General features: G+C 32.4%; 2 protein-coding genes across 5 annotated transcripts; one reads left to right on the top strand and one right to left on the bottom strand.

Annotated features, from left to right (window-relative positions):
* Positions 1 to 5,487: 5,487 nt before the first annotated feature.
* On the bottom strand, positions 5,488 to 229,456 carry LOC114328038 (calcium-binding mitochondrial carrier protein SCaMC-2). Of its 4 annotated transcripts, none has more exons than XM_028276780.2 (9): positions 228,987 to 229,456; positions 204,971 to 205,094; positions 174,414 to 174,501; positions 124,843 to 124,954; positions 15,660 to 15,818; positions 15,227 to 15,423; positions 12,223 to 12,407; positions 10,879 to 11,067; positions 5,488 to 8,566 (listed from the first exon to the last, which is right to left on the bottom strand). In XM_028276780.2, exons 1-9 carry the CDS (start codon positions 229,176 to 229,178, stop codon positions 8,376 to 8,378), a joined length of 1,437 nt encoding a protein of 478 aa, XP_028132581.1. In that variant the 5' UTR covers positions 229,179 to 229,456; the 3' UTR covers positions 5,488 to 8,375. The 4 variants fall into 4 exon arrangements, with proteins under 4 accessions (XP_028132581.1, XP_028132582.1, XP_028132583.1 ...); XM_028276781.2 differs by lacking the exon at positions 228,987 to 229,456 and adding an exon at positions 212,544 to 212,683; XM_028276782.2 differs by lacking the exons at positions 124,843 to 124,954; positions 174,414 to 174,501; positions 204,971 to 205,094; positions 228,987 to 229,456 and adding an exon at positions 45,474 to 45,853.
* Positions 226,133 to 228,416, top strand: LOC126892096 (putative uncharacterized protein DDB_G0281733). The gene is made up of 2 exons (XM_050661530.1): positions 226,133 to 226,939; positions 227,249 to 228,416. Exons 1-2 carry the CDS (start codon positions 226,750 to 226,752, stop codon positions 227,590 to 227,592), a joined length of 534 nt encoding a protein of 177 aa, XP_050517487.1. The 5' UTR covers positions 226,133 to 226,749; the 3' UTR covers positions 227,593 to 228,416.
* Positions 229,457 to 232,486: the final 3,030 nt, after the last annotated feature.

Below are 232,486 nucleotides of genomic sequence, written 5' to 3'. Positions count from 1 at the left end.
CAACTAAACAAAAAAGTGCAGTCTTTGCAACAACATAATTATTTTTGGATACAATATTGAAGAAAATTGAAGATACTTTAAGCGTCAGTTACTAACGCTTGCTCGGTATTCGAGTGCGGGACGCGGGAGTCGATAGTTCGACTAAGCGGTCGTTCGGATAATCGACGCTCTACTGTACATTTATTTTCTCAAGAATGGGGATTTTAGAGAGAAATCCCAAATTAGGTCCGATTTTTATTTTTAAATTATGATTTTTTGGCGTACATTTATTTATCTAGTAGGTATGTAATGCTTTGATTTACATACTTAATTTGATTACCAACAAAAGTTCTACCAATCTTCATCTAATATATTGTTTTCTTACTGTTTTGTTATATTTTAATATTTTCTTCCACAAAATTTAAACTACATAATTTAATTATATTCAAAACAACTGTCAAACAGTAAAACGTTCAGTTACCCTATTTTTCCACATGACAAATAATGTGGAATTGGACGAGTGAGTCTAGGCTTCGATTACGAATCTAAGCGCCCCGAAATTCACGGGTTCGATTCCCGATGCAAGTTTTTATTTTTTTTATTTTTTATGCATTTTATGATTGTAAGTATATTTGTTATATAATATTTTTTTTCAGAAAATGCGTATTTAAAATTTTTGCCAACAATTATTATCGTTCAGAAATCATTTTTCTTTGTGGCATTTTTCAATGTGCTTGTGTGCGTTTTATTCTTTTATTTTTTTAAATTTTTGGTATTGTCTTAAGAATCACATAATATGTAGTAGAAGTATAACTTCTTACGTGCCTACAAAGTACACACACATTCTTTTTTTTTATTCAGTGTATTACTGATCAACTTATATCCAATTTAAAATTCAGATTTACCAAAAACAAAAGTATTTTATCGGCATTTCAAATTCTTTTACCTGGATTTTCCTCTACAGAAAAAGCAAAATTGCTAAACAATTTGTCTGCCTATTCCTCCCACGACACTTCCCTTACAGCAATAAAAGCTGAATATATTTATGTTATGTTGTAACTTGAATGCAATATTGTAATAAATATTTTTTTCCAAACATTTACAAATTCCTTACAATTTTGGCAACTATCTCTGTCACAACGGTCAGTGTAGAAAGTTCGTTCTTAATAATGAAGCGAGTAAAAACTTTACCCAGAAACAAGGTGAGAAACGAAAAACTCAGTTTATTGGTTTTTTGGTACATTCATTGACACGTTTAATTAAAGCCAGATATACAGTATGGTGCAAATGAAAGGAATAAATTCGTTATTTCGTAAGCCAGAGACTTTAAGGAAAAATCACGAAACAGGTCGACTTTTAATTTATGATTTTTTAGCATATATAGCATACTAGTGACGTCATCCATCTGGGCGTGATGACGTAATATATTATTTTTTTAAATTAGAAGAGGGGTGGTGTGTTATAGGATGGAGTGGAAATAAGCCATAATTTAACTAAAAAAATGATTTTATAATTAATATTTTGTATTTTGACAACGTCAAATGTGGACGTTGAAACGTTAATAAAATCATTTTTTAGTTAATTGTGGATTATTTCCCATTTAGGGCTGGTTTTTCAGTGCTGGGTTAACCTATTTATTTTTTGGTCACCGAAATATTCATGTTTAATCAGTTTTTCAGTACTAGGTTAGAGCTTAAACTCGTACTTATTTATACAAAACAATTGTTATTGTTTAAACAATTAATAAACAATTAGCGGCCAAATCTGCGAGTAGAACTTTTTACTTTAACAAGTATAAACTAAAAAAATTAGAAAAATATAAGCTTGTTTGAATTTTTCCGAAACAATGCATGTTTTCGTTTTAATTGACCTCCCCTACTACTGAGAAATACGATTCTCGATATGATTACCGGTACTCAAATACAAAAGTGATCATAGTAATCAAAGTAACAAATACTGTAAATGGTTACTTTATACAAAAGTAACGATTTGTAAGGAATACTCGAAAGTAACTATAATCAACATCACTATTATCTGTGTCGTGTGTCGACCTATATAGTTCAGCATTGTAGTGATTTCACTGATTTCAGTTTGACCACTTTTAGGGCAGTCAATGAGGGTATGTGGCTCCGAATTCCATCCTACTATATCGATTTACGTGATATTTTCACAGTAAGTAGGGAATAGCCCAAGAAACAAAGTCTACCCTATGCCGATGTGTGCTTTTGTCTTGGGGGCGGTTCCCACTCCTTCTCAGCGGTGGAAAATTTTTTGCTTAAATAACTACGGAAGTTGCTAGAGAACCTAATACTAAGCAAAAACTGTTCTATAATTTTTTTTTTCGAAAACTCAATACTTTTTGAGTTATTCCTGGTTGAAAATTTTTCCATTTTCATTGAAACAACATCTTTTCAAACGGTTTTTTGCGAATACCTTAAAAACTATGTATCCAAGTAAAAAAACTATAAAAAACATTTTTGTAGCTTATAAAATAACAAAGAGATTCTTTCCTTTATGAATCTTCTAGTTATAACACAAAAAGAGATATGGTAAGTGAAAAAACTTGTTTTCTTGGTGCATGCTTAAATCAGTGTATTTAACTTGAAATAACAGAAACGGTCAATTTTAGGTGTATAATGCTACCAATAACTTTTGTTGTGCTTGAAAAGACCTTTAAAATAAGCAATATTAAATGTCCATTACACTCAAACTATGCGAGATAAACTGTAAACAATTTGATGACTAACGTATTTTAAGAAAAAAATGAGAAATATATTTAACCCCTCATCCACAAGAATTTAAATGCATTGTTTTCCTTCTACAATAAATTTTACTATAGTGTTCTTTTTATGTTCAAAAAGTTGGGCGGATTTAAAATGAGTGGTTTTTGAAAAAAATAAGATCAAATTATTGAGCGCATTTTTAAATTTTTTTAAAAATCTTCATATTTCTCCATGTAACTCGAAAATGATAAGAGATGCCAAAAAAAAGAGATGCCATACAAAAATGTAGGTTTCTTCTAGATAAACATTTTGATTTTATTTTTTATAACAGTATCTCTTATCATTTTCAAGTTACATGGAGAAAAAGGAAGATTTTTAAGAAAATTTAAATATGCGCTCTATAATTTGATCTTATTTTTTCAAAACCCATTCATTTTAAACCAGCTCAACTTTTTGAACATTAAAATAACACTGTAGTAAAATGTATTGCAGAAGGAAAACGATGCAATTTAAATTCTTGTGGATGGGGGGTTAAATATACTTCTCAATTTTTTTCTTAAAATTCGTTAGTTATCAATTTTTTGCAGCATATCTCGCTTAGTTTGAATGTAATCGACATTTAATATTGCTTATTTGAAAGGACTTTTCAAGCACAATAAAAGGTATTGGTAGCATTATACACCTAAAATCGACCGTTTCTGTTATTTCAAGTTGAATACACTGATTTGAGCATGCACCAAAAAAACAAACTCTTTTTACCTACCATATCTCTTTTTGTGTTATAACTAGAAGATTGAAGAAGGAACGAATCTCTTTGTTTTTTATGAGCTACAAAAATGTTTTATATTGTTATATTTCTATTTGATCTGAAAATTAAATTTTGATAATTATAAACAAAATTCAATTTAATATAAAATATTTTCAATTTTCTCAACCACGGGCATATAAATTTAGAACAACCTGTATACAACAAATTGTTATATTTAATTTTAAGAAGTGATTAGAATAAGCATACGAAACTCGGGACAATGCGCTTAGAATAAACAAAGTGAATGCCGCGTACCATTATCGTTGTTCGCGGAAGGTTCGATCATTAGCCGATGCTAAATAAGACTCAGTTGAAAAAGATAATAGGTCATTATCGTTGTTCGCGGAAGGTTCGATCATTAGCCTATGCTAAATAAGACTCAGTTGAAATAGAGAATAGGTCATTAAAATTTGTAAATAGTAGAAAGTAATTTTAGAATGGGAATTAACTATTTCTTTTTTGGAAATCCATTAAGCATATTTAGAAAGATTAAAAATTGGTTTTGAGGAATACTGCGAATGAGAGTTGGTGGTGGAAATTTGATTTGTGAATCTGGAAGGGATATTTAGAAAGTAGGTGAATGACTGAAAATAGAGATGAGAATGTTTTGAGCTGTCGAGAAGTGAAGTCCAGTAGTAGACGGTAGTGTACGGGGAGTGAGAAAGCCGGTGTAGTTCCGTGAGTGTGGAGTATCTATCGTGGAACGAGAGGTAGGCCAGGTTGAGAGTAAAAGAACCTCCTTGAGCCAAGAGTGTCCCGGTAGCTGATTGCAGTTTCGAAAAAGGTAGAAACACGGCATCACGACAGAAGCAGGAACGGGAGCTATACGAGCTAATCTTCAAAGGAGAACATTACTGAAAGCCAGGACGAGGTTTTGATCGCAGCCAAGGATAGCAGGAAATGGGTCTTGTGTGAAGACATTCTCATTTCACCAGAAAAATGTCAGTCTCATTTGTTTGGACATGAATGTATGGGTTTTTCGTATTAAATACCACATTTAAAATTGAAGAACATAATCAATAATATCAGAAAAGCTTCATCAAACTTAAATAGAATTGTTGCGAATAAATCATAATAGTTAAATGTTAATAGAAACTTTCAATTGGAAACCAAAAGGAAATAAGATTCCCATGTGTAAATGTTATGTTTAAGAATAATAAGATATAGCAAATATTAAGCAGTGATTGCCATTTAAATAAAATAAACAATATTTTGATTATAATTGTAACCCATATGTGTGTATTATTTTACTTTTTTCTTTCCTATCCCGATTAGGAACCATTGAGAAATACTTAGAAGCCACGTAAGTAAGTAATTAATTTTATAAAAAGCCCTGAGATTGAAAACATATTGATATGTGATCTGGTAAATTAATTAGATTATTATTAATACATTGATTAAATTAAATGACATATAAGAATATTATCTCATATCAATAATCAAGATCACATCAATATATATATATATATATATATATATATATATATATATATATATATATATATATTTTTAGTTAGATGCATAGTTTTTAAGGCATTCGCAAAAAACCGTTTGAAAAGGTATTATATTTCAATGAAAATGGCCAATTTTCAACCACAAATAACTCAAAAAGTATCGAGTTTTCGAAAAAAAATTATAGAACAGTTTTTGCTTAGAATTAGGGTCTCTAGCAATTTCCGTAGTTGTTTAAAAAATTTCCACTCCCGAGAAGGGGTGGGACCCGCCCCCCAGACAAAAGCACACATCGGCATAGGGTAGACTTTGAATAAAGAGATATTTTCAGGCTATTCCTAAAATTTCATTAAAATCCATGCAGTAGGATAGAATTCGGAGGTAATATCCTGTTCTTGCTCTCATTGACTGGCGTATTTATCTGCAATTGGCAGCTCATTATAAATGTAAATCTTTACTAATCTACAATCAAATAAAGTATAGTCTCGTCGCCTTTTTTCCAAAAAAAAAAATAAAACAAATCTGTAATGAATAACATTTTATTTTTCAATTTTTTTGTACAAATACATTCTACAGTATAATACCATAATTTCACTTTATTAAAATATTAAGTACATCACATTTCCCTTGTTTTCTCTCTGGAATTTTATATAATATATTCATAAATATAACTTTCTCGTGTAATACATTCAAAGATTAAAACTGGAGCAAAAATCCACAAAAAGGTAGATTGAAAACAGCGACATCAAAAACGGTTGAGAATTATTTCAAAAACTACAAGAATCCTTAACGAAGCGGCATTTTCAAGGTGTTGGGATCGAACATTTGAGAATGAATTTATTAAACATTTTTCTTTTACTAAAAACAAGCTGATGTATTCGACACAAAAACGTCACGTCCATGGAAATAGTAGGCACGAAGAGGTAAAGTCAACCGCGCATGGAACACTGATACACCGATCATGCGCAATGAGCCACCGTATCGGTGGATCGTCACATGGGAAGGTGTCAAAACCATCCATGCGCGTCTAGCTCAAAACATTTTTGTGTCAAATACACGAGTATGTAGGGTTTTCTGAAGTGTACATTTTTTTTCATAAAAACTAGAGAGACTCAATTAACGAGACAAAAAAAATTAAGAAACCTTTTTAAATTAATATTCCTGTTATTTGACGTTTCATTCTGGGAGTCCAAATGACCAACGGGAAAACTTGAAATGTAGCTGCTATTTTAAACGATTTCTTCTATTTTAATTATTTTCAAATTTTTAAGTTGCCTAAGCAGTTAAAGCACAGTTGATACCATGGTTGATACAATTAGGTTTTAAAGCAATCAGAATATTTTAAAATAAATATGAATATCAAATAGTGTGCAGAAGTCGAATTATTCATCAAATATTAAACCGTTTTAACATACTTAATTATTGAACCAAGGAAACAACTTACTATCTGCAATTTATTTTTTGGCAGAATTTGAAGCTGTCGAGTTACAATTTACCAAATATACTTTCTTCTTAGAATTTGGCAACACTGTGCGAGTGAACATGAAAACTATTTCGCTGCAAATATGTCAAATGGTTAACATATTACGCATTCGGCGCCCAACGTGGGGCAGTAAACTCAATTATTTGGGGTTTTCTGTACAAAAAGTATGTTATGAGACATAAATGGTACATATTTTTACTGGAAATAAATTGGTTGCCTTAGGTAATACCTAAATAAGCTTGTTGTAAGAGAGATAGTAAATTGTTTCACAATTGATTTTAAAATCAAAATTTTCTCTCTCTCTCTCTCTTAACAGCATTGTAAACCACGCCCTCTCCGCATGTTCAGTAGCGACTATAATATGGATCTTGGACTAAAATAGGTAAGCATTATAATCATAGTAAGATTATAATCTTGGTCACAAAATGGTGGACGATTTTATGTTTCATCGTATGAGTATGATGACACATGACATGTGTATGTGTGTAGCAGAGGTTCATTTATGCTTGGGAAATGATATATCTCGAAAGCATATGTCTCACAGCCTTATACAAATAATATTTGCCCATAATTTTTTAAATACATAAATTTTGGCACGATAATCCATATTAGCAACAACTATGATCTCATGTAGTCGAATGATTTCATAAAAAGGTGTACTTATCCTTGTTGTCTCCGTTTTAGTTCTTAAACTAAGATTTAACAAAAACATACTCTTCAGACTACACCCTTACAATATAACAACAATTATAAAAAAAATAACGGCTATACAGCCATCGTAGTTAAAGCCTATATCTATTTAATATATTAAAAAAATAAATAAATTAAACTAGATGACGGAAACCGTCAAAAAAATAAATAAGTTCAACAAAAATATTCCAAACACATTTTTTGAAAAAAAGATAGGGCATTTTTGCCGTGAAAAAGGAATTGCCAAGAAATCAAGGAACCACACTGTAACTATTTCGATGGTACCTATTATTAGCCACTCCCCCTTTCAAGATGGCGAGGCTGACATCATTTGTCAATTGTCTGATGTCATATCATGTCTGTTTTTACGTCATCGTTCTGTGGTTTTCTGTTCTGTCGTGTGATGTCTATACTGTGTACCTGTACTGTATCATTTGTCATGTTATTCATTCTGTAGCCGTTCTACGCTCGTGTCACCTACGCCATCTATGTTATTATTTGGTACTTGTACTGAGCCTCTGCTCTTTCAAGTCTTTTTTTCAAATATTCTTCCTTAATGTACCTTTTCATTCGTTTTTACGTTTTTAGGATTCTTCCATTGGTTCTTTAATTTCTTGGGCCAATGTTTGTTGGATTGGTATCTAAAGTTCTTTCAGTTTTCCTATATTATTCCCTCTTCTATGTCGATAACGCTTAAATATACTAAACTACGTTTCTTAAACACTTAGATAATTTCACGTAGTTACTAACGTACAAAGGTACACATCAATTGTAGATATATTTTAGAAAATAACTTCGATGTGACTGTGCATGCAAATGAAAATTATGTATTCTTACGATACTGGCACGTAGAATCGAAGAAGATGAGTGGAATGTGTCACTGGTAAGTATAGACAAATGTCTAAGGTGGTAAAGTAATCAGATCAGTTTGGACCGTTATAGCAGTCGAAATTTTGATGTTTGTAATTCCATGAAATAAAAGTACTAGTTGATGTAACGTATGTATTAATAAATATCGTGAAAATACATTAAATGCGTTAAAAAATCTTTTGGAAAATGTCGATTCTATAAAAGGTAAGTCTAAAAAGGTGTTTGGAATGATTTTCGTCTAACAACTTAAGTGTCCACCGACAGAGAATCGCATTTCTATTCGGCAGGTCTTCTGGACTCCGCCCCACCAGCTTGTGAGGCGTAGCCGCGTGAAAATAAAAAAATTCCTTGCTACGTCGCCTAAGCGCCATCACGTCATGTTGACGCCCAATAGTCGACTGGAGTATTCGTACACCACGTAGCTGATACTGACGGCCGGCATGACTTTGATGAAGTTCGGTGTGATTCCCCGGTACAGTCCGCATACGCCTTCGCGCTCCAGTATCGTCCGGAAGACGCCGGTCATCGTCGCTCCCGCTGGATCTGAAGACGGATGGTTAACTGCAACAAAAATATCATTTGTTAGAAAGGTGCAAAATTAAAAGTTGCAAAAGTTGATGCATTTAAATAGAGGTTAAGTTGGCACATAGCGATTAAAATATACAGAGAAAAATATGTACGTAGGTAGATACACAATATAGGCTCCTTACGCGGTCTGGAGAAATTAATCAATTTGACGTCAATTACATGTAAAGAGTAGAAGCTGTAGTAGTAGCTGTAGTATAAGAGTAGAAGTCACAATTGCAGTAGATCTGAGGAAATATTTATTGACGTATTATTTAACTGTAAGCTGATTTATTTCTCTTTTAACAATTGAAGAGTGGTAACTAGAGAGGGCCAAAGTGCCATTTTTTTTCAAAATTGAGTTCTTCTTACGGTGCCTATCTGTTCCGTATATTGAAAGTTGCATAAACAATTGAAGTATAATGCAGCGTAAATAATTGAAGAGTGGCAATTACAGAGGGCCAAAGATCGTGACGAACGCTGATCTTGCTTTTCCTAAAGTGCCAGCATTAAAATTCAGAGTTTTAGGAGCTTCTTATAGATGTCAGTGATTATATGTACGGCACCATTTTATTTAAAAAGGCCGTAAGTCCAACGGTTCGGATCTGCTTCTGCACAACTCAACTACAGCTTAATTACCATAAGGACGAGAGGCCTAGAGCGTTGTTAAAACAAGATACCATCGACTCTCAAGATGCTTAAAAGCACTAAGTGTTTTTGTTATATATGAATCTAAAGCAGGTCATGTTTGTTCCATCATTAACCCATAGCAATATGATCTCTCACATTTATCTTGCTATACTTAGGCGTTCATGTAGGTGATATAAATGAGGCATATAATGTGGCAAGAGAGAGTAGCTTTACATGGATGAAACGAAAATGCCTCATGTCTTTTCCAGCTTGTTAATCGGGATCTAGCTCTTGAGAAGCATTTGGTAATATGGTGTGATAAGTCCATTGGGCAGACTAAAAATAGGATTTTACTACTCACATTGATGTTTTCGGTAGGTAACGGCATTTTTCATACTATTGAGCAAAAGTTTCTTGTATGATCACAGCAGTATGTCCTGTGACTGAGACTTTGCATTGATCGAAAAACGAAAGGTGGTAACTAAAACTTATATGCCTTCAGACCTCCATGCAGTAGTTAAGTCCGCAATATATTTTTCACCTTTTAATACTGGTAACATAACAAGGTATCGATTTTGAGACATAAAATGAGCAGCAGATGACCACATTAACATTACAAGTTAAATATCCGCAAAGCTACATCCATAAAAATCGAAGCAGCGAATCCTTCACTTGTTAGAATAAAAACTTCGTTTTCTGAACTTCAAGAACCGGTACTTACAGGTCTTAAAGAAAGAGAAGACTTTAACTCAACTTAAACAAACTGATATAGTCAAATTGATACCATAGAGGGTTAGAAAATAAAAAGACGTCATTTCGAAGCATGATTCGTAAAAATGATGTAAAAATAACATTTTAGAACTCTTTAGCGTTCCTAAAAATTTAATATGACAAACATTGAATGTATGTATTTTCTATCATCCTGAGGTTACATAGGAATTTATACATTGTCTGCAGCTTTTATACATTGGTCCTTCTAGCCGGATTCCAAGGTATCTATTTTTCTGCCAAAGGACGTCAAATTATAATAAAGTTAGTTGTTCTCCATGTTAACTGGGATTTTTAGTTGATAATTATCTACCTAAATTAACAATCATCTTATCTTATAGCAATGAATGTCCTTGTTGTCTATAAATTCTCAATGTAGATCTATAGCAAATATTATTTTTTACAGTGAGGTGCGCTAAATGGCGCATTTTGAAGCTGAACATTCGTTCTGTGGAGTTTCTGCCGGTGATAGTTACTGCCAAGGATTAATTAGTACCATCTGCTACTAAGGGCCGGTTGTTCGAACGCTAATGAAAAATGATCATTATCAAATATTTAATTACTGTCACAACTGTCAATGTGAACTTTGATTGGGTTGCTGAAAACATAATTATTGATTACAATTATGAAATAGTTAATCAATTATGTTAATAATTATTATGTTAATTGATTAACTAATCTCATAATTATAATCAATTATGTTTTCAGCAACCCAACCAAAGTTGACATTGACAGTTGTGACAGTAATTAAATATTTGATAGTGATCATTGTTGATTAGCGTTCGAACAACCGGCCCTTAGATAGTCTTGCGACCGCGACAATTGTTACAAAAATGTATAAGCAATGTTGCTAAGATGTAGTGTTTTCGTGTTTTAGTGAACAAATGTAATGAAAAATGGTAAATATTTACCTTGTGCTTGCAATCTCGTTCTAACCAACGCCAAAGGATAGGAACACATTTGACCCAAGGTGCTGCTAGCGCTACCGCACGCAAGAAGCATCCAAAAACTGGGCTGTTCGTTACTCGAATGCGTCATGAAATACTTCTTTTTTAATGTCTCATATACGGCGAGGTCGATACCAGCATATGGAATAATACCTAAAACAAATTTTGATTAGTTGAATTGAATTTGGGATTTTGAAAAAATACCGAGTTAAATTGGGAAGAAGACAAAGTACCTCCTTCTCCTTCTTTTTTAGTGAGTCTTTCTTCTCCATATATAGACGAGAATTTCTTATTTAAATCTTTGTAGTGCTTGATAATATCACTTGTTTTGATCGTTTCCGCGATCTTACAAAATGTAGCTTACATACGTTTGCGCTCGCTTCTAAATTCTTCTTCTTTTCTAGTTTCATATTTTGTCTTCTACATGCTTCTATAGGAAAGTTTTTTTGTAGCCTGGGGTAGACTTAGTGCTACACTTTGCTGTGTTTGCCTTTGAATACTGGTGATATACTCAATTCATTGTTATTTTAAAAATTACTGATAGTTAAATATAATTATTAACAACTTTACTGTAGTCAATAACCTTACATGTATATATTTGTATTTTGTATTCTCCCTACTAATAATTCTAGCATAAGTTTTTGTTTGCTATAACAGGAATAGTTTGTTAGGAAAACATATCTTTTCCTTGTGGTGCTGTCTACATTAGTGGAGGTTGGAGATTACACTGACAAATATGTCTCTGTCCAATGCGGCTCGAAACAAAGATGTTGAATCAAGGCCGGTCCAGTCTCCGATATAATTAAGCCATGAAATCTGGCGCCTACCGGGACCCCGTCTTCCTTCAATCTTTCCCTGGATGATCAGTTGCACGAGGCGGTACTTTTCGTTTCTCATTATGTGCCTACTTAGCTAACTTTTCTATCTTTCGATGATCTTTAGAAACTTCCTGTCTCCTCAGGACATTTTCGTTGGTGGTGTGGGTTGCCTAAGGTATTTTCGAGATCTTCCTATAAAACCATTGTTAAAAGGCTTCTAACTTGTTCAACGTTATGTTTAGCATACATAGCAATGCAGAAAACAACATCTAAGCCTGATACTGTTATAAAATAAGCTTTTCACTTTAAAGCATTGTCGGGCTACCTCTATTCTCGCTCTTACTTCTTGTTTATAATCAAATTGATTGTTGAACCAGCAGCCAAGATATTTGTATTTGTCAACGTTTTCAAGCAGTCGGTGGTTCACATATATTGGAAGTGGTAAATTTTTGTTCTTTAATATTTTCATAACTTACACATATACACTCACCTAATATATTTGGAATGTAGCCCCTATAAAAGCTCCTAGATCCTTCGGTTATGTAAATCTTGTAAGCTGCGTCCGCTATGCTCTTATACTGGCCAGTTTTTCTTAATGCTAGTCTAGTTTTGAGTACTTCTAGTGGATAAATGGCCGTCTGACTAATACCACCGGCTAGAGCGCCAGCACAAAATCTGAAACAACAAATATTGTTAATTAACGATAAATCAAATGTAGGATAGAGAAAGCAAGATCTGCATTTCAAAAAATGGCTAAGCTATTCACATGTCATGATTTATTAATACCCATAAAAATCAGGTTACTACGATGTTATATCTTTCTTATACTGTTGTACGCAGTTGAATCGTGGACTCTCACCGACGCCACCTGCAAGAAAATTGAGGCTTTCGAAATGTGGCATTATCGTCGATTCCTGGAGATACCTTATACCGATCACGTTACTAATCAGGGTGTTTTATTAGGAATACCAAAAGGAAAAGAGCTTCTGGCATGCTTGAGTTATGTTTATATGGGATTAGCCAGACTTGGGTTGTAATGACAATTAAAATCTCAAACACACAACGAAAAAACAAACAAATAGTACATTCTTTCACGGTTTTTGCTCTAAATTTTAAAGAACCACTTGGATTGACACGAAATTTGGCATACGCATAGCTTACATGTCAAAAAAAAAGTGATATTGTGCCGATGTGTGCTTTTGCCCTGGGGGTGACTTTGGGACCTGGGTGAAAAAATATATGTCCAAAATAAGTCCGAAAATGGATAAACTGACTAATTTTAAGTAACTTTTGTTCTATAGAGCTTTTTCTCCAAGTCAACACTTTTCGAGTTATTTGCGAGTGAATATGTTCATTTTTCAACGAAATAATCACATTTTTAGACGGCTTTTAGACAATAACTCAAAAAATAAGTATTTTGTCGAAAAAAACGTTCTTAGCAAAAATATAACCTGTAAAAAAGTAAAAAAATGGACACGCGTTATGTCTCTGGACCTCGTAGAACCAGAGTTAGAGCCAATGAAAAATAGATTCATATTCACCAAATTTCAAATAGAATCCAAAAAATTAAGCATTTTTTGGGGACAACCCAATAACTTTTTTAAAGTGTTTAAAAAAGCTTTATTTCTATTTTTATAACAAGTTTCTAGCATTCAATTTAAGCAAGTTACGCTCAAAATAAAGTTGGTCCCTTTTTTTTGGAAAAAAAAAATCGGGAAGACCACCCTCTAATTAGCAACTTAAATGAAATTAATCGTTACCGCTCCACAAATTATTTTACTTATGTTGTGTTTATGTGATCTGTAAGTTTTATCGATTCAAAGTGCTTATTTTTGAAAAAAATTGGTTTTAAAGTAAAATTTTTAAAAATTTTAATTTTGAAAATATGGTTTTTTTCAAAATAACTTAAAAATTGTTAGAGATACCAAAAATCTAGAAAAACAAAAAAAGTCAGCATTGTTTTTTTGAATATCATGTATTTTTTTATTTTTCTGTTAGACAAAAATTGATTAAGATTTGGAGTTTCTAAATTTGCATACATTCGTGATCAGTGACTCGTTCAACCCCTTTTAACTACAGTCCTTTCAAAAATAAGGACTTTAAGCCGATGAAACTTACAGATCATATAAACAATACATACACGAGTCAAGAAACTTGAAGTCGTAACGATTAAGTTCATTTGAGATACTAATTAGGGGGTGATTTTCCCGATTTTTTTACCAAAAAAAAGGACTAACTTTATTTTGAGCGTAACTTGTTTACTTTTGATGCTAAAAATTTTTTTTATAAAACAAAAATAAAGCTTTTTTTAAACACTTTAAATAAGTTGTAATGAGTTTTCCCCGAAATGTGCTTCATATTTGGTTATTTCACGTTAAAGTATTCCATTTTCAATTTGACAAATATAAACCTATTTTTCATTAGCTATAACTCTGCTTCTACTAGGTATAGAGACGTGATATATACACCATTTTTTAAAAAATTTTACAGGCTATATTTCTGCTAAGAATGTTTTTCGACAAAAGACTTACTATTTGAGTTATTTGCGAAAAACCGTCTAAAAGCGTGGTTATTTTGTTGAAAAAATGAGCTTATTCACTGGCAAATAACTCAAAAAGTATTGACTTAGTGAAAAAACTCTATAGAACAACAGTTACTCAAAATTATTTAGTTTATCCATTTCCGGACTTACTTTGGACGAATATTTTTTCACCCCCAAGAGGGGGTGAAAACCACACCCAAGGCAAAAGCACATGTCAAATTTCATGTCAATCCAAGCGGTTCTTTAAAATTTAGAGGTTTTGCAATATTTTACCGTTAAAGAACGTACTAAAACTGATGAGGAATGAGTCAAGGAAGGTATGTACATATAATATAGGGATAGCACTGTCTTAAGGGGGGGTATGCTTTGAAATCAACATTTCAAGCACATTTTTGTGAATTTTTGAAAGTATGGTAAAATTATAAAAAAACATATTAGGTACAATTCAATCAATTTAAAAAAAAATTCAAGGCAGAATTTTGGAAAATAGGTCAACGGTGGCAAATTTTTACACACACCTAAAAAGGATTTTGCGGTCAGAAAATCAGAACTCGTCACTGGATCATGTGAAACAAAAAATTCGAAAATATTTTATTAGCTTATTTAACGCTGTAGAGTTTTTAGTTTTAACGATCTTTGAGCTTTTCGTATCACTCAGAAGTCAAAATAACGATTTTTTTTTTTGTAAAAAAATGGTAAAAATCAACATGTTTATTATTGTTAAACAAAAAATAAGCTTAACACAAAAAATATCTCGACAGCGTTACCTCACGAAATGTCTACAGAAAATGTATGCAACAATGCGTTTAAAGTTTTGACATAAACTTTTAATTTCAATTTCTTTTTTGTCTGTCAAATCATAAAGTGTTGCACACCGGAATGTTTCTGAATGGTGGAGTAATTTACACAGGAGAAGAGGACAGCTTTAAACCCACTTTAAACAAAAACTTACCTTTCATAAATGCTCAACGCATGCTGAGAATCGCCTTTGATCAGTCTTTTCACCTGCTCGTACGCCGCAAACTTGATAGCAGATTCCGGGGCAATCTTCAACACGTTGATTCCGTTTCCTCTCCATAAACCTTTAATGCCGCCTTCTTTCAGCATGTTGTTAAAACAAACAGCTATTTTTTCTCTGCTGGGATTTACCTAAAAAGATAATAATGTAAAGAGAATTTGCAGAAAAAAAAAGGACATCAGGACAATGCACCGTGTCCATATTAACATATTGATAATTGTCGGAGCATCCACCGTATTCACCCGATTTGGCCCCTAGCGACTTTCCATCTGTATTAATCTATATCAACATGATAGTCGCAAAGAGAAAGGAGAAAATATAAACAATATAATATATTGTCACAAAATAAGATTCTAATGGATCTTACCTGCAGAAATACTTTTAGTCTATCTAAGGGCGCCGTACAAGTTCTAGATACCGCTCCAGCGACTCCACCAGCAGCTAAATGCCTCCACCACATACCGGTTTGCATTTCCTTCTGAGTGAAGTCATCAGGAACGTTCATATCCTCCCCGATGTCCAGGTACTGTAAAGAAAAAGATAAAATCAAATTTCATGACGTACATAGCTAATTTTTGTGTTTTAAGTTTTAATTTTGAATCTAATTCTAGCATTTGTTGCAATTTTGACTGCGCCAATTCAGGCTCATTCAACAAGTCTTTTAAAATCTCCATAGATAGAGGAATGAGACAAGGATGTATTCTGTCCCCGGTGTTATATAGCATATTCTAAACAAGCTTAGATACGCCGACGACGCAGTAGTTTTTGCAGATAGCTCAGATGGTTTACAAAGAATAATGTCGCGCATATCAGATATAAGTTGAGAGCATGGACTCGATCTCAATACAAAAAAAAATTAAAGTACATGATAGTCAGTAAGCGCGCACCATTAAATACATGGCTTTTGGTTAGTCAATAACCGTGATGTGGAACGTGGCAACTCACTAAGAGAACAGAGTAAAAACTTCTTGTTCTGTAAATGAATTTTTGGCGCAGATCAGCAGGTATATCCAGAATGATGCACGTAGCAAGTGAAAGAATAAGATAAAGCATGGACAGAACAACCACCATTATAGAATATAGCACAAACAGCTCATTTGGTACGGGCATGACAGAGAATGACAGACCATCCCTACTGAAGTTAGTATTGGATTGGCAGCCACCTGAGCGAAAAAAATGAAGACAGAAAAGAATATGGCTTGATGCAGTCCAAAGCCAATGCCAGAGAAAGATGTATGACCATGGGACTAGACCAATAGACGTGAATGGAGACTGGCAACCGGAAGATGCAGGACGCTTTAAACCGGAGATATATGGAAATAATTAGTTCACCACCTTCAAAACTCTTTAGATCATACCAACAGTTAGACTAAAGCAAATAGAATCAAGTCAATGAATCCTGAAGTTTTTTGGGGTCAGAAACACTATCTCTAAAGGTGCTCAGAACCACAGAGGTAGACTCTTTTGCCACGTGAATGTTGAGTTTGAGGCACTCCAGTTACTTGATAACAAAAACCGGATCAGACGACTGAAGAGAATAAACCATAGAGTTAGCGCTATGAAATGATATTAACGCATGTCAATCTTAGTATCAATAGCCTGAGTGGATAGAGAATGGATAAAGAGACATAAAGAGGATTTGTATTTTTATACCAACTGTATTGCAGAAGCGCAAGCTTAATGGAAGTTTTTCGAGGAGGTCTATGTTCGGTAGTGGACGACTATGGGCTGATGATGAAATAATAATAAGCAAAAAAGAATAAACCTACCGGGATTACCCTTTGTATGATATTATAGCAGAACATCACGATTCGCAGGTCTGGTTAAACAGTACTACACGTAAATAAATAAAAATGTTCATGTAGATCGAGTGCATTTTTTTAATTGCCAGTGAGTCAGGTCGTACTGTGAGGATTAATCATAACATAAATATTTTAGCTTCCTCTGACAACTATTATATTTTATTAGTTCTCAAGTAGTTATATTAACAGGCCAATAAAACAATTCGTATAAAATATCGGAGATTTTATTATAATGTGCGTTAATCTATTGTTTTAATTCTTTCGGTTTGGGCGTTAATCTTGATTGCTATCAATAACATTGTTGTACATAAAATATAGCCCAATATAACCATAAATTTTAATAAAAAAAACACTGTTTTAGTTGCGTAAGTCTACTGTTTTCTGTAATATTGTTTCGTAAAATCGTCCTGGACGTCATAGACCACAAAAATATGCGTTGACGTAGATATTGTTGTATGGGATCAAACAGTTATGTATTTATTGCAATTTGCGCAATAAATCATAAAAATAAAAATGTTGCCAGAAATTATTTACTACATAAATATTATCTAAAACATAAATTCTAACAAATGGGTAATTGTTTTAATAAAAATTGGCACAATCAGACCACCCAAAATATCAGCAGGATGAATTTGAAATTAGGATTAGAGGAAACGAAAAAGGTGATAGGCCAGTAAAGAAAAAAAAAACAAAATTTCTGAAAGAATCTTAAACACGTTTTTGCTGGGTTGTAAAAGGTATATGAAGGATAGTTGATGACAAATCTATGAAAACTTACAGCTAATTTTTTTTTTTAAATCATCATCAGCAATCATAAAGTAAAAAAATCATTTTTGACTATAAAACGTTTCTTATTAGTTCAATTGTCGGAGATTTGACCTCTAAAAAGATGCAAAAAAATATCACACTCAAGCTTTTCCCTAAAACCCCCGTTGTAGAGGGAACAGGAACAGAAAACATCCATTTACCAAGAATCTGTACGCAGTAGAAAAAATGTTTCAAACAAAATATGTAGCTGATATAATTTTAAACAAAAATGTTTATTAGCACTTTTTCCGTAGAACGAACCGTTCTCTCAGAAACAACGCTTGAAGCGGCCGGCGATTTTGTATATTAGTTCGACATTTTTTTGAACGCAATTTTTGCATTTGAAGTCAGTTTCTATAAAGCTGTTAAATAAGTAAACGATTTTTGCCAATTTTTAAGATTCTCATGAGATCGAAAACAGCTTTTTGATATTTTCCTGTTGAACTTAATATATTTGTTTATCATTTACTTTTCGTACAGAATATATTTTGAATTTTGGATATATTAAACCACAACTAATAATTCTGATAAAATAGTTTCGCGTTGCCTTATCTTGGCAAACGATACCCCACACATTTTTGGCTCTGTATTTTTTTGGCAAGGATTTACGCTACAAAATTTCAAAAAATATAGGTAGGTATATATTTTTGCGAAATATAAATATTTACTTTTTATATAATAATAAATAGACGGGCGATGTTTAGATCTATTTTGGGATCTCTAAAAATTATGAATTATCTCTGACCTATGTTTTTATTTCCAAGGATAGTGAGCACGTCCTTCAATCGTACTCTGTCGAATGCCTGTTTCAGATCTACAAAGCATGTGAAGATGGGCTTGTCGAATTCTATTGATATCTCAACTAATTGTCGCATGATGAAAATAGTGTCTATTGTAGATCTGTTTGGGCGGAAACCCTATTGTTCTTCCGATACATCGACTTTCTTGTATGTTTTTTGGGATGGCATTTTTGTCAATAGTTTTGACGTAGAATTGAGTAGTGTAATTCCTAGGTAGTTCGTAGGATCCGTCTTTACGCCTTTCTTGTAGATGGGTATTGTTATACTTTCTCTCCATTCCTCTGGTACTGTCATGTTGTTTACAATTTCTTGAAATAATTTTTTATAACTTAGTGATGTCATTAATCAAGACAAGAAAAAGTAGAGGACCCAATACTGCAGTGGAAAATTTGTTTCAAACTTAGGTATTACATAAATTTAATTTTGGTGCTTTATTTTTGGAGAGTAGTGTATGTAAAATATGTACGATTTTTTGCTAACACTCTCAAACGCATTCTATTTGCTATTTGGCAATCAATTAAGTCTTGTAAAGAAGGTCGAATGGCACAACGTTTATTGTGTAATAGGAGCATTAAATTCACAATCCGTTCACCAGTAATTATTCCTACAACAGAGTTGATAGGAAAATCTACAAGGTCATCGTATAATGATATATACTCGAGAGATCAATTGCAATGCATGCAACTGCATGGGAATGTATCGTTCGTTTAAAGCCAATTGAGATAGATAAAGAAGAAATCTGTACAAAAGATCGATACTTTTTATTATTACGAGGGGTGTCTTTTTAGTTTTGTATATTATAGCCATACATATAAAAATATATATAGACTTAATAGTTATTTATGATTTAAGTGTTAAAAGTACACGTTTAAGGCACGCATGTGAAAGTTTGCAGAATGAGCAAAGCGAGTTCTGCAATTCACATGAGTGCCTTAAAAATGTGACGCATATCATACAATATTTTTTCTACAAACGTAATTGCAGGACAATATCTACAAAAACTTTTACTTGAACTTGATCCATTTTTATATTTTTTGACATTACATCAAAATTGCCTATACGGTCAATACGAACTGCAGTGCCATAAAAGTTTTAAAGCACCAGTGCCTTAAAGTAGCATTTTTAACGCTCGTATGGAGTGCTAAAAATTGCATTTTTAACACGGTTGTAGAAAAAGTACTTTTTAGTTAACCGTGTTAAAAATGCAATTTTTAGCACTCCATAGGAACGTTAAAAATGCTACTTTAAAGCACTAGTGCTTTAAAAATTTTAAGGCACTGCAGTTAAAAGTGAATTGTCAAATTGTGAAACGTCAAAATATTTATATTTCATTTATTAACATTAATATTAATAGTACAACTTGCGCAATTTGAAAAAAGGTGGTTTAAAAGGTTAAAATTTAATTTAAACTGTATTATTGCATTTTTGACACGTTTGTAGAAAAAACTATTAAAATTTGTTAGAATATACAACAGTAAAAGTAAGATGTTATTCTATAGTTGTTATGAGTTAGGTATTGACAGTATAGGCAGTTTTGATGTAATGTCAAGAAAAATATAAAAATGGAATGTCAGTCAAGTTCAAGTAAAAGTTTTTGTAGATATTGACGATATTGTCCTGTAATTGAGAATGAATAAATTATAATTGTTGATATATAAGACGTTTGTAGAAAAAATATGGTATGATATACGTGTTAAAAAATACATTTTTAAGGTACTCATGTGAATAGGGCTTTTCATCGATTGTCATTTGTTTCGAGCTTCTGTCATATGTTGTATAATCTGTGTATAATATTAATATACACGGATTATACGACATTTGACAGATGCTCGAAACAAATGACTGTGAATGAAAAGCCCTATTGCAGAATTCGCTTCGCTCATTCTGAAAACTTTCACATGCGTGCCTTAAACGTGTACTTTTAACACTTATATCATAAATAACTATTATTGCTTTCCAAAATATGCCCCATCAAGATCGATAAACTTTTGCATACGCTAAAACCAATTAAAACAGTTATTCTGCATTAATCAGAAGTAACCGATCTTCTAAAGCAATTGCTGCCAAGATTAGAAATTGGTCAAGTTGTCTGTTAGTCTGTCATACATTAATTCACTTCATAGTAATATTGAGTTTACAATAGAAACAGAACAGAATAATTCCATAAACTTTCTAGATGTAACGATTACCAGACTACACAACAAACATGAGTTCTCCGTATACCATAAACCTACCCATACTGACACAACCATACACAATTCATCATCCCACAATACACAACACAAATTAGCAGCCTACCATAGAATGATACATAGACTGACAGAAATTCCCATGACAAAAAATAACTTCGAGATAGAACTAAACATCATTAAACAAATAGCAGTAAACAATGGCTATAACGAACAAACAGTTAACAAAATTTTAAACCAAAAACTCCATAAGAAAGCCCTGACATTAGTGTATCCACCACCACAGAAAGAACCCAGTACCTTCTGCTCTCTAACATATACTGGCAAGATAACAACAAAAATAGCCAGATACATAAAAAAGAAAGGAATAACACCAGCTTTCAGAACTAACAACAACTTAACTAATATATTAAGAACAATAAAAGCCGAAAGAGAAAGCAACTACAGAGTGGTGTGTACAAACTAACTTGTGGTGACTGTCCGAAAACTTACATCGGTCAAACTGGCAGAAGCTTTGACAAACGGATAGCAGAACACAAAAGGGCTTTCAACAATAAAAAAACAGACACTTCTACATACGCACTTCACCTTCTAGATCATAATCATTCTTTTAATGAACAGTTTCAAATTCTGCATATTCAAAATAAAGGCCTTAAGCTATCTTTATTAGAATCTATGGAAATTAATAAATTGAAAAATACAGATATAATTCTGAATGACCAACTCGAGACAAACAGCTCCCCACTCCTCAACCTCTTCAGTTAAAGACTTTAAATAGGCAAACCATTGTAAACTAAATCACTTGAGAAAGGCACTCTGCCGAAACAACTGTAGTCACTTAGTTGTAATAAATTTTGTGGAAGTATAGAAAACAAACGTTTTCAGTGTTTTATTGTTAGATAAAAATGAACTTCCATCAAGTAACGTCGAATTCATCAATTATGGAAAAAAGTAAAGTGCTCATTATTTCGTCTTTATACAATATAAATCTACCCTTGGCACGAATAGTCGATATTGAAATCAAACAAATGTCGCGTTTGGTACTTTTATAGTGACATATTTGGAACGACACGAATAGACACGTGTTGGCATTTTTGGCACGACAAATTGTGGAACATTTTATACAAATTTAGACTTAGTTTGACGATAAAATATCTGTGCGTGAATTATTATACTTTCTTATATTTTGTAGATTTTGAAAAGGCATTTGACAAGGTTTAACATAAAAATAACAGAACAATCGAGATATCAAAATACAGAGAGGAGTCTGCCTGGGTTGCGTGTTGTCCACACTACCCTTCAATATCTACAGTGAAGCAGCATTTAAATAAAGCGGAAATAATATTAACTATCAAAAGACGAAAATTTGAGTAGGTACAGAGGACATGTGATGCGAAGGCAAAAATACTTATTACAACTTATTTTGTAGATAAAATTCGATGAAAGCGAAATGTGGGAAGACGAAGAATATTCTGATTTAATAACTTGAGAAAATGGTTGGAATGCAGTAGGGCACAACTATTTCGAGCGGCAGTCAACAAGGTCCGCATAACCATGATGATTTCCAACCTTCGATAGAAGATGGAAAACTTTAAGATGAAGCGTCCGTTAAAAATGATTTCATAGCGCTGTAACTTCAGGAGATAGTCACAAATGTATGAAGAATAAAGGGCAATGGTAGGAAGAAAAACATCTGAATACGATTACGACAACTAAAACCAACTTATCAAATATACCAACGAGAAAAATCTCAAAATAGTCTTTTAATGTCTCTTATGCATTTCATATAAAATTACCTGTATCAGCCAAAAACCTCCCCCAAACACATATTTGTCTTTGGGAGAGTATTTAAGTATGAAAATCACAGCCATTTTGAGGAAACTATTAAAACTACCACACCGGCACTCACTATATTTATTTTTCACGGAAGATCATCACTCATCACATTTTCTCTACACTGATACTGATGCAATTCAAATTAATTAGAAATCTCTCTTTCCAAAGTCTGTTAGATAATCTTTCGAAAAATAAAAGAACCTTGGAATCTGTTATCTTTGTTACGTTTATCATGACGTCTCGCCTATTTTTTTTTTTTGTTAAAAAGTCAAATAAAATTATAATTCGATTGTAACATTACAATAAAATTTCTGTCCAGATTAAATTCTGTTATATAAATTTTCTTGGTTTTACTTTCCATCAATTTTATTAGAAAAGGAGCAGGCAGGACTAACGAACTATTACAGTACAAAATAACACATAAAAACAGAGTCAAACAAATAATAAAAACACGAGTTGATCTCACAAGTCTCCCTGACCAGAGGTAAACCTCGAAACACAGGAAAATGGTGGAACTTGAAATACAATCGTCCACTTTTATTTTAACATATTTAATCCACGTAAAGAGTGCAAAGATGGTGTTTTGCAAGGGTAAACATAACAATTCAGTAATTTTTTTATGGTTTTCATGAAATACTTTTTAAATAATTTGCATTTCATCTGTTCTGGCATTCTGAACACCATTGATGACAATTTTGGGTGATTTGATGAAGAAACATCTAAAAATTCAGACCATACTTCTACGCAAAAGGAAAATTTTCGTGTTTAGACAAAGACTTAACTAATATTTGGCGGTTATCACCAGCTGGAGATTATTTGCCACTCACTTGCTAGTTACATGATCTACTGACGTAATTCACTTTGTTGACAATGTCAACGGTCTAATTTAACCGAGAATAATTAGATCAATTTAAAAAAATTGGTCTGCAAAAGCTATTGTAAAATTCCATAGACCCAATTTGAGGGTCCGTCGTGAATCATCATTTAAGCATCTCACAATCGGAGATTAAGTGCATCTGGAAATCTCTGGTTGTAGTAGGATTGAATTAGTAGGTATAAATCATCGGTACATAAAATATGCATCCTGTAAACGTTTTTGATTATAAAAACATTAAAGGTAAAAAAGAAACAACAAAAAATGTAGACACAAGTCTTATAGCAATCGTATAGTGTTGATACTTAATAAAGTAGCTTTACTAAGGTTCTATCTTTAGTATTTGTCTTTTTCACGTGCATACTTTGTGAAGTATTATTTCAAAATTGAAATAATAAAAATAAGCTTAATTTAATAGATGTGCTTCTGAACAAATTGAATACATAAAGTACTTTTCTTATAAGATCTTTCTTCTCCAAGAAATATAAGAAGTATGAGAGGAGCTGGTTAGAGCTGTATGTGGAATGGTGCAAGAAGATAAAGAAATGAGAAAAACAAATTTAAAGAGGAAAAATCGATATGACATAGAAAAGCTAAGCGAAGTGGGAGTAAAAAGAAAGTACATACATCAATGAAATAAAGGACCATTATCCTAGAAAGACGAAGAAAAACTAGGATAGAGAAAGTGTGGTAAACTGAGAGCCGGCTACTATAGCAAATTATGCAATTATTAATCAAAAGAGACAAATGAAAGCAGGGAAGAATTGTTTTATACAGATTGCTTTAAAATAAGTAGTAGAGGAAAAGAAAAGATTAATAAAAAAAAGATGGGGCGCGTGATGAAAATGGGAAAAAAAATGTTGCCAAAGACGATCCTAAAACAGGACATAATCACGAAAAGAAGGAAACGGCAACCCAGAAAGTCAATTAAGAACAGTAAGACAAGAAGCCACCTCAATTATTAATTGTATTTTAGCCCTAGGCCTTCAATACCTGTTGAGCCTTGTAAATATACTTTTCTATTAAAGAAAAATGGTTTGATAACATTTTGTTAAATTTATCCCACACCCCCCAAATCTCAATAACCCAAACAACAATATTATGCTGATATTTCTGTACTCTTTCACGTGTCCCCTACATGTGGGGGCACGTGAAATGTAAACTTCTATCGCAAATGTTTGAAATGAAGAAAAAATGATTGGTCATGTACGATATACAAGCTAAGAAAATTCTATGGCAGTTATCTCAAGCTCATTGACCCAGCTGGTCTGATCTCTTGACCCTGTTTTTGTTAATTTGAAAATGATTCCCAAAATGCAAAATGCAGAAAAATGTGCCTTTATATTGAAAACGTGTCAGAAATTGCACAATTGCACAATTTTTTTTATCTAAGATGGCAATAACTTTGTTTTCGAAGTATGTAATAGAAAATTTCCAGACACAAACTTTTCCAGATAAGACGTGAATTGATTCCGATATTCCTTTACTGCTTATCTTTATTTACATGCGCTTCGTGGGTGATTTGATTACAAACAGATCTGGCAAAACGAAAAACATAATGCAGCGATGAAGTTCTAGCAAACCGTTTCTTCTTCTTCACGTGCCATATCAGAACCATCCAACATTGGCGTTTACCATTGCGAAGGCTTTTTGATCTCCTGCAGCATGGAATAATTGCACTGTATGTGATATCTGAGGCCATTTACGAATGTTTAATGGCATGAATATCTTTCGACGCCATTAAAAATTTGTATTGGAATCAAACTGCTATCGGAAAAATTAGAGATAATTCCGACGAAATCTCCATACAACGAGGAGTCAGACAAGGTTGCATTTTGTCCCCATCATTGTTCAATGTTTACCCGGACTAGTTATTTAAAAAGGCAATAATTGAGACAATGTGGTTGCCATATTGTCTCTAAGAATGTCGATGTGATATTTAATATTTGTAAGGGTTTTCAAGGAAAAATCTCGGAAAAAAGAAATGTAGGACGTAGTGCGAAATTTAAGGAAGTGGTACGGGTACAGTTCAATACAATTGTTCAGAGCTGCAGCCAACAAAGTTAACATTGCTGTGATGGTAGCCAACCTCCGATAGGAGACGGTACTGCAAGAAGAAGAAGGGTCTTCACCCTACCTCAGAGGCCTATCCCTGTATCAATTTAATTTTAATATGTTGTTTGTCAGCAATTACTCTTCTATGAGGTATTTATACCTATAAAACGAAGATCTGATGATGGCATTTGCTATGCCGAAAGTACTTAGCTGATTTTAATAAATACTTTTTACACACTATCAGTTTTTTAGAACATACACCTGTTGGCGTTTGACTTATATAGAAGTGTGTACGAGTCAGTGGCGGATCCAGCAGGATCAAGCGTTGTCAAGAGTGGGGGGGGGGGGGGCGATTGGCTAAATTTCTACGAAAAATAAATGAATAAATGGATGTTTTTATAATTTTTCATATATAACTTGGTTTGAGAGGGGGGGGGGCGATCGCCCCCATCGCCCTCAATATCTTTGTCATCTAGTCCTATATTTTTAGCATCTGCATTAATTTTGCATGCTGTACGTTATCCAATGCCTTCTAGAAGTCCACGAATCATGCAAACAATCTTTCCTTTGATAAAGACATTTTTGTAATGGGATATTTAGCGAAAAAAAATGATCGAGAATAACTCAAAAAGCTTGAACAAGTACGAGTAGATCATGGTGAATGCCAAGTCATATAACAAACTTTGACAATATGCAAGAAGAATATGGAGTGATTTACCACAATAAGTGAACCAAATAAGTTCTAAGTAAGAGCAGCAAACATTACACCACGAATGAAAGGCCTGCATGATAGATAACGAATCTACTCTTATTTTATATTTTATCAATATAATGCATATTTATAATATCTAAAGATATTAAAAAAAAAAATAGTTTGCTACTGAATATCAAATGTCATCTAAAATTAGCAATACTACCGATAACACCTAAGTAAATTAAAAAAAACACTCATTAATATAATTAATTAAACCAGCCAGGAGGTAATCGTGATTTTCGGGGAATTAATTAAAGTTTGGCAATACCGCTTTGTGACGTCAGCCAGCCTCGACCCGACTACCTACCTCGAGAGAAACCGAATCGAACCAAGGTTCTGTGACGTAGCTGTCTCCACGCGGAATTCCGTGAGTCAGATGTGCTCTGACGTAACAATCAGTAAAATTTCATTATTTCATACTTAATAAATTACTTAACTTGATGATGACCTCGATGGTGATTTCCAGTCCGATGGCGTCCATTTTCTTCTCGGGATGTCTATTTTGCGGATGAGGGATTTGAAACTATGGTATTTTTGCTTTAAAATGTATAAATACTTTTTTTCTTATAACCTAATGGACTGTGGTAAACCTACATAGAATTTTTATTAATTGATTGCTATCAACTATATTATGAGTAATGATTTTCATCAAATCTGATGAGACATGTAATCTAAGGTAGATGTATATAACTTTGACCTGGTCTTTGGAAACTGGTTTCAGGCAGAAGAGGTAAAATTTGCATTTACTAATCTGGTTTTTTGTTTAATTTGTGGACAGAAGAATGTCTCTAAGGCAAGCCGCACACCAAAGAAACATGAAACGAAAAACATGAAACATGAAACGAAAAACATGTTTCATGAAAAGAAAACACTGCTAAACAAATCTCAAAGTCCGCCTATCAATGAAACGAGTGTGATTCATGCTAATGACACATTTTTATTTTCGGAGAGTCTCATAAATGACCGGACGTATATTTGTTTAGCAGTGGTTTATTTCCATGAAACGTAATTTACGTTTCATGTTTCTTTGATGTGCGGCCTGGCTTAAAGAGCAGAAAATTCAAATAGAACCAAACAATCAAAATTATGCATCCCTTGCAGATGACGTAGCTGTATTATGAACTAGTGAGAATCCAGTAGATGCCTATTCTCATCTCTAAACCCACTCGCAGAATGGTACAATCAATGGAGAATTAAAATCAATGAAAGAAAGTCAATACAAGTAGTACAAAATTTACCACCCGCCGGGAAATCTGTCCCCCACTCACACTTAACAATACACACTTCCTCGTCTGCACAGAAATGAAATAAAAATAAAAATGTATACCATTTTTATTCAGTTGCAATGCGAAGGCAAAACAATCTTATTTCTCACTTAAAATACGGAGCGCAGTGCAGCATTCTGAATCGACGATTTTCGACTCTTATTGGAGTCTCATCGGAGAGACGTAGGCCTGCTGCTCCATACTCTGAGTGACCAACAACGAGAGTTTATCCCCCACACCGCAACTGACGTGAATGGATCAGATGACTAGCGTCATCTGGCAATTCAAAGGTAAGGTAAAGTTTTCAATTCTAATAGCGACATTAATAATATTGAAAAATATTACTAAAAGATTTTTAAATTGAAAACTTATTGGTCCATTTCCCTGGTGACACCTAAAAGGCTTCTACAATATGCAAGCCAAATGGATGCTGCAGTGAAGACAAAAGGGAAGGAATTCTACACTATGCAATTCACAACCCCCGTCTGCAGCTTGGTAAAGTTCCGACGGAACTCAGGGTCGCATTTACCAGTTTTCAATTTAAAAATCTTTTAGTAATATTGTTTTTAAATATTTTTCAATAATATTAATGTCGCTATTAGGATTGAAAACTTTACCATACCTTAGAAATGAAATACCTTGGATTGCATATCGACCAAAAGCTAACATGGAATAAACACATCCAAATAAAACTCAGGCAGTTGGATCTCAAGTCCAGACAAATGTACTGGCTCCTTGGTAGAACATCCAAATTGTCATTAAATAAAAAGTTACTCCTATACAAAAGCATGTTGAAACCAATTTGGATGTACGGTATCCATCTCTGGAATGAGCTAAATTAACGCACATGACAATACAGCGATTTCAATCGACAGTTCTTAGATCAATTGAAGGGCTCGGGGCAATAAGGAACCTAAGCCACATTTTTTGAAATTTGAAGATTTTAGTAAAACGGGCCCTGTAACAATAGTCTCAAGCCACCAGCGAAGTTTTACGGCTATTGGGCAATAAATGTGGCTACCAGGCTATAATGACCTTGTTGCCGACTTGCAAAATCATGGAAAATTTTTAAGCAAGAACGTCATAAGCCACAGTAAAATCAACATGGCGACACATGATCGGAGAGTGTTGAAAGAAAAACAATTATTTTATAAGGAAAAATACATTGGTTCTGGTTCGGATTTTGACTCTGACGATTCTGTAAAGGATCGAGAATATTCTCCGCATACGAGTTCCAGTGAAAGTTATGAATCTTCTCCGAAAAAGCTAAGTAAATATTTTAGTGGCTTGAGACCTTCTTGCTGTAGGATATGTGGCTTGTGTCTTAATAAGTTATAATAACATTAAATTTACTTTTTTAGTAAAACGTAGCCCCAAATAACCTGTTTTCAATTTTTTTATTGATAAAGAGCCATTAACACTAATATTCTATTTAAATGCGTTTGTCAATAACACGTTTTAAGACCAAAAAAGTATTTTATTTAGTAGGTGGCTTGGTCCCTTCTTGGTTCGATAGCGAACACCCAAATTCCATATTCATTAAACATGCCCTATATGGAGCGTTTGTTGAAGTAAATGTTGGTAAGAGGGTTGTAAAGTTTGGTGACAACAAAAAGCTTTAAAAATATACATATGGAGGACCAATAATACTGAATATCAAAAAAATTCGGGATATAAAGAAACTTTTACAATATATTCTTCTCACAAACCAGCAGTTTTATCTCAGTATTATTGGAATCAGTACAAGTAACATTGAACAAGACTATAACCAAGTTGATGAAACAGAGGAAGTAGACAGGGATGCTGAACCGATTTTTTTTAATAAAAATAATATTTTAGGTATATTCTTGATTTTAGAATGGTTCATTTTGTTATGTTCAAAAAGGTCATAAGCCACATTTATTTGTTTAATAAATTTTTTCTTAAAAGATGCAGTGTCATTTTGTATCTGTCTTTGAAAAAATATATTTAAGAATTTATTATGCATGTAAGGAATTAAGGTAAACATTATAAAATATAAAAATGTGATTTCAGGATTTTGTCAAAAACTTTAAACGTGATTTACTCAAAACTTTTCAAATGAGGCTTAGGTCCCTTATTGCCCCGACCCCTTCAATTACTCGCGCACCCTGGTATGTGCACACTTTGCAAGAGATGAAGTCGTTGGCAGCGACCAACCATGAAAGTCGAAATAGAGACCACGACAACGAACTGATTGAATATCTCTACCAAAATGGACTAACAATCAGGAGGCTATAGCGAACGTGGCCACAAGATTTATCACAACAATGGAATAAACCTATTATTCGAAGCATCATTGGATGCTCCTCCTTCCTTGCTTACAAATTCATTCACATTTACTTAAAACTCTTATGTAGAAGTTGATTGTAAATAACAGTTCAAAAGGAACAAAAGATTTGCTCCCTGCCTATTCAATATGAAAATGAGAAAGACACCACTCATCCCTATAATGCAAATTAGTAAATGCGACCCTGAGACCGTGTATGGATTTACCTTACCCGCCACGATTCTGAACTAGGTCATACAAGTTCAAAGTTCATGTGGCAGACTGTAGGGCACCGGAAACAGACAGTGGAAAAGTCGCGGGATATTAAAAATAACCGCTAAAAAAAGATTAAAATAGAAATGTCTGTTCAGGAGGGGGGTATATAATAGGTATCTATACATTTTAAAGGACATTAGATCGTATAAAACTTTATCCTTTGAAACATCCAATAAATATTCCAAGAATGGACGAGCACTGCACTGCATTATATCACTAGTATTATATCGATCACACCTTTAGAGCATGTTAAATAACCCGTCATATTAAATAAAAGCACTAAAATCTACTTAGAGAACGGACCAAATATAGAGCAGTTTGCGCTGCATTTAGACGCGCAGTCAGTGGTGTACTACTCCGTGAGCGAGTTGTTTCGTGCCTTGAGCCAAGAGAGAAATACCTTCCTAGTTCTAGGTCATTTTATTATTTCGATTGACTTTTATTGGATGCAATGTTCAATATCTGTGGATCAGTTGTTTATTGTGATGGCAGAATAAATAACACGATAGGAATCAGTCACACAATGCACGTCCTTAATTAACTAAATCCAATCTAACCGTCTTTGATTCGATCTGATTTGAAGTATACGGGGGCTGGGAATGTCTGTCTCTAACTAGAATATTTGTTACAGTTACAACAAAATGATAAACTTGGTTTCTTCGTCGCTTTAAACATATACAGTAGACTCTCTCTATAACGAGAACTGAAAGAGCGGACTAATTACCTCGTTATAATCGGATCTCGTTATATCAGACAACAATAATATTAAAATGTTTTGATGCTTCTTACGTAGTTTATTAGGTGTCGATGGTCAACCTGAACAGTGAACAATGAGACTTCGCCATCATAAATTGTAAATTTCCTACAATATTCAATATCGGTCGATAAACAGGCAGAAGTTTATTACAGCACTGGCCTCCATAATAACACATATGTTGTGCATTTCTATGTACACGCAGTTGGGGTATTTATTTATGGCCATTACTGCGCTAAAAACAGGTAACGAAACATATTCTTCGATTTCATTTTTCCTTGTTAGAACCAAATATGCCTCGTTATAGAAGGTTTATAGTTCAACAGGAATTTCATGGGACACCTAATGTACCTCGTTATAAGCGAAACCTCGTAATATCCGTGTTCGTTATAGAGAGAGTCCACTGTATACAGGTTATACGCATATTCTAATCCATAGGGGTAACGTTTGAGCAAATTGTGGACACACTACTCACTGGATTTAATGAGTTGAGTATTTTAGTCTATTTATAATAGTAGATTATGCAACGAGCATTTAACGATGGTCATTATGAAGTGAGTATAGCGGCGAGTTTCGTATAGAGTACGAGCTTCATAATCATAATTAAATGCAAGTTGTATACACGATTTTTTCTATGATCATTCACAACAAAAAATATATTCAAATTTATTTATTTTGTAACGCAAACAAATTAAATAGTTTGTCAGTTTGACAGTTTGTTTACATATTGAGAACTGTCAAAGCGTATATATTTGACTCGCCATTGGCCACAACGCGTATGTCACCTTTATCGCGAATGCCATATCGCGATTCTATTGGTTAAAAATCTGTATCATAATAAAAATATGTACAGTCGGAAAAATGAAAGAATACCCATGTGATCGTTTATGGGTATTCTTTCATTTTTCTGATTGTATGGTCCTTTTCATGAGCATTTTTCAGTGCGTCACAAATAATAGAAAAAAGGTAAGTCCGTGATAATACACATTTATAACATTTATTCTAACATGACATTTTAGTTAAATCTGACAGTTGTCACATTTTATTTGCAATTTGGCATAAAAACAAATCAATTGTGTTTATTGCATTTATAAAATGGTATTTTCTTTGATTTGTACAGATTATATTCGTAGATATATTATATACTTCGTAAATATTTTTTTTTCGATTATAGCGCCATCTATCGACAACTAGAATAAATGTTATAAATGCCTCTAATCACTGACGTGCCTTTTTTCTGTCACATACAATTTAATGCGTTAGAAAGAAATCGAAAAAGAATATCATAATGAAGTTCATTATGCTGTAGTGACATCATAATTGATATATTATATAGTATGAGAATAGAAAAATAATAATATGATTAAATAAGATTCCAAAAAAATTATACAAATCTACATTAGTCCAGTCGTCAGAGGCGAAAGTGCCACTCAACCTTTGATGGAAAATGAGGTCAACGTTGGGACCCCAAAAAAGATGCAAAAGAATTTGCTACTCCTACCCCCAGGCTTCCCCCTAAAACCCCCATTGCAAGTGACCTTGAGAGTTCCAGTTAAATATGTCCAGTTATACTTGTGGAATTGAAAAGAGGCAGTTTCAAGTCCAAAATCTTAACTTTTGCTGACGTGTGAGCAAACTCTTAAACTCTCACTCTGAGTATATTTGCATCAATTTCCAGTCAAAAGTTCATGCATAGTCATTTTAAATACGCTAAGGGGAACTTATTAATCAAACATGGCGCAGTACTAGCAGTATATGGACGTTCCACCATGACTAATAGTTAAATCCAGCTATTCTTGTACTTTGACCGTTATTAGTCCCACTGTTCTTACTCCATGTTCGTAAAATAAATATATTGGACTCAAAACACATTAAGAAACAATTTTATGCAATTTGTAGATATCGGATTGTAAATAGACAATCTTAAAAGTACCGATGTAGGGTCCCCAATGGCCAATGGGTGGTTATGTATATGCAGATGACTTGGGATATTAGATTGATAGTCATCAATAACGACCAAACTGATGTGAAAGTCATAATATGGTCTGAAATTATGGACATTTTCTTATATTCAAAGTAAGAATATCTAACATGAAACATGGATCATAATAAATTAATCGCAAAATTATTATGATCATGAAAAAAAAAATACAAAACAAAAACTGATTCGGTAAACGACACATTAACAGTTTAGAAACAGTAGAAAGTGAACTGAAATGAATATTCAAAAACTTCTCGATTGGAGAAACTAAAACTATTTTGGTGGATTTATCGCTTATCTGCATTGAATCGGATGCACTAAAATACAAATAACAACTCAAAGTGTAAAAGTTATCTAATAGTTATAGATTTCATGAAAATTAAAAAGTCGTTAAATTTAATGAGATTTTGTAAGATTTCATTATAACCATAACCATAATATTGAAATAAACCTTTAATTTAATTTAAACACCTTTCTAATGTAGTTTTAATAAACGTAAAGGTATTTTGCAATTAGCAAAAAATATTAGTTTTTGCTTCAAGGCTTCATTACTTGGCTATTAAATGTAACAATTACGATTTACGAATAGAGAAAAGCCATATTTTCTTTTTAATTGTTAGATTTCGCAAAAGTTATTGTAAAAGAATTGCGCAAATGTAACGGAGATGGGTATGACACGTGGCACGACAGGACAACGAAAGAGACGAAAAACATTGTACAATGGATACAGACAAAACAGTAAAAAAAATACCAAAACTTCTTATTTTCTTTTCATATTTTCTTATCATTTAGTTGAATTTTGTAGTCACTTTATAAAAATTTGTAATTACATATAATAAGCCGGAATAAGTGTTCCCCCTGTTATTAACTTATTTGTTTTTAGCACATAAGCAAACGCTCGGACAGGTCAATTTTTAAAATAATCATTGTATATTATAGCATCAATGTTTCGAACTTTACGCGACCCCTCTTCAGGTGACAGGCATAACTTTTTTAAATGGGAAAGTACATCGTGTGACACCTCATTATTTAAAAACCTTTGAAATGCTGATTACAAAAATGTATAATACTTTACTCCTATTTAAGAGCATAGTCGCAAAATTTCCGAGGAATTCATTTTAAACGCATTAATTTTTTTCGAATTCTGAGAACGATTTGAAAGATTGCATTATTACGGAGGGCTAAAAGTCCCTTAGACTAAACAAAGAGTTTCTTTTGAATGATATATTTGAAATTAAAAATCAGACTAAATTTTTTCTTTTTTTTTTCATCCTTGTCACTTATTAAAAAAACATTATAAAAGTTCTTAGGGACTCTCTACCCTCAGTAATACTGTAGTATTTCATTCTGCGTTTAAAATTTTCAAAAATACTTATTAGTTTTCTCAGGATTCCAAAAAAGTGAATGCATTTAAAAATAATTCGACCGAAATTTTGCGCCTACGCTCTGAAATAGGATTAAAGTATGTGTATTATTATACATTTATGTAATCAGTATACCAAAATCTTCTAAATGAGGTGTCACAGACATGATGTACTTTCCCATTAAAAAAAATCAAAGTTATGCCTGTCATATTTTATTTCCCATATAAATAGTTAATTATGCCTGTCACCTGAAGAGGGATCGCGTGAAGTTCGAAACATTGATGCTATAATATTATACCATGATTTTTTGCTTATATGCTAAAATTAAATCAGTTAATAATTCCAGCACGGTGTATAACAAATTTTCTGGCAATACTTTATAGTCCAGGGCGGATCTGTTTTGAGATGGACGTTGAGAGGTGACTCAAATTTTTTTGCAGAAATTGCTTGAAAATAAATCAAATAATAATATTTGAGTTATCCTCCCTCTCAAAAAGGTCCGGAACATTGTTTAAATAATCAAAATGTCAAAAAATGAAGGAAAAATTCGATTTTTTTCTTCGTTTTTTGATTATAACTTTAACAGTATTCATTTCCGAGAAAAGTTGTACTGACATAAAAGTTGCGTAATTCAATTTACTTTAATATAAAATTGGTTAAAAATTTATAAAATAGTCACCCTAGTTACAAAATAGCAATAATTGCGAAAAAACCATACAAAAACAAGTATTCGCATTTTACGTTTTTCAACCATTTATGCTACACTTAGAACCTTCATATTTCACTCAGAAAATCTTTATTATACAGTAAAACAATACTGTAAATTTCATTAAGATCGGTTCAATAGATTTTGCAAAATAAATTTTGCAATACAGCTTTCGCAAAAAAAATTCATTTATTCAAAATGTAACAGGACTGAAAATAAAGCAGATAGCAAGTTGAATTTTTTTTTGCTTATAGAAGTGTACTGTACCTTTCATTTGCAATTATCAAAATTAAAATCGATTAATTACCACGGCGTCAGAAAATTTTTGAAATAAACAATAATTCTTGGTGCTACGCGCAGGACAGCGGTGTTCGATTCACACAGGTTGATTTCCACCAAAATTTGTTCCAATCTTTATCTAATATATTATTTTCTTACTCTATATTTTGTTGTATTTTAATTTTTTAATTCCACAAAAATCAAACTAATTTTATTATTGTTTGTGAAATATTGTTTAAACAATTGCATATGTTTAAAAATAATAAACTTTTATTATTTAAATTAAAATATATGAACAAAGAAAGTTTTTGCTAATAAAAGTGCTATTTCAAAGGATAGAGTATGTGTTTTTATTTTGCAATAAACAAATTTATTTATTTATATCGAAATGTCATAAAAATTAAAATTTATCAATCATTATCAAAGGTCATTGGAATGCCCAATCAGAGCAACCTATCCGCTGTCCTGCGCGTAGCACCAATAATTAATGTTTATTTAAAAAATTTCCTGACGCCGTGGTGTTAAGCGATTTTAATTTTGCGAAATTGAAAATGACAGGTACAGTACACTTCTATATGCAAAAAAATTTTCAACTTGCTATCTGTTTTATTTTCAGTCCTGTAACATTTTGAAAAAATGAATTTTTTTACGACAGCTGGATTGCAAAATTTATTTTGCAAATTCTATCGAACCGATCTTAATGAAATTTACAATATTGTTTTACTGTATGATAAAATTTTTCAGGGTGAAATATGAAGGTCCTAAGTGTAGCGTAAATGGTTGAAAAACGCAAAATGCGAATACTTGTTTTTGTATGTTTTTTTTTCACTGCTATTTTTCAACAAGGGTGACTATTTCTTAAATTTTTAACCAATTCTATATTGTAGGAAATTTAATTACGCAACTTTTATCTCATTACAACTTTTCTCGGAAATGAATACTTTTAAAGTTATAATCAAAAAACCAAGAAAAAAATCGAATTTTTCCTTAAATTTTTGACATTTTGATTATTTAAACAATGTTCCGGACCTTTTTGAGAGGGAGGATAACTCAAATATTATTATTTGATTTATTTTCAAGCAATTTCTCCAAAAAAATTTGAGTCACCTCTCAACGTCCAAATGTACTAATATTTTTACAGATGCGCCCTGGTCTATTATTGGATATTCAAGGCAAACTACTAATAATGGGTGTTTTCATTTTGCCATTGATAGACAAGCAACGAATCCAAATAATGGTGATTGGAATTACATTGCTTTCTTACTGATTATGTTACGAAGATCTCTAAATCGATTAGATTCCTCTGGAAGTGGAAACTAATTGTGTATGATACAGTGCATCGTTCAAACTAGTGGCTATGAGTGTCGTACGATTTTGAAGAAAAGAAATAGGTTAATTTCCGACATAAATTCCAGAATTTTCCAAAGCTACGGATCGGAAATATTTACAACTTTCATTCTCTAGTAAATGGACTTTAATCAAGGAGATAGTGAGGATTCTATCGTTCTATTGAGATACATTTCAATTCATTGATAAAATGTGTGTTATCTGTACAGTGTGTAAATATCAGATTTTGTGCCCAAGAATGACCTCGTCATTTACTTAATATTAAATAAAGTCATTGACCTGATTCCCTTTACTTTGACTGATTACAACAGAAGAAAATGACCCAGAACGATCGAGGTTTTCATAACGAACGGAATGCATTTATCAACTGGAGCTTTGAACTCATTAATTAACAATAAAAAAATTGAAATTGACATTTGCCTATTATTTTTAATCTTATCGGCGCGTTTGAGGTACTTTGTTCTCCAATTCTACAATCCACGGGGGAGATTTGTGATATTTAGAAATAACTGAGATTAGGCGGTTATAACTGATACGTTCATTCACACAAAGAAGAAATTGTCTGTGATTGATAAAAAATTAGAACTTAGTATTTTTTTAATGTTAGAACGAACCTGCTGAGAAACCAAATCGTCACTTTTTGTTTATATATATATTTATATATATATATAATTTATATATTTATATATATATTTATATATATATAATTTATATATCTCTCGTTAATTTTGCATTCCAAGAAAATATGGTTTAAATCTCTAATGTTTCGATTAGAGATTTAAACCATATTTTCTTGGAATGCAAAATTAACGAGAGATATATAAATCAATTATATTACAATTTACGACAAACACAAGTTCATTTTCCAATTAGTATAGAATATCTACTAAGTTGTCATAAAATGGAAATATTTAAATTACTCATAAACTACTTGAAAGAAACAAATATAATCATTTAAGTGAAATACGTATAAATATAACAAAACTAATAAATTGAGGTAAAAATAAAATAAAAATCTGTGGCTAACGGACTCGCAATCAAGCCATTTTTTTCACACACACACACACACACACACTTTTTGTGACACAATGATGTCTTTTTGGATTCTTAATTACATCTTTGAATGCTTATAAAATGTAACGATTCTTAGCACCAATGCTAGTTTACTATTTTCTTTTGTGCAGTTTATTTGGTATTGAGAGAAAATTGTAAAGTTAAAGTACCTACTCATTAATATTCATCAGCAGGGTGCTATTGTTGGAGGTGTGGAATTCCATAAACAAGGGATCTACCTGTTTTATGAACCTGTTTATGTACCTTTATTTATACCTCCAACAATAGCACCCTGTTGATCTGAATATTAATGGGTCTCTTACTCTCTTAAATACCGGCTATAGGTATACCCATGGTTGTTTGTGTGGTGTTGTCAGTTTTCACATCTGTTGCAAATATCATTTTTTGCAATTGTTTATTTTTAGGCATTTTTCAAAGTATATTCGACCTTGTTCTTGAAGATTTCCTAATCATTGTTAAGCAGTTTTGTTATACAGGGTGGGGCATTAGTGTGACAAAGTCCAATTACTCGTTTATCGTAAGAGATACGAAAAAAAGTTATTTAAGAAAAAGTTGGGGCACACATAGTACCATAATTTAAAAATATTTTCAAATATACAGGGTCCTCCGTATTGACAGGGTGACACAAATTTATGTTTTTTTTAATGGAACACCCTGTATATTTTTACATTTTTGGATTCTCCTCGATGTTTTCTTTCTTAAAATATATGGTTTTGTAATATTATACGAGGTAGTTTAAAAGTTAATTACGTTTTTTTGTTAATTTCGTAGCAAAATCTACACCCTGTAGAATTTTAGTGATTTGACATCAAATTTTTATTTTATGTTCAAACGATTTTTAATATAGTCTACTATTGTTAAACATTAACAGTATAGCGAAATGTTTAATTTTAGTATACAGGGTGGGTCGAAACTCGGAATGAGTATTTTCTGAGTTTTCTTAAATGGAACACCCTGTATTTAAGTATTGTAATGAAATGATATTTTATGGTACTTTTTTATTTCTTAAGCATTCCCTATACCTAAGTGCTTTAATTTGTAAGTTATTCGTGATTCTTTAAGCCAAACATTAATTGTAAGAAAAATTACGTGAAATTTTATTAGGTGGCTGTGAAAATATTTAATCAGAAATAATTTTTGGAAAAGAAAATACATCATAATCTAGTCTGATCCTTAATTTATTACTATTGGATGAAATATCCAAATAAATTCGTGGTTAAGTTTGTTGGTGCGCAAAATATTAATAAAAACATACAATATTCTACCTCGTCGGCTATGACACTAAATTTTCTTAAAAATTTGACATTATACTATTTTTATAGATCCAGTTGCTTTGTTACCATTACTAATATGTATTTTTCTTATGAGAAACTGACTAATAAGATTTTGGTGCTAGTGGAATATAACAAAAATGTGCTACTAGCAATAAGAATTTTTCATTAGAAATTCCCTGATAGACGACAACTAAGAAGAGAAACGTTTAAAAATATACAAGAATGGTTTCAACGGACTGATCGCTTAGATTATGATAAATCTGCTCTAATAAAAACTATTGTAAGTGAAGAAAACAGCAATTATATGTAATCCTTAGTGTCACTGAGGATCTGCATATTAGTACAATCGTTCCTACAATCTAAGTATCTAGTCTGTTGAAACCGTTTTAGTATACTTTCAAAAGTTTCTCTTTTTGGTTGTCGTCTATCAGGGAAAGTTGATGATAAATTTTTATTGCTAGTAACTCATTTTTGTTATACTCTCCTAGCACAAAGCCATTTTAATCCATTCCGCATTAGAAAAATTAATATTAGTAATGGTATCAAATCAACTGAAACTATATAAATAGTATAATGTCGAATGTTTAAGCAAATTTTGTGTCATAGCCAACTAGGCAGAATTTTGTATGTTTGATTCATATTTTAAGCACCAACAACCTTAACTACGAATGTATTTGGATATCTCATCCAATATTAATAAATTAAGGATCAGGCTAGATTATTATGTATTTTTTTTTCTAAAAATTACTTTTGATTGGATATTTTCACGGCTACCTAATGAAATTTTACGTAATTCTTGTTGCAATTAATGTTTGCTTAAAGAATGACGAATAACTTACAAATTAAAGCACTTAGGTATAGGGAATGCTTAAGAAATAAAAAAGTACCATAAAATATAATTTCATTACAATACTAAAATACAGGGTGTTCCATTTAAGAAAACTCAGAAAATACTCATTCCGAGTTTCGACCCACCCTGTATACTAAAATTAAACATTTCGCTATACTATTAATGATTAACAGTAGTAGACTATATTAAAAATCGTTTGAACATAAAATAAAAATTTGACGTCAAATCACTAAAATTCTACAGGGTGTAGATTTTGCTACGAAATTAACAAAAAATCGTAATTAACTTTTAAACTACCTCGTATAATATTACAAAACTATATATTTTAAGAAAGGAAACATCGAGGAGAATCCAAAAATGTAAAAATATACAGGGTGTTCCATTAAAAAAAACATAAGTTTGTGTCACCCTGTCAATACGGACGACCCTGTATATTTGAAAATATTTTTCTCCTATCTCTTACGACAAACGAGTAATTGGACTTTGTCACACTAATGCCCCACCCTGTATGTATTTTGAATCTAAATTTGCATTTTTTGATTATTTATATATCCAGATTTCACTATGTCGTGACAGATCGGGGTTTTTACTTCTTAGTATAGCTCTGCCCATTGCCAACCTTTCTAGTTTACTTACTGGATATATTTTTCTAGCATCTTTGTCTACATCATCCCTCCATTTAATAGGTCTGGATCCCGCGTATGAAAAAAAAGTTGATTAATAGCAAGCTGAAAATTTGTTAATAGCTTAAGGGTGTCTAGTCGGATAAACTTTGATATATGGGAACACTGGAACAGGGGCAGTTTTAATTGTGGAACAGTTTAAAAATTTGGAACGGTCACACCACGAAAACGGCACATTTATTTTGTCCGACAGAACAGACTGAAACTCTCCTAACAGAGATTAAACTCTCATGTAAAAATCAGACTGCTATTTATCACCTGTCATAATTCCTGTCATTTGACATATTCTAGATGTTCCACTCATTAAAACGCCCATTTGGTGATAAATAGCAGTCTGATTTTTGGATGATAGTTTAATCTCTGTTCGGAGAGGTTAAGTCTGTTCTGTCGGACAAAATAAATGTGCCGTTTTCGTGGTGTGACCGTTCCAAATTTTTAACCTGTTCCACAATTAAAGCTGCCCCTGTTCCAGTGTTCCCAGATATCAAAGTTTGTCCGACTAGACACCCTTAAGCTATTAACAAATTTTCAGCTTGCTATTAATCAACTTTTTTTTCATACGCGGGATCCAGACCTATAAGCTTTGGTCTACATCTCCAGCAGCTGGGACATAAGGACTTGTCTGACAGGGTTGTTCTGTTGCTACCTTTCTAGATGTCCTGCCTATCCTAGTCTTCCTATTTTTATGAGAGATAACCAGATAACTGTTTTTGTTTGTGGTATTTCTCTTAGTTGTACCTCCTCCTCCAAACTCAATTTTCACAGATGCCACTGAATATTCCTCTCAGGATTCTTCGTTCAATTATGAGCAAGGGGTTTTCATCTACCTTGGAGTTTGCCATGTTTCCGATTCCCATATGTAAACACTAGTAATATAAGGGTTTTGTATATTATAATTTTTTTTCTGGCTTCCATAGTGTCCTAGATTCCTAAAATTTTATTTAAAAGTTTTACTGTGCATATTATGTTAGGATGTGAACATCGGTACACTTTAACTGAAATGTATTAAGATTCACAGGTTTGCTAATGGTGGCCATATTCTTTGTATTGTTCAGTTATACAGTTCTACATAGAAAACATATTTACATCGGACAGGATCAGCTATATGAAAAAGGAGAAACGGGACCTTCTATCCTTAAATCAGAGATGTAAGGGGCCATTGCAGCACTAAAACACTAAGGCCACAAGTCTGCACAATGTACACTGCGAAATACTAAAGATCCTATGTTCAATTCAATTTCTTGATAATCTAGTTGTGTTTTTTAACAACAGTATAATATCGGAAAAATCCTGGAGAACTGGCTGCAGTCCCAATCAGATCACTAAAGCGTTTACCAAGATCATTCATAGAAGAATATTTTATGATAAACGTGAGTAAACGTAATACTGATGCAATTTGGCTTATCAAATATTTTTAGCAGCCTGGTGGAAAGGATTAGTTAATGTAGTCAATGAAGATTACGGCCTGAACCTCAACTTTAAGAAGACAAAATGGATGTTGATAAACAAAAAGCAACAACCCGCTCGACAGTTGACCATGTAGAATATTATGTACACCTTGGCACCAATGTAAATGCAAAATGGGAACAGGACACAGAAATTAAGATATTGTTAACAATTTATTAAGGAATACCTTGCAATTTAGATCTAGTAAGTGAATAGATCTGACATCCATCAGGTGATGCCCAGTCTCTTTTTATATCAAGTATAATTATATTTTGTGGAATTAAAAAAATTGTAGACATTGTATAAAAACAAGAAACATAATTGTAAAAACAACATAAAAATACAAAATATTTTGTTGCTTGCGTATAATGATAGTAGGTCTGGATCCCGCGTATGAAAAAAGAGTTGATTAATAGCAAGCTGAAAATTTGTTAATAGCTTAAGGGTGTCTAGTCGGATAAACATTGATATATGGGAAGACTGGAACAGGGGCAGTTTTAATTGTGGAACAGGTTAAAAATTTGGATCGGTCAGACCACGAAAACGGCACATTTATTTTGTCCGACAGAATAGACTTAAACTCTCCGAACAGAGATTAAACTCTCATGCAAAAATCAGACTGCTATTTATCACCTGTCATAATTCCTGTCATTTGACATATTCTACATGTTCCACTCATTAAAACGCCCATTTGGTGATAAATAGCAGTCTGATTTTTGCATGAGAGTTTAATCTCTGTTCGGAGAGTTTAAATCTGTTCTGTCGGACAAAATACATGTGCCGTTTTCGTGGTCTGACCGTTCCAAATTTTTAACCTGTTCCACAATTAAAACTTCCCCTGTTCCAGTGTTCCCATATATCAAAGTTTGTCCGACTAGACACCCTTAAGCTATTAACAAATTTTCAGCTTGCTATTAATCAACTTTTTTTTCATACGCGGGATCCAGACCTATAGATTAAGGGTGCCACTTCGGTATGCGGTCTACCGTCTAATATGTGGTCTATGGCAATTTAGCTGATTCGGCATGCGGTCTACGTACAAAAACAAATTAGAGAAACTATTACAAACATTACTATTTTATTATTACTAACAGCTTCACTGTTCAATTGGTAATTATACAAAGAGTCTACATTCTACCACATCCAATACTATTTTAATATTAAATATCATGCAACCGCAGTAAATATCGGTTTTTGCCTGAAAGGAGGAAGACCTAACCCTTCGGTCCAAACCCAACTTACGGGTATTAAGGGTCGTTTAAACACAGCGATAAATCAAACAACTTATCAAGGTCAATCGAGTTGTTGCAACTTATCATTGTGTGTAAACGGTGCATCGCACAACTTATCAAAGTTGGAGTTGGGTTGAATCGGGTAAAGTATAAATATAAATAATAAATAAAAAGTTTGTAATAGTTTCTCTAATTTGTTTTTGTACGTAGACCGCATGCCGAATCAGCTAAACTGCCGTAGATCGCATATCAGACGGTAGACCGCATACCAAACTAGAAACTCTGCCGTAGACCGCATACCGAAGTAGCACCAGATTAAGTTCCTTATAGACTGTTCCAAATAATAAATAACAGAAAAAAATTGGCGTCACAGATTTTTCAGATCACATGCATTTCATAAAGTACAGTCCATATTCTATTCTAAGTTATGCGAAGATCATAATATTAATAGTCCAACGTACAACGTACACGTTGAATCCGTTCGAGAGACAAAAATACTTCCAACTGTCGAAAGCGTTGTTCCACTTTTTTTCTAGGTTTACTTTCATTTTAAAATCTAAATAACATTTAAACTTTATTGTTTCGTAACCGAATAATTTGCAAACGGTACTTCCTGATTTTAGAATGAATATATTATATACTATTACGAATTTACTGTTATGAGTTAAGCGATTTCACCCGAAATTTTTATAAAATTCTACAGTATTAGAAACTAATAAATAATAGAAGACCAATAGTCTAATAGTTCCTGCAAAGGAATGGTATCTATATAAAGGGTTGTCTACAGCTAGTGCTGTTTTCTTTACGTTAGTCAGGACTTCCATTTTTTACGATCTTCCCAGTCTCCGTCATCCAATCCTTTCATTGACATGGCTTCGTCGCTTTCAATCTTCCATGATCTTCTCGGTGGTCCTCACCTTTTTGTTCCTCTTGGGCTCCATTCTACAACCTTGTTTATCCATGTACTTCCTGTTCTGCGTACGTGGCCGTCATTTCGCGAAATATTCGCTTTTTTTTGTGAAACTTTGTGATTCGCCCATTTCCTACGCCCCGCTCAAATCGTCAGATTTTGGAAATATACACTGTTCTGCGTGTATTTACCTAAGTTACCTTATCTTAATGTAACGATTTCGAGTTTTTCTAAGGATAGATTTTTTTCGGGCCCCCCTTAACGAACTCCTCTGTATTAAGAGTCCATATATGGTAAAGAGGGGTACATTTACAGGGTACAAGGTTTTTCCCCATGTGATTTTTTGACGCGCTCGAGTAACTGCAAATATTCCCGCTTGGGCTCCCCTACCATGAACAATTTTTGGCTTTGGAAATATGGTTTTTTCTGGATTGGTGGGCTTTTTGAATTGTGCTTTAGTAACATTTCAGTCAAATCACACTTTTTTTTTGACAATTGGACTTCCATACATACTTAGGTAGGTATCTTAGATACCTGGTACTACTTTATAAAGAAAAAAGAAGGTATTATAAAATGATATAAAAATGTTATACATATTAAGATCTGGCCAACTCCTAATAATTACTAAAATCTAAGGTTCCATATTTTATTTTACTTTTGTCCACGAGTTTGCGGATGCTTGGTTCAAGGTATGTACTACACCTTATAAAACGTTTAACGTTTTTTCCAATTGCCAAGGCAACAGAGATAAGGACACGGATTCTTTTTACAGCTTTTTCGATAAGGTAATGAAGCAAAAAATATACCTAATTATCACAAATTAAAAATAAACGCAAAGACCGTTACTATGGGGTTTCGAATTCGAATTAATTTTCTACAAAGTATACTAAAAGCAGAAATTGCTTTACAAAAAAAAGGAAAATAGGAAGAATGCTGTTCAAAAGATGAAACTTAAGAACAATAGTATAAAATTAATGAATTCAAATATTACTAATCGATTATTAGCACTTAGAAAGAAACTTAATAAAGAGATCAAGATACTTTAGGAACAGGAACGATTAACTGCAGTTGGACGAAAGCCAAAAAAAACTGAATACACTTGCAAATGATGTATATTTTAATCCTAGTTAAATAACGTCTTTTGCCCTAATTATTCAACGGAGGTCATTACCTCCGTTACCACCTCAGAAATGGTTTTTTACATTTTCACCGCTATCTACACGCGTATATATTGTGTGAATAGGATTATCTGATAAACCAATTTTACATAAAAATACTTCTTTTTCAATATCTTATCTAGCAAAAACTACCGGTAAAGTTATAAATCATCACATACCTTAATTAATTCCCTAAAGACGAAAACCAAGTCTTCCAGGATGTCCGGAACGGCTCCTGGGGTTTCCTCGAAACTCATCTTGATGTTTTATTAAATTACTATCACAGAAAAAAATTATACAATAATTATTGCACGGTTGAGAATATGGAAGCACTGCCCACGCGAAACCAGAGCACGTTTTTGCCAAAGCCGAAAGAGATTCGCGCTTTGTACAAATCGGCCACCGCGTTTGACTGATATGCGACCGCTTAATCTACCGGTTTGTCGAGCAATGCCGAATTGCCGATCACCTAGCTGCCATCGCCAGCGAAGTGCTGGTGTTTTTCGAGTGGGGTTCGTGAGACAAGCCCACAGATATTCGCGAATGAAATTCAAATACAAACTACAGTCTAGCGGCGGTGTTGTCAGTTTTATAGATTTTTCTTATCGCACAAATTGTCGATGGGGGTAATTAATGGATTAGAGCGATTTGAGCACAAAGATCATCGATAAGTTCGTGATTTTCGATCGTTCTTCTGTATTTAATTAGTTGATATCGGTTTATTTAATTTAACCCGACTTGGTGTGGAACGGCCTTTTGACACTTGGTGACGCAAATGGTCTTCTTTCAAGGATTCGGATGTTCAGGATTTAGAAACATGCTCTCATGGTGGCAATTATGTCTAGCATGATAATTACATTTTCTTGTTATGATAAATATACAATGTATTATTTTGATTTGTGGTGTTATCTTCATTATTAACACAAACTTAACTGCACTTGCCCTAGCCAATGCTCTTATATTTTTTGTTTTCATTGATAGTAATGGAAAGCTACAGTTGGACACGGTGTCAAACTGTTCAAAAGTAACAAAGCCTCAGGACCAGATCATATATGTATGGTGAAACAATTATGTTTACCATATGGACAACATTTTTAAAAATTCTACATAAAAGAATATACAGGGTGTAACAAAAAGGAAAAAGAAAGCAGGCAGGCAAGCCTCAAGGATGGATGAATTTTGTTCCTAGAATCGGTGGCACATTTTTCAAATTTTGCCGGTTTTACTGTTGGCGTTGTCGCATACTGTTGCAGATGGTGTGAGGCATGCTTCAACTGTAATGATTTGAGAAAGTTGGAATGGCACGTGGAAGACGGATATATTATAAGATAAGATAAAGAGTCAGGGCAGTACGGATTTTAATTTTTTTCATAAAAATAAAGGTATTTAGAAAATTTCAAAAAGCTAAATTATATTTAAAAAAAATTGATTATAAAACGAAATAACGTAAATAGTCGATTGATATACTGGTGAGGCACTGCCTCACCTGCCTCATAGGACAAGCCGCCACTGGGTATACCTCTTCGATAAGTATCGGTATCAGGCAACCCGATATACCAACCGTTTCATTTAGAGCCACGTCGACGTTCTTTGCGTGAGCAGAGTTTGCCCATACTGGTGCTCCAAACTCCGCGGCCGAAAGACATAATGCCAAGGCAGAAATGCGGAGAGTGTGTGGTTGTGCTCCCCATTTTGTATTATTTAGCTTGCGGATGATATTATTTCTGGCACTTACTTTCTTCTTGACATATTGACAGTGGTATTGGTAAGACAGAGTTCTATCCAGACGGACGCCAAGGTATTTTGGCGTCTCGTTGTGTTCCAGCATCTGACCACGCCATTCCACCTCCAGCGGCCTTCGGGCATGCTTGTTTCTCAGGTGGAAAGCACATACCTGGGATTTTGTGGGATTGGGTTTCGGATGGTTTTTATCATAGTATAGAGCTAAGTCTTCCAGGGCATCTGTCAGTTTCACTTCGACTTCACTGAAGGTTCTTCCCTGAGATGCCACAGCTGTATCATCAGCGTAAATACATTGCCTTGTTTGTTGGTGTATGGGTTGGTCGTTGGTGTATATGTTGTATAGAATCGGCGCGAGGACACTTCCCTGTGGTAGCCCATTTTTTTGGTCCCTCCACCGACTGTTCTTGGACTAGAGCGTTACGTAGAAGCGTCTATTCGTCTATTCTGGAGGAGACATTTCACTTACCTTGTTAGTCGGAAACCCTTTGTAGTTTCGTAGAGTTTTGCGAGTAGCCGTTGATGGTTAACTGTATCATAGGCGGCAGTTCGGTCTATGAAGCTACTCCTGTTATTTCCTTCCTTTCAAACCCATCTCCAATATGTTGGGTGAGATTAAGAATTTGACTACAGCAGCACTTTCCGGGTCTGAATCCTGTTTGTTCTGGAATAATTTTAGTCTCCACATATTCTGCGATGACGTCACTAGTATGATATTTATGCCAAAAAAATTATAATTTAAAAATAAAAATCGATCTGTTTCGTGATTTATCTCCAGATTGTTTATGACTTTACGACAGTGCTGAGGCCGCTTAAATAATCCGATTTTAATTCTGTAAAGTGTATAAGATAGGTAGAGAACTTCTTTATATACAAAAAAAATTAGCAAACTTCTAAATGGTCTACTTTTTGTTCAGAAAGTTTTTAAAAACTTTGAACTTTTTTAAAAAAATTTAGATTGTAAAATTATTATGCAAAATCTATTAGGTCGATTTTAATGAAATTTGGTGGACGGTTTAAGTATGTTGTAAGAATTTTCTGAGCTAATTATGAAGGTTCTAAGTGCAACCAAAGTGGTTGAAAAACATTGAATAAAAACAATATTTTTTGTCCCCTTATTTTCTATTTACTGCTATTTTGCAGAAAGGGTAATCATTTAAGACATTTCAAAGCAGTCGCATATTATACAAAATTCAATTATCTTTATTTTCTTTCCCCACGACTTTGTTCCAAAATGAATCGTTTTAAAGTTATAAGCAATGAAAATAGAAAAAAATCGATATTTTTCGAAATTTTTAAATATTTAATTTTTTTTATTAATGTTCCGGGCATATTTGAGAAGGAGCATAAGTCAATTATAATTATTGAAGTTGTCACCTAACTTTATCTGCAAAAATCCGAATGCCACTTCTCACATCCACCTCAAAACAGATCCGCCCTGGTCTATATATGGAGTGTAGTCATGGACGTTACCTGTACCAGCACTGAAGAGACTCGCAAGCATTTGGAATGTGGTGCTATAGAAGCTTATTGAGGATTTCCTGGATAGACACATTTACCAACGAAGAAATTCTACACAGAATGGTAAAGTGCGCAAACTAGTCATAACCAAAAAACATCGTAAACTGGAATATCTGGGCTATATAATTTGTAATGAACAACGAAACGAATTCAAGTTAATTTTGAAGTATGGTCCGAAAGCATGGAAGAAGATTTCCCAAGAAGAGAAGACTAAAGCAAGCCCGCTCACTGAATCGGCATAGAGCGATCGGCTCGGCTCAGAGCAATCGGCAGATTTTGCTATACATGGAAATAAATGAGCCACCGCGCACCGACTAAGAACGTTCGACTGTCGAACGTTCTTAGGCGACATGCGACAGTCGAACGTTCTTAGGCGGTGTGCGGTGGCTCATTTATTTCCATGAGCAAAATCTGCCGATTGCTCTTAGCCTAGCCGATCGCTCGTAGCCGAGCCGATCGCTCTATGCCGATTCAGTGCGTGGCCTGCTTTATGATATTCTGGCATCTTAACCCATGGTTTGACTTGACAACTTTTTGAGGACTTTTTGGAACAGCAGTCAACAAAGTCAAAAATAAATAACCATGTTAGTGTATGTATAACATCCATAACGGATAATAGGTACCATAAGAAGAAGATCGTGCACGCATAAACATTCAACAGTCTCCACAATTATTTAAAAATGCAAAATCTCTTTGTCACATGAGTATTACTCACGTTTGTAAACTTAGCGAAACAATCAACAAACATAAGTCATTTACGGTGACCTAATTAAACAATTGTTGACATTTTAAAATCATTAGAGAAGTTTACAATATTGAGAATGCATCAAAAAAGGAAAAACTACACCTGTTCAAGTGAACTAATAATACCCGTCGTTGATTACCTAAAAATGCTATTAACGGTTTAATGATCGATAAATTAATGAAGATTAGCATAATAGATTTTCATATTATGTGAAACAGGAAAACCCAATTTACTTTTTGTTTATGATTTAGATTTCGATAATTCTATCTGATCAGGTCTGTAATTGTCTTATCTTTCTTCAACAACTTCAAATTGATGAAAAGTTGTGCCATAAAGTAACAATATCTATCAATTACAGATAAACGTTGCACTTTGGGGTCGTTCAAGTATTACATAACGCAATGGGTCGTTCACGTTTGGGGGTAGGGGGTCGTGTAAAGCGTTACTAAAACACTTTGTAATAAGCTTAAGATTAAGATTTTCCCAAATACCTTGATGGCAACTGTAATTATTGCCAACGTTAGGGGGACCTAATATAGCACCAAAAAAAGATACCTACCGGTCAGATTTTCGTATTGCCAATAACTGTATTGTCGAATTTAGAATAAATAATAATAAATATGCTGTTTTATGAGTTTGCTATTAAAAAAAGTTAAAATAAAAGAATGTATGAGAGGAACAGTAAGGAGTGAAGTCAAAAAGTGTGTAAGGATACGAACAAATAACGAAACTTAAAAAATGGAAAAATTATGGTAGGGGAGCCCAAGCGGGGATTTTTGCAGTTACTCGAGCTCGTCAGATTATTACATAGGGAGACATTAGAGAGGAGTTCGCTAAGGGCGGGCCGAAAAAAAATCTATCCTTAGAAAAACTTGAAATCGTCAGATTAAGATAAGGTAGGATGTAAGGGATAGTGATGCGCAACGTATAGCCTCTCCTATCCAAATGTCAACCTCACCTGCCCGTGTAATGGTCTTGATACTGACCTTTCGGTGCATCCTGCCAGATAACAAACGAGGCTCTGACGTCCGAGCGATTGCCGGTATAAGCAATCCCCCCACTTACTGGCCAACGGCTTCGGGCGGATGAGCTGATAAGTGGAAGGGCACCTTTTTGTCCTGAGATTGATAAATCGGTCTCGAAGGCGGATGAACCTAATAACAACGTAACGGTCAACGGCATAAAGATGCAGAAGGCAACGGGGAACCACTGCATTAAAGACTCGGAGAGTACCCCTAGTACAATTAGCATGACTACGACAAATCATAGAAACGATATTACTGATCATGGAACTCGGATACCAAGATCCGACAGAGAAGGACAATCACAAGACGGCAAGGCCTTCTCGGTCGCCAGCAGAAGAAATCCTTGCCAATATAGTGTAAAGATAAACCTCACGATCTGCACATGGAACGTTAAAACATTATACGAGGCAGGTAAGACTCATAATGCAATCAAGGAGATGGATAGACTATCAGTAGACATAATGGGAATAAGTGAAATGAGATGGACGAACTCTGGGCAATGTAAAATTAATGATCATCACATATATTATTCAGGTAACCCTAATGGAAGACACGAAAATGGGGTAGGTATAATCTTAAATCAAGAAACTGCCAGACATGTTAAAAATTTTGTACCTATATCGGAAAGAATACTCCTCCTTCAACTTAATACCTACCCAATTACAACTAACATTATCCAGGTATATGCCCCTACAGCTGACAAACCGGACGAGATAATTGAAGCATTTTATAATGAACTATCCAACACCTTAAAATGCCTCCCCAAAAAGGATTTAACTTTGATTATGGGTGATCTAAATGCTAAGATTGGTAGGGGACAATCGGGAGAATTCATAGGGCAATTTGGACTTGGAGAAAGAAATGAGCGAGGAGACCGACTGGGTGAATTTGTGGCAGAAGAAGAGTTTGTGATTACTAACACTTACTTCAAACTCCCTTACAGAAGATTATATACATGGAAATCACCTCAAGACACTCCAGGCCGCATAGTGAGAAATCAAATAGATTACATCATGATTAATAAAAGATTCCGTAACAGCATAACATCAGTCAAGACATACCCAGGAGCTGATATCAAGTCAGACCATTACCCACTGATTGGCAAAATTAAGCTCAGGCTAAAGAAGGTTAGACGTAGTGTCAATCCAAAATTCGACATAAGGCTATTAAAAGACCAAAACACAGAACAGAGTGTAAAACGGTATATACAGAACAACTTGAATACCGTTATTCAATCGGATGTAATGGACCAGGAGATAGAAAAGTTGCATACAGTTTCACAAGACATACGTGAGAAATTCCTCAAACCACCAAAAATAAAGAAGAAATCGTGGATGACAAACGAGATTTTAGATATGATGGAAGAGAGGCGAAAGTCCAAAGATCAGGACATGTCATTATACAAAAGAATAGATAAAGATATCAAAAAAGCAATTAGAATAGCTAAGGATACACGACTAAGAGAACAGTGTGCGGAAATCCAGCAATTGCAACATAAACACGATTCATTCAATATGCACAAAAAAGTTAAAGAAGCTGCAGGCTTATACAAACCTAGAAGAGTTGGGTGTTTGGCAGATAACCAAGGCAAACCACTGTTAAGTGTGGAAGAAAAACTAGACACGTGGAAGAAATATGTGGAAGTAACTTTTGCAGATGAAAGGCAGAATACCATTGAAGACATTGAATGCCAAACAGGACCCCCGATTACCATTGAAGAAGTCACGTCAGCTATTAAAACAACTAAAGATGGTAAAGCTGTAGGGCCTGACCAGTTTTATGTAGAATTCCTAAAACTTATGGATGAACAAGGAATAAAATGGATAACAACCGTATTCAACAAAATATACGTAACTGGAAAAATACCCCAAAGCTGGTTAAAGTCGACCTTCGTAACTTTACCCAAAAAAGTAAATGCCAAAACATGTGAAGACTACAGAACAATTAGCCTAATGAGCCACTTACTCAAAACGTTTCTGAAGGTGATACATGGCAGAATATATAAAAAATGCGAACAACAGATATCATGGACGCAGTTTGGATTCCGCGATGCCTTAGGCACCCGAGAGGCTCTATTCGCTGTCCAAGTGCTTATGCAAAGATGCAGGGATGTTGACTGTGAAGTGTATATTTGTTTTATCGACTACAAAAAGGCGTTTGATAGAGTAAAACATGATAAACTCATAAACATCTTGAAAGAAGCGGGAGTAGATGATAGAGACTTGAGAATCATATATAATTTGTATTACAACCAAACTGCCAATATTAAAGTGGAAGACCAATTAACAGAGGCAGTCTCCATAGATAGAGGAGTGAGGCAAGGATGCATCCTGTCCCCGGTGCTGTTTAATATATACTCTGAATGTATCTTCGAGCAAGCGCTGGGAGAACTACAGGAAGGCGTATTAGTCAACGGAGTGCGTCTGAACAACATTAGATATGCCGACGACGCTGTAGTTTTTGCAGACAGTCTAGATGGTTTGCAAAGAATAATGTCGCGCATATCAGATATAAGTAGAGAATACGGACTTGATCTCAATACGAAAAAAACAAAGTATATGGTAGTCAGTAAGCGCGAAATATTAAATACACAGCTTTTGGTTAACCAACAACTAATTGACAGGGTCGACAGCTACGCATACCTTGGTACCAACATAAACAGCCAGTGGGACCACTCAAGTGAAATAAAACAACGCATAGGAAAAGCGAGATCAGCGTTCATAATGATGAAGTCTCTTTTCAGAAGCCACGATTTACCTCTTGCTACCAAAATCTCTATCATCAGATGCTATGTATTTTCTACGTTATTATACGGAGTAGAGGCCTGGACACTTTCCGAGGCTTCTTTGAGAAAACTCGAGGCATTTGAGATGTGGTGTTACAGGCGCATTTTGAGAATTTCGTGGGTGGATCGTGTGACTAATATTGAGGTTCTACGTAGAATAGGCAAGGAATGCGAGATTATTAACATAATCAAAGAGCGCAAACTAGAATATCTTGGCCATGTTATGAGGAATGAACAGAGATATGGCTTGTTGCAACTCATTCTTCAAGGCAAGGTATTTGGAAAGAGAGGACCAGGGAGAAGAAGAATATCTTGGCTTCAAAACCTGAGAAAGTGGTTTAATACATCGACAACCGGACTATTCAGAATAGCAGCAAGCAAAGTTAGGATAGCCATGCTGGTCGCCAACATCCGGAACGGATAGGCACCTTAAGAAGAAGAAGAAGATAAGGTAAGTTAAGTACATGCAAAACAGTGTATATTTTAAAAATCTGACGCTTTGAGCGGGGCGTAAGGAAATGGGTGAGTCCCAAAGTTTCACAAGAAAAAAGCGAATATTTCGCGAAATGAATGACAGATCGAAAAACTAAAAAAGACGTACTTAATATTTTTCAAAAATCTATCGAACGATACCAAACACGACTTCCCACGGAGAGGAGTGGGGGGTAAATTTAATATTTTAAATAAGTACCAATCCCGCGATATTTCGCGAAATGAACATCAGATCGAAAAACTGAAAAATACACATTCAATATTTTTGAAAAATCTATCGAATGGGAACCCCCATTTTTTATTGCAGATTTGGATTCCTTGCCTAAAAATAGGCAACTTTTATTCGAGACATTTTTTCGAATTATGGATAGATGGCGCTATAATCTAAAAAAACTATTGTTGGAAATGGAAAATTTAATTAAAAATGGACAAGTCCCCACTAAAATGGAAAACTTTACTTAACTTTTTTCGGTTTTAGGACCTAGTCTTCACAACCCAATAGATCCCCATAACGTTCGAGTGACTGCACATTTAGCATACTTTGATCCCCTACCATTAGAAAATTTTATTATTCCTAGTTAGAAATCCCTTGTTTTGATTATAGTCCAGGGCCCATCTGTTTTGAGATGGACGTTGAGAGGTGACTCATATTTTTTGCAGAAATTTCTTGGAATTAACTCCTATAACAATAATTGGGTTATCCTCCCGCTCAAAAATGTCCGGAACAGTGTTTAAATAATCAAAATGTCAAAAAATAAAGGAAAAATTCGATTATTTTCTTCGTTTTTTGATTATAACTTTCAAAGTATTCACTTTCGAGATAAGTTGTACTGATATAAAAGCTGCGTAATTAAATTTGCTACAATATAGGATTGGTTACAAATTTTAAAATTTGTCACCCTTGTTGCAAAATAGCAATAATTGCGAAAAAACTATAAAAAAACAAATATTTGCATTTTACGTTTTTCAACCATTTATGCTACACTTAGGACCTTCATGTTTTACCCAGAAAAACTATACAATATAGTAAAACAATACTGTAAATTTCATTAATATCGGTGCAATAGATTTTGCAATCCAGCTTTCGCAAAAAAAATTCATTTTTTCAAAATGTTGCAGGACTGAAAATAAAGCAGATAGCAAGTTGAAATTCTTTTTACGTATAGAATACCGCACCTTTCATTTGCAATTTTTAAAATTAAAATCCATTAACTACCACGGCGTCAGGAATTTTTTTAAATAAACATTAATTTTTGGTGCTACGCGCAGGACAGGGGTGTTCGATTTACACAAGTTGATTTCCACCAAAATTTCTTCCAATCTTGATCTAATATATTATTGTCTTACACTATATTTTGTTGTATTTTAATTCCACAAAAATCAAACTAATTTGATTATTGTTTGTGAAATATTGTTTAAACAGTTGCATATGTTTAAAAATAATAAACTAAAATTATCTAACTTAAAATATATGAACAAAGAGAGTTTTTGTCAAAAATGTGTTATTTCAAAGGATAGAGCATGTGTTTTTATTTTGCAATAAACAAAAATATTTATTTATATCGAAATGTACTAAAAATTAAAATTTGTCTATCATTATCAAAGGTCATTGGAATGCCCAATCAGAGCAAACTATCCGCTGTCCTGCGCGTAGCACCAAAAAATGTATCTTTAAAAAAATCCTGACGCCGTAGTGGTTAACCGATTTTAATTTGGCAAATGAAAGGTACGGTATTCTTCTATATGTAAAAAAAAATAAACTTGCTGTCTGCTTTATATTCAGTCCTGCAAGATTTTGAAAAAAATTAATTTTTTTTGCGAAAGCTGAATTGCAAAATTTATTTTGCAAAATCTACTCGACCGATCTTAATGAAATTCACAGTATTGTTTTCTTAGATCATAAATTTTTCTTGGTCAAATATAAAGGTCCTAAGTGTAGCATAAATGGTTGAAAAACGTAAAATGCGAATACTTGTTTTTTTTTAATCGTTTTTTTCGCAATTATTGCTATTTTGCAACAAAGGTGACAATTTTTAAAATTTTTAACGAATTTTATATTGTAGGAAATTTAATTGCGCAACTTTTAGGTCAGTATAACTTTTCTCAGAAATGAATACTTTCAAAGTTATAATTAAAAAACGAAGAAAAAAATCGAATTTTTCCTTCATTTTTTGACATTTTGATTATTTGAACACAATGTTCCGGACCTTTTTGAGTAGGATGTTAACTCAAATATTGTTATTGAGTCATTTTCAAGCAATTTCTGCAAAAAAATATGAGTCACCTCTCAACTCCAAATGTACTAATATTTTTGCAGATGCGCCCTGGTCTATTATTATTATCGCAGATGGCAAATGCGATTAAAAAAAATCACATTTATTTTATCGACTTTCCGATTATTTTCGCAACGTAATTATTACTTTTAGGTACAATAGTCACTTGTGTGTCACGTACTGTTTAGGTAGGGGGAGGGGGTACAGGCGTACAGAAAAACGTTACAGTGCCTTACATTTGCGGGGATGGGGGGAGGTCAAAAAACTTTAAAAATTGCGTTACGTAATACTTCCAACGCCCCATTTGGTAATTACGTTAATAAATTTATACAAAAAATGTAGTTTTGATATATTATATTAATTGATCTTTATGTACTACAGTAGACTCTCTTTATAACGAACACTGGTATTACGAGGTTTCGCTTATAACGAGGTACACTAGATGTCCCATGAAATTCCTATTGAACTATAACACCTCTATAACGAGGCAAGTTTGGTTATAACGAGGAAAAATAAAATCGAAGAATATGTTTTTTACCTGTTTTTGGCGTGGTAATAGCTATAAAAAAATACCCCAACTGTCTGTATACAGGAATGCCCAACATCTGGTTGTTCACCGTCTGTAATAAACTTCTTTCTTCCTGTTTATCTATCGACCGATATTGAATATTGTAGGAAATTTACAGTTTACGATGGCCAAGTTTCTTTGTTGAAGTCGACCATCGACACCTAATAAACAATGTAAGAGACATCAAAACAATTCAGTGGTAGTGGTATGCACAATATTATTGTTGTCCGATATAACGAGATCCGCTTATAACGAGGTAATTAGTCCGCTGTTTCAGTTCTCGTTATATAGGGGGTCTTCTACTGTATTACCAATATTATCCAAGATTTAAGGAAATTTTTTGTATCTCATAAACTGTTATAACTGGCTCACTTTGGATTGAAAAATCTTTATTTGTTTATTGAACCACTGTATGTTGTGCTTTTTAACCAGTATAAAGTGGAAAGTTTTTGTTATTAGCAACAAAAATTGTAGGTATAATAATTTTCTCTATCAAACTAGACCTTGAATTTAAACTAGTTTTGTCTGGGGCATTAATAAGTAATACACCGTAATTTAGATATACAGGGTGGTGAATTGGAAAACGGGATAGGAAACTCATGTAAAATTCTAAACTGTTGAATTCCTGCTTCCCTAATTATTCTACATCAAAAGACATGAGAAACTATTTGTAGAGGATTGAAATCTTTATTGAAAACAACTGTTAAAATTGTTCTACGAATTAAACACATTCCAAAATTTTGTAAAATATAATAAATTTTATCAAAGTATTCGCCAAATTTAGGCCACACACAGTGCAATAATGTGTATAAGGTTGCCTTCGCTCACAGTGAAATTATTATGTTAACAATATTTTGAACTGTTAGTATTTCTATTTTATCGTTTTTGTTGTTTAAAAAACAATAAAGTTTTGGCGAATGGATTTAGTGTCCGCAGTCATATAAACCCAAATAAACAACAACAATAAAGTCGTAAAGATGTCCTCAGTTGAGGAGAAAGTAGTATTTAATAATAAAGATGTTTTATTCAGTCAATAGTTTGCGTACTGTCAGAAATAGTAACGTGTGGCCTTACTTTTACGCACTTACTTAGGTATGGCAAATGTATTCTATTTTTCAAAATTTTGGACTCTGTTTAAATCGTAGAACAATAGTAACTTTTGTTTTTAATACAGATTTTAATCCTCTACAAATAGTTTCTCATGACTTTTGATGTAAAATAATTAGGGAACCAGGAATTCAACAATTTAGAATTTTAGATTGAGTTTCCTATGGCCCGTTTTCCAATTCACCACCCGGTATACTGGATAGAGGTGTATGGTGTATCCTACTTTTATCTTTTTTAGTTCGATCGATTGAATAAAGACTTTTTCGTACTTCCGGGCCTAAAGTGACAACTTCACTCCCTTGTGACAGGTACTAAAGTGTCACATTTAATCCCTCCGGGATTAAATATTGACGAAACTCCCGGAACGATTAAATCACAAACAAACGAATTTAAGGGATATTTTATTGAAAAATATAATTAATTAGAATGGTAATTAACGTTAATATTCAAATTAATATTGTGACAGTTCGTCATATTGACCAGTCTTTCCTGGGTTAATGCAGCAGGTAACTGACGAGTTTACCTTAAGCATTAAATATTTATCATCCGGAGCCTCCCGTAAGAACTGATCTACCTGCTCAGACGTGAGAATTCTTGACTTCTTTGGCTTAAATCCCTCATTTCTTCTCTTCAAAAAAGCTAATAATTTTGGAAATTTACTTATATCAATATCTTCTCTAATGTTAATAACCGATTTCAGCATTGAGTAATGTGCCCAGAGAGTTGAGGCACAAACCGCTTTTGATTTATCATCGAAGTAGACTAACAGCGCATTTTCAGTAGGTTGTCTCACATTTTTTAAGCGGCACCACTTTTTAAAAGCATCGTACTGCTGCTCGTATAGTTTTCTAGATTTCGGTGGTAACAATTCTTCACCTACTTCGGCTGCTCTTTTATCAATATCAGATACACCTTCTTCACTCATGATACCAATAATTATCAATAACAATGTTTCTTTACAATGACACTAGTAATGACAATGTTTCTAAATTATAACTGTCACAACGCAATGTTACTATGGTAACTTATTTTAAAGACAGTTTATTAAATGAGTTGAAGAGAGAAAAAACTGATTGAAATTATTGAAATAATTAATAAAATCATACCGGAAGTACGAAAAGTATCGTATATACCTTGCGACTGAAGTACATTTAATCCTTCAGGTAAATTATGGCCCTCCCTGCGGTCGGGCCATAAACTTTACCTTCAGGATTAAATGTACTACTTCAGTCCCGCGGTATATAATGTACTATATTAAAGCATATTTTCCATATTTTCTTAGGTAAAAAAATATAAAAAAATATAAATGCTACTGATATGTTTGTAAAATTAGGTTAACTGATAATAGTCCGGTCGGCAGGTTGTGGAAAAGGGGCGTCACGACGAAAAATTCCGAAGTTAATGAAATTTTAGGATGTTGTTTGTACATGTTTACTGATATCAAATCCAAGTTTTCGACCTCGAGGAGGTTGTGGAAAATTTTTGACGGCCGAAAAACCTCGAAATTTTCAGACTTGTTTCAGTTTGTCGCTCTTAACTCTAAAACGGACAATCCTACGTGAAAAGCTATCATACAGTAATTTAAAGACGGCACAATTTCCCGTCGATCAAAAAAAAAGTCCGGAATCGGTCCAATAGATAAACTTTTACGGGCGATCAAAAAATGACAATTTTTTCTAATTTTGTTAAAATCTGGCATAACCTCATTTTCAAAGTGCTGTAGCTTTACAGCATCACTCCCAATCGCCTACCCCCCTCCCTAAAAGTTGTAGAGCATCAACAAGAGAGTTCAAAAACCATAAAAATTTTAAAATTGGCCTAATTTTTGAAATTTTAGATCCTGTTTTTTTAAAATTGGCGTTTCTCGAAAGTAGCTCCCACCTGGTTTTATGCTCTTTCCTGGGGCTTATTCAACCCTATAACCCACAATCGTCTCTGATACCATTCCGTATCGACCTAGGGACGTAATAAGGATTTACCTATGTATGTAGGATTATTGAAGATATATGTATTTAAATCTACCGTATCCATATTATCAGGATATTTCATCGGTCAGGATTTATTATCCTTTAGTAGAAAATATCTGTAGGTATAGGCCAGTGCAAATAGCGTAAAAAAATGGGTCAACTAAGAAATAATCCCGTTGTTCCAATTTTTAATATGTTTTTTGAACTGGTTCCCTAATGTAAAATCTTTTATTCTATCAAACTTACGGTAAAAGATAGAAGGTTATGAATATGCAACATATCTTGCTTTGAGCGAAAAATGCGCCTCTAAAGCTGAAAGAAGGCTGAAAATTTCTTAAATACTTTTTCTTCAATTCTTAATGAAACAAAAACGAATATATTGATATATAAATAAAAACTGATATTTAAGTTGAATTTGTATTTGATACACAAAGTGATTAAAAAAATAAGGTTGCACCTACATTTTGCGGTTTATTGATAGAATTGATAATATATACAAATATAAATACACGTAAATATTATACCGCAGAGTTAACACATTCAGTGCTGGACCCTAAAACCCGATTCATATTTTCAAGTTAATTTAAAACTTAAACTCCTTACTTTTATTGCATTTATTTAATAAATTCATGTATATTTTATAACGGTTGTCAATATTATTTAATAAATACTACTAAAATCTGACTGATGTTATGACGAAAAGCAAAATAAAATTAAAATAAAATAGTTGTAAAAGTTAGTGTTGTTTTGAATAAGAGGAAAAATATCCAAAATGTATGTGTGAAAAAAAAACTAATTTGATTGGAAATTTTCATTTTATTTGCCAGAAAATAAGAACACTTGAATTAATGGCTATTGTTTATAAAAATTGAACACATTTTAAAGGAATTCCCTGACTAAAAGTTCACTTATCTTTTACAGGTATAAGTTGAAACTGTTTTCTATGCAACAATAGGTTAATACTTTCAGTAGGCAAATGACCTTTTACTGAATAGTTTTAAGGTGAAAGCAATAAAAGCTAACGGGAAATACGTCAAAAGTATGATTTGGTTGGGTCAATCCTCCCTTCTTTCTCCCTTCACCCTTCCTTTTCCCTCCTCCCTTTCGACCTCGTCCCTTCAGAAGTAAAAACAAAAATAAATATTTAGCCAGTTGTGTAGAAGCCTCCCAAAGTATCGGGTCGTATTTATCGTGCGAAGTTTTCTACTTTTACTTGATATCCTTCCAAAACGTTCGTTACTATATAGTTATTATTATAGTATATTATAGTAGTGTGTGTACAGTAGTATATAGTTGTTAGTAGTGTAGTGAAGAAAACATGGCCTCAACTTCGTCAACACCTACGAGAGAGGAGTGTTTCATATGCAGATCATCGTTGACAGAGGGTGTGGTGAATCATGTGAAGGTAAGAGGTGTTGCCAAACTTCTGGAATGCAGTATTAAGAGGAAAAAGCATGATGATGAACGATTCCTACGAGGGGTGCAGGAAATCAGAGTGCACGCTGCATGCCAAAAGAATTACACCAACGAAAAATTAATTCAGGCTTACCTAGGTCGTGGATGTGCTTTTCCCCCACCTACCACCGTGACACGAGGACAAGTGCAACCATTTGATTGCAAAATTAGGTGCATTTAGTGCAAAATTAGGCCAATTTTAAAATTTTTGTTGTTTTTGAACTCTCCTGTTGATGCTCTACAACGTTTAGGGAGGGGGGTAGGCAATTGGGAGTGATGTTGTAAAGCTACAGCACTTTGAAAATGAGGATATGCCAGATTTTAACAAAATTAGAAAAAATTGTCATTTTTTGATCGCCCGTAAAAGTTTATCTATTGGACCGATTCCGGACTTTTTTTTTGATCGACGGGAAATTGTGCCTTCTTTAAATTACTATATAATAGCTTTTCACGTAGGATTGACCGTTTTAGAGTTATGAGCAACAAACTGCAACAAGTCCGAAAATTTCGAGGTTTTTCGGCCGCCAAAAATTTTCCACAACCTCCTCGAGGTCGAAAACTTGGATTTGACATCACTAAACATGTACAAACAACACCCTAAAATTTCATTAACTTCGGAATTTTTCGTCGCTAAAAGTACTTGACGACTGGACTATAACTGATGATATTCTTTATTTACATCGTAATAATTTAGACTCAAAGTAAATTATTATTTAACAATAAAACTACGAAAACTTTTGTTTTTGTGAAAACACTTCCACAAAATTTATTACAATTGATTGTCACTTCAGCTGTTTCGGCGTTTTTAGCATGATGTATTTTTAGTCAATCTTTTGCTATACATTTTGCGGAAGTGTTGAAAACAAAAGTTTTCGAGTTCTATTGTATGAAAAAATAAAATGCCATCAAGTAACTGTCGAATCCATCACTCAATTATTATTATCAACCATTATTATTATTATAAGTGCAAATACAACCAAAAATTATTAGAATTTCATTTAGACCAGGGCATTTAGTAAAAAATAAATAGAACTTAATAGTCGCGGAAATGAAGCATTTTGGCTCGCAATTTTTTCGTCCAGCATGGATTTACTTGAAATTTTTACAGAAGGTAGGGAATACCCCAAGGATCATTTTCTATATCATGCCGCTGTACGCTAAAACCTTGGGGGTGGTTGCCACCCCATCTCGCGGGCGGGAATTTTTTATTACATTTTAACCATGCAAATCGATGTAAAAAGTGTTTTTAAGAAAAAAATGTTTCGTAAAACTAATATTTTTCGAGTTATTCGCGCTTGAAAGTAACAGTTTTTAGAAGAAAAAATCGACTTTTTTAGAGGGTTTTTTGAGAATACCTCGAAAAATATGCATTTAATAAAAAAAACTGTATTTATCAAAATTGTATCTATTAGTAACACAAACCAAATTCTTTTTCTGTAATATCTTGAAGACCAATACAAACCGAGATACGGAATGTTAAAAATTAGCTTTTTTCGTCAAATGCATAATTTGAAAGATTCAAAGTAAAATAACGGAAAAACTTTGCATTTTTCGAGGAAAACTTAAATAATCTTTTTTCAAGTATATAGTTAGCCCTTTTAAAAAATAATAAAAAGTTTCTAGCCTAAAAATTAAGCTCCCGATGATCAAAAAAAGGTCGGTACCTGCTTTTCTCTATGGAAAAATCAATGAAAACAACCCTCTAACTATCCTCCTAATTAAAAATTGGTCTTCACCTTTCCGTAATTTCTTTTATATTTGTATTATCAATACACCCAAGAAGTTTGACCTATTTAAAAGGCCTAATTTTAGAAAAATTGGAGTTTAAAGAATAATAAATTTTTTGGAATTTCCCATTTTTCACCTTTTACTTCAAAATACAGTCGAACCCGTTTATTGGAATAGCCTTCGTGCCAAGCAAAAATATTCTTATAAGCGGGATATTCTAATAACCGATCATTGGTGGCAAGCTGAAATTAGTGTATCGAATATACACTTATTTATAATACATACTAATAGTACATACGAATAGTACATACGAATAGTACATACTATGTCAATAAAAATTTATAATCTATTTACAAAAATAATTACGAAACGATTAGAAAATAAATTGGAATTTGGATTTAGAAAAGACTTCCGAACAAACAATCAACTATTGGTAATAAATAATCTTTAGAAAAATGCTGTTTCTAAAAACAGCCAAGTGGGTGGCAATAATGTGCCTATAGAAATTTGTAGACAAATGAAATTATTTTATGACCTTGTCGGCGAACGATTGAATTTTCTGTGGGACAGGAGCGTTTACTCATAACACAGTAATAAAGTGTTTATTAGGTATCTAACAAACCTCAATACTATACAATAATATAACAGCAGGCTTTCGAAGCTCTTATCGACAAACCATTATACCAGGTAAATTTTAAATTTTTAGAAAATTTTACATAAAAATTTATTCGTTAACCTGAAAAAATTATCCTATTATGCTGTATTAGTGTACTAAACCATATTCCAATAAACATAAATTTATTAAAGGGTAAATGGAAACGTTTCGGGACCTCGAATCTATATTCTATTAACCGGAATATTCCTATAACCGGTACTCTAATAAGCGGGTTCGACTGTATCTCCGAAAATACTGGAGATACGAAAAAAATGAAGAATTACTAAATTGTAGCTTTTTTCATAACTAAAATTCTCCTGTGCATAGATTTACATTAAAGTGAACAGTTAGCGAGATATAGCTGTTTAAAACCTCTATTTACAAGCAAACACCCTCTTATTCGAGCACTTTACTAATTAAAAACTAAGGGATCTTACGGAATTTAATTTACACAGTCTTATAAGTCTTCAAAAATCCTACCAAAGTCATTTTTGAAAAAACCTTTTATCGCCAAAAATGAAGGAGCTATGTTTATAAAACGAATTTTTTTTTCGAAAAATTCGGATAGTCCGCTTATGGAAAATTTTCAATGTATGTATAATACCACAGAACCGGTTCGTATACCGGATGATGACTAAAAAACTATTTGTATTTGCATTTGTACATATTTGTAAATTCGTACTTTTGTGTAAATAAATGTTTTTGTAATTATTTAATTCTACTTTTTTTTCTGTATAGATCTATTAAAATATCTACTTATAAGAACTGTAATGTTAGTAAGGGTGGTTTTTAAGGGTTGAAATATTATGATATTATATCCTAAAGTATAAAACAATCATTATTTAACCAATCAAAACCAAATTTTACCCATATTAAAGTTTACAATGTTTTTATATAATTTTTAACAATAAGGGGTAGTTTACACCCCTAAAAATAATCAACGCCCTTAAGCATGATATAGAATAAGAAGTACAGGGTGAGATGATCCTAATCCCAAATTTTTATGTAAATCGAAGCAAGCCGAAATTATTCTTTTAGGATAAGTAAATTGTTTATATATAGCTCCAACAAAGGTAGTTTTTAGGGTTGAAATATTATGATAGTATGTCTTAAAGCATAAAACAATCATTATGTAACTAATAAGAACCAAATGTTGACAATATTAAAGTTTAAAATGTTATTTTATAATTTTTTTCAATTAGGGGTAGTTTTCACCCTTAAAAAACCAAAAGCGTACAACGGCTCAATATAGAAAATGAACTAGAGGGTGTAATGAGCTTAAACCCAAATTTTTGTACAAATCGATGCTGGACGAAAAAATTGCGAGGTTTTACCATTTTTTCAGTTTCATTCCTTCAATAGTATTTAAAAATCGATTTATTCCGGTATTTTCTTTCTGAATGTCCTGGTCTAATTACATAAGTCATTTTTGGTACCCTTTCTAATCGACTGTCTATTTATAACCAATTTATGTAATGGTAATTTGTTTTTAAAAATCTTTTGTCAAATATCTCGCTTTACACAATAATACCCGTTTTAAATTCAAACATTCATCTGCAAATTACTTTCTTTTAAATGACGCAAACGCAGATGATTGGGCGTTAAGATAAAGGTATATTTTTACATTATGTACGTATATAAATACCTCCAACTGATTACAACTCAAACAAAAATATGGTTCTTTTATTCTGATAAAAATAACATTATTTAACATATGGTTTTCCAAAAATTCTTAATCGATTTTTTATTAAAGTTTCGTAGTTTTTTTTTGTAAAACGGGATTTAGTATTTATGTAAAGCATTTGACACAAAATTTATATTTTCCAATATTATTTGTACGATACGTGTCGAAATATAGAACAGAAATTAATATAAAAAATTAATTTAAAAAACTATAACTGTTCAAAATATTGATATAATTTTTACATCTAATATTTAAGTTGAATAATTGAAGATATACAGGGTGTAACAAAAATACAGGTCATAAATTAAGCCACATATTCTGGGACCAAAAATAGTTTGAATTAACCTAACTTACCTTAGTACAAATTTGCACATAAAAATAGTTACAGCCCTTTGAAGTTACAAAATGAAAATCGATTTTTTCGAATATATCGAAAACTATTACAGATTTTTTATTGAAAATGGACATGTGACATTCTTATGGCAGGAACATATTAAAGAAAAATTATGAACATATAAAAGAAATGTGGGAAGACGAAGAACATCCTAAGAGCTTAAGGGAATGGTTCGAAACCAGTAGTGCAGAGCTGTTTAGAGCGGCAGTCAACAGGGTCCGCATTGCCATGATGATTTCCAACCTTCGATAGAAGATGCAATATAGAAGACATAAATGGATGGGTGACAAAACGGAAACAGGAGTGGAACGAACACATTAGTAGAATGGCAGAGGATAGGATAGTACGAATAGCACGAGATAAGTCACCAAATGGACGAAGAAGTATTGGCAGACCAAGAAAAAGGTGGTGCGATAACCTAAACAATTTAGGAGGATAATATTGAAGAAGAAACAGGCTTTAAAGCCTACATACAAGAAGGAAGAAGAAGAAGAAAGATAGAAGATGAAACTTAAAGAAGAAGAAGCAAGGTACTCCAGATGAAGAAACCGCGATTCCTGAGCACTGAGGCCATCTACCATTAGGCACGGGCTTGGTGGTCAAACTCTACTGGTGGTCGGCTAAGGTAAGCAAACACCGTTTGTCAAATCGGCGGCCGACTGTCCGGCATACACAAAACCGTAGTTCAGAGAGCCTGTCATCATCATTCTCTTTGCCTTATCCCTATGCGGGGTCGGCTTCCCTAATTGCATTTCTCCACACAATTCTATCTTGGGTCATATCAATGTTAATCCCCTTTACCAACATATCCTGCCTTATCGTCTCCTCCCAGGTCTTCTTTGGTCTTCCTCTCCTATTCCTTCCAGGAATCTGCACTTCAGCTATTCTTCGTATTGGGTGATTAACGTCTCGACGTTGAACAAGAAACATGACCAAACCATCTTAACCTATGCTCTCTCATTTTGGCATCAATTGGTGCCACACCTAGACTTCCCCTAATATACTCATTTCTAATTTTATCCTTCTTTGTCACTCCACTCATCCATCTAAGCATTCTCATTTCCACCACATGCATTCGTTGTTCCTCTTTCTTCTTCACTGCCCAACATTCAGTTCCGTACATCATAGCCGGTCTTATGGCTGTTTTATAGAATTTTCCCTTCAGCTTCATTGGAATTTTTCTGTCACACAACACACTACTAGCTTCTTTCCACTTCATCCATCCAGCCCTAATTCTACTGCATGCATCTCCATCTATTTCTCCATTACTCTGTAATACCGATCCCAGGTACTTAAAACTATTGCTTTTTACAATCAGTTCACCATCCAAAGATACCATTTTATTTGTAGTAACTCCATCTTTAAATGAACATTCCAAATACTCTGTTTTTGTCCTACTAAGTTTTAAATCTTTTTCCTCCAGAGCTTGTCTCCACTGTTCCAGTTTTGGTTCTAAGTCTCTTTCACTATTTCCTACTAACACGACATCATCAGCATACATTAAGCACCAAGGAATGTTACCCTGTAGTTTCGCTGTTATCTGGTCCAAAACTAATGGGAATAAATACGGACTAAGCACAGAGCCTTGGTGCAATCCTACTTTCACATAAAATTTATCAGTCTCTCCCACACCTGTCCTAACACTAGTCGTTACTCCCTCATACATATCCCTCACAATCTTTACATATTCACCAGGAACTTTTTTTTTATTGAGTGCCCACCACAGAATTTCTCGAGGAACTCTATCATATGCTTTCTCAAGATCAATGAATACCATATGAGCGTTTGTTTCTTTACTCCTGTATTTTTCCATCAACTGCCTTATAATGAAAATTGCATCTGTTGTTGATCTGCCCTGCATAAAGCCAAATTGATTCTCGGATATTTCGGTTTCTTCACGTATCCGTCTATCAATAATTACTCTTTCCCATATTTTCATGGTGTAGCTAAGAAGTTTTATAGCCCCGTAGTTTGTACATTGTTGTATATCTCCCTTGTTTTTGTAAACAGGTACCATTACTGCTTCTCCATTCGTCTGGCATTTGTCCAACTTCCATAATTCTATTAAATAGACCTGCTAGCCACCTTGTTCCTGTCTCTCCCAATGCTCTCCATACTTCCACAGGAATATTATCTGGTCCTACCGCTTTTCCTTTCTTTATTTTTTGAAGCGCTTGAGCCACTTCCTCGTTTGTTATTTTGGTGACCATTGCTGCTTCTGTCTCCGTTGACTCTACAGGCTGTCAAATTCTTTTTCCTTCTCCTTCCTGGGACATCCGAGAGGCCCTTCTCAGAAAGGCCTCTCGGATGTCCCATTTTCCAGGGTATCCAAGATCAAAAATAATTAAAGTCTCCTCAACGTTATTTCTGCGATTGGGGAGGGATACGGTGGTAACTTAGGGGGTCAGGGAGGTACCGTCTTCTTGAGACGTGGCCTCTTTGGTCTTCGAACATGAGAACACTTAATCCGAGAATCTCATGTCTCCTGGAGCTAGGATATAATATGTACTTTGGTGTGTGTCTGTGTACACAATTGAATATTTGACATTCATTAACGGTCATGAAATGCCATAAATCAGAAAATTTCATCAACTTAAACGCTTTCATTACATAATGCTTATTATATTGTGTTTTATCGTGATAGACAATCATAAACTACGACAAATAATTCTATTAGCTTTGATTTGAATGTTTGTCTTGTCCTTGAACTTAACTCTGTTCAAATATTATATCAAAGTTCAGGTTCATATTATAGTAAGTGCGAAATTTTTATTTGCCAAATTCATAAGCTACGTATCGGAAAAAGCTGCCAACTCTTTATTATTAAAATCGAGCTAAATGAAAGTTTCTAAAATAAAATTTGGCCGGGTATTTTTCATTGACCATATTCGTAGATAAGGGTTTGTCAATATCCGGTGTTTTCAGACTATAATCAATCAATAAACAGCCTTGATAACATGAATTGATTTCTCAAAATTATCGAATTCGGACAAAATCGAAGATTAAAAACTTTGCTTGGAATTTTGTAAAGATTTTTGTTAAAGATAAGGATTTCATAAAGATTTTAGGCGGAAATAAATATTTATTAGATAGATGACGTATATAGTTATTAAATAGCAAATAAGATTCTTAAAAACAAAGCAGGAAATAGAGGAATATACGTCGATGAACTGAAAACCAAATACAAGGAATGAACAGATAAAATACAAAGATTACACATAAACATGAAAACATACAGGGTGTTTCATTAATAATTGGAAATATTTTAACTGTAGATTCCTGGTTTTCCCTCGTGATTTACTATGGAATCTCTAACGCGAGAATTTTACTGTCATCGTTGCATTTGGTTGTCTTTTTAAAGACAGATTACATGCTATGATTTTTTTGTGACGGATATTCTTGAGTTGGGATTGATTTCATGTAATCGAATGAACTATCTTTTAGTAAAGTCGTCCCAGGAACGCAACTCATAAATATTGGCGATATACGTCTGAATACGTCATAATATACGTCTGAATTGCCAATATAAATGAATCAGATTAAATAAATTAGAAGATTTTTTTTTACTTAGCAACAACATTTTTGTTTATTTTAGTAGTATTTTGTATTTTGACAACGAAACCCGATTTGGGCTTTTTTTTTTTTTTTTTTTTTTTTTTGAAAAATGGCTTTGGCAGAGCCAATTAGCCAGACTTGTTTGTGATTGATTGCAGATTCATAGTCATAAATTTCTTATAAACATAAGTACATTCTACAATATTATTTTTATAGATACATTGGTACATTGTGTAGCTTTTTTTATTTTGTTTTTTTTTTTTAATTATTTTACTGTTTTTTAAATATAAAATATATTTTAATTTGTGCGAAACACTTCTTTTTTTTTATGTTTGTTTCTATTTTTTTTTCTTTTTTTATTTATGTTTGTTTCTATTTTTTTTTTCTTTTTTTTTATTTATTATTTTTTTTGTTATTATTTTATTATGTGTTTTTTTTATATATATATTTTTTTTTTAATTTTTTCAAACCACATTAACAAATTATGCCTATTATATTAAGTTTACAACTTGTATTTACATAATTTAACATGTTTATAAATGAGATGAAGAATTTCCATATCATTTGTAAATATTAAAGTATTAAGGTTTATTGGGAAAAAACATTTTAAATCTTTTAATTCTTTATAAAGGTCGTTTATGTTATTTATGTTTAAATGACATTCTAATATGACATGTGTTAGATCTCCGATTTTGCCACAAGTACAATTGGGAGTATCTGACAAGCCGATTCTATGCATGTAATATGGCGTAAGGGCATGATTGGCTCTCAGCCGATTAATGGTCTTTATAAAATGTCTGTTATATTCTGTATAAAACCATCTTTTTGAGAATATCCTAGGGTTACAATGAGCAAAATTTGAGCCAGTATTACATTCTCTGTAATGCAATTGCCAATTATTTTTAAGTTTTTGTCTGCTAAAAGTATCAATATCTGAAGCTGGAATTAAATTTTTGTTTATTTTTTCTCCGATTACATAAGCTGATTTAGCAAAATTGTCAACTATTTCATTGCCTTTTATTCCCGAATGACCCTTAATCCAAGCAATTGTTACATTTACTCCTAATTGTGTAATTTCAAACAGAGTTTTAAGTATATTCAATTCAATGTGGTTTATGTGTTTGACTGTTTGAATGTCCGATTTGGGCTTCGAAACGTTAATAAAATCATTTTTTTGGTAAAATTGTGGCTCATTTCCCATTGAAAATAGTTGATTGTAGATTCCTGGGCTCAAAATATTAAGGTTTAACTCAAATCACCTAATCCGAAAATGCTTCCTAAGCGAGCAAGAGCTCTTTGAAGATGGCGTCTTATAATTATTAGGTTTTTTAAATACCTCCAGAACGCTTCTGTTTAGTAAAACGAATACTGGTATGTCTATCTATCTTTCAGAGATAAATCGATTCCATTGATTGCCAATTTTTGAGTCAGATAACGATTATTTTATCGACTAACTTTTTTGTATTTAACGTTTAAGCATTTTTGACACTGGATTATTAAATTGTGAGGCATTCTAGTACTAAAAGCTACTCTTGCTGTAAGTCGGTAGGATACCTACACCGTTTTCTAGAAAAATCGATTTAAAAATTTTTCGTACTTGTCCGTTTTAGGTATTGGAATACCTCACAATTTAATAATCCCACGGTGAAAACTGCTTAAAAGTTAAAGACAAAAAAATTATGCGATAAAATATCCGTTGCCTACCCAAAAAGGAACGCCTATGACCGGTACTAAAGATTCGCAATTTATGGAATTAATTTATCTCTTTTAACTATTTATAATGGGAAATAAGCCACAATATTATTAAAAAATGATTTTTATTAACGTTTCGACGCCCAAATCGGGTGCCGTTGTCAAAATACAAAATACTATTAACATAAACAAAAATGTTGTTGCTTAGTAAAAAAAATTCTTCTAATAATTTATTTAATTTGACTCATTTATATCGACAATTCAGATACATCATATGATACATTTTGAAGTAGAAGACTTTAAAATGATATTGCCAATATTTATGAGTTGCGTTCCTGGGACGACTTTACTGAAAGATAGTTCATTCGATTACATGAAATCAACCCCAACTCAAGAATATCCGTCACAAAAAATCATAGCATGTGATCTGTCTTTAAAAAGACAACCACATGCAACGGTGACATTAAAATTCTCGCGTTAGAGATCTCATAGTAAATCACGAGGGAAAACCAGGAAAAACCTCGTGATACTATCCCGATATCGTAAGTATTTGGTCTTACATTTAATTTACTCTCAAAATTAATACCAAATTCTGACTTTACTATAATTTTTTTTAAATTATAAATAATATAAATAATACATGGATATATACAGTAGGAAAAATGAAAGAATACCCATGAACGAACATATAAAACAGGCTGTATCTTCCTGTCACAGTGTCACACAAAAAATTGGCCAGCGCAAGTACATGTGATAATTATTGTTACATGTACTTGCACTGGACAATTTTCTTTGTGACACGGTGACAGGAAAATACAGCGTGTTTTATATGTTCGTTCATGGGTATTCTTTCATTTTTCCTACTGTAAGTAATACTAAAATATAAAATATGTACTAACTTGACTATTGACTTACTAATTGTGGTATTTTCTATCTATTGACTTCCTCTTTCAGTATGGGTATCCACATCCTACTGCATTCCACCGAGGAATTTGCGACACAATTGGTTTCGTTTAGCATAATTAGAGCCGCTTCTTTGATTTTTCTCTTTTTACTATCTGTTTCTTTCAGGACTATACTTGAATCTCTCCACTGAACTCTATGTTCATTATCCCATGCGTGTTGACATATTTGAGATCTATCAAATTCTCTATTTTTAATATAAGACTGATGTTCACTTATTCTAACGTTTAATGGTCTTGATGTTTCACCTATATAAAACTGTTCGCATTCACAAGGTATTTTATAAATACAATTCTTTGTAAATATAATAAATATAATAATAATAATAAAAACAAATTCTTTGTCCTTTCTTGTTCATTGTTAGGTTTAGTTTTCGATTTGGGCGTCGAAACGTTAATAAAAAATCATTTTTTAATAATATTGTGGCTTATTTCCCATTATAAATAGTTAAAATTGTAAAAATGCCACAAGAAAATAGCTTCAGAACAACAATTTATCTCTGGAAGATAAATATGCGTACCTACTAGTTTTCGTTTTTATAAATAGAAGCGTTTTGGAGATATTAAAAAAAACTAATTAGAATGATGATGGCAGTGCCAAATATCTTGATATTTTTAAAAATCAAATTATAATTGAAACTAGCTGTTTGTTTTCAAATATGAATGCATCCTTTCCACAAACTGGTGCACTCTCACATTAAAGGAGTTGTTAGGTAATATTTAACTACCATTTTCCGTTAGAGATGAATTTATTGAGCAGATGTGATTGAGTGTCCTGTAAGATCACCCGACTTGACATCACTTGATTTTTTCTGGAATTATCTGAAGTCTATGAAATTTGGATATAGCTCTTCTCCTTTCTATATTTTTGATTATGTATATATCGTTATTCTTTTGTTTTCCCTCCTTAAAACCAACAGAAAGGAAATAAAGAAAGTTAGGGTCAAATTGTAAATGATAAAGAAATTTATAAAAATATTTCGTCTACTTTGTAAGCGACATCCATACCTACTTGTAAATAAATGTATTTTGGTAGATGGAGTCAAATATAATCTATTCCATATTTTCATGCCAAGTTCTAATGTAATTACCTACTTTCAACACCTGTTCAACCGTTTCCCAAAAAGACTGGTACAATATATTGTTACATCCACGTTACATCTTTTATCTTTTATAAAATCAATGGGCAAATCCCAATAGTTGGCTGTATACCATAGTTTAAAAACTCATCTTCTTCTTAACGTGCCCTATCAAGTCCCCTCGACGTTGACGATTAACATGGCAAAACTGTCTCTGTCTCGAGCTATTCTAAATAGGTGTTCTGATTTCTTTATTCCGTTCCACTTTTGGATATTCTTCAACCAAGAGGCCTGCTTTCTAAAAATTCCTCTGCGTCCTTCGATTTTACCCATCATAATAAGTTGAAGAATATTATACCGGTCTCCCCTTACTACGTGTCCAAAATAGGTCATCTTTCTATATTTGATGTTATCAAGCAGCTCGCGGGCAGCATTTGCTCTATTAAAGCCTGCCACATTTGTCAGCATAGCCGTCGATGGTATTTTCAGTATACGTATGTGCAGCCACATTTCAAAGGCCTCCGAACGATTAATGGTGGATATTTTTAATGTCCATGCTTCGACACCATACAAGAGGACTGACCAAATGTAACATTTAATCATACGCTTTCGAAGTTGAAGTTGCAAGTTATCATTACAGAAGAATGACCTCATTTTTAAAAATGTCGTGCGGGCTATCTCGATTCTACATTTTATCTCTTTATCTGGATCTAGTTGTTCAGTAATATGGCAACCAAGATATTTAAAACTGGGTACTATTTGAATTATATGACCATCATTAATTATTTATATGGGAAATAAGCCACAATTAAAATGAAAAAAATAATTTTATTAACGTTTCGACGCCCAAATCGGGTGCCGTTGTCAAAATACAAAATATTACTAAAATAAACAAAAGTGTTGTTGCTAAGCAAAAAAATTCTTCTAATAATTTAATTAATTATTTATTATTATTTAATTATAATAATAAATCCGATTTGGGCGTCGAAACGTTAATAAAATTATTTTTTTCATTTTAATTGTGGCTTATTTCCCATATAAATAATTAATCATATAAATGCCACAAGGAAAAAGCTTCAGAACAACATAAGAAAATATATGACCATCAACATATAACCGTGAATCTTGATGGGCCAAACGGCGAAATACTTACCATGTAAGTATTTGGTTTTTGAACAGTTTATGTTTAGGCCAAACTCTCCTCCCACTGTGTCAATGGCATTTAAAAGATGTTGTAATCCATTCATATCATCATTTAAAATAACTGTATCGTCTGCATATCTGATTGTATTTATCAGAATTCCATTAACTTTCACACCCCATTCCAAATTATGCAGCGCTTCCTTAAATATTCTATCTGAATATAAATTGAATAACAGTCGGGACAGTATACAACCCTGTCTGACACCTCGTTGTATTTTGCATATTTCTGTTGATTTTCCATTTATGCAAGCTGTCGCTGTTTGACGCCAGTATAATTTTTCTATGATTCGTACATCTTGACTATCAACTCCTTTATCCTTAATATTTAATTAATTTGTGATGGACTCGATCAAAGGCCTTCTCGTAGTCAATAAATAGAGCAAAGACGTCTTTCCTTTGATCTCGGCATTTCTGCAATAATACATTTAGTGCAAAGAGTGCGTCCCGGGTTCCCAGTCCATTTCTGAAGCCAAATTGTGTTTCATCCTGGTCTTCTTCACATTTATCTCTGATTCTACTGTGCATGATACGTATAAATATTTTCAGTGTGGCTCATAAGGCTTATCATTCTATAATCGCTACAGTTTATCGGACGTTGTTTTTTGGTAGGGTTATGCATTCGGACTTGAACCAATCTTCAGGGATATCACCAGTCGAATAAACATCATTGAAAAGTTTGACTAGTATTCCAATGTTTTCCTCATTTATGAGCTTTAACCTTTCTGTAGGTATGTTGTCAGGACCAACTCAAAAAACTCATACAGAAGTAAAAAACTTCAAATTGTATACTGGTATTATTAAAAACTATCTAAAATGTCATCCAAATCGATTGCAAAACGTTTTCGTTCCAATTCAGAACATCTTCAGTGCATTCTGCCGAGTAGTTTGAAACTAGCACACTATTTAAAGTGGTAACCCCATAATATATGGTTTACATATTATATTTTGATAAAATATGGTGACTACAAGTCGATGTTGTTAGATATATTAGAATACATGCTCAAAGGACAACATGTTTCCCTGCTCGAAAATGCTAGGCACTTGCCAGTTCAATAGGCACAGACCATAGACCGGTCTAGTTAGACTCAAAAATAGGAGCGAGGCTACAATAATTACCATCAAGCTGAAAATTGGCAGGATTGTTCAAAATACCATCATAAATGAAATCTAAAAAGTCCTCATAAATCCGACCCGTGCTAAAAAATTTACACGGGGTCAAAGGTCACCAAATATGGTTTTTAGCGATTTTCAGCGAAACGGTAAGTTTTATCGTAAAATTAGTTCTAACAAAAAATGTAGGTTAGATAATTATCTATAAAAAATATCTTTATAGTTTTTTTTCCTTAGAGCCACTGTTTTTGAGATACAACGATTCAAAGAGTTGAAAGACTTCTAATCGTCATTATATGTATTAGTACACCAGGTATATACATCACTGAAGCTGTAATACAAGTAAACATAATATTCTATCGGTCAACTTAACTTATATTACACATAATAATATAAGAATATAAATATGATAATGTTTCTACTATACAGCTTGCGGTCTACCGAGGGATGCAATGTATAAGCTGTATTATATTACAGTGCCAACAAAAAAATCTTTACAAAGTGAATGTAACGCGAAAATAATAAGAATTATTTGAATTTTACGGCTTAATCAAAACAAAAATAGTAAATTGATATGACAAAGTATTAACTTATAATAATTCTTTTTATTTTGGCGCCTTAGTTCAATTTGTAAACATGGGTTTTGTCGGAATAAACACGTTCGTCGGCTAATCTAATCACCCTACCTATTCTTTTCTCAGATTGGTTTGAACATAATAATGAAAGACAACTTTCTAGGCAAAATGTTTATTGCTAAGTACTAATAAATACTTATGCAAATTACACCGTAATCTTCCTGGGTGGGTAGATGACACCCTCATGGTACCATTTACAATTGTTTTCAGAAGGTAAATATTAATATTAACAACATAAAAGCGACATACATCATTGATGGAGGATATCTATTACATCGCATTGTGTGGGATAGCGAAGAAACATTCAACGTTATCTTAGATAAATACGTTCAGTATGTACGGCGTCATTTTGGTCCCAGAGTTACTGTCGTATTTGATGGCTATAATGATTTTACGAGAAATATTAAAGCTGCAGAACAACGTCGTAGAACTTCAGCAACATTTTCATCTAATATTTTATTTGATCAATCTATGACAGTATCTACCACTCAACAGAAATTTCTTGCAAATACTCACAACAAATCTCGGTTCATTTCAATGCTGAAAGATAAGTTTATTGCTGAAAATATATCGGTAAAACAATCTAATAATGATGTTGATGTAATTATAATTGAAACAGCCATAGAGCAATTCAATTTAACAAATACAACTATTGTTGTAGGTTGTAGGTGAAGATGTAGACTTGCTCGTATTAGTCACTGGTAGAACTCCAATCGAAAAAACTATCTTTTTTTTAAACCTGGAAAAGCTCAACACCAATCTGAAATATATTCATCGAAAAGTTTATCTACTTTTGCAAAATGTCAAAATCATATACTATTTTTACACGCAATAACTGGCTGTGATACGACATCTGCATTTTTCAGGAGGAATAAAATGACTGTTTTTAAAATGTTTGAAAAACAAGATTTACTTGAATGTGCTGAAGTTTTTAAAAAAACTAATTCAACTCCACAAAAAGTTATTTCCAACAGAATTAGCTTTCTTCTCTCTATGTATGGAGCACCTAAGAAAACTACGTGCTTAGATAAGTTTCGATATGCATGTTTTTTTAAAAGTACTCGAAACAAAAAACAAGTGCAGTTATCTTGTCTTCCTCCAACCTCAGCGGCTGCTCATCAACATCTTTTTCGGGTATATTACCAAGTTCAAGTGTGGCTTGGTTATCAGCTAGATCCAAAAGACTGGGGATGGAAATTAGTCGACAGTTCATTAGAACCAATTCGAACTTAACTCCCCCCTGCGCCGGAAAAACACAATTTTTTGCAACTGTAAAAAGGGATGTAGCGCTAAATGTGGTTGCAAAAAAGTTGGACTGTTTTGTTCCGTAGCATGCACTAATTGTCAAAACCGGTCGTGCTCCAATGTTGAATCACCAACAATTGAGGATTCATTTGATTCTATCGAGGAGCCATGCGATGTGTCATTATTGGGACAATTTACTTGCACCCAGGATGAACAAGAAGAAGAAGAAGAAAAAGAAGAAGAAGAAGAAGAACAACAAGAAGAAGAAGAAAAAGAAGAACTAGAAGATGAAGAAGAGGAAGAAGAACAATGAGAAGAAGAACAAGGGAAGCAGAAGTATTAGAAAATTATGAACCAGTTTGATAAATTTCCCTTTTTTTTAATTTATACCGCTTTATATAACTTTTATCATTTTTGACCCTTGCCAATATCAATAATTAAATAGCTTTAAATTAAACACAATCATAACAGATCCGTGGAATAGGCCTACTGGGGAAACCACGTTAAAAAACGCGCTAAGTACACTACCTCAAAGGTGGTGTGGAAACGTGTGCGCATATTATGACGATTACCACTTTTTGAATCGTTATATCTCAAAAACGGTGGCTGCCAGGAAAAAAGTAATAAGGCATTTTTTATAGATAATTATCTAATCTACATTTTTTGTTAGAACTTATTTTACGATAAAACTTACGTTTCGCTGAAAATCGCTAAAAACCATATTTTATGACCTTTGACCCCGCGTAAAATTTTTAGCACGGGTCGGATTTATGAGGACTTTTAGATTTCATTTATGATGGTATTTTGAACAATCCTGCCAATTTTCAGCTTGATGGTAATTTTTGTAGCCTCGGATGCGTAAGTTGACCGGAGTATAACTGAGTTGGTCCTATTTAGGGTCTGTCTTTTGTGACGCGTTTTACTTCAAATTGAGCAAATATTATGGAAAAATCTTTTAAAATAAAACTAGAATTTTATTTTCCAACAAAATGAAAATACATTTTCGCTCCATGTAATATTCATATCAGATCTTTTGTAGCTGGAATATTTTATGCGCCACTCATTTTTACGGCGTTTAGCGGTTTTTTATTCTTGTACCAATATACACCCATTTAACGTATCAATGCATTGATCAGAAGGTTCTACGCATATCAATTATTTTTGTCAGCTTTACTCAACTAACTTGTTTATTTGGAACGTATGTTTACAAATATTATTTAATGAGGGTAATTAATAATTACAAAATCAAATAAACACGCGGATTAATACAAATAATGTGTTCCGACCAGATTGTCTTAAGCTTAAGCGCACTAGGGTATGTCTCTTTGTTGGTTAGTTGTGACGGAGAAATCTTTTTTTTTTGCGATTTTAGTTCACTCATTTATTCCTTATATTTCGCATCTAATAAATTTCTCATTTCTAACTTCATCTACTTATTTCGTCTTTTTTTATGATATGTAGAGGATGATAGAAGATAGACTACCAAAACAACTGTTAACCCTTAAGTACTAAGACCCCGTCTCTCAGACGGCATCCCTTGTAGAAAGTGGAATATTTCCCTTCCTAGAAAATTTTGAAGGTCACTCGTTTATGACTTTTCAAGTCTGTTCTTTAGTAGTATTGAATTCGGCAATTTGCGGCAGGTTGTTGTTCGAAAGATATTTAGGCTCAAAGTGTGATTTCCGTCTAATAGACGGAGTGTTAGTGTTTGTGCCCAGTTCGTCATTACACATAATGTGCCCCAGTTTGTCAAAAAACATCAAATAAGGGAATAAAGACCCTGAGGAAACTCTTTTGAAATGGTTTGATTAGGTAGAAGACGACATAAGCGAAGTGGAATCAATTTGTGATGAAAATGTTGCCACTGACTACCATTGCTGCACTGTACTAACTATAGTACCTGTCAGTTTTTTTTGTTTTAACATTTTTTAAAAACCTTTTTATTTTCATTTTTCTTATTCTTTGTTTAACTCGATTGTAAATTTTTATTAAGATTCTTTAATTTGTTTAATTTTTACACACTTTTTTTCAGGAGTAAAAAGGTACACAAACAATCCCTCCATTCTTGTTATAATGTTTTTTATCGCAAACCGTCACTAAAGTCATTTATTATTGTACTCATTTGCCCTCATTTGCGGCAGTAAACTAACACTTTATTGTACTGAAAGAAGAATTTTATTTTACCTGCCGCGATTAATCGAGATTGAATGTAAGTGGTCGATGGCAGTAATCGATTATTTATTTGAGTTAACTTACAATTTATTTACTTTAATTATTACAATATTGTACAACATTTACGACAGACTGTCATTTAAATTTATGTCAACAAGTGAAATTCTGTAGTATTTTGTAATTATATTCATATAAAATAAATCAAAACTTTACCGATTTAATAATTAAGTAAGCGAGATATCCTGCAAAAAAGGTGATGACTAATGTATTTTAAGAAGAAATGAGAAGTATACATAGTTAACCCCTCATCCATCAGAATTTAAATACATCGTTTTCCTTCTACAATACTTTTTATTATAGTGTTATTAATTTCTATGTTCAAAAAGTTGGACTGGATTAAAATAAATGGTTTTTGAAAAAAATAAGATCAAATTATAGAGTGCATTTTTAAAATTTCTTAATAATCTTCCTTTTCCTCCATGTAACTCGAAAAAGATAAATAGTTACAAAAAAAGATACCACACAAAAATGTAGGGCATTTTCAGATAAAAATTTTCTTTTTTATTTTTCATTACTGTATCTCTTATCATTTTGCAGTTACATGGAGAAAAAGCAAGATTTTAAGAACATTTAAAAATGCGCTCTATAATTTGATCTTTTTTTTCAAAAACCATTCATTTTAAACCCGTCCAACTTTTTGAACATAGAAATAAGACTATAATAAAAGGTATTGTGGAAGGAAAACGATGTATTTACATTTTGGTGGATGGGGGTTAAAATTACTTCTCATTTTTTCTTAAAATACATTAGTTATCAATTTTGTTTGCAGCATATCTCGCTTGTAATGGACCTTTAATATAGCTCATTTTAAAGGTCTTTTTAAGCACTACATTAGTATTAGTAGCATTATACACCTAAAATCGACCGTTTCTCTGTTATTTCAAGTTGAATACACCAATTTGAGAATGTACCAAAAAACAAACTATTTTCACCTACCATATCTCTTTTTGTATTATAACTAGAAGATTTATGAAGGCAAGTGTCTCTTTGGTTTTTTATAACCTACAAAAATGTGATTTTATATGATTTTTGTTACACAAGAATGTGATTTTTTATTAAATATAGTTTTTTTAGTTAGATGCATAGTTTTTAAGGTATTTGCAAAAAACCGTTCGAAAAGGTATTATGTTACAATGAAAATGACAAATTGTCAACCACGAATATCTCAAAAAGTATTGAGTTTTCAAAAAAAATTATAGAACAGTTTTTGCTTAGAATTAGATTCTCTAGCGAATTCCGTGGTAATTTTAACCAAAAATTTTTCGACACGTAAACTCTGCCATGTAAGGTTCTACCTACAATTTCCCAACCAATATGGTTGATGTCATGTGATGCCAGGGGTTAATCTTAAAATATTTTTAACATCCTTTAACATCGGATAACATAATGTAACCCCAACTGTTTAAAATCAATTTAAGGGTTTTTACCCGTACATTTTGGTGGATTAAAGCATGTAAATCTGTGATAACACTGATGATGGAATATTGATTCCGAAAACGTTTTGTTGTGATACAGCCCTTTTAGGAATTTTATAAATATACCTTTTACAAGATAAGATATGGAAAGATTTGGGGAAGGACTAATGTCCAAAGTTGGATAGAAATGGGCTAAGCAGACCTCAGAAAATGCCTCAGAAATACTACTATGTTAGAACATGGGTTATCATGACGAAAGACAATAAGAAATCATATTTTTTTTTCATTTACAAGTAAGCAGATAATGCGTTATTTATCATGAGCATGAATATTTAACATTAGATCTGTTCTGTACAACCTATCTACATTTTGATCATCCAAAGAAAGTGTGGTCTATAATAGGTCACCAGTCTTTTTACAATTATCACAAACATTGCTGTGAAATATTTTGATACGCGGCCAATGCTTAGTATATTATTTGTATTAAACAAGATTTTTTTATAAACAACTGATAAATGAATTTTTAATTTATCTAGTAAACACACTATTGCTGGAATCTGATTCATTAAATGACAAGAACGGAAGTAGATAATTAAATGACGAATTTCTATTTGGATGTAATCTACGTAATGACCCTATGTAGTTGGAAATTACCACATTTTTGTATTTTTGTACATTATCAAGTAATGTGATCTAATGTGGCTATTAGACTAAATAAACGTTTAGTACCAGTATCAGCAAGTGTTTAAAAAAGCTGATATTATGTAAGATAACATTGTCACAATTCGTGTTCACCGCATAATAAAAAAAATGCATTGGGTTAGATCGTGACCAAATAACAAATATTTACACAAAAACAATACTAATAGTTTAGTGGCTCGAAAAGTTGAAAACCGACATAACAAACAATAAGTTTGAATCATACTGGGAAATAATAATAATTGTCATCATCCATTACGTATGATTTGCACAATTTGCAGTAATTATTTTGAGAAAACATTTTAACACAATTAACGGAATACTTAGTTTCTATTTAGCGAGTTTTCATCCCTACTATATCACTAAACATGACAGTCGCTAGCACCTATTATTGGGACCGTGCAAGTTCGGAACAGCGACACCGGGATTCATAGCTCGGCAACTTTTTTCGCATTTTTAATTATATTGACCAATGCCAATCATATTGGTCCTGGTTGCTGGATAATTGTCAATGCCGTAGCCCAAAAAAAAATTATAAGAAGAAAAAGTAAGATTTAGGTTATGTTATTAAAAGGTAAACAATTGTATGTAGTAAATAAAATTAATTATTAAAATTCAGTACTGCAAGCAAAATACGATTAATTAAATATACTGTTATACAGGGTGTTTCATTGGGAAACGGAAATACTTTAACGGTGAATAGAGGTCACCGAGCCGGTTCTAGATATACTACATTTTTTGCCCTGCCGTCTTTTATAATCGAGTTACAGGGTGTTTTATCGATTTTGCCCATTTCTTTCCTAAGCCATAACTTTAGAACCACCCTGTATATTTTTTTGATATTTGGTACACATATGTCTTATTCAAAACCCAAACGACCAACACACTAACCATAAGAAAAATCCAGGTCCGGATTCACAAAAAATTATAAAGTATTTGTGACCTTAAACAACACCCTGTATATTCAAATTTTTAAAATCTCTTTGCATATTTGAAAAGAGCACAAAAAAATAAGTTTAATGGTTCGCTTCAATTTTTCGGCCAGACAATTTTATGACTTTAATTTTGAAATTATATTGAATTTTTTAAGAACTCCGACATTAAAAAGCAGATATTATTAACTTTTAGTTATAAATGGTTAAAGTTAATGAATAAATACTCATTTTAAAAATAATCAATACTTAATTTATCACATTGGAACGACCCAATTACTAATGACAAGAAAAATCCAGGTCCGGATTAACAAAAAACTATAAAGTAATTGTGACCTTGAACCAACACCCTGTATATTGAAATTTTGAAAATTTGTCTGCGCATTTTAAAAGAGCATAAAAAACTGTGATTATAGGTTCATTTTAATTTTTTCGCCGTTGATTTAATTACATCAATTTTGAAATTATATTGAAATTTTAAAGAACTCTGAGATTAAAAACCAGGCATGTATTATAGTCCTGTCGCCAGGGGGGGTACAACGGCCTCGTTAATTCAGATGGACTTACCCAAGTTTTTTTTATGTATTTTGACCCGTAGAACACGAATTTTTTGGGTAACAGTTGATCCGGATGTCGATAAGATTGTTATAGACCAAGAACTTGAGGAATCAAATAACAGCGATTTTTGGCAAAACAAAACAATATTTTGTATTTTTTGGGTCATTTTAAGCAAAAAATATTTCTACAAGTTTTTTAGTAGGATGCACAGTTTTCGAGATAAACGCGGTTGAACTTTCAAAAAATCGAAAAACTGCAATTTTTAAACCCGAATAACTTTTGATTAAAAAATAAAATAGCAATTCTGCTTAGCGCCTTTGAAAGTTCAAGTCAAATTATGTCGGTTTTGATTATTTGCATTGCTAAAAATTTATTGTGTTATTGTTAAACAAAGCTACAAACAACTAGTGCGTGAGTGATGTTTCTATGATTTCTCATTTAAAATCGAACGAGTAGGTAGAATAGGTACTAGTGCAATCAAGACTATTTCTACGTTACATGCGGTAAAACGCATGTAAAAGCACGGGAAACCCTACGTGTTTATAGCTTTGTTAAACAATAAAAAAATAAATTTTTACCAATGCAAATAATCAAAACCGATATAATTTGACTTAAACTTTCAAATGCGGTAAGCAGACTTGCTATTTTATTTTTTAATCAAAAGTTATTCGGGTTCAGAAATTGCAATTTTTCGATTTTTTTAAAGTTCAACCGCGTTTATCTCGAAAACTGTGCATCCTACGAAAAAACTTGTAGAAATATTTTTTACTTAAAATGGCCCAAAAAATACAAAATATTGTTTTGTTTTGCCAAAAATCGCTGTTATTTGATTCCTCAAGTTCTTGGTCTATAACAATCTTATCGACATCCGGATCAACTGTTACCCAAAAAATTCGTGTTCTACGGGTCAAAATACATAAAAAAAACTTGAGTAAGTCCATCTGAATTAACGAGGCCGTTGTACCCCCCCTGGCGACAGGACTATTATTAACTTTTAATAATTTAATGTTAATGAATCAATACTTATTTTAAAAATACTTAATACTTATTTATTATGCTGGCTTCATGGATTTTCTCGATTTGTAGCTGTATGCACATCATTAAAAATTAGAATTGCGAGAATTGGGATATTTTAATGATTTAGTAAAGAATTAAAAAAACAGCTATATCTAATACAAAAAATTCGTTTAAACAATTCAACAATTTAACATAAATTAAAAATATTTGAACTAACAGTTGCTCAAAATGTCCGCCATTTTGTTTGATGCATTTCCTTGCTCGATTTAAAAGATTTCGAATCGATTTTCTAATTACATTGGGATTGTTCTTCATTTTTCTGGCAGCTTCATGTGACCTTGACAGAATTAATCAATATGATTTCAAAATTGCCGTAATTAAATTATCTGCGCAAAAATTTGACATTCACCTTTACCGCAGTTTTTGATGCACTTTTAAAATACGCAAACAAATTTTCAAAATTTCAATATACAGGGTGTTGTTTCAAGGTCCCAATTACTTTATAGTTTTTTGTTAATCCGGACCTGGATTTTTATTGTCATTAGTAATTGGGCCGTTCCAATGTGGTAAATAAGTATTGATTATTTTTAAAATGAGTATTTATTCATTAACTTTAATAATTTATAACTAAAAGTTAATAATACCTGCTTTTTAATGTCAAGAGTTCTTAAAAAATTCAATATAATTTCAAAATTAAAGTCATAAAATTATCTGGTCGAAAAATTAAAGCAAACCATTAAACTTAATGTTTTGTGCTCTTCTCAAATATAAAAACAGATTTTCAAAATTTGAATATACAGGGTGTTGTTTTAAGGTCACAATTACTTTATAATTTTTTGTTAATCCGGACCTGGATTTTTCTTATGGTTAGTATGTCGGTCGTTTGGGTTTTTCATGAGACATATGTGTACCAAATATCAAAAAAATATACAGGGTGGCTCTAAAGTTACGGCTTAGGAAAGAAATGGGCAAAATCGATAAAACACCCTGTAACACCCAAAAAAATGTAGTATATCTAGAACCGGCTCGGTGACCTCTATTCACCATTAAAGTATTTCCGTTTCCCAATGAAACACCCTGTATAATAATTGCATATCATATCAATATTGTGACTTGTGAGCAACATATAATTTTTCTTCTTCAATGACAGTAGGTATGAAATATACGTCAATTTGACAATTTCAATTGACAATATGAATTATTTAAGAAAGCTGCAAGATTTCTCCGCTATTCGCGAACGATCGTTTCTCGTATCACCTCCAAGTACTTGCACACGGGGAATTATAGAAACAAGAATATACAAAAGACAAACTGGACCTCCCATGGCCCTGATGGAAGAACAACCAGTCAGAGTAATCTTCTTCTTCTAATGGCGCTACAACCCTTTGTGAGTCTTGGCCTGCTTGACAATGTTCTTTCATTCTGCCCTGTCAGATACTTTCCTTCGTCACTGCCTGATGTTCATGGTTTTAAGATCTTCCTTTACGTGCGTCGTCTATCTATCTTTTACGGGCATTCTTCTTGTTCTATTTCCTTGGGGCTTCCATCTCTGGATTACTTCTAGAGCTCGATTATCTGGCATTCTTTCTAAGTGACCAAGCCAGTTTAGTCTTTGTGACTTTACAAATCTAACAATATCTGCGCTCTACATTAGTTCATCCAGCTCCTAGTTCATATTAATTCTCCACGAACCGTCGCTGCAATGGGTTGGTCCCAATTAGCTTTCTTAGTAAATAAATTCACAAGGAAAAACGTTTTCCTGTAGCTGGCTGTAGGTATATCATATATCACAAAAAACTTTTAAGTAAAATCCTTTATGAAAGGTATATTTATGTCAGTGGCGGCCGGTCAGGGTCGGCAGTGCCGTATAGATATAGATTTTTTTAATATTTGTATCTGTGAAGTAACAAAAATCTGTCAGATATTACAGACTAAATTTTATTCATGGTTTTTAAAAGGATTTGAGCAATCCGAGCGTTAAGTGATCCCTGCGCATAAGAGACTTCTCAAAAAATGAATGATCCGAGCCATTCATCTGACTTTTTCGGCTAGCCGACCCCAACTCATCCGTAGCTTGACGATTTACACGTAAAATTTAACGAAATAACAAGTCGATGAGCAAGCGAACATACATTCTCTCCGTAGGCATTAAGCGGCAGGTACGGCCCATTTAAACCTGCCGGTCGGTGTTTCATTTGGAAATTGTCAAAAATAATCACGCCGTTTTACGTCGTTTAATTGATATTGTAATTTTTTTTAAGTTGTCAGGAATTATCATTTAGTGGACATGATGGATCGAAGCATTTGTTAAAAATCAAAGTAATTATAGAGAATATTAATTAAATTGTTTTAGAAATATGTATTTACTTTCTGATTCGAAGTGTATTCGTAATACAGAATGAACTAATACATATAATCAAATAGTTACATTTTGAATAACGTTATTGAATCTGAGATTTAGAAAACCATTTGCTTTTCGCTGGAAGTAGATGAAACTTTTGATTATCATGTCATTCACAAGTATCAATTATTGTTGTTCGATACGCGTTACGTGGTAATATTTATGAGAGGTTTTTAGGTTTTAGAGACGTGAGTAAAAGCAATAAGACAAAATACATTTTTGGTGTTTTAAAGAACAGATTAAAATTTTTTTATATCAAAAATAAATTGGTAGGGCAAACTGGGGCAATCTTATGACGGCGTTGCTGTGATGTGTGGTGAATTGAATAGTCTCCCGGCAAAAGTTAAAACTATTGCATCACAAGCTTTATTTACTCACTATTATGCGCATATAATGAATTTAGTTTTGCATGATACGTGTACAGAAATAAAGAATATCGTCTTTTCTTGCCAGTTTAGCTCACCTAAACGGATTACTCTTTTAGTACAAATTTGTTTCGAAAAAAAAAAGTAAACAGTTTGTCAGACGCGATGAAATTTTAAATCGCGGTTAGTTTTATCTAAGCAGATTATCTCTGGTAGTTTTAATATCTGTAGCAGATTTTCGTGAACAGCTTTTGGAAGTTTTTGATTTTATTATCGAAGGCGACGATTTTTAAAGTGGCGATACCTCGATCTGTGAAGCAATCGGTTTGAGAACTTTATTAAATAATTACTCTTTTAATATTCTTTTAAATATTTTTAAGAAATAGTTTGCCCAAGATATTCATTGTTTTTCAAAATCAGTCAACTGACATTATTTATTCCAAAAATAGAATACGAAAGCTGGTGCAAATTCTCAGAGATTTTCGTAATGCTAGTAATTTCCAATATATACGCAGTGACGTTTTGGATTCGCTTGATATTTCCGAACCATCCCAAAAAAGACAACGACATGATACATATCTCGAAAAACGAGTAGGTATATCTTGAAATTTTGGATACCTACTATTATATGCAAATAGATACTCGTTTTTCGAATTTTGAAGATTTGCAAATTTTTGACCTCTTTTACGATTCAAAATTTAAAAGTTACCTTCGCCAAAGAATTTCCATGATATTTATTATTACAAGTTAGGTAGGTAGGTACTTAAAAATTATGCCGATCCAAATATTTTCAGAAAGTGGGATAAGTTACAAAATATGTACATATGTATAATTCTATGTAGTAAGTACTGCAATTCATTACAACAAACTGTTCATCAATTTTCTTATTACCAGCAATTTCTGCCTCAAATAAACGGGATTTATATTGTCTCAAAAGAATCAACACGTATTGTCGAAACACCATGAAACAAGATAGAATGTCAAGTAAATCAAATAAAAAAAAAACAAAAACAACTAAATCTCCTATGATGATTTAAGCCTTTTAGTTTGATGGTATACCTATATGAGGAGACAAAAAAACCTTGCCGACCCTGTCTCTAAGGCCACAAGCCGCCACTGATTTATGCCTATGCTGATGATATTAATATTGTTGTAATATTATTGGAAAATGCTGCAAGAGAGGTGTACTGCACTAAAAGAGGCGGCTGCAAAAACGAGTCTCATAATAAACAGACACAAAAAAACATATCATAAATTCTACAGCAACTTGTTATAGAAAATGGGGTCATCGAAGCAGTTAACGAATTTATATACCTGGGACCTTTCGTCAATACTGAAAATAACACAACCGCAGAGATAATCCTCGGAATTTGCAGGTCAAGAAGTGCTATTTTGGTCTCAATCTTCTTTTTAAATCCCCAATTATATCAAGAGATACAAAGGTTAAACTCTACAAAACAATAATACGACCAGTCTTCACATATCGTTCAGAGACCTGCTAACGAAAAGTAACGAACACATGTTGGATGTTTCGAAAGAAAAGTTCTAGAAGCGATGAAGGACATTGGATTATGGAGACATAACATAACAAGAACCAGACATCCTTCTCTTCTTCTTTTGGCATCATAACCCTAGATGGGTATTTGCCTGTTTGGCTATGTTCTTCCATTCAGATTTTTCTTGTGCCCTTCTTCTCCATTGTCTTATGTTCATGGTTTTCTCGCCACGTCATCCAAACATCTAGTTCTGGGCCTTCCTTTTTTTCACCCTCCTATCGGCTGCCATTGCAATATTTTCTTTGTTGTTTTTGCATCGTCTTGTCTTTGCACATGTTCCAGCCATTACAGTCTTTTACTTTTCAAAAATCGTACAATATCGTAACCATCATTCAATTCATTACCCTCGTCGTTTCTCCTGATTCTCCATGTGCCGTCTTTCTCTTGCACCGGGCCGCATATTTACAGATGCTAGCGTGTGTAGACACCAGGGTGTTGAAATCAGTTAGGGTTTGGAAAAACAGTACATTTACAGATGCTAGCGCGTGTTGACACCACGGTGTTGAAATCAGTTAGGGTTTGGAAAAACAGTACGTTTACAGTTGCTAGCGTGTATTGACACTAGGGTGTTGAATTCAGGTAGGGTTTAGAAAAATAGTACATTTACAAATACTAACAGATTTAGATACCAGAGTGTTGAAAGCAGCTAGCTTTTTTAGTGGTCATACATGCATACATGCTAACGGCTATTGACATTGATTTTATATATTTCAATATTTAAGTGATTTAGGTATTAATAGGTTATTAAACGTTGTTGGGATATAAACAATAATATATTAATACAAAAGAACATCATAAAAAATAATGTTGTTCTGAAGCTATTTCCTTATGGCATTTTTATAATTAACTATTTAAATGGAAAATAAGCCACAATTAAATTGATAAAAATTATTTTATTAACGTTTCGCCGCCCAAATCGGGTGTCATTGTCAAAATACAAAATACTACTAAATTAAACAAAAATGTTGTTGCTTAGTAAAAAATTCTTCTAATAATTTATTTAATCTGTCTCATTTATATCGGCAATTCAGACATATATTATACATATTAAAGTATTTTTACTAAGCAACAATATTTGTGTTTATTTTAGTAGTATTTTGTATTTTGACAACTACACCCAATTTGGGCGTCGAAACGTTAATAAAATTATTTTTTTCAATATAATTGTAGCCTATTTCCCATCTAAATAGTTAATTATAAAAAATAATACATATTAGATTAATGAGCAGATCCATGCCCTTTAGGGTTAGGTGGTTCTCTGTGATGTTTCTCATCAGGTTTCTGCTTCTTTTTTTCCTTTTGTTGCCTTGGTTTTGGAATAACAGTACGTTTACAGATGCTAGCGTGTATTCACACTAGGGTGTTAAAATCAATTAGGGTTGGGAAAAACAGTACATTTACAAATACTAACAGATTTGGATACTAGAGTGTTAACAGCAGCTAGCATTTTTAGTGGTTATACATGCGTAGATGCTAACGGCTATTGACATTGATTTTATATACCTACCGCTGTGGAAAAATATGTATGTGATTTAGGTATTAATAAATATTTAAACGTTGTTGGGATATAAACAATAATATATTAACACAAAAGAACAACATAAAAAATAATGTTGTTCTGAAGCTATTTCCTTGTGACATTTTTATAATTACCTTTTTATATGGGAAATAAGCCACAATTAAATTGAAAAAAATAATTTTATTAACGTTTCGACGCCCAAATCGGGTGTCGTTGTTAAAATACAAAATACTACTAAATTAAACAAAAATATTGTTGCTTAGTAAAAAATACTTTAAAATGTAAAATATATGTCTGAATTGCCAATATAAATGAGTCAGATTAAATAAATTATAAGAAAAATTTTTTACTAAGCAACAACACTTTTGTTTAATTTAGTAGTATTTTGTATTTTGACAACGACACCAGATTTGGGCGTCGAAACGTTAATAAAATTATTGTTTTCAATTTAATTGTGGCTTAAGTATTTCCCATCTAAATAGTTAATTATAAAAATGCCAAAAGGAAATAGCTTCAGAACAACATTATTTTTTATGTTGTTCTTTTGTGTTAATATATTATTGTTTATATCCCAACAACGTTTAATTATTTATTAATACCTAAATCACTTAAATATTTTTCCACAGCAGTAGGTATATAAAATCAATGTCAATAGCCGTTAGCATCTATGCATGTATATCTGTAAATCTGTAAGTATTTGTAAATGTACTGTTTTTCCAAACCCCAACTGAATTCAACACCCTAGTGTCAACACACGCTAGCATCTGTAAACGTACTGTTTTTCCAAACCCTAACTGATTTCAACACCGTGGTGTCAACACGCGCTAGCATTTGTAAACGTACTGTTTTTCCAAACCCTAACTGATTTCAACACCGTGGTGTCAACTCGCGCTAGCATCTGTAAATGTACTGTTTTTCCAAACCCTAACTGAATTCAACACCCTAGTGTCAACACACGCTAGCATCTGTAAACGTACTGTTTTTCCAAACCCTAACTGATTTCAACACCGTGGTGTCAACACGCGCTAGCATCTGTAAATGTACTGTTTTTCCAAACCCTGACTGATTTCAACACCCTAGTGTCAACACACGCTAGCATCTGTAAACGTACTGTTTTTCCAAACCCTAACTGATTTCAACACCGTGGTGTCAACACGCGCTAGCATCTGTAAATGTACTGTTTTTCCAAACCCTAACTGATTTCAACACCCTGGTGTCTACACACGCTAGCATTTGTAAATATGCCACCGGGCCAAATAGTTTTCTCAGTATCTTTCTCTCGAACGTCCTGAGTTGGGCTTTATCTTTTTTTCGTCATTACCCAAGTTTCACAACCATAGGTTACGATGAGTTTAATCAATGTTTTGTAGATAGTCATTTTTTTGTTCTTTTGTCTAATAACTTCGATGTCATCAATCTTTTATTAGCATAGTACGGATTCCCACTGGAAATACGTGCATTTATTTTCAATACGTTCAATAGGTATCAGTATTTCTGTTCACAGATATGTGAAGACATCCACACGTTCAGTAGTATAGTTTTCTATTGACCTTCTTCTTCTCCAGGTGCCATCTCCGCTATGGAGGTTGGCAATCATCACAGCTATTTTAATTTTTGAGGCATTAGCTCTAAATAGTTGTTTTGAGCTGCATCCAAACAATTCTCTCAAGTTCTTCAGCCATGAAATTCGTCTTCTTCCGATGCTTCTTCTTCCATCTATCTTTCCTTGCATTATGAGTCGCAGGATGCCATACTTCTCGCCCCGCATCACATGTCCGAGATACTGTAGCTTTCTTTCTTTAATTGTAAGTTCAACTTCCTTCTCTTTACCAATTCTTCTCAGTACTTCATTGTTCGCAACTCTATCTACCCAGGAAACCCTCATAATTCTTCTATAGGTCCACATTTCTAAGGCGTTAAGTCGTCTCATTGTCTCTACATTTAACGTCCATGATTCCACTCCATAGTATAGTACACTGTATACGTAACATTTTGTTAGGCGTATTTTAAGAGCTAATGTTAAATCTTTGATACATAGGACCTTTTTCATTTTCATAAAATTAGAACGTGCTTTTTCGATTCTGACTTTGATTTCTACAGTGTAGTCATTATTTTCTATTATAAGTGTTCCTAGGTAAGTGTACTTTTTTACTCTTTCGATCTGCTGGCTCTCTACTATCAAGATTTCGTTAGTATTATGGTTGCTTTTACAAATTTTCATAAACTTCGTCTTTTTGATATTGAGAGAGTCCGTTCTTCCTACTACACCTTACTATTTTACTCATGTGTCTTTGCAGGTCTTGTAAACTATCGACTATTATTACTGTATCATATTTCAGAGTTTCTCGCATTACCTCTTCAGAACAACCCTTAAATAATAGAGGTGATAGTATGCAGCCTTGCCTGACTCCTCTCTTTATTTCCATTTGTTGACCATTTCTCTATTGTCCAGGCATCCTAAAATACATTAAGATAGAACGGCTGGGGTAGGTAGGGCATGTAATGTACTACCCACCTAATAATAATGGAACCGCTTAATAATTGAACAAACTGACCCAGCTAGAAATATGCTAATTGATAGACCCATTGTTCAGAGGAGAAGAGGAAGATCTAGAACAAGTTTCCTTAATAACCCCGATGAAAATGTGAATAGAAACGACTGAAGAGACATTTTTGGAGGAGGTTAGGACCAACATAGGATTGTGAAGCCAAAATGTTAATGATATTACATCATTGTCAACTGTAATTAAAAAAAGGACATTATTTCAGTTACCAACGTAAAAAAAATTATCAAATATAATGGAACGAAAAGTCTCTATGGATTGTTCAGTTCTTGTAAATGCTCTCCTATCTGTGGTTTATTTTTAATCACATTCTTTCTTTGATTATTCAATACAACTAATATAATAAAAAAATTATCTGCTGTTTATTACAAATATAGGCAATTGCCAAATAGTACCTGCTATATTTAGACCACCATATCTTAAGTTTTATTTAATTGTTTAAATTAAAAAAATATACTAAAATAGCTTATGTTTTGCGGACGTCAATTTTGAACAATTCAACAAACAGACAAATCCTCAAAACATGTTTCGAAAAACCAAAAATACACCATTTGCGTTAGCGACAGTATCTCAAAAATGCGATTATATGTCATATAGATCACAGATTTTATTGACGCCATTGATCTGTTACTTAATGTATCAACATTACATGCAAAAAATGTTGGAACGTCTTTTTGATAACTAAAAATAACAAAAAGATAAACAATGTTTTTAACATCATATAGGTACGAACTCTAATAATTACATAGTGGGGCACATTAAAATATAACCAATTTAGGTGTTTTGACTGTTAATTTATTATTATTTTTTAAAAATTACTCTAATGATGCTAATTAAGCAATATTTTAAATGATAAATTATCACACAATCTAAAAAATATTTCTTGTACAACACATATCACTTTTTAATGTCATAAGGATCATCAAAATATATAAAAATTAGTGACAACTACATAATGGGACAGTCTGACTACTGCTAAAAACCAAACAAGATAAGTCAAATAGTCTGTAAAAACAACGCAACCGGATATGGCAACAAACGTCACTATATTATACCCAGGGGCGTAACAGAGGGCCCCGCAGCATGAAGCTTGCGGGGGGCCCCAATCGCCCCAATCTTGTCATCTGATATTATGTAAAAATCTGTTATTGTTATATTATTTTTACGTTGTCTGTTTAAATTTAAAAACGTAAAAATTTCTAACTAGACGTATTTGCCAAGTCAATCATCTCATAATATCTAGAAACTTAATCCCTTCCGGCCTACCGAAATTTTATGGCAGCGACAATAAACTATATAATGCTTTGTACGTGAATATTGAAAGATATTAGAATTGCAATTTGCCGAATTTAAGAACAATATTTTTAAATCTAAAAATGGGTTTTCTTTCTCTCTGTTCTTAGCCTACTTTTAGTATTTCGATACAATATTATCGCCAGTAATTTCATATTGGTTGTTTGCATTGAATGTTATTTATGTTTGTGTTGTTTTACGGTTATAGTTGCATCAGTTTGGTACGCATTACGCATTTATTTAACAATTATTGACGAATTTTTTGTGTAATCATTGGACAATCTCTAACAGATAAACGGTAAGATAAGGAAATTATAAGACTTACGCTTTAGGTAAGTCAATGTAGAAAAACTTGCATTGTTTCGGTTTCGGAAAAAATCAAACAAGCTTATATTTTTCTAAAACATTTTTTGTTAGTTTATATATCTTATCTTAAAGTGAAAAGTTCTACTCACAGATGCATCTAATTTTTTATTAATTCTTTAAACAATAAAACTGTTTTATATTAAATAATTTTAAAAGATATCGGTGAATTCATCATTTTACTTTGTTCAAAAATGTTTCTATTTGCTTTTTGATTATGCTGAATTCGAATATGTCATTAAATCAGGGCCATAAGTACGATGTTGGGGGCCCCGGGGCAAACGTGATCTGGGGGCCCCCTACCGGGGGGTCTGGGGTTAATCACCCAGTAGAAGGAGTCCGGGAAAATTGATATTTAACCACTTGAAAACGCATTTTAATGTACTCCATGACTGAAGTTTCCTGTACCTACCTACATATTGCTATTTTAGTTGACCAACACAAAAAAAATTTGAAATCACATTATTTTAAGCTAAATATTCACCATCAATATAACATCTTTTCTGTTTTCATAAAAAATATACTACATATAATGTTACTGACATTCTTCGGCTATAATGTAGGTTTTTAATCGCGTTATATTGCCTATAGGCAGTATAACGCGATTACAATCGCGGGGTCCCCTTCGCCGGGGGCCCCGAGGCACTGCCCCGGTTGCCCCAATGGTAGTTACGGCCCTGTCAGACATTACAATTTGAAAATTCAAAATAAATTTTTTTGAGCACTTATACAGTATGTCTGCGTGGCTTCGAACCATATGGGAAACATTTTTATTATCAATTTTACGAAAAAAGTTATTCTTCATGAAATGCTCTGAATGGTCTTAAATCTGAGATACAAAATAAGCCAGATAAACCATCAGATATCAAAGCTTATCAATTTTATACGAGGTAAGTCAAAAAATAGGAATTTAACTCAAGGATAAAGTACTTTTATATTTAACAATATACGATTTTAATTTTAATATATAATTACATCCTTGTAAATAAAAAACTAATTTTTCCAAATATTTCTCAAATTACCGATAACCAACATCATTTTATTACAATTATAATAACTATTTTATTATCTCATCAGATTCTTTATAAAAAGCTCTGCATTATCTCAAAACGAAGATTCAATCGTAATATAACACATTTTACCAACTTTATACGAGGTATGTCGAAAAATATGAATATCTCTCTAAGAGTTAAGTACCTTTATAGTTCACAATATTTCAACTGGAATTATATAATTGCATATTTAAACATAGTTTTTAATTGCGAACAACTTTTTATAATAAAATTTTTCAATATGTATTGTAAAATATAAAGGTGGTATAGGTACTATTGGGCGAAATTAGTATTTTTTGATATACCTCGTATAAAATCAATAAAATTTAATATCTGATTATTGCAACTTAAGTTTTATACCATGCAGAGCATTTTATGAAGAATAACTTTTTTTTCGTAATATAGTAATAAAAAAGTTTCCCATAGGTTCCAAGCTACGCAAACACACTGTATAAGAAATCAAGAAAGAATAATTGTTTTAACATTTACTATTTTTAAAGCTGGTTATTAAATGTATTGTAGGAAAGTTGTACAGAAAACAACAAAAGAAGTTGTTTATTTGGAATAGGTCTGTATACCAATAAAGATGAGAAAAGTATGAACAGTGAATGATAACGCTAACACAAAAAAGTTTTTGTTAAATAAGTCGTATTTAGTAATTGTTTAACGCGGGAGCAGTCGCGCTCACTTCTGTCACGTAAGCAGTCGCGCGTAGAACAAAATCTAACAATACGAATTTAAAACGAAGTTCAATTTTATAATATTTTTGTTTGCTTGTTATGTTAAAAATATCTATTTCTAACAATTTTAAAACTAATTGGTTTCCACCAAAGCCATAAATTCCACAAAAAAAAAATAAAAATGAAATTAAAAAATTAAAAAAAAATCCTACGCATTACTACAATCTTCTTCGAGGCACTTACAAGTGGAAAGTTATGTTGCAAAATTTTTCATTAAGTTATCACGGAAAATGATAAAAAGTTGGATTTTTTCTAACGGCGCGACTGCTCCCGGGTTAAAAGGGGCCCCATTTCAAATTCTGCGGGGGTGGGGGGGGGGCCGACGGAGTTTGTTACGCCACTGATTATACCAGTTAATATCTTGTCAAATTGAGTGAATCAATGATATATTTCAATAAAATGGCGCGTGGTATTTCTACAAATTAAATTCGTAAGTTTATTAAAAAAAATATTGCCCCAATAAAACAATCCGCGTGAAGTGGCGTATGAACTTAATATTCCCAAAACTCCAGTTTGTGATAGACGACCATGGTTATTATAAACCTTTCTATGATGGAACTGGACATTATCACTGTAGATGACGTACAAACGTGACATGGTGCCACCTTTGCCATATATCGAAGCTGATGGGTCCCTAACCCTACGGCCAGACGAGCGACAATTACAGCGGTGTAAGAGCAGTAAAATGAAGCTCGAACAATGGATCCTACAGTGAGTATAGTGGATGGCCAGACATCGCTGTAAATATACTCACTATACTCACTGTAGGACCCCTTTTCGAGCTTCATTTTACTGCTCTTACAGCGCTGTAATTGTCGTTCGTCTGGCCGTAGGCTTAGGTTTCGGCACTCACCTTATGGATTCGTGTTTAGGGTTAAACGAGACCGTGGTATATATTAAAAATAGGACCCAAATTGTTGTAGTACCAGAAAACTCCATGATCTATGACTTAAAAAGTAAGAAGCCTAAGCCGAAAAAGTAAAGTATAATACATGAGAGCGCATGAGTAAACAAAAAGAATAACACTAAGAATAATCCAAGAAAGAAAAATACAATACTTGGGTCATGTGTTGAGGGGTGAAAGATATGAATTATTGCAAACCATATTGTAAAGTAAAGTGCAGGCAAAACATCAGTAGAAAGACGCAGGAACTCATGGGTAAAAGACCTGAGGAGACGGTTTAATCCCTCATCTTCAGAAATCTTTTGTACAGCAGGGTCCAACGCTACAATTGCCATTTGGATCGCCAACCTTCGAAATGAGATAACGCAATGACAAGAACAAGACATATGAAGGTAATCTGGAAGAAGAAAATGTTTTCCTGAAAATTACAAAAAGGCGAAAAATTCAGAACAATGAAATTGTACACAGATGATTACAATGTGAAAATTTTAGAATAAACCAGCAGAGCAGACGATAAAAATAATACAGTAGACTCCCTCCATAACGAGAATTGAAATGGCAGACTAATTACTTCTATATAAGCGGATCTCGTTAAATCAGACAACAATAATATTGAAATGTTTTGATGCCTCTTACCTAGTTTATTAGGTGTCGATGGTCGACCTAAACAGTGAACAATGAGACTTCGCCAAATTGTAAATTTCCTACAATATTCAATATCGGTCGATAAACACTACGAAGTTTATTACAGGCGGCGGCTTTTATTACAGCATTGGCCTCGATAATAACACAGATGTTAGGCATTTCTATATACAGGCATTTGGGGTATTTATTTATAGCCATTACTCAACTAAAAACGGATAAAGAAACATTCTTGATTTCATTTTTCCTCGTCATAACCAAATATGCCTCATTATAGAGGGTTGTAATTCAATAGAAATTTCATGGGACATTTAATTTACCTCGTTATAAGCGAAACCTAGCAATATCCGTGTTCGTTATACAGAGAGTCCACTGTATAAAGATCCTACATTGACAAAAATATATGTAACAAAAGAAATCATTTTTGTATGACTCTCTTTAGTTGCACTTTCCAGCAACAGATGGTGATCCAAGAAAGTTTTGAATATATATTATTATTTCCTTGACAACAAGTGGAAAGTATGTTTACAACTTTATAAACATGTTTATTAGTTAATAATCGATAACATTGAACAAAACATTTTGCAAGTCTATGTGAAATATCGATCTATAGATGAAGTAATAAATTGTGCAATATCTGCTTAACATACCGTAATACAGTGATGAGCGCGCTAATAACGCAAAAGATGGAAAACATAATACATTGCGAAACAAAAAGAGATGAAACTAGTGGAGGTGGAAATTATCGTTATTAACGTATAAATTAACATTACATTATATACTTTTCCACCGTTATGACGTCTGTGACAGGAGTATTTTATAAAATTCTACTGTCACAGTGACAGTTCTCATACTCCTCTGATAGGTCTAAAGGTGGGAAACTATGTAATGTAATGTTAGTTTATACGTTTATAACGACAATTTCCACCTCCACTAGTTTCATCTCTTTTTGTTTTGCAATGTATTATGTTGTTCATCTTTTGCGTTATTTTGCCGGTTATTAGCTCGCTCATCACTGTATACAGGGCCGACGATAACGGGCCTGCAAGGGATGTACTGCAACTGCAGGCGGGCGCCCCTGTTTGGGGGGGTTGGGCGCCAGAATGAGCTTTTCATTTTTTAAATGTGGTTTAAATTCGTCATAATACCCTATAATCGTATATAATATTAAATATTATATATGCTACAGTTCAAGTTGATTCTCAGTTAGAGTTGACTTTTCCTAGTTCGAGTCAACTCCAACTGAAACGAGCAGTAAAAGTTGATTTGAAAAATTTAAATCAACTTTTACTAGTTGAAGTTGACTCTTCCTAACTCTTGTTAGTAAAAGTAGATTATACAATTTATACGAGTATGTATATGTATGTATAATCTCACGTGCATTTTTGATGAGTGTGCGTCTCTTTGTTTTGACCGCTTCAACTACTTATTAGTCCAGCCTTTAACGTCGCCCCCGTTAGGTAAATTATTCTGATTCGATTTTTTTGCACAAACTTACTCAAACAAATACATCCTTATAACAAATACACAGTGTCAGGCGGTACCGCGGTCGAAAAATTGTTAACCAAATTCACAAAAATAATTCTTATCTACTCTACCTCATATTATGTATAAGTTTTTATTGTGTGAAAATTGTAAATACAGTGCGTCCATAAAGTAACGCATAAATTCATTATCTCATAAGCCGGCGACTTTAAGGAAAAATCTCGAAACAGGTCGATTTTTATTTTTAAAATACAATTTTTTGGCATATATATTATAGTAGTGACGTCATCCATCTGGACTTGATGACGTAATCGATGATTTTTTAAATGAGAATAGGGGTCATGTGATAGCTCATTTGAAAGGGTATTCAATTCTCTATTCACTAGTATAAACATTAACATAGTTATTTATACAGGGTGTCCAAACAATGTTTTTTAATTGAATTAATTGAGACAAATAGAAGAATGTATGTAATTTATTTAATTCAGAATACGTTTTACTGTTGTCAGAAAACAGGAAAACATGTTTATTTGACAAATAAATATTGCTTTTCGCTTAAATTCAATGTTAAAGCTGCCATCCACCTGCCTCTTGGAAATTTGAACATTATGTTTAAGCGAAAATCAATGTTTATTTTTTTCAAATTAAGCACTTTTCTGTTTTCTGAGAGAAGTAAAATGTATTTAGTATTTAGAATCAAACAAATTACATAGGTACATTTATCTTTTTGTGTCAATTAATTTAATTTAAACAATTATTTTTGGACACCCTGTATAAATAATTATTTTATTGTTTATATTAGTGAATAGAGAATTAAATACCCTTTCAAATGAGCTATCACATGACCCCTATTCTTATTTTAAAAAATCATCAATTACGTCATCACGCCCAGATGGATGACGTCACTAGTATGATATATATGCCAAAAAATCGTAATTTAAAAATAAAAAACGACCCGTTTGGGGATTTTTCCTTAAAGTCGCCGGTTTACGAAATAATTAATTTATGCGTTACATTATGGACGCACTGTATAGATAGCAGTACATGAAGGGTTTAAAGTGTGCCTGAAGTAATAATGTATTTTTTCTACAACCGTGTTAAAAATGCAATTTTTAGCACTCCATACGAGCGTTAAAAATGCTACTTTAAGGCACTAGTGCTTTAAAAAATTTATAAGGCACTGCAGTTCGTATTGACCGTATAAGCAATTTTGATGTAATGTCAAAAAAATATAAAATTGGAACGTCAGTCAAGTTCAAGTAAAATTTTTGTAGATATTGTCCTGTAATTACGTTTGTAGAAAAAATATTGTATGATATGCGTGTTAAAAAGTACATTTTTAAGGCACTCATGTGAACTTTCACATGCGTGCCTTAAACGTGTACTTTTAACACTTATATCATAAATAACTATTAAATGAGATTTACTTTTTCGCACTGTTTTTTAGCACACTTTCATATAATCAAATATCCTTAACTTTCGCCTTGTCATGGTGATGACATGTGAGCAATAAATTACAAAAAAAGTTTTGACAGTTTTGTGGTTTGACAGAAGTTTGAATTTTTAAATGTCAAAATTCTAAAAAATTGTAAAATAGGAATGTATTCCAGTGACGAAGAGTTGCAGTTATTTATTTGTTTTTTGGTAGATAAAATATTGTATGAAACTGTGCGTGAAGTACTTTTTGCGCACTTAGGCGATGTATAGCACTCGGCCCCCTCGTGCTCTAAGCATCGTGTGCGTGCGCAAAAAGCATACTTCACTAACTGTTTTATAAATAACTAAGTATTTCACTCCAGACAAATTTTTGGTCTCTTGTGATTTTTCTCTAAAATTGATAGTTTTCGAGTTATACGCGATTTAAAATTTGAAAAATGCGAAATGACCATTTTTAAGGCTTAATAACTCGATTAAAAACTATTATTATGAAAGTCACCTAATCAAAGTTTAAAGCCCCCCCTACAACATCCTGAAGAAATTTTTGTCATTATTTTATTACTAAGCTGTTATTTTTTATTATCAACAATGAGCGCTAAAAGCGTATTGAGGCGGCCGTCAATGTGAGTGCGAGTAAGATCCTCCATTCCGACCGTCCAATGATGCATCTCAGTCGCACTCACATTGACAGCCGCCTCAATACGCTCCTAGCGCTCATTGTTAATAATTAAAAATAACAGCTTAGTAATACAATAATGACAAATATTATTTCTTCAGTACCTTGTAGGGGGGTCGTTAAAATTTGATTTGGTGACTTTCTGACTTTCATCATAATAATTTTTTTCTACAACCGTGTTAAAAATGCAATTTCTAGCACTCCATACGAGCGTTAAAAATGCTACTTTAAGGCACTAGTGCTTTAAAATATTTTTAAGGCACTGCAGTTCGTATTGACCGTATATGCAATTTTGATGTAATGTCAAAAAAATATAAAATTGGAATGTCAGTCAAGTTCAAGTAAAAGTTTTTGTAGATATTGTCCTGTAATTACGTTTGCAGAAAAAATATTGTATGATATGCGTGTTAAAAAGTACATTTTTAAGGCACTCATGTGAATTCTGCAAACTTTCACATGCGTGCCTTAAACGTGTACTTTTAACACTTATATCATAAATAACTATTAACTGAGTTGTTAAGCCTTGAAAATGGTAATTTTCGCATTTTTCAAATTTTAAATCGCGTATAACTCGAGAAAAATAAATTTTACAGAAAAATCACAAAAGACCTCTTTTGCTCCGAATGACCCAAATTAATGATGTAAAAAAATGTCCGAAGTGAATTTTTTTTGTGAATTCGTTTAAAAAAATTGTTTAAACAATTTTTCGATTACGGTACCACCTGACACCCTGTGGATTCGTTATAAGGACCTCTTTTTGAGTAAGTTTGTGCAAAAAAATCGAACTGGAAATTTACCTAACGGGGGCGACGATACAGCCTGGACTATAAACATCACGATTTGAACATAATATACAGTAACATTTAATTTCTAGAATCGGTTGTTTGTGTGAATCAACTTTTACTAAATTGCATTGGGAAGAGTCAGAGCCGTGCGGTACATCTTTTCAATATGATGCAAGTCTTCGAAATGCCGCCCCCAAATATTAATGGAACTTAATACTAGTATTTATTTTTATATTAAATGAAATTACACAAAATGAACGAAAACTTTTATTTTAAAAACAAAACATAATACTTTAAATTAAATGAAATATATATTATCATTAAATATCATTTTTATGAAAATTATAATTTTATCCTTTTGATTTTAATTTTGGCAAACTCTTCAATCAGATTGGTGTAGTCTAAAGTGGCAGCTAGTGAGGACTCTATCGAAATAAGTGCTAATTTTTTTAGTTTTGTTTGTCTTATGGTTGTCTTCGTAAATAGTTTTTAATCATTTTTAATTTTGAAAAACTTCTTTCCCCAAGCTACCGAGACAGAGAGTGTTAATAACATTCTTAGGGCCGGTACGTTCTGCACCTCGCATGATAAAATTCCTCTAACCGGGGTTTAATAGGGACAGATAATACCGGCCCTTAGTGATACAGTTATGTATATTTGGGTATAAAAAAATTAGGTTATTTTGGCACAAATAGTTCAAAACCTCTAAAGGTTTCATGGAGTATGGTATCATTTGAGATAAATCATGCAATAATTCTTCTAGAAAATCATTTGCCTCTATATCCGATTCTTTTTCTATGAAAAGTATTGAATGAAGATTTTCTGGTATTTTTCTAGTATTTTATCATCTTTCCCTTTTCCCTTTTCTTATATTTCCCTCAATTTAAAAATATCATATAAAAATTTAAAATTTTTATTATGAGTTTCTAAAAACGAAAATCGATCAATCAAAGAATTAAAGGCAATGTCTAAAATTAATATAGATGAAAAAATTTACTTTAAATTTATCTTCCTCTATTGAGAGCTGATCCACAGATCAAATTGACGCATTTTTCTCTTGCCTCAATATTTATTTTCAGCAGTTGTCTTCGGAACTTATTTACAAGATTTTCTGCAATTTCATTATCAGTAATTTTCATTTGGTCATAGCCTAATTCTCAGTAAATTTTATTTTTTCCATAGTTTCTGACAACATTTTTACACAATCTGACAAATTTATAGTTAGATGGTTAGATGTTGCAACATCTTCGAGACTGAATTTATATGAAATAAACTATTATGCCAAAGAACTACACGGCATATAAATTTATAATTTTTAATATTTTTTACTAATCCTCGTGCTTTGACTTTAGTTTCTGAATCATTGTTGACGTTTTCTATTATTTCGAATAATGTGTGTGTTCACAAAGAGGGGATGGCATTAGATAAACTTTTTGCCACAGATATTTGAAAGTTGAAGATTGAAGATGTCATATTAAATTTTTATTTTAGAATCTTTAAGAAATTGTATGATAATATCATTAATAGTTTTGGTATTGAAGCTTAGTAGATGTGAAATATTCAGCGGTAAACTTACATTCCGCTCCTGAAGTCTAGCAATTAGTGCTTTCGTATGGTTTTTATTAAGTTCACAATTAAAGATTATATGATTTAAATCTGCAGTAGAGTAGTTATCACATGAACAGAGAGAGTTGATACGCATTCCTATTTTAGCTAAATGTGCAGGAAAATTGCCATGGTTTAATCTTAAGCGACTTAGGGATGTGGAATAAAACCGAGTAACGTGATAATCAAATATATGTGGGATATTTTGCGGAAGTTGTGGGTATATGTAAGTGTATGGATTCCTCGAAGTTTGTACAAACTTAAGCCAAATAGTTTCCCATTTCTTTCTTAATTTTTTATTCAATTCTGGAATGTAATCGCTGGAGATTGTTAAATCTACTATTTCATTTAAAGTTGCCGAATTCTTTGCCATTTCATCTACTATCTCATTTTCTTTGATTCCAGCATGTCCTTTTACCCAGATAAAGACCAAGTCACTACTATTATTTTTAAATCGAGCGATTGTCTTTCTAATATGGCATAACAACTCATTGTTGTGTTTTTTGGTTATTGGTTGTGATATTGCCTCAAGAGCAGATAAAGAATCTGATAGTATAACCGTGTCTCCAAAGTTCTGTTCAACCGCGTAAGTTAGGGCTCTTTCAATAGCATAAAGTTCGGCAGTGAAGATAGATGTACATTTAGGCAGTCTAAAAGAATTACCACTTTTTATATTAGAAACATAATAAGCGCTACCTACACTATTACATGTTTTTGAACCATCTGTATAGATGTATTTATAATTAGAAAATTCAGATAAGATTAATTTTATAATTTTATTGTTTTGGCATGGTAAGTTTCTATATGTAGGTTTTATGATCTTTGGAAAGATTGCGATTTCCTCAATAGAAAGGTTATATATGGGTAATATTTGTTTAGTGTTAATGCTAAAGTTGTTAGTTTCTAGATAAGCATCTGTAAGAGGGGGAGAAGTTTTAATTCTCCAATAAGAATTTGTTAAGTTATATTCAGTGAGACTGTTAATTTTACTTAATAATTTATGTGAATCTAAAGTCCTGGTCTTTAATAGAAACTTATTAGACAAGAATTCTCTTCTAAGGTTTAGAGGAGGTTCCTGCGCTTCTGCTAGAATTGCAGCACATGGCGTTGACTTAAACGCACTAATACATATACGTATTGCCTTATACTGAATATGATCGATTTTTGATAAATTAGATTTTGACGATGAACCATATAAAAAGCATCCATAATCAATGATTGACCGAATATACGATTTATAGAACATTAATGCTATCTTTGGGTCGGCACCCCATCTAGCTTTACATATGCAACGAAGCATGTTTAAACCTTTCTCGCATTTGTTGATAATGTGATTCACATGGAGTGTCCAGGTTAGTTTTTTGTCCAAAACCACGCCCAGATACTTATGGTGAGAGGATACATTAATATCAACATTACTTAAATTTATACTGGCAGGGGAACTTAACCTATGTCTAGTGAAAAAGGTGATGCTAGATTTTTCAGGGGATAACGTGAAATTAAAAGCCATAGACCATCTTTTTACACATTGCATTATCAGTTCCAAATCGCATAAACACTCACTATATGATTTACGGCTGCTGTATATACAGAAATCGTCTGCATACTGAATAATTTTAATTGTATTATTTGTTTCATTTAACATGTCATGCAATTCTGCAGTATAGATATTAAAAAGTACTGGACTTAGGACTGAACCTTGCGGAATTCCGACTGATAATAATCGAGGGCCGTAAATGTGATTTTCTGAATCTCGAATGAAAACTTCTCTGTCCCTATACAAATCTGTGATTCTTTGTGCGAATTTATAATTTAGACCGTATTTTATGAGCTGAACAGTTAAAATATCAATATCCAGAGTATCATAAGCCCCTTTAATATCTAAAAACAAGCATGCCGTTATAAGATTAACGGAAAGTGCATTTTGAATGTCGGAAACTAATTGAGCTAATGCTTCAGAGGTGCCTTTGCCTCTGCGATATCCAAACTGATTAATAGGTAATAAACAATTACTTTCAAAATGCAATTCAATTCTTAATTTGATAATTCTCTCAAATGTTTTTGTAATGCATGATATTAATGAAATTGGTCTGTAAGAGTTAGGTAGACTTAAATTTTTGTTGGGTTTAGCAAGTAAGCAAATTACAGTTTTTTTTAAACTTTGGTCATATAATCCTTGCAACCACCAACTATTAAAAATATTTAAAAGAATTCCTTTAGCAATTTCAGGCAAGTATTCAATCATTTTATATGTAATGCTATCAAATCCCGGTGCTGTACTTTTAGATTGTTTGATTGCTAATCGTAATTCCTCCAAACTGATAGGCATATAAAATGATTCATTGCATGCTACATTACTATTGAATTTACTGAAGTCGATTTTATTTGATGCAAATTTGGGAATAAAATACTCAAAAAAATCGTCCACCATATCAGCTGATATACTGCCCGATCCCGTTGAGTCTTTGTTTGATATTTTTTTTATAAATTGCCAAATTTTAGTAGGGTGCGTGTTTTTATTAATATTGCTTATGAAAGATATCCAGCTATCTCGAGCTTTTTTAGAAAATAGTAATTTAGTTTGACTAGCTACATTTTGATATTGACAATAGTTTGTATAGTTTGAGACACGTTTATACTGGTTCAGGGCTTCTTTTCTGCGACGAAACATATCATAGCATTCGGTATCCCACCATATTGGACGTTGAGTTACTTGTTGTCTTGCTCTTTTTAGGGGAATAGTTGCGGATGCTGCATCTGAGACCTTTTCCATAAAAATAGAGAAGCTTAGTAGATTGGAGTTTAGATTTTGGTTTGTCCTAATTAACGAATTTTCCAGTATAGTGGAGTATGCAGACCAATCAGCTAATTTATCATTCCATTTAGATGCTGGATTTTTATTTATTATAACTCTATCCCTAATAATTTCAAATTTGATTAAGCAATGATCTGAACCTAACGCATCTGGTACGACATCCCATACACAACAATCACTAGCCAAACCAGCAGAGCAAAATGTAATGTCTACCGCCGAAGGTAGCTCTTCTGGACGAGAAATTCTAGTTGGTTTACCATTATTGAGAACAACATAGTTATTGTCATCTAAGGCTTCTACTAATTGATTACCACAAGCTTTATTAATATGAGATCCCCAAAGTGTATGATGGCTGTTAAAATCGCCACAGAAGATAACAGGAGAATTAAATTGCCGAAAGATATTTGACCAATCTGATTTAGAAACATTTAATTTAGGTGGTTTATACACCGATACTAGTATGATATTTAAGGACGGAAATTTAACTGCGCAAAGTTCTAAATCTTTTTTATATGCAAAAGTAATAGGAAAATTTATAAATTTAATGTCTTGGCGAACTGCAATGGCAACACCGCCAAAGCCATTTGCACGATCCTGTCGGATAATCTTATACCCTTTTAGTTTAAAAGAATGGTTTGGATTTTTGAAGGTTTCTGATAAAGCTATAATATCTACAGGATTATCGTGTAAAAAATTTAATAAACTTGGATGGTTTTTAGAGAAAGAACGAATATTCCATTGGATAACTTTAATGTTTTTACTATTGGGTGTACTTATCTTATTAGTGGATTGAATCATCAGAACAAGATTCAATATCGATTTCTGGAATTAGATTTGAAGGACTTAATATAGAGGAGATCATATTTCTAATATTTTCTTCTAAATTGTAATTTGTTTCGGATGAATCTGAATGAACTACTTGTTTAACTACGGTTATTATCTGACTTGTTAGTTTTTCCTTATATTGGATAAAGTCATCTCTGTGAGGATTTGGTATGATGGGATTATGTGAAGATTTGGTTTTTTTTGATTGAAAATGGGAAAAAGTAGGCAGAGACGGAGAAATAGGTGGAGACTCCGGAGCAGATGGCTTACGTTTTTTCACTTGTCTTTTGGGTGAAGTATTTCGAACAATGGGTTTACGTAGCAAAAAGCTAGAATTTGGAGTTTGGGACGTACTGGGGAGTGGCAGAGAGGGAAAATTAGTGGAATTATTAAGAACTGAAAATCTATTATTTGTAGAAATCTTGGCATAAGATGGATTATCATGCAATCTTTCAGCTTCTTTAAATGTAATATTTTCCCTGGCCATGAGTTGTTTGATATTTTTTTGTTTCTTATATACTGGACAATCTCTGGATGTAGAGCAGTGTTCATTATTTTGGCAATAAATGCAGAATTTTTCGCAAGAAGAGTCTGACGTATGATTTAGGCTAGAACAGTTTCGACAGTGAGAAGATTTGGTTTTACATTGCTTGGCAGAATGCCCATATCGCAAGCAATTAAAACATTGAACAACGGGGAATATATATGGTTCTACAGAGAAATTGCATAAATTAATTGTTATATTTTGAGGAAGTTCATTTCCTACAAATTGAACAATAACCATTTGTCTGTTTACATATGAAATATTACCGTCTTTATCTGTTACCTTTCGTTTCATGCGTTGGACTTGAACCACCTCTTTATGAGATATTATGGCATTTTTTAAATATTCCTCAGAAAAGTATGTGTCAATATTCCTCAACACACCCTTCTTGTGTGTAAAAAATTTGGGTATATACGCTACTAAGTTATTATTAGACATAATTTTATTATTAACTAGATAATTAGCTTTTTCATAAGACTTAAAAATAACTTTAACGCGATTAAGACCAATCGATTTGATATCAAGAACATCGGATTTTATATAATTGTCAGTCAACAAAACGTGACCAATCCGGATTGGGAAAATTCTTCCCAAATGCTTATCAGTACTCTCAATATATACAAAATATGGACCTTTATCCTCAGTTCTATATCTATTATTTAAATCTATAAAATTATTTACATACCTATCCTCCTCTGCGTCCTTATTTTCGGGTGGCGAAGTGCCACCCGAGGTCTCATCCATTATATATTTTTTTAATCACTTACCTAACCTACCTATTATAAACAATAAAGAAAATTAACAAAAGGAACACTAATTAACACAATAACACACAATACACCGAGAACTGCTCGTTTGTATCGTTAAAATCAAACTATTAAAATGCGGAGAATAAAAATTCGTGTCCACACTTTGACAATTATTTGACGTTTTTTTGATTATTTCGAATAAGGCATTACATATTTCACAAAATTGAAATCTTAGGTTTCATTGCATCTATATTCGACATAACCATCTAGTACAGCGGTTCTCAAACTTTTTGAGTCGTGTACCACCTACAGTTCTTTTTATTATCTTTGGTACCACATATGTATACAGGGTGTAACAAAAATACAGGTCCTAAATGAAATCACATATTCTGGAACCATAAACAGTTCGATTGAACATAACTTACCCTAGTACAAATATGCACACAAAAAAAGTTACAGCCCTCTGAAAAAAGTTACAAAATGAAACTCGATTTTATCCGATATATCGAAAACTATTGGAGATTTTTTAATGAAAATGGACATGTGGCATTACTATGACAGGAAATTATAGTGAAATTTGTGCACCCATAAAAATTTTATGGGGGTTTTGTTTCCCCCAAACTTTTATGTACGTTCCAATTAAATTATTATTGTGGTACCGTTAGTTAAACACAATGTTTTTGAAACTTTCTTGCCTCTTAGTATTTTTTCGATAAACTAGTTTTAATCGAGATGCGGCTTCTTTTTTAATATGTTCACATAACAATTTTATGGAGGTTTTGTGCCTTTAAACCCCCCAAATGTTTGTGTACATTCAAATTAAACTATTATTGCGGTACCACTAGTTGAATACAGCGTTTTTAAAACTTTTTTGCCTTATAGTATTTTTCCGATAAGGCACCTTTTATCGAGATGTGGCTTCTTTTTCAATATGGTTAAAAATATACCTCAATCTGTAATTTATAAATAAACTTTCATATTATTATCGGGTCTATATATAATAATCGTACTAACAGTATACAAACATGCGGTGGATTTGAAAAACATTCAAAATATCTCGATAAAAACTAGCTTTTCGAAAAATTACTATAAGAGGCAAAAAAGTTTTAAAAACATTGTGTTTAACTAATGGTACCACAATGATAATTTACCTGGAACGTACACAAAAGTTTGAGGGGGGGATTAAAGGAACAAAACCCCCATAAAATTTTGATGGGGTGCACAAATTTCACTATAATTTTTTTTTAAGATTTTAATATGTCCGTTTTCAATAAGAAAACTCAAATAGTTTTTGATATATTGGAAAAAATCGATTTTTATTTTGTAACTTCAAAGGGCTGTAACTTTTTTTTTATGTGCCCATTTGTACTAAGGTAAAATCGAACTATTTTTGGTCCCAGAATATGTGATTTAATTTATGACCTGTATTTTTGTTACACTCTGTATTTTTATAGTGTATTATGAAGACTTACTAATTACTACTATTTTAATTTTTTTTTGTGTTTTGTGTACCACCGCAAGTAATGAAATGTACCACCAGTGGTACATGTACCACAGATTGAGAATCGCTGATCTAGTAGTATTCAACGGTTTTAGTGTTAGTTGTGAAACATGTTTTTTTCAGAACTTCCCAACGCTTTGTAAAACCAGAAAAAAGTGTACAGTTCTTGTATAATAGAAAAAAGGTTGTTGTTTCTTTAGAAGAAGACGCTGCGTCATTTATGACTAAGGTGGCATGCGCAGGTCACGTAAAACGCCCTCGGATATTTTTCAAATATTCTGTTCTGCACACCCTTTCTTATTCCTTTCATATCAACCCCGTTATCATAGCCTTGTCCTCTGAGCCGTTTTAAGTCAAGAACTAATTTTTCCAAATTTGTCAAAATAAGTTCTGTTAAACCTTCATCAGTTAAATATTTTCAGCTGACACTTGGTCCTATATATATTTTTAATTATTGAATGGCTCAATTTGTATTTTGATTTTACTGATTATGCCGCCCCCCTTGTGATGCCGCCTGATGCGGCTGCCTCACCGCATCATAGCACCGCACGGCCCTGGGAAGAGTATACTTTAACTTGTTGGAGTCTACTTTTACTAGTAAATGTTGAATAAAAATCTTCATTTTATATTATAATCAACTTTTACTAAAACCAGCCGTTTGAGTCTACTCGAACTAGGAAAAGTCAACTCCAACTGGATAATCAACTTGAACTGTAACATATATAATATTTAACTTATAAAATATCAATTTTAATTATATTAACTTTTAATCATTTATTAAAAAAAGATACGTAACAGAAGGGTCTCGAACTCAGGACCTCTCGATCTCCAGTCTCCCACTCTGCCACTGAGCTACTACGTATCGATTCGTTAACCTACTTTAAAATGGTATTTAAAACATTGCATTAGTCACATTTTTAAAATAGTTTGCAATTAAAAAAATCGATTTATCCATATAATAGCAATTAAATATTGCAATGTTAGCTAGTTCTGAGCTATTCTGAAAATTTCTGGTGCCTAGGAAACATAGAACTATGTTTAAAATGGATTAAAAAATTTGTGGAGATAGTGACAAAGACCAAGCCAAGTATACAGGGTGTCCCAGACTAATTTAGCCACGCTATATCTCTTAAACGAATAGAGATTTTCGAATGGGACAAAAAGTGGTCTATTCTACTTGTAATGCACTTTAATATGGCGTAGAAAAAAATCATTCCCTAAATATTCATCCCTTAGTTACAACCCCGAACTTGAATTTTTTTAATAGCACCCTGTATATTTTTTTATAGTTTTGGATGTAGTCTTCTATCGCCTATTCAACACATTTTTTGAAAATAAAATCGGTTCGTAAATAACCAAGAAAATATCAGTTTAGATTTGTTAATTATGTGTCCCAGACTAATTTATCCAGGCTATATTTCTTAAACGAATATAGATTTTCGAATGGGACAAAAACTGATCTATTACATTTGTAATACACTTTAATATGGCGTAGAAAAAATTATCCCCTAAATATTCATCCCTTAGTTACAACCCCTAACTTTATTTTTTTTTAAATAGCACCCTGTAAGTTAGGGATGAATATTTAGAGGATGAATTTTTTCTACGCTATATGAAAGTGTATTACAAATGAAATGGATCAGTTTTTGTCCCATTCGAAAATCTCTATTCGTTTAAGAAATATAGCCTGGATAAATTAGTCTGGGACACACAATTAACAAAAATAAACTGATAGTTTCTTGGTTATTTACGAATCGGTTTTATTTTCAAAAAATGTGTTGAATAGACGATAAAAGACCACATCCAAAACTATAAAAAAATATACAGGGTGCTATTAAAAAAATTAAAGTTAGGGGTTGTAACTAAGGGATGAATATTTAGGGGATGATTTTTTGTACGCCATATTAAAGTGCATTACAAGTAGAATATATGACTTTTTGTCCCATTCGAAAATCTCTATTCGTTTAAGAGATATAACGTGGCTAAATTAGTCTGGGACACCCTGTATAAAAACATTTTAAAAATAGGGACAACGTTTCATTCTGAGAGTACACAGAAAAATTCCAAATATTATTTGGAACAAAATACTTCTACTTTTTTCAAGTTACTTCTACTTTTTTATTTATGCCCCCTGACAAACGTCAGTGAGCAGTTGAAACAAAGTACAAAAAAGATCAAAAACAACATTTACAACTGCAAATTTTTCCAGAAACGTTTAGAATCAAAAATATTTAGAAAGCTATATTCTATTTATTGTTATTGCCATCATTTTGTTTTTGCAGCTTATTTTAAATTGCGTATTCAGCTAAAATTGATATTTTGTTTTTTGGAAGCATTGTACGGTACAACGTGATTCACGTTTTGCTGCAACGTGAACTTTGAACGGTCAAATCGTAGAAGAGGATCTCCTCTGTTTAAAATTAAAAATATTTTGCAATTGCCTGGTACAATCCAAAACACACCTATGACCTCTCGATAAGTTTCCTAAAACCGAAATCTCCTATTACACTTACAAAATACAGGCTGACGCAAAACTGTATTTACAAAACATCATAAATACAGTAGTTTCCACTCTTAACATCATCGGTAATCGCCCGTGTAACAAATGAATACATACAATATTCCACTTGAGATTGTAAATATTTGGTACTGATTAGTAAAACAAGTTGTAAATAAAACAATGAACACCGTTTTCAAACATATTGCACATGATGAGATTGCTTATTTTAAAAAACGGCGCGTGGCATTTGGGGTCTCGACAGAAGTGAATAGAGAAATATCGCAAAGGCTAAAGGCGGAGATAGATATCCGCGCCGCGAGCTCCGCGCCGTGTGAGCGCCGCGCGTTCGTGACGCGGTTAATGTTCATTAAACTTTTTCATTTTGACGAAACTTCCGAGATCCAGAGGAAACTTACGAACATTTAGTAATTGTAGATAATCATGTCTCTGTCCTGTACTTCTACTACATCTTATTTTGGCATTGCTCTGAAACTATTTTCTTGTGGCATCTTATGCAATTTACTATTTTATGTGGAATAAGCCACAATTTGAGTTTGAGTCAAGTTTATTTGACGTTCCAAATAAACAGTAAAAATATCTCTAATAAAATATTTCAAACATTTCGCGTTGATAATTGATGTATTCGACCGTTACTTGATGGAAGTTCATTTTATCTAACAATAAAACACTGAAAACGTTTGTTTTCTATACTTCCACAAAATTTATTATAACTAAGTGACTACAGCTGTTTCGGCGGAGTGCCTTTCTCAAGTGCCTCAACCTCTTCAACTGAAGAGGTTGAGGAGTGGGGAGCTGTTTGTCTCGAGTTGGTCATTCAGAATTATATCTGTATTTTTCAGTTTATTAATTTCCATAGATTCTAAAAAAGATAGCTTAAGGCCTTTATTTTGAATATGTAGAATTTGAAACTCTTTATTGAAAGAATGATTATGATCTAGAAGGTGAAGTGCGTATGTAGAAGTGTCTGTTTTTCTATTGTTGAATGCCCTTTTGTGTTCTGCTATCCGTTTGTCAAAAGTTCTGCCAGTTTGACCAATGTACGTTTTCGGACAGTCACCACAAGTTAGTTTGTACACACCACTCTGTAGTTGCTTTCTCTTTCGGCTTTTATTGTTCTTAATATATTTGCTTAAGTTGTTGTTAGTTCTGAAAGCTGGTGTTATTCCTTTCTTTTTTATGTATCTGGCTATTGTTGTTGTTATCTTGCCAGTATATGTGAGAGAGCAGAAGGTACTGGGTTCTTTCTGTGGTGGTGGATACACTAATTTCAGGGCTTTCTTATGGAGTTTTTGGTTTAAAATTTTGATAACTGTTTGTTCGTTATAGCCGTTGTTTACTGCTATTTGTTTAATGATGTTTAGTTCTATTTCGAAGTTATTGTTTGTCATGGGAAGTTCTGTCAGTCTATGTATCATGCTATGGTAGGCTGCTAATTTGTGTTGTGTAGGATGGGATGATGAATTGTGTATAGTTGTGTCAGTATGGGTAGGTTTATGATATACGGACTATATATCCAGACTACACAACAAACATGAGTTCTCCGTATATCATAAACCTACCCATACTGACACAACTATACACAATTCATCATCCCATCCTACACAACACAAATTAGCAGCCTACCATAGCATGATACATAGACTGACATAAATTCCCATGACAAAAAATAACTTCGAGATAGAACTAAACATCATTAAACAAATAGCAGTAAACAACGGCTATAACGAACAAACAGTTAACAAAATTTTAAACCAAAAACTCCATAAGAAAGCCCTGACATTAGTGTATCCACCACCACAGAAAGAACCCAGTACCTTCTGCTCTCTCACATATACTGGCAAGATAACAACAATAGCCAGATACATAAAAAAGAAAGGAATAACACCAGCTTTCAGAACTAACAACAACTTAAGCAAATATATTAAGAACAATAAAAGCCGAAAGAGAAAGCAACTACAGAGTGGTGTGTACAAACTAACTTGTGGTGACTGTCCGAAAACATACATCGGTCAAACTGGCAGAACTTTTGACAAACGGATAGCAGAACACAAAAGGGCATTCAACAATAGAAAAACAGACACTTCTACATACGCACTTCATCTTCTAGATCATAATCATGCTTTCAATGAAGAGTTTCAAATTCTACATATTCAAAATAAAGGCCTTAAGCTATCTTTTTTAGAATCTATGGAAATTAATAAACTGAAAAATACAGATATAATTCTGAATGACCAACTCGAGACAAACAGCTCCCCACTCCTCAACCTCTTCAGTTGAAGACTTAAAAAGGCAAACACATTGTAAACTATATCACTTGAGAAAGGCACTCCGCCGAAACAGCTGTAGTCACTTAGTTATAATAAATTTTGTGGAAGTATAGAAAACAAACGTTTTCAGTGTTTTATTGTTAGATTTCGCGTTGATTTTGAGAGTAAACTAAATGTAAGACCAAATGTTGTAAGACCTTGTCGGGATCGTATCATGAGGTTTTTTCCTCGTTACTTACTATGGGATCACTAACAGAAGATTTCACTGTAATCATATATGATTTTTCTGATTTTCTTTCTTCTGATTTTCGGATATTCTTAAGTTCAAGTTGATTTCCTGTAATCGAATGAACTATCATCTTCCAATAAAGTCAACCCTTTCGCGTCTCTGCTCTCGTGGTATAAAATTGTAAAAATTCTCGAATTTTAAGCGAAAGGCCACACGGGGCACGGGCGATAATTTACGGCGCCGTAGGAGCAGTAAACCTGACGAGGCATTGGTTGACTAACTCCTATTTCATCTACAATTGGTGAAGGAGTTAGCCAACCAATGGGTTTACTGCTCTTACGGCGCCGTAAATTATCGCCCGTGTGGCCTTAGCCTATAATATATCTGCTTGTTCCAATTGCGTCGCTTCACTAGAAACAAAGTTAGAGAACTATAGGTTCTTCCAAGTTGTGCGTTACCTTTTTCGCTTTCCGGTGACACAATTATAATATATCTGCTTGTTCCAACTCCGTTGCTTCACCAGAAGCGAACTTAGAAATGTATAGGTTCTTTCAAGTTGTGCGTTACCTTTTTCGATTTCAGGTGAAAATTATTATAATATTATATCTGCTTGTTCCAACTGAGTTGCTTCACCAGAAACAAAGTTAAATTTTTAATTTATGAAAGTTTTTTTGATATTGATAACGATTTCCGAAGTGAAAGTCGAAACGTCCAGTAAACTTGATTTCAAACTTGAATTGTGGCTTATGCCCAAATAAAATAATAAATCTTATTTTGTATTTCTCACGCCGGCGCTGGTAAGAAGACAACAATGAAATGACCTTTTTTTACATTGGTCCGCATGTATATTTATTATTTCAGCTTGTACTTCCCTTCAGATATATCGGCTTTAAGTTGTTTTTTTAAATGGTCCTTTGTTGAGGATCCCACAATAATGATTTTCCACGGTAAACATCAATAAGTTTGATATTTCCTTCCAACAGTTCCGACCACTCCATTACTAACAAATATTCAACTCAGGTGCGGCAAAACTAACAAACCACTCCCAAACCCGTCCAAATACGTATTGCGAACCATCAAAGCGTTTGTTTAAAAACCGACAGAAGTTAGATCGTGGTGCGCCGTGTGCGTACCGTTTGTGCGCCACTTGAAAACACCTACTAATCTGACGAACATGCTGCGCGCGAACGGCTCGCACACCGAGCGGAGCGCATATGTATACGTGCCTTAACGTTAATACCGTGTCAAGACGTAAATAACGGATAACGGTCTATTTCAACACAGGCATCAAGTGAGTTATCGCAAATGTTCTGGGGCGAGGTTTAACGTTATTATGACAAACGACGTTTGGGATTAAAAAATGTAACTTAGAAATTAATGTTGCGGGATACTATAAATGTTTTTTATTGAAAAATAAATTTGGATACTGAGCAGGTTGACTTGCATTTTAATTTTAATGATTTAACCAACAATAAATATAAATAATGAGTATAAAAATAATATAAAATATCTGGATAACTAATATCTTAACCACAAAAAGTAGTCTATTGTAGACAAAATAAGAACACACGTGTTTCTCGACAGAGGAAACAAGATGATTCATAGTTTTTACTTTATAAAATTTGTATTCTATAAATTATTTTTATCTACGACTGATACATAATATACACTTGTGGTGTTTGCAATATAATGCCATATAATAATCCCTTAGGGATTAATAATGCGGGATTAATAGCTATTAATCCCTCTGGCACAACAATCACAAAATTCACCACGGAAACAAAATAATCAACCTCAAAAAGTGTCATATTGTTGATATATGGGAACACTGGAAAAGGGGAAGTTTTAATTGTGGAACAGGTTAAAAATTTGGAACGGTCAGACCACGAAAACGTCACATGTATTTTGTCCGACAGAACTTCCAATTGATTTGTTACCCTTTCATTAAACTCTCATGCAAAAATCAGACTGCTATTTAGTTTAAAGTGTTTAAAAGGGTTTAAAAAAATGCTTATTTTTGTTTTTAAAAAAAAATTTTTAGCATCAAAAGTAAACAAGTTACGCTCAAAATAAAGTTGGTCCCTTTTTTTTGGTAAGAAATCGGGAAAATCACCCCCTAATTAGCATTTCAAATGAACTTAATTGTTACCACTTCACAAGTTTTTTACTCGCGTACGAATTGATCATATGATCTGTAAGTTTCATCGGTTCAAAGTCCTTATTTTTGAAAGAGCTGTAGTTAAAAGGGCTTGAACGAGTCACTTATCACGAGTGTGTGCAAATTTAGAAACACCGAATCTTAACCAATTTTTATCTTACAGAAAACAAAAAAAAAATAGAAAATAAAGTTGACTTTTGGAAGTTATACTTCTTTACGCGCGATATGAGGGTGAATTTTTATATGTTAAAACCTACGATCCCGGCGCATGCGCATTATAACTTTGTTCTGATTGGATGTTCAAATGACATGTCAAAAATTATCCAATATGGCAGCTGTAGCGCAGCTGTGGTTTGGACGGTTGACGGTTTGGTTATGTATGGTTGTTGCGTTTTAAAATTTGTGGGAAGAGAAACAACAAAGGTTAGTTAATAGTTATACTGCCTTTTTAAATAGTTTTCATATTATATTTTTGAAGTTATACTTCAAAATGTTTTAATTTATGTATGTATCAGTCCAGAAAAGGTGTGGAAAGAATATATTAGTATTTTTAAATATATTTTTCTACAAACGTGTTAAAAATGCAATTTTTAGGACTCCATAGGAGCGTTAAGAATGCTACTTTAAGGCACTAGTGCTTTAAAATTTTTAAGGCACTGCATTTAAAAGTGAATTGTCAAATTGTGAAACGTCAAAATATTTATATTTCATTTATTAACATTAATATTAATAATACAACTTGCGCAATTTGAAAAAGGTGGTTTAAAAGGTTTTTTATTATAATTTTGTGTCTTTGGATTTGTCTTCATTGGGCGTAAAATAATAAAACATCTATTTTTATATTTCACTTGTCACCGTGATGTATAATTATGTATATCTGAAAGGTAAGTAGCATGCGGCTTGATGGCTTTGTTGGTAGAGCATTGGACCAGAGATAAAAAAATCGCGAGATTGCGGGTTCAAATCCCGGATGATTCATATTTTTTTTTTTAATATTTGGCGTTGTTAATTAAGTTTTGGTTCATTTTTGGTAATTACTGTTAATTTTTTGTATTGTAACTGTTAAGTAGGTATATTTATTTCGTTGAAATTATATTATAATAGAAGTATAACTTCTTACGTGCGTACAAAGTACACAAACATTCTTTTTTTTATTGTTTAAGATTTTTGGTATCTCTAACAATTTTTAAAAGCATTTTTTTCAAAATTAAATTTTTTAAAAATTTTACTTAAAACCAAATTTTTTCAAATATGAGCACTTTGAATCGATGAAACTTACAGATCATATAAACACAACATAAGTAAAGTAACTTTTGAAGCAGTAACGATTAATTTCATTTAAGTTGCTAATTGGGGGGTGATCTTCCTAATTTTTTTTTGTCAAAACAAAAGGGACCAACTTTATTTTGAGCGTAACTTGCTTACATTTGATGCTAGAAATTTTTTTTATAAAAACAGAAATAAAGCTTTTTTTAAACACTTTAAAAAAGTTGTAATGTGTTTTCCCCAAGAATGCTTCATTATTTGGATATTTCACATTGAATTATTCTATTGGAAATTTTTCGAATATGAACCTATTTTTCATTAGCTATAACTCTGCTTTTGCTAGGTATAGAGACCTAATATATACACCGTTTTTTCACTTTTTGAAAGGCTATAGTTTTGCTAAGAATATTTTTTTCGACAAAATGCTTACGTTTTGAGTTTTTTGCGAAAAACCGTCTAAAAACGTGGTTTGTTGAAAAATGAACATATTCACTTGCAAATAACTCGAAAAGTATCGATTTGGTGAAAACACTCTATAGAACAAAAGTTGCTTAAAATTAGGCAGTTTATCCATTTCGGGACTTATCTTGGACATATATTTTTTCACCCCCCCAGATGGGGTGAAAGTCACCCCCAGGGCAAAAGCACACATCGGCACCATATCACTTTTTTTCTTTGAAATGTTAGCTATGCGTATGCCAAATTTCATGTCAATCCAAGCGGTTCTTTAAAATTTACAGCAAAAACCGTGAAAGAATGTACTAATAAAATAACACTAATTAAGCAAAAAAACAACTTTCTACGTCAACTTTTTTCATGTCATGTAATCGGTACGACCAGATACTGTTTAATTATCTTTAAGATCATAATTGTAGTTAATTTGCCATAAAACCTAATAACAGTAGTTGTGATAATCTCAACATAAAAATATTTATCTAACAATTAACTGCTATATTATAATGACACCGCAATTCAAATGGTTTTCATAATTACTACTAGATATTTCTGAGACTTGGTGATTTTTACAAAATTAACATTTCGTTTATAGAAAAAGAACATGTTTCAAATTCTCTATTGGGAGGGGAGCCCAAGCGGGGATTTTTGCAGTAACTCGAGCGCGTCAGATTATGACATGGGGAGAAACCTTGTACCCTGTAAATGTACCCCTACCGTATATTGGACCCTGCATACAGGGGAGTTCGTTAAGGGGGGGCCCGAAAAATAATCTATCCGTAGGAAAAAAAAAGGTAAGTTAAGTACATGCAGAACAATGTATATTTAAAAAATCTGATGGTTTGAGCGGGGCGTAAGGAAATGGGTGAGTCACAAAGTTTCACAAGAAAAAAACGAATATTTCGAGAAATAAACGTCAGATCGAAAAACTAAAAAATACGTGTTTAATATTTTTTTTAAAATCTATCGAATGATATCAAACACGACCCCCTACGGAGAGGGGTGGGGGTAAATTTAAAATTTTAAATAGGAACCCCGCGATATTTAGCGAAATAAACGTCAAATCTAAAAAGTGCAAAATACACGTATTCAGTATTTTTAAAAAATCTGTCGAATGACACTAAACACTACCCCCCACGGAGGTGGGGTGGAGGGTTACTTTAAAATATTAAATAGGAGCCCCGACTTTTTATTGCAGATTGGGATTTCTTACTTAAAAATAAGTAACTTTTATTCGAGACATTTTTTCGAATTATGGAGAGATGGCACTATAATCGGAAAAAACGATTGTTGGAAATGGAAAATTAAATTAAAAAATGGAAAGACCTCACTTAAATGGAAAACTTTACTTAACTTTTTTTGGTTTTAACACCTAATCTTCACAACTCAATAGGTCACTATAACGCTCGAGTAACTTCAAATTTAGCATACTTTCCTCCCCTACTATAATCTAACATGTCTTCTAGAGTAGATAAATTCCTCTTTTACTCTTTATTCTGTTCAGTGGTTTATAATATAAAAAATATATATTTACTACCTTTTTCATTTATTAGTATTAGAGGAACAATAAACAGCTTTGCCGATCTAGCAGTACTTCAATAAGTACTCTTCATTAACTGTTTCCCCTTCCAGGGGCAAACAAAGATATTGGAAGTATAACTAGATTTCTATCAGGCAGAAAATCAAGCAGGATTTTGATCAGGCCTCGGAACAAACGACCATTTGCAGTGCCTTAAAAGTCTAATCGAAAAATTTATCGAATATAATAGACCACCCGTTCTTATTTTTGTTTACTTCCACAAAGCATTTTTTACAGTGGAAACGGTCGCTATCTTAGACTGTTGTCTCCAATAGACTCTGTAGGCTGTCGAACGTATCGAACTTATTACAAGGCAGAAAATATGCTCTCTGGGCTGCAATATTAAAGCTGTGGCTTGGTGCTAAAAGGGCCAATGTCAATATTTTACTTTTTTTCTACAGCTTTATTTAAAATTTAATATTGACAAAACAAAAAACAAAAAATTGACATTGGCCATTTTAGCACCAAGCCACATACTGTGCCTTGGGGTTAAAATGGCCAATTTGCGATTTGTTTTGGCAATATTAAATTTTAAATAAAGCTGTACAAAAAAGTAAAATATTGACATTGGCCTTTTAGCACCAAGCCACAGAAAGATACTTGGTATCGTAGCTAGATCATAGCTAGCAAAGATAAGATTTTCTGCAACTTATCTTTAAGTATCAATATACGCATAAGAATTCTTATATTATGTTAAGTCTTTAGTGTCCTCTTTTACGGAGTAGAAAGCTGGAGTCCTGCAGAAGATGCCATAAAACGATTAGAGGCGTTTGAAATGTGGTGCTACCGATGTATGTTGAAGGTCTCATATATACCACACAACTAACATAACTATTCTCCAGAGGCTAAGAAAAGACAAAGAAATAATTAACACCGTAAAAAACAGAAAATTGGCTTACTTCAGCCACAGTATGCGTAATAATAAATACCGACTACTACAGTTGATTCTACAAGGCAAGATTGATGGCAAGAGAGGCCCTGGACGTATGTAGACGTACCTCTATCCTGTCTGGCCAATTTTAGGAAGTGGGCTGGTCTAACGTCAACTTATCTACTTCGGGCTGCTGTGAATAGAATAAGATGGGTCAATGTGGTCGCCAACATCTCTGGAAGATAGGCACCTTTAGAAAAATATTATAAGGCAACAATGGAGATGGGAGGGACATGTTGCGAGAATGAAAGATGACAAGTGGACAAAAAAATTGCTTGAATAAAGACCACTGGCAGACAAAGGAAGCCCGGCGACCTCAAAAGAATTTTGACCAATTGGATAGCTGAGACGCAAAACAGAAGAAGATGGAACTATCTGATGGAGGCCTATGTTAACAATGATGATGATAATTTTCCCTCCCCCATGACGATCAGGTGCGTGTAATGAATTTCTTGTGAAATCTGATTATTTTTTCATTTCTAGACTGTGTACAAATTTTCATGTCTCAAATAAAAATCGTTGATCTTAATATTTTGACCCATAACTTGTATATTTATAATCAAAGCCATTCTAAAACCATTTTCAATTTCTATTAAAATTGATTATTTACAAATTAAAGTGTAATATATCAATTAACGTCCTAATTACATTTTGCATTTTGATTCAGACGGTTTTGAAACCAAAGTAGGTTATCGTATTAGTACTTACTTTAAAATCAACAAAAGCATTGTTTGCATAAGTTGATGCGCATATTATTTATCTCTTGCTCGATTTAAAGTATTCAAATTCAAAAATTCGAAATAAACGGGGATTTTTATATTAAAATTCACATGGTTATACAAAAACCTGTCTACAACAAAACGATAATAAAAAAACCTTTTACTTAAAAGTCGAACATAGCAATATAAAGTGTGTTTTTAGATGTGTTGAAATATAAAGCTGAGATCCCATGGAACCTGTCGTGGCACGCCAAGAGAAATAGAAAATATTTAATAGAAAAAGATAAAAACTAAGGACCGGAATCAACGTAAAATAACATTATCCCTCAGAATTTGGGATTTACGATCCTATGGCTAGGACAGAACCCTCTATTTATGGCCGGCGTGGATCGGCGCGAAGTCTCCCATTGTTTGTCGGTAAATGCACATGGTTCAAAGGGAGTCAGGCTGATATACGGTCAGTGCCGTGGTAATTTTACTATGAAGTGGTATAACGACATTGTGTTGGAATTTTTATCAATGTAAGAATTAATCAAATTATGCACCTTCGATACTCGAGTGGATACGTTCCATCGAAATAGTCCGACCGAATTTATCATATATAGTCTGGGCAGATTATCGACGAATAGGCCATTTTTGGGAAAAGTTATTTACCAGCAATTTTATTGCTGGAATCGAATCTTATGATTGTATATATTAATAATATAGATATGCAAAGTCCGCAGATAGTGTGCTACTTTTTTTATAAACAAAATGGCGCCCAAAAATCGTGTTTATTTCAATTTTTGCTGTATAACTCCAAAGATTTTAACTTTACACCAAAAACACCCAAATAAAAATTCACCATAATTAAATTTTGCATAGAGACGTGTTTTTCCCGATTTACTTCGACGAAAATTTTTCCCGGAAAATGCGGGTTTTTACAACAAAATCTTTAACTTTCAACTAAAATTTTAGATAATTGTTTATCAATAATTAAATAACTTGGTAATATAAAAGCTCTTTTCGTATAGATTATAATTCCAGAAGGCGATGGAAATTGAATGAACATAAGAATAACTATGATTTTTAAAAGACACTGTACCTATCTAATGTACTTTACAGAATTAAAATTGGATTATTTATGCGGCCTCAGGAATATTTTAAAATTATAAACAATTTTTTGGCTTATAAACAAATACATTATCTCGAGAAATATTAAATTAAATTAAATCACGAAAACGGTATTGGAAAAAAGCGGCAGGATGCTTCTTTTAAAAGAAAAAACGTTTAATTGTGATGAGTGGTTCCTGAGATACAACCGGTCAAAGTTGACCGGCATTTGCGGCAAAGATATAAACAATAGGATCATAATTTTCGAACCGTCACCTTTTTATTTCGGTCCTATTTCTTCACACCAATTTTCATATCTTTAAAATACTCATAAGATATATTATTATAATAAAAACTATCGATATTACGAGTGAAAAGTGCCAAAAATAGCAAAATTCCAATCAAAAATTAGGTTGGAGAAAATGTAATCTCAAAGTTCAAAATCGGTATACGTTAAAAAAATGCATTTTCTCGGCTTCCATTAAGCAATTTTCTTCATTCTTTTTTTGTTCCCAAGTAACTCGAGTAGAGCCATCTAACTAACGCATTATTAAATGTCAGAGTTGCTTTTGTTTTGTTATAATAAATTAATTTATTTATTATAACAAATTTTTTTAATTTGTTTAAATAAAGGTTGTTTAAATAATTATACAGCTTTCGAATGAAAATATTTGTGTTTTTAATGTTAAAAGGTACACTTGTAGTAAGTTTACCTAAAAAAGTCTGCAACTGGAAAAAATATGTAGTTTTCTTTTCTTATAAAGAAATTAATATATTATAGCAAAACAAAAGCAAGTTTGACATTTAATAATGCGTTATATTTATATTCGTAATATATAAAGTTATTTAATTATTGATAAACAATTATTACTTATCTAAAATTTTAGTTGAAAATTAAAGATTTTGTTGGAAAAACCCGCATTTTCCGGGGAAAATTTTCGTCGAGGTAAATCGGGAAAACCACGTCTCTATGCAGAATTTAATTAAGATGAATTTTTATTTGGGTGTTTTTGGTGTACAGTTAAAATCTTTGGAGTTATAGGGCAAAAATTGAAAAAAAAACATGATTTTGGGGCGCCATTTTGTTTACAAAAAAAGTAGCACACTATCTGCGGACTTTGCATACCTATATTATTAATATATACAATCGTAAGATTCGATTCCAGCAATAAAATTGCTGGTAAATAACTTTTCCTTGTATTTGGCTAATTAGCCCAAAGTAATAGTATTTATTAATTTCATAGTAACGTGGGGCGCTAACTGTGCCCCTCACATTCCATGGGATTCCGTCTTAGGTTAGCAACACTTTATTAATTGGAGACCATTTTGACAGTTGTCAAGTGATTTATGTTTAGCTTGGTTTGTCATTTCAAAATGAATAGACTGATGGCTGAACAACGCTTCCAATTTATTTTGAAAATCATAGTTCTGTTCGAAATATGTATCGCGCACTATGCTCATTTTATGATTAATATAATCATCCATCACAGCAATTAATTCGATTAACTATGGAACGTTTTCGTACTACGTTTACTCTAAACAGTTTACTTTAGACAGAGAAGTCGTACAGCTCATATAGAAGAAGTTGTTGCTGCTGTGGATAGCACAAAGGAAGACCCAAATCAGTCTATCCTTTTAGTGAAAATAGAACAACAAAAAATACTGACACCATCGCTTGGTCCCTCAAATATTATGTAAATAAAGTTTCTTAAAATATATGAAAGGATCTGATTTATGAGGTAATAAGAAACGTTACAAAGACATTTAACAAAACTCGAGTGTTTGTCGATAAAGTAAATATAATACAGAGCCGTATTAAGTTTGTAGATAAAGAAATGTGCGAGGGTCGGTTTGTGATATTTAAAAGGCTGTAACACTATTGATTATATATTTTTCAATTTTATAAATGCTTTGGACCTAAATATTCATTACAGCCAAGAAGATAGTAGGAAGACTATGCATATAGTTTAACATAGACAAAATTTTATGACTGTTGTTAAATTTGATAATAAAGCTGTTTTATATCAAAGAAGACTTACCGTAGAGTGCCTCCAATACGTAATAAGATCCCGTATATTGCTACTGGGCGCCAACAGCAAAAAATCCCTCCATTCATCATAGCTGATATTCAGACTACCATCCTGATCCATCCTACAACAAAACATTGGTGAAGCAAACAGTAGTAAAAAAGTTACTTACAGAAATTACTCAAAATAAATCAAAATGTACAGTTATTCAAATAAAAATTAAACAAAACTCATCTACATTTGTCTACTATGGGCTCTTGATATAGCAAACTACTATTATTTACTAATGTGTTAATAGAAAACTGTAACAAACCTTCACGTCATGTAGACAAAAAGAACCGATGCTTCATTTGAAAATAAAAAACATTGTTTCAATGCTTTTACTAGCCAATAAAAAATTAAGTGTTAATTAAAAACAGCTTATGTTTCATTACGGTCGGTCCAGAGATGATCCACCATCCCCATACGTACCTACGTTTCGGTCTCTCCAGACCTCTTCAGTGGAACTACATGAACACCTCTGAATCGAAACGAAACCAAGCTGCTGTGACATAATCATGTCACCCGACTGTTTTCAGCTCCTGGCCTATTTATTATAATTTAACAGACCCTCTTTGTTTGCTGAATTTGATTTATTTGTTTGTGAATGCTTTTAAAAGGGGGACCTTTTTAACAGGTACACACCTCGATATTTCTTTTTCATTTTAGAAAATACTTATTTGATATTTATGTAAATAACCCTTCGATTGTTATTCTAGAATAAGATGAATTCTTCCGTAATAATCTTTCTTATTCTGGAACACTGTAATAATGTATAAATAGGGGTTTTTGGAATTAGTAGGTCAGTTGTGAATTTGAAACCGTCGGTGTATGTACTTTGATATGTAATGGGCGCGGTATATTTTTTTGAATTTGTAATTAGATAAATTAGTATATTTGGTGTAATAAATAAATTAGATACCTATCGTAGTTTGTAAAATAAAGGATATAAATTCAGTGTTTTTCATTTCTTTATAAGTAAGTTATTAAAAATAAATAAAGTCAACTAAAACTAAACATTAGTGCCTAAAAGTTCATAGAAAAGACAGTTTTGTAAAACTGCCTTTTTAAGCAGAATTATGAAAACAATTCTGCGTATCGGATGCTGTAGCGGCAGTGACATCTATTAGATACAAAAAAGGAAGTCCCAGATCTAAACAATAAATCTGGAGGAGACGACGAATAAAGGAGACGAAAGGGTTCTACAATATGCAGTCACATTCCGTGTATTCGTCTAGGGGAGCGTTCAAGTATTATGTAACGCAATTTTTGAAAAATTTTGACCCTCCTCCCCCTTGTAACGCAGCGTAACGTTTTTCTGTACCCCCCCCCCCCTACCAAAACGTTACGTAACACCCAAATGACCATTTTAACCTAAATGGAACAATTATGTTGCGAAAAGTACCGGAGAGTCCGTAAAAAATTGATTTAAACGCATTTGTGGTAATAATAAAAACTTAAAATAATAATCTTTTACTACTAATTTTTTGCGTTTTCCCTAGTTGACCCCATCCTTTATTACATACTTTTTTGGCTTCATCCTTTATTGTTTTTCTCATGTATTCTTCTATTTTAACTTTTTTTTAATAAAATCTTAAAATAAAATAACATTTGGCAATAAAATTAGAAATGAAAATAACAAATTTATTTATCTACCATTTTATTTAAAACAGCCAGGAAGAGCTGTTGATGTAAATCACCCTTTTTTGACGACATTTAATTAATTAAAGTATGAATTTATTCCCTTTTAACAACACTGACAAGGGCAATACGTTTTGTCTGTATTACGTATTTAAAACACGAATGAATACTGCAGAACACTGAGAAACATAGACTGCATATGGACTTCAGAAAACGAGTAGACAAACGATTTAGGACTCTTAAAATTTCTTTGGTCTGAATCCCATCTGTAACCTGTATCTTTTCAGCTTTTGTTCTCCAAAAAGGTCGAACTAATTATGGCAAACATGTGTTATACTGTTCTTGATTTGGTGACAAATTTGAAGAATTTTCACTTGAATAGATACTACATTATCCTATTGTATTTGTAGAACGGCCGGAACATGAGCGGATCATAAGGGACAATATAATACAATCTAGGGATTCTCCGTAAAATATAAACGAAAGTTGCCAAGTTTTGAGATTTTGATTCCGTAGTCTTTTTTATTACATAAATTAAAAAACGTAACGCACCGTAACGTTTTACAAGACTACCCTCCCCCCAAGCTGCGTTACGTAATACTTGAACGCTCCCTAGGAAAAAATAATACTAGTGCAGTCACTGAAAGTTTTCACCTCCGATTTATTTCGTTGAACCTCCATCGATTTTCATGAAAACTGGTGGGTAGTTAGAGGATACCTCAAGGAACAAAGGTGACATGATGCCAACTTGCGCTTTTACCCTGGGGTGGATACCACCCCTTCTCGGGGGGTGAAAATTATTTTATTGAAATAATACCATAAATCGATAGAGGGACAAATTCTAAGCAAATTTTGTAATATAAAGCTATTAATATAAATCAATACTTTTTGAGATATTAAAGATCTCTATAAAGGCTATAGCGGGATAAATGGTCAAAAATGCCCCCGCACCGATCAGCCCGCTACTTATGTTTTCGATAAAGGATATAAAATTATGCGCTCATGCTAATTTTTAGCTTCCCAGAGGTCCTAAAACGTCTTAAATCGAGAAAAGAAGAATTTTTAGATTTTATTTTTTTTGTGAGCGCAGAAAAAATTCAAGACGTTGTATCTTTTGAATACAAAACAACCTAATTTTATTCAGATTTTTGTAATGAAAAATGAACCCTGAAAAATTTTTTGAAATTTTCAAAAAATTTTTAGGTTATGATAATATGATTTGGCCAACTTTTAAATAGTATTTTTTGTGTACTTTTTGCCGTTCTTTTAAATAGCAGAGGCGGAATTTTTAATATCTGAGCGGAAAGAACGAAAAAATCGAAAAAACCGTTTTTGGCTGTCTTGAGATGCATCTCGGGACAGCCAATTTTAGGATTTAGGATCCTGACTACAACAACTGAAAAAAAAACCAATATTGTGAATTTTGTCATAAAATTTGGTATGTGGGGTTATAATAATATTTGAAACAACTTTTCCAAATAACTTTTATCGATATCTGTAACGCGAAGCAAATCAAATCGCATATCGAAAATTCACCCTGTTTGTAGTAGGTTTGTAAAGTTCAAATTGATTGCATTGAAGTATTGAACCAATTATTAATGTGTATTAATAAATAATGTTTATATAATTATGTGTAATAATATAATATAATATACAGAGTGAGTTTTATGTATGGAAACCCTCAATTATCTCGGAAATGGCTTGCACGATTTTTATCGATTGGGGTGGATTGGGGTTTTCTAATGTGGCCGATATTATAGTAATACATACTTACATTGTTGTCAGATCTTCCGTTTTTCTGAAAATCTAATTTACTTTCTTATTTTAAATGGAACACCCTATATATTTTTTGCGTTTTTAAGTCCTTAAGAAATGCTGATTATTTTCCATGTTATATTCCCTAAAAGGCAATAATTTCGGGGTTATTGCTACATTTATTTAAAAAAACTTTTTTAACAAATTATAAAAATCAATGTTTTCGGCCTGTGTAGACATTATTTTACGTTCTTTGGACCATTGGTAACAAAAAAGTTCTCTTGTAATTTTTCTCTAAAGTTAATCGTTTTCGAGTTAAAAATAAGTTAAAGCTGAAAAGAAATCGAATAATTACGATTTTCAAGGTTAAAAAACACAAATCAAAAATATTATTTTTGAAACTGTCAAGTATAGAAATTCAAGCTAAAGCCTTATTTTATCAGTTACCAATAAGTAATTTGATCTAGTTTCATTCTAAAATATTGTTTTTTAGTTGGTAATGCAGCCCTAGCGCCCGTCCTCTCATATGCGCTTCATTAGCATTTATTAAAAAGCAATGTTTTAGAATAAAACGTGCCAAAAAATTTTATAGCGAGCCCCTGGAAGAAGAGTTTTGGGTACTCCAATAATTTTTTTTATTTTTGTTTTTGAACCTTGAAAATAGTTTATAACTCGAAAACGATTAACTTTTACAAAAGACCTTTTTTTGTTCCCAATGATCCAAAGAACGTAAAATAATATCTACACAGGCGAAAAAAATTGATTTTTATAATTTCTTTAATTTTTTTTAAATAAATGTAGCAATAACTCCGAAACTATGGCATTTGGGTATAGAGAATATAATATAAAAAATAATCAGTATATTTTAAGAACTTCGAAACACAAAAAATATACAGGGTGTTCTATTTGAAATAAGAAAGTTCATTAGATTTCCAGAAAAACAGAAAATCTGACAACAATGTAATTATCACTGTAATATCGGCTGCATTAGAAAACCCCTACCCACCAAAACCTATGAAAAACGTGCAAGTCGTTTCCGAGATACTTGAGGGTTTTTATACATAAAACTCACTCTATAAATATTATAATCAGGGCCGCGCCGTCCACGTGTGCAATGTGTGCGGTGCACACAGGCGCCAGTAATTAAGGGGCGCCACTAGAGTTATTTTAGAGAATTTTTAGTTATTTTTTTGAATTGCGTATATTTTGGGCATATTTTGAGCCATTTAATGTTTTGCACAGAGGCGCTACTACGTGCTGGCGCAGCACTGATTATAATAATTATAATAATATTATATTAATACGCATTAATTGGTTCAATATTTCAATGCAATCAATTTAAACTTTTTATGATAAAACTAGTGAATTAGTCAGTATTCTCATTGTATATTTTGAATCTATAAAAAATACGACTATATTGGTTGCAATAAATTATCGAATTGATAAGATACAGTGTGTCGCATTTAAGATAAAGACACCCCTAAGTTTCGGCTATGAAAATATATACAGATATGAAATTTTGCACAGTCGTACAGGTTGATGGTTCACAATTTTTAAAATAAGTCCTGAACTTTAAATTATTTTAAACGCGGCCTACTGCGAATCCACAAACAGGGTGAATTTCCGATATTCGATTCGATTTGCTTCGCGTTATAGATATCGATAAAAGTTATTTGGAAAAGTTGTTCCAAATATTATTATAACCCCACATACCAAATTTTATGACAAAATTCACAATTTGTGTTTTTTCAGTTGTTGTAGTCAGGATCTTAATCCTAAAATCGGCTGTCTCGAGATGCATCTCGAGACAGCCAAAAACGGTTTTTTCGATTTTTTCGTTCTTTCCGCTCAGATATTAAAAATTCTGCCTATGCCATTTAAAAGAACGGCAAAAAGTATACAAAAAATACTATTTAAAAGTTGGCCAAATCATATAATAATCTAAAACTTTTTTGAAAATTTCAAAATTTTTTCCTGGGCTCATTTTTTATTACAAAAATCTGAAAAAAAAATAGGTTGTTTTGTATTCAAAAGATACAACCTCTTGAATTTTTTCAGATTTTTTAAAGTAAAATTGCGCTCACAAAAAAATAAAACTTAAAAATTCTTCTTTTCTCGATTTAAGACGTTTTAGGACCTCTGGGAAGCTAAAAATTTGCATGAGGGCATAGTTTTATATCCTTTATCGAAAACATAAGTAGCGGGGGTGATCGGTGAGGGGGCATTTCTGACCATCTTATCCAGCTATAGCCTTTGAAACAAATTAGCAACTGTGCATGCAATCTTGTTGAACTCTAGACTCATATAAAATGTTTTATTTTCAAATGAAGTGTATGAATACATTTCAAGAGATTTGAGATTGAAGTTAAGAATAGATCATTAAAATTAAATCTCGAGAAATGTACACTTCTAGTGGTAGTTGAGACTGAGTGTGTACAATAAAAACTCGTCAAAATAACAAAACATTAGCCAATGTATTTATACGTATATTAAATTAACTTTACAAGTTTTTTGTTTTCCATTTATCCCCCAATTGTTGCGTAGTATCCTAAGAGACAAATAGTTTGTTCTCCCCTCTACAGGGTGGACCAAAGAGACATCAATCAAATCATAAACTCAACGTAGAATACATTACAAACTATAAGTTTTTAAGTAAATTCTGTAAGAAATTTCTCCAAGTGTTTGCTACGCCCCTGTTAGTCAAATAGTTTACCCATAATAATCATATCGGGTAGTTGTCACCGAAACCCTCTAGACCAGGGCGCATCTGTAAAAATATTAGTATATTTGGATGTTGAGAGGTGACTCATATTTTTTTGCAGAAATTGCTTGAAAATAACTCATATAATAATATTTGAGTTATCCTACCACTCAAATAGGTCCGGACCATTGTTTAAATAATCAAAATGTCAAAACATAAATGAAAAATTCGATTTTTTTCTTCGTTTTTTGATTATAACTTTAAAAGTATTCATTTCCGAGAAAAGTTGCACTACCATAAAAGTTGCGTAATTAAATTTACTACAATATAATATTGGTTAAAAATTTTAAAAATTGTCACCCTTGTTGCAAAATAGCAATAATTGCGAAAAAACCATAAAAAACAAATATTCGCATTTTACGTTTTTCAACTATTTATGTTACACTTAGGACTTTCATATTTCACCCAGAAAAACTTTATGATACGAGTATAATAAAACAATATTGTAAATTTCATTAACATCGGTTTAATAGATTTTGCAAAATAAATTTTTGCAATCCAGCTTTCGCAAAAAAATTCATTTTTTCAAAAGATTGCAGGACTGAAAATAAAGCAGACAGCAAGTTGAATATTTTTTTACATGTAGAAGAATACTGTACCTTTCATTTCCAATTTGCAAAATTAAAATCGGTTAACTACCCCGACGTCAAGAATTTTTTTAAATAAACATTAATTTTTGGTGCTACGCGCAGGATAGCGGATACGTTTGCTCTGATTGGGCATTCCAATGACCTTTTATAATGATTGATAAATTTTAATTTTTATTACATTTCGATACAAATAAAAAAAATTGTTTATTGCAAAATAAAAACACATACTCTGTCCTTTGAAATAACACTTTTTTAGCAAAAACTTTCTTTGTTCATATATTTTAACTTAGAAAATAAAAGTTTATTATTTTTAAACATATACAAAATTGTTTAAACAATATTTCACAAACAATAATCAAATTAGTTTGATTTTTGTGGAATTAAAATATTAAAATACAACAAAATATAGAGCAAAAAAATAATACATTAGATAAAGATTTTAAGAAATTTTGGTAGAAATCAACTTGTGTGAATCGAACACCGCTGTCCTGCGCGTAGCACCAAAAATTAATGTTTATTTAAAATAATTCCTGACGCCGTGGTAGATAACCGATTTTAATTTTGCAAATGGCAAATGAAAGGTACAGTACTCTTCTATATGTAAAAAAAATTCAACTTGCTATCTGCTTTATTTTCAGTCCTGCAACATTTTGAAAAATGAATTTTTTTGGCGAAAGCTGGATTGCAAAATTTATTTTGCAAAATCAATTGGACCGATCTTAGTGAAATTTACAGCATTGTTTTAATATATCATAAAGTTTTATTGGGTAAAATATGAAGGTCCTAAGTGTAGCATAAATGGTTGAAAAACGTAAAATGCGAATACTTGTTTTTTATGTTTTTTCGCCATTATTGCTATTTTGCAACAAGGGTGACAATTTTTAAAAATTTTTGTCCAATTCTATATTGTAGGAAATTAATCTTGTTCTGAAGCTATTTTTTTGTGGCATTTTTATAATCAAGTATATTCAAATGGGAAATAAGCCACAATTTTACCTAAAAATGATTTTATTAACGTTTCGACGCCCAAGTCGGGTGTCGTTGTCAAAATACAAAATAATACTAAATAAACAAAAATGTTGCTGCTTAGTAAAAAATTCTTCTAATAATTTATTTAATCTGACTCATTTATATCGGCAATTCAGACACGTATTATACATTTTAAAGTAGAGACTTTAAAATGATATTGCCAATATTGATGAGTTGCGTTCCTGGGACGACTTTACTAAAAGATAGTTCATTCGATTACATGAAATCAATCCCAACTCAAGAATATCCGCCACAAAAAATCATAGCATGTGATCTGTCTTTAAAAAGACAACCAAATGCAACGGTGGCACTGAAATTCTCGCGTTAGAGATTCCATAGTAAATCACGAGGGAAAACCAGGAAAAACCTCGTGATACTATCCCGACATCGTAAGTATTTGGGTTTACATTTAGTTTACTCTCAAAAAATAATACCAAATTCTGACTTGATATTTTAAATTTTAAATAATATATAATATATTTAATAACATATCGAGTTAGTGCATATTTAGTATTTTAGTATTATTTAAAATTTAAAATATCAAGTCAGAATTTGGTATTATTTTTTGAGAGTAAACTAAATGTAAACCCAAATACTTACGATGTCGGGATAGTATCACGAGCTTTTTCCTGGTTTTCCCTCGTGATTTACTATGGAATCTCTAACGCGAGAATTTCAGTGCCACCGTTGCATTTGGTTGTCTTTTTAAAGACAGATCACATGTTATGATTTTTTGTGGCGGATATTCTTGAGTTGGGATTGATTTCATGTAATCGAATGAACTATCTTTTAGTAAAGTCGTCCCAGGAACGCAACTCATCAATATTGGCAATATCATTTTAAAGTCGTCTACTTTAAAATGTATAATACGTGTCTGAATTGCCGATATAAATGAGTCAGATTAAATAAATTATTAGAAGAATTTTTTACTAAGCAACAACATTTTTGTTTATTTAGTATTATTTTGTATTTTGACACCGACACCCGACTTGGGCGTCGAAACGTTAATAAAATCATTTTTAGGTAAAATTGTGGCTTATTTCCCATTTGAATATACTTGATTGTAGGAAATTAATTACGCAACTTTAATGTTAGTGCAACTTTTCTCGGAAGTGAATACTTTTAAAGTTATAATCAAAAAACGAAGAAAAATTCGAATTTTTCCTTCATTTTTTGACATTTTGATTATTTAAACAATGTTCCGGACCTTTTTGAGGGGGAGGATAACTCAATTATTATTATATGAGTTAATTCCAAGCAATTTTTGCAAAAAAATATGAGTCACCTCTCAACGTCCACCTCAAAACAGATCCGCCCTGGACTACTCATAGAGTAGGATAGGATAGAACTGTGAACGTCTTTCATTTGTTTAGAGTACCAACTCTCGTTTATTTGTATTATAAAATATAATTTGAAAGCCACACGTTAGCAAACGCCGCTTATTATTGCATAGTTAATTAAGTTTATTAGTATCAAAGACAACGCTCTTAGTTCATGTTCTAGTTAGTTCCATTTAACATTAATAAAAAGTGCTAATGTGTTTGTGTTCGCGGTGGACTAGTGGAATCGGCAGCATAAACAGGTGAGATAAGAACTTTGACCAGATCTTCTTTTAGCACTAGTAATAAAGTTAGTCATTAGATTATATATATATATATATATATATATATATATATATATATATATATATATATATATATATATATATATATATATATATATATATATATATATATATATATATATATATCGGGTGTTCTACAGCATTCGCCGTTTCCCGCATCCTATTCGCCATGCTTTTCGGTCACGAATATCTTCCTCGTTGAGTTGTCAACTGTTCATTGCTTTCTTTTCTCTACATCTTGTATCCATGTTCTCTTCGGTCTGCCTCTTTTTCTTCTCTCGGGTGGTACATACTGGATTATTTTCTTGGGCCATCTTGTTGGTCCCATTCTCTGGACATGCCCGTACCATATTAATCTTTTTTGTTCTATTCTGTCTATAATATCCTTTTCTACTTCCATTCTTTCTTTTATTTCTTCGTTTGGGATATGCTGCAGTTTAGATATTCTGCAGCTTCTTCTAAGCGCGTCCATTTCTAAAGCTTGAAGTCTTTTATTTTGTCGGTCTTTTACTTCCCACACTTCCGAGTTGTACAGGACAATTCCTTCCACGATAGTTTGGTAGATTTTTTTCTTTGCCTGATTTTGCAGTCCTGTACTCCACCATATGCCATTTAGCTGTTTTATAGCTTTTCTTCCTTGACTTATTCGATATTCTATATCTTGATCGCATGTGGAGTTTTTGTCAAAAATTGAACCTAGATATTTAAATTCATCACATCCTTTTATGTATTCCCCTTCTAATTCTAAGTCTTCAGTATCACCTCCGACTACAAGGTATTCAGTTTTCTCCATGCTCATTTCCAAACCCCATTTTTGGTACTCCTCTTTCAATTTTCTAATCATGTAACTGGCGTCATCTTTATCAGCAGCAATCACAACTTGGTCGTCAGCAAATAGCAACGTATACAAATAAGAATCTCCTACTGGTATCCCCATTGTTTGGCATTTCCTAGTCCAATATTTTAACACATGTGTATTTAAATTTTAAATAAAGTGGGCGACAGACAGCATCCCTGCAAAAGGCCTTTCGAAGTTTCAAAGGTATTTGAAAGTTTCGTTCCAATTTTAATTGCTGTTGTTGCATTAGCATAGAGATCTTTTATTGTTTGGATGTATTTTCTATTTAAAGTGGTTTGTTGTAATACCTCAAACATTTTTTCTCTGGGAACGGTATCGTATGCTTTTTTTAAGTCTACAAATACCATGTGAGTTTCTAGATTTCTAGCAGAACGTTTTTCTAGTAATTGCCTTATGCAGAAAATGTTATCTGTGCATGATCTACCTGCCCTGAATCCACTTTGTTCTTCGGAATCTTGAATCTTGCCACTCCTTTTCTATCCGTTTCTTTATTATTCGTCCGTACAGTCTTCCAACTGAGCTGGTCACACTAATGCCTCTGTAATTATTACAATTTTTTCTACCACCCTTTTTGTATATAGGGGTAGTTATGGAGTTTTTCCACTCAGAGGGCACGCCACTATTGCCTGAAAGGCATCCGTTGAATATTTCAACTAAAATTTCTTTTGCCTGTGTCGTGCTGTGCTTAATGAGTTCAATTGGAATACCTCCGGGACCAGGAGCTTTATTGTTTTTCATTTCTCTTAACGTTAGTTCTAGTTCTTGAATAGTTATATCTTCTAGTTGTTCCAGGTTGTTTGGGGCGATGATGGTTTGCCTTACATATTCCTGTCTATTCTCTTGCAATAGGTTTCTAAAGTATGTTTCCCACTCGTTTATACTTATAAGGGATATCTGGCATCTTTCTTGTACGTTTTGTCTTGTATTTGATATTGTTCTCCAAGCTTCTCTGCTTTTTGTTCCTCCCATAAGAGTGTCTATTTCTTCACATTTCTTCAGCCACATATTTTCTTTGGTTTTAATCACTTCTTTTTTTGTTTCCATTCTTATTCTTGCGTAGGTTTTTCGGTCTTCTGAGCAATTGGTACTGAGCCATTTTTGATATGCTTCTTTTTTTCCCTCGTCTTTTCTTTTAAAGAATCTGTAAACCAAGGGTGATTAGTGTTATTTGAGGATTTTTCCCCTAACGCTTCGAATACAGCTTCATGTAAGCACTTTTTTAGCCGATCATATTTTTCATCTGCTGTTCTTGTATTAAACTGTGTATTGGATATCTTTTGGCTCAGCCTTAATTTAAAAAGAAAGGAGATTTAATTATCTTTCAGTGCGTCGATGTTGTATTTGTACTGAGTTTCTTCAATTTTGTTGTTCAAGATATATGGAAAGTATAGATCTGCTCTGAGTAAAAAGTGGTCAGTTCCACATTCTGCACCTCTATAAACTCGTACATCTTTCGTCACAATTGATGATTTCTGCTTCATGATGACGTAATCTATAATCGATTTCAATTGTCAGGTTGGCTGCGTCCATGTGTATTTATGGATGGATCTGTGTTGAAAAAATCCATTCGTTATCCGTAAGGAATACGCTTCACATAGTCCCACAAGTCTTGTTCCATTGTTGTTAACAGTTTCTTCGCCAAATCTTCCCACAATGTCGTCATTGATCTTTGACCCAGTTCTGGCATTGAAGTCGTCCATCATGATAATCTCTTTTCGATTGCTGATTTTTGAGATGGTGTCCGCTAGGCTTTCCTCAAATTTATCTTTTACATCCTGGTTTGAATCATCGGTAGGAGCATATACAACAAATATTTCTAATTCTCTGTTATAGAGTTTTAGACCTACTCTTAAAATTCGTTCATTTACGTATTCCCAATCTTTTATACTTTTCTTATATTTCTTGCGTATTGCAAATGATACTCCTGACTTTGCTCTGTTCTCCTTCTTCACTCCGCTGTAGATATGAATGTAGTTTTCCTTTTGTTCCATTCCAGTTCCTTTCTTTTTTGTTTCTGTTAGAGCGCAGACATCTATGCGATTCATTTTTAGTTCTTCAAAATATTATGTTTTGTAGAGATTCCTTGAATATTCCATGTTCCGAAAATCATCGTCCGATGATTAGTCATTAGATTAAATATTTGTTAATTCTTTTATTCCTTTATTCTCACATTGAGTGCAGTGTCATCTGCGCATCTTATGTTTTCAAGATTTTTCCGTTTATTGATATACCCTGTTTTTCCTCTGATATTGCTTCCTTAAGAGCACACAGTAGCGATCAACAGGTAGCAACAAACGCGGTCCAAGATTGCGAAAGTTCTGCGAACTTTCAAAAGTGAGGCAACAGTGCGTCGGTAACTCGACACTGACAGCGACGTTTATACTATCAAAAACAATAATTTTTATAAACATAGGCGCGCAATGTTGCCAAGTCAGTGACGTTCGATTTCTTGTTATAAAAAAATCGATTTTTAGTAGTTCCAATGTGACACAAAATCTAGGCACGGGATAAAAAAGTTTATTTGAAGAAAGTGTATTTTTTTGTCTTTCTTAATGGCGGCACAGGCTCCTTTTTTCAATATTTTATTAAATTATAGAGTAAATTCCACATACTAACATATTTCTGAAACTGGGCTCTGTACCGCCATTCTTTATTATATTACGAATATGTGTGCCAAAAAAAATATTCAAAATTAGAGCCGCAATCTTGGAACGCGTTTGCTGCTACCTGTTGATCGCCACTGTTTGCTCTTAAAAATAGCTTCGCTGTAGGTACAGATTGAATAACAATGGAGACAACACACAACCCTGTCTAACACAACTTTTGATTTCTATGGATTCCGTTTCGACATTTTCGATTTTAACCTTTGCTTTTTGATTCCAGTACAAAATGACAATAACCCGTATATCTCGACTGTCCACATTCTCTCCTATTAAAAGTTCTATTAGGGGAGTGCATATAGATTTTCACTTCGGAAAAAATCAAACAAGATAGAACTTTTTGTAATTTCATTAAGAAATGTTTAATAAACAACATATCAAAAAGTTCTACTCGAGAAGTGCGTGCTTCATTTTTTATTAAACAAATGAACTACGAAATTAGATGTTTTTGTAAATAACTCACAAAATATAAATTTTAGAAAAAAACTGACTTGACCATTGAAAAATTTACAAAGAAAATGACAGAAAATTTTACAAAAAACCTTATATAAAGAATTTTCTAAAATTAAATCTGTATCTTCTATAATTTTTTATTTATAACGCTAAAGTCACCCTTCTCACAAACATTGGCGCACTGTAAACTAACGTACGGTGAAGTGCATGGTTGAGTTATTTTAATGTAATTCTTTAACTAATGGATCAAAATTAATTTTACAAATTGAACATGAAAGAAGAATAATTAAGCTATCTTATGGTTACAATAGAAAGACATAAAATGTATGGTCATAAGTACGGTGTAGGCGGAAAGTGAGCCTTACATGAATTTTGTTTAAAAATGATTTAAAAATGTGGAACTAATACAATTTTTCTTATCAAACTCTCAATTTTGCACAACTTACCTTTCAAACATATTACTAAATGATGTTTCATTTAAAAAAAATCTCAAAAATTTAATTCAAATGATATGTCTCAAAAAATGTAATTTTTGAAATCTTAGTAGTTTTATAGAATTACCACCATTTTAAGACGGTATTACTCAAGTTTGAACAGATCTATTACAGTTTTATAAGTACTTTTTTAAAGCTTGGGATGTAATCTTTAAAATGCACTAAATTACTTTACCTTAGAAAAGAAATAAACTATTTCTTTTTGAGATAATTAGGAAAGATAACAAAAATGTAGTACAAAAACCGAAAATTACCAGCTAAAAAAATGTTTATACAAAGTGATCAAAACTTGTTTCTGTAAAACTTACCTAAAAAACATTTAATAATAAGCTTCAACAATAATAAATGTTCAGTAAAAAAAATTTTTTAGCTCTTATACAGTATGTCTGCGTAACTTGGAACCTATTGATAACTTTTTTATTATCAGTTTTACGAAAAAAAGTTATTCCTTCTAAAATACTCTGCATGGAATATAATCTAAGATGCAATCATCAAATATCAAATTTAATTAATTTTATACGAGCTATCTAAAAAAATATGAATTTCACTCACGAGTAAAGTACCTTTACATTTCACAATATCGAAAAGTGTTATTAAGAAAATTTTGTTTGGAATTAAAAAATTTGTTTTAGTGTTCAATTACATCCTTCTAATTAAAATATTGTGAATAATAAAGGCACTCAACTCTTAAGAAAAATTAATATTTTTTACATACCTCGTATAAAACTTAAAAAGTTTGATATCTGATGGTTGTATCTTAGATTTTAGACCAGGGAGAGCATTTTATGAAGATTAACTTTTTTTCGTAAAAGTGATAATAAAATAGTTATCATAATTGTAATAAAATGATGATGAGTATCCGTAATTTGAGAAAAAATTGATTTTTTTCAATTAGAATGATGTATGTAATTGTATATTTAAACATAGTTTTTAATTTCAAACAACTTTTCATAATATCATTTTTTGATATTCTGGAATATAAAGGTACTTTTAACGTAATTCATATTTTTGACATAACTCGTATAAAATTGATAAAATTTGATATCTGATGGTTAAGTTTTAGATCTTTGACCATCCAGAGCATTTTATGAAGAATAACTTTTTTTTCGTAAAATTGATAATAAAGAAGTTTTCCATGTGGTTCCTAGCTACGCATACATACTGTATAAGAGCTTCTGTATAAGAATTTTCAAATTGCAATGCCATATTCGGATTCAGCACAATCAAAAACAAAATAGAAACATGTTTGATCAAAGTAAAATGATGAATTTAACGATATTTTTAAAATTATTTATACAAAACAATTGTTATTGTTTAAACAATTAATAAACAATTAGCGGCCAAATTTGCGAGTTTTACTTTAAGAAGTATATAAACTAACAAAAAAAGTTTTAGAAAAATATAAGCTTGTTTGAATTTTTCCGAAACAATGCAGGTTTTTGTTCTAATTGCACTCCCCTATGTTGTATAGACCTTATTGAATAGATCTAAAAGTATAATATGCAGTGTTTCTTCGTCAATAAATTTAATAAGTTTACAGTGCGCCAATGTTTGTGAGAAGGGTGACTTTAGCGTTATAATTAAAAATTTTTAGAAGATACAGATTAAATTTTAGAAAATTCTTTATATAAGGTTTTGTGTAAAATTTTCTGAATTTTTCAATGATCAAGTCAGTTTTTTTCTAAAATTTATATTTTCGGAGTTATTTAAAAAACATCTAATTTCGTAGTTCATTTGTTTAATAAAAAATAAAGCACCCACTTCTCGAGTGGAACTTTTTGATATGTTGTTTATTAAACATTTCTTAATGAAATTACAAAAAGTTCTATCTTGTTTGATTTTTTCCGAAGTGAAAATCTATATGCACTCCCCTATTACTGCTTACAGCTTTTTATTCCCATTTCTATCTCCCTCAGTATTATTTTAATATTTCGGTTCTCTTGCATTGTATAAGATGATCAAGCCATCTAGCTCTTTGGGCTCGTAGTTTGGCCGTAATTAGTGGTGTTCCGTAAATCCTCATTATTTCTTTATTAGTTTGTCTTCTTCAAATATTCTCTGCCGTCTGTATTCCTCCGAAAAATTTTCTAAGCACTTTTCTTTCACAGATATCTACTTGCTTTTCTTTCTGCTGGTTCATAATCTACATTTCGCTGGCAGACATCATCTGGGCCTGATTAATGTCTCGTAGACTCATCATAGTTTAGCTAGTTATTGACACTTTTTCGCTAAAGATTCTATCGCTCTGCTCCCCTTCATTAATCCCTATGCCTCTTTTCGTTCTTTTCTCGTGTTCGTTAAGGTTAATCCTAAGTATTCAAATTCTGGTAGTTTTTCAAAACTACTTTCCCATTTTCATTTGATTATGCAAACTTCGTTCCCATGTTATTCTTCTGTAGATTTCCTCTTTTCCGATTTTCGCATTCATGTCTCTAATGATAATTTCTTATGTCGCATTTTTGTGTATTTCCTATTAGGATTCTTACCTTTTCGTAAAACTCTGGTTTGGTTTCCTACTTTCTCGCACACCATGAATCCCACTCTAAAATATCTCTTGATATCCCCTCTTGAGCAGGATGCTATTTCCTATTTTTATTATTTCACTTCCCAGTTGTTTCGTTTAAATTTCATTTTCCGTTTTTTGACTTGTACTATACAGGGTGAATCATACATACTCCTACCTCGTATAGAGGCTCCTATGGTGAATAACAAATGACCATTAAAAAGTGTCTGCTCCCATTGTTTAATAATATACAGGGCGAGTTTCGCATTTTGACAGAAATTTGTATTCGTCATAATTTTTGAACGGTCAGATCGATGTGTCTCTTATTTTGGCCAATCGTTACACTATTACCACCTAATCAACTGATTTATTCAAACTAGAAAAAAATCAGGTCCGGCTTTAAAAAATTAGTTCGTTTGGGTCTTAGAAAAAATTTCACCCTGTATACGCTCTTTGAAAACTCTAATATGAATTTTACAAATTAGACAAATAGGCAATTAAAATTTCATATTTATTTTTTTCCGCACACGATTACTTAATTTTTTATAAAAAAATCAAATTTGACTATGAATTAAAAGTTTGGTAAAGTGAACCATAGATTTAAAAAAAAAGCTTTTATTAAAAAAATTAATTTTTTTTTAACAAATATTTAATTTATGTTACCATCCAATCAACTGATTTATTCAAACTAGAGAAAAATCAGGCCCGGATTTAAAAAATTAGTTCGTTTTGGTCTTAGAAAAGATTTCACCCTGTATATGCTTTTTGAAAACTCTAATATGAATTTTACAAATTAGACAAATAGGCAATTAAAATGGCATGTTTATTTTTGTCCCCACGCGATTACATATTTTTTTATTAAAAAATCAAATTTGTCAAATTGGAATTTTAACCTAAAAATTAAATCACGGTTTAACTCGCTACAACTCTGTTCCATTTTAATAATTTTTACCATTGTGAAGACTATGAAAATGGTTGTAGACTTTCAGTCTTCTTCTCGTAAAAGTTATGAATTTTTAAAAATAAAAGGTGCAGATTCGTGAACTGCAAAGTTAAATCGCAAAAATTAAGTGAAAAAATTTAAAATTTATCTATTTGATCACGTCTATGTTAAACTATAGAGTCCAAAAGAAGTGTTATGGGGAGTTTTAGATCTAGAGGTGTTATAGAAAAAAAAATGGTAAAACTTTTAATTTTAAGAAAAACGTTGTTTTTGTAAATTAATTTTTGTAAAAAAGTTAATTTTTTTAAATCTATGCAAAAACTTTGCCAAACTTTTTATGCATAATCAAATTTGATTTTTTAATAAAAAATTAAGTTATCGTGTGGCGAAAAAAATAAATATGCCATTTTAATTGCCTATTTGTCTTATTTGTAAAATTCATATTAGAGTTTTCAAAAAACGTATACAGGGTGAAATTTTTTCTAAGACCCAAACGAACTATTTTTTAAATCCGGGCCTGATTTTTTTCTAGTTTGAATAAATCAGTTGATTGGGTGGTAACATAAATTAAATATTTGTTCAAAAAAAATTCATTTTTGTAATAAAAGTTAATTTTTTTAAATCTATGGTTCACTTTACCAAAACTTTTAATTATTCATAGTCAAATTTGATTTTTTTTATAAAAAAATAAGTAATGGTGTGGGGAAAAATAAATATGCCATTGTAATTGCCTATTTGTCTAATTTGTAAAATTCATATTAGAGTTTTCAAAAAGCGTATATAGGGTGAAATTTTTTCTAAGACCAAAACGAACTTATTTTTTAAATCCGGGCCTGATTTTTTACTAGTTTGAATAAATCAGTTGATTGGGTGGTAACATAAATGAAATATTTGTTCAAAAAAAATTAATTTTGTTAATAAAAGTTAATTTTGGTAAATTTATGGTTCACTTTACCAAACTTTTAATTCATAGTCAAATTTGATTCTTTTATAAAAAATTAAACAATCGTGTGCGGAAAAAAATAAATATGCCATTTTAATTACCTATTTGTCTAGTTTGTAAAATTCATATTAGAGTTTTCAAAAAGCTTATACAGGGTGAAATTTTTTCTAAGACCCAAACGAACTAATTTTTTTAAAGCCGGACCTGATTTTTTCTAGTTTGAATAAATCAGTTGATTAGGTGGTAATAGTGTAACGATTGACCAAAATACGATCTGACCGTTCAAAAATTATGACGAATACAAATTTCTGTCAAAATGCGAAACTCGCCCTGTATATTATTAAACAATGGGAGCAGACACTTTTTAATGGTCATTTGTTATTCCCCATAGGGGCCTCTAGACGAGGTAGGAATATGTACAGTTCCTCATGACTCACCCTGTATAAAGATGTGCCCTTTTCATATTCTATTATGTAAAATGCTGCAATAAAATAGCATCAAGAGTGATATTAAAAAAAGTGTGACTTGTACTTATTTGCGAAATGACGGGTTCAATATTACAATTACAATTTGAGGAGAATTTATTGACGGAATTCTCAGGGCTACTCTAAATAGGATTTAAATATCTGTTCTTATACTTTTTAATATAATAATCTATTCTTAATATTTAAACCATTTCAACCATTTTCTACACTCTTAGTATCACAGCATGGCAGTTAACTTTATAGTAATTTTATAACTGGCATGTCACATACCAGCAGCAATTGTAGTATTTAGTGTACAGGCTATGTGTAAAATATGAAAAATCAAGAAACAAAAAACGAAAAAAACAATATTCATGAAACTTTGCATAAATTTCGTTTTTTCTATGAGAAGTGAATTTCTGAACATTTTTTATTGTAAATAATAATATTATGTAGAATGTAGATCATTGTGCAGTACGTCTTAGCAATATGATAGATCTGTCCTTAAAAAACTATTACTGCACACTCCCCTTGTCACGAGACACCATTGTCCCACACCGTGTGGGGCCCGCTATATTGTAAAGTAATCCATGAAATCAGGCGGAAAAACTCCAAACAGAAGATGTAATCTTTCACAGCCGTCGCGCATCTTCCAGTCATAATACACAATCTGTCCTATGCCACAATAAAATCAACTAGAAAAATGCATTGTCTAATTAGTATAATAGTTAGTCTAGTGTTATAAAACTGATTTTTCTTTTCTATGATCTTTTAGGCATTAATGTTTAATTTTAGTTGACTTTATTTATTTTTAATAACTTACAACTAAACAAATGAAAAACACTGAATTTATATCTTTTATTTTACACCAAATCTACTAATTTATCTAATTACAAATTCAAAAGTACACCGACGCTTTCAAATTCACAACTAACCGCTAATTTCAAAATCCTTCTTATTTATACAATGCTTAATTATCTCGAATACAAAAGAATTATTCAGAATAAACGAGTATATTTACACAATAACTTAAAGCACGTAAAATCGAATTTACTAGTACAGTAACAAAAAAACAATTATTAGAAAAGGGTATGTAAATAACTCGATCGAGATCTTTCTTTAAATTAGGGTCCCCCATAAATCATTGTATAAAAAAGGTTACTTGGTAAACATCTTCGGCGTCTGTTAGGCCGGGAGCTGAAAACAGTCGGTGACATAATTATGTCACACTAGTGTATTGTCCTTTGAATATAAAATTTATTAGTTGGTAAAGATCTATATTTGCAAAGAAATACTGCTTCCTTTTTACACATAGCTTGTACCTTAGTGTGTCAACATTATCTTAGATTTACTTATTGTTCTCGTCTTTTGTGTTGTTGCTAGTCCAAGCTCAGATTCAGTGGAAGTGCAGTACAAGTTCATCGTTAGGTAATGTTATGTTACCCTCTTTGTAATGTTTGTATAGCCAAATTGTATGTAGTGTGTACGATTTAAACCTAGGTGGAACCAAAATTCTCGCGTTTTTAAGCATAACTTATATTATTATGTATAATGTGATTGCAGTTGAAAGTAATTGCTTAAGACAGTCAAAATATCACGCTTATTGGAGTTTTTGTACACGTAATTCGCATTAAGTCCCAGAGCAACAACCTACAACAAAAATCAACAGCACTGTAATAGATTTGGTTGGTATGTAAGTAGAGATAATGAAGCAGATGATGCGATGAAGAAGTGTCTTTTATATAGTGGAGTAGTTTACATCACAAATAAATTATACAACTTAAAAATTCAGAAAGACGAAGTAGAATTCATACAATACATTGTTGATAAATACATATACCTTGGACACAAATTTGGAATTGTCAAGGACCACCAAACAGGTGAGGTGTTATAATATGTAAAAAGGCCCTTCATCATATTAGGTTAATTAGAGCCTTGTAACTGGATCGAATACCTGGGACTTGGGGAGGTTTCTAAGGTTGGGAGGACTGGTTTGTTTTATTCAAACACTACATCTCTGTGAGATATATGGACGTAGTTAAGCAGAAAACGTCCAACCCACAAATTGTCAAAAATGAGATTTTAATACCAGAGAGTACAAAATTTCTGTTTCTGTAATGTGCAGAAACCGTCCAAGCGAAAACACTATAGCCAGGGAGGTAGTGTCAAATTTGACCGGAGCATTTTAGCATGGCTGCTTTCTTTTTATTTAGTTAGGTATTCCAAACAAATGATGTGTCAGCTGGCCCAAAACCGGGAATTTTAGACAAGAAAAGGTAAAATATGAAACTTGATGGAAAAACGCTACAACTTACGTCAAATATTTATCTACGTGACTTACAACTCTTAGGGCCGGTATTTCAATAGCTACTTAAGCTTTTGCTTAGCTAAGCCTGTGTCAAAAGTTAAGGAGAAGCTTAAGCTGGGTGCTGTATTTCCATCATTCTCTTAACTATACTGATGCTCAGCTGTAAAGTTAATTGGTTTGGTACCTCTGAATACGTCAAAGTGCCAGAGCTAACTGTTCTGAGGCAAAAACCACTACTGTTGACATTTAATTTTATCTTGTCATCTGTATCAATGTTATTTTTACTTCACTTAATTTTGTGTACATGGTACATGAGTTTTTAGTTTATTGTCTATATTTTCTCTGGTTATATTTTTATTGTTATTTTGCATAAGCAATAGATCCGTCTTTGTAATTTTGTTTATTGGATATATTCCTTAAAATGTCAAATTGGAATGTAAGTTTATTTTTTTAAAATAAATATACCTACCAAGCATTGTAGAAATAAACAATTTTCATGTGCCTACACCTTCCAAAAGTAGTAAGAATTTTAATAATCGTTATTACGATTAATAAATTAATAGATTATTATTTAATAATCCAATAATAACGTTATTACTTAAAAGTTGGTTTTCAAAACAATTCTATAATTAATAATATATAGAAATTACCTCAAAAAACAGAGATCAAATTTTAAGCAAAGGCTTATACCAACTCCCGCGCGAGCTTAAAATTATTTGGTTTAAGCCTATGCTTAAGCCTCAAATTGAAGTGGAAATAGAGGCATCTAAGCTTAAGCAAAGGCTTAAAGTAAGCTTTGGCTTAAGTGAGGTTGGAAATACCGGCCCTAAATAGTCTTGCTGACTTCTCTCCTAGCTTTCACTCAGGCAATCCGGGTTCAAATCCTGGCGTTGAAATGTTTTTTTGTTTTTAAAATTGACATTTTATTTTTAAAAATAATTATTTTTATAATAAGGGCGTTATTCAGCGGAATAGTGGTTTTATTGTGTTTTGATTGATTTGCACACTTTCGATAGCTATTTTCTATTGGATATATTGCGTTTGGAAGGAATTGGCTGTAACCTCTTGACAAAGCTATTTAGTATTAATTTAACTCAAATTCTAAAAAACAGGATTTATTGCGTTTTGATTGATCGCTCCTCATACAGACAAACATCCATTGTTATATACCTATGATAGAGAACAGGGAAATATTTAGATTGCTATTAAAAAATAGGGGTTGGTGATAGAAAAGTGAAAAATTAGAGTTGTATGTATCTTTTAGTTCTACATCATATTACATTAAGAAAAAACAGTTTGTCCAAGAAATAAAAAAAATGTCGGGAGGGGGTGGGGAGGGCGACCCCCTTTTTCACTTAGATTGGTCGTACTAACTCAGGAAGCTTCAGGGGTTCATTTACAACAACTTTGCGTATTATGGTCAATCATAATATTTATGATCAAATGCATAGTTCTATTTCATAAGTTCTATGCATAATTCTATAAAAGACATACAGATTTTTTTATATTGTCTAGTATAAATAATACAAACGTGGTATTATAAAAATAATTATATTTCAAAATAAAATGTCAATTTTAAAAACAAAAAAAATTTTCAACGCCAGGATTTGAACCCGGATTGCCTGAGTGAAAGCTAGGAGAGAGGTCAGCAAGGCTATTAAGAGTTTTAATTCACGTAGATAAATATCTGACATATGTTGTAGCGTTTTTCCATCAAGTTTCATATTTTACCTTTTCTTGTCTAAAATCCCCGGTTTTGGGCCAGCTGACACACCATTTGTTAATAAGCTTTGGAATACCTAACTAAATAAAAAGAAAGCAGCCATGCTAAAATGCTCCGGTCAAATTTGACACTACCTCCCTGGCTACTACCTCCTTCTAATGAAATCGTCAATGATATAACCCACAATCATGCCTAACTGAGATTTCTAATATGGATAATAAGTTCAAGTGGTTTGAGCGTTTTCTAAAAAATATAAAATTTCAACTCTAGATACCAACAGGGGACGTCCTGCAATGGACTTAAAACGGGCTGATAATAATGATAATAACACATATATGATGATATAACATAAAATATAATTCTTTAAGAGATCTAATTCAAGTCGAAATTGATGGTACCTTAAAAAAATTAAATAGGTATATTTATTTATGAATTTCTTATGCCTGACTTTGTGTTAGATAAAAAATATTTCTGTACAATGAATTTTTCTAAAAGAAATTATTTACTTATTATGCTTTTGTTATAAAACCTACTTATTTTTAATCTACTCGCATACAAAAAAGTATTAAGAAAATTATATTTTCTTTTTACGATGTTTTGAAGATACTTTTATCGTAAAAATATTGTCATTAGTGGTTTATGGACCACGTGCCATTAAAAAGTTATTAAGAAGTATATAAATGGCTTAAATTGTGTGAATGTGTTTACGGAATTCAATTTGCTTTGGGCATAATTAAGCTAATTGACATTATGTATTCTTAAAAGTCGTCAAAGGATGCACAAGACAACGGGAAAAAACTGCATTAGAGACTCATGGAGTAGATATATAGGCTCGGAAATTTGCTAGAAAATGTAAACCGAATATAACAAATTCAGTTTGGCAACATGGTGTGAATACCACGTCTTCTACTAGGATATCAACAGAACCGTAATTTAGACAGACAAATTAATATGTATATTTTTTACCAATAAAATGAGATGTTTTAACCAAATAATGTTCAAATATGATGTGCAAAATAATTTTGAATTCGGTAATGAACCTGCTGAGCTACTGTTCCACTGAGCTAATTATGGTCCAAGAGCTGTGAGACATTTTTGAGTAGGTATTTTAGGCAACCTGAAAATTTTTCAGCTGACTATTCCATGATAGCCTAATACAAAAATGCCGGTCTGGCTGGAGGGTAGCGGTTATTTTCCCCAAAAATCCCCCCCAAAGTTAAACAAAAGGGTAAAAATTGTTATTACAAAAAATATCATTGACGTGACTTTAAAGTAAATTTATATATTCAAATATAAAGAAAATAAACAGGCCATGCGATTTAAGGGCGATTTTAACTCTGCAAGATACTTGCATGGGCGCCCCAGGATTATTTTCAGGGGATGCATCTGCTTCAGAAGATTTCATCTGAATCTGTACATACTATTAAGAAGTATATAATATACAACTATACATGCATAGCTATGTATGTACATTCCTTCCGGACAGGGAGGTGCAATTGTTATTTGACAGGGTATTTTTTAATAATAAAAATAAATATTCTAAAAAAGACAGGTTTTTTTTTGGTGAAATTTTCCAATTGTCAGGTGATCAAAAAAATTACGCGTGAATATAAATGAAAAGCGCTATAGGTCAGCAGCAGTGTGAGAAAGATCGTATACCGATAGCTGTTTGCGTCCTCTGTTGTAGCTGAGCGAGTCCGTTCGCAGGAGAAAAATCACATAACCTGGCCATATCCATGTTGTTGTTTCTCGAAACGTTAGAGTAATTATTATATATTATAGTTTTTTAAGTAACTTTTTCTTAATTAAAGAAAAATAATACGTATTTTACAATAGACTTTTCAAATATGATAGAAAAAGACAAATTTATTATTATAAATATATAGGTAGAAAAGTATAAAACTATAAACTAAATTATTTCTGTGGCCGAGTCTTGTACTTCTTCTTCAAACTCCTCATCTGAGCCTTAATATTCATTCTCTTCCTCTTCGTCAGACTCCCCTCGAGACTCAGATTCCTCTTCTACATGATCTGTAAATAGTTGTATCATTAATTAGTTTAGTTGCTACGTATTCTCCGTCCTTTTATACGGAGTCGAAGCCTGGACAATCACATGCTCATCTGAAGAAAGACTTACCGTTGTTGAGATGTGGAGTTATCGAATACGTAACAAACACGGAAACATTAAGAAAGATGAAAAAGGCAAAAGAAATACTCAACACTATGAAGGAAAGAAACATGAGCTACTTTGGTCATATACTAAGAAATAAAAAACGTGATGTGATTGGTTATATAAGGAAAAGTATTAAGCATTGGTTATATAAGTAAGAATACGTAGCAACTCAATCAATTAACCACTAATTAATTTTTCATTAATTCTAAATACATATTACAACTATTTACAGATCAGGTAGAAGAATCTAAGTATCGAGGGGAGTCTGATGAAGAAGAAGAGAATGTATATTTATTTTAGCTCATTTTTCTTTCCTTCATAGTGTTGAGTATTTCTTATTTTGCCTTTTTCATCTTTCTTAATGTTTCCCTGTGTGTTAAGTGTTGTGTGCATGATATTTTTTACATTATTCGATAACACCACATCTCAACAATGGCAAGTCTTTCTTCAGATGCGCCCGTGATTGTCCAGGCTTCGACTCTGTATAAAAGGACAGAGAATACGTAGCAACTTAATTAATTAATCACAGATTATTTTTAATTAATTCTAAATACATATTACAAGTATTTACAGATCATGTAGAAGAGGAATCTGAGTCTCGAGGAGAGTCTGACGAAGAAGATGAGAATGAACATTTAAGCTCCGATTAGAAATTTGAAGAAGAAGTACAAGATTCGGACACAGAATTAATTTAGTTTATAGTTTTATACTTTTCTACCTATATATTTATAATAATAAATTTGTCTTTTTCTATCATATTTGCAAAATCTATTGTATAGTACGTATTATTTTTCTTTAATTAAGAAAAAGTTACTTGAAAAACTATAATATATAATAATTACTCTAACGTTTCGAGAAACAACAACATGGATATCGCCAGGTTATGTGATTTTTCTCGAGCGAACGGACTCGCTCAGCTACAACAGAGGACGCAAACAGCTATCGGTATAAGCTCTTTCTCACACTGCTGCTTACCTATAGTGGTTTCATTTATATGCACGCGTAATTTGTTTGATCACATGGCAATTGGATAATGTCACCAAAAAAAACGTGTCTTTTTTAGAATATTTATATTTAAAATTAAAAAATACCCTGCCAAAATAACAATTGCACCTCCCTGTCCGGAAGGAATGTACATAGGTATGCATGTATAATTGTATATTTTATACTCATTAATAGTATGTACAGATTCAGATGAAATCTTCTGAAGTTCAGATGCACCCCCTGAAAATAATCCTGGGGCGCCCATGCAAGTATCTTGCAGAGTTAAAATCGCCCTCAAATCGCCTTGTCTGTTTATTTTCTTTATATTTGAATATTTAAATTTACTTTCAAGTCATATCAACGATATTTTTTTGTAAAAAAATTTTTACTCTTTTTTTAAATTTGGGGGGGATTTTTGGGGAAAATAACCGCTACCCTCCAGCCAGACCGGCATTTTTGTATTAGGCTATCATAGAAGAGTCACCTGAAAAATTTTCAGGTTGCCTAAAATACCTACTCAAAAATGTCTCACAGCTCTTATACTAGTACGGCGAAGTGCATGGTTGAGTTATTTTAATGTAATTCTTTAACTAATGGATCAAATGAAATTTTACAAATTGAACATGAAAGAAGAATAATTAAGTTATCTTATGGATATAATAGAAAGAAATAAAATGTATAGGCATAACTACGGTGTGGGCGGAAAGTGAGCCTTACATGAATTTTGTTTAAAAATGTGTAACTAATACAGTTTTTCTTATAAAACTCTCAGTTTTGCACAACTTACCTTTCAAGCATCTTACTAAATGATTTTTTATTTAAAAACAATCTCAAAAATTTATTTCAAATGATATGACGTCTCAAAAAATGTAATTTTTGAAATCTTCGTAGTTTTATAGAATTACCACCATTTTAAGACGGTATTACTCAAGTTTGAACAGATCTATTAGTTTTATAATTGCTTTTTTAAAGCTTAGGATGTAATCTCTAAAATGCACTAAATTATTTTACTTTAGAAATGAAATAGACTATTTCTTTTTAAGAAAATTAAGAAAGATAACAAAAATGTAATACAAAAACCGAAAATTACCAGCTAAAAAAATGTTTGTACAAAGTGATCAAAACTTTTTTCTGTAAAACTTACCTAAAATACATTTAATAATAAGCTTCAACAATAATACATGTTCAGCAAAAAAGTTTTTAGCTCTTATACAGTATGTCTGCGTAACTTGGAACCTATTGATAACTTTGTTATTATCAGTTTTACGAAAAAAAGTTATTCTTTATAAAATAAAAGACTAAGTTTTTCAACTTAATAAAAATATTTGTAAATTAAATATTTTTAAAAGATTTTAATTGAAAAACTTATTGGCCCATTTTCCTGGTGACACCTCCAAGGCTTCTACAATATGCAAGCCAAATGGATGCTGCAGTGAAGACAAAAGGGAAGGAATTTTACACTATTCAATTCACAACCCCCGTCTGCAGCGTGGTAAAGTTCCAACGGAAAATGGACCTAGTTACTCTATAGGAGTAATACTAATATAAAAATAAAAATGTATACCATTTTTATTCAGTTGGAATGCGAAGCCAAAACTGTCTTAACTTTTACTTAGATCAGAGAGTGCAGCCAGCACTCTTATCGACGATTTCACCTCCTGTTAGAGGTTCATCAGAGACTGCATAGGCTGCTTTCTCTGGTCCAGGTAAAAATTTTCGACATATTAATCCCCCATTGCAACTGACGAGAAGGTAGTAGGTGCGTAGCGGCATCTGCTAAATAAAAGACTAAGTTTTTCAACCTAATAAAAATATTTGTAAATTAAATATTTTTAAAAGATTTTTAATTGAAAAACTTATTGGCCCATATTAGGTTGAAAAACTTAGTCTTTTATTTAGCAGATGCCGCTACGCACCTACTACCTTCTCGTCAGTTGCAATGAGGGATTAATATGTCGAAAATTTTTACCTGGACCAGAGAAAGCAGCCTATGCAGTCTCTGATGAACCTCTAACAAGAGGTGAAATCGTCGATAAGAGTGCTGGCTGCACTCTCTGATCTAAGTAAAAGTTAAGACAGTTTTGGCTTCGTATTGCAACTGAATAAAAATGGTATACATTTTTATTTTTATATTAGTATTACTCCTATAGAGTAAGTAGGTCCATTTTCCGTTGGAACTTTACCACGCTGCAGACGGGGGTTGTGAATTGCATAGTGTAGAATTCCTTCCCTTTTGTCTTCACTGCAGCATCCATTTGGCTTGCATATTGTAGAAGCCTTGGAGGTGTCACCAGGAAAATGGGCCAATAAGTTTTTCAATTAAAAATCTTTTAAAAATATTTAATTTACAAATATTTTTATTAGGTTGAAAAACTTAGTCTTTTATTTAGCAGATGCCGCTACGCACCTACTACCTTCTCGTCAGTTGCAATGGGGGATTAATATGTCGAAAATTTTTACCTGGACCAGAGAAAGCAGCCTATGCAGTCTCTGATGAACCTCTAACAGGAGGTGAAATCGTCGATAAGAGTGCTGGCTGCACTCTCTGATCTAAGTAAAAGTTAAGACAGTTTTGACTTCGCATTGCAACTGAATAAAAATGGTATACATTTTTATCTTTATAAAATACTTTGCATCGTATATAATCTAAGATGCAATCATCAAATATCAAATTCATAGGCGTAACCAGGGGGGGGTTTTGGGGGTTGTAACCCCCCCCATTGGGGTGTACTTTGAGCTCTATACGCTTAACACCATAGCCCTCAGAGACCTTCCAGTAGTTGTAACCCCCCCCTTTCAGGTAGTTGTAACCCCCCCCCTTAGGATCATCCTGGTTACGCTTATGATCAAATTTAATTAATGTTATACGAGGTATGTCAAAAAATATGAATTTTACTCAAGAGTAAAGTACCATTACATTTCACAATATCGAAAATGTTTATTAAGAAAAGTTGTTTGGAATTAAAAAAATTGTTCTAGTGTTCAATTACATCCTTCTAATTAAAATATTGTGAATAATAAAGGCACTTAACTCTTAAGAAAAATTCATATTTTTTACATACCTCGTATAAAATTACAAAAGTTTGATATCTGATAGTTGTATCTTAGATTTTAGACCAGGGAGAGCATTTTATGAAAAATAAGTTTTTTCATAAAAGTGAAAATTTTTTGCTCAATTAGAAATCCAATGAAATCAATTAATTTGTGGTCATCTGATTGAATACAACCAATAAAACCAACATTCTGAAAACAGATCCCATGGGCTGTTTTCACTCAATCATGTAGCTATGGATACCTACATTTCGTTTCATTTCGATTTTGACATTTCAAATATTCAATATTTCAAAATGTCACGATTTGGTTGTAATACTGATGAGAATATTAATGAAATTATCGAATCAAATATACCAAAGAATACTGTTTACAGTAAAAAATTTGTATGGAAAGCGTTTATGGACTTTTGCAATGATAGAAAATATGAATTAGATGGAAATCGGACGGTGGAAGAATTGTTAATTGCACATTTAAATAAATTGTTTCTGCTCTGTATTTTTTTTTTCATAACCAGCAAAAAATTTTCTATCCGAATAACCCTGGAACATTGATAAATGCTCAAAAATTTTTTAACAACTTTCTCAAGCTTGTTGCTTACAGGCAACAGACCTCCGCCTACGGCGTCGGTCTGTTTCCAAGCAACAAGCTTTCGAAATCTGTTATAAAATTTTTTCGAACAATAATTATCAATTAGGGTTATTACTACTGATAATAAAATAGGTATCATAATTGTAATAAAATGATGATGAGTATCCGTAATTTGAGAAAAAATTTAATTTTTTTTTCGATTAGAATGATGTAATTGTATATTTAGACATAGTTTCTAATTTCAAACAACTTTTCATAACAGCATTTTTTGATTATGCTGGAATATAAAGGTATTTACTTTACTCTTTAACGAAATTCATATTTTTGACATAACTCGTATAAAATTGATAAAATTTGATATCTCATGGTTGAGTTTTAGATTTTTGACTATTCAGAGCATTTTATTAAGAATAACTTTTTTTCGTAAAATTGAAAATAAAAAAGATTTCCATGTGGTTCTTAGCTACGCAGACACACTGTATAAGAGCTTCTGTATAAGAATTTTTAAATTGCAATGCCATATTATTCGGATTCAGCATTATCAAAAACAAAACGGAAACATATTTGATCAAAGTAAAATGATGAATTTAACGATGTTTTTAAAATTATTTATACAAAACAATTGTTATTGTTTAAACAATTAATAAACAATTAGTGGCCAAATCTGCGAGTAGAACTTTTTACTTTAACATGTATATAAACTAACAAAAAAAGTTTTAGAAAAATATAAGCTTGTTTGAATTTTTCAGAAACAATGCATGTTTTCGTTCTAATTGCACTCCCCTATAAAGCAAGACCGAGATATTACAATGGATGCCTATAGAAAGACGAAAAAAATTAATACCCAGAACAAGATGGTTGGATGACGTGGAAGTGGAAGACGACCTGAAACTTACGAATGTAAGATAATGGAGGAAAAGGACACAAGAGAAGTATGAGTGGAAGGACATACTTCCACTATAGCAAAATAGTCAAAGACCCATTCAGAGTTGTGATATCAAAAAAACAAAAAGGACTTCATTCGCTGCAATACGTGTATTCTTCACGACTCTAGCAATTCCCAAATAAGTCAAACACTACTTCTTTTTCCTTGATTATCGTGGGTAGCTTCCATGACAATTTGCCGTCAAACTGTCAAACACTACACTCTTTATAATCTTCGAAATTAATCTATTTACACTGTATCATCCCTCTAGCCTAATAAAATAAAAAAAGTCAAAATGTAAATTCGTACAGGTTAAAACAAATTTTATATCAAAGTTTAGGTGGGTAATACAAAAGATATTTTCAAGAAAGTATCCAAATCATACAAGGGGATCATTGTTTAAATAATTAAAAAGGGGTCATTTTTGCAAAAAAAATACTTTTTTAACTGCTGAGATAATTCACTTATTAATGAAGGTCTATGGGATTTTTTTCTGCAGAGTTGAAGGGTAAATCTTTCACATAAGACTTACTAAATTAAATTTGACCCCCTATTTATTTAAATAATTGTATATAAAACTTTAAAAACAAATTTGCAAAAAAATATTTTTAGCGTTTTAAATAAGCACTATAAAATATCTTATTTTACAGACTAAGTTGCGTTATGTTACAGTATTAAGCAAAAAAAATTGGTCGAAAAATATTTAATATTTTTTGAGATATTGAATTTGTTTATTAAATGTTACTATATTTTCAATTGCAAAAACGCGGTTGTTGCCAAAGAAATTTTCACTTGCTTAAGATCTCATTATTGTTAGTTTTATGTATATTTTCGATAAATGTATTGATAAATTCAAATTTTAATTAAACTCCCCCCCTAAAATGGCATTTGAAAATTATTCAAATTTGTTTATAATTTGTTTTTTTAATTACGTCGCGGCGATTAAGTATTTTGAAATACCGTTTCGATAATTGGGTTCCTGGGAATTTTTTACTAATCAACAAAAATCTTTTGTCGTTTTTTCTTCTTCTTTTTTTCTTGTAGTTATATTACTACGGGCCCTTTTAGGGTTAAATTTTATTAAGAATGTCGAATCTTTGAGTTGTAGATATTAGACCTAAAAATATTAAGATTTAACTAAAATCTCTTAAATAAAATGTGGCTGCTTACTGAGTTACAGGGTGTTTTATTTAAAAATTATTGTTACCAAGTACTTTAAAACTATTTGACGTATCCTGATCATACTTGGCAGAAAGTGTGGCTATTATACACCCTACTAAATTGTGATTAATAAACGTTTCTAGCTAGTGCCAGAGGCGTACGACAGGGGATAGTGGATGATTGACCCTTCCCAAATTCTACGCCACTGAGTGAATTACTATTTTATGTTGTATGTAAATAACTTTATTGGTATGAATAAAGTCATCAGTTTGAGAGATATTGGAAGTTTAAAATGAATGAATGAATGAATGAATCAAAATAACTATGCCGTTTCATTTTTAACGTCCAATATCTCGAAAACTAATGACTTAACCCTTAACTTGGCGGTGTGTACTCCAGGATACGTTGTTTATTATAATTAATTTCTCTATATATACGTAAAGTTGCCGCGAGATTTTAAAAGTACCCTCTCCACAAAGTATTCACCTAACCAATAAATTAATTTGAATGTCATACACAGAGATTTCCACCAATGAGAGAGCGTTTTATGTAAGCGTGCTAAAAATGGCTTCCAAAAAAGGTGTTAGTTTGTGTCATTCGGAAAGTAAATTCATTTTTTAAATGTTTTAAGTTATTATATGAATTGGTAAACTATAGTTCTAGATAAATAGGCCTGCAACAAACAATCGTATAAAATAATATTCAGGATTTGTTTATAAACAAACAGAACGGATCACTTTGAAAAGTAGTATCTCTGAAAATACATTGCCAGGTTAGCGGCAATTTAGATAGTATCCTTGAATATACATTGGCAGGTACTGATGAAAATTGAATGAGTATCTTTTTGGATACATCACCCGGTATACGGACAAATACTAACTGTTTCTTATTAGCTACTTTGCCCATTAGAGAATTAACAGAAAAGTGATAAAAACATTTGGTATATTATGTTGTAATGATTTATCGTATGTTCTTATCTACTCCAAAAGCTTGTATGTATGTCCCAGCTTGTATGTATGAATCATATATGTATGTCCCGTCAATATTTCTTGAAAGTATTAGTATAAAAAAATGTTACAGTATGTTATCATATTATCAAATTCTATTTTTTACATATTAGGTATATACAGTGCGACTATAAAGTAATTAAGTAACGCATAAATTCATTAGATATTATCTAAATAAACATAGAAATTCCCGAAACATATCGATTTTTATTTTTAAATTACGATTTTTTGGCATAATACTAGTGACGTCATCCATCTGGCCGTGATGACATTATCGATGACACCGAAAAAGAAGATTCGTAGTCACGTCATATATTCGTAGAATATACCTGGAGAAGATGTCAGAAGAGATCTTTTCGGACACTTTCCAACTTTTACAACCAAAGGACGATGCCGAAACTGTTGCAAAGGACAAACAGCAATGCGTTGTACAAAATATAGGGCGAGATTATGTTTGACGGAATCCCGTAATTGTTTTTATGATTTTCATAATAACTAAATTTTGTAATTTTTTATACTTATAATTACTTTCTACTTTTATTTTTTGAGTGTTCCAAGTTTTATTTGAAGTTTTGAATTTAAGTTTTAAAAATAAATGTTTGATCATCATTGTAGTTTATTTATAATTTATAAATGTACATGATTATATATTAATTAATACAATACTATGTGTATGGTTGAAACCCCTATACAAAAAGCCATCTATTCATAATTATTAAAGTAACACAAAATTCCACAAAATAAAATGACATTAAACAAATCTACAAATGTTTCGCTAAGGGCCGGTTGTTCGAACGCTAATCAACAATGATCATTATCAAATAATTAATTACTGTCAATGTCAACTTTGTTTGGGTTGTTAAAAAGTCTGTGGAGTCTATAATCAATTAATATAACAATAATTATTAACATAATTAATAATAAATCTCACAATTGTAATTAATTATGTTTTCAGCAACCCAAACAAAGTTGACATTGACAGTTTTGGTGACATTAATTAAATATTTGATAATGATCATTGTTGATTAGCGTTCGAACAACCGGCCCTTAAAGTCTTGAAAATTCTAAAGATTTTTAGCGGAACAATTTATTGTAGATTTGTTTATTGTTTTCATTATATTTTGTGGAATTTTGATAATTTTGCTTTAATTCAATGACCCAATAATATTTAATATATTGGTCCAAACTACAAATATACATCTTGGCAATGTATCTTTCTAGATACGGAGGTATTTTTTTAATAACCTGGCAATGTATCTATGGGCATCAGTACTTGTTTTATAGTGTTCCTGGCAATGTGTCTTGCGAGGTACATTGTAATGTACGGTACGCCTAGTAGTGTATCTTATGGGATACAATGTCAATAAAATGTCAAAAAATTTAAAATAGAAAAAAAAACTGTAATTGACTCTGATAATGGAGCCCTCTAAAAATGACATCCAGTAAGCAAAAACATTTTTCCCTCAGCGGTTATAGGCGCGCCAAGTTAAGGGTTAATCGTTTCCAGCAAAGAGTATATTATTTACATAGAAAGTATTGGAGAATCGAAAAATTTCGCTAAAATAGTAATTCCCTCAATGGCGTAGAATTTGTAAAGGGTCAACCATTAACTATCCCCTGTCGTACGCCTCTGGTAGTAGCTAGAAACTTTTATTTATCACAATTTAGTAGACTGTATAGTACCCACACTTTCTGCCAAGTATGATAAGGATTAAGGATACGTCAAATAATTTGAAAGTACTTGGCAAAAATAAATTTTAAATTTTTAAATAAAACACCCTGTAACTCAATAAGTAGCCACATTTTATTTAAGTGATTTTAGACCAATCTTAATATTTTTATGTCTAGAATCTACAACTTAGAGATTCGACATTCTTAATGAAACTTAACGCTAAAAGGGCCCGTAGTAATATAACTCCAAGAAAAAAAAGAAGAGGAAAAAAACCCAAAAAAATTTGTTATTTAGTGAAAAATTGGAACCCAGGAACCTAATTATCGAAACAGCATATCAAAATATTTAATCCCGCGACGCTATTAAAAAAACAAATTATAATCAAATTTAAAAATTTTCAAATGCCATTTTAGGGGGAAGTTTAATTGAAATTTGAATTTATCAATACATTTATCGAAAATATACATAAAAATAAAAATAATAAGATTTAATACAGGTGAATATTTCTTTGGCAACAACCGTGTTTTTTCAATTGAAAATAGAGTAACATTTAATAAACAAATTCAATATCTTAAAAAATATTAAATATTTTTGAACCAATTTTTTTTATTAATACTGATAACATAGCGCAACTTCTCCTGTAAAATAGGATATTTAATAGTGCTTATTTAAAACGCTAAAAATAATTTTTTGCAAATCTGTTTTTAAAGTTTTATGTATAATTATTTAAATAAATAGGGGGTTAAATTTAATTTAGTAAGTCTTATGTGAAAGATTTACCCTTAAACTTTGCAGAAAACAATCCTATATACCTTCATTTGTAATTGAATTACCTCAGCAGTTAAAAAAGTAATTTTTTTTTGCAAAAATGACCCCTTTTTAATTATTTAAACAATGATCCCCTTGTATGATTTGGATACTTTCTAAAACATCTTTTGTACCCACCTAAACTTTGATATATAATTTGTTTCAACCTGTACGAATTTACATTTTGATTTACATGAGTGTAATTTTATTTTACTAGACTACTCTTACAGTGCAATTTTCCCGTTGATACATATCTAAAGTCGATTCCACTTTCGTTTCAATTTTATCGATCGTATCTATGCAAAGTCGAAGATGAGCGTGGATTACGTTGAAAAGATTTTCCAATTAGCGTCTGAATCCATTATAGCCACTTTATTCCTTGCTATCGACACTTATTAGCACTTTCAATTAGCAGAGTATCAGAGCTGAGAGATAATAAAAACGATCGATTAAGCGTAGCTATAACCTTGTAAATCCCACCAATCTCCTATTTTGTATAACGAAAGAATACTCCGGACTCCGCTCAACTTACACATCAGAGGTTACAAAAATTACCATCAAGCTGAAAATTGGCAGGATTGTTCAAAATACCATTATAAATGAAATGTAAAAAGTCCTCACAAATCCGATGCGAGCTAAAAAATTTACGCGGGGTCAAAAGTCACCAAATATAGTTTTTAACGATTTTCAGCGAAACGGAAGTTTTATCATAAAATTAGTTCTAACAAAAAATGTAGATTAGATAATTATCTATAAAAATTGTCTTATTACTTTTTTTCCTAAGAGCCACCGTTTTTGAGATTCAACGATTCAAAAAGTTGTAATCGTCATAATATACGCACACGTTTCCACACCACCTTTGAGGTAGTGTACTTGGCGCGCTTTTTAACTTGTTTCCCCAGTAGGCCTATTTCACGGATTTGTGTTATGATTCTGTTTAATTTGAAGCTATTGAATAATTGATATTGGCAAGGGTTAAAAATGATAAAAGTTATAAAAAGCGGTATAAATTTAAAAAAAGGGAAATTTATCAAACTGGTTCATAATTTTCTAATACTTCTGCTTCCCTTGTTCTTCTTCTCATTTTTCTTCTTCCTCTTCTTCATCTTCTAGTTCTTCTTCTTCTTCATGTTCATCCTGGGTGCAAGTAAATTGTCCCAATAATGACACATCGCATGGCTCCTTGATAGAATAAAATGAATCCTCAATTGCTGGTGATTCAACATTGGAGCACGATCGGTTTTGACAATTAGTGCATGCTACCGAACAAAACAATCCAACTTTTTTGCAACCACATTTAGCGCTAAATCCCTTTTTACAGTTGAAAAAAATTGTGTTCAGGAGTTTTTCCGGCGCAGGGGGGAGTTAAGTTTGAATTGGTTCTAATGAACTGTCGACTAATTTCCATCCCCAGTCTTTTGGATCTAGCTGATAACCAAGCCACACTTGAGCTTGGTAATATACCCGAAAAAGATGTTGATGAGCAGCCGCTAAGGTTGGAGGAAGACAAGATAACTGCACTTGTTTTTTGTTTCGAGTACTTTTAAAAAAACATGCATATCGAAACTTATCTAAGCACGTAGTTTTCTTAGGCGCTCCATACATAGAGAGAAGAAAGCTAATTCCGTTGGAAATAACTTCTTGTGGAGTTGAATTAGTTTTTTTAAAAACTTCAGCACATTCAAGTAAATCTTGTTTTTCAAACATTTTAAAAACAGTCGTTTTACCCCTCCTGAAAAATGCAGATGTCGTATCACAGCCAGTTATTGCGTGTAAAAATAGTGATGATTTTGACATTTTGCAAAAGTAGATAAACTTTTCAATGAATATATTTCCGATTGGTGTTGAGCTTTTCCAGGTTTTAAAAAAAGATAGTATTTTCGATTGGAGTTCTACCAGTGAGTAATACGAGCAAGTCTACATCTTCACCTACAACAATAGTTGTATTTGTTAATTGAATTGCTCTATGGCGGTTTCAATTATCATTACGTCAGCATCATTATTAGCTTGTTTTACCGATATATTTTCAGCAATAAACTTATCTTTCAGCACTGAAATGAACCGAGATTTGTTGTGAGTATTTGATAGAAATTTCTGTTGAGTGGTAGATACTGTCATAGATTGATCAAATAAAATATTAGAAGATGAAGATGTTGCTGAAGTTCTACGACGTTGTTCTGCAGCTTTAATATTTCTCGTAAAATCATTATAGCCATCAAATAAAGTTGTCTTTCATTATTATGTTCAAACCCTTCTGAGAAAAGAATAGTTAGGGTGAATAGATTAGCCGACGAACGAGTCTATTCCCAGTATTCCGACAAAACCCATCTTTACAAATTGAACTAAGGCGCATAAATAAAAATAATTATTATAAGTTAATACTTTGTCATATCAATTTACTATTTTTGTTGGGATTAAGCCGTAAAATTAAAATAATTTTTATTATTTTCGCGTTACATTCACTTTGTAAAAATTTTTTTGTTGGCACTGTAATATAATACAGCTTATACATTGCATCCCTCGGTAGACCGCAAGAAGTATAGTAGAAATATTATCATATTTATAATCCTATATTATTATGTGTAATATATAAGTTAAGTTGACCGATGGAATATTATGTTTACTTGTATTACAGCTTCAGTGATGTATATACCTGGTGTACTAATACATTTATTATGACGATTAGAAGTCTTTCCAACTCTTTGAATCGTTGTATCTCAAAAACAGTGGCTCTTAGGAAAAAAAACTATTAAGATTTTTTTATAGATAATTATCTAACCTACATTTTTTGTTAGAGCTAATTTTACGATAAAACTTACCGTTTCGCTGAAAATCGCTAAAAACCATATTTGGTGACCTTTGACCCCGCGTAAAATTTTTAGCACGGGTCGGATTTATGAGGACTTTTTAGATTTCATTTTTGATGGTATTTTGAACAATCCTGCCAATTTTCAGCTTGATGGTAATTATTGTAGCCTCACTCCTATTTTTGAGTCTAACTAGACCGGTCTATACAGGTTCACCCAAACATATTAGTCACCAATCTCCTGACACCCCTACATAACAGAAGACTAAAAGAACAGACACTCTTGAGCTCAACGCTAACTAATCATTCCCACTTATTACTATTGTACTATTCAAATGAATTCAATTAATTTATTAATAATTGTACTAGTGATGTAACGAATGTCATTTTTTGAACATTCGCGAATACGAATGCGAATATCTGCTACCGACATTCGCGAATGCGGATGCGAATGCGAATATTCAGTTTTTTTTAATTTGTTTCTATTTTTGTAATGTTTTCTAAATTTTTAATGAAAAGTTAATTGATATTTAGTGTAAATCAATCTGGATCTTAAGCTTTATTACATAATACCAAATAATAAAAAAAAAGTGAAGGCTGATAATGTGATTAGGATACAAGATTAAGTTATATCTATCTATTGCCCTTCATTTGTCCAAAGTAGAACGTAGTAGGCCTCCCACTTAATTTTTCCACTCTTCTTGGTTCAGTGCTAATGCTATCGATCTGGTCCCTGCGTATCTTTTTAGGTCATTCGACCATCTCGTCTGTGGTCTGCCCCTTCCTCTTTTGTAGTCCCAAGGTCTCCAGTGAGTTATCGCTTCATTCCACCTTCCGTCTCTTTGTCTGCTGTTGTGTCCTGCATATTTTCATTTGAGAGTAGCTGCATGTTTGAGGTTAAGTTAACTTTTCGTAATAAAAAAAGATGAGAAGTGAATAGATTTTGATTTTATTAACCTAATATTATCTTAAAATTATTTTTTTTTGGTTTTTATATTCGCAAAACATTCGCACAAATTTCGCGAACGCGAATGCGAATATTCGCGAATGCGAATATTGGTTACATCACTAAACTGTACTAATTCAATCATTATTGTACTCTTTTAGGTATTCACCACTGGGTGAATACTGACTGTGTCATACTCTTAACACTCATATTTATTGTTTATTATTTTTTATAAAATAGATTGCAATAAAATGGATGTCAAAAAAATGGAGCAGGTGCTTCAGCCTCTATCATGTAGACTTAATAATTCCTTTCGTGATATGGTTGAAGTGGTAATTTAAATATCTGTTGGTGTTGGTTGGTTTTCTGTAGACTTTGTTTGCATATTTATCATGTGTCTTCTTTTGTAATTAGCCCATCCAGAAAAGTAAGTGAATTATTGGTTTCCTATCCCATGGTGAATTTGATGTATCCTTCTTTATTGTTGATGTCCACCAGAAATCTGTTTAATACCTCTGGTCTATGGGACCATCATCTACATATATCTCCATCATACTGTGGGTTACTGGTCTTGTTTGTGAAATGGTGTTCGAAATTATCCATGAATATATCATCTAATAATTGAGATAATAAAGAGCCCATAGCTAATCCAAAATTTTGTTTATAGAAGTCATTATTCAGTTGAAATTAAGTATTATTCTGTAAGGTATCAAGAGCTTCATGGCAGCTGATACATTCAGTTTATTTTTGAAGATATTCTTCTTTAGGCGCGATTCGATTGAGGGTAAAATTGTACATAAATCTGCGCGCCTGCGCACACAGACAGTATGTAGTTCCTTGCTAATCTTTCAAGATAGACATTTATGTATCTGTATCCGTGCAAATAAGTCATTAAAAGAATATATTAGTGTTTTTAGTAAATGTATTATTTATTATAATTCTTGTGTTTTTGGATTTGTGTTTCTCTGTAGTAAAATAATAAAATATTATATAGACATAACATTTTTACACTATATGTCGCCGTGTTGTGTAATTATATCCGAAACTTACATGACAATTAGAAGTACCTCGCTGGTGTAGTTGGTAGGGCGTTAGCTCAGTGATTAAAATGACGCGGGTTCTTATCCGGGGCGATTCATATTTTTTTTTTTATTTTTGGTTGTTTTAATAAAAAATTTTTGAAAGTGGTAGATAAGAAAGGTAATTTAATTTTTAAATAAAATACAAATAACCTGTTAAGTATATTTACTTCGTTGAAATTACCTATATAATAGAAGAATATCTTCTTACGTGCGTACAAAGTACACACACATTCTTTTTTTTGTATTTTTTTCTAGTTTCTTATTATTTTTAAATTTTTCCCCAGTGGTAAATTGGTGAACATTTTTCACCAGTTTCTAGTTCCGTTTATTTTCCGCGAAGAATTATTCCAAATTCTCTCGACTCGACTAAAATTTTCTGCAATAACCGGTACTTTCACAGGTCCTATAAGAAAAACCGAAAATTTTCCCCAACGCGATGCAAAATATTTAATAAGTAAAGTTTGCCGATAATACTTTAAAGCTTTGTACACATGATTATTATCATTCAATATTTGTGTATCGCAATATTCAAACAAATAAACATTTGATAAAATGCAAAAGGAAACGTTTACACATCCGAAGAGGAAAGTTTTGAACTTCCGTCGGTGTTTTCTTAGGTATTAGGTGAATTATTTGCAGAAGACCAAAATAGAAAGTCAATAAAGAATGAGTTAATCCAATGTTTAATGAAAAAATGTTTAGAACCAAAATAGAAAGTCAATAAAACGTAAAGTAGTAAAATGTGGCAAAAGGAAAAAATGTGGATTTAGTCTTGAAATTTCTGGCAAGGTTTCAAAATATCTAGTGATTGCTGTCGTCACACTATGAAAAACAGCATTTTACAGTCATAATTTGTTTAAGACTTCCAAAGGTATATTGTAGGCATAATCAGAGTCTAATAAATTCGAATAGATAAAATGAACTGACATATCAAATCCCAGATCAAGTTTTGGTTGCACCCTTAAAAATCCATTGAGACCTAGGACGAAATATCTAGTCGGCACTCTTTCAAAAAGTTTGCAGATTGATTGGTGTCCATTAGACGAGAATGGCACAAGACAATTAGCTTTACAAAGACAGGCCACGTATTTTATTAGCAGATTAAACTGATTTGTCGAGAGACTGGGGTACTTCTTTCTTCTTCTTTTTAACTCGAGACTCGCTAGTATCTGGCACTTGCACTTGGTCATAAGACCTTTGTACCATACTTTGTTTTATTTCTTAAACTATAATAAGTTTCGTGGTCTCAACGAAGTCCATCAGTTTTCTTATTGGTAGTTTTAGGATCTCTTCTGGTTCAAACCTCATTTGACCAGTGAATTTCTGCCTTACATCACCTAGCACACTGCAATGGCATAGTATAGTATGTGTATGGCAGTCTCTTCTTCCATTTCGCACTTTTTGCACCATGGTTCATTCACCTTACCTAGTTTGTATAGGTGATTTCTTAAACGGCAATGTCCAGTCACCATTTCTGTGACCGTTTTGATCTCTCGTTTATTGAGGTTCATTAAACTGTTCGAGAATTTTTGGGTCTAGGACGTTTCATCGCCGCCAGTTCATCGCCGCCGTTTCGATGCCGCCAGTTCATCGCCGGCCGATTCATCGCCGGCCGTTTCGATGCCGCCGGTTCATCGCCAGTCAGGTAATCGCTAACCGATATATTTCCGAATTTTCGACCAACTTTCGACCAATTTTCGACAGTTACATTTATTACATATTTATTTTTAGTATTAATTAGGAATTCTAGGAAATGCGAGATATGACCATTCCCGTTGCCATACTTAATCTTTTAATATACTTTTAAACTTTTATAATATTAAATATAATTTAACACTACAAACTTAATACTGTTTAGTATCAAATTTAGGGGAAGTAGAAATAGAACAGTAAATTAATATAATAATATTTTTTACCTATTTATTTGTCATAAGTAGACTTAGGCAAATATGCAAATTGCATATTTTGCATATTATGCATAAAATATGCAAACATGTCAAATTTTGCATATTTCTATAAAAGTGTGCATAAAGTGCATATAACTTGAAATTTTAGGTGTATAGATATTCATCAAATAAATCAAGTGCTTGGAAATCCGAATATTTAATTTTGTTTCAATATCTCTAGATATTTATTTTGTCCTTGAATAAGGGTTCCAAAATCTACTAGTTTATAACTCTATGTAAAAACTTTTATTAGGATGATGAGTTTTAGAAATCAATTATGTTGTAAAATTGGAACCGGTAACGCCTGTCATTGTAATAATATTGTGAATTGCAATTTGAAACTACCGAAAATAAACACTGCTTCAAACTTGGATAAAACCTACATCTACCGATAAGGATAAACTTTACTGCTCAATTTGTGGTAAAACTGGAAGTATAATACTACATAATTGCGTGTTATATTATTTTATACGAGAATATTTTCTAATATGTGCTGACACAAGGCAAGTTCGAAATAAATCGATATATTTCTTATTTTCTCAGGCATTTTTTTAATTTCTTGTGATGAAAAAATAGGATCTAAAAACTTCAAATCATATTAATTACTATAAATTATGAAGATATTTTAAATATGTTCGTAAATAAAACGGATAATACTTTCTGAGTTGTTTAAATATACAGTGAGTCCATAAAGTAACGCATAAATTCGTTATTTCTTAAACCGGCGACTTTAAGGAAAAATCCCGAAACAAGTCGATTTTTATTTTTAAATTACGATTTTTTGGCATACATATTATACTAGTGACGTCATCCATCTGGGCGTGATGACGTAATCGATGATTTTTTTAAATGGGAACAGAAGTCATGTGATAGCTCGTTTGAAAGGGTATTCAATTTTTACTTACTAATGAAGTAAAAACCTCACATGTAGGTAGGTGGTATATAATTTATTAAAAATTTTTTTCTAAAAATGATCCAAGATGGATAAAATCACAAACGTTTTCGGACCAATCAGTCCATCATCAGGTGGTAGAAACCTAAAATAAGCAAACCACTGTATTAAAATTCACGGTATTCAATTCTCTATCCAATAATATAAACATTAACATCATTGTGTATACAGGGTGTTCAAAAAACATTTTTTTAATTAAAATAAGTGAGACAAAAAGGAGAATATATGTAATTTATTTTAATTCAAAATGCATTTTACTACTGTCATCAAAGAGAAAAAAATTTTATTTGACAAATAAACATTTAATTGATTTTCGTTTAAACAAAATGTTCAAATTGCCAAGAGACAGGTGGGTGGCAGCTTTAACATTGAATTTAAGCAAAAAGCAATATTTATTTGTCAAATAAACATTTATTTCCTGTTTTCTGACAACAGTAAAACGTATGTTGAATTAAATAAATTACATACATTCTTCTGCTTTTCTCAATTATTTTAATTATAAAATGTTTTTTTGAACAACTTGTATAAATAAATATGTTAATGTTTAAATTAGTGAATAGAGAATTGAATACCCTTTCAAATGAGCTATCACATGACCCCTATTCTCATTTAAAAAAACATCGATTACGTCATCATGCCCAGTTGGATGACGTCACTAGTATAATATATATGCCAAAAAAATCGTAATTTAAAAACAAAAATCGACCTGTTTCGGTATTTTTCCTTAAAATCGCCGGTTTACGAAATAACGAATTTATGCGTTACTTTATGGATGCACTGTACATACTTATATTTATTTTTATATGCATATTTTCTAGATAAACATGCATATTTTTGTATGAAATACTGCATATTTATGCGCATATTTCATATGTTTTTATTTGCATATTTGCCTAAGTCTAGATAAGTTTTGAACTGAATTTAACGTCGTGTCGTGTCATTTCCCATAATACAAGATCAACTGACTAACTGGCGATGAAACGGCCGGCGATGAAATGGACTGGCGATGAACCGGCGGCGATGAAACGTCCCATTCCGGAATTTTTTTATCAATATTCTTGATTCTTTTTTTAGTCTGGATTTGCACTTGAGTAGTTCTCCAAGGTCAAAACATGCGACAGAATGCTCCCAGTACAGAACAATTTCTTTAAAGCCACACACTTAAGATATTCCTCAAAATAATACATGTAAGACTATACAAAAAAATAGAGGAAGATATAGATGACACCCAGTTTGGTTTCAGAGGAGGACTAGGAACGGGAGAGGCTCTGTTCGCTTTTAACGTTCCCGCGCAAAGACGACTAGATATGAACCAAGATCTCTATGTCTGCTTTATAGATCATCAAAAGGCTTTTGATAGAGTACGATATCAGAAACTCATAAAACTTTTAAAAGAGAAGAATGTGGACAGTCGAGATATACGGGTTATTGTCAATCTGTACTGGAATCAAAAAGCAAAGGTTAAAATCAAAAATGTCGAAACAGAGGCCATAAAAATCAAGAGAGGTGTTAGACAGGGTTGCGTATTGTCTCCATTGTTATTCAAGCTGTACAGCGAAGCTATTTTTAAGGAAGCAATATCAGAGGAAGAACAGGGTATATCAATAAACGGAAAAATCTTGAACAACATAAAATTCGCAGACCACACCGCTATTTTTTTTGCTAGACAGTCTAGATGCACTGCAACTATTAGTAAATAGATTACATCAAGTCAGTATGGACTATGGACTACAAATGAACGTTAAGAAAACCAAGTTCATGATTATTTCTAAGCAACATACAGTAGGAAGGTTGGATAAAGAGGGAAAACAAGTAGAAAGAGTGAATAACTACAAATATTTGGGAACCTGGGTAAATGAAAACAATGACCAGGGTAGAGAAATCAGGACACGCATTGAAATTGCAAGACAAGCATTTATAAAAATGAAAAAGATGTTTGTTAATCGAGACCTTCCTCTGGAACTGAGGATAAGAGCCTTAAGATGCTACGTGTTCTCGACTTTGTTGTATGGAATGGAAAGCTGGATACTAAAAGCAGATAATATAAAGAAGTTGGAAGCCTTTGAGATGTGGTGCTATAGAAGGATTTTGAAAATGGATCCAACGAGTTACAAATGCAGAAGTGTTAAGAAGGCTGCAACAGGATTGCGACATGATAAAGAACATCAAAACAAGAAAGCTAGAATATTTAGGCCACATTACCAGAGGTGCGAAATATGAGATATTAAGGCTTATAATGCAAGGTAAAGTAAAGGGTAAAAGATCTATAGGTAGAAGAAGAATTTCCTGGCTGAGAAACTTAAGAGAGTGGTATAGTTGCAGCTCAGTAGATCTTTTCAGAGCAGCCGCCAATAAGGTACGGATAGATGTGATGATAGCCAACCTCCGATAGGAGAAGGAACTACAAGAAGAAGAAGGTTCTCCATTTCTGTTAATGATTCTTTATCAGCCATTTCTGAACCTCGTTTTTCGTAGCATCTTTAGTGATGTCACAAAAAGGTTCTGGGCCTTCAAAAGTTTCTCTCGAGCTTCTCTTCGCTAACATATCTGCTCGTTGATCCCATGCACCCCTTTATGACCCGGCACCCATATTAAAGACACTTTATTGTCTTTTGCCAGGTTGTTGAGGAGATCTTTGCAGTTTTTCACCAGCTTTGATTTGGTGAGAGGGTTCTTTACAGCCAGAATAGCCGATTGGCTATCTGTGTAAATGTTGATTCTCTTAGCTTTAGGGTCTTCATCAATGCATGCCACCAAAGCAAAAACTTCAGCCTGGAACAGAGTTGTATGTTGACCTAGGCTGTAAGATTTATTATAGTTAGATGTTAGCCCAAAGACTCCTGATCTAGTACCATGGGCAGTTTTAGATCCATCAGTGAACCATATTAAGTTCCCATTAATATTTGGGACTTTTTGTTCTCTAGATGGTATTAATGTGGTTAATGGTCTCTAGATGGTGTTAATCTTCTCAGTGATAATTAGTTCTGGTGTCATCATATCTAAGTTCATCATAAAGATGGATGGATAAAGACTGGGGTACAAATTACCGTGTGTTGCTTTAACCCGAGAAAGAATCATGGCGTTCAAAAACAGTGGATTGTTACATGTACAAACCTGTGTGTTAGTCCAGAAAGCCACTGCTCATCCGCTAGGAAAAATATTCTGATTCGGATTTTTTGCACAATATTGCTCAAAAAGGACCCCTTTTAACAAATTTGCATGTTACCAGGACCAAAAGTGGGTCAAAAATTTTTTAAAGGTTTTTTTAGGTTTTTTGGATCATTCCAAACAGCAAAGGTCTTTAGTGACTTTTCTCTAAAGTTGATAGTTTTTGACATATAAGCGATTAAAAATTGAAAAATTGCGAAATCGGCCAAAATCCCGAAGAGTTTTTTGCAATACAGTATTCAAAACTCCTTTGTTTTTTAATTTCTAATCACGCGTTCGCGACACTATTTTCCACCGTTGCATGTGTATACGTATACAGTATGGTGCAAATGAAAGGAATAAATTCGTTATTTCGTAAACCGGCGACTTTAAGGAAAAAACCCGAAACAGGTCGATTTTTATTTTTAAGTTATGATATTGTGGCATATATGGTATACTAGTGACGTCATCCGTCTGGGCGTGATGACGTAATCGATGATTTTTTTAAATGAGAATAGGGGTCGTGTGTTAGCTCATTTGAAAGGTTCTTCAATTCTCTATTCAGTAATGTAAACATTTACATATTTATTTATTTACACAGGGTGTCCAAAAATTTTTTATTAAATTAAATTATTTGACAAAAAAAGAAGTAGAAGGACACCCTGTATAAATAATTATATAAATGTTTATATTACTGAATAGAGAATTAAAGAACCTTTCAAATGAGCTAGCACACGACCCCTATTCTCATTTAAAAAAATCATACATTACGTCATCACGCCCAGGTGGATGACGTCACTAGTATACCATATATGCCACAATATCATAACTTAAAAATAAAAATCGACCTGTTTCGGGATTTTTTCTTAAAGTCGCCGGTTTACGAAATAACGAATTTATTCCTTTCATTTGCACCATACTGTCGGTGGAAAATAGTGTCGCGCACGCTTGATTAGCAATTAAAAAACAAAGGAGTTTTGGATATTGTATTGCAAAAAACTCTTCGGGATTTTATCAACAGATGTTTAAAGAATATATAACTACCTTGGCAACATTCAAATTTTCAGTTTTTCACATAGTTTTTGAGGGTTAAGAATGGCCGATTTCGCAATTTTTCAATTTTTAATCGCTTATATTATGTCAAAAACTATCAACTTTAGAGAAATGTCACTAAAGACCTTTTCTGTTTGAAATGATCCAAAAAACCTAAAAAAAACTTTGTTCCATGCAAAAAAAATAATTTTAGGAAAAAAACAAAAAAAAAAGTTTAAAAAATCTTTGACCCACTTTTGGTCCTGGCAACATGCAAATTTGTTAAAAGGGATCCTTTTGAGTAAGATTGTGCAAAAAATTCGAATCGGAATATTTTTGCTAGCGGATGAGCAGTGGCTTTCTGGGCTATGTGATGTGAATAGTATTTCAAAGTAGAGTAGTTTGTTCCTTTAGCACATAGTTAATATAAATGTTTTGTTTCTGTCTTGCAGCCGACATGAAAGAATTAAAAGGTATACTATAACGGACATAGAACATACGATAACAACGTGTCATAATTAGGAAACTGAAGAAAACAAAACTGATGAGAAAACAACAAATAAATGTTGTTAGTTAAAAGTTAACCTGATCATCGACAAACAAAACGATACTGACAGTAACAACATACAATACTTAACATTATTAGCCGAGGAGGGAGACAAAACAAGAATATTAATAAAGATGTAAGAAACACATTAATAAAACTAAAGAACTTACTTTGCCTTAAACTAAAAATTCACACAAGAATGCTATGATGACATCGTCTCCAGTGATGCATAGCTTGAAAATCTGGATAATAAAACATACTGATATCAAAAAAGTAAATTTCTTGAGATTTAAATGTAAAAGATTACTAGAATAATGAATGAATTATTACATAATAATATAATGAGCAAAGTATCTCAAGCATCTTCTTCTTCCGTGTTCATTTCTTCAGATTGTTGTTCTTCTCTGTTTTTTCTCTTTTTAACTATTGTGTTTGTTTTCATAAAACTATGTAGTACTCTTCCATATTTTAAAAATCTGATTTTTATCCATTTCTATTATCCATGATTGCCTTTATTACTTCCTCTTTCCTCTATTAAAGAATCTTATGGTATACCCGAATTTTTTATTTTATTTATTTTTTAGCTTAATGCCTTGACAACTTATGGACATTGGCATGGTACAGTGGATTTATGCAATCAGGTACCTAGTGTAATGTGTATTGAGTGTGTTGAATAAATGTCTTGTTACTTATCAAAGTCGACGTCATTGTCTTTGCAAAGATACGCTAATTGTATCCGAACGTCTGCGGTTCCTCCGGTGAGTACCGGTCCCCCAAGGATAGAAACTATTTTCATTTATTAATTTTTAATAACCAAAAAATTCTCCACCCAGGTCAGATTCGAACTCACGAGCTTTAGGTCCAAAAGTAGGCGCTCTTACCACTGAGCCACAGAGGGGGTGTATACCCGAATTGTCTTTTATATGTTATGTATATTTCATTTCACATTTTTTCCCAGCTCTCCTCTCTTGCTGTTTTTACTCTGTTACAATATTCGGATTTTTATATATTTCTCTCAATGGAATTTCGTTATATTTTTTCCAAGTACAGTAGACTCGCGATTATCCGAGGTAACTGGGACCGTGACTACCTCGGATACGGAAAAACTCGGTTAACACTGAGATTGGTTATATTGATAGAAAAACAAGTAAACAATCATAACTGTGGATATTTTAATGACAAAATTAATACAGTACTGTCTATAAAAGATAAAAACATTTACCTTATCAATATTACTGTTTAAAAAAGTCTTTGATTTTGCATAAGCTTTATTCCTCTTTTTGATTTTGAGGCGGCGATGTTACGTCAAGGTTGAAAATTGTAACTCACCTGTTATGACTTTTGCCTCGGTTAACCGAGGGGCTCGGATAACCGAGACTCGGATAATCGCGAGTCTACTGTATATGTTTTCTTTTCAGTTTTTCTTGAATTTTTTGCTTTTTGTTTTTCCGATTTTTCTTATTTTTTAATCAATCCACACACTGCTATTAGTGTCGATTGGATATGGTCACACTACGTAACCATGTAAGAACGAAAAAAAGAAATAAACGTAGAACAGAACTTAGATAAACAGATACCATAGAGAAAAACAACGTTCTTGGTACGGTCACACGAGACGAATGAACAGTGAGAGGTTACCAATTAGATCCTGGAGATGTAACCCAATTAGAAGAAGGAAAAAAGAAAGATCAAAGAAATCTTAGAAAAAAGGAATTAATATAACAATTAATAGAAGAGTCATATAAGTCAACCCATGACTAAACAAAAATCAATGTCGTTCTAATTGGTGCTGACCGACAAACGATCAGTGGTGTGTCCAAAAAATATACGATAAATATTTTCCTTACAAATATCTGTGTTGTGTTCCTTTTCAAATAATCAAATATATGAAGATGATTGTAAGCTTTTAATATTTAAATTCTAAAATATACCATATCAAGCAATAAGTATCAAATGTTGACTTACCTCTGCAGTAGATTCTTCGCTTCCCCTCTTTCCAGCGGTATACCCAAATCACTGAATGCCTTAATGAGCTCATCCAAATCGATTTTTCCTGAAACAAAGTTAAATAAACTGTGAATTCAAGCCAAAGTTTTCAACTTAATAAAATATAAAATAATATTAAATTTATTGGGATAAACTTTATTATTGGGACCATTTTCTGGTTACACATCCGTGTCTTCTAAAAATGAAAACCAAGCGGATGCTATAGCAAGGAAGATAAGGGAATTCTATAATTTGCAATACACATCCCATCTGTCCAGTGCGGAAAAATTCCAACGAAACTGGAACCCTACATACTCAGATAGGAGTAATACTAATAGAAATAAAAATGAATAACCATTTTCATCTCGTTGCAACACGAAGCCAAAGCAGTCTTATATTTCAGTTCGTTTAGAGAGCGCAACAATACATAAACATTCGTAAGAGCAAAAATGAATAACCATTTTCAATTTCGTTGCAAAACGAAAATAGAGCCGAACCATATTCTAGTCCAATCAGAGAGTGCAGCAAGCACCTCTATCGATTTCGAAACTTATTAGTCTCTCATCAGGAGGCACATCTGCTGCTCCCTCTGATCCAACCAAAACAAACCCCGGCGTGCAGTCCCGGATTGCAACGAATGAAATGGCATATATGCCCTAGCGGCAACTGCTAGCCAAAGACTAAGTTTTCACTTTAATGGCACATAAAACAACATAATGTTACTCTACATCCCACCAGAATGAAAACAATGGGAACCTTCTCTGGTTACACCTCCGAGGCTTCTACAATTTGCAAGCCATACGAATGCTGAGACTAGGAAGATGAAGGAATTTTACAATTTATAATTCACGTCCCATCTACTCAGCACGGTAAAGGTCCAACGAAAATGGTTCCCTTCGTACTCCAATCAGAGTAAACATGTAAATCAGGTCCAACGAAAATGGTCCCCTTCGTACTCCAATCAGAGTAAACATGTAAATCAAAAATGAATAACCATTTTTCAATTTCGTTGCAAAACGAAAATACAGCTGCACCATATTCTAGTCCAATCAGAGAGAAGGTTCCCATTGTTTTCAGTCTGGTGGGATTAGTCCAGAAAGCCACTGCGCATCCTTTTTAAACGTTTTTTTTTGTTTTTTTCCTAAAATAATTTTTTTTGCATGGAAGAAAGTTTTTTTTAGGTTTTTTGGATCATTCCAAACAGAAAAGGTCTTTAGTGACTTTTCTCTAAAAATGATAGTTTTTGACAAATAAGCGATTAAAAATTGAAAAATTGCTAAATCAGCCATTTTTAACCCTCAAATACTATGTGAAAAACTGAAAATTTGAATGTTGCCAAGGTAGGTAGATATTCTTTAAACATCGATTGATGAAATCCAGAAGAGTTTTTTGCAATACAATATTCAAAACTCCTTTGTTTTTTAATTGCTAATCAAGCGTGCGCGACACTATTTTCCACCGACCGACAGTATGGTGCAAATGAAAGGAATAAATTCGTTATTTCGTAAACCGGCGACTTTAAGGAAAAATCCCGAAACAGGTCGATTTTTATTTTTAAGTTATGATATTGTGGCATATATGGTATACTAGTGACGTCATCCATCTGGACGTGATGACGTAATCGATGATTTTTTTAAGTTTATTTTACCCCCTAAATTTGCACTTTTCGATTCACCTGGTAGATACACGTGCACCGCTGATGCCTGCCAGGTCATGGTTTTTAGCCTTGGTGTGCTATGAATTATCACTAGAAAAATTTCTAGCCTTACAGGACGACCGTTAGTCGGAAGGTTCACTAGCTCTTAGACTAATACTGGGATTTCTGCTGTTGTATTCTATTTTAATCCTTATAAAAAGTAAATAGAATGCACAACTATAAGCGATTTTCTATTTTGCACGTGATCTATTTTTATACCCTGTATAAATAATTATGTAAATGTTTACATTACTGAATAGAGAATTGAAGAACCTTTCAAATGAGCTACCACACGACCGATATTCTCATTTAAAAAAATCATCGATTACGTCATCACGCCCCGACGGATGACGTCACTAGTATACCATATATGCCACAATATCATAACTTAAAAATAAAAATCGACCTGTTTCAGGATTTTTCCTTAAAGTCGCCGGTTTACGAAATAACGAATTTATTCCTTTCATTTGCACCATACTGTCGGTGGAAAATAGTGTCGCGCACGCTTGATTAGCAATTAAAAAACAAAGGAGTTTTGAATATTGTATTGCAAAAAACAAATCGATGTTTAAAGAATATCTACCTACCTCGGCAACATTCAAATTTTCAGTTTGTCACATAGTTTTTGAGGGTTAAAAATGGCCGATTTCGCAATTTTTCAATTTTTAATCGCTTATTTGCCAAAAACTATCATTTTTGGAGAAAAGTCACTAAAGACCTTTTCTGTTTGGAATGACCAAAAAAACCTAAAAAAACTTTTTTCCATGCAAAAAAAATAATTTTAGGAAAAAAGCAAAAAAAAATGTTTAAAAAATTTTTGACCACCTTTTGGTCCTGGCAACATGCAAATTTGTTAAAAGGAGTCCTTTTTAAGTAAGATTGTGCAAAAAATCCGAATCAGAATATTTTTCCTAGCGGATGCGCAGTGGCTTTCTGGACTACATGTAGAGTAACATTATGTTGTTTTATGTGCCATTAGAGTGAAAGCGTGAAGGCGTTAGACTTAAGTCAGCTTAAAAGTGAACACCGACGACAAACAGTGCGCGAAGAAATCAACACCGGCCTCAGTGTAGCAGAAAACAAATCCGCAGAACAGACAACATAGATGAAAAACTGAAGTATATAAACACTATAATAAGAACTACGGGAAAGAAACACCTAACCAAATCTCCAAAGAAACATAAGGTATGGATGACACCAGACATACTAGAACTAATGGATGAAAGACGCAAATTGAAGAATAATTCAGAAAAATACAGAGAGGTTGATAAGAACATAAAGCAAATAATAAAGAAGGCCAAAGAATCATGGATTAAAGAACAATGTGTAGAAATGGAAGACTATGAAAGGAAGTATGACACATTCAATATACATAAAAAAGTAAAAGAACTTACAGGAACCCAAAGAAGACATCAAATAGACTTAACAGAAAAAATTAATAGATGGAGTGAATACATAAGAGAATTGTTTGAGGACAACAGAAATAACATTGACAAAGTAAATGGTGAAACAGGGCCTGAAATCCTAAAATGTGAAGTAGAAATGGCACTTAGAAATTCCAAAACTGGAAAGGCAAATGGACCCGATGAGGTTCCTACTGAATTACTAAAGCTCTTGAATGATGAATCAATAGGTATAATATTGCACTTATTTAACACAGTATACAATACTGGTATTATACCTCAAGAGTGGCTGCTGTCTACATTCGTTACACTGCCAAAGAAATCCAATGCAAAAGAATGTTCAGAACATCGAACAATATCTTTAATGAGCCATCTACTGAAGATATTTCTAAAAATCATCCACAACCGAGTTTATCAAAAGTTGGAGTCAGATATTAGTAATACACAGATGGGGTTCAGTAAAGGACTAGGTACTCGAGAAGCTCTCTTCGGTTTGAATGTTCTTACACAAAGATGCCTAGACGTTAATCAAGAAGTACATGCATGTTTTATCGATTTTGAAAAAGCGTTTGACAGAGTACGCCACGATAGGCTAAGAGACATTCTTGAAAGAAAAGACATAGATAATAAAGATCTGCGAATAATTATCATCTTATATTGGAATCAGAAAGCTAACATCAAAATAGAAAACGAGATATCAAAAGCAATAGAAATACGTAGAGGAGTAAGACAGGGATGCATTTTGTCACCACTGCTATTTAATGTATATAGTGAAAGCATCTGTCAGGAAGCCCTTTTGCAAGCAAATGAAGGAATCGTAATCAATGGAGAGGTTGTAAATAATATTCGATACGCAGACGACACTGTACTACATAGTTACAAGAACAGTAGAAGGATTACAACGATTACTTACAAACATAAATATTGCTTGCAACAATTATGGCATAAACATTAATATCAAAAAAACCAAGTATATGGTCTTCAGTAAAATCATGACACAACCAGCACATATTAGTATAAACGGCATTAAATTGAAAAAGTATCAAGTTATAAATACTTGGGAACTTTAATAAACGAAACTGGAGACCAAAACAATGAAATAAAAAGACGTATCGAAATTGCCAGGGCCACCTTCATAAAGATGAGAAAATTCTTCTGCAACAGAGATATAAGCATCCCTCTACGATTAAGAATGCTAAGAGGCTACGTATTTAACACGCTATTATACGGTGTAGAGGCCTGGACTCTCAAACAGAACAACATAAAAAATATTGAAAGTTTCGAGATGTGGTGCTACCGTCGAATGCTGAAGATAAGTTGGGTTGAAAGAATCACAAATCTTGAAGTAATACGAAGGATAGGAAGAGACCCAGAAATTTTGTTAACGATAAAACGAAGAAGACTCGTATTTGGGTCACCTGATGAGAGGTCATAAATACGCATTACTTCAAAATATAATGCAAGGAAAAATAGAAGGAAAACGGAATCCAGGCCGTAGAAGAATGTCGTGGATGCGGAATTTGAGAGAGTGGTTTGGCTGCACCACTAATGAACTTTTTAGGTCAGCTGTAAACAAAGTCAGGGTAGCTTTGATGATCTCCAATCTCCGATAGGAGTGGCACAAGAAGAAGAAGAAGAAGAGTGAAAGCTTAGTCTTTTAGCGGGAGAGCAGTATATGTGCCTCCTGATGAGAGACTAATAAGTTTCGAAACCGGTAGAGGTGCTTGCTGCACTCTCTGATTGGACTAGAATATGGTGCGGCTGTATTTTCGTTATTCATTTTTGATTTACATGTTTACTCTGATTGGAGTACTAAGGGAACCATTCTCGTTGGAACTTTACCGCGCTGAGCAGATGGGACGTGAATTATAAATTGTAAAATTCCCTCATCTTCCTAGTCTCAGCATCCGTATGGCTTGCAAATTATAGAAGCCTCGGAGGTGTAACCAGAGAAGGTTCCCATTGTTTTCAGTCTGGTGGGATGTAGAGTAACATTATGTTGTTTTATGTGCCATTAGAGTGAAAACTTAGTCATTCGTAAGAGCGTTCGTAAACGAAATGAAATATAAGACCGCTTTGGCTTAGTGTTGCAACGAGATGAAAATGGTTATTTATTTTTATTTCTATTAGTACATATTACTCTATCTGAGTATGTAGGGTTCCATTTTCGTTGGAATTTTTTCCGCGCTGGTCAGATGGGATGTGAATTGCAAATTATAGGATTCTCTCAGCTTTTAAGCTCGAACTGAATCATTTAAGCCTGAACAGTCTACTTCTTTTTTTCTCAAAATATCATTTTTATCGATTAAATTGTTATTTGTTACACTAATTTGGTATTTATTTAAACACATTTGTATATTTTATCATTAAGTATCAGTGGAAAAGCAATGTTTTAATAAAAGGAACTAAAAAATGTCATTATAAGGCATTCTAACAAGTTATTTTGATTCAAAAACAAGCTTTTGATCAAATTTTGGTGTAGAAAACGTTATATGCTTCTTTTCATGAGCATTTTTCAGTGCGTCACAAATAATAGAAAAAAAGGTAAGTCCGTGATAATATACATTTTAGTGACATGACATTTTAGTTAAATCTGACAGTTGTCACATTTTATTTGCAATTTGGCATAAAAAGAAATCAATTGTGTTTATTGCATTTATAAAATGGTATTTTCTTTGATTTGTATAGTCTTATAAATTGTACAGATTATATTCGTAGATATATTATATAATTGGTAAATAATTTCTTTTTCGATTATGGCGCCATCTATTGACAACTAGAATAAATGTTATAAATGTCACCGATGAAATGTAATCACCCACGTGCGTTTTTTTTCTGTCACATACAATTTAATGCGTTAGAATGAAATCGAAAAGCTGTGACGCACTGACAGATGCTCATGAGAAAAAGCATAATACCGTTTTTTACATTTTTGTCCATTTCCAAAATCTTCGATTTGACAATCATTAAAAACGTACATTAAGAAAAAGACACATTGAATAAATATTTAAAAATAGATCACGTGCAAAATAGAAAATCGCTTATAGTTGTGCATTCTATTTACTTTTTATAAGGATTAAAATAGAATACAACAGCAGAAATCCCAGTATTAGTCTAAGAGCTAGTGAACCTTCCGACTAACGGTCGTCCTGTAAGGCTAGAAATTTTTCTAGTGATAATTCATAGCACACCAAGGCTAAAAACCATGACCTGGCAGGCATCAGCGGTGCACGTGTATCTACCAGGTGAATCGAAAAGTGCAAATTTAGGGGGTAAAATAAACTTTCTCCTGTAAGGTTTAAATTTAAGTAGGTATGTGTTTGAGTAAGTCATTGGGTGCGTTCGGACGACCACAGCGGCTGGACAGCTGAGCCAGCAGTAGCTGTCAGACGTCACCGCTGGAAGTCAGCCGCTGAGAGATTTACTAAGCTTTCCCTATCACGGCTGGATACAACCACTTAGCCGATTTCTGCTGACAGTCAGCCGCTATGGTCGTCCGAACGCACCCATTTAGAAGAAATGTGTACAATGACAGGCGATTCTGAAGAGCATAAGACCTTGCCAGGCGAGGGGAAAGATTAGGGGTTTTTTCTAAAATTATTCTTTTTGCATCGAACAAATTTTTTTTAGGTTTTTTAAATCATTCCAAACAGAAAAGGTCTTTAGTGATTTTTCTCTTAAGTTAATAGTTTTTGTTATATAAGCGATTGAAAATTTTGAAAATTGCGAAATCGGCCATTTTTAACCCCAAATCGGACATTTATCTAAAAATTTCAAAGTTGCCAAGGTAGGTAGATAATCTTTAAACATTGATTGATGAAATCCCAAAGAGTTTTTTGCAATACAATGTCGGAAACGCCTTTGTTTTTTAATTGCTAATCAAGCGGGCACGGCACTGTAGTGTAAGTGGGGACGTTTGAGTTGGCATAAATTCATTATCTCGAGAATGGGCAAATTTCAAGAGAAATCCTTAGACAGCTCGATTTTTATTTTTAAATTAGGACTTTTTGGCATATATATAATACTAGTGACGTCATGCATCTGATTAACATAATTATTTATACAGGGTGTACAAAAATTTTTTTTTATTAAATTTAGTTTGATTAAATTTGACAAATAGAAGAAAAATTTTTTTTGTACACCCTGTATAAATAATTGTTATTGTTTATATTACTGAATAGAGAATTAAATAACCTTTCAAATGAGCTATCACACAACCCCTACTCTTATTAAAAAAAAATCATCGATTACGTCATCACGCCCAGATGGATGACGTCACTAGTATTATATATATGCCAAAAAGTCCTAATTCAAAAATAAAAATCGACCTGTCTGAGGATTTCTCTTGAAATTTGCCCGAGATAATGAGATAATGAATTTATGCAAACTCAAACGGCCTCATACTACAGTGTCGCGCCCGTTTGATTAGCAATTAAAAAAACAAAGGGGTTTTCGATATTTTATTGCAAAAAACTCTTCGGGATTGCATCAATCAATGTTTAAAGAACATCTACGTACCTTGGCAACATTGAAATTTTTAGACAAATGTCCTATTTAGGGTTAAAAAAGGCCGATTTCGCAATTTTCAAAATTTTCAATCGCTTATATAACAAAAACTATTAACTTAAGAGAAAAATCACTAAAGATCTTTTCTGGTTGGAATGATTCAAAAAACCTAAAAAAAATTTGTCCGATGCAAAAAGAATAATTTTAGGAAAAACCCCTAATCTTTCCCCTCGCCTGGCAAGGTGTTATGCTCTTAAGAATCGCCTGTCATTGTACACATTTCTTCTAAATGACTTACTCAAACACATACTTAAATTTAAATCCTACAGGAGAAAGTTTATTTTACCCCCTAAATTTGCACTTTTCGATTCACCTGGTAGATACACGTGCACCGCTGATGCCTGCCATGTCATGGTTTTTAGCCTTAATGTGCTATGAATTATCACTAGAAAAATTTCTAGCCTTACAGGACGACCGTTAGTCAGAGGGTTCACTAGCTCTTAGACTATATTATGTACTTTATCCTCTCAGCATTTGATATCTTACAATATTGCTAAAATTGGATTATTAACAAAATCTTGGCAGTAGCACGTTGCCAAGCCACGACTCGATGCGGTCACGTGGACAAACAAAATGTATTTTATTAGGTATACAAAATCCCGGGATTTTTGTATTTTGTTTACATAAGAGAAAATATACTATAATTAGGTTTACTGATTTTGGGACAGAAAAAGCAGTTTGTTTGTTAATTTAATAAGAGTGGCTCAAAATAATTGAGTAAACATTGTAGGTATATTGTGGTATCATCCATTTATTCTGGGTAAATTCAGGTGAATATATTGTGAAAATCAATTTAATAGTTCACTATGTATTATACACACGTTCTACCAATAACTGCAGGACCTACTCTCTAAAGTAGGCAATCAGCGAGAAATAATAATGATGGGCGACCATCATAATAATGCAAGACCTGAAAGAAGACAAAATAATCCAGTAATAGGTAAGTTTGGCGAATAAGTGACAAATAATAATGGAAATAGGCTTTTAAACCTATACACTATACAGGGTGTCAAAGACTAATTTATCCAGGCTATATCTCTTAAACGAATAGAGATTTTCGAATGGGATAAAAACAGTTCTATTCCATTTGTAATACACTTTAATATGGCGTAGAAAAAATCATCCACTAAATATTCATCCCTTAGTTACCACTTCTAACTTTAATTTTTTAATAGCACCCTGTACATTTTTTTATAGTTTTGGATGTGGTCTTCTACCGTCTATTCAACAGATTCTTTAAAAATAAAATAGGTTCGTAAATAATCAAGAAAATATCAGTTTATTTTTTTATTTTTGTTGTGTCCCAGACTAATTATTTATCCAGGCTATATCTCTTAAACGAATAGAGATTTTCGAATGGGACAAAAATTTATATATTCCATTTGTAATACACTTAAATATGGCGTAGAAAAAAATCATCCCCTAAATATTCATCCCTTAGTTACAACCCCTAACTTTAATTTTTTTAATAGCACCCTGTATATTTTTTTATAGTTTTGGATGTGGTCTTCTATCGTCTATTCAACAGATTTTTTTTAAATAAAATCGGTTTTGTAAATAATCAACAAAATATTAGTTTATTTTTTATTTTTAAACGCTTTTATTTAGTTCAATAGATTGCATCAAATCTTTGGATGTTAATTTGACTACCTTTTCTTCCATGCAAATGAATGAAAATTTGCAGACATATGCATTCGCGGTGACAATACACGAATAGACAACAAAAAATTTTTGTTTATGTTTATTAATAATTGTTTAAATAAAAAAAAACGATTTTAATGGAAAAAGGCCTAAATTCTCTTGTTTTTTACAATGTAGAAACTTGAAACTTTTACGGATCGTAGCTAATGATATAACCTATACATAATTTCACTTTTTACGTTAATTGTTTACGTTATGCGTCATAAATAAACAATAAAGTTTTAAATTTTGCACACTCATATATTTATTTATACAGTACGATGCAAGTGAAAGGAATAAATTCGTTATTTCGTAAAAAGGCGACTTGAACCCTGGAATGCTACCTGGGGTACACTTGTACCCCAACCTTGTTTGTAAGTTACACCAATTTGCAGTAGTGGGTGTAGAAAATATGAAAATAAACTTGTGAATAATAATATAATAAAATATTTTTGTATACAAAATAAATTCTTAGCATGTTATCTTAAGATTGTTTTTGTCATAAGTTCTTAAAACATACATATATAAATATTTTAGGTCGATTTTATTTGGGGTACCACTGTACCTCGATGTAGCAGATTGAGTTTAGAAAATAAGTGTAGCAATCCAGGGTTAAGGAAAAATCCCGAAAGAGGTCGATTTTATTTTTAAATTACGATATTTTGGCATATATGTCATACTAGTGACGTCATCCTTCTGGGCGCGATGACGTAATCGATGATTTTTTTAAATGAGAATAGGGGACATGCGATAGCTCATTTGAAAGGTCATTCAATTCTTTATTCAGTAATATAAAAATTTATATAATTATTTGTACAGGGTGTCCAAAAACAATTTTTTAATTAAATTATTTGACAAAAAAGAAGAATGTATGTAATTTATTAAACGCTTTTATTTAGTGCAATAGATTGCGTCAACTCTTTGGATGTTAATTTGACTACCTTTTCTTCCATGCAAATGAATGAAAATTTGCAGACATATGCATTCGCGGGAACAACACACGAATAGACAACAAAAAATTGTTGTTTATGTTTATTAATTGTTTAAATAAAAAAAAACGATTTTAATGGAAAAAGGCCTAAATTCTCTTGTTTTTTACAATGTAGAAACTTGAAACTTTTACGGATTGTAGCTAATGATATAACCTATACACAATTTCACTTTTTACGTTAATTGTTTACGTTATGCGTCATAAATAAATAATAAAGTTTTAAATTTTGAACACTCATATATTTGTTTATACAGTACGATGTAAATGAAAGGAATAAATTCGATATTTCGTAAAAAGGCGACTTTAAGGAAAAATCCCGAAAGAGGTCGATTTTTATTTTTAAATTACGATATTTTGGCATATATTTCATACTAGTGACGTCATCCATCTGGACGCGATGACGTAATCGATGATTTTTAAACGCTTTTATTTAGTTCAATAGACGTCAAATCTTTAGACGTTAATTTGACTGGCTTTCTTCAATGCAAATGAATGAAAATTTGCAGACATTATGCATTCGCGGGAACAATACACGAACAGTCAATAATTTTTTTTATGTTTATTAACTGTTTTAAATAAAAAAAACTATTTTAATGGAAATTGCTTAAATTCTTTTGTTTTTTTTTTCAATGTAGAAACTTGAAACTTTTACGGTTTGTAGCTAATGATATGAACTATACATAATTTTACTTTTTACGTTAATTGTTTAGGTTATGCTTCATAAATAAACAATAAAGTTTCAAAAATTTTGAACGCTCATATATTCGTTTATATAAAATTCGGCACTTATTCGTGTCAAATTTCAATACGATACGACACAAAACTTCAACCAAAACTCGAGTTCAAAAAATTCGTGTTTTTATCGTAGGCTTAGAAAAACCACCGGTAGAGACTTTTTGTGCTACAATTAACATTAAAATTCATTTTGGCGTATTAATTATTAATTAAACGCTTTTCTTTAGTTCAATCGTTTGGGTCAAATCTTTGGACGTTAATTTGACTGCCTTTTCTTCAATGCAAATGACTAAAAATTTGCAGACATATGCATTCGCGGGAACAATACACGAATACTCAATAAAAAAATTTTATGTTTATTAATTGTTTAAATAAAAAACGATTTTAACAGAAAATGCTTAAATTCTCTTGTTTTTTACAATGAAGAAACTTGAAACTTTTACGGATTGTAGCTAATTACTGTAGATAATTTTACTTTTTACGTTAATTGTTTACGTTATGCTTCATAAATAAACAATAAAGTTTCAAATTTTTTGCCGATTCTGACGACTTTTCATGTTTGTACATCATATGTTTGATACATACTTTAATAAACATGACGGTATATTTGAATGTTTAAAAAGGGTAAGACTAAAAAGTAAAAAATAAAAAAATATGAAAAAAATATTTTTTAGGAAACGCTTTTCTTTAGTTACGAGTGACTAATATTAACAATATAAAAAAATCAACTAAAAAGCAAAAAATCAAAATAATTGAAAAAATCTAACACATTCGTCAAAGCAAAGCGTGGGGCGAAAACCATTTATTCGATGAAGACGCGCCACGCTTTTCTTTGACGAATGTGTTAGATTTTTTCAATTATTTTTATTTTTTGCTTTTTAGTTGATTTTTTTATATTGTTAATATTAGTCACTCGTAACTAAAGAAAAGCGTTTCCTAAAAAATATTTTTTTCATATTTTTTTATTGTTAATTATGGTATAGTTAATAAAAATTAAAGTTATGGGTTGTAAAAAAATATTATAAGAATTATTGTGCATTTAATGGTAGAAGCATATCATTTGGACCACGTATACTACACATACAATGGTTCAAATTTAGATATGAGGCCATCTCAGATTTTGCCTTTTACAAAAAAGGCGGGCATTCAAAATGGCGACTACACATATGTGACTAATAGCACGATAACTTTTGAACGAAAAGTCCGATTTCAACCAAATTTGGTATATAGGTTATTTTTCGACCTGATACATCAAGTATCAGGTCGAGTTCTCGAACCGGAAGAATCGGTTTACCAGAAGTTGTGTTTTTCCTGATTTTTTTTATAAAAATATGTTTATTTTTTCAATTCTTTCACCCTGTATATATCAATTTTTCAAAAAGGTAATACCGGCGTTGAAAAGAGCAGAAAAATATTTTTTAGGAAGTATTCTGAACTCTTTAGTTATATTAATTACCATTTAATAAATGCATCACGTATCTTTACATGTAGGTACCTAGGTGCGGCAGATTCGTGCAAATAAGAATTATTGTGAATTGAATGATAGAAGCATATAATTTGGACCACACATAGTACACATACAAAGATTCAAATTTAGAGATGGGGCCATCTCAGATTTTGTCTTTTAGAAAAATGGCGAGCATTCAAAATGAATCTGCCGCCCATAGGTACATGTGAACATACGTTATGCATTTATTAAATGGTAATTAACATAACTAAAAAGTTCATAATTTTTCCTAAAAAATATTTTTACACTCTTTTCAATGGCGGTATCACCTTTTTGAAAAATTTATATATAAGTACAGGGTGAAAGAATTGAAAAAGAAAAATCATATTTTTACATAAAAAATCAGTAAAAACACAACTTCTGGTAAACCGATTCTTCCGTTCAAGACCTCGATCTTACTTATCAAAAAAATAAACTATATATATCAAATTTGGTTGAAATCTTCCGTCTCGTTCAAAAGTTATCGTGCTATTAGTCACATATGTATAGTCGCCATTTTGAATGCCCGCCATTTTTCTAAAAGGAACAAAAACTGAGATGGCCTCATATCTAAATTTGAACCTTTGTATGTGTAGTATATTTGGTCGAAATTATATGCTTCTACCATTAAATGCACAATAATTCTTATATTTGCAAGAATCTGCCGAACATAGGTACATGTGAAGATAAGTCATGCATTTATTAAATGGTAATTAACATAACTAAAAAGTTCAAAATATTTCCTAAAAAATATTTTTACGCTCTTTTCAATCGTGGTATTAACTTTTTTAAAAATTAGCACATACAGGGTGAAATAATTAAAAAAAAAAACAACATATTTTTACATAAAAACCAGGAAAAACACAACTTCTGGTGAACCGATTCTCCCGGTTTAAGACCTCGATCTTATACATCAAAAAAATAACCTATATACCAAATTTGGTTGAAATCTGACGTCCCGTTCAAAAGTTATCGTGCTATTAGTCACATTTGTATAGTCGCCATTTTGAATGCCCGCCATTTTTGTAAAAGGAAAAATCTGAGATGGCCTCATATCTAAATTTGAACCTTTATATGTGTAGTATATGTGGTCCAAATTATATACTTCTATCATTAAATGCACAATTGTTTCACATATCGGCTGCACTACTTGTTAATATATTGACAGAACTTTCTAATAGATACCTAAACGGAGATAATGTACTTTAAAGCTGAAAAGAAGGATGGATTATGCGCCATTCCACGAACATACGCCTGTTTTGGATTACTTCGACAACCAATATTTTACTGTGCAACATAAGAAGTACGAAAGTACATAAATGGCGCTAATAATTATTCCAATAAACAACAATGTAATTTGCAATTTACTTTCGTTCTTCTTATTTTGCACAGTAAAATATTCGTTGTCGAAATAATCCAAATCAGGCGTATGTTCGTGGAATAGGGTATACATAAAAAATGGGATACGCAAACTGCAAGAACTTTAGCTGCATTTCAGTTACCAACACTCTCAGTAGATTGTACGGAAAAGTTATAAAAACCCTAGTCGAAAACGAATATGAACCACTTGAACTAGAATAGCAAACAGGATTTCGAGCTGGACGATCTTGCATCGACCACATCCTACACTTTTACCCAACTAAATGAAAATGAAAAAAGAATGACTAGACAGATCAACTCATCTATTATTTATGGATTTAATAAAGTTTATGATAAATACCCCTATGTAGACTATGGCAACTACCAGAAAGCTGATCTATTAGGGCTCTATTAGTCTAGGTAACTGGTGGCGCAACTAGTGGGCCCACCAACTTGTGAGCACGGGCAACTGGTGGCCGAGAATAGCCACCAGCAAAAATAATAAAATGAATTTTGGAAAAATAATCAAATGCAATTGGAAACTTGTTTGTTATCAATTTTACGAAAAAAAGTTATTCTTCATAAAATGCTCTTAATAGTATAAAATATAAGATGCAACCATCAGATTCAAATTTTGTGAATTTTATACGAGGTATATCAAAAAAGATGAATTTCGCTTAAGAGTAAAGTATCCTTATATTAAACAATATCGAAAAATGTTTTATAAAAAGTTGTTCGGAATTAAAAGCTATGTTTGAATATGCAATTACATTATTCTAATTGAAATATTGTGAACTGCAAAGGTACTTTACTCTTGGACGAAATTCATATTTTTTAACATACCTCGTATAGAATTGATAAAAGTTTATATATTATGATTGCATCTTAGATTTTAGGCCATATAAAGCTTTTTGTAAAAAATAGCTTTTTTCGTAAAATTAATAATAAAATACTTATAGATATTGATGTTGGGTATCCGTAATTTAAAAAAATTGCATTTTTTTTTTCAATTATAATGATGTAATAAAATTAGTGCGTCCCAAAACATAGTTTTTTTAATTCTTAACAACTTTTCATAATAACAATTTTCAATGTTGTGAAATCTAAAGGTACTTAACATACAATTTTTTGACATACCTCGTATAACATAGACTATGCAGAGCATTTTATAAAGAATATTTTTTTTTCGTAAAATTGATAAGAAAAAGTTTCCCATGTGGTTCCAAGTTACGCAGACATACTGTACCTATATATAAAAGCTCAATTTTTTTTTAATTTTCCAATTAACGTCACATTCGGATTCAGCATAATCAAAAACAAAATAGAAACATTTTTGATCAAGGTAAAGTGATGAATTCACCGATATTTCTAAAATATAAAGAGAGCTTTTATTGTTTAAACAATGAATAAACAATTAACGGCTAAATCTGCGAGAAGAATTTTTTAATATAGCATATTTATAAATCAACAAAAAAGGTTTTAGAAAAATATACGCCTGTTAATAGAAAATATAGAAAAGAAATACGAAGCACTCGATTACAATAGAAATGAACTAGTGGTGGCCGACACCAGTTGCTCAGTCTAATAGGGTCCATTTAGGTCGCTATTATATTGGGCAACTGGTGACGCCACCAAATTGCTCCACCAGTGACTCATGACGTCACGGCGCATTTAAGTAAATGAGACCTATTAGACTACGGCAACTGGTTGCGCCACCAGAAATTGTTGTCGATCTGGTGGCCGAACCAGTCCACCAGCCGGGTAACCGGGTCTGGTGGTGCCACCAAGCCGGGGCATTATGTTATATGGACCCTATTAGACTGAGCAACTGGTGTCGGCCACCACTAGTTCATTTCTATTGTAATCGAGTGCTTCGTATTTCTTTTCTATTAACTTCTATATTTTCTATTAACAGGCGTATATTTTTCTAAAACCTTTTTTGTTGATTTATAAATATGCTATATTAAAAAATTCTTCTCGCAGATTTAGCCGTTAATTGTTTATTCATTGTTTAAACAATAAAAGCTCTTTTTATATTTTAGAAATATCGGTGAATTCATCACTTTACCTTGATCAAAAATGTTTTTATTTTGTTTTTGATTATGCTGAATCCGAATGTGACGTTAATTGGAAAATTAAAAACAAATTGAGCTTTTATATATAGGTACAGTATGTCTGCGTAACTTGGAACCATGTGGGAAACTTTTTTCTTATCAATTTTACGAAAAAAAAATATTCTTTATAAAATGCTCTATGTTATACGAGGTATGTCAAAAAAATTGTATTTAAAGTACCTTTAAATTTCACAACATCGAAAATTGTTATTATGAAAAGTTGTTAAGGCATTAATTTTATTACATCATTCTAATTGAAAAAAAATGCAATTTTTTTTAAATAACGGATACCCAACATCATTTTATTACAAATATCTATAAGTATTTTATTATTAATTTTACGAAAAAAGTTATTTTTTACAAAAAGCTTAATATGGTCTAAAATCTAAGATGCAATCATAATATATAAACTTTTATCAATTCTATACGAGGTATGTTAAAAAATATGAATTTCATCCAAGAGTAAAGTAGTAAAGTACCTTTACAGTTCACAATATTTCAATTAGAAGAATGTAATTGCATATTCAAACATAGCTTTTAATTCCGAACAACTTTTTATAAAACATTTTGCGATATTGTTTAATATAAGGATACTTTACTCTTGAGCGAAATTCATCTTTTTTGACATATCTCGTATAAAATTCACAAAATTTGAATCTGATGGTTGCATCTTATATTTTATACTATTAAGAGCATTTTATGAAGAATAACTTTTTTTCGTAAAATTGATAACAAACAAATTTCCAATTGCATTTGATTATTTTTCCAATTTCAATTCATTTTATTATTTTTGCTGGTGGCTATTCTCGGCCACCAGTTGCCCGTGCTCACAATTTGGTGGGCCCACTAGTTGCGCCACCAGTTACCTAGACTAATAGAGCCCTTAATATTACACCTGTGAAAGCAATAAACGATGATTCTACAGCGATCTTGCTCTGGAGCATGGAGCAATGAAGATCATGCTCTGGAATGGGTATACCCTTAACTAGGTATACGCTTCATTTTACGGGCGATCAAGTAGTCATCCCACAGGACCAGGAAAATCTGCAACTCATAACAAACCGCTATTTTCTTATATTTGACGCTAAGCTGAGAACTGCTTCATGTGTCTGCTTAGCCATCCACGGTATTCTCAGTGTTCATGTATATAACCACATTTCAAAAACCTCTAAGCTGTTAATAGTAGATACTTTCAAGGTCCATGCTTCGACACCGCAACTGACTATATTATGTAACATATTATAATCATGTGTTTCCGAAGTTGAAGTTTTGAGTTATGGCCACAGTTAGAGTTACACAAGTTTGACTTGAATGTTTGAACTTGACTTGAGTTTGACTTAATTTCAAGTCAAACTCAAGTCAATCTTTCAGTAAAGTATTTCAAATAAGTCAAGTCAAACTGGTCAATCGTACAGGTTTGAAAATTCAAACTGTTTGTCAAACTAGTTTGAAAGAGTTTGAAAAATAATTTATTTAGTAGATATACTTTTTTGTCGAGATAGACATGTTAGTTGCCAATTAAGATAAGAAAATTAATAATACAATGAGTGCCACATAAAAGTCAAACTTTTCAATGTGTTTTAATTTAAAACTTTTAAATGTAGATATTTATTTTTTTCGAATCCTGAGAAAACTAATAAGTATTTTTGAAAAATTTAAACGCAGAATGAAAGATTACGTTATTACCGAGGGCTGAGTCTCTTAAAATAAACAAAAAGTTTCTTTTGAATGAAATATTTGCAATTAATAATAACACTAAATTTTCCTTTTTATGTTCACCCCTGTAACTTATTAAACTAAACATTATAGAACTTTTCAGGGATGTTCGTCCCTCAGAAATAATGTAATCTTTCATGCTGCGTTTAATTTTTTTTTAAAGCTTATTAGTTTTCTCAGGATTTGAAAAAAATTAATACATTTAAAACACATTGAACATTTTGATAAGCGCCACCTTACGCCTATGCCTTTAAGGGTTATAATAAAATAAGACTATTTGGTTTTTCAATGGACAGCTCAAAATAAAATGATTTGGAATTGTTATGACTTTTTTTTATTAAAAAAGGCATTTATTTATCTTAGGGCCAGTTCGAAAAAACATGTGGTACCAAGCTGCTAGTTCACTCGAAGATATGTACCACAATACAAAAGTTAGTATTGCTGTATATTCGTTGGTATTTCTTTAAAATTCAAAACTAACCATACATAGGGTTATTAGACCTGGATCCCGAGTACCAAAAAAAGTTGATTAATATCAAGCTGAAAATTTGTTAATAGCTTAACGGTGTCTAGTCGGACAAATTTTGATGTACGGGAACACTGGAACAGGGGAAGTTTTAATTGTGGAACAGTTTAAATATTTGGAACGTCAGATTACGAAAACGTCCCATGTATTTTGTCGGTCAGAACATCCAATTGATTTGTTACCCTTTCATTAAACTCTCATGCAAAAATCAGACTGCTATTACTATTACTAACCACCATGATCCCTGTCATTTGACATGTTCTTCGTGTTCCACTCATTAAAATGCCCAGTTGGTGATAAATACCAGTCTGATTTTTGCATGAGAGTTTAATGAAATGGTAACAAATCAATTGGAAGTTCTGTCCGGCAAAATACATGGAACGTTTACGTAGTCTGACGTTCCAAATTTTTAACCTTTTCCACAATTAAAACTTCTTCTGTTCCAGTGTTCCCATACATCAAAGTTTGTCTGACTAGACACCGTTAAGCTATTAACAAATTTTCAGCTTGCTATTAATCAACTTTTTTTGGTACGCGGGATCCAGGTCTATATGGTTTTATATCTACAATTTAAATTTTTTTCGGATACAGGCTACAAATGTTGGGTTTAAATTAAAAAAAAAAATAATGTATAAATATGCATTAAGTTTTCTTAATAATTATCCTAACTAGCGCGTTTATTGGGTTTTATTTGTCTGTCTGCGGCTTAAATATCAGCCAATACATTTCTATGTTTATTGAAATTTGCCAAAAAAATTTTTTTGGGCCTTGTTGGGAGGGGGGGAATTTCCCCTCTCCCCCACCCCCGTTGATCCACCATGAAACAAATAAAGGCGTAGGCGGTCTCATTTAAAATTGAAAATAAACACGTTGCGTAATATTCAAACTTTTCAAACTGTTTGAAGATGTTTGAATTCAAGTCAAACCTAAAGATATCGAAATCAAGTCAAGTCAAACTTTTTTATACAAAAAGTTTGATTTTCAAGTCAAGTCAAGTTTGTTGAGTAAAATCAAACTAGTTTGACTTGATGCATCTCTAGCCACAGTAGACGACATTTTTAAAAAAGTTGCACGAGACAAATCTCAATCACGTCAATCTCAATTAGTCACCACCATTCATAATATTATGGTGATTTAAAGGATTGTATTGTAACGGCTTATTTCATGGGTTTAGATTCTGTCAGTAGAAAAGACACGTTGTATAAAACAAAATTCGGGAATTATAATAGAAAGTAACTTCTTGCTGACTTTTTTATGTTTTAACCGTTGTGTTGTGACCAACTTCCTTGACTCCGTTCTCGAATAGGGTAAAAACCTCTCTTGCATATCTGGTGGATTGTGCAATTGTGTCCACGTCATCCGTAGAGTCCAATAGTATTTTTGATCCTTGGGCGGCAAATCCGTTTGTCAGTTGTGGCTGAGCTTTCCTTACTGCATGTTCCAGTGAGAAGTTAAACAGCAGGGGGCGAGAGCATCTCCTTGTCTAAGCCCGGTGTCAATGAGGAATTCCTCCGACGTGGTGCTGCCAATTCTGATCCGTGCGGAAGCTTTTCCGTACGGTACTCCCATTTCTACCGTGGTCTCCCACAATGCTTCCTTTAAAGTCCACGAAGATTTGGTGTACATCCCGGTTGAATTCCCAGTTTTTTCCAACACCTAGGCGTAGGACAAAGATCTGGTCTATGGTCGACCTTCCCGGTCTGAATCCGCTTTGGTAGTCGCGTATTATTTCCTCTGCGTATGGAGTTAGTCTTCTAAACACTTAGACCAGTAAGGATCTGTTTTTAGGTGGATGTGAGAGGTGGCATTCAGATTTTTGCGGATAAAGTTAGGTGATAACTTCGTTAATAATAATTGATTTATGCTCCTTCTCAAATATGCCCGGAACATTAATAAAAAAAATAAAATATTTAAAAATTTCAAAAAATTTCGTTTTTTTTTCTACTTTTTTTGCTTATAACTTTAAAACGATTCATTTTGGAACAAAGTCGTATAGGAATAAAACAAAGGTAATTAAATTTTCTATCAAATGCGATTGGTTAAAAATGTCTTAATTTATCACCCTTGCTGCAAAATAGCAATAAATATAAAATAAGGGGGCAAAACAAGCCTGTCCTTATTCAATGATTTTCCATCACTTAGGTTACACTTGGAACCTTCCTAATTCGCTTAGAAAATTTTTGTAATGTGCTAAAACCGTACACCAAATTTCATTAAAATTGACTTACTAGATTTTGAATAATAATTTTGCAATCTAAACTTTTTTTTAAATTAAAATTTTTTAAAATCTTTCACAACAAAAACCAGAACATACAAAGATTTGTCAATTTTTTTACATATAAAGAAGCACTCCACCTATCTAATGCACTTTACAGAATTGAAATCGGATTATTTAAGCAGCCTCAGCAATGTTTTAAAGTTATAAACAATTTTTTTGGCTTATAAACAAATTAGTGCTGTGGCCAGGAGGGGGTGCTACGGACTCCTTTATTTAGATGGACTTACCCAAGATTTTTATGCATTTTTTGACCCGTAGAACACGATTTTTTTGGGTAACAGTTGATCCGGATGTCGATAAGACTGTTATAAACAAAGAACTTGAAGAATTACATAACATCGATTTTTCGCAAAATAAAACATTTTTTTGTACTTCTTGGGTAATTCTAAGCAAAAAATGTTCTTACAAGTTTTTTCGTAGGATGCGTAGTTTTCGAGATAAACGCAGTGGAACTTTCAAAAAGTCGAAAAATTGCAATTTTTGAACGCGAATAACTTTTGATTAAAAAATAAAATAGCAATTCTGCTGACAGCATTTGAAAGTTTAAGTCAAATTATACCGGTTTTAATTATTTGCATTGCTAAAAATTAATTTGTTTATTATTAAACAAAGCTATTTGTTTATAAGCCAAAAAATTGTTTATAAGTTTAAAACATTGCAGAGACCCCTTAAATAATCCGATTTTAATTCTGTAAAGTGTAATAGATAGGTAGAGCACCTCTTTATATGTAAAAAAATTAGCCAACTTCTAAATGGTCTACTTTTTGTTTAGAAAGATTTTAAAAAATTTGAACTTTTTTAAAAACATTTAGATTGCAAATTTATTATGCAAAATCTATTAGGTCGATTTTAATGAAATTTGGTAATGAATACACAGTTTAAGTATGTTACAAAGAATTTTCTAAGCGAATTACTAAGCTTCTAAGTGCCACCAAAGTGGTTGTATATTGCATAAAAGGTAATACGTTAGACATTTTTGACCAGTCGTATATCATACAAAATTCAATTATCTTTATTTTATTTCCATACGACTTTGTTCCAAAACGATTCGTTTTAAAGTTATAAGCACAGAAAGCAGAAAAAAATCGACGTTTTTCGAAATTTTTAAATATTTTAATTTTTTATTAATGTTCCGGGCATATTTGAGAAGGAGCATAAGCGTACGTTCAGAGTGGACGAGCAAAGAGCAAAGAGCAAAGAGCAAAGAGCAAAGCGGAAAAATCAAACTCATACTGGCAAACGGAGGTGCACAGAGTGCTAGCAAAGAGCAAAGCGGCGAAACCAAACAAGTTTGATTTCTTTGGTCCATGTAGTGAGACCGCTCCCGTCTGAAAAAATTTTTGATTCGGTTTCTTTGTCAAATCCTATTCAAAAATGTCCCCTTTAAACAAATCTGAAGAGCACCGGGCGGAATTTTTGGGCAGAAATTGTTTAAACAATTTTATCCACTCTATGTTATATTGTGTGTAAGTTTTTAGTTTGTGAAAACTGTCATTATAGATAGCAGTGCGTGAAGTGTTTAAAGTGAGCGTGAAGTAACAATGTATTTTAAATGGGACTTACTTTTTCGCACTGTTTTTAACACACTTTCATATAATCAAATATCCTTAACTTTGGCGTTGTCATGGTGATGACATAATGAGCAATAAATTACGACAAAAGTTTTTACAGTTTTGTGGTTTGAAAGAAGTTAGAATTTTTAAATGTCAAAGTTCTAAAAATTGTAGAATAGAAATGAATTCCAGTGACGAAGAGTTACAGTTTTTTTATTTGTTTATGGTAGAGTAGAGAAAATATTGTATGAAACTGTGCATGAAGTACTTTTTGCGAACTTACGCGATGTATAGCACTCGCTCCGCTGTCGCTCGTGCTCTAAATATCGCGTGCGTTCGCAAAAAGCATACTTCACGAACTGTTTCATAAATAACTATTTTTAAACAAATACAAAAGATCACGTTTTTTTGCTCCGGAACATATATTTTTAGACGAAGTAGTTTTCAATCCTAATAGTAAATTATTAATATTGAAAATATTAAAAATATTACTAAAAGATTTTTAAATTGAAAACTTATTGGTACACTTTCCTGGTGACACCTCCAAGACTTCTACAATTTGCAAGTCAAATGGATGCTGCAGTGAAGACGAGAGGGAAGGAATTCTACACTATGCAATTCACATCCCCCGTCTGCAGCTGGTAAAGTTCCAACGGAAAAATGCACCTAGTTAGGCCGCACCTACATTGGATCCGATTTTCTCCGATCAGATCAGATCCGACGTCGGCCGACGTCGGAATAGAAAATAAACCCATAGTATTAAATGGGGGTGCCTACATCGGATCCGTTTTTCTCCGATCCGATCAGATCAGATCAGATCCGACGTCGGCCGACGTCGGAATAAAAAATAAACCCATAGTATTAAATGGGAGTGCCTACATTGGATCCGTTTTTCTCCGATCCGATCAGATCAGATCAGATCAGATCCGATATCGGCCGACGTCGGGAGTAGCTTCTCCTATTCTCATCGAGAAGTGTTTGGTTTCATTCCGATTGGTTGCAAGTTGAGTTGCAATTTTAGTTGCAAATTGGTTGCAAGTTGGTTGCAAATTGGTTGCAAGTTGGTTGCAAACTGGTTGCAAACTGGTTGCAAGTTGGTTGCAAACTGGTTGCAAACTGGTTGCAAACTGGTTGCAAGTTGGTTGCAAGTTGGGGGTTGCAAGCTAACATGTTTAAATATATTCAATGTCATCATCTCAACACTTCATCGCAACTTATTGTCGGTGGTCGGAAGATTACTGAACCAATGTAGGCACCCTCGCCGGAAAACCGGTCTGATCGGATCTGATCTGATCGGAGAAAGACGGATCCAATAGGGCTTTTCATCGACTGTCATTTGTTTCGAGCTTCTGTCATGTGTCACATAATATTGATATATCTACGCCATACGTCTTTGGTTTGTATTGTTTATATACCAATAACGTATGACGTAGATAAATTATTATTATGTGACACATGACAGAAGCTCGAAACAAATGACTGTGAATGAAAAGCCCTATGTAGGCACCGCCTGTCGGATCGGATCGGATCTGATCTGATCTGATCTGATCGGAGAAAATCGGATCCAATGTAGGTGTGCACTTACTCTACGGAGTAATACGACTATAAAATAAAAATGTATACCATTTTTATTCAGTTCGCATTTTTATTATTATATATTTTTAGGGTTTTTGGGTTATTCTAAACAAAAAAGGTATCTTGTAATTTTTCCCAAAAATTAATAGTGTTCGAGTTATAGGCGATTTAAAATCTGAAAAATGCGAAAATACGCATTTTCGAGGCTTAAAAATTCATATTTCAATTAGTATTTTTGAGGTTACCAGATACTTAAATTGATGATTAAACATTCAGCTTCGATTCTGAAGAGTGATCGCGTCTAACCTTAATTTATACCGTTGTTTTTTAATTGTTAAATATGCGTGTTTATCAGATTTTTTTGCCGGTGCGGCGCGCTCTATTTCAAAAATCTCCTATTTCCTCCGAAAATTATTTTTTCTAGATTTTTTGGGATATTCTAAATAGAATAAGTTTCTTGACATTTTTCTCAAAAGTTAATAGTTTTAAAGTTATAAGTTAATAAAAAACTCATTTTTGGATTTTAAATCGCTTATAACTTTAAAACTGTTAACTTTTGAGAAAAATGTCAAGAAACTTATTTTATTTAGAAAATCCCAAACAATCTAGAAAAAATAATTTTCGGAGGAAAATAGGAGGTTTTTGAAATAGACCGCGCCACACCGGCAAAAAATCGGATAAACACGCATATTTAACAATTAAAAAACAACGGTATAAATTAAGGTTAGACGCGATCACTCTTCAGAGTCTTGAGGCTCAATGTTTAAACTTCAATTTAAGTATCTGGCAACCTCAAAAATACTAATTTAAATATGAGTTTTTAGGCCTCGAAAATGCGTATTTTCGCATTTTTTAGATTTTAAATTGCCTATAACTCGAAAACTATCAATTTTCGAGAACATTTACAAGATACCTTTGTTGTTTAGAATGACCCACAAAACTTAAAAATATATAAAATCCACAAGGAAAAGAAAAAGTTTTCCTGTAGTTGGCTGTATACCATCAATCACAAAATTGGAAAGAAATCCTTTGTAAAAGGTATAAAATTTTTTTTATTAAAAATCCCTTAAAAGGGCTACATCACAACAAAACGTTTTCGATTTTTGTAAAAAATCATCATCAGTGTTCGATAAACTGGATGCTAGCTGAGCCACAAAACAAACCCAGTTTTTTACCCAGATATTTTTCTTTTGTGGCTCAGCTAGCATCCAGTTTATCGAACACTGATGATGATTTTTTATAAAAATCGAAAACGTTTTGTTGTGATGTAGCCCTTTTAAGGGATTTTTAATAAAAAAATTTTTATACCTTTTACAAAGGATTTCTTTCCAATTAAAAATATATGTTCCAGATCAAAAAACGTGATCTTTTGTATTTGTTTAAAAAAAATTGTTTAAACAATTTCTGCCCAAAAATTCCGCCCGGCACCCTTCAGATTTGTTTAAAGGAAATTTTTAAATATTTTTAAATAGGAATCCACAAAGAGACCGAATCGGAAATTTTTTCAGACGGGAGCGGTCTCACTACATGGACTACTGTGAGAGTAAAGAGCAAATATCCTACCGCTCCTATCCATACTGCCTAGTGGAAAAGAACTAAACTCTCGTCTAGCGTAACTACCCGCTATTAGCACTTCTTTGCTCTTTGCTCTTTGCTCGTCCACTCTGAACGTGCACTTTTTGCTCTTTGCTCTTTGCTCGTTGCTCTTTGCTCTTTGCTCTTTGCTCGTCCACTCTGAACGTACGCTAAGTCAATTATTATTACTGAAGGTGTCACCTAACTTTATCTGCCAAAATCCGAATGCCACCTCTCACATCCAAAAATAGACGTTTTTTCACGTTTTTTCTGGTCTAACTATTATGGATACAATTTTGTATGTTGTACTGACTAACGATATTCCTCTATAGTTCCGACATATTTGTTTGTCTCCCTTCTTGTGGATAGGTACTATATGGCTTTCATGCCAGTGTTTCGGTATTTCTTCTTTTTCCCAGACTTCTCTTATAAGATGATATATCTCAAGGTGGGTTTTTCTCCCCCTTTTTTTAGTAGTTCCGCCTGTATGCCGTCTGGGCCTGGGGCTTTATGTTTTTTTAGGGACGAAATTGCGGACTTTTATATTGTAATGCTCTTGGTATATTGCACATCCTCGTTGAATAAACAGTGACTTTCAGATTGCAGTTTCATTGTTACGGTTACATTTAAGCAACATTTCCAGGCTTGAAAACAATAGTCTAGAATTTACATTTATTCAAATCGGTAGACATAGAAATTCTGTTTACACACTGTAAATTTCGCCAAGTATGTAGTCCCTGGTATCAAAGGTCTACGAGCCCAGTAAAAATTAAAAACACGGAATACACTGCTGAATAATTTATAGATATTAATGAGAACAAAGTACAACAAAGATATACGTATAGTATAGAACAAGTACCAATGTAACAACTACCGGGCAATAACGCTACTGACTGTGGCATATAAAATACTGTCAAATATTGTGTCTGAGCGATTGAGACCATATGCGGAACAAATAGTTGGGGGATATCAATGTGGTTTCTGCAGGCAGAAGTCCAGAATAGATCAGATCTTCGTTTTGAGACAAATCTTGGAAAAGACTAGTGAATTTAATATAGAAACACATCATCTCTTCATTGCCTTTGAGAGTGCCTATGATAGTATCCATCGAGAATTTCTGATCAACGCCCTGAAAGAGTTTAATATTCCAACTCATCTCACTGAAATAGTAAAAGAAACACTTAAAGTACAAAGCAGGGTTCGAATTCAAAACGCACTAACAGATACAATCCATGTTAGAACGGGCCTACGACAGGGAGATGCCGTATCCTGTATTCTATTCAACATCACATTAGAGAAAATAATTAGAGAGTCAAAAGTCAACACCAGAGGAACAATAATAACAAAAAGTGTACAAATATTGGCATTTGCAGATGATGTTGATATCATAGCTAGAAGCAAAAGAGAAATGATAGAAGCATTTAATGCTATAGAAAGAGCGGCACAAAACAGTGGCGTGAATATTAATGAAATAAAAACCAAATACATGAAGGCCAGCAAATCGACAGGCCAAAGAAACCTACAGAATCTGACAATAGGAGACTATAACATCGAAAGCGTAAAATTTGTTACATATCTAGGTTCACTAGTTACCGCAGATAACAATGTCAGCGAAGAAGTTAAGAGAAGAATACATATTGCTAATAAAACATTATAATGGACTCATTAAACATCCAAGATCTAACAACATCACGAGAAAAACCAAATGCAAAATATACAAAACCCTGATAAAACCGGTCCTTATATATGGATCAGAGACATGAACACTGACGAAAAGCGATGAGAACTTATTAGGTACGTTTGAACGAAAAATCCTTAGACACATATATAAGGGGGTGAAAGAAAATGACGTATGGCGCAGAAGATATAATTTTGAACTATACGCAGCATACAACGAACCCGACGTCATAACATCCATAAAGATCGGACGTCTGTGCTGGATGGGCCATGTTGAACGAATGTTGGAGACAAAACACATAATGAAGCAAACACCAGTAGGGAGAAGGTCAAAGGGAAGACCCAAACTTAGATACACGGAACAAGTGGAACAAGATCTTAAAACACTTGAGATTACCCACTGGAAGAACAAAGCAAGGAACAGAACAGAATGACGGAAAATCCTAGAACAAGCCAGGACCCAAAAAGGGTTGTCGAGCTACTGATGATGATGATAGAACAAGTACAGTTTAAAAGGAAACGTAAAAAATGATGTTTTCGTATATTGAACGTGTATAAGAGGTTGATATATGTACATAAAAAATACTTTATTATGTAGTTTAATATTTTATTATCTCTTTTAAGTATCACCTTGAACCGCTATATTTTTTCATATATCTCATAGAGTTGTGAAAAGTGCTAAGACTTAGGACTTGCTTGCATAGGGATCAAAGGTGCCATGAGATCGTGCCCCACCGGAGACTGGACCCATTGTTGTACCTTCCACTCATTATCATTCTCTTTCCCTTTATCCATATGCGGGGTCGGCTTCCCTAATTACATTTCTCCATAGTTTCTATCTTGGGTCATATCAATATCAATCCCCTTTACCGACATGTTCTATCTAAGCGTCTCCTCCAGATTGTCTTTGGTCTTACTCTCCTACTCCTCCCAGGAACCCACAGATCAGCATTTCTTCGTATTGGATGATTAATTTGGTCATATTCGAAGTTGAATATGACCAAAGCATCTTAACCTGTGCTTCATTTTTTTTATTGATGCCAAAATGATACTATACTGTATACTACACAAAATTCCACCCCTACACTTTCCCGAATATACTTATTCTTAAGTTTATCCTTTTTGTCACTCCACTCATCCATCTAAGATTTCTCATTTCCGCTACATGCATTCGTTGTTCCTCTTTCTTTTTCACTGCCCAACATTTGGCTGTTTTATAGAATTTTCCTTAAGCTTCATTGGCATTTTTCTGTCACACAAACATCACTCCTTTCCTTCTACTCCATCCATCCAACCCTAATTCTATAGCATTTATCACCACCTATTTCCCCATCACTCTATAATACCGATCTTAGGTAGGTACTTAAAACTGTTACTTTTCACAATCATTTCACCATCGAAAGATATCATTGTATTTGTAGTAATTCCATATTTAAATGCATATTCCAAATACTCTTTTTTTGTCCAACTAGGTTTTAAACCTTTTTCCTCAAGAGCCTGTCTTCACTGTTCCAAGTTGATTTCACTGTTTCCTACTAACAATACATCATCAGCATACATAAAGCACCAGGAAATGTTACCATGTAATTTCGCTGTTATCTAATCCAAAACTAATGGTCATGTCATAAATAAGGACTAAGAACCGAGCCTTGGTGAAATCCTACCTCCACAAGAAATATTTCAGTCTCTTCCACGCATGTTCTAATTTTAATTTTAAGCACTGCCTAACAAAATTCATCAGCGGAAGTGCAAACAATGACGCTGTAAACCGTTCTTAGAAGGCCTGGCTTCGAACGACTGGTCGATGCTTGCATTGAGTGATCACGCGACCTTGGATTCCATCTTTTAATTAAACGGATTGAGTATAGTCCTTCATACATGTCTCTCACAATTTTTACATATTCACCGCTCCTTTCTTCTTGAGTGCCCACCACAGAACCTCTGGAGGAACTCTATCACATGCTTTCTTAAGATCAATAAATACCATATGAACGTTTGTTTATTTATTCCTGTATTTTCCCATCTACTGCTTTTATTTAAAATTGCATCTGTTGCTACCGTACAAGCAAGTGATACTACATAAAGCAAGACTAATAATTATCGGATATTTCAGTTTTTTCACGTATCCGTATATCAATAATTACTTTCTCCAATATTTTCACAGTTGTGACTATGGACCTGTAGTTTGTATATTGTAGTGTTGTAGTTTGTTCATATCAAATAATCAAATAACATCAGAAAATGATAGAAAAACGTAAAAAGATATATGTAGATAAAAAGTTAAAACAAAACAAAAAGATCTAACACTAACCTACATTAATTGTGTCAAAACGGCAAACAGGTGTATGTTCTCAAAAAACTTTTGATAGTGTGTAAAAAATATTTTATTATCAGCTAAGTACTTTCAACACATAACGTGCCACAGAGCTTCCTAAAAGGACATTTAATATAAGATTTTTTTATATAACAAATGAGTGAAAAACTTACGTCCTCTTATAAATACTTCATAGAAGAGCAATTGCTAAACGACACAATAAAACACATAGATACTGGGCAAAAGCCACAGATATCGGGTATAACAACCCCTTAAAATGAATAAATCACATCTAAATTCTTTTATATATTAAAAAGACAACATGGCTAAGTCAAACCATTTTGATCCCACGTGAACAGCTCAGCTGAGGAAGACTGTCATTTATTAAAATGATAAAGAAGGTACCACAATCTTAATCTTAAGCGACCTCTATATTCGTACATAATAATTAAAATTAATTAAAAAATTGAAAATGACTAAAAAGCCATGTATAAGTTCAATGAATTTAAAGTTAAGATACTAAATTTTTTAAAGTTAAATTTTCAAAAATTTACTAATATTAATATTCAAGTGAATATAAATTATCAAAATTCTTCTAAAAACAAAACTGTTATAGTTTGACCAAGTGTAGAAGAAGTTAGATGAAATCAAACCTAGGAGAAATTTCATTTGATAAGCTCAGAGTTTGAAAGCTGTTATTTTATAAATTAACAATCTTATTATTTAATTCAGACAAATCTCAAATATTTTACTTGTTTAGAAATATGTAATCAATGAAAGAAAACTCAAGAATACCTAAAGTAATGTTCAAAAAACTTTCATAAATTGTTGGGTATACTGTATACTAAACCAAAATTATTAAAGAAATTTCTTAAAAATAGGATCTTTACAATTTAATTGAATCTGGGTGTTAACAGTTTTGAGGGTTTCTTTTCATTTCTGTACTTATTTCTCGATATTCTAGTAGATTCATTTTGGTATAGTTATTATTAGGTATGCTATGTAGGATCCTACTATCTCTTTGTGGACTAAAGCTATGTTTTGATGCATGCAAATGATGACCAAAGCTAGATTTATCGATCTTTGACAGATGTTCTTTGATACGAGTATCCAAAGGTCGCATCGTTCTACCCACGTAGGTCACAGGGCAGTCACCACATGACAATTTATAAATGCCACTCTTTGAAGTTTTTTAATTTTGTCTTTAGTATGAGAAAAAATAGACCTATTTCTAATAGATTTCTACTAGACCTATTTCTAATAGATTTCGATTAAATGAAAACAAAACTTACCATCTTTATTTTTGTCTAGATGGGAGAAATGCAGCCTCAAATTTTTTTCGTGCTCTCGAACATAATAAATAAAATCTGCTAATGAAAGTTCACCGCTCACGCTTTTGGTACTTTTAAGAAATTTCTGAAAAGAAATACAAAATTAACTTTTTTAAGTACGTGTAACCAGCATTTAACGGATACAAATTCGTGAGTTATAATGAAAGTAAGGCATATGTAATTCAAAGAAACTATTTTTCTGTACTTTTACGATATTTGTTTCACTTCATTATAAGCCCTAATGCGACAAATCACGCAGCTTGAATTAACCACACTTCGGAAATTGTTCTCAAAATACTGGTATTTTTCGATATCGCTATAAAATAAACACCCTGTATATACATACAATAGGAATATATAAATAATTATTCATTTTACACATAAGGTAAACAATATTACGTAAAAACGTAGAAAACTTAAAATTGCTGGAATCGAGAACCCTCTCAGGAATTCCCAGTACCGACAGCTATCTAGAGCTATTCAGGCTGCTTGTAGACGAGACAAAAACAAACATATAGAGAAAATCTGCAGAGAAATTCAACTACATGCCGACACAAATAATAACACCAAAGAACTCTTTGATAAAGTCAGACTACTCACACGTAAATTCAAGCAGAAATCTTGGTCTATCAAAGATGATGAAGGTAATGTACAGACGGATTTGGACAAGGTTATTGATGTTTGGAGGGAGTATTGTAAGTCTTTATACGCCAATACGGACCAGATGCCAGCGGACACCCCGTTTGTACCTGACTGCCAGACCTCCACTTTCCATTCTCCTTCAACAGAGACACACCACACTAGTTTTGAATCTGAACCTGACATACTTTTTTCCGAGGTGGAATTCGCTTTAAAAAGACTTCAGTTAAACAAAGCAGCAGGATATGATCTCATTACTGCAGACGTCTTGAAGCATCTTCCGGAATGTGGAGTGAAAATATTACATCGATTGTGTAATAAAATATGGCACACAGGCGTCTGGCCTGAGGATTGGAGAAAGACCATAATCATACCTCTTCATAAGAAAGGTTCAACAAATAATTGTAACAACTACAGGCTATTAGCTCTAATATCACACGCCAGTAAGGTGATCCTCTACATACTGCAACGGCGTCTAGAAAACTTCATAAGTTGGCAAATAGCACCTGAGCAGGCTGGATTTGTAAAAGGCAGAGGTACTAGAGAACAAATCCTTAATGTAAGAAACATCATAGAAAAAGCCAGAGAATACCAGATCCCGATATTTATATGTTTCGTCGATTATACAAAGGCCTTTGATAATGTTAGATGGGACAAACTAAGGAACATATTGACGACAATGGGTGTACCTAAACACTTGACTCACCTTATTAGCAAACTGTACCAAGATAACCTGGCATATATTCGAATGGACGGATACCTGTCTGACAAATGCACTTTGGAGAAGGGAGTACGCCAAGGATGCGTTTTATCTCCCTTATTATTTAACATCTATTCGGAGTTCATAATGCGCAGAGTCTTGGATGGTTGGGAGGGAGGAGTAAACCTAGGTCATGTTAAGATATCTAACTTGCGTTTCGCAGACGACACTACACTTCTAGCCTCTACACCAGAAGAAATTACTGAATTATTAAAAAAACTCGAGGTAGAAAGTGCTAAATTTGGACTCATGGTTAACTACAACAAAACCAAAATCATGGTTATTGATCGCCAACAACAGTTTCCTGAAACCCAAACTATTGCGGGATGCGAGGTAGTCTCATCTATGATATATCTTGGAGCTCTAGTTAACAACACAGGCAGTTGTGAACCCGAAATTAGAAGACGCATTCAACTAGCAAGAGCAGCAATGAGTGAACTAAACGGGGTCTGGCGTGATCGTCACATTACTATGATAAACAAAAAGAGACTCGTTTCAACTCTGGTCTTCTCCATATTTTACTATGCATGCGAGACATGGACAGTCAAAGAATCAGATAGACGACGTATAGACGCCTTTGAAATGTGGACATGGAGACGCCTGCTTCGAATTCCATGGACGGCTCGCCGTACAAATATCTCGGTTCTGGATGAAATTAAACCGGATCAGCGTCTCTCCAGTACCGTTTACTCTAGAATTTTAAAGTTCTTTGGTCATATCCATCGAAGTGATCACAAAATGGAGCGGTTGGTGGTCCTAGGAAGGCCTCAGACTCAACTCCAACGCGGAAGATCTCCACAGCGATGGGCGGACATTACTAAAAAGCTTCTCAACAAACAGTATACTGAGGCAATACATGTAACTGATGACCGCGACCAGTGGAGAAATATTATCAATCAAACTGTCCGAGCTGCTGAAGCCCAATTATGAACCACAACACATCTACTAAGATGTTAATGACAATGATGATGATGAAACAATATATTATGTTCCAGTTTTCAAATTACGTTTAACAGAAATCATCTAGAAACATTCGTATACAGGGTGGGCAATCTTTCATTTTTATGAAGCACTTCCTATTAGTGATGTAACGAATGTCATTTTTTGAACATTCGCGAATACGAATGCGAATATCTGCTACCGACATTCGCGAATGCGGATGCGAATGTCCAGTTTTTTAATAATTTGTTTCTATTTTTGTAATGTTTCCTAAATTTATAATGAAAAGTTAATTGGTATTTAGTGTAAATCAATCTGAATCTTAATCTTTATCACATAATACCAAATAATAAAATAAAAAGTGAAAGCTGATAATGTGATTATTCGAGGTTAAGTTACCTTTTCTTAATAAAAAAAGTTGAGAAGTGAATAGATTTTGATTTTATTAACCTAATATTATCTTCAAATGATTTTTTTTCTGATATTCATATTCGCAAAACATTCGCACAAACTTCGCGAATGCGAATATGCAAAAATATGCGAATACGAATATTCGTTACATCACTACTTCCTATACCTAAACTTGTTACTTTCTGAGATATTTTTATAATCCAGTTAAAACTTCCCCCTAGGCCTTCTTCGTCCAAGCTTTTCCCGTGAAGTAAGATCATTTGTAATGTGCAAGTTTAAATTCAGCTTTTCTTAGGCACATTTCAAATGACAAAAAATATATTTCTGATTTTTTTCGGGACTTTCCGTAAGATACACAACTTCAAAACACCGAAAAACTGGTTTTCAGGGGTTTTGGAAATTTTCTCCATTTTATGTATATGTTCTTCAAAATAGATGGATTTAAGAGTTTTTATATATATAATTTGAAGTAAATGAGTCCTTTAAGATTTCAAAAATTGGGCGAAATTCCTTTAGACCCCCCAAAAACCATGTTTTTTAGGATTGTTAAGGGTTAATTTGGTGGGTTTATCATATTTTTTGACGTCGATACAACCTGAATAATTTTTTTCATTTTTTTACGTTTTATGTGTTTAAAAAAAAAGCCCAGCGCAATTTTATCCCGCCAACACTCTCCCCCTTCCCTCTGGGAGTTTTTTTTTCGTTTTTATTTTTTTTTTTCGGTGATCGCAATCAATTTAAAAATATCAAAAAATTGACACGATTGGTTGAGGCTTTTACAAAACTTCTTAATGTTTTATAGACCCGTAGATTGAGTGTACATAACGTAAAAATACATTTTTTTCGAAAAAAGCTTTTAATTTTTGGAAAAGGAGAAGGTTAGCCAGCCTAAAAAATCCGAAAAACTTTATTTGAGAGTTTTTGAGGATTTTTTTCCATTTTATAGACTCCAATATAGATTAAATCGTTAGGTTTAATTTATAGGTTATAATATATTTTTTAAAGGTTATATAAAATGTAAAATAAAATATAAAATAGGTATAAGTAAATGAATCCTTTAATATGGTACATTCCATGTCAAATGACTCGGGCAAAAACTTTTGGATCTCCGATTTTTCTGAAACTTGGTGTATAGCTTCTGCGGGACGTAAAAATAAGATATTTAAGGTCAAAAAGTCTTCTTCCTCTTTTTTTTTTCTCAAAATGTTATTTTATGCGATTTTACAGTGATTTGGTGTCTATTTAAACAAATTTGCATTTTCTATCGTGAAGTATCAATGGAAAAAATAATATTTTAATAGAAGGGACTCAAAAATGTCATTATATGGCATTATAACAAGTTATTTTGTTCAAAACAAGTTTTTGATCAAATTTTATAGTGTAGAAAACGTTAAAATACCGTTTTTTTACATTTTCCTCCATTCCCAAAATATATCATAATCGATTTCGCTGAAAATTTGCCCACAGAAAGCCAAAGCATAGGACTTTAAGTGGTTAGAAGAATTTTAAATATATTACAATACAAAAAAAGTTACATGCAATAATATCCAATAATGCAATAATAGCATTTGACCTTACATGCCGAGCTGCCCAAAATTTTATGTTTCTAATCTTTAGGGGGGTCAGTAGTAGCCTAAATTTAAAATGACCAATGAATTCCTCCGTGACGTTAGCCGCCATTTTGATTTTAAAGGTGAACCGTTTTTGCTCAATATCTCCGCCATTTTTAACTTTTCGACAAAAATGGAAGGAACTGAAATTGTTCCAAATAAATCGTGTTGACAATTATTACAATTTCCTTTTACCAATTTTTGTCGTGAGGTCGATATTTTCCGAGTTAATTGTACTTACAGTAGACGCCTATATTTTTGACTATGATATTGCATGTAACTTTTTTGGTATTGTAATATAATCCAAATCCTTTTAACCACTTAAAGTCCTATGTTTTGGCTATCTGTGGGCAAATTTTCAGCCAAATCGATTATAATGTATTTTGGGAAAAGAGGAAAATGTAAAAAACGGTATCTTAACGTTTTCTACACTATAAAATTTGATCAAAAACTTGTTTTTAATCAAAATAACTTGTTATAATGCGATCCCTTCTATAAAAATATTATGTTTTTCATTGATACTTTACGATAGAAAATGCAAATTTGCTTAAATAAAGACCAAATTACTGTAAAATCGCTTAAAATAACATTTTGAGAAAAAGAAGAAGAAGAGGACAATTCGACCTTAAATGTTTTATTTCTACATCCCGCAGATGCTATATACCAATTTCCAGACAAATCGGAGATCCAAAAATTTTTTTGATGCAAAATTGAGTGATTTGAAATGGAATCACCCATATACAAAAATTGGGCAACACCATTAAACCCCCAAAAACTCCCTTGTTTTTTTAAGGTTTTAAGATTTTTTACAAGTTTTTGCGGGTTTAATCATATTTTTTGAGCTTGATACCACCTTGATACAACACTTCGTTCGAACAGAAAAAAATGCATTTTTAGGTTATGTATAAAATATAGACAAGTTTTGCAGAAGCCTCAACTAAGGGTGTGAATTTTTCAAAAATTTTAAATTGGTTGCAACCCACCGCAAAAAAATTAAATCGGAAAAAATAAGTTTTAGGGGGTAGGGTTGGGGGTGGCGAGCTAAAATTTCGAAATCTTGAAAATAAAATGCATTTTTAGGTTATGTATACTCATACTCAACCATAGATATATAATATTCTAGATTGCGCCTTACGATCTTAAAATGGGTGACGGTTGCGACAGAGATAAATGAGCCTATTTGGTCGGTAGTCTCTTTCTAATTCAAGGGGAGTATCGACGACGTCACTATCCTACTCTGTCGTCGAGTATTTTAGATGGTTTGACAGTTCGAGCGGATGGCGACGAGAACTGGTCGTTTGTCTTCGGACGTGGATAATCCTGGTTCGAATCCCATACCAATCTTTTTTTATTTAATCAATATTGCGTTTATTAGATATTATTACATCTCTAAAGTAAATCTATGCAAAGAAATATATAACAAATAAGAAAAACTGTGTAGGTACCTATAGATTTTTAAAAATATAAAAGCCAATGTTATTTTTTTAATAAGTTAATTGTAGAATAGTATAAAGTAATTGTTAAAAATATTCGTAAAAAATTACCAATAATTAATATCAACATAATGTACCATCGATTTATTAATTGAATCGGTCATTTCAAAAACAACATGAGTCACATATTCCTAATTTTACAGAAGAGCAAAGAAAACTAACTATATAGTCGAAAGATGGATGAAATGGATGACATCAAAATTCAGAATTATATTGTAGTTTTGTTCCTAATGTTTTTACTGGACTGGTGTCGTTTTTGCACACGTTTATCTTAAAGGAGTCTATTCCTCTCAAAAAGTTAGTTTCTGAAAATTGTGGACTTTGTCTTTTTTTGAAATGACCGATTCAATTATAAGTAATTAGACATTATTTTTATTTATGAAAGTATTGTTACAATTTTTTAAAAAAGTAGAAGCAAAACAAACATTTACATCATTCGAATAAGGACGAATTTATATTAATAACGAATGACTTTTATTTTACTATGCAGTTCACAAATTATGTATTCCAATATTAACTTACTATACATACATTTATTATCTGCTAGATTTACTTAGGTCCATTTTTCAGATGTAAAAATATCTAATAAACGCAATATTGATTAAATAAAAATAAAAAAAGTAAAGTTGGTATGGGATTCGAACCACGATTATCCACGTCCGAAGACCAAAGACCATTTCCCGTCACCACCCGCTCCAACTGTCAACATATATTACTCGATAAAGTGGGATATTCACGTCGTCGATATTCCCCTTAAATTAAAAAGAGACTACCGACCAAATAGGCTCATTTATCTCTGTCGCAACCGTCACCCATTTTAAGATCGCAGGGCGCAATCTAGAGTATTATATATCTATGTACTCAACCTACGGATCTATAAAAAATAGACAACTGTGCGTGTGGCGTGTGATTTTTTTGAAATTTTTTACATTGATTGCATCTCACCAAAAAAAAAGAACAAAAACGAAAAAATAACCTTTTTGGGGACATGGGAAGGGAGAGAATGGTGGAAGACTAAAATTGCGCTGTCTTGTTTTTGATCCAATTGAATATAAAAATAATGAAAAAAATTGAATTTTTGGGGTATCTAAGGGCACTTGCCTATCTTAACGGGAGCTCCCTTTATACCAAATCTATAAATAACATCTCCAAAAATATGCATTCTTCCCTATAAAATAGGCGTTTTTTTACATAAGGCGTTAGTGTACATAAGAAAATGTTAAAAACTTGGTTATCCCTCGTATTTACACAGCTGATCAAAATGACATCATACATTAGAAATTTTATACAAAACTGATCTATACGCGCCATCTACACGCAAGTTTGTCCACAAAGTACAAGGAAACCTTGGCCCAGCTAATGAGCTAATTAATCTATAAAAAATTACTATTTCGCTAATACAGAAAAAATTACGTCGGTATCACTAAAAAATGTTATCGTTTTCCTGAATACCAACTATTAGCCTAGAGTCAAACACGCCTACTAATTTTTTTTTCAAGGTGCACTTTTAACGTTTACTAAAAAGGAAAGGATATTCTACAAAAATGTTATTAGAAAAGGCAATCTTCAATATAGTTAGCAAATCTTTTTGTGAAATTACAAGGCCGATATTAAACAAAAATGATACGATCAACATTATGTTTGTAAAACGCCCACAGATCAACAAACATGCAATTTTTTACCTTGGCATCTACACAAAAACCATCTTCGAAGCAGACTTTCATCTTGCTAACCGGATCGTCCATTTTTAACACAAAAACCTAGCAAATTGCGCGTATTTAGCGAGACTTCAATTAAATTAATGAAACTGGACGTATGCAATAAGCCAGAATACTAAAAATAGATCTAAAAATTTAAATATTTGAGTAATAAAATCGTCGAAAGCGCATTATCCGCGGTCTAAACTAATACAAATGCTCGGATAAGAATAAATAATGTAAATTATTTATCAGGGGCGATTGAAAAATAGTTTCAAGGAAAATGACCAATTTTCTATGCGCAAATGTGAGATTCTATAGATAAAACAAAATTTTTTAAGCTAATCTTTGTATACTTCTGAACAAAATTCACCCATCAGTTTGTAGTATTATTATTAGTACATATTGTAGTAATATTATGGAGACAAGGAAGGAGTCTCCATGAGATCAATAACGCCAAATCAATTAAAGAATAAGAATAGGGAGTTTTTGTAACTACGTAACGTAACGTATCTCCCTATGCCCTATACGTAAAGCACTAACGTACCGTAAGAATGATGAACGTTAATAGGTAGTTTTTGTAACTGCCTAACGTAACGTAAAGTCATTTGTAAATTCCGTTGACATTAAAAAAATAAAACAATGTTTACACAATATAGATACAATTAATATATAAATATAAAAAAAGGTAAAAGTGAATGATGAAATTGTATGGTTATAACTACTTCTATTTAAATATAAAAATATTATTTTTCCTTAGTTTTAAATTTTTGTTTATACCCACTTTTTAGTTGTAAATTATTGCACCTACATCAGAATTCCAGTATAATGTAAATAGTTTGTTCATATTTATTTGAAATTTTTACTGAAATTAGGTCATTTGTTTATCATGTTATTAATTGTGGTGATCACTGTATTTCTTAACCCTGGAAACTCACACTTGGGTGTGAGATACCCATCGCGAATCGCGACACTTAACTGCATGTAGCTTGCGCAGCTGCATTTCAATGGTAATGCTGCTTTATGTAAATTCAGTCTCTAGTCTGCCAAGGACAAGTGTGTGTAGTTGCGGTCTCATTTGAGCAATATTTCCATTTACGAGATTTTAATTCACGAGAATTTATTGAATACAGGCTAGGGTATGTAGCACCCATGTATGAGGTTTGCGATCAAGTGTGCGTTCAAGTTAATGACCTAACAACACAACATCCCACAAATTTAGTAAAACAAACTAGGTGTTATTTCTGCAAAGGCAAAGATGGAAAAGCAAAGCGTGCATGCTCGGCTTGCTATAAAGCATAATCCATGGAGCATAGAGCCACACTGTCTTATGAATGTAGTTACTAAAATGAGTCAAACTGAAATATACCTCGTCCAATTTACTTACCGTTGCACGTCATCCGCGCCATAGCCTGTGACACGATACCAACACGAAATATCTAGGCGGTAGGTGTGTTCCCCTTTAGAATAATTTTGAGTCTAAAAAAGAACACACCCACCGCCTACATATTTCGTGTTGGTATCGTGTCACAGGCTATGGCGCGGATGACGTGCAACGGTAAGTAAATTGGACGAGGTATACCTGGCTAAGACTGAATATGAGTTCTATAATCAAGAGGTGTTATATTTTAGTTAGAAAGACCATTTTGTTATTGTTATATTTTTAATATTTTTTTCTTTTGTGTTACTACAATTAAGAGAGAGAAAATAAAATTATTGATTTAATTATTCTTATGTATTCAATAATGATTAGAGAGTCTCTGGAAATCATAAAATATTTACTTTTTTTTATTTCTTCACAAAAAATCATTGGGTATTCGACCCATGTGTGCGGTTTATTTAAAAAAAAAAATAGGTGTGATCCTCCAGGGTTAAATACAAGATTTGTTTGTTTTGCTTTATTAATAGACAACTTAAAAAACTATTTTTTTTATCGATAGACCATTAGTACTACAGGAAGATTTGCTTTTGATACTATTGTTTGGATCAGTTCAGACTGGTTCTATAAAGAATGAATTGGAGACCTTCTTTTTTTTTTGTGTGAAGTTGATGGCCTTGGCCGAGCCAATTAGCAAGACATTTTGTTATTTTAAAAACAAACAAATTTGATTTTTCAATCAGAGGAATTTTTTCTGTATTTCTAACTCTAAATACATAACAAACTAACATTATTATCTAAATAATACTCTGTTTTGGTTGTTCATTTTTTTTTGTAAATTTTTATTTTTTTTTTGTATTTTTTGTTGTATTTTTTTTGTATTGTTAATTTGTTTTTTTATTATTTTTTTTTATTTTTTTTTATTGTTATTTTTTATAAATTGTTTTTTTTACTACGCTAAGACGTAAACCCGATTCAACCTCGCGGAGGTTTACATCTTCTTAGTTTTTTTTTCTTTTTTTGCTTTTTCTGTTTTTTTTTTTGCTTTTCTTTTTCTTTTTTAAACTATAATATACAATAATTACTTAAATCTACAGAGTTTAAAAAAAATAACAACAAAACAAACATGTTTGTTTTGTTTTAACAAACATACCTGCTTTGTTTTAACAAAATTTCTTAAATACATACAGGGTAAATTTTATTGCTACAATCTATATTTACAGTTTTTGATATGTTCGTAAATTGTTTTTAATATATTAATATCTTCAGAAAATATCAAATTGTTCAGGTAGACGGGAAGTGGAATTTTTAATATATTAAGATTATCATAAAATTTGTTTATATTTACTGATTGATGTGAACATTCGAGGAGAATATGTAGTAGATCACCTTCTTTTCCACACTCACAGTTAGGTGACTCTGTGAGACCCAAACTGTACATATGAAGGGGGGTAAGAGCATGATTACATCTCAATCTATTTATAACTCTTATGAAATGGCGATTTGGTACAGAATGAAACCATCTTTTAATGGGAATTTCAGGCTGCATTTGTTTGTAATTACTACCAGAGACCTTTCTTGAATTAGGGAGATAGGAAATGGGATCTTGTTGTGGCAAAATAGTTGATGTAATATTTTTACTCACATTAACAAAGTATTCATTTAGATTTTCAGGGTCTGGAAGGGAAACTGTTTGAGCAGTGTGGGTTTTATTTCGAAGATCGTTTATTATGGACCCAGTTTCTTTTGCAACACTTTTAGAGCTTCCCAGACGGTTTTGGTAGTAGACTTTTTTAGCTGATTTTATAAGTTTAAGATAGGTTGCCCTGTACTTGGTGATATATTCAGTGATAGCGACGTTGGTAGTAAATTTCTTGATATAGAGAAGAGAACGCATATTCTTGGAAGATATTCGGATACCTTTAGTAGTCCAGGGTTTGCGACTTTAAAATGATATTGCCAATATTTATGAGTTGCGTTCCTGGAACGACTTTATTGAAAGATAGTTCATTCGATTACATGAAATCAACCCCAACTCAAGAATATCCGTCACAAATAAATCATAACATGTGATCTGTCTTTAAAAAGACAACCACATGCAATGGTGACAGTAAAATTCTCACGCTAGAGATTCCATAGTAAATCACGAGGAAAAACCAGGAAAAAACCTCGTGATACTAACCCGACATCGTAAGTATTAGGTCTTACTTTAGTTTACTCTCAAAAACGAATACCAAATTCTGACCTTAATATGTACATGTTATTTTAAATTATAAATAATATTAATAATACATAGATATATAAACAATACTAAAATACAAAATATGTACTAACTCGATACGTTATTGACTTACTAATCCTGGTATTTTCTTTCTATTTACTTCCTCTTTTAGTATGGGTAACCACATCCTACTGCATTCTACCGAGGAATTTGCGACACAATTGATTTCATTTAGCATAATTAAAGCCGCTTTTTTGATTTTTCTCTTTTTACTATCTGTTTCTTTCAGGGATATACTTTAATCTCTCCACTGAACTCTATGTTCATTATCCCATGCGTGTTGACATATTTCAGATCTACTAAATTCTCTATTTTTAATATAAGACTGATGTTCACTTATTCTAACGTTTAATGGTCTTGATGTTTCACCTAAATAAAATTGTTAGCATTCACAAGGTATTTTATAAATACAATTCTTTGTTCTTTCTGGTTCACTGTTAGGTTTAGTTTTAGATAGAATATATCTCAACGTGTTTGTTGTTTTGAATGATGAATTTATTTCCTATTGTTTTAAGTTTCTCGGATAGTCCTTTTATATAATATGGTATTGATATTTTCCTCGTATTATTTCTTGTGCTATAGGATCCCGTTCTAAGTTGTTCTCTTCCATTCGATCCAATCTTGACAATTCCTCATTTATAAACGATAAAGGATAATCATTTTTTAATAAAACAGATGTTAACAATTGTTTTTCTTCTAAAAAGGAATTTTCGTTAGAACAAGTAATTTTGGCTCTACCATATAAGGATTTAATGATTCCCTTTTTAATGTTGATGTTGTGATAATATGTTAAATCATTTTTAAATTTGAATAAAGTTCTATATATCTTGTTTTCCAGTGTCTTCGTTGGATCCTTCGTTAATTTGGTATAAGGTGCATTTGTTATTAGATCTGTAATTTTGTTCTCATATTGTATTTTATCCATTATTACAGTTGCATTTCCTTTATCCGCTGGTAGGATTATTACGGAGTCATCATTTTTTTAAGTTTTTAAAGCTTTCATTTCCTCTTTGCTGATGTTCTTTCAATTTTATTAGACTTTTCCAATTCAAGTTTACATAGTACCCTATATTGTTCTTTTTCATGAGTTGGTAAACACTGGGATATTTCCTCCACTGAGCTAATTATGTCTAATTTTGGAATAGATGGATGAGTAACTAATTTTTTCCTCGTGATTTACTATGGAATCTCTAGCGCGATAATTTTACTGTCACCATTGCATTTGGTTGTCTTTTTAAAGACAGATCACAAGTATGATTTATTTGTGACGGATATTCTTGAGTTGGGGTTGATTTCATGTAATCTAATGAACTATCTTTCAATAAAGTCGCCCCAGGAACGCAACTCATAAATATTGGCAATATCATTTTAAAGTCTTCTACTTTAAAATGTATTATACATGTCTGAATTGCCGATATAAATGAGTCAGATTAAATAAATTATTAGAAGAATTTTTTTACTAAGCAACAACATTTTTGTTTAATTCATTAATATTTTTTGTATTTTGACAACGACACCCGATTTGGGCGTCGAAACGTTAATAAAATCATTTTTTTAGTAAAATTGTGGCTTATTTCCCATCAAAACTAGTTATGTAATTGCAAAAATGCCACAAGAAAATAGCTTCAGAACAACATTTTCTCTGCATGGTCCGATTTTTTCCATAAACGAAAAACCACAAAAATCTTAAGGGTATTTAATTCTCCCTAAGCTAGTAGGTAATAAAAATTGGTTCAAACGGCGCGACTGTTATTTTATGGGGTGTATTTGGGGAGCAGTGGCGTAGCAGATACCCAAACAGTCAATATGTCTCAAACATCTAACCAAGCTTATTCCTATGTATCAGTAGCGAAATCGATTCCACAGCCATCATTTCCAACCAAGAGAAACTGTTTCTTAAATTTGCAAATACATAACCCAAAATGTCTGTACAATATAGGAAGGGGTATAGGAAGGGATATTGAGGGTAGGATGTTTTTCTATGTTAATAAGAAAATTTCCCTAATCTATAATTCCAAGATAATATTATTAAACATACCTACTAATGGGGGGGCGGAGGTAAATTCCTCACCAACAAGTAAAACCATATAATCCGACACGTATTTTCCTCACCAAATTTAAGGGTTCCTATTAATCTGGTAGGTATTTTCCTCACCAACTCACTGAGGTATATAATAAAATAAAAATATAGATGTATAAGTAAATTAAGAATGTTTATTATGAAAGCATCCGAAATCCGAATACAAGACATTAATTTCCTTACATTATAATAATAGTTTATAATATAGATAATATGTAAAACGTATAAATTATTATTTAATACTTACTACTTATAATAAGAGACACACTTTACAAAATCCATTCTAGTCATTTGATTAGATTGATACCGTATTATTAAATAATCTACATTTTTCAATTTCAGTTTTACTTGTTTATCTTTGATAGGTTTTGGAATATGCAAATTTTAAATTTTAAAGTACTTATCTACTTGATATTCTTTAACTTTTTCTAAGGAAATATAATATGGATGGATGCGTATTATAAAACTAGGAATTGAAATGCGAATGAAAAGATTCGCAAGCATTCGTAGTAGGAATAACAGAAGAACTTGTCTTTGCCCACAAATATGGGGAGAATATGACATTTTCGTCTTCGTCTGTATAAGTTTCAACTAAATACTCAGCGTATCTATCTAAAATTTCATTTTCTGGTTTGCATGACATTAAATCAAACACAAGACAATCAGATACATCTTCCGGTTTTATATATGTAAGGTCAAAAGTATGTTTGAGCTACTTGCCAACTTCAGAATCATTCGTAATATGCTGATGTTAAGAGACTGAATTTTTCTATACCACATACTACAAGCTTGGTGTAGGTGAAATCTACAACCATGTATTTCAGTGTTCGGACATATTTGAATGATTGCATTATATATACCTTTTTCAAAATCTACAAAAATTTTACTAGGATTAAACTCAATTTTGAAAGCTTTAATATTTTCTGATTTTAACAAATAAAAACGATTGTTGTAAGTTTCTGTTTTTTTGTTTGGCAGTAAACAGTAAAATAAAGAAATATAATGCCCATTAATTAGCCCATGAATAGTGAATAATTGCAAATAATATCTGGTGCAATAAGCCATATAATATATGTGCCATCCATATAATATATAAAATTCAATGTGGCTAAAAGTCTTATATTTGTTTTACAATTATCTTACTTTTGATACAGTTTATAAAGAGAAAATTTTCCCCTTGGTTGTTTTTTAAGCACACTTCTTCACAAATTCTTGAACCTTATCAATATTGGAAGAAAGTCGACCAGGCATCATTTTTCGTCGATAATTATATAATATATTTTTTCTTATGTAACTGATATCAATCGTAGATTTGTTTCAGGCAAATTAGCTGCAAGCTCTTGGTGTATAATTTTTGCTGGTTTTTCAGTAATATTCTCTTCGGCTTTACGTTTACAAAAGTTAGAAACAATTTTCCGATCTATCTTCAGACGATCTGGTTCATGATTATGTTGTAGGCTACTTCTAGATATTGTAAAATTTGCACCAATAGTAAATAATTTCGCACTACAAGTTGTTTTATTACACCTCCAGAACACTTCTTTACTTTTTAAAACTTTCACTTTATAAAAAATAAATTTTCAAATACCAGTAAAGGTTTATTGCGATTACTTTCTATTAAACAGTCCATTTTGTCAAAAATTCCAATTGTGACTAAAAAGAAAATACTATAATTAATTAATTAGTTATTATAGGTACCTACTGTAATTTTATAGTAGGTAGATAAATAAGTCCCTTGCATGCCTTTAGTAAAAACTATCTGAAATAACCACTTCGATTTTGGTGAGGAAAATACCTGTGGGATTATGACATACCCTTCCAAACATAGGCAAAAGATTATTTTTGGTGAGGAAATTATCACCCGCAGCTAATGGGGTACTAATACCTACCTGTTAATCTTCGAGTCGACCTGGGGGGTTTTTAAAATGTACCTGGGGTATCATAAAGGACTAAAGGATTATAGTGAGCCGAGATGGGAATACCCCGTTATTTTTATGTCTTAACTAAGATTCAAAATCAACAGCAGTTGCAGAGGCGGCGTAATAACCTCGATTCGCTACACACACATGGGCCTATATGCTCGTATGCGTGGGGCTTCGTTGTGTTTTCACATTAATAATTAAAACATTTATACAAGTAATTTAAAAATCTAAGATACAATAATTTTAAATCCTACATTTACATTACAATTTTATCATTATTGTTAAAGAATTACGGCACTTTAATTATGTAAAAGTGGTTTCAGTTAATGATTGAAACTTTGCAGATAGTTAACTTATGAGAAACTTTGATTATGCTGATCAAAAGTTCTCATTGCATCAAGACTCAAAAATCAATTATTTAAAGTTATAGTTTATACAGGGTGTAACGAAAATACAGGTCATAAATTAAATCACATATTCTGAGACCAAAAATAATTCGAGTGAACCTAATTTACCTTAGTACAAATATGCACATAAAAAAAGTTACAGCCCTTTGAAGTTACAAAATGAAAATCGATTTTTTCGAATATATCGAAAACTCTTAGAGATTTTTTATTGAAAATAGACATGTGGCATTCTTATGGCAGGAACATCTTAAAAAGTAGTTAATATGAAATTTGTGTACCCCATAAAAATTTTATGGGGGTTTTGTTCCCTTAAACCCCCCCAAACTTTTGTGTACGTTCCAATTAAATTATTATTGTGGTACCATTAGTTAAATTCAATATTTCTAAAACTTTTTTGCCTCTTAGTATTTTTTCGATAAGGCAGTTTTTATCGAGTTGTGGCTTCTTTATTAATATGTTTACATAACAATTTTATGGGGGTTTTGTTCCTTTAAACCCCCCAAACGTTTGTGTATGTTACAATTAAACTGTTACTGCAGTACCATTAGTTAAAACAGTGTTTTTAAAACTTGTTTGCCTCTTTGTATTTTTTCGAGAAGGCACTTTTTATCGAGATATTACTTCTTTTTTAATAAAGTTCAAAATATACCTAAAAATGTAAATCTTAAATAAATTTTCATATTATTACCAAGTCTCCATAATCGTACTTAGCCATATACAAATATGTGGTGGATTTTACAAATATTCAAAATATCTCGATAAAAACTAACTTTTCGAAAAAGTACTAAGAGGCAAAAAAGTTTTTAAAATATTGTGTTTAACTAATGGAACTACAATAATAATTAAATTGGAACGTACACAAAAGTTTGGGGGGTTTAAAGGAACAAAACCACCATAAAATTTTTATGGGATGTCCAAATTTCACTATAATTTTTTCTTAAGATACTACTACCATAGGAATGCCACATGTCTATTTTCAATAAAAGATCTCTAATAGTTTTCGATATATTGGAAAAAATCGATTTTCATTTTGTAACTTCAAAGGGCTGTAACTTTTTTTATGTGCACATTTGTACTAAGGTAAGTTAGGTTCAATCGAACTATTTTTGGTCCCAGAATATGTGATTAAATTTATGACCTGTATTTTTGTTACACCCTGTATTTCTATCGCCCATCCAAACAAGTGGCGGTATAAATGTTTGGTATAAATGTTTAAGAAATTCAAGTAGCCGCTTTACAGTTAAGCACTTGCCGGATTTTAACAAGTTATAAATTAGTCATTTTAAAACTCAATGTAAACACTTGCATATTAGTACAGTAAAAATTATTAAACGATAAATATTATTCAAGAGAAATTAAACTTTTTTCTACCTTTAAGGACAAAAAAGCAAGTTCATTGGCGGAACCCAATTCAAAATTATTCTGAAGTTTTATTTTAAAGCTTTATTTGGTTAACACATCTCATTTTTGAAGGTAAAATAATATAGTAATTTGTATGGACTAAAGGTGGTATTTTCTTCCCATGACTAGTCTTCCTCGTTTCCTTCTATTACTTGGATTATATTCCTTAGTTCTTTTTGGCCATCTGTTGTCGTCCATCAGCTCCATGTGTCCATACCATATTTTAACTGTCTAGTTTCTATTCTTTCCAGTTGCCGACTCCGATCTTCTCGACATCTTGTGTTCCATCCACCTCAACTTTTGTCTACCCCGTCTTCTCATTCCCACGGGTTGCGCTGTTAGAATCTTTTTTATCATGTTCGATTCAGGAGCCCAGGCTACATGTCCTGCCCACTGCAAGCAGTTTCGCTTAATTACAGTGATAATATCTTTTCCACCAAACCTATGCTTGTAGATATTCTGCAGTTCAAAGTTATATCTACGCCTCCATATTCCGTTCTCACAGACTGATCCGAATATCTTGCGTAGCACTTTTCTATCAAAAATCGATAGAGCGAATTCATCTGTTTTGGTTAGCGTCCATGCCTCTGATCCATATGTGAGAACGGGGACTATCAATGTTTTCTTCTAATTACCAATGTATATAAACATAAAGTTTATTTTACAAAGTAAACCTGAACCACCTGAACTCTTACATAATAAAGCAAAGAGACAAAGCATTAAGTACTAAATGACAGTGTGAACAATTTTTACAGATTGAATCACAAATGTGTATCAAATATGGAAAAAACAATGCAATATTTCTATAATCAATCAACTATTAAAACTAATTGGGAGTTTCTATTTAAAAAAATACCTCATTAGTATTAAATTTCAAGTCAATTATTTCCAACTTCTTAATTAAGTCACTGTTGACCTCTATTTGACTTAGTTCATTAATCATATTTTTATTCATATCATTTCATAGAATAATTATATGTTTCAGCTTAAAATAAAAAAAAATGTATTGCAAGTTTGATAGTAGGAGTAGGGTCAGTCAGGGTAATTGGAAACAGTACTCCCTACGGCTAGAAATGAAATATTACAACAATATCACATACACAGAATTACAATTCCATCTTTGCTTATTGTGTGGTATGTTATTCATTTGTTTACAAACCAAGTGAATGTCCATTCTGTGCAATTTAAATTTGATTGTTTTTAAACACATAAATCGATTTAGAACAGTGCCAATATTTTACAAATTTTATCTCTCTGTATTAAGTAGGTATACTGATTATATAATTTATAGCTACTACCAGAATATTTATATTGCCTACAATGTTAATTTGAATGTTATTTACTACAAGAAGTCAGTACAGTAAGTGTTCACAATTACCCCCTTAAATCCTGAGCATGGGCTAAATGAAAACACCTGTTAGTGGTAAATTGAAACAATGTGAGGTAAATGGAAATAAATTTTTTATGTAAGGTCTTGCCATTTTTAAAATGTTGAATAAGTACATACGGAAAAGAGAACCAATAAAATACTCTTTGAATAATTTAAAAATGAGGTGACATGTTAAAACAAACAAAAAGTAACATATAGGGAGGCTGCTGATTACTACAGTATTCCACATTGCGTTATTTACAGCTGCATAAAGGGTAGAAACATACCAACTGATAAGATGGAACTAGTGTGCCCACTGCATGGTTAGCTAAAATTGAAGACCACATATTGTTACGTGTTTAAAAGCCTGAGATTGTTGTTTACTTTTACCCCATTTTTTAGATCTTTTTTCAAATTTCTGGGGTAAATGGAAACTTTGAATATCTTATTTTTTTGTAACTTTTCCTTACTAGTTTTTAAGACATTCTACTGTAGACTTATCGTATAATAGCCAAAAGCTTTTATTTTATTATAATATAAAACAGGATATTTTTAGCTTAGATGTCATATTTCAAATAGTGTTTCCAATTACCCTGACTGTCGTGTTTATTGAGTTTACTAGCAATCCAAGATATTTGAATTCCTTGACTTGCTCAGAGGTGTGATTGTTAATTTGCATTCTCTGTTGGATATTTCGGGAGGTTTTAGAAACCAACATATATTTGGTTTTTTCCTCGTTTACCACAAGTCCTAATTCACTTGCCACGTCCGCAAGCGTTGCAAAACACTGCACCATGTCTCTCATACTTCTGCCCACTACAACTATATCATCAGCGAATGTGAGAATTTGCGTCGATCTATTAAAAATAGTTCCATTCATTTTAATATTTAATTGTCTGACTGCCTTTTCCAAGGCAATATTAAAGAGGAGACACGCCAGCGCGTCTCCCTGTGTTAGACCATTATTAACGTCAAAGAATGTAGAGTTTTCTCCTTGAATTCTAACGCACAAGCTTATGTTTTGCATTGTTAGTTGGGTTAAGTAACTTAGGTGGGATCCCAAAGTCTATCATTGCATTATATAATGCACTTCTTTTAACACTGTCATAGGCTGCTTTGAAGTCAACGAAGATATGGTGGGTATCTATGTTATATTCTAGTGACTTTTCTAGAATCTGCCTGTGCTTGAATTTGATGTATAGTTGATTTTCCAGCAGTAAATCTGCATTGGTATTGACCTACAACGTCCTTTGTAAAATGTTTAAGTCTTTCAAACAATGCATTGCCGAAGATTTTATATGCAGATACTAACAAAGTAATGCCTCTATAGTTCTTACAATCCAGTTGATCACCTCTTTTATGCAACAGACATATTACTCCCTTTAGCCACTCTTCTGGTACCAATTCATTCTGCCATATAAGAACTATCGGTTTATGGATTGCTACAAAAAGTTGATCAACACCTTTTTTAAACATTTCCGAACAGATTTCGTCTATTCCTGGGGCTTTATTGTTGTAAGTCATGAGAATATCTACTGCTATTTCTGTATGAGTCTAACTAAACCATAATTACACATTTAGTAGATTATTTAAGAAGATGAATTACTTTTTATACATCATGTAAGCAAAGAATCCTTGAAAAAGCATTGAGATTGTATATATTTTGAAGAAATAATGAAAAATAAAAAAGATAAATTTTCAACAGCTTCTAAAACACATTTAGTATTTAGTAATATGTTTATTTTAACAAAGATATATTGAATACACATTATTTTTAGGATATTACCAAATAGTTCCATTTTATATGGTTTAAACATAATTTTCATGGAATGTGTGTGACTGCAAATTGCTGTCTACATTTTTAATGCTTACTTATCGCTCATTAAATGCAACAACGTCATATCTCAAAAAATCGAATTTTTGAGTTATGTGGTTTAACAGAAAGTAAATTGTATAAAGTTTACTTTGTTAGATCGATATATCTGTAACTTAACAATTAACTGAGAGATGGCGCCAAACGATTGTAGTATTTCTGCGACGAGGTCTAAATTTTTACCGCAAGAGTGTTTTATTTCAGTTGTGGTTTGTCAGTTGAAGTGGCACGTGCTTACGCTTTTGTTTAAAAACGTGTTATTGTGTTTTATGAGGATATTTCACTAAAGGTAAGATCTTTTAGTTGATAATATTTTATTTCAATAACGCATTATTTAGAATTAGTACTTTTTTCGCCAAAAAATGATAAACGTTTAGGTTTTAATAATTAAAAATATGACGCTATTGTTCTGAAAAAAATATTTGTTTGGTGTATTATTTTTTCTTAAGACTTTATTACAAAGAATTTAATATTTTTTTTGCTGGAGGTGTCTGAGTTTTTGTAAACAATATGACTTTATTGTTACAAAATATTATTTAAAAATTTAAAAGGAATAATATTTATTTAAGGTTAGGTCAATCTTTAAACACAACTTTTTTCTCCATTTGGGATTGCAACCAATTGATTACATTAAATTTTACTAATTTTTAAATTTAAAACCAAAAATAATTGCATATTATGTTTATTTGTCTAATACTTTTTATTTGATCTAATTTAAAAAATATACTATTTTAGGCTTTCAACGTAATAATGTCCTAAATTTCGCTTAAAAAAGATTCAGCAGCTTTTAAAGCAGCAGCAATCTACCAATGAGGATGCATCGACCGAACAGTATACCGGGTGGTGAATTGGAAAGCGGGCCATAGGAAACTCAATGTAAAATTCTAAGCTGTTAAATTCCTGCTTCCCTAATTATTTTACATCAAAAGTCATCAGAAACTATTTGTAGAGAATTGAATTCTCTATTGAAAACAACTGTTAATATTGTTCTATGAACAATAATTATTCAAAATTTTGTAAAAATATAATACACTTTTCAGAGTAATACGCCAAAGCTAGGCCACACACAATACAATAATGTGTATAAGATTGCATTTGTTGACAATGAATTTATTATATTAACAATTAGAACTGTCAATTTTTTTAATTATTTTATCATTTTTTGTTTAAAACACAATAAAGTTGATAAGATACCCTTAGTTAAGGAGAAAATATTAATAATAAAGATATTTTCTTCAGTCAATAATGTGCTCACTGTCAGTTAAATAGTAACGTGTGGCCTAACATACCCACACATACCTACTGCGGTAAATACATTATATTTTTCAAAATTTTGGAATGTGTTTAAATCGTAGAACAATTGTAACTTCTGTTTTTAATACAGATTTCAATCCTCTACAAATAACTTCTCATGACTTTTGATGTAACATAATTAGGGAAGCAGGAATTCAACAGTTTAGAATTTTACATTGAGTTTCCTATGGCCCGTTTTCCGATTCACCACCCGGTATGTCTGACTACACAGTTTCTGTTTTTGAATGTGAAAATGGTACCCCAAAGAATATGCTCGACAATGATGAACAACAAAACAAACAAGAATATGAAACAAACGTTTCAGAGATGGACAATGAGTTTTTTTGTAAAAAATCAAGAATCTTCAAGTACACTAGGTAAGTATTTTTTCAGTGGCTGTTCCAGCTTTTGGAAAAATGTGAGGGGGCGCGGCGTTGCGGTTTAGAAATATTGGTGCTACAAGGAAAAATATTTTTATAAAAAAATTAGTTCTGAAACATTAAAATAAAAAAAAAATAGTTTGCCTACGTATTTTATGTTATAATATGGAAAAAACAGTATAAGATTTAATGGTGTATTTTATTTGACACCTAGTCACTCCCATATAAAATTAAAAAATGCAAAAAAATTCAAAAATGGTATGATTTTGGAAGTTAATAGTGTTTGAAGATAATTATTTTTTACAGGTGATAAGAATATAGCTGTTCCTGGAGTTTCTAAGTCAACAAGTTCTTCATCATCTTCAAGCAGCTGTTGTAGTAGGTGTTCTAGTAGGTCTTCCAGTAGTAGTAGCTCTTCTTCGTCCTCTGAAGATTGTGAAGACATAATTAACGATCATAACTATGTACCAAAGAGTGATGAAGAATCAGAAGAGTGTGATAAAGAAAACCACGACGACGGTAATAATGAGCCTAATCAAACCTTATCAGCAAACCAAGACATTCCTATTCTTGTTACACCCCCAAAGAAAGGCAAGAAACGTCAACGGAATACTAAAAACTGGAAGAGAAATCTTACAAAAAAAAAATGAGAAGTTGTGGTGAAGCCTACCAAACTCATTCAAAAAACAAAAAGATGAGACAAAAAAGACAAGTAAGGTATCCGTGCAAAGATTGTAAACTCAAGTGTCCATCTAAATTTACCGAAGAGGAGGGAATACAGATTTTTTTAAGCTATTGGTCACTCGGTGAATTTCAAAAACAGAGAGAGTATATTAACAAACTGTTGGTACCAGTTGTACCCCAATATCGGTATATTCGTGTCGGAGGTACAAGAAAACCCAGAGACAAAAACAACGCATACTATTTTGTAAAAGAAGGTAAGTAGATTCGAGTTTGCAAAGTATTTTTTGCAAATACTTTGGACATACCTGATCGCATAATAAGAACTGTGCAAGAAAAACGGAATAAAGTTTTAGAGGTCCTCCTTGATTCGGACAAATGTGGAAGACACGGAAACCAGAAATCGCTAAATCCAGAAATTCGGGAAGATATTAGACAGCACATAACATCAATCCCAAGAATTGAAAGTTATTACTCGCGCCAATACATCCCGAATATTTATTGATGGTAGCCGCTCATTGGCAGATATTCATAGAGACTATATTGAAATCTGTAAACAAAGAAATAGACCTTTTGCAAGTTACGCAATTTTCCATGAAGTTTTTGTCAAAGAATTTAATATTTCTTTCTTTACACCCAAGAAAGACCTTTGCGAAACATGCGTATTTTCATTAAAATATCTAAGCCAAAATATTTTATTAATGTTTCTTGAACTGTATTTTTATTTGTAGTTTTCTTATTTTGTAACTTCTTGTTTTTAACAAGTTGACATATTAAAATTATTTGCCAAAAACTGTGTTTAAATAATGACAAGATCATCATATTTCAATTTGTACCTCTTTTACAAATGCATTTAACTGACAATAACGTCACAAAATGGAACATTTTTTAATAATTTGATCTTATTAACCCTTAAAATTAAAAAGCTCTTTTTTTTTCAATTGATTCTTAGACAAAACAATCACATTGTCTAATGGTTTTAAGCATTTTTTTTTTCAATAAATTAAAAATTTTTTTAGCAGCATCCAAAACTTAAAATTGAATTTTCTCGAAAGTAAGTTTTTTGAGATATGACATTGTTGCATTTAATGAGCGTTATGTCTCGCACATGCAATGTATGACTAATCAATTTGAATGTTATTACCAAATGGAAATGTAGTAGAATTTACCAGGAAACATAAATGGTTTAACAATAATTACTACAGTTAAGTAAAAGCTGTGTATAAGCGAAATTTGAAGAATGTACTTTCTAGAATAGAATGTATTAGATGACACGACTCACGAATTTGCAGGGAAATTGGCACAGGGGATAACCTCATGGTCATGGCTAATAGGAGGTATTAAACTTGACCTAGTTACTTACCTCCGCGTATCCATGGTGGACCCCGTGCTCTCTGAGAGCTTCGGATAAGTCATGGATATCAATTCTGCCGTTCCCGTTTTTGTCAAGGGTGTTGAACAACCTCTCGAACCGTTCCTCATCCTCCGGGGGTAATTCGTGGAGGTTAGGGGAAGAGGTGTCAGGAGTTGACTCTTCTTGATTGTTGCTCTGCATGGCAAATCACTAAATATATTTCCTCTCTGTTATGCCGACATTTATAACTATAGTTTATTCTAAATAATCACAGATTTTTGTACCACTGCAATGCGACTAGTTAGGAAGTGATATTTGACAACTGTTTCTGTGCCCGTTAAAATTGTACGGTATTACATCGCCATCTACCACTCGGAGGAAAATGTAACTATTTTTTCTGAAAGAAATTTATCGCCACAAAAATTAGATTTCCACTACTACATCACTAAGCAGATAAAATAAAGCCAATTATATCAATGTAATCACAAACGAGTATTTTTGTATTTTTACATATTTTTACAATCAAGATACTGTTTTGACGGTTTTGACAATTAACTGAAATGTATGAAACTTACATCCTTACAAGCCTTACATTAGACGACACACAATACATGTGATCTACATGAAGGCAGTGCCCTTTTATTTTTTCGAATTCTAGAACATTAGAACATTCTAGAATTTTAGAACATTCGCGAACTCAAGCGAGGGTGCTGCCGCTTATTTGGAACTAGAGGAATTGGGATGAAAATTTAAACAAAGCATCCGTTAACCTATGTATCAAGTGTATCAAGGTCGATTGAATGTTTGTCCGGTGTGTTCATTTCATGAATGATTTATTTATATTAATTAATTACAATAATACACAGAAAAAACAAAGATAATGACTCAGACGAGAAGAAATATAGTCTCAGAAAACATTATACATGAAGATGACATTGAAACGGTTGAAAAGTTTACATACCTGGGAGTAGAAATATATGCCGACGGATCAGAAGATGGAGAAATACGGAAGAGAATAACGCAGGCAAACAGAGCTTATTTTGCCCTCTCCCATATATTTCGGTCTAAAAGTGTCCACCGAAATACAAAGATGAGAATCTATGGAATCTATTCTATGGCAGTGAAGCCTGAAGCCTGGGTCCTGAAAGAAACATCCAAAAACAAACTCGACAATTCGAAAGGAAAGTACTTAGGAGAATACTAGGACCTGCGAGGGAATACGGAATCTTCAGAAGTCGATACTTTTTTTTTATTGGCATACACATTAGTGATTCAGCCAGTCACAACATACATATTATAGCCCTAACTAACCTAAGTAATTCTAACTACCCTAAGCGAATATTCAAAATAAAAATCAATAATTATGTCAAAAGGAACATTAACTGGGACACACACTTCTCGTCCAGGGACCCATCAGGACATTTTCATACAACAACACAAGACTAGGCCACGGATAAGTAAGGTAAATTTTAGGTAAGTAAGAAGTCGATACAACAACGAGCTTTATCAACTTTATAAGGAAACGCCCCTGTCAGACTTCATTAGAATACAAAGATTGCAGTGGGCCGGACATGTGATAAGAATGGGAGAGGATAGGCTACCAAAACGAGCACTGAATGCTAGAATGCAAGGAAAGAGACCGGTTGGGAAGCCACGAAAGCGCTGGGAAGACACAGTAAACAGCGACGCACAAGCCCTTTTAGGAGTCCGTGTATGGAGAAGAGCAGCCACAGACAGGCAAGGGTGGAGGCAAAAAATAAAGGAGGCCAAGGCTCAATTTGGGCTGTAGTGCCGTAGAAGAAGAAGAATTACAATAATAAAAATATTAATTACATCAAAATACGTTATCCCAATTACATCGGCCATTTTCATGCAACTGCACTGCCACCTATTCGCGGTGTGCAAGTACTTGGAAAGGGAAACGAGAAACGACCGTGCGCGAGTCGCGGAGAAATATTGCAACTATCTTAAATAATTCATATTGTCAATTGAAATTGTCAAATTGACGTATATTTCATACCTTCTGTCATTGAAGCAGAAACATTATATATTGCTCCACAATATTGATATGATATGCAATTATTATATAAAGGTAAATTTAATTAATTGTATTTTGCTTGCAGTACTGCATTTTAATAACTAATTTTATTTACTACATACAATTGTTTATGTTTGCATAACATAACCTGCATCTTATTTTTTCTTCTTATTATTTTTTTGGACTATGGCCTTGACAATTATCCAGCAACCAGGACTAATATAATTGGCTAATATAATTAAAAGTGCGAATAAAAGTACAGAGCGTAGAAATAGAGGTCGCTTTGCCGAACTTGCACGGTCCCAATAGTCGATTGAGTTCGCGAATAGGACTATTAGGACTAGGAGTATTTATTTATACTAGGACAACAGTCTCAGTCTCAGGACTTAGGTCTAGAACAACAGTCCAACAGTATACTAGGACAACAGTCTATTTTTATTAGTTTTGGACCAGATAACAGCGAAACTACAGGGTAACATTCCATTGGTGCTTAATGTATGCTGATGATGTCGTGTTAGTAGGAAATAGTGAAAGAGACTTAGAACAAAAACTGGAACAGTGGAGACAAGCTCTGGAGGAAAAAGGTTTAAAACTTAGTAGGACAAAAACAGAGTATTTGCAATGTTCATTTAAAGATGGAGTTACTACAAATAACATGGTATCTTTGGATGGTGAGCTGATTGTAAAAATCAATAATTTTAAGTACCTGGGATCGGTATTACAGAGTAATGGAGAAATAGATGGAGATGCATGCAGTAGAATTAGGGCTGGATGGATTAAGTGGAAGGAAGATGAAGTGGAAGGAAGCGAGTGGTGTGCTGTGTGACAGGAAAATTCCAATGAAGAGAAAATTCTATAAAATAGCCATAAGACCGGCTATGATGTACGGAACTGAATGTTGGGCAGTGGAAAAGAAAGAGGAACAACGAATGCATGTGGCGGAAATAAGAATGCTTAGATGGATGAGTGGAGTGACAAAAAAGGATAAAATTAAAAATGAGTACATTAGGGGAAGTCTAGGTGTGGCACCAATTGATGCCAAAATGAGAGAGCATAGGTTGAGATGGTTTGGTCATGTTCAACGTCGAGACGCTAATCACCCAATACGATGAATTGCTGAAGTGCAGATTCCTGGAAGGAGTAGGAGAGGAAGACCAAAGAAGACGTGGGGGGAGACGATTAGGCAGGACATGTTGGTAAAGGGGATTAATATTGATATGACTCAAGATAGAATTGTATGGAGAAATGCAATTAGGGAAGCCGACCCCGCATAGGGATAAGGCAAAGAGAATGATGATGATGATGATGATAACAGTCTCTAAGTCTCAATACTAGAGCTCAATACAGATACCTAATTATTCTAAAATCAGAGAATTTACTTATAAATAATTAATATCTTATAATATAACTTCAAATAAAAGATATAATCATCTCTTTTAAATTTTAGAACATAATAATAATTTTATATTAT

The sequence above is a fragment of the Diabrotica virgifera genome, chromosome 9 (assembly GCF_917563875.1).
Source record: "Diabrotica virgifera virgifera chromosome 9, PGI_DIABVI_V3a".
NCBI lineage: Eukaryota > Metazoa > Arthropoda > Insecta > Coleoptera > Chrysomelidae > Diabrotica > Diabrotica virgifera.
This window is presented reverse-complemented; position numbering and strand designations above follow the sequence as displayed.

What these genes read in the sequence shown, in the direction of transcription:
- LOC114328038 (XM_028276780.2), bottom strand. Translation starts at nt 229,178, where the DNA reads ATGCAGAGCAACAATCAAGAAGAGTCAACTCCTGACACCTCTTCCCCT. An exon ending in TCCACCATGGATACGCGGAG is followed by an intron (nt 205,095 to 228,986) that starts GTAAGTAACTAG and finishes ATTTCTTTTCAG; the next exon opens with AAATTTCTTAAAAGTACCAA. An exon ending in AACGAGATTGCAAGCACAAG is followed by an intron (nt 8,567 to 10,878) that starts GTAAATATTTAC and finishes TTTTTGTTGCAG; the next exon opens with TTAACCATCCGTCTTCAGAT.
- LOC126892096 (XM_050661530.1), top strand. Translation starts at nt 226,750, where the DNA reads ATGGCCCGTTTTCCGATTCACCACCCGGTATGTCTGACTACACAGTTT. An exon ending in AGAATCTTCAAGTACACTAG is followed by an intron (nt 226,940 to 227,248) that starts GTAAGTATTTTT and finishes TATTTTTTACAG; the next exon opens with GTGATAAGAATATAGCTGTT.